Raw genomic sequence first — 288358 nt, forward strand, 5'->3', positions numbered from 1 at the left:
GGTCTCTTTAAATAGGGCGCGTCGCGTCTGTCTGTTAAAACGCGCCAAGGCTAGCGCGCACACACACTTAGCTTCGCTGGTTATAGCGCTCCCTTCTCCTCCCGTCAAGCCGCGCGTCGTCATTGGCTAGGTCCCATAGAAGATTCTGAATTTTTCTGGCATATTCCAGATGAATGAGTCCGCGTCATCGCCGGGTGATGAGAAAGAGGGCGACGGTGACGCGTACAAGGCTACGCGCTCTCTCGCGCGGGGAAGGAGGTTTTTCTCGAGCTTGCCACGCGACGCCGCGCGCGCGGGCCTCGCGCCGTACCGGCTTGATGAAAATGTGCGCGGATTTCGTGACACCTGTTTATAGTTCATTTGCTTTTTAGTAATGTTCCTGTTACATGTTTTGTTTTTACACGGATTCCCCCCCCCCCCTATGTATTACCCTCGAATTAGGGCTTTTGGGGGTATAAATAAATTGTAGTGAACGAAGAGGGGATGTCACAAAACACGAAGAAGAGAACAACGAAGTGCCGCTGCGCTGCTCGAGCTCGCTGGTTTGTGCCTAGACGGACTGTGTTCCTGTGCTGTTCGCCGTGCAGCTTACAGAGGACTATATTCCCTGTTGAACCCTCAGTAAAACCCATTTCACTTGGTGGAGGTAAGGATTTCCGTCCGCCCTGGAACTTCGCAGCCGCACACTACTGACAACAGCCATCACGGATGCTACCACTCCTAGTCCAAGCGCCTCCTCGTCCCCCGTCTTCTGCGCTGGAGCTTTGCGCCAACGGGACCCTCCTATCTTCAGCGGAACCGGCGACCACGGCGTGGAAGATTGGCTGTCCTCATATGAGCCGGTCAGTACGCACAACAAATGGGACGACGGTCTCAAATTAAATAACGTGATATTCTACCTAACGGACGTTGCCAACCTGTGGTTCCGCAACCACGAGGCCGATATCTCCTCGTGGTCTGCTTTCAAGGCCCCTTTTTCCGATATCTTCGGCAGGCCTGCAGTGCGCAAGCTGCGCGCTGAGCAGCGCTTGCGCGGCCGTGTACAGCTACCCGGCGAAAATTTACCAAGTTATATTGAAGATGTTGTAGACCTGTGCAAGCGCGTGGACGCTTCAATGACAGATCATGCCAAGATTGGTCATATTTTACAAGGAATCGACGATGACGCGTTCCAGATGCTTCTGGCCAGAAACCCAGCAACCATGGTCGACGTAATCAATGCATGCCAAAACTTTGAGAAATTACGCAAGCGCCGTCAAATCACTCGTTTTTCGCTCTCACACCAGGAGCCTCTTGCAGCTTTAACAGCTGACGCAGAAGAGTTCCCCTTGCTGCAACAAATCAAGCAGTTCGTTCGAGAAGAAGTTGCCCGTCAACTGTCCCTCGTTCCCCATCGTCCTGACGCTTCCTCTCCTTTGGTGCCAAAGTTGCAGCAAGTCATTCGCGAACAAGTCGCAGAAGCACTTCCCACGCTTTCTGAAGCTCCTGCTGTCGCTCCCTTGACATACGTCGGAGCACCAGTACAATATAGCCAACCTTCTGTCCCAGCCCCTTTGACCTACGCGGCAGTGGCGGCGCGGCCTCCGCCCGAGCCGTTACCACCCATGCAGCCTGTCCTACGCCATGCACCACTTCCTCAAACGGCTCCGCTTCATCCTGCAACTCCGCACTATTACAACCCGTGGCGCACTTCGGACAATCGCCCAATTTGTTACTACTGTGGTTGCCCTGGACATGTGGCCCGTCGGTGCCGTCGCCGGATGGCTGCGCGCCTTAAGGAATTTGACATTCGCGTTGTATATCGTTCTGGCCGTAAACACATGGACGCCGACGCTCTGTCTCGTTCTCCCCTATCCAGCGAACCTGCTTGCTCCACGGCGGCTGATCCCGTCCTCTCGTCTCTAACCATCGCTGATATGCCTGCGGAGCAGCGCAAAGACCCGTGGCTCGCATCTCTTATCGACATCGTGTCCGCTTTTCCCAACGCTGCGCCTTCTCGGACTTTACGCCGTCAAACACCACACTTTGCCCTACGAGGCGGTCTTCTCCACCGCCGCAATTATATGACTGATGGTCGACGGTGGCTTCTCGTCAATCCCCGCCATTTACGACATGACATTTGCGCCTCTTTCCATGCCGACCCTCAGTGTGCCCATCCTGGTGTAGTCAAGACATTTCAAAGAATTTCTCAACGCTACTATGGGCGCGGCATGTACGGTTATATTCACAAATACGTCCGCTCCTGCATCGCCTGTCAGCGCCGCAAGCCATCCACACCTCGTGCTTCTGGCCCCTTACAACCCCTTCCATACCCGGCCCGTCCTTTTGATCCCATTGGCGTTGATCTTTACGGGCCACTTCCCTGCACGGTCTCTGGGAACCGCTGGATTATCGTCGCCATCGAACCCGATATGCGGAGACCGCTGCTCTACCTGCCGCTACTGCCCGTGATGTTGCCCTGTTCTTGCTTCATCATTTTGTTCTTCGCCACGGCGCACCGCGTGAGCTGCTCAGTGACAGAGGCAGAGTCTTCCTTTCCAATGTCGTTGAAGCTCTACTGGCCGAATGTCGCAACATACATCGGACCACCACAGCCTGTCACCCTCAAATTAACGGGCTGACTGAGCGCTTCAATCGTACTCTCGGAGATATGCTCACGATGTACGTTGCCGCCGATCAGACTAACTGGGACGCTGTTCTTCCTTTCGTGACGTACGCTTCCAACACCGCCACGCAGTCAACCACCGGATCTAGCCCTTTTTTCCTCCTTTACGGGCGTGAGGCTTTGTCCACGATGGACACTATATTACCATATCGTCCCGGCTCCTCCGAGTGGACTCCACTTTCTGACGCTGCAAAGCATGCGGATTAATGTCGCCAGCTGGCCCGCAGTTGAACATCGGAATCTCAAGGCCGCCAAAAGCATCATCACGACAAAGATCAGACGCCACATGTTTTCCCTACGGGGTCCCTCGTTTGGCTCTGGGTTCCTGGCACTCCACCGGGATTGTCATCGAAATTCCGAACTGAATACCACGGCCCCAACCGCATCGTTCACCAAACCTCCCCTGTAAATCATATCGTGGAGCCACTCACTCCATCTTCGGATATGCGTCATCGCGGCCGCGACACTGTGCATGTGAGCTGCCTCAAAACATACTACGACCCGCTCGTCTCGCCCTCGCCATAGGTCGCCAGGGTGGCTCCTCTTCGCTCCCGGGGAAATTGTAGTGAACGAAGAGCGGATGTCACGAAACACGAGGAAGATAACAACAAAGTGCCGCTGCGCTGCTCGAGCTCGCTGGTTCGTGCCTAGACGGACTGTGTTCCTGTGCTGTTCGCCGTGCAGCTTATAGAGGGCTATATTTCCTGTTCAACCCTCAGTAAAACCCATTTCAAAATAAATAAATTCCCATTTTCAACAACAAGGTTTGCATGCAAAGTCGTTGCGATGAGCGCCTGAAGGAACTCGTGTACACAACATACAAGAGAAGCGCAAGTACTCTGGAGCTGCTTTGTCGCGAGTGTAAAGACAAAGATGAAGATCCCGGCATCGAAAGACTGTGTCAATTGCGGATGTCCCGTGATCAGCAGACGTTAAGACCAGATAGTTCGGGAGATTGTGGAAATCACCAAGATAGCTAGGCAGCCTAATACTTGTTTCGGTACGCCTTCGTCACCCTGTAAAATGCAAAGTTGTTCTTTTTGATACGCTATAACCATGTAACATCAATTTCTTGGCTGTTCTTTTTTTTTCAAAATCTGTATATAAGTAGAAGTTTCTACTGTCAGTTGGAAGTTAAACGTTCGTGTCTCAACGTTAGTCTTTATGTTTTCTGTATTTGGCTGCAATGCATCAGTTATGATTGTTAAGTCTACCTTCACATCTAGCCCACTCCTCGAATGACTTGGCAGCTGGGCGTGCACGTTTGATTCCTTAAGCACATGGTTTCACTTCCAAAATCTCATTTGCAAGATGGCGCTCGTCGTCCTGTGTATCCTTTCATTCGCCTAGTTTCTGTCGCGACATTCCAGCCTTGTAATCAGATCTCCCTTTTCTTCTCTTTCAGAGCCGAAGATGTTGCCCTGACTTGAGTAGAATGCATAGCTGTGCCCTGGTGTGCAGCGTTATCTACTATTACGTTGACGCGCGTGCCCTAGTCACTTTGAACGAAGGTGCGTTCAACAGAGCTGCGACTCAGAGAAGAACGACACCGGATGAGAGGGATGCAGAAGCAGTGCCTAGTATCATCCGTCACTTCGCTTCAATGCGAGGCCGCGATGAATGCCCTAGCACTCCAAACAGAGCCGCCTGTAAGGGTAAGGGTGTAACGGGTGTAAGCGTGTAACATGTAACTGTAAGGGTGAAACGTTCTTTACTTGCGTTGAAGGCTCCCATACGCCAGTCAGCTATTCCACTGGCGCAGTGGTTCTCAGCCGTGGACGTGTCGGGAACCCACTAGGGACCAGAGGAAATGGTGGCCGACCGAGCCCTTAAGACGGAAGGAGGGAGGAGGGGTCGATCTTTTGCGGACTACTTCCGCAGTTCTGGGAGTCGCGGAATCGGGGTCGGGTCAAAGCTAAACTGGCCTCTAAAATACAAGCACTACAAGCAAGCCAGCACGCCACGGCCTGCAGAGCACGTGGGAAAGAGGCGACGGTTAGGCGTCGCTATGAATGTCGTTAGGACGGATGCAACTCCTCCCAACACCGCCCCGCTCGCTCGTTGGATACTCGATGCCCGAGGCCAGCCAGAAATCGAGGTTCATCGGTGCTGGCATCAACAAACGTCACAAGCGCTCTTTCTCTCCTTTTGTCTCTCGCGCGCTTTCAATTTCTCATCTATTTTTCTCGCGTTTCTTTCCCTTTCAGAATCTAAAGTCGGCTTTGAGCTCCGGTGCTTAAATTTTAACCCGGCAAAATGTGTTACGTCAGGCCAGGCTTTTCGCGAGACCTTTTTTTATGTAGTTTCAATTGGCTTCACGGACAATGAAAATCTTTCCTTGACATCTCGGTGCACGCCAGCCCCGATGTAAGAATTTCTGTACTGGCACGTTCACTGTACGCATGAGCCGCGCTCAATTTGTGCCTAATGATTGCATACGCCACCGTGAAATTCCAGTTAAAGAGACCTTTGTGCAGAAAAATAAAAAAAATTACTCGTTTAGGCAACAGCCGTAAGCACGTCGGGAATGGGTGCCTCTCCACGATACGCAGGCAGTGGTTGCAAGAGCAACAAGAACGAGTGCTAAGTAGACTGGTGGCACAAGAAAAAATACCGAAGTCTACATGAGCCAGCAAGTCCAAACGAAGCACGTTTTCCAAAACTGGCCGAAGGCACACGCCTCGTTCCGGCCGATAAGAAACGGCACGGCTATCCATCAATGCCCCTGGAGCGAGGATTTATAGCCAACCACCCTCTGATCACGTGAAACGAAAAAGAGTAATAAAAGCTGGAGGCCGGCTCAGAAAGGCGTGCTAAAAAGGGACATAAAAAGACGAGCTCGAAGACGGGCGCATAAAAAATGCACGCGGACCTAACAAGATAAGCGCATCCGCCAGCGGGGAGGCGAAAGAGAGGGAGACCTGCAGAAAAAGGAACGCAAAATATTTCAGTTCTAATAGCGAAAGCAACAAATGCAAGAAATGGGAAGGAGTCCACGGCATAAGTTCCCTAAAGCGATGTGATCCTTAAGCAGAACAGCTCGGGCTTCCTGCACGCAGTGTAGAAGCAGAAAAATATATCGGTAAGAAGCTAAAAGAAAAAAATGAATGAAAAAGAGGGCACAACGCGATCGGAGCCCCGCTGTCACGCCTACGGAAGGCGATAAGCCTTCTATCTTCTTCCCGGGGAATTTTTACTTGATTCCTTGTACGGAGCACGTTTTCTACCAAATTTTAGTTGGTGCTGACTTTGCTTTTCATCGTGCACCTGCCGGCGGCGATTCTAACCAAATAAGCCCTACATGGCTTTCACGCCAGCTCAGGAGAGAAAAAGGTGAAGTGAAATTCCGATACGGCCACTTGAAGGCCGCCACGAGATGCACAGAGGCTGACATCGCAGGCTATGCTGAGGAGCACGGAATGCTCTCACCTTGCACCCTGTCCGCTGTGATCCTGCTTTGTCTAATCAACACCGACGAGAAATATTCTGATGTCAGTGGTGATCTTAGATCAGCACGCGAATGTCCTTTCCCCGAGCATGTCGGTATTGTATTAAGTGTTCCTGCCTCGCGACTACAGGTAGGCCACTTGAATGTGGCGGAGAGCTCAAATGGTGGGCATTCACCTTCAGTAGTTTCAGGCACGGTGTATTCTCGGCAGGGTAACAGAGCATCGCCATGAATTCAGAAGAGCAATTCACCTCACGTTGTATTGCGTACATCGAAAATAGTTAATCTTAAATACCAGCGTACGAAGGACGAAGGAAAGATACGAAGGACCAATTGGGAGGGGAAGTGGTCTTTCCTTCCTTGGTACTCTGTCTCTGTTGAGCTAGTGATGAAGATGAACCGCTTCACTTCACCGAAGCGCACAAATATGATCACAATCTGACAAGACGATCCAACAAGACACTGACTTCAAATACTATACAGCCGACGGCTGCGCTGACATTAAGCAAATCAACGCGTGAGCGGACGCTGGTAAAATATTTAAGACGAACTATCCTTGAACCAACTCAAGCGCGTTAGTCATCAAATGGCGCCCCATCTTCTGCTGCCGCTTCGATGATGGCTCACTTCCGCACCAAGCGATCGGCACGATTCGTTGGTCGAAATGAATTCGAATGGAATACAATAGCGTCCCTTTGAAACAAGGTGGTGACAGTTATCACCGTGCTCGAATTTTTTTTCCTCCTTGCATATTGCATGCTTTTATTAATTCATCAAGTACTTCGTCATTTTAGTTACTAATTTTGGTCTTATTTCTTCTCTGTAACCTAACATTATCTTTCTGCTTTTCAGCCCCCAAACTTCCAATCTCTTCTTTCTAACTTGTACCAAATATTCACTAACCCCATCTCAGCTGTCTCTAAACCCTAAGGCATCAGGGAGGGTAACTGCGCCAGCATCGACATCTGGATGGATTCCATCACATTCGAATATAAAATGCTCAATTTTTTCTAAATATTACCGCCCGCTGCACATGTGTCATCTTCCTGGCTAAATTTTTTATAACATTTCATAAAGCACCAAGATCAAGCTTCAAGAAGTAGTGCACTGCTTCTCGGGTTATCATGACAGACTCCTTCTTGATCTTCGTTTGCTAGTTTTGATATATTTCTACACCCTGCTTCTATTCAATAGAATTTATCCAATTTTTACATTCTGTGTTTTCGTTTACTTATTTACCTTTCTCCCTATTCTTTATTCCTCCTTCCTTATGCCCAGCATACTTTAGTTTAGTGGTTCTTTTCCTCCATTTTGAGTCGACCCCTTTTAGGTATGGGAATTTGAATACTTTGGCTGCCCACCTGTTACTGTCCATTTTCCTCAGGCGTTACCCTTAGCTTCCCGTGCTTGAAATGATATTCAGCCCAGAACTCTCTGTACTGCCTCTTTTTTTTCGTTTGGCCGCGGGTACCTAGCGCTAATCGTCCAACAGCTAACTGATTTTGTTTTACAATCGACTTTAGGGTGTTTTTACGCCCGAAAGCATATTTGTGAAAGTAAACCTTGGAACCATGATTCCTTTCCATATAGTTACCCTTCAGCACTCCATACCTTTTGTGTCTCCCCAATGCCCCATGTTTTGTTATCCCAGCATCTTTCCGCGTTTTGTTTTTTTCGGTAACAGCGATAGCATACCGTTAGTGCTTATTCATGCATGTTAGTCCTTCACTTACACATAACCTGAGATAATTATATTCTTCCACTCTGTGTATTTCTTGTCCTTGTAGTTTATGCATCTGATAGGCTGAATCATTGAAAACCAACACGCCCGACTTAATTCCTCTAAAACTGAAGCTTACGATTCCACCTTCATCTTGACAAGAATTAGAGTTTGCAAGTCTTCCTTACGACCTTTGCGCCTAATCGATAAGACAGATTAAAGCTCTGATTACTGTTTTAGCCTTCTTCCATATTTACTATACAAAGCATGAGTAGTAGTGGTGACAGAGGGCAACCATGCCTTAATCCTTTGCATACCTCAACCGCTTCTGTACTTTTATCGCTTCCCCTGTAATTCCTACTATATTATCCCAGCATACTTTCTACACGATATCTGTTACGTAATCATCATGCTATTTCAGTAAGTTCCACAGGCATTCCCTGTTTATGTTTTGGCATGCCCCGTTAATGCCCAGGAAGGCTAAATACAAAGTCCCTTTGCGTTGGGTAAGTACAAAATGGCGATCGTCTAAGCGCCTATCATTTTTAAACCCAATCTCAAGTCTTCCGAGTAGCTTGTTACTTTCAAACCATGACTGCAGTTTGAACTTCACAGTATGCATTTCCAGGCTATGTATAACAGATGTTATCGTAGTCGGTCTGTAGACATGTATGTGCATCCTATCTCCTTTGACTTTATCAACAAAATTTATTTTGCTCGGCTGCAAGCTGTGCGCAATATTTAGAACGGTTTCCAAAACCTTCAACAACGTTACCTTGCGTTTTGGTCTAAGTTCATTCATCAGGATGATTGGCATTTCGTCTATCCCTGCGGATGTGCATCTAGGAAAAATTCCTGCGCCAACGAACGTTTCGTATTAACCGTGATCACCCCTCTAATTTTCTGCCGCCTCCTGATACACTCTTTTTGCCTTTGGATACAATTTATTACCTTTAGCGACCAGCGGTTATCCTTTCTTCGTACTACATGTACTGCCATGCTCATTCCTTCTTCTTGATTTTCACTAGAACGTCATCAGCAAAGTTATTTCGTTTATCCCTTCTGGTCAATCTCTTACCGTTAGGCCTACAAATTTCCTTTCCATAGGCCTCTTCATTTTTCATAGCTTAAGTACAACCCCAATCGTTAGCAACCTCGTTTCGGCCCTATAAGTGACTACAGGTAAGATGCAACTGTTGTATACTTTCCTCTTGAATGATACCGGTAAGCTGCTAGTCGTAATCTGTGAGCAACCGTAAAATGCGCTCGATCTTAATCTTCTTCTACTTATTAATTCATATTCGTGGTCCGACTCTACTTTTACTATCTGCCCTAAGTGACATATTCGCCTACCGACTACAATGCTTCGCTACCTATTGTGAACTACAGTTTCTTCCCGAGGCTGTTGAAAATTACCTTAGTCTACTGCATATTAGTTTTAGGCCTATTTTACTGCTTGTCCTGTCAAGGTCATAAATCATTATTTGATATTCGTCCCCTGAGTTACTTAGGAAGGCAATATCATCAGAGAATCGAAGATTACTGAGATATTCTCCATCAACTGTTATTCATAACTGCGCCCATTCTCTGGAAGCTTCCCCAAACCAAGCTGTGAGTAGTACAAGAGAGATCGTGTCCCTTTGCTTAGCACCTTTCTTTGTTGAAATTTTATTGGCTTCTTAACGGTGAATTATGGTTGCTGCGCAGCTATTATTGATATCTTCCAGTCCTTTCACCTATGGCTCATCTACACCCTAATAATAATAATCAATCAATCAATCAATCTTTATTTAATGTGCGCCGGAACAACCATGTTGTCTTTGTGCTGCAGCACAAAAAAAAATGTCAATGCACACACAGGTTTTACACACACTGATAGAATGCAAAAGAAGAAATAAATAACACATCAAATGAAACTGAGACGAAAAGTGTGACGGAAAGAAAGAAATCAATGAGTAGATTGTCTTATATACCCAGTCAGAGAATTGTAGAGCACATCACGAAAAAAAAACGATAGAGAGAGAAAAAAAACGGTATTGATTATAGTAATAAAAATATACATAAAATAAACAATCATTCCAGGCGCAACAAGTGCGTGGTACTTAAAACATAGGCTAGAAGTACAGGGAAATACAATAAAAATATAGAATTGGACGCGGGAAAGTAAAATTTGAAAATAATGAATAAAGTTAAATATAAATCATAAACGGATTAAAAGCAGTACAAGATACTTTAAACAGCACTGAACAGGAGAAAAAGCAACACGTGAAGTAAGTTAAATACAATACTTAGGCTAGAAAGTAGACGTTATATGTGATAAATACTATTTAGAATACAAAGCTACGAACGTCCAATATAAATGAATAGAGCGAGTTTTGGGAGATGTCAAGGTGAAGGCAAAAAGCGCTAAACAACATTTGCATTCTGTCAAGAGGGGAATGGGAATGAAGAAACGGAGAAACTTGAAACGGTCTGAATTCCCTCATGCTCTTTCGCGGAACGCGCAGAAGAATGTACTCTAAGAGCTGAGGGCACATAATGTGGCCATGAATGAGCTTGCATAGAAAAATTATATCTACTAATACACGACGGCAGTTAAGAGAAGGAAGATTCAGTGGGGTACTCTTAGTGGAGCGAGAGGAGGAAGTTGAGCAAGGAAAGCGATATCGAAATATCCGTAAAATTTTGGCTGTGCTCTGCCAACCTTGCTCAAGTTCAATTTACAAGTGCCACTCCAAACAACCGACGCGTACTCCAAAAGTGGCAAGCATATGGACAGGTACAGCTTTAGGAATGAAAGTGGAATACGGAACTCTCTCGAAAGTCTGCAGACGAATCCGAGTGTTCGCATAGCCCGCTGAGTAATGCATTTAGTATGAGAGGAGAAGCTGAGGGTGCGGTTAAAAAGCGCACCAAGGTCATTAATTTCTTTGAATCATTTTGTAGCGCTAAAAACAAGGACACAAAGAACACAAAACACAAGGAACACCCGCTAGCGGGTGTCCCTTGTGTTGTGTGTTCTTTGTGTCCGTGTTTTTACCGCTACAAAATGATTTTAACAAGAAATTACCAACTAGCCCACCTTGACGTTCTGACGAAATCATTAATTTCATCAACCCTGTCCAACAGCACAGAATTAACAGAATAATGGCAGAGAAAGCTGTGCGTTTTACGAGTAAATGAGACAACCCTAGTTTTGGAAGAATTGAGGGAAATCGATTCTTCGCACACCAATCATAAAAGGCAGATATGTCCGATTGCAACAACAAGCAATCTTGGAAAGAATGTATAACCTTGCATATTTTTATATCATCAGCATAAAGAAGAAATAAGGAGTTCTTGATAACGGAGGAAACGTCATTAATAAAAACGGAGAAGAGAAGTGGGCCTAATAAAGAACCTTGAGGAACTCCACTGGTTGCAGGATAAACGAAAGAAGTCTGTCCATTGACACTGACAAAGCAGGAGCGATCAAGGAGATAGTTACGTAGGAGGGCTACGATTGAGACTTCGACACCGGAAAGTAGAGGCTTTTCAAGTAGTAATGAGTGAGTAACAACGTCGAAAGCTTTGCTCAAAACACAGTACACAGTGTGAACCTGACTCTCTGAAGGACTGCTGCAGAGGCATATGTCATAAACGTGACTAGGTTGGTTTAATTAGAGCGACCCGATATGAAGCCATGTTGATTCGGTACTATGATATGTTTGAGATGGAAGGAAAGTACATTATGCAAAGCTAATTCGAAAAGCTTAGAGGTTGCACATAGAAGAGAAATCGGGGGATAATTAGAAGCATGAAATTTGTTTCCTTACTTGAAGACAGAAAACACGCATGCTATTTTCCACACGCGAGGAAAGGCAGCCTTTTTCAACCAGTTATTACATATAGCAGTCAGTACTGGCACAAAGATACAAATGACGGTTTTTTTATGGCGGCTGGAATGCTATCAGGTCCAGGAGACAAAGATGGTCTTAGACGCTTAAGACTCGCAGTTTTAACTTCTCGTCAAAGAGAAAGAAATTAGATGGTGCACCAGATGGGAAGCATACGGAATCGCGGTGTGGAGGTTTGTATACGGAAGAAAAATGTTGGGCAAAACTGTCGGCAACATCCCGAATTTCCGACCCTTGAGGGTCAGCTAAGTTGATACTAGAATCCGATTTAATGGAACGGTTGCGAACGTACCTCCAGAACTGACTAGGACGATTAGTGGCACTCCTTTCTAAAGACTCAAGATAAGAGTCATGGTCCTGTTTGTACAAGCGTTTGCAAAGAGAACGCAAGCGGCGAAAATCATCTGCCCAATTGTGAAACCCGGGGCTTTTCGCTTTACGATGGCCCGTTCCTGAAGTTTTAACGTCGTTCTCAGTTCTCTGGAAAACCAGAAAGGAAACTTCCTATGAGTAGGAGTATGCAGATGTGTGCAGTGATGCATACCATCAAGAAATATTTCAGTGAAGCGACTTACTTGTCCGTCGGCATCACTAATGTCATTTAAAAGGGACCAGTCAACAGAAGTAAAGAAATTGAAGAGATCGACATAGTCACCACGTGCATACGCGAAACCGGGCGAATCCCCCGCCCGATCTGAATTAGTAGAGGATGAGGCAGAGACAGAAGCAGTCACAAAAAGTGGAGGGTAAAATTTCTCACAGCGATCAAGTAAGCGGTATGTCGGAACTCTGGGCTCGAACACTTTGTAAATTCGATAGACAGATATCGAGAATATTACCACAGCAGTTTTCAATAAAATTGTGTTGCTGCAAAGAGTTAAAGGCTACAAAATCAAGTAGAGTGTTACACGTAATATGTAATGATTGTTGTGAGAAGAAATAAATGAGTTCCTCTTGATACCTGGAGTATTAAAATCGCCTAAAATAAGAAGTTTGTGTTTGCTATGACGGGTTATAACATGTTCGATGGAGAGCAAAACGTCGTCATAGGCAGGAGGAGGAAGATTCGGAGGAATGTAGAAAGCTGCAAGTAAAATTTTTTCATGTCGATTTAAAGTGAGCTCTAACCACGCACATTTTTCAACAGTTTAAGATCGGAACGTCGAACACACTGCATAGAACTGTCAATAGCAATGAGCACTCCCCCTCCTCTTAGTTTCGGTCCTGTTTCAGGGCGGTCGCTTCTAAACACAGAGTAATTATTAGGAAAGAAATCACTGGAAGGGATATCGCTTCACAGCCAGGTTTCGGTAACTACAACAGCGGTGTAAAAACTGACCAAAATGCTAGAAACGAATTCAAATCCCTTTGTCCGAAGACCTCGGGCGTTTTGATAACAGATGTCTAAATTAGAGGCCACTGCAATTTAGCGTCAGTTCGGAGGAATGCACCATGTCATCGTGAAGCTTCCCACGAAAGTCCTTGTAAATGCAGCCCATCGGCCCCCTCGAAGGCTCGACAAGCTTACTGTAGGATTCTTCATCAACTTCAATATGGGAGGACGAGTAGGAGTCGTAACTTGTTTTCAGCTGCCGGCAGGAAATGCAGGTAATATTCACTGATTTTAGATGGTTAGTAAGGTCTACCGATGTTGTTTCAAGACTGAGCCTAAAAACAAAAGAAGTCTTCTGACGCTTCTTTTGGTAATTGGCAACGTTCAGGACAGATGAGCTCGATGCGCCAGTGATGGCTGGACTTCGGTGCTTCTTCATCGCACTAGGTGGGTTAACCCCACGGGGAGGAGCAGAGGCAGAAGATGGACAGGCAATATCGCCGGGAGTCATCTCTCGAAGAAGTGCGGCGGAGTAGTCCGCAGACGGCTGCTCATCACGGGTAGGATTGCCCACGGAAACGACGAGAGGACGCCCGACGAGAGGAAGCTCACACTGCGAAGCAGTGCGCCGCACAAGCTCCTGGCGTAGGCCGCGAACATCGGCACGTAGAGAGGCAATGACCTCGTCTTGTACGAAGGCCCGCGAGTTCTCCCCACGAAGGCCCTCGTTCTCCTCACGTAGCTGGGCAACCTCATCCCTCAGAAAAAAGATTCCCTCAAGCGCGTCGAGGAGAGCCCGTAGCGAGGCAAACTCACCGCCATGTTCGTCGGTCGCTGTTGAAGGGGGAAAACCGGTCGGGTGGCTGGACTGGAGCGGGGCGATGGAAGAAAGGAACGTAGCTGCCGGCGCACCACCGTCGTAAGCCTAGCACCGTCAGACGACGACGACGCTCACAAATTGCAGGGAGACGGACTTAAAGAGTTGCAGCTCATCATCCGCCCAAGTGACGCACTTCGTGTGAACAAGTTTCGCACAGTCGGCACAGCATAAAACTGCTGCTTCCCAAAGAACGGGCGAGAGCACAAAGCACATGCGTCCAAATAATGATTTTTTTTTTCTCCAAGATGGCGCCCAGTGAGGACGCATGTACGCTGTGCTCTCGCCCGCTGGACTGAGCGGATGTGTGTGAAATATAGCTGCTTTTGAGATCACTCAGAAAGTGGCTGAAATTTTAGCGCAAAAGGCCCAGAATGGAAGCATATTTATTTACATTTGTTCACTCGGCGCACATTTTTATCAAGCCGGCGCGGCGCGAGGCCCGTGCAGCGCCGCATCGAAATTTCCACAAAGTTCGAGGAAAGCCTTCTTCTCCGCGCGAGAGAGCGCGTAGCTTTGTACGCGTCGCCGTCACCCTCTTTCTCATCACCCGGCGAACAGTCCGGAAAATGCCAGACGTCTCCAGAGAATTCTACGGGACCTAGCCAATGACGGCGCGCGGCTCGACGGGAGGAAAAGGAAGCGCTCCAACCAGCGAAGCTAAGTATGTGTGCGCGCTAGCTTTGGCGCGTCTTAACAGACAGACGCGGCGCGCCCTATTTATGGAGGCCGCGCCGCTTGTGTAGTCAGTCAGTCATTGATTGCGGCGTGTTCACAAGTGCGACAACTGGACTCCCGGGGATCACCCGCTGCTGGCAAGCCCACGAACCTGCGGTGGAGCGGCGCTCGTTTTGCATGGCGGCCACATCATGACTCTCGAGGCGTCGGACTGAAACAGTGCCCGGTGAACAATTTGGTGTTTGTTTATGTGACTCTCTCCTGTATTGTTTTGTATTCTAAGCCTCTGTGTTATTGAATACCTCTGTAGTTGCATGCTTAGCGTTAGGTTTCTGTGAACCTCTCGTCTGTGCATTTCAAGTGTTCTAGTGTATTCCTCTGTATCGTGTCTTGCTGTGTATAAAGTGTGTTTTGTTTGCTACTTCTGACTCCGAACCTTACTCTGGCTTTAACCAGCAGAAGCTGGGCTCCAAACTGCCACCCCCTTCTGTCACTACAAGGTGTTTGAATTCCGGCTGAGTTTGGCACGCAAGTCGAGGTCATCTCCTTTGCGACCGGAACAGCTACCCCAACTCACTCTAAGGTTGTCGGGGAGTGTGCGCACCGCTAAGGGTGCATCGTTAATAATCCTTATAATTATTAACGGGTGACATGCATCCAATCGCAAATCTCAGTATGATTCGTTTTTCACTTTGTACTCTGTGTTGCTATATGTAATGCATGTCACTCTACATGACATCAAAATCGTTCACATTTCTTGTAATTCTATACCAAATAAAATCATCTGGAGACATGCGAAATGCGGATATAATTATTATATAATAAAACTCACATGGGTTAAACACTGAACCGTGCGGTACCCCAAAGTTACTGGGCGTACCCGGAAGAAACGCCCCGACTCCCCTGATGGGGCTGGGACAGGTGGGTCACCGCCGCATGCGGCGGGGGCTGCCTACCTGCTGTGTATTAATCAATCAGAAGATTATCACGTTAGAAGGCAACAAACTATGCACTTTAATAACCCAGCTACGCTTTACGCCATTTGGCCAGTGTCTTTATTGGCACAGTGCAAATTCGTGGGGAGAAGGCAAGCTTGTACCACATAACATCGACTTATCGTAAAAATAATGATAATAATAATAATAATAATAATAATAATAATAATAATAATAACACTCTATTCACTTTAATGAAACAATACAGGACGCGGATGCGCCAAAGCCGCAATTGGGCTTGCAGGGTGCCGTCCGGCAGCAGCAACAACCTCTTTTACAAGATCACAGAATTATTTTTTTTTGTAGACAAAAACAGCCTGACCTAAAGCTGCTCAAGCTCAGCAATAGCATCCCGTAACGGGCCTGGGGCCAATTGTGGCACCGATCATCAACTTCTTGTTGCCAAATTTAAGCTTCGATTGAGGAAAACGCAGAAAACTAGAAGGCCTTTCAGGTGTGATCTGGATCAAATTCTATCAGAATATGCTGTGGAAGTGAGGAATCGATTTCAAGAATTAGATCTAGAAGACAGAGAGCCTGAAGAGATGTGAAATGATGTTCGTGATATAATACAAGAAGTTGCCACTAAGGTAGTTCCAAATCAAAAGAAATGCAAGAAAGCAAACTGGTTATCTGAAGAGGCTTTGCAAATAGCTGAGGAAAGGAGGATGGCAAAAGTTATGGGGGAAAGAGAAAGATACAAGGTTCTCAATGCGGATTATCAGAAAATAGCAAGGAGAGATAAGAATGCCTTCCTGAACATACAGTGCCAAGCAGTTGAGGACAACAGCCAATTAAGGAATACAAGAGCTCTGTAAAGACAATCAAAGAAATCAAAGGAAGCTTCTGTGCTAAGCTGGGCTTGAAAGACATGTTGAACAAGGGCGTAATTCAGGAGTCCTTCAGTCCTTGGGCTGCTCCCGTGATATTGGTAAAAAAAAGGGTGGAACATGGAGGTTCTGCATCGACTACCCTCGCCTCAACTCCGTCACTAAAAAGGATTTGTATCCTCTCCCGCGCATCGGCGATGCCTTAGATTGCCTTCTCTCTGCACCTTATTTCTCTTCGGTTGATTTGCGATCAGGGTGTTGGCAGATTCCGATGGACGCCGCTGACAAAGCAAAAACTGCATTTGTAATGCTGGACAGGCTATTTGAATTCAATTTTATGCCCTTCGGCCTATGTAGTGCGCCGGCCACTTTTGAGAGATTTATGGACACAGTACTGCGTGGCCTCAAGTGGTGATCTGCATGCGCTATTTAGACGACGTTATTTTTGGCTGGACTTTTACTGAACATAACACGCAACTCGGTATTGTTTTAGATTGCCTGCAGAAGGCTGGCCTTGTCCTGAATTCTAAAAGTGCCGTTTTGGCGAGCATCAAGCGCAGGTACTCGGACATCTCGTCGACCGCGATGGAGTTCGGCCAGATCCACAGAAGACTGCAGCAGTTGAAGCATTTGAAAGACCCCAGAACCAAAAGGAGCTCCGCTGTTTTCTGGAGCTGTGTTCCTACTTTCGACGATTCATCCAAGGTTTGCCGACGTCGCCTACCCTCTGACGTCCCTTCTACAAAAAGACGTCCCTTTCGACTGGACCTCAGATTGTGACGCGTCTTTCCACCAGCTAAAGTATCTGCTTACGTCACATCCCATACTACGGCACTTCACCCCCTCCGGTCCGACGGAAGTGCACACTGATGCAAGTGGGATTGGTGTTGGTGCTGTGCATGTGCAACATTCGGCAACCGGAGAGCATGTAATTGCGTATGCAAGCCATTCCCTTAGCAAAACGCGTAACTACACTGTTACGGAGCAAGAGTGCCTCGCTGTAGTTTTGGCTGTTCAGCGGTTTCGGTGCTACCTATATGACTACATTTCACGCTTGTGACGGACCATCGTTCACTGTGTTGGCTCGTCAACCTTCGTGATCCATCAGGTCGTCTAGCACGCTGAGCCCTTCGTCTGCAGTATTACGACTTCACTGTCTCGTACAAGAGTGGCCGCAAACATGCCGATGCAGACTGCCTATCACGTCTCCCCCTTCCCACGACCGAATGTGACTCTGCTGACTTCGATCACTACATCTCCTGCGTTGTTCCCGAGTTTCCTGACGCCTCGGCTCTGCGGACTGCACAAGAGACCGACATAAGCCTCGAGCCATTGCTTGCGGCGGCGTGGGATTCCACAGCTTCCAGCCCATTCTGTCGTCGTGATGGCCTTCTGTACAAGAAGACTTATTGCAGCACCGGCACGAATTTTCTGCTTGTGGTTCCAGAGGGATCACCTGGGCTCTGCACGAACCCTCCACCGTGCCCGCGACCAGTTTTATTGTCCGAAGATGCGCCAGATGACTGAGTGATATGTGGCGAGCTGCACTGTGTGCCAACAGCACAAACGTCCTACGTCCACACCACAGGGCCTGCTGCATCCTGTGACTCCACCACATGGTGCATTTGTGAAGTTGGAACGACCTTATGGGTCCCTTCCCGAAATCATCCGATAGAAATCGCTGGATCGTGGTTTCTGCCGACTATCTCACACGCTACTGCGAAACGGCGCTCTTCTTTCAGCCACACGTGTCTATGTTCTTGCTCCGTTCCGTCATCCTGCGCCGTGGACCTCCGCGAGTGATCAGTGATCGAGGTCGGTAGTTTATGGCAGATGTGGAAGAGCTTCTCCGTTTGTGCTGGTCACATTTTCTAAACTCCCACCATACCACCCTTAAACCAATGATTTGACGGAGTGCACCAACCCAACACTCGTCAACATCCTCGAGTGATCATCAGTGATCGAGGTTGGCAGTTTACAGAAGATGTTGTGGAACAGTTTCTCTATTTGTGCTCGTCACATTTTCGACACTCCACACCATACCACCCTCAAACCAACGGTTTGACGGAGTGCACCAACCGCACACTCGTCAACATGCTCTCTATGTATCAGACCACAAGAACTGGGATACAATACTGCCGTTTATAATGTTTGCCTTCAACACTGCAACACATGAGACGACCGGCTACAGCCCGTTTTTTTCTTCTCTATGCCCGTGATCCTGGGTATTCCCTCGACATCATTCTTCCCTATTCCGTTCATGACGAACCTTGCATCGCCGAAACTCTTTGTCGGGCCGAAGAAGCTCGCCGTCTCGCCCTTTTACGGATTCTGGCTTCGCAAGAGCGTTCCAAAGCTCGGCACGACAGACAGCATCGCAACCTGGAGACTTAGTGTGGCTTTGGCGACCTCTCCGAAACGTGGTTTAGCCCAGAAAATGACGGCGCATTACGCTGGCCCTTACGTTGTCCTCGACCGCGTTAGTGACCTGAATTACGAAATCGCGCACATGACCGCAACTGGTCGTCGCTCAGCTACAACGGAACTCGCTCATGTCGCCCGGATGAAGCCGTGCCAATACCGTGGACACGACTAACTCCCTCGCCCAGGGGTGCTTCGGCTGCCCCGGGGGGAAATGTAGCAATCCCGAAAAAGAGAAAAACACATAGAAGAAGATAGGGAAAAGGAAGTTGAAAAATACGAGGAGACTTTCGTGCCCGTGCCGGACTCGCAGCCGTTCACCAGCTGAGTTCTACCAGCTGCCTCCTACACCTGTGCAGCACTCCGACGTCAAACCCCCATCGTAACAATATTGAGCACTGACAGGTGAAGCTGGCATTCGTTTATCGATGACCGCCGAGCACGATTGCTGTTATCGCCGCAAGTGGGTCATCGTGGCCACTGACTACCTTACCGGCTACAACGAAGCGAAAGCACTGCCTAACAGCTCAACAACGGAAGTCGCGAAGTTTATTGTCCATAAATTCTCCGACACGGTGTCTTACAAATGCTCATCACGGACAGGGGAACAGCGTTAATGGCGGAGCTCACGCAAGTGATCTTAACCTACAGTCATAGAAGCCACCGACGTACAACCGCGTACTATCCCCAGACCAGTGGAGTTACGGGGTGTCTAAACAAAACGATTGCGGACATGATTGCTATGTAGGTTGGCGCCAAACATAAGACCTGGGACGCCATCCTGCCGTTCGTGATCTTTGCATATAACACGGCCGTCCAGGAGACAACCGAAATGACCGCGTTCAAGCTTGTATATGGCAGGAATCCAACGACGACGCTCGATGCAATGCTGCCGCACGTAATCGACGAGGAGAACCTGGACGTCGCCGCCTACCTTCAGCGTGCAGAGGAAGCCCGACGTCTCGCCCGGCTGCTCATTAAAAACCAGACATCGACGCCGGACTATACAACTTGCGACGACGCACCGCAGAGTACAGGCCTGGAGCCCAAGTGTGGGTTTGGACGCCGATACGCCACCGCGGACTTAGTGAAAAGCTCTTGCGGCGCTACTCCGACCAAAAAAGTCCTTCGACGCATCAGACAGCTTGACTACGAGGTCATCTCAGGCGGTACCGCGACATCGCAACAGCTTGGGCTCGGCCATAAATCGTACACGCTGCGCGCCTGAAGGCGCATTACGCGCGTTAAAGTATACGCCATGCCAAAGTGGTTTGCAAAGTACACAGGACATTCAACTATGGGTCGTCCAGCAGGCCCGGTGTGCGCTCGAAAAGCACAAGCCTCACGACCCACCATAAACGGACCAAAACGAGGTAATGCAGAGTAGGACATACCACCGGGATATGATAAAATTAGAGTGCGAGATTTGCAAAAAAAACTTCGACAAAATAAAAAGTTACTGCTCTTTATTCTGAATGGCTGCAGTGGAACTGGGGAAACACCTGCCGGACTGAAGATCTCAGTGGTTAGGCCAGTGCCGAAGAAGGGCACCAGGACGGATAAAAATAATTACAGACCTATAGCTGTATTGCCTACTTTAGGCATTATTTTGGAGAAGATTCTTTATAATAATATGGAAGCATTCTGTACAAAATATGCCGTAATCCATCCTACTCAGTATAGCTTTCAGCGCGGATTAAGTGCTATAGACCTGCTCGAATACTGTTCGGACCACACAAATGAAACTATAGATCATAATGAAATTTCTCTCGCGCTTTTCTTAGATCTGGCTAAAGCTTTCGATACTGTTGACCACTCTATTTTGATATATAAGTTAGATGAGGTTGGATTCAGAGGACCATACTAAATTTTCTTTAAGAACATTTTTCGAATCGCTTTCAAACCATCATGGTACAAACTCAATACAGTGATTTTCTCCAAGTCCAGTTTGGGGCCCCACAGGGATCCATACTTGGCCCTTTATTATTTAATATTTATGTTAATGACTTAAGCAATTCCAAACTTTTTCATTATGCAGACGAGAAAGCACTACTTATGTCCCATCGATCCTTTGAACAGGCCAGAGACTTGCTGCAAGCAGATGTTTATAGTATAGTGCAGTGGTGTGCTTCGAACCAAATATATTTGAATAACAGCAAAAGTATCCTGTTGTGCTTTAGAAACCCACACAAGAATGTACCCGTGAGTGAAATGATTGTTCTGCATGATGCTGGGTGTAGTGGATGTCAATGTGAGCCTTTGCCATTCTCATCTACAGTAAAATACCTTGGCCTTTACTTCGATCAACATTTATCATGGGCACCGCATATCCAGCATGTTGTCAATCGTCTTCGAACTGTTTCAGCCCAGCTGTACAAGCTAAGGTTCACATGCCCAATAAGGCACCTTAAAATGATTTTAGAGCTTTGGGTGAATCTGTATTACGGTATGGTGTCATAGTGTATGACTCTTGTTCAAATTTCAGAATTTTTTAGGTGAATAAACGGCTGTACCGAATTGCGAAGAATATTATGTATGGGACTGTTCCAGAAAGCTTAGATGAGAATGCTAAACTAATCAATGCAGAGATCTGTCCTCTATCTGATCTTTTTGCTTCAGTACTTATCACAAGAAATTTTTTTTCGAATAAATTCAAACTGCCTCAGGATAGACCCAGAGTGCTTCGCTGGAATGAATGTTTTAAACTACCAACGGTGTACACTAATTACGGAAAAAGATGTCGTGCCTATTCCGTTCCCTATCACTTTATAGATTGCCAGATGAAATTGTACAGTTGACGTCTCTTGCTCAAGTTAAGCGAGAAGCACAAAAGTGGTTGTTTAGTAATTCTACACAGCATGCTACGCGAAAGTGTTTTTGCCATGTACTATATTGTATGATGTACCTTTAGTTCATTATTGTTTATTTAGGCGTGGAGCACGCGCCTGTCGATTGCCGTGGCCCGCCCTCAAGCGCTCCTGCGCTTCTGCGGGCACGAGAATGTAATTTGTATTGATGTATGGTAATAAAATTATGTATGTATGTATGTATGTATGTATGTATGTATGTATGTATGTATGTATGTATGTATGTATGTATGTATGTATGTATGTATGTATGTATGTATGTATGTATGTATGTATGTATGTATGTATGTATGTATGTATGTATGTATGTATGTATGTATGTATGTATGTACCGGGTCGACGCTTGGCCAGCGTCGCGATGCACTATACCGGCGTTTCCCGGCATCTCAATAAGGTTATACATACATACCCCTGCGGACAGAAGTAAACGGAGCGTGCTTTTTGAAGCGAAAAGCTTCACTAGCTTAGTCAACTCCGAGTCTCGCGTGCGCTCCGTCGTTAGAAAAAGCCGCAGCTACGCATGTGCAAACCACGTGACGTCACAGGAGAAGAAGAAGAAGAATGATGCACTGAGATAGGTTTTCAAGCCGTCGCCGTGACACCGTGACACCGTATGCCGGGAAAGAGAAGAAGAAGAATGACAGTAGACGAGACGTCGGGTGCTGCTGCTTATGGCCGAAGCCACTGCTGCACAGCGGAATGAAAACAAGAGGCGGCGGCGGGCCGAGGAAAGTGAAGAACAGCGTGCCGAGCGGTTGGAAAAGAGACCTATGAGTGACGCAGCAAGACGGGCGCGTTTTACTGCTGAGAAGAACACTGGATGTGACGATGAGGTTAACCGTTTACGAAAAGTGGACCTTGACATTCGGGTGAGTGAGCTTGGTTATGCTACTCGTGAGTTTAAGCCTCGCTTCCAAGACAATCCAATTGAAAGTGTGTGTAGTGGGCCAACAACGCCAAGGAACCACAGGCTAAGCCATGGCATAGCCGAACCTTTTCGCTTCTGCTATCCAGGCTTAACCAAGGCAAGCCACCACTAATTTGTTCTATTATTTTTCACGCGTTGCATAGTTGAAATTGGCAGTCGTGGTATGTGCGATCCGGTACTAGACGCCAGTGCGTTTTCACTAGGACAAATGTTTTCTTATCTCCAGTGTAGAAGGCGGGATTTTAATTTCAACGGGAAAGCATGCTCCGCTTATTTATGTCCGCACCTGTACATACATACATACATACATACATACATACATACATACATACATACATACATACATACATACATACATACATACATACATACATACATACATACATACATACATACATACATACATACATACATACATACATACATACATACATACATACATACATACATACATACATACATACATACATACATACATACATACATACATACATACATACATACATACATACATACATACATACATACATAACACATACATACATACATACATACACCATGTTTAAACATTGTAATCTTTACGCTTACCTTTATCTCTTTCTTTTGGAACATCGAGGCGATGTTCTTTAAGGGATGAGTATTGCCGCTAACTATTCAAATCTCAATTGTTTTTTTTAACAGTCGCCGGTGTGCAGTCCTATCATTCTGATTGTAGCGTATGGATGGATTATGTAATCTTTGTTTATGCTCATTGTCGCGAGACGTGGCGTTATCATTTAATTTGTTTCAGAACGTTCACAAGGTACTTGAATTTCGCTCTGAACGTGCCACATCCATGCATAGCGATGGGATTGGCCTGATAGTCCATCATGATGGTTTCGAGTTAGCAAGTGGCGATACATAGCAAGACGGTTGAGCCGGGGTCATCTTTATTCGGCATGGCTTGCCTTCAACGTTTAAACACTGCATGTAGTTCGGACTACCTTTTTAGCACCTTGCGCTGATGTCATTAGGTTTACAATGCCTTGATGCATAGACGCAAAAAAGAATAATTATAGCTGCGTTTGGACCCATAGGCGCAAGCTGAGTTACAAAGCTTCCTGCACAAGGAGGGGGGGGGGGGGGGGGGGGGCGACACACTTGTGCGTGAGAAAAATGAACAAAATGCATAGGACTAGAGCTGGAGTGCAGGGGGCACTGAGAGCTTTTTCCCGACCAGTGACTGGGTGAACTCAAAAAGGGGAAGGCCGTTCAAGAACGTCGGGCGCCTAATTTAAGAGCGTATCTAAATCACGCTCGGCAGGGTTCGCAATTAAGTCGAGATACGGCCGCAAGCGACCCCCTCTTCTTCCTCGTTTGGGATCTTTTTTCGACTGGTCCACCTGACTCGTGCATCTCAAGTGTGCATGAGACGCGCTTTCGGCAGAGAGCCCGAATCCACGCAGATTTGAAGCATTACACGCTACGTGGCTGGCAAGAAGAGAAGGCAGCTCCACGCTGTAGATCTTAAGCAGATAAGTGCGCCTTCATGCCGCCCAGGCGGGCTAATCCCCGTCTGAGAGAAACGCGCCGCGCGGTTCTAATAGGATTTGCGAAGCATGTCTTCATCGCTTCTGTGCTCCGCTGCCGGCTCTTTTGCTGCCCACGCCTTGGGTCTATAGACAGCAGGAGAGAGGCGGCGATTAAAGCGGAAAGAGGGCGGTCTTTCCTAATCCAGGAAATAAAAGTACGAGACAGGGGGAGCCGGGGTCCCCCGAAGGGCTGTTCATCGCGGACAAGTGCGTGCGCCCACAATTCCGGCCGCGCCGCACTGGGAAGGAAAGACGGCGGTAAGAAAACACAAAACTTGGGCTCTCACGCCACGCTGGTTCCTGCAGCTGCGTCAATTGAGACGAAAATTACGTGCGCCGTTCTTGACGAAACCGCAGTTCGGAGAATGCTCGTGGCTGGATTGAGAATGGTCTCCGCAAAATCGTGCCTTTTGGGCCGACTTCCGGATGGGTTTATGGCGTAACCGGAAACGTGCGTCAGGCGCAGTAGGACCAGTGTACGCTTCGATCTCATTAAACTGATATAGCGGTACTCGCCATCAGCGGAAGTAATTTGTGGTCTAGCAGGGGACGTTCGGCACTAATAATCCAGCGGAAAAAACTACGCACAATTTTCTCGTCAAAACAAAACTTCTGTCCGTTATTGACAGTGAGTGGCAACCGAACGTTTTTTGCTGCACTGAGAGTTTTATGCATTTAATTGCAACAGGAAAGTAGGGAAGAACCACCAGACAGAACTGCTATATTGTATAAGTAAAACGGTTTTGGTAGTTGTTCTTTTCTAGTCTGGGAAGGAACAATATTTCGCAGAGCTTTTGCCTTCGTTTTGTGGTCACACGAGGTCCAAAAATAAGCTCCTTGAAGAAGTCAAAAGTTGTTTAGGTAGCTTTTTACACAAGGCTTCAAAATGTCTATAAAAATGACAGCTGCGCCATGGAAAACGCACGTCTTGCCCTGCGTCAACAAATGCTCTCCTGCGGCAACAAGGGGCACAGGGTCATGACTGCGGTCACGGTGAGACTCTGTTGTTCCCGTCAAGGTTGTATTGTAGCGGCAGTCCAAAAATGTGGCGATCGCAATCTGGCCGTCTCCGCGATTCTGTCCATACACTGCTACTCCCCAGATGTTGCAGGCGCGCTTCAAGCGCCTCTTCTCTTTGTTCCAGTAAGAACAATAGTGCACTCCAGTGCGAGAGGGCGCCACATTTCAGGCACTTGTGTATAGACAGCGGCAAGTATATCGTGTTGCTGACGCCAGATATCTGTGATAAAAGCAGTCGACGAGGGGAGTTGTGCGTAATTAAGCTCGGTTGCGACTCCGTCTTACTGCCAGTGTGAATTGTGATGGTGGCGGCCTGACACTGTTACCAAAACTTCCGCGATAGTGCATAGGGCGTTTTCGGTGGAATAGCCGCCACCACAACTCAGAACTGTGATATGGCGTATAAAACGTTCAAAGAAAACGCCGCGCGCCGGAAAAAAACATGAGGAGGGACGAGACAAGGCTAACAAGGCGTGCACAGTGCCGACTAACAACTAATGATTTATTGAAAGCGCAGCATGCGGGTCACCACTAATAAACCAGAGCGAAAAACATAACAAAAACGAAACACATAATCTGATCATCAAAATTATAATAGTAATAATAATAATTAAAATAGTAATAATAATTGGTTCACAAGAACGCAAAGGCGCGGGTCAGGTGTCCACAGTTGTTCTGTAGACACCTGACCCGCGCCGTAAGGAAAGGGAGGAGAATCGGAGTGAAAGCAGAAAGACAGAAATAGGGGCCCTAGTGGAGGGCATGGAGTAATTTCATCCACCTGGGGATCTTTGCCGTGGGCACCCAGTGCAGAACAATTGCAGCGCCACTTGGGGAATCGTGCGCTGACATCGCACAGAACACGGACGCCTCTTCGTTTCGCTTCCATCGAACCGCAGCCGCCATCAGTCGGGATCGAATCCAGGTGGCCGGCAAGATGAGGCTTTCGCGATGAGGCTTAAGCGCCAAAGCACTTTCGGTGTACCAAAGTGGCCCCTTTGAATTGTTTTATTTACTACAGATATAGTACTCTAGATATTCTAGAGCACTATACTACAGATGCTTACTGCCGGCGGCTGCGTTTGGATGGAGGCAAAACGAATAGGCGTCCGTGTGCTGTGTGATGTTCATCATCAACATCATCATCCTCAGCCTGGCTATACCCACTGCAGGGCGAAGGCCTCTGCCATATTCCTCTAATTAACTAGATCCTGTGCGAGCTGCATCCACTTGACCGCTGCGAACTTCTTAACCTCATCCGCCCACCTAATTTTCTGCCGCCCCCTGCTACGCTTTCCTTCCCTTGGAATCCAGTTTGTTGCCCTAAGCGACCATCGGCTATCCTTTCTTCGCACTACATGTCCTGCCCATGTCCATTTCTTCTTCCTGATTTCCACTAGAATGTCAGTGACTTGAGTTATTTCTCTGACCCACTCTGCACGTTTCCTATCTCTTAAGCGTATTGCCATTACCTGAAAACTGCAGCAACGGAAGTGCCGGGTGGCGCCACTAAAAAAATAAACCAACAAAAATTAAGTCAATAAAGCTATATGTTTTTTTTTAGTATACATTACAGTGCATAAACTAAAATGCACGCGCAATAAAATGGTTTGCTGGATTAAAAAGCGTAAAACTGCAGCAACGGAAGTGCCGGGTGGCGTCAATAAAAAATAAAACACAACAGAAATTAAGTCCATAAAAGTATATGTTTTTTGAGTATACATTGCAGTGCATAAACTAAAATGCATGCGCAATAAAATGGTTTGCTGGATTAAAATTGCTTGCAGTAATTCTCTGATCATACCAGTTGCGTCCGTCGTGCCATCTTTGGTACGGTGAATCAAAACGAATAAGAGCGCGTTTAAAGTGCGCACTACCCGTTGCTTCTGTGGCGGAATGGATTAACACCACGTACCTGATCGTAAGACATATGATCGATTCCTCTAGGTACACTTTCTAATATTTTGAAATTCCCAACATTCAAATAAATTATGACCATATTTCCCGGGGTATTTTCCCTTTTAGATTGCATAACACCATCTTTTTTGTTCTTAACAGCAGCAACACTAGTCGCGAACGCAGCCAGTATGTGACGGTAGGACAACGGTTACACAGTAATCAATTCCTGCCTTCAGTGAGTGTGTGTTACCTTTAGGTTGCATTCAGAGACAGCTCTCAGGAACAATCGCCTTTTAACATTTTTTAAACGCTTTTTTACGGATTTACGCCGCGCAGAGTTTTCAAGTTAACTTATTCAAATTCGCAAAGATGGCGCGACGGGTGCCACTGATGTAATACGCTCTTTACAGTAATTTAAATATATGAACTATTTTATTATTATTGCATTTCAGTAGCTTCCGCGTTTCAGCCCCCGAGGTAAGTACAGGTAAGATGCAACTGTTGTATACTTTCCTCTCGAGTGATACCGGTAAGCTTCCAGTCATAATCTGGAAGTGCTTTCAAAAGTGCTCCGTCCCAGTCTTATTCTCCTTGCTGTGTTGTCTGTGCAATATTAGTGCATGCTAAAGGTTCCCAGGTGGTCGAAATTAGTCCTTGGCCCCCACTACGGCACCTTTCTCTGTCTCTCTTCATTTTCAGTCCCACCTTCCCTTACGGCATGGTTGAAGTGTCCACAGGGCGTGTGACAGATACTGCACCTTTTCTTTCCTTTGAACCAATCATTATTACTGTGACCTTAATTCTAAAGCATTACTTCGCTATGTTCATGGATTTCTGTCCGTAGACCGCGTACGCACACCGCGTCTGGAAACCACGTCCGCAGAACGTGTCCGCAAAATCGGGGGAGGGGGGGTGGGACGGTGGGTGAAGGGTGGCAGTATTTAGAAAACGTTTTATTAGACATTAGACATTCACATGAGCGGCGACAAATGACCAAAACAGGAAATGCACATGATTAACAACAAATGAAACTGCACATAAGATACATCCTAAGGGACAAATACACCACAAATCAGTATTTACTATCAGAATAAAACTTGGCAGTTCGTGATCATGACGTATACAACAATGAATGGCAATATACATGAAGATATAAACAGTGTAGAATAATTTGCCAAATAAAATGGATATAAACATATGCAGCAATTGCATGTACAGTATGTATTGCACATGTGGATTGCGATGTGAACATAAATATTGACATAATATTACAGGTACCAAAGTGGGTTAAAAAGCACCCGGACACGTCCATCCAACACGGAAACAAAACGGCAAGACCATTGGCGAAGGAACCCTGGCTCTCCAAGGTAGAAAAGTTCTTCAGCCAGAAAGCTCACCATCTCCTTTTGTTGACGCGCCAGGACGGGGAAAAGCGCACGTCGGAGCCGGCTCGACGCGACAGCCTCACAATGATTGCGCCCTAACGCGAAAGCGCCAGCTACAATCAGCAATCGTGCAAAGCGACCGTGAGGACATGTACCATTTATCTGAAATCGGTTAATACCTAGACTTCTGAAACCGGCATGAACTGCCCTCCAAAAAATATGAGCGGCGACGCATTTCTGGGCCATGTGACAATTGGATTCCTGAAGTGGGCAGTTGGGGCACTGCGCGGTCCGCACAATGGCCTATCGTTGCAGCCGATCTCGTGTAGGCAAAACCCCCCACTCCAAAAGCCACATAAAGTTACGTAAATGCCCTGGCAGAAACGGCGCTGTGAGTGCTAACCAACAAGTGGAGTCCGCCTTTCGCCTACGTTCCGCAGGCACCAGCGGAAGTAGTAACGTTCCCATTGACTCCACTACTCTGTTCGCCGAGATGTCTAAGTCAGGGCTCACGTGGCGGGCGTGGCGACGAAATGCCACTATCACAGGCATCCGGAAAGCCTGAGTGGTATGTCAGGGACAAGCTCCCTCACACTTGTGCCTAAAAAATAGAAAGCAAGCACCCGTGCTGGGCACTCATCATCCTGCAGCAAACGAAGAAGGTAGCGTATAAAGCCGGCAGCCGACAGCAGACTGACAAAGAAGGGAAGGCAAACCGACCCTCCGAACGTGGCTGGCCGAGGCCGCGCGGCATACTAGTTCCGTGCGACCTGCCCAAAACAATGAACCTACGAGAGACTGAAGAGAACGTAAAATTCAGTTCTTGGCCCTACGGGGGCTGGGACGGTAGGTCAACGCCGCTTGCTTCTGGGGCTAGCCAGGCACCGATGTTTATTAGTTGTAGGGCGTCATTGCACCCGCCACTGCTTCGGTGGTGGACGACGGTTGTTGTTGCGGCGCGCGTCATTCTCTCCCTCTTCCTTTTCCTTTCTTTTCTATTTTCTCTTCTGTCCGCACGAGGCAGCGGAAGTGGCTTAGCTACAGAGCCAGTAGCAGGCCCGTGCATTTTCTTTGCGTTCTTCCTATGGCCGCAACAACAACCGCAAAATATGACCGCAGCAGTTGTGAGTAATTGGGAAGAGGTAGAGGTTAACGAGTTTGTGTCAGTCGATAGAGGATGACGTAATGTTGCGTCCCAAAAATAGTTATAAATTAATTAGGTTAATTATTTAGAGGCGAAAAATGTAAAAGTAAAGGCCAAAATGGTCTTATTAGGCAATGACTTGGAGCCACATTTCATTGTATCAAATACTATTTAATAGTTAATTAAGTCAGTCAATTAAGTTGACGTCCAGATGTATCAGATACTAAATGGTTAATTTAACTATTCATTTAAGGTGACGTCAAGGATGTGACGTCACGCAACCTGAAGTCGAGACAGATGAGGGCAGATGGAGGAATTGGCGCTCAATTTGAAGGTACCAAAGACTAAAATGGGTAAACAAGTGAATTTATGTTGTTGTTGAAAACCTTTATTTCCACCGAGAAGAAGCTCCGTTTCAGCCTCCCCGGCACGCAGGCCTGATGGAGCCTTACTCAGGAGCCTCGCGAACTAAGGTCTGGTGAATATACATTGTTGCTTCACGGCCTCAGCCGCCAGGCGGATGGCTTGCTGCTGCTGAGCGGGGTCCTCGTTTCGCAGCAGGGTCTCCCAGGCGTCTCTATCTATATTTTATTTAGCTCCTGGGCTGTTGTTACATTGCCAAATAATATGATCTAGAGTGCCCCATCTCCCACATGTAATGCAATGTAGATCCTTTTCATCTTTTGAAATTGTCGCATATACCCAAAAGGGACTAATATGATTGCCCCCTTGTAGCCTCCTCCATGCAATTGCCTCCCCGTTTCCGAGGGAACGGTCTGGCGGCGGATAGACCCTTCTGCTTAGTTTATAGTGCTCTGTAACCTCTTTATACGAGACGAGGCTATCTTTTAGATCCATGCAAGAGGGCTGCTCGGCAGCCGCGCGGTGATAGAGAGCTCGGGCAAACTCGTGAGCAGCCTCATTCCCTGCGATGGATTCATGTGCTGGTATCCATATAATTTCCACGTTGCGCTCAAGCGGCCTCGATTCGAGGACTCGTTTAGCTTCTTCTGATATTCTTCCCTTCCCAAAATTTCTGACCGCATTTTTGCTATCGCATAGTATGAATTTAGCCTTGGTATCGACACAAGCGAGCGCTACTGCCAATTCCTCCGCCGCGTTGGCGTCTCTCGTGCGGCTTGAAGCCGATACTACAGGTGCTCCTGTTCCGTCGACTACTGCGGATACGGCTGCTCCTTGCCGTCCACATGCAGCATCTACGTAGAACACTTGTTCTGCTGGTTGTTCTCCCATTCTTTTCTCGTAGGCTCTGGCTCTATGCCCATGCCTCTCTTTGTTATATTCGGGGTGCATATTTTTTGGCATAGGCGGGACGCGTATCCTGGCTCCTATCTCTTCCGGGATATCCACTGTCTTATGAGCAGTGTATCCCGGTTGGATGTCTATTCATTCTAGTATTTTTCTTCCTGTTTCAGATTGGCTAAGTCGCTCCAGCTGAGCTATTCTAACTCCCTCAGCTAGCTCGGCCCATCTCTTGTGGATACCCATTTTCTCAAGACTTTCCGTTGATGTGGCTATGGGAAGTCCCAGAGCCCTCTTGGCACATTTTCTCACTATCCTGTCTAGTTTATCTATGTTCTCTTTCTTCATATTTAAGTACGGCATTGCATAGCAGATTCTGCTTGTTATGTACGCCTGTGATATTCCTAGGAGGCTTCTCTCTTTTAGGCCTCTCCCTTTTACTGTTATCCTTCTGAATATGCCTTGCACTTGATCCGCATATGTTGCTAATTTCTTTATGGTATTGGTATTGTTGCCGTTATGATTGATAACCATACCCAGGACCCTCATCTCCTCGACCTGCGGCACCTCTAGGCCCTCTACTACCACTTTGATGTTTATTGGCTTTTTGTCTCTGTTGTTGGTGTTGTACCTAAAGAGCTCCGACTTCTGCAGTGAGCATGCTAGTCCTCTGTCGGCTGCATACTTCACCACGGCGTCTGCAGCTCTCTGCAGGCTCCACTCAATTTCTGCATCACTTCCATTGTTCATCCAGATGTTAATATCGTCAGCATACATGCTGAGCTTTATTCCAGAGATCTCATTCAGCTTAGCTGGGAGGCCTCTCATTGCTATGTTGAATAGAAATGGAGATAACACGGCACCTTGAGGGGTTCCTTTGCTTCCTAGCCTTATGCTGGGAGACTCTGCGTCCTGAAATTTAATCACCGCCCTTCTGCCCTGAAGAAAGTTCTTAATGTAATTGTATGTTCTTTTGCCTACGTTTACTTCCTCAAGGCCTTTTAGTACCGCGTCATGTCTAATATTATCGAAGGCCTTCGTGAGGTCTAGGCCTAGGATCACCTTAGTGTCTAGCCCTTTCTTGTCTATGATATCATGCCTTAGTCTGAGCATTCCCTTAAAAAAATGCATGTTGGGTGTCTATAGAAATTCGGATCAGATGTGTCAACATACGCTGTTGCAACTCTATCGATAATCATCGACATCTTTGAAGGTGCCGTGTTGACCCCATGTTGAGGTCTTTTGTAATAGTGGCTCATGTGTTTCTTAAGAGCGCTTTTGGAATTCGCGCCACTGAAATTCTGTTGATTTCAGGCTCAAATGCTTCAGAAACTCTGCATACGACGCTTTTTGATTTTCTGCTACCTTTCCACTCCTGAACAATAGAAAATAGTGCACGACCATCGGTTTGCCAGTAGCAGACACGAGGTGATTTTCATTAATGCAAAAGTAGTACAGTACATCTCCTAGCTGCGCTAAGTCACCACATTTAATGTTCTGCCCGACCAATCAACAATCCTGTCTGATCAGTGCTGGTTAATGATAAGCATAGTGAGGCTTAAAAGAACAAAACAGACCTTGATCTTTTAAGCCCCATTATACTTACTCACTCATTAACCTACACTAAACTCACTAAATTCTTGATTGGTCGAACAGAACATAGAATATGTTGACTGACCGCAGCAAGGATATGTGCTGTGCTACTTTTGCATTAATGTAAACCACCTCGTGCCTGCTCCTGGCTAACCGTTGATCACGCAGCATTTTCTGTTAATCCGCAGCGGAAAGGGAGCACAGAATAAAAAATGCGCGTTAATGAGAAAGAAAAAATAGGCATCTTTGGTGAACCCATAACACGAGCTGGGTTGTTTATTTGCTTTATTTCAATTCATGTGCAAGGTATGACGCCAGGCTGTTCTTTGCGTAAAACGCTGATACGTCCAGGAACTCCGCGCATGTAATGCTGAAATAAACAATATAAATCATAATTAAGTTGCGGTATATACTAACCTAAAAATAGAGCAAAGGCATTTGTGCACTGCTCCACGTCATAGCTCAAGAAATGTCTTGTCTAAAATGAGTTGTCACTGTCTTTCATTGCTTAGACGGCATCGACCGCTGCCTCCACAGCTCGGCAGCACTACCACATCGTTCATTTCTCCCTGATAAACAATATATTCTGCTATCAAAGATCCCATTGTGAATATAAATATCAAAGCGCAGGTCACAAGCATTACTACCCAGAAAACTTGAAGCAAAATTACCAACTATAGGCACTAAAATGAGTGGAAACAAAAACAAACACTGCAAAAATGGCGGAGCTGCACAGATTCAATAATCCACAATGTGTGACAGAGGCATATTATGATCTCGATAACGTGTCCGTCTCAGCGCGAGTACCGTATCAAAAGAGTACAGCACTGTGCCGAACAATCCGTCAAAAACGGTCACCGGTTAAAAAAAAAAAGAAAGAAAATGTCGCCACCCCAGCTGGCGTTCCATCGGCCCCAGCGTCCGCGTAGAGACAGGCCTCGTTCTCTCTCTCTCTCTCCCCCCCCTTTTTTTTTCCGATGAGACTGGTTTGCCTGCTAGAAATATTTACATGCGTGCTTCACTTTGTAGCACACACTGTACAAGACTGGCACAAACACGAATAGGAAAAAGTAAAACACTCACCAAAGTGCAGACGCTCCCTCTGCCCGCGCCGGCTTTTCGCCTAGAATCCAAAACGCCTGCGACTGTTGAACTTCTTAAACACGTCCTCCTTGCGCAGAGCTGCCGCCCAAGAGCGGATTCCTCCGAAGACTTAAATGCGTACGTTCGCGCTCCAATTTGAACAAAACGATCTTCGTGATAATCACCAGCGAAAAACCTACATACGGTGCTTCGCTCACAGTGCAAGATGCGACCATGGTGGCGGGAAAACGCCAACTGAACTGGCACATCGCCGCACTCAGCGTACCCGCGTCTGCGTGCAAAGAAAACGGGGCGCAGAAGAACAGCTTCGGTGAAAAGGGGGAGCCGCCGCCCCCGCTGCGCGACTCCAGCTATGCTGCAGCCAAGGTCATCTCCGTGAAGACAAACCACAGAGAAGGCAGAGAGCAGAGACCCAGCGGGAGCAACCCCTCCCCCCCCCCCTTTTTTTCCCCCCAACCGACAGGAAGTAACCCTCGACCCAGCCGGACATGCTGGCGCCGTTCGCGGGCACGGGGGGAACATGGGTACGGACAGGAGCAAGGCAGTGGCCGAATGCTTCTTTGAAAAGAAGAGTCGCCGATAGAAGACGCATGCAATCCTGTTTTTTTTTTTTATTTCATACGCGAATGTTTTTGCTATGCGTGTTAACTCTATAGTATGCGTGGGATCAATCCGTGATTGTTAGAACCCCTCAATGTTTAAAGTGACTTCATTTTAGCATGGTGTCCACTTTAAGAAAGGAAGGAAAAGAAAAAAAATAACAGTAAAATTCTCCAAAGACATACAGCGGTGGAGGATTCCAATACAGACTGCACCTCATTTTGCGGCAAAAGCTACGGGCAAAAATACCTAGGCTTGGGCAGAATGTCAGACCCTGAAGCATATATATAGTGAACTTTGCAACTGGTTTAAAAGAGCTCTGTCCTGCCCTACATGGTAGGGTCAATCTAGGATCCTGTTTGTTAGTATGATGACTCACTGAACTTGTTTTATGATAAATATAAAATATGTCCTACCACTAAGGTTACCTTCTGAGACATACAGAAGCTGATCCATTACGGATTCTGATTGACACTCAACGATGTATTGGCATTATTAGTGGAGGCTTTGCCATCATGAAGTTTTTAGGGCATATTTTCACTGTGTTGCGAAGCTTGAGCTAAGTGTGTACCGTTAATATGTACTTTTATATAACATGAAAGAGCACGCAACTGCATGCTGCTCTTATATTTCCCTTTGCAGAATGTGGCCAATAGTTGATTACAAGTGTGACCTAAAATTCATAACGAAATTGTCACATCATGTTCTTATCATTGGTGCCTAAAACTACTTAAAAACATGGGTCAGCATGAACAGTACACGCTAATTGTTCGTGAACATTGAAAACTGACAACAAAAAGCACATAGAAAAAATAGCACAAAAAGTCCATTGGGTAGAACACAATGAAAATTCTGTTGGCCCTGTAAAGATTGCACTCAGCTGGGGTTGAATGTCTATCGAAATTCAGTAAATTCAAAAGGCGGTCAATAGTCCAACAATAGAGTTTCAAAACTCATTTTTGTAAGGGTTATGTCCTGCGTGCTGAGCTTAGGTCTGAAGCCTACCATCTCATGCTGCCATAGGTTTTCATCCTCCATGTATTTTGTTAATCTCGCTTGCACTACGTGTTCCATGAGCTTCCCCACACACGATGTCAGAGAGATTGGTCTTAGGTTTTCTAACTTTGGTTCTTTCCCCGGCTTAGGAATGAGAATCACTTCTGCCTTTTTCCATTCATCCGGTAATTTACTTTCTTTCCATACTTTGTTTATGTATTGTGTGATTGCTTCCACCGAGCCTTCATCTAGATTTCTAAGCATGACATTTGATATCTTATCTGGTCCAGAGGCCTAGCGAGTTCTTAACCCCGCAATAGCTGCTCTGACTTCTGCTACCGTGATATCTGCATCTAGTTTGCCATTCTCTGGACCCCCATATTCCGCTTGTTTAATTTATGTTGTTTCTCCTATGTATATTTCTTTGAGTCTCTCCATTAGTTGCTTATCCGTCCCATGAAAAGTGTTTCTCGCCTTCACTTGGTCGACGCTAGCTGTCTGTTTTGATTTGTTCGGGTCATAGGAGGTACCTCAGTAGGTTCCACGTTTTGGCTAAGCTCATATTCCTATCCATTTCGTCACACGTGCTGCACCAGTTTTGCTCGTTAAGTTTTATCGCGTAGGTTTCCATGTCTTTCATATGTCTGGCTAGCGTTCTTCTTAGGTTTCTGTTCCATTTTTGGGATTTCAGTTTTTGTCCAAGTCTCTCCTTCTCCTTCCACATTCTCATTAGTTTGCTGTCCATTATTTCCGGCGTGTCTTCCCCTTCGGCAGCCATTTCCGCGCTCTTAGCATCCTCTCTAAGCTGTTTAGCCCAGGTATTTATATCCTCAATTTCTTCAATTCCGTGGTCTCCCCGAATTGCTCGGAATTTATCCAACTCCGTTATTTTGGTCTTTTTTATCTTCCTCAGTTTCACCCCTTCTCCCACTTTGGTGGCTAGTATGTAGTGATCACTGCCCAGGTTCTCCATGGTATTGCTCCACTCGACTTTACTAGCATTTTTACTGAAAGTGAGGTCTGGCGCCGTGTCTCTGGTTACACTGCCGCCGACTCTAGTGGGCGCACACGGGTCTGTGTATAAGGTTAAGCCAAGAGTATGGGACTCTTCCAGGATAAGTCTACCTTTTAGGTCCTGCCTTACATACCCCCACTCCTGATACGCCGCATTAAAGTCTCCCACTATCACCAGCGGGTTCAACCCGGCCAATTTGATGGCTTTCTTGAATATCGTTCCGAATTTGGTTTTCTTTTGTCTTGGGCTGCTATAAATGTTAAGCAAAAAGATACTTTTTTGCTTTCTTCCGCCCTGTTATCATTTCTACCAAGACTGCTTCTATGCTTCCAGTGCTAACATCGTGCTCTAAGGTTGCTATGTTTCTCTTGACCAGCGTGGCCACCCTGCATTTTTCTCCCAGATTGCTGCAAAAACTTTGGTATCCGGTCAATTTGACTTGATAACCTCCGGTCTCCTGCAGTGCTATAGCAATCGGTTTGTCGTCTAGATTTTCTAGGTGCTGCTGCAGTAGTGCCCTTTTGCGTCGGTACCCCCGGCAATTCCATTGCCATATGGTAGCGTTCTCTTTCTTATTTCGGTTCTTGTCCATTGCTGGAGTATTCTATTTGTTCTAGTTTCGTCATCCTATCAGCGATGCCGCTTAGCGCCACAAGGATTTGGTCTATCGACCCCTTTATTTCACCCAAGGCGTTAAACCTGTTATTAATTTCTTGCATTTGTGCATCTATTCGTCCCTCTAGCTGTGTAAACCGCGTGCTTAGTTCTTCTACAAGCAGATTCGGCTAGAAAAGTGAATTTATGGACGACAAGGATGTGATGTCACGCAACTGGAATTGTAGCCGAAAAGGGGCATATGAAAGGATTGGCGCGCAATTTGAAAGCACCACAGACTAAAATGGGTTGAATGAATGTAAACTTTATTTCCACCGACAAGGAGCCCTCATCTCCCGCTCCCTGCGCGCAGGCCGGGGGCGGGTTGGGAGGGGCCCGCAGGCTGAGGTTAGGTGAGGATACAAGAACTCTTCACGGCCTCAGCTGCCAGGCGGGTAGCGTGCCTCTGAACGGTGGGATCTCCGCTCCGCAGCCAAACCTCCAAGTTTCCTCTACTGTCAATGTTGATGCCGGCGCCTGGAGAATCGGCACATTTTTGATATGACATGATCTAGTGTGACTTTCTGGCCGCAATTTCCACATTTTGAATTTTCTTCCTCCCCAGTTTGTGTTAATAAAACCCAGACCAGGCATATCTAGTTACCGTCTTATAATCGCCTCCAGCTGCGTGATTCATTGTTAGTGAGAGACCAATCTGGGGGGGGGGGGGGGGTAGACTTTTCGATCTAGTTTGCAAGATTTAGTGATTAATCGTATGTGATAGCGCAATCATTGATTCCCTTGAATTCGGGCTGTTCTATAGACCTTTGCAACGAAGGCCTCCTGGGCGTCACCATATTGCTCGCTGTGCTGTTGTGTGCGCCTGACGTCAACACGGTGGAGGCGGCAGCGGAACCGGTTTGCGACAGTCCAGAGAGGAGGCGTTTCGACAACCTCTTCGCCCGATGCAAAGGTCTATACCGTGGCCCGGTGGTAGAGATCTCGGACCAGCAGGTGCGCAGCTTCGTTGCCATTTACAGACTCGTGTGCTGGTATTCACATGAAGGATATGGTTCTAGTAATGGGATTTGCGAGAATAATCTTTTTGGCCTCCTCTGAGATCCGTCCTTTTGCAAACGCTGTCTGCAAATCCTTTTGCAGACAGCGTTTTTCTATCGCTGATTATAGTTTTGACCGGTGTGCCAGTGTATGCGAGCGCTATTGCAACCTCTCCAGCTGTGCTAATGCCCCGGATGCGTGTTGAGGTCGCAATTTTAGGTGCACCTTCGTATTTACTACTGCCGAGACGGCTGCTCCGTGTCGTCCGCATGATACGTCTACATAAGTAACTTCCTCGACTGCTTTGTGTTCCATTCTTTTAGCGATGGCTTTGGTTCTGTGTTCTCTGAGTCCTTTGTTGTAGTCTGGGTGCATGTTTCGAGGTAAGGATGGTACCAGTTTGTGTTCTCTGTAATAGACGTTTTCGAATGGTTCTGCCTGTCTCCGTCTGACTTAGACTTGAGCGATTCTGACTGCTTCAGTGAGCTGCTGCCATGTATTATGAATTCCCATTTTCTCCACCTTCTCTGTTGACGTGGTGCGCGTTGGGCGCATTTTCTAATTATGACCTCGATTCTTTCACGTTCTTTCTTTATGATATTGAGAAAAGGTGTGATATAACACATGCGACTTATGATATGCGACTAGCCCCCATTGCTGCTTTGCTTGCGACTGTGCCATTCTGAGTAGACTGCTCTCCTTAAGACCGGGTCCACTAAACGCTACTCTTCTTAATATGCCCGTAAATTGAGCTGCATAGTTCTTTAACTTTTTGATGGTGTTTGTGTTCTGCTGTCTTGTTTGGAGGACCATTCCTAAGATTCTCATTTCCTCTACTTGTGGGACCGGGGAGGTTTCGACATTTACCTTTATGTCTGCTTTATTTGCCTTATTTTCGGGGTTGTAGATGAATAGTTCTGACTTTCGCGGTGAGCAGGATAGACCGCGATCAGCGGCGCACTCGACCACCTTATTTCCGGCAGCCTGGAGTTTGTTCTCTATCTCTGCGTTGCTACTTTATTTTTTTTTTCCCAGAGATTTATGTCATCTGCGTGCATGCTAAATTTTAGGTCCGGTATTTGCTTTAGTTGTGCTGGTAGCCCCCTCATAGCAATGTTAAATAGAAAGGGAGACAGGACAGCGCCTTGTGGCGTTCTCTTGCTTCCCAAGGTGACTGCGGATGATTTGTCGCTTTAAAAGTTCATGGTGACGTCTCTGTTTGTGAGGAAGTCTTTAATTTATTTATAGATTCTGATTCAAACCCCAATCTCTTGGAGACCTTCGAGCACTGCCTTATGCTTGACATTGTCGAAGGCTTTAGTTAGTTCTAGTCCGATAATAGTCTTTGTATCCGAAGATTCTAGTGTTATGATATCGTATCTATATCTGAGCATTACGTCCTGTGTGCTTAGCCCCGACCTGAAGCTCACCATTTCATGATGGCAGAGGTTCTCTTGCTCCATGTATTTGGTAAGTCTTGTCTGAATAACGTGCTCCATTAGCTTGCCTACGCACGAGGTCAGCGATATGGGTCGTTGGTTTTCTAGTTTTGGCTGCTTCCCCGGTTTGGGTATGAGGACTACACAGGCATTTTTCCATGCCTGTGGTAGTTATCCAGTCTCCCATACCTTTTCATTTATTCTGCCAGGGCTGTGATTGACTCGTCATCTAGATTCCTGAGAATCGTGTTCGTGATCTCGTCAGGTCCTGGGGCCGATCTTGTTTTTAATCCAATAATCTCAGCTCGGACTCCTGCGCTAGTAATGGGGGCGTCTAAGTCTAGGTTAGGTTTCCCCTCATATGCTGGTAGCGTTTCGATTTCCGTTTGTCCTATGTAGATTTCGATTAATTTACTCATTATTTGTTCGTTCAAGCCCTCGAAGACACGCTAGAACCTGTCTACACTTGAAGGGACCAGAAATTGGTCGTTTCCTCTTTGTCCAGTTGTTGTTGCCATTCGTAAGATTAGACGCGGCGGTCTCCGCAGCTCGTCCGATCACAATACCGAAGAGAAAAATTCATATAGGCGTGTGTGTGTGTGTGTGTGTGTGTGTGTGTGTGTGTGTGTGTGTGTGTGTGTGTGTGTGTGTGTGTGTGTGTGTGTGTGTGTGTGTGTGTGTGTGTGTGTGTGTGTGTGTGTGTGTGAACGACTTTTATTTCCACCAGAATGGAGGCCCCCTACTCCCCGCCCCCGGCACGCAGGCCTAGGGGACGGGGACCGGGACCTCCGCGATTAGAGGCAAGCAAATAGGTCGTGATTCCTTACGGCCTCTTCCGCCAGGCGGATGGCTTGCTTCTGAAGAGTTGGGTTCTTGCTCCGCAGAAGGGTTTCCCAGGCTTCTCTACTAAGTATTTTTGTCTTCGCCCTGGGGAGCTGCACCAGTCATGATGTCATGGCCGAATGTGACGTCATACGTCCAGGTATTTGAAGTGGCCGGATGTGACATCACGATGACGTCACATCTGGTCATGATGTCACCGTCGATGACGTCACCCGGATACGAGGCCGACGGCAACGACGATGCGAAACGCAGGAACGGGCACCAAAGAGCTGCGCTCTAAAAATAAACTGTTCAATTAGCTTTTGCTTCTGCTCACAAAGCGAAGCTTGAGCGAACGCCTGATTTTGGGACAGCACCTAGAGTAGTGTTATCCTTCCTCGTCCTTTACCAGAGGTCTACTGGCTGCCAGCATCATGCATCCCAGGAGCATTATTCAAGTCCTGTCACCATGCAGTAAAGGCATGTCTCGAAGCACAGGTCTCCCGGCTTTCAGCCGCTGGCTATCCGCTTTACTTGGGCCTGCGAGAAGATGGCAAGACTGGTGAAAGATGTTTGTGGAAAAACCAGAGCGTTACCCAGAGGATATACAGCGCAGAAAACTTGCAGTTGTTCCGTATATTCACCGAACTGCTCATGGGACGGTGGCTGCACGCTGCAAGGTTGACGTTTTGCTTTCAGCGCCGGACAAACTCAGCGGAATGTGTCGCGCCGTGGAAAAAAAGGTGCCGAAAAAGAAAGCGCGAGCACGAGCAGGGAATGCGTCATTAAGCATGCCATACCGATGGTAGCCTGAACGAAAAATGCTATTTTCAACATTCCTGTGTCATGCGGTGCTGTATAGATCGGCCAACCTGGCCGTTGTATAAATACACGACTCACAGAACACCGTAGATATCAAGAATGGCAAATGCGCTAATCTCGCATGCTATTTTCGGAAACACCATGGAACTGATAAACCTTGCGAAGCCCACCTGGACCAGACAACAGTAATCTTTACTAATCGTGATCAAAGGACTCGGGAGATTGCTGAAGCATACCACATTGCCAAGACAGATCACTGCATCAGTGGGCCCTACCTTGAGCTGCCGAAGAAAGAAAGATCTTCTAGATTGTGATTGCTGATCTTCTGACTGTGTTCCTTGTTTTTTTTTGTGTGTGTTGCTTTTTTCTTACCCCGTATTTATTTCCAAACGTTTGAATATTAGTAAGTTTGTTGTTAGTAAGCGCTCGTTGTGCGTTCCTTCAAATGTCTCGTCTTTTTCTGCGCTATTGTTCCTTCAAGATGAATCAAGACGGCGCTTGACTGGTACCCAGCGGTAGTGGCTGCGTTCAAATTAGACGAGTCGCTATGCCACACGAGAGCTTGTTTATTGAAAGAATGTTTTTGTAATTGCCACTAACTTATCCACACTGCACACCGAAGGGCGATATTTGTAGGGCATGGACTGCATTGCTGGTGCTTCTGTTTCAGTGGATATGTATATTAAGGCGAGAGCCTGTAATGGCTCACCGTTGTCGTCAGCAAAAGTGTCACTCTTTTGCGGATGCTCTGATACTTAAAAGTTTTCGCAGCGGGGAACCGAACCTCCATCCCTTGGAATACCAGCCCAGCGCTTTACCACTGCGCCACGCCCAAGATCGTGAAACGCTCTTCATAATTTCCCTTGTCTACAGTGAGAATGACGGCGAGATTCCGCGAGTGACAGATTCTGCGCCTTTCCTTTCCTGTAGACAAATTATAGAACGGCGGTGAACTTTAATCATCATCATCAATCAGCCTGACTATACCCACTGCAGGGCGAAGGCCTCTCCCATATTTCCCCAATTAACCCGGTTCTGTGACTCCTGCGAACTTCTTAACCTCATCCGCCCACCTAACTTTCTGCCGCCCCCTGCTACGCTTTCCTTCCCTTGGAATCCAGTTTGTTACCCTAAGCGACCTCTCTTCGCACTACATGTCCTGCCCATGCCCATTTCTTTTTCTTAATTTGTAAAACAATGTCGGTAACTTGAGTTATTTCTCTGACCTACTCTGCACGCTTCCTATCTCTTAATGTTACCCCTATCATTTTTCGTTCCATAGCCCTCTGGGTTGTCCTCAACTTAAGTAGAACTATCTTGGTTAGCCTCCACGTTCCAGCCCCATACGTGAGTACAGGTAAGATGCAACTGTTGTATACTTTCCTCTTAAGCGATACCGGCAAGCTTTAATGCATTCAATGAAATGCTGGTTGCACCCCGCCGGGGTGGCGCAGTGTTTAGAACGCTCGACTACTGTTCCCAAGGTTGCGGGATCGAATCCCAGCCGCGTATTGCCAAATCATATCCCGTAGGCGCACTAGAGCAGACGACGCTCTCTGCGAGTTAAACGGCGATTGTTGCTGAGAGCTGTCTCTGAATGCAACCTAAAGGGAACATACACTCACTGTAATCGGCAATTGTTGCTGAAAGATCTTTCTGAGCGCAACCTAAAGGTAACATACACTAACTGAGGCAGGAAATGATTATGGGGAAGGAAATTGCGTAGCGTAACTGTTGTCACAACGATTGTTAGTAAAAGGTGTCTGTGAACGCAACCTAAGCATACACTCACTGAAGCCAGGATATCATTACGGTGAAGGCAACTTGAAAAAATAGTAAAAAAAAAAATCCAACTCAGAAAACCGGAATGAAACAAATGTTTATGTGGCATCAGTGCAGAGATGGGTTGGCGCCACCAAACTTTTTTTTTCTTTAATCCCGGACTTCTGCAAGACAACACCAACACGCACATAGGATATTGAAGCCTGCCAGGGGCTGGCTTCGTCGTTCTAAAACTCCTTTAGATCCATCAAAGGTTCTACCTTTGGCAACCACTCAAGTATGTGATGCAAGCTTTACGCTGTACAAGATTGAGTTTTTTTTTTTTTTGACGTGGTGTTTATTATACGTGGTTATGCACAGAAAGGGTTAAGTACACAGACTATTTACAATGCACTCAGCCATTGATGTGATGCACAACAGAAAGCACAACTAAAAGGCAGGCAAAGATAAGCATCGTGTCATCAGCGGAAACCAATCAGGTTGAAAGTTATTTTCATCATAAGTGTCCTTCAGTTGCAGCATAATTCTGCTAAAATGGAGTCTAGATGGAACAACAGGTTCAGCGTTGCGATCCAACATGCGTGTCTTCCACAAGCTATGAAGTCCAATAAGGAAAAACATGTCACATGGTTCGTAATCAGATTGTGTAACAGCAAGATGCCGCACACTGTACGAATTTAAAACAAAGTCTTTCTTTAGACTCTTTGCAGCACATCCCAGAAAAGAATTGCGTCCTTGCAATTAATGAAACAGTGCTCAATTGTTTCAGGCACATTACACAGACGGCAGTTTACAGAAGATACAAAAATATTTTTTCTATGGAGCCATGTATTAACAGGTAGAGCTTCGGTGTGTGATTTAAAGAAAAATGTTTTCGTGCAAGGATAAATCTGCATTTTGCGAACCCTCTTTTACACATCATGACCCTTACACAAACATGACCCTTACACAAACATGACCCTTACACAAACCCCGCTGCGAATACCGTTCCACCGAGGGACACCGAAGCACTCTACATTCCCAGGGGACACAACACCTCCCCACACGCGCCATGAAAATTCACATTTCTCTCCCAAACAAACATAACTTTGCGTCCTAAACGCCTCTTAAACGATAAACTCATTATTGAAATGGTTGCCCCGGTATCCACTAAAACCATTGTCGCCACACCATCCAGAAGCACATAGACCGTGTTCTTTAACATAAGAACAGAGGGAGGAATTTCTAGATGCAGCGTACAGTCTCCAGCGGCCTGACCTCTAGCGGCCGCGCTGACTAATTTTCCGGCAAAGGCGATGGCGACCGCCGCTTTGTCCGTTGTGACGGAGAGCGGCGCGCAGAAGAGATAGGTGGTGGCGAGAAACTTCGGTCGGAAGCAGAAGAGCGGCTGCGCGGTCTATCGGTCTGGGGATATTCATAAGAAGATGGGGGAAAAAGAGAGTCGTAGAAACGGTTACGTCGCCAAGCATGTTGGACGGGCCGATTGTAACGTGTGAGTGGGTGGCTTCGGCAGTATCGAGCTATGTGCCCCTCAATGCCGCAGCGGTGGCACACGGGGGTTGTGCGACGAAAACCTTGTTCCCTGGAGGGTTCCGAGGAGGCAGGGCGCATTGGCTAGCGAAACTCATCTTCAGGCCGTCGGGGCTGGACGCCGGAAATAGCGAGCAGGTGGTGGTTGAGGATGGTACTCATAGTACGGATCGTAGTGCGACAAGTAGTTAGCCGGGCGTGAGTCGTAGCTAGGCGGATGACCAGGATCATCGAACCTTGGCGTCGCGCTGCTGGAGCAAGCGTCAGCGTGTGCCGTATTGATAGAATTCAGAACGGGCATGGATGGGAGCAAGGGGGGAGGCCCTCGAGAGCCGACAACGTCAGAGGGCAAGGATGGGGGACACCATGCAGGGGGCTCGAACCGCTGCAGTTCCTCGCGAACTATTTCAATTCTTTGTTGTCTTCAATGCTTGCCACAGATAGAACGTTGGCGAGCCGCTCAAGTTTTGGCGTTATGCGACGAGTCTTCAGTGTCTTGAATGTGGGAACGTGCCAAATTATATCACAGACGGCTTTCAGGTCACCTTTGGCCATTAGAAAATTATAAACATCATCTGCTATGCCCCTCAGAAGATGTCCCACTTTATTTTCCTCGGTCATATTAGCGCTTGGTGTTTTGCATCGCCTCAGGACCTCCTCTATGTAAGTCCTGCATGTTTTATTATTATTATTATTAACCTATTATTGTTCCACAGATAGCTGAGCTCTGTGCGCAAGCATGTGTTCAGCCCGCTTCTTTCGTGCAAGCCAGTCGCCAAAGCACTGGCGCAATTCGCTAACGAAACGGTCCCAAGTGGTAAGAGGGTCTTCGTGGTTTTCGCACCAAACAAGAGCGGTATTATCCCAACGGTTTCTTGAACACCTGCACCGCTGGGGAGCGGGCCGTCCTGGTGTGCATGCTCGCGTTGTCTGTTTTTCAGTTTTTTTTTCTGTTTTTTTTTTTTTTATTACATTTTTTTAATTTTTTTTTATGTTATTCTGAACTTTCCTTCGAGAGAGACTTGTCTTGCTTGTAGTGTCGTCTTCGTGGAAGCACGACGCGTATGTAACATTCGTCGGCTCTCCACTTTCTCTTTTTGCCCCTTTTCTCTCCCCCCCCCCTTTTTTTTGGTTTTTTTTTTGTTCCTCTCTTTCTCCGTCTTTGTTGCATCACCAGCCAATAATCAACTGGAGCCTTTTGCCCTTTCTATCTATTCATTAATGTTTGCTTCTCCAAAGACGGAGAGCGAGAATTCCTTCTCCCTCTCCTAACAGTGGCGTAATGTGCAGACTTATTCTCCATACTCAATTCTACCTTGAAGAAGGACGGTCCACCATCCGAAACTGTTGGAATAAAATAGATAATCGGGAAAGTTGTGTGACACCCTGTTTATATATATATATATATATATATATATATATATATATATATATATATATATATATATATATATATATATATATATATATATATATATTGTATTGTCTGCACGCATGGCTAGTCCTCAACGAGCAAAATTTCATCCTTTAGATATATATAGTCGGACATCACGGTTTATATTTGCCTTTGTTTTGAAATCAAACACGTGAGAATAAGGTTTGCCCATGCTCTTGTGTTTCGTATTCCTGGCTCATTCTTGTTGCTTTCAAATTGCGTACACATAGTACCCGGCTTCGACTTCGACAGACAGCCGGTGGCTGCGTTGCGACGGAGGCGAAACAGAGTGGCGTCCGCGTGCTATGCAATGTCAGTGCATGTTAAAGATCCCCAGGTGGTCGAAAGTTCAGGAGTCCTCCACTATGACATATCCAGCCTGAATGGCCTTCGGACGTTAAACCCTACAAACCAAACCAAATTTACGTTCAAAGGCGCTTTCTTTATTCCAGTGAGCCCTTTGTATTGTTTAATGTTTATCCCCGTTTTCCATAGATCAAGCACGTGCCCAAATGTACAGGGCAAATTTCTCTACCTTCTTAAGTTTTTATCGCTGAGTTTTCTTGGTGTGAATTTCAATGAGTAGTTCAAAGTTTACACGTTTCCCTCCAAGTAAACTATGCGGAATAAGCATCGGGCATATTTTAGAATGTTTAAGAAACACTCTAGTAGTTCGATGTCAACGGCGCCTTTGTTCACTTTGTGAAATCTAGATATGTTAAAGTTTATCACTTTTTACTTAAGCTCGTGGCAAAAAAAAAGCTATCTGTTTTTGTGCATGTTCTCCCTGTTAGTTTTTTTAGTCAATATAGGGTAACTGTCTGTAGTAATATATTTTCAAAAATGTTTCTTACACAGTTTATCTCGTTCTCATTAAATCATTGACATGGCCAAGAGTTTATCCGATCTTTTCCTGTTCGCTTCCTCCTAAATTGTTCCAATCTCTAGAGAAATGTTGGATTTCGGCTCTGTTTTTCTACGGTCCGTTTAGTAGGCATTCAGATTTTCATACTTTGTTTGTTAAAGCGCCTAGGACACCAAATTTTGAAGACAAAAAAGCATGCTATGTTTTTCTTCTGCAGGTGTAAGGTCCCCATGACCAAGTATTGGACAGCGATAAGAGAGGAGGATTTTTTCAAGTGCCAAACAGACAACACTAAGCGCGAGAACATTCTCCGGTTTGTCTAAGAAAATTGCTTACAAGATTTTTATAGAATTCCTTATGACAAGTTTCTAAAATTTAAAAGAAAAGTACTGGACACAGCACGCCCCTGACATGTTGTTAATTCAGCTCCTAAGAGTCGTTAAACCTTCTTCCTCCAAATCACGACCCAACGCTAGAAACATAATTATTGACCTTCGAAGCTGGGAACGATGACAGCCATTGCTATTTGCACCACAGCATAGCAACGATGCATGACATCGGTGAGCCACTGCATCGGCGGTCAGTGCCGCTGGTGCACCGGCGCTGGAATGAAACATCCTCACAAGCGTTGCGGTGCGGGCTATTTGGTTGTTCATAATAGAATTTTGAACCGCTCGAAGTGCGGAGGGTGTGTGCGTGTGTCCTCTACCTTCGTTCTCGTCCTTCGTGCTGTTCAAAATTTGATCAGAAACATTCTCGCCGATGGTAGCACGTCATGACTAGCTTCGTTTTGTAGTTTATTCGAAAGAGAAATAAACGAACAGACTACTTTCATATGTGCATACCTCAACACTGAGTGGAAGGAGGAAAAACAAAAATGCAGCATTCACGCATACTTAAGAGTTTCAGTAGATTGGGCACTTATCACAAAGCTTCTCATATAAGCTTGAAGTATGCACCTAAACTCGTATAATATAACTCATATAACACAATGTTCTACTACCTTCTAAGTGTTTTCTATTTAGAAGCAGCCAATTGTCAATGTAAAGAATTTGCACACATTTTTGTGTTTAAGGAGATTATACTGTGTGATTTTTTTTTCCTGTTTTGCCCTCCTCGGGAAAAAAACGAGAAAACATTTTTTTTTTCAAAACTTCTCGTTTCTTTAAAACCCTCCAATATCCAGGTACAATCTGGTGAACCAACCCATGACGTCCCAGCTGACGTCAGACAAATAACCCTCTGCAAGGCTGTTTCTTGGGCTAGTTGATGGAGTTTTCGTATTGTGGGAAAGCCTGAAGCGAATAAAAGAGAGAGACGTGAGACAGACACAGACACTAGACACAACGTTAGCGCTTATTTCAATTCAATTTCTTTATATCCGTTCAATACATTCCAGCTTATACATACAGAAGGACGTTCCAGGGTCAGCGACTGTATCAGCGACTGTAGAAAGAAGGAAAAAAAATGCACGGGCCTGCTACTAACCATTCCAGTTCTCACCTTCTTCGGGGCAAGAGTCAAGGGATATGCCTTGAAACCTGTGTGCGCTTCTATTCACGATAACATAATTTCAACAGGCAGATTTTTATGCTAGGTATGACTGCATTACTTTATCTTTTCCTTTTTATTTTTTTTCCAAATTCTAGTTAAACGCCCATATTTATCCGATTACTCCAGTACTTGATCATTTTTCCTAATTCTAGTTAAACACCCATATTTATCCGATTACTCCAGTACTTGATCATATATATTTACAACCTACAATGCACCCTGGCCAATCCCCCATCGTGGGTATATACCATTTTGTCGTAGGTAATCATCATCATCATCATCATCACTGGATCTGTAGCTGAGCCACCTCTGCTGCCTCATGGATAATTCATCGGAGGCCTTGATGGAAACGGGGAGCGAGCGGACGTATTCTACATGCGGTCTATGTTCTTCCAGCAATTTTGGCCGTTTGTTCTGCCACCGACTAACCCCGAATTTGCGCCAGACCCTTCGCTACCTATCCAGCATGGACTGTGCAAATTTCAATGATTTAAGGCGAGATTTCTTGTCTCTACGATTAATTTCCTGCGGCCAAACCTGACCGAGGGAGCTTGGTCTAATGGCTGCGCACGCTTAGGGCGTGCCCGCTCCCAGCTGTGGCGGCTGCGGCAGCCTCACATCGACTCGCCTCCCCACCCTCAAGCTCAGATATGTCGTATTCCGTTACCGGCATGGACATTTAGCCTGCGGAACTAGCCAACGGCTCATGGACCGCGCTTAAAATGCAACGCCGATACCGCCGACCGACACCATCGTACACGCCGCCGGCCAACACTACGGCGTCTGATGCCACTTCAACTCACTCTAGCCAGCGGCATCGCAGCCGCCCACTGCCACCTGCCAAGAAATGACTACTCCCTCGCCTGCCGACGTATGACTACAAAATTGTCCTTCGCCCTCTAAGTACAATCGACATGAACACCGTTGGCTCCGCCAAACTGGCCATATCTATTTATGAAGGTGCTCAGATTGACGGCCGCGCGGCCCTCACCGCGGACCAAGTTAGAATCCACCCGAGCAGCAACACTGTCATGGTCAGTACTCCGGACAAGGATCGCGCTCTCCTCTACTCCAAGTCCTAAACAATCACCCTATACAAGGTCGCCACCCAGTCACCACGTACGCCCCAGCCCCCGACAACTCTGTTAAAGGAATAATCTATACAAAGCTCACAGGCACGAGACCGACGAAGAGATTCAAGCTGAGTTCAAAGCCAGGAACTCGGACCTCACTGTGGTAGCCGCGCACGCATGGGCCGCACACACTACTTCGTGGTCACTATCGCCGTCGCCAAGTTACCCCGCTACATGCGGTACCTTGGCTTCACTTTCGACGTTTTTCCGTTAAAAATCCGCCTCGAGGCGTGCATTAACGGCCGACAGCTGAGCCAAAGAGCGGACCTATTTCCCCATCCAAGAAAGTCAACCTGCCGCCGCTACAGGCACTGCGCACGATCTTCCCCCGGCCGGCCAACCTCTGACAGGACAGGTCAGAAAGGGAGGCCACCTTACACGCAGCACAAGCTGTAAATAACGCTTCATACAATCCACTCCACCCAAGTAGTCTTCACCAACCATTGGCACTCAGAACGAAGCGGACGAGACAAGCACCGGACGCCAGGCTCGGCCTCGCGACCGTACCCACAGTCGCCGCCAACCTCATCGGGATCCGTTCTTCCTCCACTCGGCAGTGAAAGCCCCTCCAACCGCAGCCGTTCTGTTTCCGCCTTACACAACCCCAGGGCCAGACGCCAGACTGAAGAGGCCAAGACATCGAAACAGGTCGCTTGGAACCCCCCAATTACCGCCTCGTCGCCCAACTCGCAGGTAAGGGGGCTTACAGACATGGTAAAGAAAATCTGGCTCCAACTGGCGGAAGGTAATGAAAAATTCACTCATTTTAATCTGCGCAAATAAACTCTTAAGTTTCAACCGCAGCAGGTGGCTCGCGCTCCTACCTATGACACAGTTAATGATCCAAACATGGATACCGACCAGCCTACGCGCGCAAAACGTAAAGCATCTTCCCCCTCTTCATTAGCAGACATCGACGCCAAATTTGAGGCCTCCGCTGCGCGTATATCTAAATTTTAGGACAGCCTACTCCAACTCACTCCCATGGACAACGCTGCAATGGCAGCCAATATTTAAGCCTTTACGGCCCGCCTCTATGCCATTACGGGCCCACTACAGCCTACCACCTCTCCGAAATCTGCAAACCCTCCAATTCCCTCTCTAAATCCCGCTACCTATCCATCACCTATTATTGTCGCCAGGTCGGAAAGTGCAGCCTCGCGCATCCGCGCAGGAGGCATTTTAAAATCACCTTTGGTGTTCTCGAAGCGCCCTTAACCGTACGCCAAACGCGATGGCCAATTCCCCCATCAGAGTCTGGCAATGGAACTGCAAGGGATTCAAGGCAAAGCGGCGGGCCGTGGAGTACACCCTGCGGGCCCAGCCGCATACCCCTCATATAATAGCACCCTAAGAAACATACACAGACACTAAAATTATCAGTTACGCCGCATACAACCAGTCAAAAACCCAAAGACAAAGTCCCAACACCATCATACTGGTCCATCAAAATCTAACTGCTAATAAACTAGATTTGAACTACGCTGAGGTCTCGCACACATTCATACCGGCCCTCTCGGAATACCCGATCCCACGCCCCTATTCATGTCCTGAATTTCTACAGCCCCTCCAGCGACAAGACCCCACAAGTAGCCACCCTTGTCTGCAAGGCATGCATGGTCGCAAGCACAGGGATGCTCCTCATATTTGGTGACTTTAACGCGCCGCACGAGGAGTGAGGCTATCCGAACAAAACATGCGGTCGTAAGGGAGCTAAAGTGTGGGAGAACGCCCAGACTCTGGGACTTACACTACTCACTGATCTCGAAAGACCCACCCGCATCGGTAACAGCATCACTCGGGACAGCTGTCCTAACCTCACTTTTGCTAGAATCGTCACAGATGCGCGACCACAAAATTTTAGAATGAACATAAGCAGCGACTACTATGTTCTCAGCGCGACATTCACAGCCACACACAGCAAAGCCCCTCACCGCACAGTGAAGCACACCAGTTGGGACGCGTTCAGATACGTATACTACTAAACGTACTAAACGTATGGGTGTACGTACTAAACGTGCACCCATACCCATCAAGGACCTGGACGTCTGGACAGCCTCATTACTCCAGGATGCCGAAAATGCCACCTCCACGGCCACGCAGGAGAAGGATGGCCCCAACCCTGATGCCAAAACTCATCCACATGTGGGAAGCGCAGCGTAGCCTTCACGTTCGCTGGCTCCATGCAAACACAACCGCACTCTCAAACTTCGCCTCGCACACCTTGAGCGAGAGGTCGAAACTTACGCCGCCAAGCTCGTTCAACCACGTCCTTTGTAAGAACAGAAACAAAGCAGCCTGAAACCAGGTTCAATAATTTTTCTTCCTATTCATCCCATGTTTCGGACATACTGTCGGGTATATCATAGAACAGAAGAGTGTCCCTTAGCTTCCTGTCTTCCAGCTAAGCTTGTACAAGACGTATCTTGTTATTTTCATATCCTTTAGCTCCCTCAAACTACGCAATTCCTCGGGGGCACCATCAGTGGTAGATGATTGAGATTCGACTGCCGATAGTCTTGCGTCAATATCGACAATATGTCTAATCATAAATTCTTAATTTAGTTTTATTTTATTTATAGAGACTATTAAGTGCGATAGCTCTAACTCCATTGTAGCGGTCCTTGAATTAACGCCTTCTAATAAAGTCAACATGTCATTAAGCTGTTTCTGCATAGAATTATCAACAGTGCCGTCTTTGGACCGCGTGTCTAATCCAGCGCCCATTGCAGGTCTAGGGATAAGTTCAATATCCCCCGACACCAAAAACCGGTTGTGTACAAACATCGATGCATTCCACAAGTAAAAGCAACAGCATTACCGGGCGTGGGAACAGGCACCTATTGCTCGATGTCTTAGTGAACATAGAAACCTTATTACCAACCTGCACGAAGAAACGCATGCTGTGAAACAGCCGCATGACGACGCTGTCCCCACGCCCACTGAAAGGCGCGGGCCACTGCAGTCGATTTTAATCCAGGCAGAAAGTGATGTCGTGGACGATGCGCAGGGCTTGTACGATGGAGACATGGTATAGCAGGGTTGCCAGAACTGTTCGTGGTCCACGCTGTCAACTTGGCCGTTGGCAGTCACAGGCGCAGCTGGGATGGTATCAGCTGGTGCCTTAGATCCGTCGCTGAGTTCAAAGGCTGCCATTACCTGCACGAAGAAACATGCTGTGAAACAGCCGCATGACAACGCTCTTCCCACGCCCACTCAATCATGTGCACTCACTCACTCGCCACTCACTCATGTGCACTGAAGCAGGAAACATACCTTTTTTTTTAGGTGTTTTCTGCTCGTGCGTATGTTGCACCACTTTTCCTTGCTTATAAAAAGACTTTTTTATAAGCATGGTCCTTTTTATGGTCCAGAAGTTTCCTGCCACATGTGTTGCATCCTCCATAGCCGCATGTGAGAGGAAGCGGCAAACGTTTGGCTGTGCACACACCGAGTGCAGGGATAGGCTAAAGAAACAAAGTGTACACAAGCTGGTACTCGTTTGGTCTGGCTTACAAAGGCCTTTGATTTGATGACAAGGGCAGTAAATGACAGCAGCAGCGATCCGCAGTAGAGCGAGCGAACAAAGTGCTGACCCAGATCCTATGCCTCCTTTTCCGTTTTTTCGAGTCATATAGGTTTCCGTTGTGGTTTTTTCTATTAACATAGTACGTGGAGTTCAATCTAACCTACTATCCAGCTGGAGAGGCTCAGATAACTATAGATTTGCTAAAGGACGGGGGGGATGTCGTGCTAGAAAAACTGCCCACCCTGTATACGCAGTGCCTGGTGTCATTGATGGTATCGAAAACATGGAAGAATGCAAACACTATCCTCATTCATAAGAAAGGGGACTCTAAGGACCTTAAAAATTACAGACCAATCAGCTTACTGTCTGTTACGTATCAGGTATTTACTAAGGTAATCGCTAATAGAATCAGGACAACCTTAGACTGCAATCAAGAAAAAGGATCAAGCAGGGTTTCGGAAACGGTACTCTACTATCGATCATATCCATACCATCAATCAGGTGATAGAAAAATGCTCGGAATATAACCAGCGCTTATACATAGCATTCATTGATTACGAAAAAGCATTTGACTCAGTTGAAACCTCGGCGGTGATGCAGGCATTGCGAAATCAGGGGGTATACGAGCCGTACGTGAAAGTGCTGGAAGATATATATAGTGGCTGCACAGCAACCATAATTCTGCATAAAGAAAGTAACAAAATTCCCATAAAGAAAGGTCTTAGGCAAGGAGACACAATCTCCCCAGTACTATTGACAGCTTGTTTAGGGGAAGTATTCAGATACTTGGAATGGGAGCAGTTAGGGATAAGGGTAGATGGAGAATACCTCAGTAATCTGCGATTTGCTGATGACATTGCCTTGCTAAGCAACTCGGGGGATGAACTGCAAATAATGGTTGATGACCTAGACAGGAAAGGTAAAAAGGTAGGCTTGAAAATCAATATGCAGAAGACTAAGATAATGTTCAACAGCCTCGGAAAGGAACAGCAGTTTATATTAGGTCGCGAAGTACTGGAAGTAGTAGGCGATTATGTCTACTTAGGACAGGTAGTAACCACAGATCCGGACTATGAAAAGGAAATAACAAGAAGAATAAGATTGGGATGGAGCGCATTTGGAAAGCACTCGCAGATTATGACTAGCAGCTTACCGGTATCGCTAAAGAGGAATGTATAGAACAGTTGCATTTTACCTGTACTCACCTATGGCGCTGAAACGTGGAGGCTAAGCAAGAGAGTTCTACTTAAGTTGAGGACAACCCAGAGGGCTATGGAACGAAAAATGGTAGGGGTAACATTAAGAGATAGGAAGCGTGCAGGGTGGGTCAGAGAAATAACTCAAGTTCCCGACATTCTAGTGAAAATTAAGAAGAAGAAATGGGCATGGGCAGAACATCTAGTGCGAAGAGAGGATAACCAATGGTCGCTTAGGGTAACAATCTGTATTCCAAGAGAAGGAAAGCGTAGCAGGGGGCGGCAGAAAGTTACGTGGGCGGATGAGGTTAAGAAATTCGCGGGGGTCAAGTGGATGCAGCCGGCACAGAACCGCGTTAAGTGGAGAAATATGGGAGATGCCTTCGCCCTGCAGTGGGTATAGTCAGGTTGATGATGAGGATCCTGAGTGTACTCCGCACCTGGTGTGCAGTCCACAGGGTCACATTCTTGCTGAAAAAACATTTTCTGCTGCTTAGATAGTCCGCGCCTGCTGTGTAGTCCGAAGGAATGTATTTTGGTTGGAAAAATATTTTATTATGTAGCTAAGCAGCATAGCATGCAATGCATAAGCAATCATTATGCTATCAAACAGTAAAACCGTGTGTTTTATTATAACGAGCACCCTCATTTCCCCTTAATTGATCTGCTTGTAGCTTACGGGGGTCTCGGTTCTGGCAGTCTTGAAGCCACAGGTAGCGTAAGAGGGTTCTAGCACAGCGTTCGCCCTCGCTCTTGACCACGTTCTACGTGACGCTGGCGGTAACAAAGGACGTTCTACGTCCGCCGCTATGGCTGAGGGTGGCGCTGGTGAACACTCTCAAGGTTCGTATACAGACAACACAAATACCCAAGCAAGTGGCAGGGGGGACAGCGGCCGATGTAGCTCAGTTGGTAGAGCACGGGACGCGATATTCGGAGGTCGTGGGTTCGGTTCCCACCATCGGCACGTTGTTTTTTCTTCTACTTTGCGTTTAATTATCTTTCCCCTAAACAGATTCGTTACTAATTTCTGTGATTATCTAAGCAAAACATAAAAAAAAAGACGTAAGAGGACCATCCCCAACGCTTTCCTTGGCCTCGCCGACTGTTGGCTTCTTTCCTTCATATATTATAACGAGCACCCTCATTTCCCCTTAATTGATCTGCTTGTAGCTTACGGGGGTCTCGGTTCTGGCAGTCTTGAAGCCACAGGTAGCGTAAGAGGGTTCTAGCACAGCGTTCGCCCTCGCTCTTGACCACGTTCTACGTGACGCTGGCGGTAACAAAGGACGTTCTACGTCCGCCGCTATGGCTGAGGGTGGCGCTGGTGAACACTCTCAATGTTCGTATACAGACAACACAAATACCCAAGCAAGTGGCAGGGGGGACAGCGGCCGATGTAGCTCAGTTGGTAGAGCACCGGACGCGATATTCGGAGGTCGTGGGTTCGGTTCCCACCATCGGCACGTTGTTTTTTCTTCTACTTTGCGTTTAATTATCTTTCCCCTAAACAGATTCGTTACTAATTTCTGTGATTATCTAAGCAAAACATAAAAAAAACGTAAGAGGACCATCCCCAACGCTTTCCTTGGCCTCGCCGACTGTTGGCTTCTTTCCTTCATATATATATATATATATATATATATATATATATATATAGCAAAGATCATTAACACTTCATTTATTCTTCGTCGATGTTTCGACCGGGGTCCGGTCTTTTTCAGGACTGAAAAAGACCGGACCCCGGTCGAAACGTCGACGAAGAATAAATGAAGTGTTAATGATCTTCGCTATTTATTTCTTCTGCAGCCAAGAACGTCTTTTTCGCAAGTATATATATATATATATATATATATATATATATATATATATATATATATATATATATATATATATATATATATATATATATATAGTGAAATGTGGATTTAATAGCTGGTTCAAACGTCTAGCGCTGGCAGTAATTCGGGCACAGCAGGATCGAATTACCAGCCGCAGGGCACAGCTTCAGCGCGAGAGAGATGGGCGCCGGAGACAAGCGATGCTGATGGTGATGCCGCAGCGTTGTTTGTTCTTCGTCTTCTTTACATTTTCCCCGCGTGAAGAAGTCGCCATCCTGGCGACTCACTTAGAAGAGACAACCAGAGGGTTGTAATACGGCTTGAGGCGGCTAACATGGACAACCTCACGGCCGTGGCGGCGGTGGTCGGAAGAAGGGGTGACTGGCTCGATGATTTAGTTAACCGGGGGTGTGCGTTCCAAGACGCGATAAGGTCCGTGGTATTTCGTTTCTAGTTTGCTGGCGGCAGGAACGCATAGCCAAACGAAGCTGTCGGCCAGGAACGTTGGAGCAGGGGTATTGCTATCATGCTGGTCTTTGCGATAGCCTTGAGTGTTGGAGGTAAACGTGCGAGCTAGCTGAGGCCATTCCTCGGCCTTCTGTAAAATATCTGACAAAGCACTTTACTCAGAGGCATCTGGATTGTATGGCAAAATTGTGTCCAGAGTGCAAGATGGTTCACGGTCATATAAGAGAAAGAAGGGCGAAAAACCAGTTGTTGCTTGGGTGGCAGTGTTGTACGCGAACGTTACGAATGGCAGTACCTGGTCCCAGTTGGAGCTCCCAGATTCAGATGTAACATACATTGCGAGCATGTCCCCAAGCGTACGGTTGAAACGCTCCGTGATGCCGTTGGTTTGCGGGTGAAACGCGGTTGTAGCCCGATGTATTGATTTGCAAGACGAGAGGAGCTCTTGGACTACTTCGGAAAGAAAGACACGGCCTCTATCACTGAGTAGCTCGCGAGGGGCACCGTGTCGAAGAATGAAGTGGTGCAGAAGAAAATGGGCTACCTCTCAGGCTGTCGCCGCGGGAAGTGCAGCAGTCTCCGCGTGGCGGGTCAGGTGGTCGACGGCGACGATTACCCATCGATTACCGGCGGTACTGCATGGTAGCGGACCATAAAGGTCGATTTCCACGCGATCGAATGGGCGAGCTGGACCCGGTAAAGGCTGGAGAGGGCCAGCGGGGTGGCTAGAAATCTTGCGTTGTTGACAGGCGGTACAAGAGCGAATGTAACGACGTACGAAATTGTACATTCCCCGCCAGTAATACCTCTGACGAATTCGATCATAGGTTTGCAGGACGCCGGCATGAGCGCTTTGCGGGTCAGTGTGATGGTGGGCACAAACCTCGGAGCGGAGGTGGCGTGGAATGACAAGAAGCCATTTTCTGCCGTCTGAGTTGTAGTTCCTTCGGTAGAGGAGGCCGTCCCGAATGGCAAAATGGGAGGCCAGTCGGCGGAGTGCCCGAGGATGCATAGCCGCAGAAGTAGTGCCTAGGATATTTAGCAGGTTAGAAACCCAAGGATCTTGTCTTTGCTCGAAAGGCATATCCTCAATGGTGAGTGCTGACAAGGATTCTTGAGGAGGGGATGATGAGTTAGGCGAACGTACCGGTGACCAAGAAAGAGCGTTGGCGTCAGAGTGCTTGCGTCCAGAGCGGTACACTACAAAGATGTCGTATTCCTGAAGCCTGAGAGCCCAGCGCCCGAGACGGCCAGGCGGATCTTCGAGAGACGCGAGCCAGCAGAGAGCGTGACAATCTGTAACTACCTCGAAGGAGCGGCCATACAAGTAAGGGCGGAACTTTGTTATAGCCCACACGATGGCTAGGCACTCCTTTTCGGTAACGGAGTAGTTGGACTCGGCTTTGGTAAGAGCATGGCTTGCGTAGGCGACAACGTATTCCGAGAAGCCAGACTTGCGCTGGGCGAGGACGGCGCCGAGGCCGACACCACTGGAATCGGTGTGAAGTTCTGTAGGTACAGTAGGGTCGTAATGGCGAAGGATTCGCGGTGACGTCAGAACATTGCGCAGTGTGGCGAATGCATCATCGCAGGCTGGCGACCAAGAGGAGAGGTTAGGGGCGCCTTTCAAGAGCTGTGTAAGGGGGGCTATGATGGTTGCGAAATTCCGAACAAACCGACGAAAGTACGAGCAGAGGCCTACGAAGCTTCGCAGTTGTTTCAAATTGGTCGGTTTCGGAAAGCCAGCAACGGCGCGCAGCTTCTCAGGATCAGGCAGAATTCCATCTTTGCACACAGCATGTCCGAGTATTGTGAGCTGGCGGGCACCGAAGCGGCACTTTTTGATGTTCAGTTGAAGACCAGCGCGGGTTAGGCAGGTGAAGACCTGGCGAAGTCGAGTCAGGTGGGTCGGGAAGTCGGTTGAAAAGACGAAGATATCATCAAGGTAGCATAAACAGATGTTCTATTTCAGGCCACGCAGTACGGTGTCCATCATTCTTTCAAATGTGGCTGGGGCGTTACAGAGTCCGAATGGCATAACATTAAATTCGTAAAGCCCGTCTGGAGTAATAAAGGCGGTCTTAGCGTGATGCTCCTCTGCCATGGGCACCTGCCAATACCCAGAGCGCAAATCAAGTGAGGAAAAGAATTCTGCACCTTGCAAGCAATCTAGGGCATCGTCGATACTTGGGAGGGGGTACACATCACGACGAGTAATTTTGTTGAGGCGGCGATAATCAACACAAAATCGTATGGAGCCATCCTTCTTAACTAGGACGACAGGAGACGACCATGGACTACAGGATTTTCTAATTACTCCGCGTTGCAGCACTTCATCGACTTGTTGGGCAATAACACGGCGCTCATTCGGGGACACCCGATACGGCCGCTGATAGAGAGGTGGGTGAGCGCCAGCGTCGATGAAGTGGGAAACGGTCGTCGTGCGGCCCAAGGAAGATTGCAGAATGTCGAAGGAGGCGCGGAATTGGTGTAGAAGGTCAAGAAGTATCTCGCGGTGGCGCGGTTCTAGAGCGCTGTCCACAGAATGGTCAAAAAGGTCCCGCTGTAGTGGATCTGAAGCCACACGAGTTGGAGTCAAGGCGTCAACTTGGCAAACAGGGAATGACATATCATCAAAGGCGAACAGAAGGTCCACGGGCTCGATGCGGCCGAGGCACTCCCCTTCGATCAACATAGCGGGAGATGCAAGAGGATTGGCTACCAGTAGTGTGCAAGCGCCGTTGTTCATGTCAAGGACGGCAAACGGCAGCGGTAAGTGGCGGCGGCGGCAGACAACGTTGGAGGGCACAAAGAATACTGTAGTGGCGGTGGTAAAAGAGGCAGTGAGGGGAACCAGAACAGCGCTAACGGGTGGGATGGTTGTGTCATGAACTGCGAGGAGTTTGGCCGCAAAACGAGGACACGACTTGTGGAGCAGGGCATCAGATGGTGCATCACTTGGTTCAATGAGCTCTACTTGATGATTGGCGCAGTCAATGATAGCATGATGCTTGGACCGGAAATCCCAGCCGAGAATGACGTCATGAGAACACGTGGGGAGAACGACAAATTCGATGATGTACAAGGCTACAGCAATGACGACGCGAGCAGTGCAGTCAGCTGTCGGCTGTATACTGTGAGCGGATGCGGTACGAAGCGATAGTCCCTCGAGAGGCGTAGTCACCTTTCGGAGAGAGCGGCAGAATTTTCAGCTGATAACGAATAGAGTGGCACCGGTGTTGACGAGCACAAGAGTATGAATACCCTCAACGATGACAGCAATAACATTCGCGGGGTTAAGACGAGGACTTTGAAGTTCTGTAAAATACGCAATTCGTGCCTCGCGAACTGTGGTGGTTAGTTTTCCGGCTGAGTAGCGGGTCGTCGGTGCATTGGCGAAATGGAGCGGCGACGTAGTGATGGCGAACGACGAGGCAGGAAGTCCGGAGGGTCAGGGGGTGCTGTTGGAGGACCCGATGGGACGGGGAACTGGGGGGCCAAATAAGGTGGCGCAGGCCGTGCAGCAAAGGCCATATTTATTCGGCGCCGGCAGTAGCGTGTAGTGTGCCCAGGGATGCCGCAGTGGTAGCAAATAGGCCTGTTGTCTGCAGTGCGCCGTGGAGATGGTGTCTGACGCAAGGGGGGAGCAAAAGCTCTTGGTGCCGAACGCATAGGGGGCGAAGCATAGGCATATGCTGGCTCAGGATGTGGACTTGAAGTAACTTCGGCATATGTGCGACGCAATACATGAGAAGGAGCAGGCGCGAATGCTGGAGCGTAGCTCAGTGGCGCAGCGCCGGACGATGACATTGTGCGCGTGGGGAACGGCATTGAGGGTGCGACCGGAGCTGATTGAGGAGCAGGATTAGGGACGACTTCAGATACATGTTGCTGGATTGCACGGCGAAGCTCCGGAACAAGGTCACTTTGTGACGACTCCTTAAAATATGGCTGCAGGGACAGTTGACGCGCGAACTCCTGACGTACAAAAGCCTTGATGTCTTCAGAGAGGCTAGATGACTCCTTCTCCGCGGCTAGTTCAGCAAGTGATGCTTGAGACTGGCGAAACAAAACACGCTCCTTGCGGAGTTCGTCGTAGCTTTGACAGAGCTCGTAGATCTCCTTGACTGTAGTGGGGCCTTTGGCGACGCATTTGGCAAGCACTCGCAGATTATGACTTGCAGCTTACCGGTATCACCTTGCCTGTACTCACCTATGGGGCTGAAACGTGGAGGCTAACCAAGAGAGTTCTACTTATGTTGAGGACAACCCAGAGGGCTATGGAACGAAAAATGGTAGGGGTAACATTAAGAGATAGAAAGCGTGCAGAGTGGGTCAGAGAAATAACTCAAGTTACCGACATTCTAGTAGAAATTAAGAAGAAGAAATGGACATGGGCAGGACATGTAGTGCGAAGAGAGGATAACCGATGGTCGTTGAGGGTAACAAACTGGATTTCAAGGGAAGCAAAGCGTAACAGGGGGCGGCAGAAAGTTAGGTGGGCGGATGAGATTAAGAAGTTCGCAGGGGTCAAGTGGATGCAGCTAGCACAGAACCGGGTTAAGGGGAGAAATATGGGAGAGGCCTTCGCCCTGCAGTGGGTATAATCAGGCTGATGATGATGATGATGATGTTGAAAGCGCCGTCATCAACTCCTGTGAGGACATGACGTATCTTAACGGCCTCAGTCATGGTCGGGTCAACGCGGCGACACAAATCAACAATGTCCTCAATGTAACTGGTGAACTTTTCACCGGGCAGTTGCAGTCGCGACTGAAGACGCTGTTCCGCGCGGAGTTTTCGGACGGCGGGGCGGCCAAAGACATCAGAAGATTTTGTTTTGAAATTCGCCCAGGTGGTAAAGTCCGATTCGTGGTTTCGAAACCACAGATTAGCGACGTCGCTCAAGTAAAAGATGACGTTATTCGGCTTACGATTGTCGTCCCAGTTTTTGTGACGGCTGACCCGCTCGTAAGTGGACAGCCAATCGTCGACGTCGTCATCGCTGCTTCCACTGAAGGTAGCAGGGTCCCGTTGACGAAGGGCACCTGTGCAGGTGACTGGCGGAGGTAGGTGCAATGAAGTAGGCTCCGTCATTGGGGTAGTCAACGTTCTGCTGCGAAGTTCCAGGGCGAGATGTATATATTGTTACAATGAAGATGATCGCCTGTGGCGCGAGAGGAGCCCTCGCGCTAGGCCAACCAATAAATCATCCTTCACCCTATCGCCATGTTGTGCTTTCCTCTTTGCTTGTCACCACGTAACATTTTGGTTGGAGGTGCGGCGTACGTGATCCCCATCCTCGCCTTGGAGCATCGACGCCATCTGTGAGTCGGGACCATCGACAGATGGCCTAGGAACATCGCCGAGCAGCTTAGCCTTAGCCCTTTCAGCCCAGACCAGACCAACTACCACCGCCCAGCCCCCAGCCCGGATCTTAAGACAAGGAGAACACACAGACCAACCGGAACCGAGACGAAGGACACGAAAGACCCGAATGACCCGAAGGAACCGATGGACACGAACACGCAACCCTCGCCCAAGCCGCCCGACGCGACCTCGAGGTATCGGGCCCATGGATGGTGGCGGATGGTTGAAGAGCTCCAGGGGAGGCGGATCACCTACGCTTCAGACATCGTGGTGGCAAGCAAATCATTCATTCCTGTCTTTCCTTGAACATCCGCACCGTCACGTCGCCATCAACTTCAAGCGAACCGATCGGGACGATCGCTCGGTGGCCCCGGGAAGTGTTACGAAGAAGATCGGCAGTGTCGCGAGAGGAGCCCTCGCGCTAGGGCAACGATTATATTATCCTTCACCCAATCGCCATGTTGTGCTGTCTTCTTTGCTTGGCACCACGTAACAATACATATGCCTTGTCCTGTATACATAGTTCTTTATGTACCGTTGTTCCGCGTTTAAAACACCCTTGAATTAACTGACAAACCACTGTAATACGCTATTTTAATAAAATACCCAGAGCGAACAATAGGTGACGCGGTAGAACTCGCAGGCCTTCTTAACCACGAGGCACGCTTGGAAGCAAAAAAACAACCATCTGGCCAATCACAAATCAACATGGTACTAAACCATACAGGATCGGTCCCAAAAGTCGCGAGAATTTTGAAAGAACTCCATGAAATTTTAATGCAAAGCGACCGACTAAAGCACATTTACCACCAAGCCCAACATGTTGTTTACTGCCGTGGCGAAAACCTCGGCGACATTTTAACTTCATCAAAAACACGTCACACCGAACCAATTGGTCGCCATCCATGCAACAAATCATGTTGCAAAGTTTGCGCACACATGACGAGATCAGTAATTGCTTCCAGCATTGCATCAAACTTTAACCTGAAATTCTTGTAACTACTAATAACGTAAGACTGATAACGTAATCTACATGCTTGAAAGTTCAGTCTGTAAAATTCAGCATATATAAGCCAAACATAAATGACGTTCAGATACCATTTCAATAATCACAAAGCTCATTGCAGTACACTGCGTAACCTCCCTATCTCTAAACATGTAAATATTACTAAGCACAAATATTATGACAGCCAACAATTGCCAATACCAATGAAAATATGGGGGACTTTTTTCCTGGATATGGATCAACACGAAATAACATTCTATTCATGAAGATAAAGTCCACGCTGCAGGATGTCGTGGGTTTTTCTCCGACCTAGGTCACGTAATTGTCTTCTTGTTCGTAACCAATCATCGCCTTGATTAGATTATTCACATTGATCAACACCAAAAATGTACTCTTTGCTTTTCTTTGTTGCAGTGATAGTCGGCTCTGCTTGTATGCATGGCATGTCATTTATATGCATGTCATTTTCTCTACATTTGTTTTCTGATTAGCGGTCTGAAAATGGTTAATTCCACGCCAGGCACAAAATTTCGCAAACCGGTGGATGGAGCATACAACAGCAAAAAAGATGTGACATGACATGATGAAGCACGCGCGATATTGTTTTAGCTTTTCTAATGCGAAAATGGGGTGGTGATCTTGTTAGGGCTCATTTTATGTATATTTATTTCATTCTACACAGTGCAGTTCATACAGTGTTTATCGCAGGGGTTGCGCATACGAGACATCGTAGGTATAAACAAAACTATAGAGAAATAGTGCAAAATTTTTAAACACCAAATTTAACACATCAAAAACTACAAACGTTGGCTGCGTGGGTGCAGTAAGTGAAGTGATTATGAATTAATTAGGGCATCCCTAAATATATCTATCGGCATTGTCCCGTAATAATCAATTAAGAATGACAAAGTTTTTATTCGGTTCCAGATGCACAGACTTTCTAGTTTTCTTAATCAAGCAATGGACCTTTTGGCGTGCTTCAGGTTACATGAAAAAATAAATAAAATAGGGCTAATTTTTTTGTTTGGGACAGGGCAAATGGCTGGATTCAAGTTTTAGATTTACGATTAGTTAGAGATTTAAGATTTTAGATGGGCACATTTACTGGGCGTGTTCTAGTAAGCAAATGAAGCTCCAGCCGACTTCTGCTCACTCAGATATTGTGATCCCGCTGTTTGACGTCTAGCTCCACAAGAAGTGCGCACATCAGATGCAAGTGAGCTGTCATAATCTACTGGGCGGGCTCGTTGAAACTCGCTTCCTCGAGTTTGTCTCAGTCCCCGTGGTAAAAACGCTTCTGGAGGAAATGACTTGCGCACGCACAAATGATCCGAAGAAAAAAGAAAGGCATGCAGCTGTAGCATACATCTAGAAAGTATAGCCTGGCCTGAAGACATACGGCAAAGCGCTTGATTGCTTTATTGCGCAGGTGCACCCTCCTCTCTTTATCCCCCCCCCCCCACCCGAAAGGCTTGCTTAGCTAAGCGAGTGGATAAGCGGCGAAGTACTTAAAGTGGCTGCCCGAAAAGACATGAGGAGCGTTTCATACAGTCCTGCCCTGATGCGCTTTCATAATGTTGTTTCTGAAATTTAATTATCCTGCATTTTACCCGGACGGAGCATTGCTGGATGGACCGAGTCGGGAACGTGCAGATGTATTCTTTATCAGGAAACTTTGGAATGCCTGTCGCCTTTCAAGAAAGGTGTGTCAGCATCGAACCTGTTTTAGGTGCTGACTCATCACCCACCCCGCAGGGTAGGGTTTCCTGCTGTTGCCATTTTTTATTTTTAGGCCACAGGATGACCGAGTCCAGTCTGAGAAATACATACCTGAGAAACAACTTTTCACTCCTTGACCTACTTTATTCTCCCCCCTTCCCCGCCCAGCTTTTCTTCTTTGGAAGCAAAAGCGTATTGAAACCCTTGCCAGTGATGATCGCGTTGCCAGGACGAAAAGTTCACTCGTAGAAACGTTGGCTCGACTTGAGAACTGAGCCTCCCTAAACCTCCCCCCCCCCCTTCCTATCTACCCTTGTTCAGTGCTCTTTCAGATCTTGGTTCGAGACAGATAACAAACCACTAGTGAAAGCCTTTTGCATCAAACATCCGGGTTCGAACTGTCCTAGTGATACATCACATTTAGGACTTAAGCACTCCCTAATACGAAACGACTTAACCACGAATCTTGAGTGCCCCCTCTGGCGATATCGGGCGGAAATAAATCCGATGGTTTGGATTCGAACCTAGGAATCTGTCTTGAGAAACAAGTGCGAAACCTCGTAACTGTAGCAGCCGGTCACACCGCGTGTTAACTCCAAGTCAAGCTCGCTGTGTGCATCGCACATCATCGCCTCCGTCATCAATCAATCTGTGCGCTGTCGACCGCGCTTTTCTCTCATTAAAGAGTTCAGCACCCGTGTGGCCCCTTTCTTCAACGTTGTCTTCGCGGCACAAATAATCACATTATAATGCCTGACAACCAAACAGTTCACCAGTCAACTCTCTTGAAACTCGCCCAGATAATTGTCTTAATTAAAATTAGCTGGTACACACTGTTAATACGTTTGTTGATTCATTTGCTCGCCAATAAATTTTTTTCTGTATCCGAAGAAAACGGATACAAGCCTAAGTGCATATCCTTCAACGAGAAATTATTCTTTCTCCAAAAATGAAAATTCCTGAATTTCGATAACGCAACCAATAAATACAAAGGTTAGCGAGCGAGAAAGTAAAAAACGGAAGAAAATGTATCCAAGGCAAAAAAAATCCATGTGTTTAATTCCGCCTTATGCCCCAAACGACAACACAAGCAAACTGAAAAAAAAATTTAGTTCAACGTGACGTTGCTTATGTCTGAAGAAAGGCAACTTTTAAGTTATTTCAAAAGCGAGCTTTTTTCGAGTGGCCCAGGTAGCACAAAGTGGGCTATGAAGGGTGGGCCCCGGTGGGCCCGATGTAGGCAATGCAGGACAGACCCGGTGGGCTCAATGTGGGTGCTGCAAGAGGGGCCGACGTAGGCCCGAAGCGGGCTGTCGACAAAGCCCCAATGGGCCCCACTAGGGGCCGATGCAGGCAGCCCTTGGGGGGCTGCCCACATTTTTCCGGCATTGTTAAATGGGCACATCCCACCAACTCCCTGCGATGGCCCTACTTTGGACCGATTTGGGCAGCCGCTTTGAAGGAACATTTTTTTTTAAATTTCAGTTAGCCCCTCAGATAATGACATAGGACCAATGCGGATTCTATAGCGCTAGCCGCACTTGCCCACATTATTCTCATAGGGGTCCGACGAAGGAAATTGATGGAAAGCCCTAGTCCCAGTTTTCCCAATCAATATTTAGGCACATAATTAAGTAATTATTTTATACATGTCTCCACTTTCTAAACAGCCACAATATTAAATTTTACAATAATTCATAACATTCATCCAGCCGAAATGACTTCATGTACATCTTGTTCAGGCTATGGAGATGTGTATTCTGAACAGCAATATTGTGCTGCGATTTGCAGGCTGTCCAAAGCAACCACATAAGAGGCAACAGTTAGCAATCAGTTTGTTTTAGTATTTGTAGCGCAATTTGCATGAGCGCGAGAACTAAAGCCATGTAAATTTCTAATCGACTAAACATGGCAACAACTGTTATACAAATCATCTATAATAGTAATTTAGGGCAACATCTAATGCGAATAAAGGTTGGAAACAATGATTACGCAATTGCACGCACGCCTTCTAGCCCCATTACAGCCGATGTGGGACCTACAGCGGTTTTGTGTGGGCAGCCCCAATTGGGCTGGGAGTTGGTTTTGAACCTAAAGCCCACTTGCTGTTGCACGTGCCTTCAAATTCCCCACAAGGGACCAATTTCGGCATCACGCGGGCCCTCCCGCCTTCCAGCCCCATTACGGCCCATGTGGGATATAAACAGTTTTATGTGGGCAGCCCCAATTGGGCTGGACGTTGTTTTTGAACCTAGAGGTTGCACGGGCCTTCAAAGTCCCCACAAAGGACCGATTTTGGTACCATGCGGGCACGCCCGCCTTCCAGCCCCACAACAGCCTATGTGGGACCTAAAGCGGTTTAGCTAAGGCTGCCTCATTTGGGCTTCACGAGGGCTTGCCCAAATTGAGCCCTTATTCATATTTCACCTGCCCTCAAGTAACCTACAAGGGGCCGATTAGGGCAGCATGTGGGTATGTCCGTTTTCTTGCCCCACTACGGCCGATGTTGGTCCAACAAAGATTTATTGGGGGCGGCCTCATTTCGGATCTATGAGGGCTTTCCCATAAAAAGCCCACATTTCGGTTGGATTGCCCTCAAATATCCGACAAGGGACCCTTGTGGTCTGGATGCAGGAATGTGCTCTGCATTAGCCCAAGAAACACCGCTATGGGACCCATGCAGGAGCAGCAGGGGCAAGCCCAAATGGGGCTTGCCCACTTTTGCCTCATCGGGGACTAATGCAGGTTTTATGATGGTTGCCCCCGCCCCACTTGCCTACATCGGACCTACTGGGGCCCCACATTCTGTGCTACCGGGGGGTATCCGAAGCTTTAAACAAAGAGTTGAAAGAGAGTGAGGAATCTTTAATATAGCCGAGAAAATCTTAGTTGGTCAGCGCCTCCAATCCAGTCCCACGCCGAAGGAAGCTTACTTGTGGACTCCCGGAAAATTTCACGCAGGTTCGCTGGGCCAGGTTGTCAGTAGCAGAGACCGCATCCCGCTGTTTCTGAGTCGGTCGTTGCATATTCACTTTCTTTCTCCTTGTCCTGGCATTCCCATGACGCATGATGGAGAGTGGGGCTTGCTCAGCGCCAAGCACACTAGCTTGGGTATTTTGTGAAACAAATCCTGTTAAAATGCGAAGACTAGCAAATGTACTCAGTCTACAGCATCCAGGAGGATAGCTGCTTGGGTACTAGGTAGTGGCGAGAAATGTCATCTATAGCATAAGTTGTGCTTGCATGTCACCATAAGTCCAATGAGAGGAGCGGTGTAGGTATCCTCTCGGTTTGTGAGCAGAGGTGGGCATTTGACCTCAAAAAGTGCAACCTCACCTCAACCTCAATAAAAATTTCCTGACCTCACTCAACCTCAAACTCACGCTTTGAGGTTGAGCTTTGAGCAGGTGACCTCACCTCATTTTTTCTGATGCCGCCACCGACCTCACTCAACCTCACCTCAAACTCAAACTGTGAGTTTGAGGTCGGTCGCTCGACCTCAAAAAAGGAAAAAAAGAAAAGGTTTTTCACTTGAGAACACTAACTATAAAACGTCATGGCACAAGTCCTGTGCGGTGACACGCTAGAATGACGACATAAATTTTAAACAACATTGAATATGATGAGGCTTACTTGTAAAGTAAAAAAATTGAAATGAACATTTGCCAGTGGGGCTACTGATTCATAGCAGGCTGACCTAATAACGGCAGTATAATTGGTCATTTTCAACACTTCAAATTTTATTTTATTTGTTTTGATATGGTGACTTTTGACCTAATTCCCGCTGTAATGCTTGTGTGTCCTTGGCGCTGCTGGATGCGAACCCCCGAAGGTCTGCAGTGAAACGTCGCACATATCTGTGACCGTCAAATAGTGTTTCCTCATGAGAAGCAAGTCATAATTTCTTGGTGAAGACATTGTCCTGCGATTTGAAATCGAATCGGATGACAAAATCACAAGCAATCTAATGTTTCTTCAGGTTACGTCTCTGTTACAAAAAAAAAGTAGATCGACCACTTACGTATATATGGAAGTTGTAGTACGATAACATTATTTTATCAAATGGACTTCTGACGTGGGACTTATCACAAGAGGCGGACAGAACAAAATGTTTCCATATGCAGAGACGCTTAGTTACGAAAAGGTAAAGCGTGCTTGACTTCTGACATTGCGCTACTTTCGATAATCCTGACGAGTGGGTTGTGCTGCATAGAACAAATGCCGTGACAAATTATTGGAAAGATTACCCTCCCTTCTACTTATAATAACTAACGGTGAATTTGCAGCCCCAAAACATTCCTTTTATCATTGATGTAAGTTAAAGAAATAATACGTTGGATTAGGGATAACGCGCACATTACCTTGAGATGCCGAGAGAAGCTTAAAAGCTGGTTTCCTTGTCCACACAGTTTCTTGTCGCAGTAAGTGCATTCCAAGTTTAAAGTGCTTTTCGTTTCTTTTGCGTGGCTATTGTAACGGAAATGGCCTTAGATGTCTTTTTCAATTCGACAACTGCGCGCGCGCACATCGTCGTCGGTATATTTAGATTTTTTCGCTATATATGCCATAACCATACCTGCCATAACCACAACCATGTCATGCACCCTCGACGCCAAACGCAACAATGCCATAGACCTCGAAGAAGAAGGGCAGACCTCAGCTGGAAAGGGCGGTAACTTCTGTCATAAATTACAGCAAGTCGCCGACCACGGCATGGCTGCGTGTCTTCGCTTGAAAAAGACGGCCACGGTAAATGACGAAGAACACAGCATGTTGTTTAGATGCTGCCTTTTTTTTTTGACGATTTCGGGCGGCTCACCGACGCCGTTTGGGGGCGACTTCCAAGCAGACGTTCCGCGAACGATTGGTGTCGATGAGAACGTGGGGCTGAGACACCAGCTTCTAGTCGCGATGAGAGAACCACGCCCACTGGGAGAATGAAGCGCGAACACTTAACTCATGCTACGGGAGTTGTTTCGTTTTTCTTCGACAGCACAATATCCGTCAAGAGAGGAAGACTAGCGGGTGGTGAGCAGGGTGGCAACGCGTCTACACGGAGGAAGAGCAGAGTTTGAACACTGACTAGCGTGTCCCTCTTGCGAAACGATGAGATGGCTGCATGGTCGACAAGCGACAGAAGTCCGCGCAGCCGCCGCGGCGTTCCGAGAAGCGAGAAGGGCCTGTCTTTATATTTCTTTAGACCAACAGGAATACGCCAGTCGGAGGTAAAGCGCAAAACCAAAAGCTAAAGAAGCAAAAAAAAAAAGAAAAGAAAAGAATGTTGAGAGAGGAAAAATCTGAGAATTGTCTCTTCTGATTTTTTGTCTTTTTTTTTTCTTAGGCGGAGGGGGGGGAGAAGGGTGACGATTGACCGTACCGCAGAAAAGCGGCCGGTTGTGAGTAAACGCGCGTGCACAAACGCGAGAGGGGGCACTGGTAAGTGACCACACAAAACGAAAATAAGAAGTGAGGAAAAATAGGGGTGGTGCAAGTGTACTGAAAAACTAAAGAGAAGAGGAGGCGCAGATCTTCACTCGCGCATTCACACGCTCGAGCACCGCACACACATCTCGCTCTCTCGCCCACACTGCCACTGTCCTTGTAACTCTCGGCTCCGTTGACGGAAACGCGCTTAAAAATACCTAAAACTCACAAACTCCCAGAGGCGCGCGTATGTGCAGTGGCTTATTTTCCAAGAAATGCAGAGGGGTTCCCGGGTCCGCGCTTTGTCCGCTAGTTGAGATCGGACACTGGCTGCGGAACCGAAAGAGCAGAAGCCAGCTTACGAACAAAAGGCGCGCCCGCCACTAGCTGCAAGCTGTAAAACGGAAGGGAGGCTCTCGATAAACAAACATGTAACTGAAAAATGCGCAAGCTCATGTAGGGTATGAGAAAGGAATGACTGCAAGCAGTCGTCAGTCACATGTCTGTTCTTCAATTATTCTTCAAAAAGGGCACATTAAATTTATCTTTTTATTTAAGGGTTAATTTAATGTCTAGTGACTAATAATAATAATAATAATAAAAAGTAGATTGCACTGATACAACTACGATCTACCGTCCTATTGCTTTCTTTCGTTTTAACTCTTACCATATACAAAGCAAAAGCAGATTTTATTTACTAAAATACAGTCTTCGTGGGGTGACTTCTCGTCAAGCCATTTATCTCTCGTCTCTTCTGAATCCTTGTTCTTTCCATATGCCTCTCTGAAACCTCCTGTCTCGTGCCATCCTTACCAAGCAATTCCTTGGTTGCTGGATCTTGCGCTTCCCTCTTTTCTACTATTCTAGCTTTTTTTTTTCCGAGAAGCCGACACACCCACGTAGGTCTGGAAACCCTTCGAGTTTGCGCGGACTTTCTTTACTTCCCAAACTCGCTCGGAATGGTGACGGGATCTTGTTTCACCTTCTTTCGAGTCGGCAACCGTCGTCCGACCCCACTCGTTTGCGGCGCTGCACTTTACGCCCCCCCCCCCCTCCCTTTTTTTTGTGTCGAACGCAAACGCACAGACGCAAACTGTTAGTTACGTGCGCGTTGGTAGCCAAAAGAGTGTACACGACAGGCATTAATGAAAGGTGTATTGCCGGCCATTTTATCGCTGTGGGAAACAGTAATTTCGACCTCACAAGCCGACCTCACTAAGTTACGATCTCACTCAACCTCAAACTCACGCACGAGGTTGAGGTCTCATTTGCTGACCTCAATCAAAAATATTTCAGGTATTGCCGACCTCACCTCAACCTCATCTCACTCCGTGAGGCTGAGGTCATTTTGAGGTTGAGGTTGACCTCATGAGGTCGAAACCTCATGAGGTCGCCCACCTCTGTTTGTGAGAGTTTGGGCTAGATTATTTGGCCCCTCGTTTCCCTCAAGGCCTTCATGTCCAGGCGCCCATATGTGAGGGGGGGAGCCGACTTGACAGTGCGCTTGCGCTTCAGTGAAGTTATCCGGACGGGTGGTCCCTGCTTGTTGGGAGTTGTCCTGTCGCAAAAAATGAATGCTGTCCATAAAACCCTGGTAAATGAGAGTATAAAAACAAAACTAATTTTCGTGTGAGTTTTCCGACAGTCATGAATATACTAGTCAACGAAAATCGGTTAATTGAAATAATCATCATTGCGAAAAGCATGATCAACTACATTTAGGATCTGCTGATGCAGTTCACCATTACTACAACCCCAGGTCTCAAGGAACGCAAAATAGATCCACTTTTATGGTTAATTTACTTCCTCTTATGGTCTTAGCTACTTGATGTTGCCGAATTTGGCTGGCAAGTAACACGACGTCAACAATAAACTGGACATTTTGTAATACTCCCGTAAAATAATAAATTACCGCTTATCAGGCTCTGGTAAGACCGCCTTTGGAGTACGCTAGCGTCGTATGAAGTGCCTTCCAACACTAATTGATGACTTTGAACGTAGGCAAATGCGGGCAGCCAGGTTCATATCAAAGCAGTATTCACGAGAGGCTAGTGTCACTGACATGAAATATACAATCAGACCAAAACTATCTGGAAATGTGAAAAAAAAACGTAGGCTGAAGCTGATGTAGTCCACGTGTTATAAAATGAGAAAGATCTAGAGGCTAAAGTATATTCCCCTTGCCTCCCACTACTTGTCACCCAGAAGGCACTATTGTTTTTGTGTTTTGTAACATGACGTACGCTATCTGTGCAGCCCGTTACCCTGCTGTAATGCCTTAGCGCTTCACGGTACATTGTAAATAAATTTAAAAATAAAATAATAACATCTTTACATGAAAGTTACAGGAAAATATTGTTACTGCATACGCAGTCGCGAGACGACGTGCATGTTTTGCTGGCGAGGTGTGAACAACGAAGACGTTGAAGCTAGGCTGGGGTTTCTGGTGGTGTGTTCCTGACTTCCAACTGCGGCGCCTACTTCTGAGTTCCTCCCCGTAACAACATTTTCTAGTTTGTCAGGACGTTAGAATTTAGTGCAGTCCTGTAGTACTTTTCTTCAGTTCTGTAGGCTTTTCTACAGTGATTATCAGTTGCCTGTAGTTCGGTACTACTTCTCGTTTGTAACTATACACACAATGCGTGATATTACCATATGTATTTTTGTTCTCACAGCAGCTAGTTTGTTGTCCAAAACCGCATTGAAACTATTATGCAACACCAAAAAACATCGTGTTGTTTTCTTTTTTTCGTCTGGACACAAGTTGTCCGTATGAAGCCAGTTTCTATCTTCACCTTTGCTGCGCGCTACTAGATTGGCGGCCACAGGATGGGGTGATGCAGGGCCGCAGTGAGAGAACACGGCAAAAGAGCAAAGATCGCCGCCTCCCCGGAAGAAGCCGGTAACATCAATTGTTCCTTTCCATTTCCTGCCGGCTTCCCGGAGAAAGGGCTTAGGAAACAACAACCTCGGGCCGATCACGCCGGCCGCGGTTTCGGGGCCGAAGGTCTCTGGAACCATTAGGAGAGATCATCGGATGGCCAGCCGTCGATTGGTGGTAGTGTCCGTCTTCGAGCGAGAATGGCCTCGCCAAAAAAAAAAATAAATATCAGTAAGTGAGGTGGGCGAAGTGCCGGACCACTAAGCCTAACAGAAATCTGGGCCTGCTGGCCATGCAAGAGTTTATGTGATGTGCAGAATATCCTGGCAATATTTTTTCATAATTTCGACTTTTGCACAACATTATAGTAAGTCAGTTGTACGTAGAAGTACTTTTTGGGACAATATAAATAAAACATAATATAAATAAGTTTTTCTAATTTGAAAAACTAGCAAATGAATATGATTGACATGTTTTTCGAGCTATCGGTATGCGTTTCTGAAAGCGCACCCCTTATCTCACTGGCGTCATCTGGGTATCTCCTCAGGGTACGGCACAGATGCCAGTTTTTATTGCATAATACAGCTTTAGTAGCGAAAATGGTGATAACAAGATTAGATGTACCCGCAGCATTTCGCCGTGCTACATGCGCCACAAGATGGCGGCGACGGTTAAGTTAAGTTAATGATTAGAATTTCGAGAAATTAGCATTTATCGATGCTGGTCGCCGTGAGTCGAAGGTGACTGTGAAAGGTAATTCCTTGGGCTTGTTGGTCCCTGATATCAAAGAAAAAAACGTTGCGCAAAAAAGGCACGGACGTTCAATAAGGCGTCTCAGAACTCAATAAGGCGGTCGGCTGCACACAGAATCAAGGTGAAGAATTTGTTAATTGCTTTGAAAATACCGTCAATTCAAATCCCTCTCCTGTATCAAACAATATGTAGGACAAACGGACAGAAGCCCGAAAGCACGGATGGGATGTCGAGAACATGTGTGAGAAAGGTTTGTCGCCGCACTAACGCGTGTGGAAATGCATTTACCTTCTCAAAATTTGTTTGGTTTAAAACGCGCATAAAGCAAGTTAGAACGTGAAATAACTTAAGCGGAGTGGATCGCCCTTTTGAAAAATGGTAGTGTAAGCAGCCCTCCTGTCTGCTCGTGCATGTCTGATGGTGCACGGTAATAATAGGATATAAAAACTTCGTTTTCTTTCCCAAATAGATAGAAAGAGAGAGCAATTTATTGAGAAGAAAAGTGGAGAGGTCGGCCGGTGGTAAATAGACCCTGGCCCGCCTCTACACACACGCACTAGGTACTGGGGAAAAGGTAGAGGAAGTAAAAGAGCCTTAGGGTGTGAATGAAGGGTGATGATGTCATAGTACTGTGAGGTTTCACTTGCGGTCCGAGTTATTGATGAGACTATGCACACACTTAACGACATTCTTCAAACGCAACATGCCGCACGTGTCTTGGACACACAGCCATTGTCACTGAACGAACACCGCCACAATTACAAAGAACTCTGCCCTCTCGCATGCCAGCACAAACGCGGAAACACGCACAAGATGCACTTCACCAGAAAAACCTCAAAGTACTACATACATGTGTGGCACTCGAGCACTTGAGAAACCATGCACACTCGCAGAACCCAACATGCCGAATATGTCTTGGACACGCACCACTTGTCACTGAACACACATGCCGGCGCAAACGCGAAAGAATGCAAACGAGACATTTCAGCAGGAAAAGCTGAAAGTTCCACTCATGTTTCAGCACGAGCGCGTACGCACGTGTGATACTCGCTCACTTCACAGCACACGCAAATGTCACAGGCGGGAATCTAGGCCCGTTTCACTTAAAAATTCGAACAGGGCCTTTACCACGCACCAGTTATCTGTTTGTTTCGCACTGGCACGTAGAGCTTTTTTTCTCAGATAGAGGGCGGCTGTCCAACTGCTTGAGAGTATTTTCCAAGGCCCTCCTCGCGTCACTGTGGTCAGGGCAATCCCAAATAATATTGTCACGTAGTGGTGACGAGGTCCACGACACAAATGAAGGGGTCGATGATTGCACTAAAGAAACTCTTTATTTGGGCTGACTTGCGCCCGCAAAAGAACTAAGCTACTCGGCGGCGGCGATAGAAACAAACGTGCTCGTCGATCGTCGAACAAAGAAAAACCCGTCACACTCGGCAACGCTCAATTTAAAGGCTGCACAGAACAATCTAGATAACGTCGCAAACAGCTACCAGCACGGGCTGGAACATTGTGGAAAGACACCCAAGTGGCCAGAACCTTCGAGACAGATCTCGGTGCATCTTGCGCTACAACAAAACTGATAAAGGTGTGACTCGCGACATCGAGCATTAACAAACAAAGATTGCGGAACTGATACGCGGTCCAGAATCAGAGTGATAAGCCTGTATGCCGGTGGCTGTTAAAAAACAACAAATACTGTTTTGAAGGTTTCGCGGCATCACTCCCCCCTTAAAAAAAAAACATCGCCTCGATGTTCCAGAACAGAGAAACTTAAACATAAACACTGCAAAGTTTAAACACCACAGATTCTTTAACGCGCGTAATATGGCTTCAGTCGCACAACATGTACAATTTCTGGGCGTGCGCGTCGCCGTTGTGATGCTGACGTTCCGTCGGGAATGACTTCATAGTCCAGTGGTCCGACGCGGCGAATAATTTTGTATGGTCCAAAGTATCGACGCAACAACTTTTCACTTAATCCGCGACGGCGAATTGGTGTCCAAACCCACACTTGGTCTCCTGGATTGTACTCTGCGTGGCGTCGTCGTAAATTGTATCGTCGGCTGTCGGTGCGCTGTTGGTCTTTAATACGCAGCCGTGCTAGTCGTCGGGCTTCCTCTGCACGCTGAAGGTAGGCGGCGACGTCAAGGTTGTTGGTTACGTGCGGCAGCATTGCGTCGAGCGTCGTCGTGGGCTCCCTGCCGTACACAAGCTTAAACGGGGTCGCTCTGGTCGTCTCCTGGACTGCCGTGTTATACGCGAAGATCACGTACGGCAAGATGGCGTCACAGGTCTTGTGTTCAGCGTCGACGTACATAGCGATCATGTCCGCGATCGTTTTGTTCAGGCGCTCCGTAAGGCCATTGGTCTGGGGATGGTACGCAGTTGTTCGTCGATGGCTTGTGTGACTGTATTCCAGGATGGCTTGCGTCAACTCTGCCGTAAACGCCGTTCCCCTGTCCGTGATGAGCACTTCTGGGGCGCAAGAGAATTTGTTCGACAAAAAATTTGGCGACTTCTGCCGCGGTACCATTTGGTAGTGCTCTCGCTTCGGCGTAACGGGTAAGGTAGTCAGTGCCACGATGATCCACTTGTTACCCATAGACGAAGATGGAAAGGGGCCAAGGAGATCCATCCCAATTTGTTGAAAGGGCAGGATTGGGGGCGGAATCGGGTTTAGTAGTCCCGCTGGTCTGATCGGCGGCGTCTTGCGTCGTTGGCACTCACGACACGTCTTTACGTAGTGGGAAACTTCGGCAGGCAGTCGCGGCCAGTAATACTTCTCCTGGATTCGACGCAACGTGCGCGCAAATCCGAGGTGGCCTGCTGTGGGCTCATCGTGCAACGCCTGCAGAATTTCTTGCCGAAGGGTTTTAGGCACTACGAGAAGCTCCGCGGTCTTGTTGGGTGCAAAGTTCTTCTTCACGAGGAGGCCATTGCTTAACGTGAATGATGATAAATGTCGCCTGAACACACCAGGAGGGGAAGCGGTCTTTCCTTCCAAGTAATCGGCTAGCGCTTTCAACTCAGGGTCTGATCGCTGTTGTTCTGCGAAACTGCTGGCGCTTACCAGTCCCAAAAAGGCGTCATCGTCCTTCGGGGGAGAATCGACGGGAGCGCGGGATAAGCAGTCTGCGTCATAATGCTTCCGGCCCGACTTATAGACTACAGTCATGTCAAATTCTTGAAGCCGTAGGCTCCATCTGGCAAGGCGGCCGGAAGGATCTTTCAAATTAGCCAGCCAGCAGAGCGCGTGATGGTCGCTTACCACCTTGAATGGTCGGCCGTATAGGTATGGACGAAACTTAGAAGTAGAACAGATGATCGCAAGGCACTCCTTCTCGGTCGTCGAGTAATTGACTTCGGCTTTTGTGAGAGACCTGCTAGCGTAGGCGATTACTTTTTCCTGTCCGGCAGTCTTCTGGACGAGAATGGCTCCTAGGCCTACACTGCTCGCGTCGGTGTGAATTTCGGTCTCGGCGTTTTCATCAAAGTGGCCAAGTACAGGAGGGCATTGCAGGCAGTGCTTAAGTTCGTGGAAGGCTTCTCCTTGCGGCGCTTCCCATTTAAAAGGTACGTCAGCCTTTGTAAGCTGCGTCAACGGTTCGGCGATCCGCGAAAAGTTTCTGACAAATCGTCGATAATAAGCGCACAGCCCAAGGAATCGGCGCACAGCTTTCTTGTCGGCAGGCGGTGGGAATTGTGCGATTGCAGCTGTTTTCTCCGGGTCTGGGCGAATACCGTCCTTGCTAACGATGTGACCTAGGAATCGGAGTTCTTCGTAGGCGAAGTGACACTTCTCTGCTTTTAGCGTTAGCCCCGATGACTTGATGGCTTCCAGCACTGTCTGTAGTCGTTTTAGGTGGTCTTCAAAGTTTGACGAGAAGACAACAACGTCGTCCAAATATACCAAACAAATTTGCCACTTGAAGCCTGCCAGGAATGTGTCCATTACTCGTTGAAACGTGGCTGGTGCGGAGCAGAGGCCAAATGGCATCACCTTAAATTCATAAAGGCCGTCCGGTGTGATGAATGCGGTCTTCTCGCGATCTCTTTGGTCGACCTCAATTTGCCAATATCCGCTCTTCAGGTCCATCGATGAGAAGTACCTTGCATTGCAGAGCCGGTCAAGAGTGTCGTCGATGCGGGGAAGCGGGTAGACATCCTTCTTCGTTATGCTATTCAAGCGGCGGTAATCAACGCAAAAGCAAAGTGTGCTGTCTTTCTTCTTGACCAAAACGACTGGTGCCGCCCAGGGGCTGTTCGATGGCTGGATTACGTCATCACGCAGCATTTCCTCAACTTGATCGCGAATGGCCTGGCGTTCTCGCGGCGATACACGATAAGGGCTTTGGCGCAGAGGTCGGGCGTGTTCGTCCGTTATTATGCGATGCTTGGCCAGTGGTGTTTGTCGTACCTTCGATGACGATGAGAAGCACTCCCCGTAGCTTCGAAGAAGACTGCGAATCTGGTTTTTCCTGCTGTGGGTCAATACTGGGTTGATGTCAAATGTGGGCTGACGGAATTGGTCCGGTGCATCTTCCAGTGGTTGGTCGTGGAGGGCGAATACGTCTTTGAGGTCCGCTAATTTGTCGAGAAAAGCTATGGTCATGCCCTTGTTGAGATGGCGATATTCTTCGGTGAAGTTTGTTACCAGAACTTGAGCTTGACCTCTCCGGAATTTCGTGATGCCTCTTGCGATGCCGACACCTCGTTCTAAGAGCAATGGGATATTTCCTTCGACGATGCCTTCAGCGGTTTCGATGTTGGCGCTACCTACGCAGACTGCGATACTTGATCGGGGCGGGACATTCAATTCTTCGTCGAGGACGTTTAGAGGGATGTGTTGCATCGACGTCGTCGTAGCAGGAATGGCTTTGTCTGCAGAGGGCTTGATGAGCTTGGATCGCAGGGCGATGATAGCCCTATGTTCATTTAGGAAGTCCATGCCTAAAATCACGTCGCGGGAGCACTGCTGCAAGACCACAAAGCTGGTTGGGTAGGTACACCCATTTACGGTTATTCTTGCAGTGCATCGTCCCGATGGAGTAATCAGGTTGCCACCTGCGGTGCGAATCAGCGGGCCATCCCAAGCGGTGGTAACATTTCTGAGTTGAGAGGCAAACGGTCCACTAATGACTGAATAGTCAGCTCCGGTGTCTACTAGGGCAGTGACTCTGCGACCGTCGATATCAACTTCAAGGTCACTTGTTCGCGTCCTCGCATTGCACGTGGGCCTTAGTGTCCGATCTCGGCTTCGTCGTTTCTTCAGGTCATGGCCGGGGCATATCGTTGTTACTTCGCTGGGCGGCGGTGTCTGCTTGCACTCTGGTCGTGTTGTCGTCGATGTCGTCGTGTGGAGCGGCGATGAAATTGTTGCGTCGTCGTTAGTGATCGTCGGCGGAGGAGGATGTTCGTCTTTTCGCCGTTGAGCAACCTCACCTCCAAAGGTTGCTGCCTTTAGTTTCCCCTACGGGGGCTTGGGGACCTTCCGCGCACACTATCATCATAGTTACGTCCTGGCGACGCAAAGCGGGCCCTTACGGCGATGGAGACCTGAATCGACAGCTTGGTGGCGCAATCTCACCGCTACGCAGATAGTTGTGAATTTCTTGCGGTCGTTCACCTGGGCGTGGTCTTGGAGCGTCGACTGCAAATCCGCGGAGACCGATTCGTCGGTACGGGCAGTGCCGCAGAATGTGGCCGGCCTCACCGCAGTGGAAGCATAATGGCCGGTTGTTCGCTGTCCTCCATGCGTCGCACTTCCTGGGGCTTGTTGGTCGTTGGTAGGCTTGGCGGGCGGGAGCCAAGGGGCGGTTTCAGGAACAGGCTGGTAGCGGCGAGGGCTCGGAAAGTCATCACGTCGGGGCGGAGGGCGACGTAATGCACCAGCGTAGTTCATCGCTGTTGCCTCTTGTGCTGGAAAAGTCGCAGCTGTCGCTTCAGGAACGCCCAGCGCCTGCTGGACTTCTTCACGGACGATGTCCGCGAGAGTCGCCACCTGGGGTTGTTGCGATGATGGCTGCATTCAGCGGAGCTCCTCTCGCACGATCTCCCGGATGAGGTCACGAAGGTTCTCTCCACTTGTAGATGCGATGGGGTAGTGGCTTGAGTAGTCTGGCTGAAGTGGCCGCTCGTAGTGGCGCATCCGGGTGTACAACGTCTTCTCGACGGCAGACACTTCCGTTTCAAATTCCGCCACTGTTTTTGGCGGATTTCGGACAAGATTTCCAAAAAGCGATTCTTTGACGCCTCGCATTAAAAGTTTGACCCTCTCACCTTCAGTCATGTTAGGGTCGGCGCGGCGAAAGAGGCGCTTCATCTCCTCAACGTACGCCAGGACAGACTCGTTAGGAAGTTGCAGTCTTGACTGAAGGAGGGCCTGGGCTCTTTCCTTTCGGACGATGCTTGAGAAAGCAGTCAGAAACGCTTCCTTGAAAGTCTCCCAATCCTTCATAGTTGCCTCATGATTTTCGAACCAAACTCGGGCATGTCCTTGAAGAACAAAGTAGACTTGCCTAAGTTTCGCGGCGTCATTCCAGCCGTTGAAATCTGCAACACGGTCGAAAAGGTCCATCCAATCTCCCGCATCTTCTTCCGGTAGTCCATGGAAGCAGGGGGGCTCCTGGGGTTGGACGAAAATAACCGGTGCTGTAGGCTGGGCCATTGTCAGCGTCGATGCCTTCCGAGATCGAATGGGGTGAAGCAGCAGACCGTGTTCGGGTTGTAGGCCTTGAAGTCGGCGGCTGGCTCGGTGACCTGTAGGCTGGTCTTCCAGGGCGACAGGAACACGGCTTGGGTCTTCGCTTGAAGGATCAAAGGCAGCACCTCCACCCGATGTCACGTAGTGATGACGAGGTCGACGACACAAATGAAGGGGTCGATGATTGCACTAAAGAAACTCTTTATTTGGGCTGACTTGCGCCCGCAAAAGAACTAAGCAACTCGGCGGCGGCGATAGAAACAAACGTGCTCGTCGATCGTCGAACAAAGAAAAACCCGTCACACTCGGCAACGCTCAATTTAAAGGCTGCACAGAACAATCTAGATAACGTCGCAAACAGCTACCAGCACGGGCTGGAACATTGTGGAAAGACACCCAAGTGGCCGGAACCTTCGAGACAGATCTCGGTGCATCTTGCGCTACAACAAAACTGACAAAGGTGTGACTCGCGACATCGAGCATTAACAAACAAAGATTACGGAACTGATACGCGGTCCAGAATCAGAGTGATAAGCCTGTATGCCGGTGGCTGTTAAAAAACAACAAATACTGTTTTGAAGGTTTCGCGGTAATATGAAAACTTGTGTCTGGAATGCAGCAGTTCACGCAATTCGAACTTGCTTCAACTCTCTTCTTGTGGAGGTGGCCTTTGATGTACTGAAATCCAAGCCATAACCGATGGAGAGTTCCTTGACGTCACATAACTTTAGATGGTACGTGAAGTCGCGAGCCTGCTTCTAGCAGAGAGACGCATACCTACTGATGGCTTGCATTGTCCCAGGTATACTAAAGAAGTCGCACATCGAAACGGTTGGACTCAAACAGTATGCACTATCATGTATCTTATCTATGCATAGTGACTCAGTGTATATTTTTGTCGACGGCTCAGTGACGACCATCTCTTGAGCAGCGACGTTTATAGTGCCTGGAAGCGCGTACAGCCACCGCTTCAAACATATGCATAAAACATCATCCAGGACAACTGAATTGGCAAGCATAGAGAAGTCATCCGCTACATTGGTCGGCAGATTGTACATCACTAAACAATATTCTGTGACTCGAGACCTGCACTATAGGCTGTAAAAGCGTACATGAAACCAAATACATATGAGCAGCTAGTCGGGCAAATTGCTGTTCTGCTTTCTGAGGCCTACCAGCGTGGCCACATAGTCAGTGTTTCAATAGATACCCAGCCATTGCGGTATCGCAGAAAATGAAAGCGCTGATGCGGAAGCCAAGCTGGCTCATGAAGGCCAGCCTCCATACACCTCTCTTTCTGAAGCAGTGACGCCGCAGCCTTACTGGCTCATTAAAGGCTTTCTCAAATAAACTTTGTTGGAAGTAATAGCGATGTGCATCTTCCTTCTGTGTCCGTGTATTTCTTGCGCTATATGTTTTTTGTTGTTTGCTAATTCGGCATTTATTTCTTCTTGAACACTGCTCCGTAATTTTTTCACCTTTATTGGCTGGCTGAGACAGATGGCAAAACATATTGTTACGACGTTTATTTAGACAGATCTTAGGCTGCGCTAGAGAATAGCATACAAGAGCGGGGCAGAACCAGCTTCCTCCTCTTCTGCTTATCCCGCCAAACCTCATCTTCCTTCAATAAGGACCGCGGGAACTGCGTGACACTGCCCCCTTCGCAGACGATGCCCGCCGGGCGAGTCAAGGTTCGTCACGTTGATAGAAGGGCTTCATGCGGGCCACGTTGACTACTTGAGTCTTCCGAGAACGACGCCCTTGGGTGGTCACGCGAGAGACTACAAAGTTTACTGCGCTGAGGCGTTCCAATACAACGAAAGGGCCAGTATAGTGGTGCAACAGTTTTTGGCACAAGCCGTGCTTACGCAACGGCGTCCAAAGCCACAACAAGTCACCAGGGACATAATTAACATCTTGATGACGCTTGTCGTAGCGTTGCTTGTAGCGTTCCTGGGAGGCTAGAGTGCGAAGTCTAGCGAGTCGACGAGCTTCTTCAGCCAAAGAGAGAGTATGCGCTAGTGAAGTTTCAGCAGGGAGTGAGAAAGGCAGAAACTCGTCCAAAGTGCTTCGTGGAGGTCGTGCATAGAGAAGAAAAAACGGACTGTAGCCTGTCGTTTCGTGCTTAGCAGTGCTAAATGCGTATGTTATAAACGGAAGGACTTCATCCCAGTTTTTGTGGCGGGAGTCGACATACATTGCGAGCATATTGCTAAGCGTCCGATTGGTGCGTTCTGTAAGACCGTTTCTTTGTGGGTGGTAAGGAGTTGAATGGCGAAAATGGGATGAGCAGAGGCGAAGAAGTTCTTCTACAACTTCTGCCGTAAACTGTCGGCCACGATCGCTTATTAACACACGAGGAGGCCCATGTCGAAGAATGATGGACCGTAGGAGGAACGCCGAGACATCAGAAGCAGTGGCTGACGGTATAGCAGCAGTTTCACAGTACCGCGTAAGATAGTCTACGCACACTATGACCCAGCGGTTTCCGTTGGAGGAACGGGGAAACGGTCATAGAAGATCAATTCCCGCCTGTTCGAATGGGGTTCGTGGTGGCGTTATAGGCTGAAGATGACCCGGCGGTGAGCAGGTTGGGTGCTTGAAACGCTGGCACTAGAGGCAGCTGGCCACATAACGTTGAGCAGTTTGACGCATCTTCGGCCAATAAAAACGTTCCTTAGTCCTGTGCAATGTCCTTGCGAAACCCAAGTGTCCACCTGTGGCATCGTCGTGCATTACCCGAAGAACCTGACACCTAAGACTTGTAGGAACTACCAGAAGAAGCCGCGCACCTACTGACGAGTAGTTCTTCCTGTACCGTCACGAATGCAGAATGAGGTCGTAGGGCTCCGGGATTTTGCTGCCTCAAAAAGCGGCGCCAACTCGTCGTGCCACCGCGCAATCTTGAATTCACCAACATCAACGAAACTTGTAGAGATAGGAGCTATATATTCATCCAAGACTTCATTGTCGCAATCAGTAGTTTCAAGTGGCAACCGTGACAAGCAGTCAGCATCACCGTGCTTACGACCACTCTTAAAAGACACAGTAAAATTGAATTCTTGAAGGCGCAAAGCCCATCGCGCAAGGCGTCCACAGGGGTCACGAAGGTTTACAAGCCAACATAAGGAATGATGGTCCGTCACAATTTTAAATGCACATCCATAAAGATATGACCTAAACCGTTGCACACCGAATACAACAGCTAAGCATTCCTGTTCAGTTACTGTGTAATTACGCTCCGCCTTGCTCAAAGAACGGCTTGCATACGCAACGACATGTTCATCGCCATTGTGGCGCTGTATGAGCACAGCACCAATTCCAACTGCGCTGGCGTCAGTGTGAAGTTCTGTTGGAGCTGATGGACAGAAGTGGCGTAGTACTGGTCCTGATGTCAAAATAAACTTTAACTGACGAAAGGCGGAGTCACAATCGGCAGTCCACTTGAAAGGCACATCTTTTTGCAGAAGACAAGTAAGGGGATGTGCTAGATCAGCAAACTTCGGAACAAAACGCCGGAAATAGAAGCAAAGCCCCCCAAAACTCCTGAGCTGTTTAAACGATTTCGGCGGTTTAAAACAAGTGACAGCTTCGATCTTTTTCGGATCAGGCCTGATTCCATCCTTGTCTATGAGATGTCCAAGTACCACAGTCTGGCGTTCTCCAAAACGACATTTCTTGGAATTGAGTACCAGAACAGCTTTCTCAATACACTCCAAGACAACCTCTAATCGACTGTTGTGTTCATGAAAAGTTTTCCCGAATATCACTACATCGTCCAAATAACACATACAAATGTGCCACTTCAGCCCGCGCAAAACTGTATCCATGAATCTCTCGAACGTGGCTGGAGCGTTACATAATCCAAACGGCATCACATTAAATTCATACAGCCCGTCTGGGGTGATGAATGCCGTCTTTTTTTTATCTTCCGGTGCATGGGGATCTGCCAATAGCCTGATCGCAGGTCAACTGAGGAAAAATAGGAGGCGGAATGTAAGCAATCAATGGCGTCATCAATACGTGGCAGGGGATACACGTCCTTCTTGGTAACAGTATTCAGACGTCGATAACCAACACAAAATCGCCATGTGCCATCTTTCTTTTTGACTAGAATCACAGGGGCAGCCCACGGACTAGACGATTCCTGAATGATGCCCTTATGCAGCATGTCACGAACTTGTTCTTCGATTGTTTGGCGCTCTGATGGGGATACACGATAAGGCTTCTGGCGGATTGGATCAGCAGTTCCTCTATTGATTCGGTGCTGAGTGCGGGAAATGGGAATCCATGGTGGCGAGTCCCGAGAGAAATCGAAAGCCGCAGTATGTTTCGCCAGAACTTCCACTAAACTGTGACGGTCACTTGTTGGCAGGGATTTGTTAATCATGGCAAGAAACTTTGTCTCATCTTCTGAGCATGCGGTAGGCTGGGAATTGTCTGTGCTGAGCACGGCCACTGATTTAAAAGTATCTTCGTCAAAGTTGGTAAGTTTTAGACCACGTGGTAATACAACAGGTTCGTTAGAGCAGTTAGTCGTCCACAAAGAAGAATGGCCATTCATGACTGAGATGATGCAGCGGGGAATCAGAATACTTTTCTTCGCGCAGTTGAGGGTGAGTGGTTCAACCACAGCGTCGAACGCATCACTGGCACAGCTGGAACTAACAACTCGTATAAACTCTGCTGACATTGCAGGAATGACTATGTCTTCCGAAACCGAAAGCGTGCTAGGATGGGTCCGCGAATTTTCACGCAAAGCAGATTCAATTCGAGTGCTCACAGAAATGTCTCCATTGCGAAAGTCGAGAGTGGCCCCACATTGCTGCAGAAAATTGAGTCCAAGAATTACGTCATGCGTTGATCGAGTAAGTACTGCGAATTCAGTTCGGAATGTGTGGCCGGCGATAACAAGATTCACGGAACAGACTCCAAGTGGGTTAAGCGGTTCGCCACCAACACCACATAATGTTGTCGCACTATCCCAAGCAAACATAATTTTACGACCGAGGCAGTTTTTAAAAGCGAGACTTATAATAGAAATAGTTGCACCTGTGTCCAATAACGCCATAGCACGTACACCGTCCACAAACACTTCAATTCGGTTTTTTAACATCGAAATGGGCAGAGGCATGGGTAAGCTAGAATCTTTTGCGACCTCACCTCCATCGGCCGCACTCACTAGTTTTCCGGAGGTGGCGACCGTCGTCGAGGAGAAAGGGATTGTCGTAGGCGCCGAGATGGTGGTGTCAGGCTACGGTCAGATGCCGGTGATTCGTTTCGGTTCAGCACCATTCTGCGCTCTTGTCGGCTAGCTGTTGATCTGTACACATTCCGGCCAGGTGTTCTTCTATATGAATCATCACTGTCAGCAGGAAGCCTTGTACGGGAGTTCACCCACTGTCGGCGATACTGCTGGTACGGACGACGGTTGCGGCAAAAGCGGGAAATGTGGCCGATCATTCCACAGGCATAACACACTGGCGGCTCACGTTCATTCGATGAATAAGGCTCATCGTCGCTTGTATTAAACGTTTCATGCTCTGGATGTGGTCGACGAGGAGGACGAGAGTGCTCGCTGTTGTAGGCGTTGATGTTGAGAGGCTGGATGTTCGGGCGATGAGCAGCAGAGCATCGGGTGTCCGAAGGAGACGTAACAGAGGGAGCATAACAGGTAGAAGATGGGCTGTCTGACGGAGAGGTGCTCCTGTAGACGGGTGTGACGTGGCCCCCAATATCTTGATGCCTCCGAAGCTCTTCGCGGACGATCTGGCGAATTGTATCTGCCAGGCTTGTCGTTTCAGACACATCCACACTAGCGACAGTTGTCACATTAGGCAGCCGACCAAACTTCGGAATGATACGGCGTCGCTTTAAAGATTCAAACGTGCGGCAGTGTCGTGTTACATCAGCGGTGGTATTCAAATCCTCCTTGCAGATGAGAAAGTTGTACACATCTTGCGCTATTCCTTTGAGAAGGTGGCCCACTTTGTCTTCTTCTGTCATTCGATCATAAACTATTCTGCATAGCTTGAGGACTTCTTCTATATAAGTTGTGCATTCTCCCCCGGTACTTGCGCTCGCTGAGCCAGAGACTGTTCTGCGCTCTTTTTTCGAGCATCGGCATCGCCGAATCCCGCTCTCATTTCTTCCATGAAGCGATCCCAGGTGGTAAGGGATGCTTCATGATTGTCAAACCATGTTAGTGCAGTTTCTTCAAGAAAAGAATACCGCATTCGCCAGCTTGGTATTCGCATCCCAGCGGTTGTATTTGCTCACCCGATTGTAGTGGGTGAGCCAGTCATCCAAGTCTTCCCCAGGCTTGCCATAAAAGTGTCGGGGTTCCCGATAAGGCTGTGGGATGGTCGGTTGTGCTGCTGACATGGGCGGCGTTGAAACATCTGCTTGCGCCATCTCCGTCCGTAGGGGGGGTAGCCCAGCAATTCTTCTGCTCCGGCGAAGTAGGAGAGGTTCCGTGGTGATCTTTAGCCCGCAAACTCCACCACACTTGTTACGACGTTTATTTAGACAGATCTTAGGCTGCGCTAGAGAATAGCACACAAGAGCGGGGCAGAACCAGCTTCCTCCTCTTCTGCTTATCCCGCCAAACCTCATCTTCCTTCAATAAGGACCGCGGGAAGTGCGTGACAATATATCGGCCTTGTAAAACAGCTACATGGTCCCAGTAAAACATGCCCAGTGCAGAAACACGTATATGAGACTAGAAGAAGTATTATCCCTTTGTTTGGTTTTAAAAGGACATATTGTGTACCCGTTGGTGTGCCCTGCTTTACAAGCAGTCAATAACGCTGGTTCAGCTAATAGAACGAATAGTGGTGGCCCCATGTTCAAAACTCTGCGCACGGCAAATATTTGTTAAACATCATTGTCAGATCGGGAAGGGGACTTCGCACCCGAAATAGCCGTACCCCTAAGTCTCAAATAACTCATCAGCCCATCATCATCCGTTCAGTACCTCCGGTAGCCCCCACCCCTCCCCTCCCAGGACCAAGTCTGAGGGAGCGTTTTGTGTTCGAGCGGAGGGCCCTATCCGGATAAGGGGGCCACCGCGCGATGGTGCCAAAGGAGTGGGCTGTATCAAACGCGACAACGGCCTGCAGCGCCATCGTAGCATTGAGCCAAGGAGGTGAACCTTCATGATCACACAAGTGACACTCAGGACGACCATTTACTGCAGTGGCATCATATTTACACAGAAAGTGTTCAAGCAGTAACCGAAAGAATCACAGACGGCCGACACCAACTCTCCGAGAACTAGAGGAGAACAACAACGACAACCTCCGCTCTCCGAGAATGCGATGTTACCGCTGCAAGTGGAAACATACCTTCTTCCGTACCTTTGCAGTTACTTTATGGAGACCCGGAACCCTGGAGCTGTATGCGGCCGCGCAGCGTGCCACTCATACGTGCACTCCGCGAGCAGGGGGACGAACTGATTAACGACGGTGCCTGGCAACAGATTCAGGTATCGCGCAGTCTGGTAGCACTGAGTTCAGAAGGAACTGCGTGATAGCGGTCCAAGTTTTGAGTGGACACAAAAGCTTCTCGTATTCTCTTGCCCTAGATTCAATCTTCTCTTGTGCAAAGAACTAATTCCGGTCTGAAAGACCTGCATTGAAGTAGAAACCAAAGAGGCGAACTTCAGCCTTCACGGGAAGACCATGAGCAGGCTGAGGACTGGATGGTGCCCAACCAAAATAGAGGGTGGCACTCTTCAACGTATTGACTTTTAGCCCCACTCACCTTACAGTTCACCTCCATGATATCCAGAACGGAGGAGACAGAAGCCTCATCTGGGACGACAATGGTTATGAGTTATGCAAAAGAAGCTATCCAACAGTCCCGAGAAGACCTTCGTAGAAGAGGCCCAAACGCAAGCACGTAGAGAGCAGGTGATAAGAGGCATCCCTGCCGAACTCCACGGCCTTTGTCAACATTTCTGAAGTACCGCCTGACAGAGTAACGTCTGAAACTGGCCTGGAATATATAGCTCTGTCCATGCGCTAGAAATCAGAGTATATACCAGCTTCCTTCAGGACTTGTAAGAGCATGGTTGGCTAACCACATCGAATGCCTTTTCCTGATCGGAGGAGCAGAGAATATCGAAAATATTTCTGTGTTGAGCACAAAGGAAGAGGTCACTGAGGACAAAACCGTGAAGTTTAGTGGAGCGACCCGGAAACAATATAATATCGGGAAGGAATGAAGTCAACCGAGAGGACAGGCACTTAATTGGCTATGAGCTTGTAGTCGATCTTCAGGAGCGTAATATCACGCCGGGCTTGCAGGTCAATGCTTCTCGACTCATCCTTACATATGAGAATGATCAGTCCTTTCCTTTGAGTATCTGAAAGCATACCCTCCCCCAAAAGCCTGTTCACAAGGGGTATGAAAGGCTTCCCAAGCTGCCCCCCAAAACGTGACATAAGACTGTATTCAGGCCGTCTAAACCTCGGCTACGATTTCTATGAAATGACTTAAGCGCCGCTTTAAGTTCAATCTCATCCAAAGGAGCCCCTGATAAGTGAGCTGGAATGGACGGAGTTTCAAATAGGAATTTCGCTGTGTTTGTAACTGGAGCCTGATGAGAGCGGAATAGAACATCCGTGATGCTTTAAGAAGAGCGTCCGGCGTGTTTGCGATTGGAGCCGGTAACAAGGTCTATCAACTCTGTGAGGAAAGTCTTCGTGCGCACTAAGCGGCGTCGGAGGACGTGTCTGCTACACCAGTGTTCTCTCTCCCACTGCTCAGTGCGCCATAACCCTAAGGCTATCGCAGCGACGTTGGAGCAATTTTCGGAGCGGAATGCGCTGCGCGGCAAGTGCTCCCGTGATCCCCCGCCCAGCAGAAAGAGGCTTACAGAGCAGGAGGAGGACATCAGAGACGATGGTAAGCACCTGTCGTCCCACACGTGCCCGCCCCATTCCCGCCGCCTTGAAACAGTCATGCACTTAGGCATGACAGTTGTGGTGTCCATCCAGCGCCATCTAAAGCCGAATCGGACTTGAGAGAGCTTTTAAGAATACCGGAGACTTCCATAGCGATTTCCTAGTCCTCTAGAAGCCGCAAGTTTAAGCGCCAAGTCCCCTTCCCGCGAGAGCCTAGAGTCCCATCAGTGAAGCGAATAATGACACACCTGTGAGCACTCAACGCGGAGGGGACAGACCACATGGAGTGAATGACAGAAGTGTTGGAGAGACGTAGAAACGGTCTAGCCTGCCCTGAAGGCGCCTCCCAATTCAAGTCATCCTGATTGTCCCGAGCGGAGCACCTTCCAGACGTCAACCGATCTAGCTCCTCCACCAGCCCCCTAAGTACCTACACGTCTACGCTCTCTGCCTGTCTCGTTCCTTAGGTGAAGTGCCACGAAAAGAGAAGCGATCCACCATGTCTAGGACCCATTTGAAGTCAGCAACCAGAACTACCTTGGATGGACTATTAATTGAGAGTCAAGGCGTTGAAGAATGCACTCTAATCACGACCTTTGTTCGGAGCGTAGACGTTAACGATACGAATGCCAGAATCAAGATCCACAGACAGGACGCGGCCCTCAGCATCCCTGGAGTGCCACAAAACCGAGCAGCGAAAGCTTGGCATAAAAATAATGTCATCCTCATGAGAGCCCGACGCGCCATAGCTCAAGTAAGACCTGGTACCAAATGTCCTGTCGAAGCTCTTGATCTTACCAAGACGATGGAAGTAGGTCTCATGGCAAACCAGAATATCTATGTTTTTAGAACAAGCAAGCTGAGTGACCTCAGCTTGCTTGGGGCGATGGCAGTTAAAAGTAGATATCATAAGGGATGCCATTATAAATGAAAAGAGCCTTGTTCCTAGCATAAGCTCGTTCGGCCGAAAAAGCACCTCCGTTGTCAATGCCGTCGCTCTAACCGAAATTGGCAAAAAACTGCATCGGCAAAATACGCACGCATTTTCGTAACGAAGTCGTGACGCAACAGTATTTTGTGCAGCGTTTGCGGTAGTGTCATACCATTTCTCTTCCCATTTAGCCTCCATGTGAGTTGGAGGACAGCTTAGCGCTAGGGAACGAACCGACAAGATAGGTACCTACCTCAGATAAATGTAGGGGTGCACTGAGAACTGAGATCATACGTCTTCATTTCCTTAAAATCACGCTCATATAACCAATAACAGTATTCAGAGACCTAAAATGTGGGGATCAAGGCCCTACCACGTCTACTTTAAAACGAAACTTCAGCGTCATCCTAGTTTTTTCAGGAACTATTCATTTGCTATGTAGCAGTATGGCATTTGTTAAGCATTTTATTTTGTTTTGACTTACAAAACAATAAACACCGGGTGAGAGCAGACAAAAGGTTTACCGGCACCTGACGAAGGCCCACCCACCCCTAAGAAGACTGTTTACAAACATTGCGCGTGGTATTCATGGATGGTTGCTAATGAATAATGGCTTCCTTTCTTTATGTATATTGCCGTGAACCATTGAAGGCTTTATATTTTGTTATTTTAAACGTCCTCCAGCGTTACTGTGATTGTAGCACGAGGAGAAACGGGTTCATGCTCACTGTCACCAAGAAGCGGCTTTGCCGTTCTCCTTGTCGCGCCAATGCTCCGAGGTATATTTGAAATAATTCTTGCTGCTCGCGGCTGTTTTAACAATGTCCCGTGTTGCTCTTGGTCATCTTTTGCGCGTATATTTAGATGCTTAAGTTTGGTTTGGTTTGGTTTGTAGGGTTTAACGTCCCAAAGCGACTCAGGCTATGAGAGACGCCGTAGTGGAGGACTCCGGAAATTTCGCCGACTTGAAATTAAACACTGGCTAACGCATCGACATTCATAGTTCCATGACCGACAGGCACACTATTACTCTTGCCGCCGCCGAGTTGCTCAGTACTTTGTCCTCTAGCAATTTCATGACGAGGCTTTGCTGTGTGTTACCTCGTCATTGAAGCGCTAGAGGACGACGTACTAATTAATGGAAAGGAATACGTTCACTTTGGCGCCAAAGGTCTTTTACCGGTATGTCGACGATTGTTTTTGCATTTCACGAGAACAAGACGCGCCTCGCTTTCTACATGAACTAAACAGTGTCGAACCTAGCTTGAAGTTTACGGCCGAGTTTGAACAAGAAGGCGAAAATCTCCTGCCCACCTGCATGTTTGGATTTCGTCCTGGCCTTTCCACACAGGATGTCTTCTTACAGCTAAAACGTCATATTCTCGACTGTCAAACCTATGACTCCAAAGCTGTCCTAGGGGTGGATCTTAACAAAGCATTTGATAATGTTGCACATTCAGGAATCCCTCAGAATCTTACAACCCTGGGAGTCGGCGCCAAGTTGTATAATTTCGTCCGAGACTTTCTCAGCCAGCGCACAGCCACACTTACCTTTGGCGACCACTGCCTTCCAGGGGTCACGCTAGGTGCACGAGGTACGCCTCAGGGTGTCGTCCTCTCCCTATACTATTCAACATAGCACTTCTCCACCTACCCGAAAAATAGCCCGAATCCCCGACATTCATTTCAACCTCTACGCCGAAGACATCACTGTCTGGGCTAACCGCGGCAGTGATACCGAAATAGAGGGACATCTACAACTGGCAATAAAAACCATCGGCACCTATGTAAGGGAACGTGGCCTAATTTGCTCCCCTTCAAAATCAGAACTCTTTCTCTACCGCTCCAAGCAATACGATTCAGGCAGTCGCCTATTTCCCTCAAGCTAGATACCCATTTGGTACCACTAGTATCCACAATGCGTGTGCTGGGTCTAGTGGTGGTGGTGGTGGTGGTGGTAACTATGGTTTATTTTTGGGGTGGGGGTACTGGTCCCGTCTTATGTTAGCCATCTTTGTGGCATCACTCTTGGTGACCAGGGGGAAGGGGAAGTTGGAATTATGGGAAGGTAGGGGAGGGGGAGGTTGCTGATGCCGCAGATGACGCCGCCATTTCCGCACGAAGCACTATAGGCCCATGCAGGCCTACAGAATAGAGCTGAGGCCAGACTCCTCCAGATAAATTATAGTCTAGTTCTTCACTCACATGGGGCGCACGGAGAAGTCATGAAGACCTTCCATACATAAAGTCAACAGACCACCCGACTGATTCACCGCATAGACAATCGTCGGGCTGACTTACGGGAGCAAAACACAGTTCGCCTCACCCAGGCTTATATTATAAGCTGCGCCACATATGCCCTCCCATACCTCCCCCTCAAACAAAAGGAGAAAGACCGGGTGAACGCGCTCCTACGAGGTTGCACGAAAGCGGTTCTACGGCTTCCCCCCAGCACATCTAATGCCCGACTCCTTAAACTCGGTGTACACAACACTTTCGAGGAACGTAGGCTACATTAACGGCACAAATAACCCGCCTACCCAACTCGACGGCTGGGCACACTTTATTATCCCACTTAAACCTAAGCCCTCCTAACCTCCGCTCTAGTCTCATCATACCTCCAATCCCTTAAAACATGCACCCTGAGCGAGACCAGGGCCGCAGAATAGCCAGGGCTCATGCCCTTCACAGACAATATAGCGAGGACCAAGAGGTGGTCTACGTGGACGCAGCAGAATATACGTCAGGTTCCCGTATGGTCCTGCCTGTAGCCGACAATCAAGCAAAGCTGCTTACTTCCAGCTCTATAATCAGCAAATCTACCACAGAGGCAGAGGAGGCAGCCATCGCGCTTACTCTGATCTCTACATCTGCCACAAAAATTATCTCTGACTCCAATACTGCGATTCTAAATTATGACAATGGCTATATATCCCGCACAGCTGCTCGCATATTACGCTCCTGGCAGATGCCAGATGGCAGATGCCATATTACACCATAAGCCTCATTTGGACGCCAGCACATGCCGGCCTCTCTGGCAACAAAGAGGTTAATTCCTGAGCCCGAGGTCTTACATTCCGGGCCAGTGAAACGGAGCCCTCTCTACAGGCCTGGGAGCGCCTTCTCTCTTTCCGTGATTTATACAAAATCTTTGGATACAGTTCTTTTACCAGACGACCAGACGACTGGAAAATAGCTTATGTGGTCCCAATTCACAAAGGCGGAGCTAGAAATGATGTGTCAAATTACAGGCCTATTTCTCTAACATCAGTTTCATGCAAAATCTTGGAGCACGTCTTATACAAAGCAATAATGAGAACCACCTAGTAAAGAATAATTTGCTAATAAAGGAACAACATGAGTTCCGCAAAGGCTTATCATGTATTACTAAACGTGTCGAATTTTACCATGAACTTGTATCTGAGGTTGACCGCGGGGGCCAAACAGACTGCATATTTCTGGATTCTCGGAAAGCGTTTTACACTGTGTCACACCCACTCCTTCTTTATAAACTAAAAATGGTAAATCTGAATACAGCTGTAATAAAATGGATTCATAATTATTTGCTCGACCGCAGCCAACGTGTAGTCCTGAACGGTAAATGCTCAGATTATGTTGATTTGACATCGGGGGTCCCACAGGGGTCGGTCCTGGGGCCACTCCTGTTCTTAATTTATATAAATGATATTTCACTCGGTATGTCCTCAAGTATACGTCTGTTTGCAGATGACTGTGTTTTGTACAAGAAAATTAACAATGCCAATGATGTTGCTCAACTCCAAACTGACTTAACACTTATCCACGATTGGTGTCTTAAATGGAAAATGTGTTTGAATACGTAGAAATGCGCTAATCTTTGTTTTTCACGGAAAAAAAAAACAAAGTCCAAGATCAGTATCGCATAAGCAATGAATTGATGAGCCAGAAATGTACATACAGATACTTAGGTGTTATACTAACAATTGACTGTTCCTGGAATGCTCATGTAGACCATGTGGTTACCAAAGCCGGTAGGGCACTAAATTTTATACCGCGAAGTTTAAGGCATTCGCAGCCAAACCTCAAGAAAACTGCTTTTCTCTCTTATGTTCGACCCATCATGAAATATGCGTGTATTGTATGGGACCCTGCACAGCAGGTATTAATCGACAAACTCGAGAAAATTCATAATAAAGCAGCAATGTTTGTCTTGGAGAGGTACGGGCGAATGAATGTACAGCAATGAAAGAAGAACTGCAGTGGAAACCACTCGGTTCCCGTAGAAGAAAGTTGAGGCTAAAACTGCTGTACTTAATAATTCACGGAAAAACGGGGATTGAATTTCAAAGTTATTTAAAACAGCCGTTTTACATTCCTAAACGACATGACCACTCTCTCATTATTAGAGAGTACCGTACCAGGACGAACCTCTTTGCAAACTCATTTTTTGTTAAAACAGTGCAACAGTCGAACCGGCTTTCCAAAATGCAAGTGTGTTCCAAAAGTGAAGATTTTTTTTGCCAATCTGTAACCCCCCTGCTATAAGCCTACGGGCAATGCGGGGTAACTCTTGAATAAAGAATAAATAATATTCTCTTGTACTACCGGGACAAACGAAGGGAATACACACCCCCAACCCCCTATCTCACCATAGCGCAGGCCGTACACTGGCGAAGCTTGCAGACTCGGACGGCTCCATACCCTACACTTCTACATTCCCGATACCTAGACCAGTTTTCCTCATCATGCAGACTCTGCGGCAAACCAGGACACTTCATACACATCCTTCTTACATGCCCCACCTTTCCTCATCCCCCTTCACCGAACGTCGCAGACTCCTCCTGGGAGTCTCTCATGAAGAGCACTTCAAGTGAAGAACAACGGAAGATTATCTCCAGTGCTATGAGGAGGAGTGCCCTTCAAGCACTTTCGTTTGCCTTATAAGGGTGTCTCCCATATAGCAAGGGAGCACCCAAGTGCCATGCAGGGAGCTTCACCCCCACTGTTTGTTAATGGCAATAAAATGCTTCTACCACCACTACCTCCGCTGCTCGTGCAGACAGAAGAGAAAATAGAAAAACTGGTTGATTTATAGGATGGGAAAGGGGCGGTAACTCTCACTTTTTATGTGGACACCTCAACCGCGCCGTAAGGAAAGGGGGAAGGTGGGAGTGAAAGGGGAAATAGAGAAGAGGAGCCGTAGTGGAGGGCTTTGGAGTAATTTCGACCACCTGGGGATCTTTAACGTGCGCGACATCGCACAGCGCACGGACACCTCTTCGTTTCGCCTCCATCGAAACGCAGCCGCCGGTGTCGGGTTCGAACCCGGGTACTCCGGCACAGTAGTCGGGCGTCTTACCACTGCACCACCTAGGCGGGGCAGAGAGAAGAGAAAATAGAAAAGAAAGAGGAAGAGAAAGGCGCGTGCCGCAACAACAGCCGTCGTCCACCACCGAAGCGGTGGCGGGTGCAATGACGGCCTACAACAAATAAAAATTCGGTGACAGGCAAGCCCCCACCGCAAGCGGCGGTGACCTACCTGTCCCTCGATGTCAACGCGCGTTAAAAATCCCCAGGTGGTCGAAATTATTACGTAGCCCTCCACTACGGCTCCTCTTTCTCTCTTTTTCACTTGCACTCCCACCTTCCCTTACGGCGCGGTTGAGGTGTTCACAGAAAAGAAGTGAGACAATTACCATGCCTTTCCCTTCCATAAATCAATCAATCAGATTGTGATGGTGGTGGTCGCTATGGCTGTTGCGGCGCGCGTCTTTCTCTCCCTCTTCTTTTAGAGCGCAGCTCTTTGGCGTCCGTTCCTGGGTTTCGCGTCGGCGTCGTCGGCCTCGTAACCAGCTCCGCCCCCCTTTCATCCCCCCAGCGCTAGCAGCGACCGACTGATACCGCTGGATGCCGCTGACGCCGCTAGACAGGTCAAGATAACGTGACTGCATAGAACACCGCCGCCGCCATGCAGAAAGAGGAGGGGAGGGTCCCCCCCCCTGTTCCTGTGTGGCGGATAGGGTGCTCTTCAGTTGGCGACGCGCCGGTTATTTCACGTAGGCCCCGGCACGTCGACGAATAAGTGACCCCCTTCCCACGGCTAGACCTGGTTCTTGGCGCTGCGGAAGCGAGGGTATCATATTGTTTGCGTCGGCATCGGCGGCGTTGTCCCTGAAACCAACTCCGCAGCTGGGGTTGACTCACTATCGGCGTCAGCAGCATCAGTCAGTCGCTGCTATCTCTTCCCTCCTCCCTTTATCGCGTTGTCCGCTTGCTGCGCGCGCTTCTGCCACGATCATTTGCCGCTGGGTGTACACGCCGCCCCCCTCCCCCCTCTTCCTGCGAGTCTCCGGTTGTCAAAGCGCCGGCTCGAACTTAATTCCTTTCTTCGCTCCTCCTCCAATGCAACCCCTGTGCGGTGGCAATCAGAGAGCCAGATCGGTGGCGGCGGATCTGTATATGTGCACCACCCGAGCCGAAATTGCCGCTGCCGTTCGCCACTGCGAAATTATCTGACAGTTCTTTCTGAGCATTGAGCAAGACGACCGGTGGAAGTCCTCCGGCGGCTGCTGCTGCTGCTGCTGCTGCTGCTGCTGCTGCTGCTGCTGCTGCTGCTGCTGCTGCTGCTGCTGCTGCTGCTGCTGCTGCTGCTGCTGCTGCTGCTGCTGCTGCTGCTGCTGCTGCTGCTGCTGCTGCTGCTGCTGCTGCTGCTGCTGCTGCTGCTGCTGCTGCTGCTGCTGCTGCTGCTGCTGCTGCTGCTGCTGCTGCTGCTGCTGCTGCTGCTGCTGCTGCTGCTGCTGCTGCTGCTGCTGCTGCTGCTGCTGCTGCTGCTGCTGCTGCTGCTGCTGCTGCTGCTGCTGCTGCTGCTGCTGCTGCTGCTGCTGCTGCTGCTGCTGCTGCTGCTGCTGCTGCTGCTGCTGCTGCTGCTGCTGCTGCTGCTGCTGCTGCTGCTGCTGCTGCTGCTGCTGCTGCTGCTGCTGCTGCTGCTGCTGCTGCTGCTGCTGCTGCTGCTGCTGCTGCTGCTGCTGCTGCTGCTGCTGCTGCTGCTGCTGCTGCTGCTGCTGCTGCTGCTGCTGCTGCTGCTGCTGCTGCTGCTGCTGCTGCTGCTGCTGCTGCTGCTGCTGCTGCTGCTGCTGCTGCTGCTGCTGCTGCTGCTGCTGCTGCTGCTGCTGCTGCTGCTGCTGCTGCTGCTGCTGCTGCTGCTGCTGCTGCTGCTGCTGCTGCTGCTGCTGCTGCTGCTGCTGCTGCTGCTGCTGCTGCTGCTGCTGCTGCTGCTGCTGCTGCCGCCGCCGCCGCCGCCGCCGCCGCCGCCGCCGCCGCCGCCGCCGCCGCCGCCGCCGCCGCCGCCGCCGCCGCCGCCGCCGCCGCCGCCGCCGCCGCCGCCGCCGCCGCCGCCGCCGCCGCCGCCGCCGCCGCCGCCGCCGCCGCCGCCGCCGCCGCCGCCGCCGCCGCTGCTGCTGCTGCTGCTGCTGCTGCTGCTGCTGCTGCTGCTGCTGCTGCTGCTGCTGCTGCTGCTGCTGCTGCTGCTGCTGCTGCTGCTGCTGCTGCTGCTGCTGCTGCTGCTGCTGCTGCTGCTGCTGCTGCTGCTGCTGCTGCTGCTGCTGCTGCTGCTGCTGCTGCTGCTGCTGCTGCTGCTGCTGCTGCTGCTGCTGCTGCTGCTGCTGCTGCTGCTGCTGCTGCTGCTGCTGCTGCTGCTGCTGCTGCTGCTGCTGCTGCTGCTGCTGCTGCTGCTGCTGCTGCTGCTGCTGCTGCTGCTGCTGCTGCTGCTGCTGCTGCTGCTGCAGCAGCAGCAGCAGCAGCAGCAGCAGCAGCAGCAGCAGCAGCAGCAGCGTTTTTGAAAAGAGTAACTAATAACGCAGTTACAGCCACCGCAATGACCCGATTCTATCGTGCTTCTCTCCTTTCGTTCCCTCGCAAAGGCTTTTCACTCTCCTGGACGAGTTCGTCTACCTCAGCAAGACAAATTCCCCTTCCTCCTCCGCGTTTGGCGGGAGGTGGGAAGTGGCACTGCGCGTGCACCTCGAAAAAAAAACGGGCGAGGAAGCGCGCGCCGCTGGATTCAGTCTGGCCGTGGCGAGGGAAAAGCGCGCAGCGAACGGTAGACACCCATCCTTCATCATCAGACAGCGAGACGGACCAATGGACGTCGTTCTCGACAAATGCGTCATAGCTGCTTCTCGACGGGCCAGCGCAGGGATCGGGAAAGCTTGCTTCTCGAAAGAGAGCACGAGAGAGCTTTCATTTGTATTTTCGTTGCTTTGCGGCGCGTGCGACACTGTATCGTTTTGCACAGACTATTTCCGGTGCCTTATAAAAACACTGAGCTCCTTCGCTTAAAGGTCCTTCCCTGGACAGTGGCCCTTTAAGGGACATCTAAGAGACTTTTTTCTCTTCTGTCCGCACGAGGCAGCGGTGGTGGGGGGAGGTGATGAAGGGTGGCTGTTCCTGGCCCTACAAGGGCTGCCTGCCACAGAATTTTTACCTGTTGCAGGCCGTCATTCCACCCGCCACCGCTACGGTAGTGGATGATGGCTGTTGCGGCGCGCGCATTTCTCCCCCTCTTGTTTTTGTTTCTTCTCTACTTTCTCCTGTCCGCACGAGGTTGCGGACGTGGCTCAGCTACAGAGCCAGTAGCAGGCCCATGCATTTTCTTTTCCTTCTTCCTACAGCCACAACAGGCAGCGGAGGTGGCTCAGCTAAAGACCCTGTAGCAGCTACAGAGCTGTTGTGGCTGTAGGAAGAAGGAAAAGCAAATGCACGGGCCTCCTACTGGCACTGTATCTGAGCCACCTCGAGTAGCAGGCCCGTGCAGCTTCCCCTCACCGGCCCGCGTAATGAGCGGACGCGTTTGCATCGACTCCTCATTTTTCGACTGATTTATGCGGTCTGTTCGACTCCCCATGAACTCAAGTGCTGCAAACGGTTTTTGAAACTGCTCTGCAACTCCCCACTTCTACTTTTTTGGAATTTAGAGCACGAACTTGTTAGAAACTGTGCTATTTCCATCCAAAGCGGCGGCCGCCAGCTAGGCCTAGTTTAGGCCTAGCGATTTCGCCGATCCCAGGCGCGGCTGTGCCTGGCCTCCCTCGTGCAACCGGACCCTCCCCTGGTATGTAGACGTGCCTACAGCAGCATTGCCCATCAAGCCGACGGGGAAGCGGTCACTACTGAACTTGAGGTTCTTGAAGGTTATTGAATAGGGGGGTGTGTGAAGAAATTGGGGGGCACAGCCCTATAACTGTCTCCTAGAACAGATTAGGGACCAATATTTCTTTTATTTTTACCTACCCTTTTCTTTCTCCCTATCGTTCACCTCTTTGATTTCCTCTACTTTTTCCTCTCTATCCCTTTATTTCCGCCGCCCCAGTTCAGGTGCTTAAGATATCAGATAGCAGATACCGGAGATAGCAGATACGCATGAAGGTGTTAAGCACCTGTGCACCCTCTCTTCGGGTCCGTCTTCCCGAATTTGCGGATAAACTTTGAGATTGCTCTGGGAGCCGGCCACCGCCACATTAGGCCTAGGCCTAACCCTTCACTCCCCCGACTTCACGGCCCACCAACAGCGGCATGGTGCGCACTGAAGATGGGACTACTGATACTGCATCAAGATGGGACCGGGCCATGGAGGCTCGACGTATGGCTCACCCCGATGTCCTCTCTGCCCAGCAAGCCCCCACGAGCTCGACTCATCAGCCCCCGGCCGGCACAGCCACACCAACGCAGCCTACGCAAGGCAAGTCTTCCACCGTTCTAAAGCGTTCACCACCGTTGCCCAAGCTCCCGACACGAGACCTTAAAATCGTGTTCCGCCCCGGTGGAGGCCTCGACCTAAGTAAACACAACGGGGGCTATATACTATCTCTAGTCACCAGCGCTCTGCAGCTACCGATAGACGCAGTGCGAACACAAGACGCCATCCGAATCAACCCCAGGCACAATTCATTCACTATCAGCACGCCAGCCGAAGACCGTGCCCGCAGATATGTACAACTAGAATCTATAAAGATAATCGACCAAGTCTACCCAATGAAAACTTATATCGCTCCTCCGGACAACGCCATTCGAGGCATCATTTATAATGCTATCTACGACCAGACATCTGAAGAAATTTTTACAGAGCTAAAAACGTTCAACCAAAGCCCCTCCTATCTCATCACCGATGCACGCCGACTCGGCCACACCAAATCAATTCTGGTCACCTTCATAAATACAAAATCAGTACCTAAACAGCTGCGCTTCTATGGAGCGGTCTACCACTGCCATCCATTCATCGCCAAAGCAGAAGCCTGCTTCAACTGCCGTCGTCCGGGACATCGCAGCGACGTGTGCACGGCACCCAAAAAGAACTTATGCCAACGATGTGGGGAGACCCATGTACCGACCGACCCTCCAACGTGTCCACCCCAGTGCATTCTATGCGGCGGCCCCCATTTTACGGGCTCCCGCGATTGCTCGGAGCGATTCAACAGACCGGGCAACAAGAAACTGACACGCTCGACAGCTGGTGCAGACGCCGAGCAAACAACCCGGCAATCCCGAAGCAAGCACCGGACGAGTTCCACTAACCGCGTCCGCTCCAGGTCCGCCGCGTCCGCCTCTTCGACCAACGCCAGGAACCGCTCTCCATCTTTCCCGCCCCTGACCGACCAGCCTCCGCCGGAAAATAAGGTGAGCTGGGGCCCACGATCTTCCTCCCTTGTTCGAGAAAATAAGCAACTTAAAGAAAAGCTAGAAACTCAGGGCAAGCAAATTCAACAACAGAATGATCAAATAAAAAAACTCAATGATCATATTGCAAAGCTCACTCAGCAAATGCAAACGCTAATTCACAGGCTCTCCTCCGCAGAGGGAATGGAAAGTTCTTCCACTCCCTTCCCAGGTCGTTCCACCCCACTTCCGCCTCCTCCTCCCACATGCAACAACACAGCATCTACTACTCAAACTCATACACCCGCCAAAAGGAAGGCACCTCACCAAGACATTCCTATAGTGGTCGACTCCCAAAAGCCTGATCTGATCGCCTCCATAGCTTTACTCGAAGAGAAGCTTGCGGAAAAATTTGAATCTATGACCACCAGCACGAACGCATGGGCAGCTGGAGTAGACGCGCGGATAGCGATGCTCGAGCAGCAGATGCAGCAGCAACAGATCCAGATTCAAACTGCTCTAGAAAAGCTACTCTCTACCACAGTATCTCAAATGATCCCACCCGAATCTCAGCCCCAAGATGGCAGGACGTCGACAGGACATTAAGGTGTGGCAGTGGAACTGCAGAGGCTTTCGTTCCAAGCGTAGTAATTTGCAGCTCTACATTCAATCCCTTCCGGCCGATGAAACACCAGCGGTAATCGCACTGCAGGAAACAAACTCCCCTGTAAAACTGCTCAATTACACTCCTCATACACCAACAAACTGTCCTCAGTACAGAGTGGCGACGCTGGTTCACCGCAAGTACACAGCAACTGATCACAACATGGACATTGCAGATATCGACTTCCATTTGATAGAGCTGCTTCCCAAAGAGCGGAAAGGAACGAGTCTATTCATTCTGAATATCTACAGCCCCCCGAAAGGGAAAACTGCTCCTCTAATGGCGGTCATGAAAAAAGCCCTTCAAATCAGCGCTAACCAACCATTGATAGTTGCAGGAGACTTTAATGCCCGCCATATCACATGGGGATACAAAACGACTTGCAGTAAAGGCGCCCGACTCTGGACACTTCTCCAAAATGAGGGCATAACCCTTGTCAATGATACACAACAGTACACGCGCATCGGCAACAGTGTACAGAACAACACCACCCCCGATCTTACACTCACGAAAAACATAACACAATGCTATTGGACAAACACGCAAACCTCTCTTGGTAGCGATCACTATATAATTGAGACCTCTTTCTCACTATCCTCCACAACCCCCCGTGTAAAGAGGAAACTCAAAATCACCAACTGGGATCGCTTTCGCAATCTTCGTACCGCGGCCCCGAAGCAGATAGACCACCTTACAAATTGGCTGGCTAACCTCAACAAGGACGTGAACATGGCCACATCGGAAATGCCATGCACACAAGCCTCGGAGGTGATTGACAGCCGATTACTCCACATGTGGGAAGCTCACTCGAGCTTACAGAAGCGATGGCTTAAAAACAAACACAATCGCGCCCTGAAGCTACGCATCTCTGCTCTCATAAGGGAAATGGAGACGCACGCGGCACAGCTCAGTCACCAGCAATGGGGTCAAGTATGCGACCGCCTTGCTGGAAACCTAGGACTTAAGGACACGTGGCGGTTGCTACGATGCCTTCTTGAACCCGATCACGCCAAGAATGTACAGCAGAAAAATGTGACGCGTCTTATCCATGGTATAGACATGGACAACGACAACATTATTCAATCCTTAAAAGATACATACCTCACAACCACACCGAAGACACCCTTACCACAGTACCTTGGAACCCAAAACCATGAGCTAGACGAAGACATCACAAAGTATGAAGTCAGAGCAGCCATGCTCCAACTCCGCACTACGTCTGCTCCAGGAGCCGATCAGGTCACGAACAAAACACTTAGAAACCTTGATGAAAACTCCATCCAGGCAATAACGGAACTCTTTAATAAACACTGGCAAGAGGGAACGCTTCCCTCAGAGTGGACGCACGCTCAGGTTACCTTTATACCTAAACCCGGCAAACCGCTCACTCTTTCAAACCTTAGGCCCATTTCGCTAACTTCATGTCTTGGTAAACTTTTTGAACACGTTGTCTTGAATCGGCTACATACACACATGCAAACCCGCGACCTTTTTCCTCACACAATGCTGGGTTTCCGCAGCCACCTATGCACCCAAGATGTCATGCTACAGATATCAGAAGAAATTCTCCATCCCCGACACTGCAAACGCACAAGAGCATTGCTGGCTCTAGACTTGCAAAAGGCATTTGACAATGTCTATCACTCCTCTATATTGGATGCACTATCCACTCTGAATGTGGGAAACCGAACACATGCTTACATTTCAGCCTTTCTCCGGGATCGCACAGCAGAAATTCGGTTCGGTCCCCTAAAATCCTCCACTTTTACCCTCGGTAATAGAGGCACCCCGCAGGGATCAGTCCTTTCCCCTTTTTTATTTAACATCACACTCATCCCCATGGCTAAAAAGCTGTCACAGATCCCAAACCTCTCCCATTCTCTATATGCAGATGATATCACCCTGTGGACCACCACTGGGAATGTAGGTAGCATGGAAGAAACTCTTCAGGAGGGGGCAGACATGGTGTCAAGATGCGCAGCTTCAATAGGCCTTGCATGTTCCTCCACCAAATCCGAGCTCCTGATACTCCACCCAAGCCCGCGGAAACACCACCAACCCCCTATGATCATCACCGTAGATGGTCAGCCAGTACCACAAGTTCACAAACTTCGAATACTAGGTATGTTCATACAAGACAACGGCCTTAACACGGATACACTCTCCAGACTGACTAACACAACACATCAGATCACCCGCCTAATCAAACGTATAGCCAACAAGCACTGTGGAATGCGCGAGCATGACCTCAGACGCTTAGTACAGGCATTTATTATAAGCCGCATTCTTTACTCGATTCCGTATTTATATCTAACAAAAACAGAGACAGACAAGGTGGATGCTCTCATCAGACACGCTTATAAGGCAGCTCTCGGCTTACCTAAGCGCACCCCAACCTATCGACTCTTAGGCATGGGAGTTCATAACACCCTCAGCGAACTGGTGGAAGCCCACCGCATCGCCCAACTAGGACGGCTCTCCACTACCCCAACTGGTCGCCACATTCTTTCCTTTCTCCAACTTAGACCGTTAGGTCCCCCTCCAGTAGAAACTTATGCAGTTCCAAAGACAGTCCGCGATCACCTCACTGTCCACCCACTTCCGAAAAACATGCATCCCCTTCATAACCAGGCCAGACGAAAAGCGAGAGCACGTGCCCTACACAGAGCACATGCGAACGAACCCGACACGGTCTACGTGGACGCCGCAGAATATCCACACCGCTCAGCTTATGCGATATGCGCGGTATCCAGCCGCTTCGAACACATCACATCAGCCGCTATCATTACCCGAACATCCGTAGAAGCGGAAGAATCCGCTATAGCCATCGCGATAGTCTCTTCCACTGCCACCCTTATCCTTAGCGATTCTAAAACTGCCATACAAAATTTCGCCCGAGGCCAGCTACATGCTGCCTCTCACAAAATCTTAACTACCAACGTTCAAACACCCCGACCCATAGACCTTGTCTGGGTACCAGCCCATTCGGGCAACCCCGGTAACGAAGCGGCCAATTCTGCTGCTCGAGCATACGTCGACCGAGCAACAGATACCGAGGACCTAGGCAGTGCCAGAGATCGGCTGATAACCTACAACGACATTACACTACACTACCGGTATGAAAGACTTCACTACCCTCCCCCACACCCCTCTTTAACTAAACCACAACAAATAACATGGAGACACCTTCAAGCCCGCACATTTCCCTCCCCAGCACTGCTGGCACTCTTCTCCCCCTCTACTCATCAGTCCGAATGTTCCCTCTGCGAGGCCCCGAGAGCTACATTCGAACATATTATGTTCAGATGCCCGGAGTTTCAACCACCGGCCGAATGGCGCCTTACGGACAACGAGGCTTGGGAGATCGCGGTCTCCAGCTCAGAACCGGCTCCACAAAGGAGACTGGTCGACTGGGCTGAAGCGGTCGCCGTCAGGCACTGCCTGCTGGCCACCACCCGTGATCAGGAGCCGGCCCAGCCCTTGTAACGAGTATTTCGCGGCTCCACTAAATAAAGTTTTTCACCACCACCACCACACCACCACCGCAGCGGGGCTGTGCAGGGGAGGGGTAAGTGGAGAGAAGTGATACATTGTGAGAGGGAGGGATGGGAAAGGGAGGTAGGGGGAGGAGGAGGCGCGGCAATGCCAGAGGGGTTCACACCTGCGGTGTTAGAGGCGGGGGCAAAGTTGTGTGTCCTCCAGAAAGACAAGGAGGAGCCTGAGGGCGACAGTTTGCTTGGCTGACGGATACAGCACTTCATTCAGCCTTGACGAGGGAAGTCCTAGATGTCGGTAGCCCAGTTGAAGGGCAGCTCGCTGTTATTGCAGGGAGGGGCAAAGTGCTCGAGGGTTTCTTTGGGGCACCGAACAGAACACACGCTGCACTGGGAGCCTGGCGGAGGCGAGACATTCGTTCGGCAGTCCGCACACAACCGATACGCAGACGAAGGAGGCAAAGTCCCCACACTCGAAGGCTCGCGCGTCGAGTAGGCCCATGTGCTGGTTGGCGGCCACACGCTTGTCAGGGTGTTGGCAGCGAACGTAGCGAGCGATGATGAGTCTCGCTGCATCGTAGTGGGAGGCTGAGGACGAGAGGGGCACGGGGAGGTGGGGCGCCTGCTTGGCCAGCTGATCGGCGGTCTCGTTTCCATGGTCTTGATTCTTATAGCGCTGACGAAACACCACAGGAAGAACGACACAAAAGGACAGAAGCGCTTCTGTCCTTTTGTGTCGTTCTTCCTGTGGTGTTTCGTCAGTGCTATAAGAATCAAGATCATGTACCAACTAACCCGTCAAAAAGTCCTACCGTTTCCATGGATGCCAGCATGTGATGGCGTCCATTGGAAGACGACTTGAGCACCTCGCTGCTCGAGCTCGTCGAGCTTGGTAACGATGACGAGCGGGAGTTTGTGGCCTCTCTCGTGGTTGAGGAGGCACTGCATTGCCGAACGGGAGTCAGTCATGATTGCCGCGTTAATGAGGCGTGGTATATCAAGCATGAGATCGAGAGCAAGGTCGATAGCGGCGATCTCTGCGACGGTTGAGGAGGTGGGCGTGGGAAGTCTGCACTGCTTTTTCAAGCCCAAGGCTGGGGCAACACAAGATGCTGTTGCAGAGTTTTCTCGGTTTGTGACGCAACCGTCAGTATATACGAACTCGAAACTGGGATAGAGTCCGTGCTGCACTGCTGCCACCTCTTGCTGGAGAGCACAGAGCGGGGTCTAGCGTTTAGCTGTTACTCCCGGGAGGTTTGCGGTGACTTGCGGTGGGCGGTAAAGATGGGGAGGCCTCGGCTGGTGCGCTGAGTTGGGAGGAGGACCGAGGAGCTCGTTGAAGAGTAGGAGCGCCCTTCCCACTCGTAAGCGACTGTTGTCGCGCAGGTAGTGGAGCAGATGTGCACACTCACGTGCTCGCTGGATATGCTCGACGTGGTTGAGGAGCGTTTGGAGCGCTCTTAGGGGCACAGGAGAGGAGCGTGTGTCCGCATAGGTGGCAGGAATTTGAGAGAAGCTGGGCAGGCCGTAAAAGAGCCGGAGAGCTGTCCGGTGGTCTGTGTCAAGGGAATGCCACTTGAATAGGGCGAGGTTGACAAGAGGCAGGGCATAGAGCACCTTTGACGTAGCGACAACGTCGTACAGTCGCTGCAGCATAATGCAAGTGTGGCACCTTCGCCGCACGCAAGAAAGCGAGGTGCTTGAGCCGCGACTCGCTTGGTCTCTTTGCGGAGGGTGTTGACAGCGGGAGACCACTTTAGTGTGCAGTCAATGAGCAGACCTAGGTAACGGACCTGCTTGCACCACGGGAGAAGTTGGCCGCCGATACGAAGTTTTCGCGAGCTGCCGACGTGCAGTGTAGCCACGGGGATGTACCAGTACTGCCTTGGTCTTGTCACTGGAGACAGTCAGACCGATGTTTGCCAGGAAGGCCACGACACTGTCCAGGGCACACTGTAGGAGGCGCACTTTGTGGCGACACTTAGTTGTTCGGGAGGTGGGAAAGAGGGCTACGTCGCCAGCGTAAACGGCAACACGCACTACATCTCGAAGTAGGTGGCCGATGCTGTCTGCTAGTCCCGCGAGCACAAAGTTGAAAAGAAAAGGGCTCCAAACACTGCCATCGGGGACACCATACGGCACTGGACGAGGTGAGCTGAGCTCAGAGCGAACGCGCACACGGATAGTTCTGTCGCTGAAGATGGCACGGACATAGTCGAGCAAGTGTCCACTTATCCCCTTGGCCTTAAGTGAGTCCAAAATGGCCCAGTGTCGGAGGCAGTAGAAGGCACTCTTCACGTCGAGCAGGATGAGGAAGCCGGCATGACTGCAGAGGCGAGCTTGTTCCAAAGTCGAGACGACATCGGCGATGGAGTCCGCTGTGGAGCGTAAGATTCGGAACCCGCTCTGTTGTGGGGCAAGCGCGTTGGTAGCCTTAGCTACCCAGTTGAGCCGATGAAAGCCTATGTCCTCAAACACATTTCCAGGAGCGGAAGTTAGGGAGACGGTCGATATGACGTGAGGTTGTTGCGGGCCTTGCCTCTCTTGAGGATGGGAACAACAACCGCCACACAGCAAGCTTGCGGGATGTTTCCACTGCGCCAGACCTCGTTGAATGCTGCGAGCAGTTGGTTTTGCTGCGGTTTCTCGAGATTTCGGAGCATTTGATAGGCGACTCCGTTTAGACCGGGGCCACTATGCTTCTTGCGGTGGTCTACGGCGCGACGGAGCTCAAATGGGGTGAAGTCAGCATCACACAGGGCAGAGGTCTGGGGCGCAACACTAGGAACAAGGCAGAGGGCATCGGCAAGTCGAACCCGAAGTGGCAAAGGAGGAGCGGTTGAGGCTACTGTGGGCGGTGCAAACTAGGTGGCCAGTTGCTTCGCGAGTTCGAGGTTGGTGATGCCTCGTTGAATGGCCACCGCGAAGACAGGACACCGTGGGATGCCAGGTTGCAGGAACGAGCGCATATGCGCCACACTCGGTGCTGATGAGGGCTGGCGCGAGAGAGGGCCGCACAGAAACTGGCCCAGCTTCGCTGACGGAGACGCTTTGAATGGCGACGGCAAGCCGCGTCGAGGCGATTGTATATTTAGTTCCATAGTTCACGCCGATGTCATTGCACACGCCACCGCTGGTGGTGGACGACGGCTGTTGTTGCGGCGCGCATCTTTCTTTCCCTTTTGCTTTTCTTTCGTCTCTATATTCTCTTCTCAGCTACAGAGCCTGCTACTGGCTGAGGTACAGAGCCAGTAGCAGGCCCGTGCATTTTCTTTTCCTTCTTCCTACAGCCACAACAACAACGAGGCCGGACGCTGGGCAACACGGCGCGCGGCACGAAGGTAGAGGAGCTTTATATCGGGCACCGGTGCACCTGCGGCCACAGCGCACTTAGTTGTAGCCGTTTTCGCGCACTCACTTATGTGGGCGACGAAATCTGCCTCCGATCGGTCACTGGCACACAGTTCACGAAAGTGAGACCAGCAACTGACGCTGTAAGTGTGGACATTGCGTCTGGACACACGGGGACAGACGTCAATGGGGTAGTGGTCAGACCCGTTCGTATCGGTGAGGGGTTTGCAACGATAGTCACGAGCACAGGCCTGAGAAGCGAATGAGAGATCTATTACACTGGAGAGCCCACGTGCACTGACAAGTCATTTGTCCTTCATTAAGATGAAGGAGTCTTGCAGAGAGGGTAGTGTCAAGTAGCTCTCTACCCCGGCGGGTAATAGTGGTAAACACCCACGCGGCGTGATGCGCATTAAAATCCCTATAAATGATGGCGTCTGAGCGGTCACTCCGATTCCCACGCAGCCCATCTTGGAAGTTGCTTCTTATTTATGAAGTGCATGCCGGAATTTATCGCTCACGGCCAACGCCGCCGACGCCGACGACACCGGCTTTTCTGCGACACGAGCTCCCTAACGCTACCGCGTTAAAATGCACGGGCCTGCTACTGGCTCTGTAGCTGAGGCACTGATTTAAAAAGACTGATTTATTTATAGGAAGGGAAAGACGCGGTAACTGTCTCACTTGTTTTTCTGTGGACACCGCAACCGCGCCGTACGGGAAGGGAGGAAGATGGGAGTGAAAGTGGAAAGATAGAAAGAGGAGCCGTAGTGGAGGGCTACGGAGTAATTTCGACCACCTGGGGATCTTTAACGTGCGCTGACATCGCACAGCACACGACGCCTCTGCGTTTCGCCTCCATCGAAACGCAGCTGCCGAGGTCGGGTTCGAACCCGGGAACTCCGGCACAGACAGAAGAGAATATAGAGAAGATAGAAAAGGAAGAGGGAAATAAAGACGCGCGCCGCAACAAGAGCCGTCGTCCACCAGCAGCGGTGGCGTGCGCAATGACGGCCTACAACAGATAAAACTTCTGTGCCAGGCTAGCCGCCGCCGCAAGCGGCGGTGACCCACCGGTACCAGCCCCATCAGGGGAGAGGGCGCCGACACTAGCGCCTAACTCCTCATTATAGCAGGAGGGAGCGTACTTGACGGAGGAGGCCGTATAGCGCAGCGGTCCAAAAAACGGTGCGCTGAGGGGGTGTCGGTAGGTTTCTTCAAGCAGCGCGGGTCGCGTGCTCGCGTGCGTCCGCGCCCGGGAGAATGCTCTGCCCGTGGATTTTCTACCGCATCATCGTTCTGCCGCGGCGCGACCGGCTCGCGGCAGGAACAGTGTGATGGAAAGAAAAACCACACGCTAGCGCTCTCGAGGGCGCCGGTGCTCGCGAGTAAGCGTACCCGACCGCAACAATAAATATCACAGAGAACAGCAGATATCGTTCCCCTTTTTTATTAACAGCACGCGAAACAGAAAATGAAAAGATGCGACGAGGTATCCCTCACACACAAACACTTTACATAGCCAAAAGTTTACTGTAGTCTTCTGTGTTCTGCGCTAACATTGTAATCTTGCATGCTTACTTTATTACTACAAAAGAACCAAGTTTGCCGGCACTGCTTCTGTCAGCATGTGTACAGTTTTGATATGAAGTTAAAAAAATTGGAGGCTTATCAAGGTTAAGCCCAGTGGATGCGAAGCACGTTAAGCAGCTGCCTCAGTGTGGATGGGGCTAAGTAACGGAGACGTGGTTTTAGGTTAATCGTCGTAGGCGTCTTGACCGCATACACGCCCGGCGCAAAGACGCTGGCGCGGTTGCGGGCACAGAGACTGACGCGACGGCGGGCGCGCCGTTGTTGTTGTTGAAAACTTTTATTTCCACCGAGAAGCTCCGTTTCGGACTCCCCGGCACGCAGGCCTGATGGAGTCTTACTCAGGAGCCTCGCGAACTAAGGTCTGGTGAATATGCATTGTTGCTTCACGGCCTCAGCCGCCAGGCGGATGGCTTGTTGCTGCTGAGCGGAGTCCTCACTTCACAGCAGGGTCTCCCAGGCGTCTCTATCTATATTTTCTTTAGCTCCTGGGCTGTTGTTACATTGCCAATTAATATGATCTTGAGTGCCCCATCTCCCACATGTTATGCAATGTAGATCCTTTTCATCTTTTGAAATTGTTGCATATACCCAAAAGGGACTAATATGATTGCCCCCTTGTTGTCTCCTCCATGCAATTGCCTCCCCGTTTCCGAGGGAACGGTCTGGCGGCGGATAGACCCTTCTGCTTAGTTTATAGTGCTCTGTAACCTCTTTATACGAGATTAAGCTATCTTTTATATCCATGCAAGAGGGCTGCTCGGCAGCCGCCCGGTGATAGAGAGCTCGGGCAAACTCGTGAGCAGCCTCATTCCCTGCGGTGGATTCATGTGCTGGCATCCATATAATTTCCACGTTGCGCTCAAGCGGCCTCGATTCGAGGACTCGTTTAGCTTCTTCTGATATTCTTCCCTTCCCAAAATTTCTGACCGTATTTTTGCTATCGCATAGTATGAATTTAGCCTTGGTACCGACACAAGCGAGCGCTACTGCCAATTCCTCCGCCGCGTTGGCGTCTCTCGTGCGGCTTGAAGCCGATACTACAGGTGCTCCTGTTCCGTCGACTACTGCGGATACGGCTGCTCGTTGCCGTCCACATGCAGCATCTACGTAGGCAACTTTTTCTGCTGGTTGTTCTCCCATTCTTTTCTCGTAGGCTCTGGCTCTATGCCCGCGCCTCTCTTTGTTATATTCGGGGTGCATATTTTTTGGCATAGGCGGGACGCGTATCCTGGCTCTTATCTCTTCCGGGATATCCACTGTCTTATGAGCAGTGTATCCCGGTTGGATGTCTATCCATTCTAGTATTTTTTTTTCTAGTTTCAGATTGGCTAAGTCGCTCCCTCTGAGCTATTCTAACTCCCTCAGCTAGCTCGGCCCATCTGCTGTGGATACCCATTTTCTCAAGACGTTCCGTTGATGTGGATATGGGAAGTCCCAGAGCCCACTTGTCACATTTCCTCAGTATCCTGTCTAGTTTATCTATGTTCTCTTTGTTCATATTTAAGTACGGCGTTGCATAGCAGATTCTGCTTGTTATGTACGCCTGGGATATTCTTAGGAGGCTTCTCTTTTAGGCCTCTCCCTTTTACTGTTATCCTTCTGAATATGCCTTGCACTTGATCCGCATATGTTGCTAATTTCTTTATGGTATTGATATTGTTGCCTTTATGATTGATAATCATACCCAGGACCCTCATCTCCTCGACCTTCGGCACCTCTAGGCCCTCTACTACCACTTTGATGTTTATTGGCTTTTTGTCTCTGTTGTTGGTGTTGTACCTAAAGAGCTCCGACTTTTGCAGTGAGCATGCTAGTCCTCTGTCGGCTGCATACTTCACCACGGCGTCTGCAGCTCTCTGCAGGCTCCACTCAATTTCTGCATCACTTCCATTGTTCATCCAGATGTTAATATCGTCAGCATACATGCTGAACTTTATTCCAGAGATCTCATTCAGCTTAGCTGGGAGGCCTCTCATTGCTATGTTGAATAGAAATGGAGATAACACGGCACCTTGGGGGGTTCCTTTGCTTCATAGCCTTATGCTGGGAGACTCTGCGTCCTGAAATTTAATCACCGCCCTTCTGCCCTGAAGAAAGTTCTTAATGTAATTGTATGTTCTTTTGCCTACGTTTACTTCCTCAAGACCTTTTAGTACCGCGTCATGTCTGATATTATCGAATTCCTTCGTGAGGTCTAGGCCCAGGATCACCTTAGTGTCTAGCCCTTTCTTGTCTATGATATCATGTATTAGTGTGAGCATTATGCGTGCTGAGCTTAGGTCTGAAGCCTACCATCTCATGCGGCCATAGGTTTTCATCCTCCATGTATTTTGTTAATCTCGCTTGCACTACGTGTTCCATGAGCTTCCCCACACACGATGTCAGAGAGATTGGTCTTAGGTTTTCTAACTTTGGTTCTTTCCCCGGCTTAGGAATGAGAATCACTTCTGCCTTTTTCCATTCGTCCGGTAATTTACTTTCTTTCCATACTTTGTTTATGTATCGTGTGATTGCTTCCACCGAGCCTTCATCTAGATTTCTAAGCATGACATTTGATATCTTATCGGGTCCAGAGGCCGAGCGAGTTCTTAACCCCGCATTAGCTGCTCTGACTTCTGCTACCGTGATATCTGCATCTAGTTTGCGATTCTCTAGAACCCTATATTCCGCTTGTTTAATTTCTGTTGTTTCTCCTATGTATATTTCTTTGAGTCTCCCCATTAGTTGCTTATCCGTCCTATGGAAAGCATGTCTCGCCTTCACTTGGTTGACGCTAGCTGTCTGTTTTGATTTGTTTGGGTCTAGGAGGTGCCTCAGTAGGTTCCACGTTTTGGCTAAGCTCATATTCCTATCCATTTTGTCGCACGTGCTGCACCAGTTTTGCTCGTTTAGTTTTATCGCGTAGGTTTCCATGTCTTTCATATGCCTGGCTAGAATTCTTCTTAGGTTTCTGTTCCATTTTTGGGATTTAAGTTTTTTTCCAAGTCTCTCCTTCTCCTTCCACATACTCATTAGTTTGCTGTCCATTATTTCCGGCGTGTCTTCCCCTTCGGCTGCCATTTCAGCGCTCTTAGCATCCTCTCTAAGCTGTTTAGCCCAGGTATTTATATCCTCGATTTCTTCCATTCCGTGGTCTCTTCGAATTGCTCGGCCCCTTCATCCCTGGCGTGACGTCACATATCACGTGATGCAGCGATGGTGGCGCCGCCAACGCGTCGCGTGCGACGGCGCGAACCGAAGCGTGGAGGCCTCCGCCGGGCGACGTCCGACGGCGCGATATGCGGCCCCATCTGCAATCGGTGTGACGTCATCACGTGACGTCACATCATGTGATCTTACTTCAAGGTCAATGGTGGCCACCGCCGGGAGGCGACTGACGGCGCGATATGAGGCCCCATCTGCAGCCGGTGTGACGTCATCACGTGACGTCATGTCGCGTGACCCCACTTCAGGGTCAATGGTGGCCACCGCCGGGCGTCGCGCGAAGGCCCAAAACCTACGTTAATATGCTTCGAATAATAAATGATGCACATATTCATTCTACGCATTCCATACCATCAAAGCAATGTAGAAACATGGAGCAAATACCTGCGTTCTAGTTACCTAGTGGTTGGTATTTGATGCAAGTAATCACAGTCACTGTGCTATACATAACCAAAATGCATGATTAAAAATTTACACTACCCTTCCTGGAAGAATCGCTTTCTTCGAAACGCACTTACGTCTATCCAGAGCACAAGAAGGTAACAAGTTCAACAACACGAAACACAGCGGATATCGCCGACTGTAATGGCCTGCACAATCAGCAGACGAGATGGGTCCATGGAACTGGAGGTGCACGCAGACAAGTCTCTCGTACGTCTCACGAAGGGGCGAAGAGCCAGCGGGAATGAAATGCACAGAGTAAAAAACCGCCACGAAATATTGCGACTTTGGCCGATAAGCCAACACGCAGAGAATTCACAGCGCTGGGCTATGCAGACGACCGACGCAGACGATGGTTCTAATTCAAAACGAGCGGAGTCGTAACGGTTGCAGCGGTTCACGCGAGGACGAAGCAAGACGCGCAGCGGAGTCGGCGGCGCCGTCAGTGCGAGGGGAAAATTTAGGCGCGAGGGAGAAGTGCTGCTGACTTTCCGCGGCCTGCTGAAACCGCCACGGTGCGGCCACCAGTGCTGACGGCCACCAGGTTGTCAGTGCTGCTGGGTCCTCACTCGTGTAATTTAGCGCTCCATATCGTACCAAATCGTCTGCCACCACTCTGCGCCGAACGGGAGGGGCCCAATTTTGGCATAATGGTAGCTAAATAGCGTAATCTCGGCACCCGTCCAGCACGACAGCATAGGGGCAACTGCTCGCCCGGCGACCGCGCAGGGAGTCAGAACAAATAAAAACCAAATTGTTCACCGGGCACTGCCGCAGGCTGTTGCCTGGAGAGTCATGTTGGGGACAACTCGTAGACGAGCGCCGCGCTCCCTCGCAGATCAGTGAGATTACCGAACCGCGAGTTCTCATTCATTACAACACTCGCTACCTTGCCGAAACGACGCGACGTCATTTTATAAGGCGCTCCACGTCTGTTACGCCGCGCCGATGAAGGTGCGCATGTATACGTAAATTTTAATGTTACAAGCGTGCTCTTCTCCCGCCGAGATGCGCGCTGTCATTGGTCGGCTCGGTGGAACTTTCCGGAGTCCATCAGTGTCTTCTCCGTTGGGGGAGTCATCACCTCCACCGAAAGATGATGAGGGGTGACGCCGATGCGCGCAAGGATACGCGCTCTCCATTAACGGAAACGGAGAGATTTCTCTAATGCTAAGGAACCCTCTACGCGACGCCATGCGCGCGTTTCCTTCGCGCGGTGCAGGCCTAACAATAATGCCGATTTCGTGACACTAACCCTGCCTTGTCGTACAATACAACACACGAACATCACGCGCACATGAATGCGCTCACAAACTACATGGGGCAGAGTCAAAATACATACATCAATAATCCAAGATGCCCCGCCACGATGGTGCAGTGGCTAAGATGCCAGACTACTGTGCCGGAGTTTCCAGGTTCGATCCCAACCGCCGGCGGCTGCGTTTCGACGGAGGCGAAACGAAGAGACGTCCATGTGGTGTACGATGTCAGTGCATGTTAAAGATCCCCACGTGTTCGATATTACTCCGGAGCCCTCCACCTAGACACCCCTTCTCTTTTTCCCTTACCCTACCGGGGTGGCGCAGTGGTTACGGCGCTAGACTACTGTTCCCAAGGGCGAGGAATTGTATCCCGGTCTCGACGGCCGCTTTTCGCATGTAGGCAAAAAGCAAGGCGCCCGTATGCTGTGCGATGTCAGTGCACGTTAAAGAGCCCTAGGTGGTCGAAACTTCCGGAACCCTTCACTACGGCGTCTCTCCTAGCCTGAGTCGCTTTAGGAAGTTAAAGCCCACAAAGCAAACCAAACCAAGCTTTCACCCCTTTCTCTGTGGCGCGGGTCAGGTGTCCGTAGAGCAAGTGTGACAGATACCCCGCCTTACTTTTCTGTGAACCAAATATTGTGTATTAATAATAATCCGAGTTTCACAAACTGCAATGAAAGGTCTCAACACACACACAACAGTACAATAATGTTTAAACAGCATTTGACCATTGTCAATACACACTTCAAGACATGTCAGAAATCGGTAACACAGCCTTTCAAACGAGAACCGTACAATAGCTTGAAGCATACTTTCACCTATATTTCCAAACGTGACATGCGCCTCCTGTTTAGAAAAGACGAGTTCCTGTTGGACCCTCTAGTAAGCTATTTCTCTTCCTCGCAAGTCACTGGCCTTCCCTCTGACTCGTGTCTTCTGCCTCACTCACGTTTCTTTCTGCTTATACTAGATTTCCGATCGGAAGTTTGGCCCTTGTCTCTGATACTGTCAGCACGACGCTTGTAGGCCGAACTAGAGCTAGCATGCTCAAACCGCTTCTAGTAGGCTGTCTCATTTCTTCTTTGTGTTTGCTCTTCTAGTCCTTCAGCCACTTCTTCCTTGTCTTTCTCCGGGAGCTTTCCTGCTTGACTTCAGCTGCCTTGGCAGATTCGGATTGTGTTCATTTTCGCTTTCTTTCTCCCTGTTGTCGGGGTACGTTTGCTCACATTTCGCATGCATCAACAGAGGCGTTCTCTTTGATTCTCCTCAGGTGTTTTTTTTTTAAATTAGTTTTTTTTGCTTTACTACCGTCAGTCGTACCTCCTCACAGCTGGGCTCGTTATTCATTGGAGACCCAGTCTCTTCACTTTTAGTTAGCTCTTATACTTTAAAATTTTCCCTGAACTCTTGAACTGCAGTGAAGTTATGACTTTTCTTAGTTTTTGAATCATTAAGTTTCTGATCGGCCCTGCCACTTCGTTAGAGAAAAAAGCTTCCTCAACTTCCTGAGCGGGAAGAACCTTCTGGGTAGTCGAACCTTCGCTCGGAACAATTTCTTCAATTTCAAGGACAGAGCTCTTCTCAGCTTCACCTCCATCCGAGCTTTCGTGCTCACTGTTATTAGGAGCACATAAGTGCGCCTTATGGCTCGACAACTATCTTCGCAGCTTTGCGCAACGCCAGGCCACGCACGCGCTTCCTTTGCGTGGCGCCGGCTTACCAAGAATAAGCGCCGATTTCATGGTTTCCCACCATCCTGCATATCCGTTCGTGGAATGTACATCCATCGCATCACCCGCAATGTTTTTTGACGAACTCTACATGTACGCGAATTCTCCTCGAAGGAGTGCAATGTGCACTTTTGCTTAGTGCTCCATTATCCATCGACCTGTATTCCCCATAGTCACTTGGGGCGCCCGTCGGGAAATATGCCCCCGTCGCTTATTTTAATTCGTATTTAACTTGCACTGACATCGCCAAGTGCACCGGGCGACTTGCTTTCCTGTTCCAATCGAAACCGGCTCATGAGGCCGTGATCAGGCCTGTGCTGCTGGCATCAGCAGTGGAGCTCTCTGGATACTGTTCTCACTGTCTGAACACAACATGTTGCACTCTGCCTGAGGGCAAATATGACGGCGTTGTCCCTTCTACAAAACAAGTTTTTTTAACCCCAGATCTATATTTGTGGGTGTTTTAGCATCGCTGCAAGTGTGGAGTGAGTCATTAAGAGAGCAGTGATGCTAAAGCCTCAAGAAAAAAGTGCTTGGAAACAAGAGTACCTTTTTTGTCGGGGGCAAAGCACCATGATCTGTTCTTTCGGGAAAACTCAAGGACCAAACTCGGCACCATCACAATTTCATTGTGAGATTTAAAACATTATGAGCAATTTGCAGAGAAAATTTTCACTTGATACAGTATTATCTCTGTTTCAAACTTTGTGAATCCATCGAAATATCCACGTGTTCAGAACAGTAGTCGATTTTCTTCTATACATGTGCGCTTAGAGGCTGGTGGCGAAAAAATCCAGTTATTACCCGATGCATGCGAGACAAAAGGGGATGCTCTTTTCTGCGTTTTGATCGCGAACGTCACATGAATTTTTTTGCTACCAAAAAGCAAACTCCTAGATATGAACTCCTATAATTTGAATTTTTAATCTTGTCCAGGAAGAACTGGCAATATATTTGTGAAAATTTTTGGACTAAATTTTAACCAACGTCTAATTTCCGCCCATCATTAGTCTTTCACAGAAAACCTACCCTGGTTTTCGAAATAAACGGCATTGGTTCTGTTACATTTTAAGCCATACAGTGATTTGTGCCGTGGCTGCACAAGTCTGTAAGGGAATTAAGCTCAGAGACATCGCGTTTCGCTTGATAACATCTCGATCGTTTTTCTCCTAATTTCAAGCAGAAAAAAATGCTAAGGTCATAGTTTGCCGCTATTTTGCTTCTTCAAAGACAGCATTCACCTCCTGGAGCATTTTCTACCTCCACTCCTATTCTTTGTGCCCTGTTCACGTCCGCGCCCGGTAGTTACCCCCTGTTCTCGTTTTTTGTTTTGCCCTCGAATCTGCACCTGAGGCCGCTTCTCAATTTCCCACGTATCCATCACCATTTTCGGACTTTTCTCCGGACTCCGCGAGTTCAGCCGGAATTTTTTTTTTCCTGGTCCTCTGTCAGGTTTGCGATATTCTGCTCATCCAGAAAAGGAACTTTACACAGGACATCCATGCTGATGCAAATAAAGAGCATAAAAAAAGCAGCAATGCCGTTTTTTCTGTTCGTTCTTGCCCGCCTTTTACTACCTGTGTTGATGAACTAAAGAAGGTATTATTGTTCTTTTTTATAGGCGGGGGGGGGGGGGGAAGGGGGCATAGAACCACGTTATACTAGGCCGTCATTTTTCATTGTACAAGGACTGTGCAGTGGAATCAAATTCTCAGGTTGTTTAAGTAGAGATTACCGTGCTCTACTTGACATCCTTAAGCCCGTCTGATGATCGCAATTTCAACAGAACATAAGTGCGCAGCAACTGCGTGGCCATGCATTTACTATCGATAACAAACGTACGTTCATGCTAACTTATCTGTTGTAATTATTTACACAAAATATCTCAAGAGGCCCACACTTCTGGGATTATCACATAGACCAGTTTGCACGTAATTATTCGAAACATTTAACCGGAAATTCACTTTGAAAAGAAACAAAACAAAACATGAAGAATGAGACCTTGCAAGTAAAAGAATACTAAATCATAATTCTCCCTGCAGAATAAATGAAAAATAAACGATACTAATAATGCCACAAACAGAGATGCAGGCAGTAGGAAAATTAAATTAATACTATAGACACCTTCGTAGAAACAACAACATTGAAATAAACAACCTGAATCCATAGCAACCAAAACACAATGCTAGAGACAATGAATTAATAACATAACAATGAACGCAATGTTATCGGGAATTGTTACGACAGACGTCAGATTCTAAAATGTGTCAGGATCAGTAACAGTGCATAGTACGATGAATGCGCGTATTAAATGAACGGCATGGCAAGTGCCTAACATCACCGCCCGTACATTAAGTCGGGATTTCTTACCCCCTGACGTGTCGCTTTTGTTTGAAATCAAAAGGAGTATATTCGCATTAATACTGAACATTCATCATCATCATCATCAGCCTGATTATACCCACTGCAGGGCGAAGGCCTCTCCCATATCTCTCCACTTAACCCGGTTCTGTGCTAGCTGCATCCACTTGACCCCTGCGAACTTCTTAATCTCATCCGCCCACCTAACTTTCTGCCGCCCCCTGCTACGCTTTCCTTCCCTTGGAATCCAGTTTGTTGCCCTCAGCGACCATCGGTTATCCTCTCTTCGCACTACATGTCCTGCCCATGTCCATTTCTTCTTCTTAATTTCCACTAGAATGTCGTTAACTTGAGTTATTTCTCTGACCCACTCTGCACGCTTTCTATCTCTTAATGTTACCCCTACCATTTTTCGTTCCATAGCCCTCTGGGTTGCCCTCAACTTAAGTAGAACTCTCTTGGTTAGCCTCCACGTTTCAGCCCCATAAGTGAGTACAGGCAAGATGCAACTGTTTTATACTTTCCTCTTGAGCGATACCGGTAAGCTGCTAGTCATAATCTGCGAGTGCTTGCCAAATGCGCTCCATCCCAATCTTATTCTCCTTGTTATTTCCTTTTCATGGCCCGGATCTGCGGTTACTACCTGTCCTAAGTAGATATATTCGCCTACTACTTCCAGTATTTCGCTACCTAATGTAAACTCCTGTTCCTTCCCGAGGCTGTTGAACATTACCTTAGTCTTCTGCATATTGATTTTCAAGCCTACCTTTCTACTTTTCCTGTCTAGGTCATCATTATGTGCAGTTCATCTCCCGAGTTGCTTAGCAAGGCAATGTCATCAGCAAATCGCAGATTACTGAGGTATTCTCCATCTAGCCTTATCCCTAACTGCTCCCATTCCAAGTCTCTGAATACTTCCTCTAAACAAGCTGTGAATAGTACTGGGGAGATTGTGTCTCCTTGCCTAACACCTTTCTTTATGGGAATTTTGTTACTTTCTTTATGCAGAACTATGGTTGCTGTGCAGCCACTATAAATATCTTCCAGCACTTTCACGTTCGGCTCGTCTACCCCCTGATTTCGCAATGCGTGCATCACCGCCGAGGTTTCAACTGAGTCAAATGCTTTTTCGTAATCAATGAATGCTATGTATAAGGGCTGGTTATATTCCGCGCATTTTTCTATCACCTGATTGATGGTATGGATATGATCGATAGTAGAGTACCGTTTCCGAAACCCTGCTTGATCCTTTGCTTGATTGCAGTCTAAGGCTGTCCTGATTCTATTAGCGATTACCTTTGTAAATACCTTATACGTAACAGACAGTAAGCTGATTTGTCTGTAATTTTTAAGGTCCTTAGAGTCCCCTTTCTTGTGAATGAGGATAATGTTTGCATTCTTCCATGCTTCCGGTACCGTCGATGACACCAGGCACTGCGTATACAGGGTGGCCAGTTTTTCTAGCACGATATCCCCCCCGTACTTCAGCAAATCTGTAGTTATCTGATCCTCTCCAGCTGATTTCCCCCTTTTCATAGTTTCTAGTGCTTTCTTGACCTCGTCCTTTGTCACTGGTGGAACGTCTGACTGTTTTTCCCTACTGCCAATCTCATTACGGTCCTGACTACTTTGGCTACTGTAGAGATCTGTATAGAACTCCTCGGCTACTTTGACTATCTTGTCCATATTAGTGATGACGTTGCCCGCCTTGTCCCTTATCGCATACATCTGGTTTTTTTTGCCTATGCCCAATTTCTTCTTTACCGCTTTAAGGCTTCCCCCGTTCTTTACAGCATGCTCAATTTTGTCCATGTTATACTTCCTTATATCGGCCACCTTGCGCTTATTGATTAGCTTTGATATCTCGGCCAATTCGATCTGGTCTGTTGGATTGGAAGCTTTCATACTCTGCCGTTTCTTAATCAAATCTTTCGTCTCCTTAGACAGCTTACCGGTATCCTCTCTAACTATCCTACCGCCTACTTCTACCGCGCACTCAGTAATGATATCTCTGAAATTATTGTTCCTTGCCTCTAGGGTAATGTCGCCATCCTCAGTTAGAGCTGAATACCTATTCTGTAGCGAGATCCTGAACTCTTCTGCCCTCCCCCTCACCGCTAATTCGTTGATGGGTTTCTTTCTTACTAATCTATTGCGTTCCTTCTTCAGATATAGGCTAATTCGGGACCTCACCATCCTGTGGTCACTACATCGAACTTTCCCGATTACCTCTACATCCTGCACAATGGCGGGGGTTGAACACATTATGAAGTCGATTTCATTTTTAGTCTCTCCGTTAGGACTTTTCCATGTCCATTTTCGGTTCTTCCGTTTGCTGAAGAAGGTATTCATGATTCGTAAGTTATTGCGCTCTGCAAACTCGACTAGTAACTCACCCCTGCTATTCCTAGAACCAATGCCATAGTCACCTACTGCCTTGCCTCCTGCCTGTTTTTTCCCTACCTTGGCATACTGAACATTGTTTGTCTACAAATGACATATTTAAAGAGCGTAATACATAAGCAACCATCTAGCTTATTCCGCTTTTACACTAGAAGACCAAATGAACGCCTATTGTTCATCCATATGCTACGTCAAGGCTCAGGGGTCATTCGACGCGAAATGTCCCAGGCCCAAACGTGACCCTTTCCGATTCTTTCAAAAAAAAATAGGGGCAATTGTTTATTGTGTGAATACTGTTTTGCTAAAATATTTTCGTGAAAAAACATTTCCTCACGTTAGCGCCTTTCAAAGTTTTTGCGAACGACGTAAAATATGCTTGCATTTAAATATATTTAAATCAAGTGGAATACAGCAAAATAGCAGAAGGAGATGATACAGCGACGAAGCTAACGACGATGAAGACGCCGATCAGCTGGCGCGCGCACTGAGAGCTCGGACTGTCTTCTTCGGACGAGATTGTGCTTCGCTCTGCGATCGCCTTGTGTCATCGGTCGCCGTCTGCAGTCCTAACGAATAACCCCCAATAAACCCCTCTTCATTTGATGGAACGTGCCGAGGTACGACCTTGAAGCGATCACCGTGGAGCTCCGCAGCCGTACGATACCTATGGCGACAAACGAGGTAGGCCAACAGCCAGTGGCAGCACCTTCGCACTCCATTTCATGCTCCGGTGCCATTCTACAGCGAGATCCCGCACTCTTCAGCGGGCAGGGTGACCAGGACGTTGAAGATTAGTTGGCCGCTTACGAGCGGGTGAGTCGTCGTAACAACTGGGATGACCGCATGAAAATCAACAACGTCATCTTCTACCTGAGTGACGTTGCTAACCTCTGGTATCGAAATCATGAGGCCGACTTGCCAACTTGGGCCAACTTCAAGGCAAAGTTCACGGACGTTTTCGGTCGTCCCACCGTTCGGAAACTATGCGCTGAAGCCCTGTGCGTAAGAGTTCAGCATGAAGGGGAAAGCTTCACAAGCTGCATTGAAGACGTCGCTAATTTATGCAAACGTGTCGACCCGTCTATGGATGAGGCTGCCAAGATAAAATACATAATGAAGGGCATTGATGTCGATGCATTTCACATGCTGTGGGCAAAGAGCCCAACCACGGTGGCATCAGTGTACAACCTTTGCCAAAGTTTCAACGAAATGCTCAAGCAACGCCTCTGCACTCGTCGCTCTCCCGCACCTGCTGCGTCCATTTCTGGCCTGGCTGTGAGCAGCGATCTTTTGGCTGACATCAAAGACTTCGTTCGAGATGAAGTCTCCCGACAGCTTGGGCTTTTGTCCGGTCCACGCCCGTCGTCTACAGCCCAGCTACTTACTCCTGCGATCTGACACACCATCACGCAGGAGGTTGCCGATGCACTTCCCAGTTTTGGCCAGCCAGAGCCTGTCACACCATATGTCGGCTCTGTTCCACTGCAGCCCACACCTCTCGCTACACCATTAAGTTACAACCCCCATGTGGTCGTGCCGCCTCTACCTGTACCAGTACAAATGCCTCCCACATATGCAGAAGCGACCGCCCGCCCTCCGCCTCCACAGTCTTTTGCGTACGTGCCGACTATGGCACCACCGACTGTCGCTCCACGGTACCTATTGTCGTGACGCTGGGGCTAAGTCGACCCGGCCTTCACTTGGTAGCGTGCAGAGACTCGGGGTTGATGAAGGATTGAATCTTCGAAGTTGGTAAAATATATACAAGCAGGTTCAATGGCACTTTGAGAAAACTTATTTACATGAAAAAAAGCGTATATCAGCAAAATGGCAAGCGTTAAGAGTTCATAGAGAGAAGCGTCTGGATGAGCCGTTTAGCCAGGGCTCAGAGCCTCTTTTCGTGCTCTGAAATGTCCTTAAAACCATCTATTCCAGCCCCTCTCTGAAGATGCTGACCAACCAGTTCCAGGGCACGCCCCTCAGATATCGGCATCCAATCGAACACATCACTGCACTGTTGGTCTGATGCACTGACTGGTCCGGCATTGTTTCGTTGGGCGTGGTCACTTGTTGGCGGGAAGAGCTTGAGAACGGCGAGGAGGTACATTTCTATTCTTCAGCAAAGATTCGATATGCTGGTTCCGGTAAGTGGATTTCCTTCTCAGAAACCCAAGTGCACGTGCGCGCCGCATACTGCTCCCAGCAGTGTCCCTTTCCGGCAATTGCAAATCTTTCCTGCATTCTCGGGAAATCCTCTAATGGCCGTAATCACCTTGCTTCTTTCTTGTCCTGTACGTCAGCGGACGTGTCTCCTTTGGACAATAGGCATTCCTTACCGACCATAGCGCTTCTCGACGGGAAGGGTGAACAATTGAACGAAAGCACTTCCGGCTATTTCCCACAGGGCGACATTTCTTTGTATTTTTCTAGACATTCTCTTGACAGGGCCAATTTGGCATTTGCACGGTCTCCACAAAGCAAAACAGGCTTACACAAAAGGATTCATGGAAACAGGCTCACTTAGAGCCCTTGTACCAACAGCACATATCCACAGCACTTACCCATGCCCACAGGCGAACAATAGAGCGCGCAAGTGCGGATGATGCACGGTCATAACAGCCTCCTCCCCCGCCAGAAGAGTCACGGAGGGCAGCAGTCGCAGCTGCTGCATGGAGAGACGACTTAATGGCCTGCACATGAACGCTTGAAGCTCGCTGTTGCTTGTCACGTTGTCTTGATTGTCGTAGGCCAAATTGCTTGAGCTGTCTCTGAAACTCAACCACATGTCTAAGCAAGCACTCGGCTCCCGTCTGAAGAGACCAGGTCAAAAGAAAACTGCCTTCGTTGTTCGAGAAAAGCCCACACTCAAGACGCTCAGGACCCACGTATGCCTAGAAAACCAAACGTGCTGCTTTACATAGTCACACATATACAAGCGCACGAAAAAAAAAAAGAACCTGAGTATCAGTTTGGATACATGGTGAGGAACACCTCGGACCGCTTAGAAACAGCGGCTAAGCGCGTCCGCATTCCCATTTAACTTCCCCTTTTTGTATCTTATTTCAAAATTGTACTGCGTAAAATCAAGCTCCACCTCAGAAGGCGACTGTTCTTCAATGTCGCAGTTTGCAGCCAAGCCAGGGGACAATGGTCCGTCTCTACGGTGAATTTGGCCCCTCCAAGATAGCACTGCAATTTTTAAATGGCCCATACAATGCAATCGCACTCTTTCTCTGACGCGCAATAAGCCCTTTCTCTAGAACTCAGTTTTCTGCTCAGGTAGAGCACGGGGTGCTCATTACCATCGTCATCTCTCTGGCAGAGAACAGCACCTAGCCCTCGATCACTTGCATCACACTGGACCGTGGATTCTCGGTCATAGTCTGGAGCTCGCAATACCGGACGGCTAATCAGCACAGCCTTCAGGTTTACGAAGGAGGCTTCTTTTTGTTCGTCCCAGACTACATTTGTCGGTTCTGTCTTGCGGAGAGCGTCGGTCAGAGGGCTGGCCAACGCTGAATAGTTAGGGATGTAGTGATTGTAGTATCCAGTCAGACCCAGGAATGCTCGAATTTCCGTCTTCGTGCTCAGCCGTGGGTAGTCTGCTGCCGCAGAAATCTTAATCTCTCTGGGTTTCCTGAAACCTTGACCTACATTGTGATCCAAGTAGTCCACGGTCGCCCTTGCCAGGCAACATTTCTCGGCCTTTACGGTTAGTCCAGCTTGACGCAAAAGGCCCAGTACAGCTCTTAGATGTACCATATGGTCCGCCCATGTGTCGGAAAAAACCGTAATGTCATCTAAATAAGGCACCGCGAATATTTCACACCCCTTTAAAACCCTATCCATGAGTCGGGAAAAACAAAATGGAGCATTTTTGAGTCCGAAACTCATCATTGTTGGCTGGTAGCTGCCCGTCGGAGTGACGAAAGCCGCGTATCTGCTGGCGCGTTCAGTGAGCGGTACTTGCCAGTATCCTCGAGTAAGGTCCAGCGTAGTCACATATGCCGCTCTACTGACTTGTTCTACTCTCTCCTCAATATTCGGAATAGGATACACTTGATCCCTGGTGAGAGAATTTAGCTTTCGGTAGTCTACCACAGGCCTAGGGTCTTTACCTGGAGCTTCTCTAAGATCATAGGCGAAGCATAATCGCTTTCCGAGGGTTTTATTACTCCCAATTCCAGCATGCGAGTTACTTCCCTATCCAGAATTTCTCTTTGCCTTGGAGAGAATCGGTAGCACCTTGATCGCACTGGCACGTCTGAAGTCAGCTCAATATCCTGCTGAGTCAAATCAGTCCTGCCTGGCCTGTCCACGAAGCAGGCCTCAAACTCTGTTATCTCGCCCAGATCGGACAGCTGGGATTTCTTTAGTTCTCCTCTCTGCTCCGTCTTTTTGAGAAGCTCCTGAGCGTTGCTTCCTTTTCCGCTGAGGCAAATCAAGTTGTCCCCCATCTCCACGGGAAGGTTTAACGTTAGATTTACCACGGCTTCCCTCTGCACATAAGGCTTCATAAGATTGCAATGATAAATGCGCACTTCTTTACGCCTACCGGGGATTTTCACTGCGTAGTTAGTGTTAGAAAGCTTTGCAACGACTTCAGCAGGTCCTTCCCACTGTACTTCGAGCTTATTCTGCCTTTGAACCTCTCAGCAACATCACCTTGTCCCCAATACGAAACGTCCTTTGACGAGCTGACTTATCATAGTACACTTTGGAACGAGCCTGGGCTGACTTCATGCTGGCCTCAACGAGGTCTTAGTGTTATGTAAGCGATTCAAGAGGTTCAAATTGAATTCTACTACTGTTGGGTCTTCTCCGCGCCCCTCCCAGGCTTCGCGCACCATTCGCAAAGGTGAGCGCAGTGACCTTCCGTACACCAACTCGGCTCTGCTAAATCCAGTGGATTCGTGCGGCACTGACCGCAAAGCGAAAAGTTCTGCAGGCAGGCAGGTATCCCATTCGCGCTTGTTTTCATAGCCCAGTCCCCTCAGGACTCGTTTGAGAACAGAATGCCATCTTTCTACGCTGTTGCTCTGCGGATGGTGAATCGAGCTATTCACTACCTTAATGCTGCATCGCTCGAGAAATGAGGGGGTGAGGACACTTGTGAAGACACTACCCTGATCACTTTGGACCTCGGAAGGGAATCCAACTCGTGCAAACACTGACAGCAGCGATCCACTACACTCTCGGACGTCACCTCGCGCAGCGGAACAGCTTCGGAAAACTTTGTGGCTGGGCATAACATAGTAGGGGTAGGTAGGGGTAACATTAAGAGATAGAAAAGCGTGCAGAGTGGCTCAGAGAAATAACTCAAGTTACCGACATTCTAGTAGAAACTAAGAAGAAGAAATGGACATGGGCAGGACATGTAGTGCGAAGAGAGGATAACCGATGGTCGCTGAGGGTAAACTTTGTGGCTGGGCATAACATAGTAGGGGTAGGTAGGGGTAACATTAAGAGATAGAAAAGCGTGCAGAGTGGCTCAGAGAAATAACTCAAGTTACCGACATTCTAGTAGAAACTAAGAAGAAGAAATGGACATGGGCAGGACATGTAGTGCGAAGAGAGGATAACCGATGGTCGCTGAGGGTAACAAACTGGATTCCAAGGGAAGGAAAGCGTAGCAGGGGGCGGCAGAAAGTTAGGTGGGCGGATGAGATTAAGAAGTTCGCAGGGGTCAAGTGGATGCAGCTAGCACAGAACCGGGTTAAGTGGAGAAATATGGGAGAGGCTTTCGCCCTGCAGTGGGTATAATCAGGCTGATGATGATGATGATGATGATGATAACTTAGTGAGGATATAACGGTACCCTGACTCTGTCACAGGAAGTGGCCCAACTACATCTATTACTAACCGGTGAAACGGCTCGGTAATAATTGGTACTAACACCATCGGAGCTTTCCACTTATCTTGCGCCTTTCCATCCCGCTGGCACGTGTCGCATGACCGTACAAAATTTTCCGTGTCCTTAAAACATCCAGGCCAATAGTATTCTTGCAACAGTCTCTGCTTTGTTTTCCTTATTCCAAGGTTACATGACCACGAGCTGCCATGGGAAAGTCGCAATAAGTCTTCGCGGTACTTTTGGGGAACGACTAATTGGTCCCGCTCTACTCCGCGCTTATCCTTGAATAAGAGATACAGCACTCCCTTTCTCATCTCGAAAGAAATATTCTTTGCTGTCTTAGTGGCGCGGTGACGCTCCCTTATCTCCTGTATCTTGGGATCATTGGCTTGCTCCATAGCTAAGTGCTTTCGGGTTCCACTCAAAAGTCTCGTGAGATTACTAGACACTGGCGGCAAGAGGTTACTCTCAAGAACGTCCTCATGCCGCGTCTCATCAAGCTCACTTTCAAGTTGATTTATCTGCGATGCCTCGCTTTCAAAGTTTTCTGACCCGCTATCTTCCGCATCGACCACTGTTTTAACTGCCGTTTCCTCCACTGTGGATTTTTCTGGAATGAGCAGTGTAGCTAGTTCTCGCGCCTTTGAACGTGTTAAGGCTTGCACAACTCTGTCTCCGAAAAGGATGCCCCTCTTTCGCAGTAGCATGTCCGATTTGTTGGAAAACAAATACGGATATCACTTAGGAAGCGTTCCTGAAACGGCAGCCTCGGTTGTTAACTCGCCGAAAGGGCCCTCGATGACCACGTTCGCGATTGGCAAGCACACACTATGTTCCTCCACTACCTGGCGGATCCATGCACACTGTCCTGTATAGTCGGAAGGCGACACATACGCCGGATGGACAACATCCATCGTTGCGGCCGAATCGCGCAGTACCTTGCAGGGCTTCCCGTTGACTACTAGGTCATGCAGGTAGGGTTCCAAAAGCTGCATATTTTCATCGCAGTCACTGACATACGAGAAAGCAATCTTTTCTTTCCGGCAGTTGACGGCAATGTGACCCTGCCCATTACACCTAAAGCATGTGAGCGGCTTCCTAGCCCCAAGCTTGTTCTTTGTGTTCTGCGCGTTGGTCACTTCCCCATTTTTCTCACTGCTGTCCTTTCTAGGGCGTTTGCCTGAAGAAGCCTTCCTTTCTTCGTTTGCAAATCTAGCAAAGTGCTTTTTCTGACGGTTATTCACACTAAACTTGGGATTGTGGGGCCTATCCACTGCTGGGTTGTTGAATTGTCGGCGCGAAGCATACTCCTCAATGAGTTCGGCAGCTTCAGTTGCCGACTTAATGTCGCCTCGGTCCTGTAACCAATTTCTTTCTTTTCCTGGGAGGCAGTTATAAAACTGCTCCAAAAGAATTCGCTCGACTACAGCGTCTCCATCATTGCAGGAATCTGTGCTCTTTAGCCACTCGCCCAAATTGACTCTAAAATTGTACAGGACTTCATGGTAACTCTCGTCCCTGGACTTAGTAGCGTTCCGAAAACGTTGTCTGAACGCCTCGGCGCTAAGCCTATACTTTCTTAGAAGGCAAGCTTTGACCTTCTCGTAGTTGTGCGCGTCCTCCTTGCTTAGCCGCGCGACAACCTCCGCTGCCTCGCAGGGCAGAACCGTCAATAATCTCTGAGACCAAGTGTCTCGCTGGAAGGACAGTTTTTCGCAGGTTCGCTCGAAGTTAGCCAGATACAGACCGATATCCCCTGATATCACATATGGCTGCATGTACTTTGACATCTTGAAATCTGCCTCCTTGTTGAGAAGAGGTACCGCTAGCTGGGGACAATTGCCCGACCTCTTGCTCAACTCTAGTTCTAATTTCCGGAGCTCAATTTCTAGCTCCAGCCTTTTTGCTTCTCTTTCAATTTCACGCTTCTTTTCCTCTTTTTCCCTCTAAAGTTCACGCTCCTTTTCCTCTTTTTCCTTCTAAAGTTCACGCTCACGCCTCTTTTCCTCTTTTTCCCGCTCTTTCTGCTGTCTGAGCTGCTCCTCTTTTTTTTTGTCCGATGAGGTTCCATGCTTCACTGAGCTCCTCGTCATCGGTACCCAAATCAGTGATTGCCTTTATAATCAAGGGTTTTCGTGCCAAACCACTTGTATCAATTCCCAATTCCTCACACAATTGCAACAGTTCCGGTTTCTGCAGCTTTTGTAGGTCCATGATCGCTCCGAGTGTCGGCTACTTCCAAAACAACTGTGCAAACTACCAAACCTAAAGGCGTTTCCACACTCTTTACCAGTTCCAAAATATAACCCTGTTCTAGAACCTGGTCCACATCAGAAGAAAAGCCAAGCACTCACCCACACATGCGATCGATGTTCCGAGCTGCTTTCTTGTTGACCGATTATTGCTCCTGCTTGTTGCTTGGGATGCCACCTCCGATCACAAGATGTTGTGGCTTGTAGCATCAGATCCACCTCCAATCACCAGATGTTGTGGCTTGTAGATTCAGATCCCACCGCTGGTCACCAGTTGTCGTGACGCTGGGGATAAGTCGACCCGGCCTTCACTTGGTAGCGTGCAGAGACTCGGGGTTGATGAAGGATTGAATCTTCGAAGTTGGTAAAATATATACAAGCAGGTTCAATGGCACTTTGAGAAAACGTATTTACATGAAAAAAATGGTATATCAGCAAAATGGCAAGCGTTAAAAGGTCATAGCGAGAAGCGTCTGGATGAGCCGTTTACCCAAGGCTCAGAGCCTCTTTTCGTGCTCTGCAATGTCCTTAAAACCCCCTATGTCCAGCCCCTCTCTGAAGATGCTGACCAACCAGTTCCAGGGCACGCCCCTCAGATATCGGCATCCAATCGAACACATCACTGCACTGATGGTCAGATGCACTGACTGGTCCGGCATTGTCTCGTTGGGCGTGGTCACTTGTTGGCGGGAAGAGCTTGGGAACGGCGAGGAGGTACATTTCTATTCTTCAGCAAAGATTCGATATGCTGGTTCCGGTAAGTGGATTTCCTTCTCAGAAACCCAAGTGCACGTGCGCGCCGCATACTGCTCCCAACAGTGTCCCTTTCCGGCATTTGCAAATCTTTCCTGCATTCCCGGGAAATCCTCTAATGGCCGTAATCACCTTGCTCCTTTCTTGTCCTGTATGTCAGCGGACGTGTCACTCTGTCGTCTCCTTTGGACAATAGGCATTCCTTACTGACCATAGCGCTTCTCGACGGGAAGGGTGAACAATTGAACGAAAGCACTTCCGGCTATTTCCCACAGGGCGACATTTTTTTGTATTTTTCTAGACGTTCTCTTGACAGGGCCAATTTGGCATTTGCAGGGTCTCCACAAAGCAAAACAGGCTTACACAAAAGGATTCATGGAAACAGGCGCACTTAGAGCCCTTGTACCAACAGCACATATCCACAGCACTTATCCATGCCCACAGGCGAACAATAGAACGCGCAAGTGCGGATGATGCACGGTCATAACACTATCAACGACGCCTCCCTACAATCCTTGGCGCACGAATGACAACCGGCCTATCTGCTATGCCTGGGGTATTCCAGGCCACGTCGCCCGCCTGTGCCGTCGTACTCTGCGTTCTACCCAGCACGCACTATGGCTGACAGCAATTATCAGTGCGACACTTTGCACCCACCTTCGGGCACATCTCCAGGGCAGCTGCACAGCTCGTCGGGCCGCCAGAACATTCCATTGCGCCGCTCGCCACAATGCTGTTATTGACTGCGCCCGCACCCACGTCGCCTTCTCTGCGCTCTGTGATGCGGTTCTTGACCATTCGCCATCTTTTACTTGCGCCAAACTTGTTTTCGCCGACGACACCGACATTCCGCCCAACTGTGCTGTGATTGTCCTGTGTGTGTACCGTTTTCTTTCGATACGACTGTTCTTTTTTCGCCTTCTCCCATGTTCGCCTCTCGCCGTCACCTCCTTCTTCCCTTTGCTATCATCGATATTAACTGCGGTACCGCTGACATATATTGGTTACGAATGCCTCCACCGCGGTGGTCCCGGTACTTCGTGGAAAATGCCTTGGTCATATTGAAGTTGCTGACCTCATCTCGCCGTTTGAGGTTGATGGGTATCTACCGCCGAGTGCCCACGTAGCCTCCGTAACGCCGATTACTGAGTCTTCCGATATACCCAGTTGGGATCTTTTTCAATCGTCTGTGGCCAGTGACCTTGACCCGACTCACCGTGAACAACTGTTTGCTCTACTCAACCAGTTCCGTTCTTCGTTTGATGCTCAGACGACTTCCTTGGGCCGTGCGACTGAGGTTGTTCACCACATCGACACCAGCAGTCAAGCCCCTCTTCGCCAGCGCCCTTACCGTGTTTCGCCTACGGAGCGCCGTGTTATTGCTGACCAAATCGACAACATGCTACAAAGCGGTATAATTCAGCCTTCATCTAGTCCGTGGTCGTCTTCTGTGGTACTTGTGAAAAAGAAGGTTGGCTCCATAAGATTTTGCGTTGACTACCGCCGTCTTAACAAAATTACTCGTAAAGACGCATACCCACTACCCCGCATTGACGACGCCATCGATTGTTTACAAGGAGCCGAATTGTTTTCGGCCTTGGACCTGCGTTCTGGCTATTGGCAAGTCCCTATGGCTAACTCTGACCGACTCAAGACAGCCTTTGTTACCCCTGATGGACTATATGAGTTCACTGTGATGCCGTGTAGTCCTTGCAACGCTCCTGCTACGATTGAGCGAATGATGGACAACCTATTACGCGGTCTCAAGTGGAACATTTATCTTTGTTATTTGGATGACACGTCGTTTTCTCTCCCGATTTTCCGACGCACCTCGTGCGCTTGCACCAAATTCTGAGGTGTCTCACTAGCACCGGTCTGCAACTTAACCTGAAGAAATGTCGTTTTGGCGCTCGCAGGCTGGTAATACTGGGTCATGTCGTGTCCAAAGATGGCGTCCTGCCCGATCCGGACAAACTCCGTGCGGTCACTGAATTCCCGAAACCGACGTCTGTTAAAGAGCTGCGCATCTTCGTCGGCCTATGCTCATATTTTCGCCGCTTTGTCCGCAATTTCGCTACCATCATTGCGCCACTTACAAAATTGCTGAATGGTCCCGCCGACTTGTCTACATGGACCCAACTCTGCGACGATGCTTTCACTACACTCCGACGTCTACTAACTTCACCGCCCATTCTCCGCCATTACGACCCCCCCGCTCCTACAGAGGTGCACACTGACGCCAGCGGCATCGGCCTCGGTGCTGTCCTGGCTAAACGCAAGCAAGGCTTTTCCGAATATGTGGTTGCTTACGCTAGCCGAGCGCTAACGAAAGCTGAATCTAACTACACCGTCACAGAAAAGGAGTGTCTTGAAATCGTGTGGGCCTTAACAAAGTTTCGCCCTTACTTACATGGCCGCCGCTTCAACGTCATCACCGACCACCTACTGGTTGGCTTCCCTGAAAGACCCTTCTGGGCGCCTCGGCCGCTGGGCTCTTCGCCTTCAAGACTTTGACTTTGAAGTGATATATCGATCGGGACGCAAACACTCCGACGCTGACGCCTTGTCGCGCTCGCCGCTACCTTCTCCTGCACCCTCGCACTCGATATCCGAACCCTCAGTTGCAGGCCTCACCTCCGACGACCTGCCTTTTGGACAACTCCGGGATCCCTGGATATCTTCGCTCCTAGACGTCCTCACCGCGTCCTCAACGTCTTCATTCCCGCGAGCCGTTCGTCGCCAAGCTTCCCATTTTACGATCCGGGGTGGTCTGCTGTATGGCAAAAGCTATCGCCCGGAGGGTCGCAAATGGCTCTTGGTCATTCCCCGCCATCTTCGCAAAGAAATTTGTGCCCATCACCATGCCGACCCACAAAGCGCACATGCTGGCCTGTTGAAGACATACGAGCGTCTTCGCCAGCGGTACTACTGGCGGGGGATGTACAACTTTGTCCGCCGCTATATTCGATCCTGTACTGCTTGTCAGCAGCGGAAGTCGTCTCCGCGCCCCTCCGCCGGCCCATTACAGCCATTGCCTTGTCCAGCGCGACCCTTTGACCGTGTCGGTATCGATCTCTATGGTCCCCTTCTATCTTCGACATCAGGCAACCGCAACCCGACATCAGGCACTCCCTACGCGGAGACTGCAGCCCTGCCTACGGCTAGTGCTCGTGACGTCGCCTCCTTCATTCTGCGTCACTTCGTTCTACGTCACGGGGCTCCTCGTGAACTCAGTGACCGTGGCCGCGTCTTCCTATCTCAAGTGGTCAGCGAGCTGCTGGAAGCTTGCCAAACAATACATCGAACCACCACAGCTTACCATCCTCAAACCAACGGCCTCACAGAAAGGTTTAACCGAACGCTTGGTGACATGCTCGCCATGTACGCTTCTTTTGACGCGTCTAATTGGGATCAGGTGCTTCCATACATCACCTATGCCTATAACACAGCGTCTCAGGTAACGACTGGAATTTCCCCATTTTTTCTCCTATACGGTCGTGAGCCTTCCTGTCTACTGGACAAAATAATTCCTTACCACCCCGACAGTTCAGAGTACACTTCTATTTCTGCTGTTTCCCGTAATGCTGAGCAGTGCCGTCAGCTGGGTCGCTCATTCAAGTCGGACATTCAAGATCTTCGCCGACATGAGAGCGATCACGGAAAGCCCGCTGCTGACGTTCCTACCAACACCCTCGTTTGGCTGTGTGTTCCGTCTGATTCCAAATTCTCTGCAAAGTATAATGGCCCTTATCGTGTATTAGAGCGTACATCACCAGTTAACTACGTCGTGGAGCCGGCAACGCTTTCTTCGGACCACCGTCGCCGCGGCCGAGAACTTGTTCACGTCAGTCGACTTAAGCCATACTACGACCCCCTTGTCATACCCTCGCTCTAAGTCGCCAGGATGGCTCCCTCTTTCCGCCGGGGCAATTGTAAGGAAGAAGATGATACAGCGCCGACACTAACGACGATGAAGACGCCAATCAGCTGGCGCGCGCACTGGGAGCTCGAACTGTCTTCTTCGGACGAGATTGTGCTTCGCTCTACGATCGTCTAGTGTCATCGGTCGCCGTCTCCAGTACTTCGAATAACCCCCAATAAACCCCCCTTCAATTTATTTATTCAATATACCCCTAAAGGCCCTCATTCGAGGGTATTACATAGTGGGGGGTCCGTGTAAGAAAAAAAAACATGTATTAGGAACATTATTAAAAAGCAAATGAACAATAAACAGGCTAAATATGACATGGGAAAATAATTAAGCACCAGAGGATAAAGAAACAGGCTATAGAAAGCAATAGAATACAAAGTATAGGTTTAAGAAAACAATAAGGCATAACACAAATGAAAGTACTACAGCGTGTACGTATTGCCAGAAAAAGTACATTTCAAATGTCAACGTCGCTGCGGATGAGATCGTCAAATGTGGAGACGTTGGATTCAATGGCTATGTGTGCTGGTAGATCGTTCCACTCTTTGATAGTGCGTACGTATGAATTACTTCGCAAATGCAGATGAACGACAGGCGATGCGCTTAGCTTTGTGCGGATGGTCGAGCCGTGGAAAGAAGGCTGATGTATGGTGATACAGTTTATGGAAAAGTGCTAGCCGTGATAGTTTGAGGCGGAAAGAGAAGTCTTCAAATTCGGCGCCATTTTTTAGGGCAGTGACACTGGTAGTATGTGAGTAGTCAGAATGAATAAAACGCGCAGCGCGGTTCTGCAAGGACTCAATGTTAGCTATGAGATAGGCTTGTTCAGGATCCCAGACGGCTGATGCATATTCAATCTTCGGACAAATGAGCGTGAGGAACGCTAGTTTCTTCAGATGGGGGGGGAGGGGAGGGGGGGAGCCTGTCTTAGGTTGTGCTTTAGAAGGCCGAGTGAGCGGTTTCAGGATGCTAAAGTTATATTAATGTGGTTGTGTCATGTTAAGTCAGATTGCAGATGAACCGCAAGATACTTGTAGGTAGTATCAAGTTCGACAGAGTTGTTATTTAGAAAATAAGTTGTGGGAATACGAGCGCTGCGAGTGAAAGACAAAAGCTTAGTTTTGGAAGTATTAAGTGGCATTAAGCCAAGCTGTGCACCATGCGGTTACTGCATCAAGGTCAGTTTTCAAACATTGTTGGTCAGTGATAGAAGAAATATTTCGGTATATTACGCAGGTCATGGGCAAAGAGAGAAGACACAGAGTTGGGTAGATCATTAATATATATTAAAAAAAGCAGTCGGCCAAGGACGCTCCCCTGTGGTACCCCAGAAGTGACTTTAGAGTTAGTGGAGTTGTAGTCATTAATGGAGGCGAACTGAAGTCTAGCGCTGAGGACGTCCGCAATCTAAGTAACAACAGTAGGATGATTATTCAACTGAGTTAGTTTGAGTATAAGCTTATGACGAGGAACACGGTCGAAAGCTTTTGAAAAATCGAGAAAATCGGCATCAATTCGACCACCAGCATCAATGGATGAATGCAAATCATGAACGAATCCGGCGAGTTGCGTGTCACAAGAGAAGCCCTTGCGAAAACCGTGCTGGTATTTGAAAATTATGTTATTGTTTTCCAGGTACTTAAAAATTTGACTGTGAATGACGTGTTCAAGAAGTTTGCAGAAAGTATTCGTTAGTGAGATAGGGCAATAATTAAGCGAAGAAGAACGATCACCAGTTTTGAAGATCGGTATTACTTTGGCCAGTCATGAGGTATCAGACCAGATGATAATGATTGAGAGAACAGGGCAGTTATTATTGAACAAATGGAGTGCTATGTGCTTTTGAGTATTTTATGATCGAAGCCATCAGAGATGGGTTGTTCTTTCACTTAACTTCATTAGTTCCCCCATATAATCATTTTCTGCATTTTCTTGGTTCAATAAGGACGCCAAAAATTGAGCGTTTTCATTATTTTTTCATCATAAACCTCATTCACGTTTTAATCAAAATAAATTTTCTCCACTTTTTACTCTCAGTAAAATTTATCTCAAAATAATTTAGGATTTCTATAAAAAGTACTTTTCTGAAAAATCAATCCCATTATTTGCAGAAAGTGATACTTTTCTTAGATTCCTCAAGATAAAAATATGTCAGATAGCTCATTAAACATATACACTTATTTGCCTGCAATCCACAATGTTTTTCTGAGTAAATTTTGTTTTCCTCGAGAAATATATTTTTGAATTTCACAACCAGCGCTCCTGGTCAGCGCTTGCGAACTGTGATTTCATTGCATGACACATATGCGGCGCCGACGTTTTCATGGGGCGCATGTTTACTTTAGTTCTTTTCCAAGAAAACACTTTCTCAATCAGTTGATTCCAACAAAAATCCATCTTAAACGTTGCACCTTCTACAGTTTGACCCTAATGTTAGGCCTTTGCGCGGTCAGAAATGCGAAGAAAAGCACCGAAGTGACGCCTATTGTGCGAAGATGAGTCAACTTTACAGAGGCAGAAGAATCATGTGGTACTTTCGTAGCTTCTAGCTTACAGCAGAGTGAAATGATGGCTTGAACGTGCCCACGGACACGTATAGAAGGAGGCTAAAATTGTAAACAGGAAATTTCTCTACATTCGTCTTCTCTGCTTTTAGAGCGCAGCTCTTTGGCGTCCGTTCCTAGGTTTCGCGTCGGCGTCGTCGTCGGCCTCGTAACCAGCTCCGCCCCCCTTTCATCCCCCCAGCGCTAGCAGCGACCGACTGATACCGCTGGATGCCGCTGACGCCGCTAGAGAGTCAAGATAACGTGACTGCATAGAACACCGTCGCCGCCACGCAGAAAGAGGAGGGGAGGGTCCCCCCCCCCCTGTTCCTGTGTGGCGGATAGGGTGCTCTTCAGTTGCCGACGCGCCGGTTATTTCACGTAGGCCTCGGCACGTCGACGAATAAGTGACCCCCTTCCCACGGCTAGACCTGGTTCTTGGCGCTGCGGAAGCGAGGGTATCATATTGTTTGCGTCGGCATCGGCGGCGTTGTCCCTGAAACCAACTCCGCAGCTGGGGTTGACTCACTATCGGCGTCAGCAGCATCAGTCAGTCGCTGCTATCTCTTCCCTCCTCCCTTTATCGCGTTGTCCGCTTGCTGCGCGCGCTTCTGCCACGATCATTTGCCGCTGGGTGTACACGCCGCCCCCCTCCCCCCTCTTCCTGCGAGTCTCCGGTTGTCAAAGCGCCGGCTCGAACTTAATTCCTTTCTTCGCTCCTCCTCCAATGCAACCCCTGTGCGGTGGCAATCAGAGAGCCAGATCGGTGGCGGCGGATCTGTATATGTGCACCACCCGAGCCGAAATTGCCGCTGCCGTTCGCCACTGCGAAATTATCTGCCAGTTCTTTCTGAGCCATGAGCGAGACGAAAAAATTCTGTGATAGCGCATACATGTGTCAATCTATCGAAAAGGTGAAACAGCTTATTTGCTGCGCTCAAATTTCGCATTAGGAAGTAACTTGATCATCGGTAATTTTTGTTTTCTCGTCCCCTAATTTGTTCTATTTGATTTTTCTTTCCGTGATAACTTGCGACAGCTGCTTCAAGATGGCAAGCGCGCTGATAGTGTGGATGTGCGTGACAGAGTAATGCTCACTGATGAAACATCACGCACTTCGAAAAGAATGAGCTACGGTTGGCACTCATTGGCGAGAATCAGGATCTTGCATGACCCGTAACGAGATCAGCTGTTTTATGCATGAAACAATTAATCCGCGTCATGCAGAATATACTTCGTGTCTGATAATTCTTCCATCTGGACGAAGACTTGAAATTGTTCACAATTTGCTTTCTTCACTCAAATGTATATTATTGAAAGGCTATTCCAGTGTAAAAACACGGGAATAGCGCAGGTGAGGATTTTATCGCCATTTTTTTTTTGTTCACAAGATGTCATCCACCACGATGTATTGGATCCTGAGTTCATAGGCAGTCCAAAATTGAGGCGTGGCACGTAGGTCTTATGCAGTGAAACACAGTTCGGCAATGCCGAGAGAAGTGATACTGGTTGTGAACTTGACAAAACAAAGTCAAGTCTGATAAAATTTCCTCGAGGAAAAAGTTCTTTGTAAGCTGAGGTGCTTGTGTGTTTTCTGGATCTTTTCGCGTATTTTTATCGATTTAACTCTAAATATAACAAAAGTATCGCTTTCTACAAACTTTGAGACTGATCTTCCCAAAAAGTACTTTCTAAAGACAGTTTAATTTATTTTTAGCATCGGCTACACGAACCGTTGAACGAAGAAAAAATTTATTGTGACTGAAATGTGCCCGAATTTCAATATGAAGAAATACTGCCTTATATGGGGACAGTTATGAAGTTACATCGAAGAAACACACATATGCAATAATGTGAAATACAATTTTTTATTGCATCTGCTTTTGCACCTAATTTAAGAACATTTAGCTGCGAGCAGCTTTGTGTGTTCACGAGAACTTCGAAGGTCGCTTACGTGAAAACAAAATTCGTTTCACCAAATTACTTTACGAAAACAGTATTCATGCGATCGATAATTACCTAAATGTTTCCAGAGAATCGGCGATGGCCGCTTTTGGGACCTGGAACGTTTCGCATGGAGTGACCCTCATCAGACATTCACGGAGTGTATCTGCGCCCCACAGACGACATATCGTCTCGTTTAGACCACCCATTTAACATGAGCCGCAGATTTCCACGTGCAAATTTCTTCAAATATTCACCTCTCTTGGCGTCTTAAGATGGAACAGACGTCGCCTCTATATTTCACCACGCAGGTTTCCTCGAGGCTTTGGCGCGATTAGAATGTCGAGCTGTTACTTTATTGTTAATACTATATGATATTTTTGAATTTCCCTTTCTCTTTTTATGTATAAGATCATATTCCTTGCTTTTCTTTCCTTCGTTTCCTGCTCTTGTATTGCGCATGCATATAGTTAATTTATTATGGCTGTGTAAAATCCTGGCCACGGTGGCTGCTTCTCGATAGAGGCAAAAAAACCAAGGCTCCTAGGCAATCGCGATGGCAGTGGAAGAACCCCAGGTGGAATTATTATTCTAAGAATTTTCTCACCGGCCCGCGTCATAGGCGGTTACGTTCCCATCGACTCCTCACTTTTTAGACTGATTTATGCGGTCTGATCGACTCCCAATATGACGTCAAGTGCTGCAAACGGTTTGTGAAACTGCTCTGCAACTCCCCACTACTAATTTGTTGAAATTTCGAGCGCGAACTTGCCAGAAATCATCCAATTTCTATCCGAAGCGGCGGCCGCCTGCTGGGCCTACTGTAGGCCTAGCGCAGTCAAAGAACCCAGCAGCGCCTGTGCCTCGCCTTCCTCGTGCAACCGGACCCTCTCCTGGTACGTGGACCTGCCCACAGCAGCATGGCTCATCAAGTTGACGGGGAAGCGGTCACTCCTGAGGTACTCGACACCGATTCAAAATGGATTAGGGCTATTGAAGCCCAAACACTGAATCACCCTTAGCCACTCGCGTCCGGGCAGCCGAGCACTGGTTCGCCACCTCCGCCACCTTCCGGCCAAGCCACACCAGCACAACCAGCTGATGCCTCCTATTCCAATGGTGGCTGTTCTGTTACTCAGGAAGGCTTTCACGTAGCTGTGCATTCTCTGCCCGCAATCAAAGTGGCAGAGCTCGTCTAGCACTGCCCTGTGACTGACATTGTCGAATGCCGCTTTAAAGGAGAAGCGAGTAGACGGGCTGGAGAGTGTACCCCTGTTTTGTAGCGGCGTCGAGCAAACTGCAAGCAAACGTCGGAACCGCGATATGCGGTGAAGTTTTGCAACTCGAGAAGTCGCCTACTTGAGCACCTCTCCTAAAGAAGGCAGTGATGCGATGTGCTGAGTGCGACTGTTCAAAGGGCATAAAATATTTATTGACGGTCGTGAAAACATCCCGCCCAACAATGGTCCGGGTGCTCGTCGACGGCTATGGACGCCGATAATAATAGTGTGGGTGCTTTACAGAAACCTGATCTTCATATAAGTGTCGTGATCACTTTAGAATATCTAATTATTCTACAATCATACGGTTACGGATACTTAAAGCATATCAGGTTTCAGTAAAACACCCACACTATTGTTTTCGGCGTCCATAGCCGCCGATAAGCACTCGGACCATAGCTGAGCTGGACGTCTTCACGGCCATCTGTAAATGTTTGTGCCCTTTGAACAGTCGCACTCAGCACATAGCATTATTGCCTTGATCAGGACGAATGCCCAGGTAGGTTACATCCTTAGTTTATTTCAAAACTTCACCGCTCATTGTTGTTCCGAAGTTTGCTTCAGTTTCATCGACGCAGTTACGAAACGTGTTTACACGCTCAAGCACGTCCACTTGCTTCACGTGTTCGAAGCCAATTGAACTCGTCACACTGTGAGTTGAAGGCCCCCTTATTTCCCGAAACCGGATTCCCAATTGCGCTGATACGCGCGCCACGCCATAACTAGTCATTACTTTCAGGACAGACCCTGTATTCTGGACTGTGTTGTTTCAACATTTCTGATGGCTGCTCTCCTGGACATCGCTACCACACAGGGGTGCCCACTAGCTTGGTGGTTAAGGTATTCGATGGCTTCACTGTTCGAAGTCTTTGCCCTGCAGGAGTGCCAACTTCATCATCATCATCAGCCTGACTATACCCACTGCAGAGCGAAGGCCTCTCCCATATTTCTCCACTTAACCCGGTTTTGTGCTAGCTGCGTCCACTTGACCCAACTTCTTTTGTACTTAATTTTCTCAATGGCTGCTCGACATGACTGCCTAACAGGAGATGGAAACGTGCTGGGAAGTTGGGTGCAATCACACTGCAGTTTTTTCGTGTTCCGGGGACAGTGATACTGGTTCAGTCTTAGGCAGCAATTAACTGCATTACAAGAGCTCTTGTACAAATGTGAGAGAAACGTTTCGCCATCGACATTGTTTGGATACTGAGAGGTAAAGTGCTTAGTGTACATGACATCACATCAACTAAGAATTGTCTTATGTTAGCTGCTGTTAAGGCATTTACAATCACGGGAAATAAACGTGCAGCGGTTTCGTGAATAGCAGAATGAATTAGGAATTACATTGATCATGTATAACTATCAGCAGGAGATAGTACACAGTATCAAAGAAAAGTGAAAACTGGTCTCAAAGTTAGCTTCAGTTCGCAAGACAACGTTTGACATGACTTCTCTTAAGATGGGCAAGACACCCATCACTGGCACCGTATGCAGTTCTTGCCTCGAAAACAAGACATTTGGTCGAGGCAGACGAGCAGGGTAAAAAATGAAAGGATGCCTTCTTGAGGATAGATTTCTCAGTACTGAAAACCCGTTGTTCTATGACGACTTAAAAAATAGAAGAGGCAACAGCAGGAGAAAAAAAATTCAGGACTAAGTACATTGTCATGTACAGGCGCATGAAAGCTTACAGAATGACAAATTAAGAATAATAATTAAATTGTCTAAAATCTACGCATACAAGGACCTGTGTGGGGTTACGATATCACTCCCTTGTGCGAGCCTTTATAATCCATCCCTTAACGCCTGACAAGCCATTTAAATACGGGAAATGAATTTGGCTTTTCATTGTTTTACACATTTCGAAAATATTGCACATTTATCTCTTGCTGTTGCCTTCTTATTTTCCTTTTCAGGTCATCAGATCAGGTCAAGAAATAGTTTTTGGAATCTAGTTTTTGATAGCGTCTGAGTTATACCTATTATGCTTTCTATAGCTTTGAATTCTATCTTGAAAGACCAAAGCACACAACTATTAGGAACCGCAACCATTATGTGTAGTAAGGCATTCGTGATTTCAATAATCAAAGCTGCACAAATGGTGACCTTCATTAAAAGCTATGCGGGCACAAACGTTTTAGTCGTATGACTACAAATGCTTGCATGGGAACGGCAACCAATATCAGTAAACAGGTGAACGAATACAATCATAAATGTTCGTGAACTCAGCGAACTGCAAGAAAGAAGAGGTGGCACTAGGAATAAACCTTGAAATAAGGTTGGCACTTTGTGTGATATCGTTATTCAATAAATAATATTTTTATCTTTAGATTACATTGCTTAATTTTTTAAAGGACAAAGCGATATTTACGATGTGTTTTGTGATTTCAAGAAATGAGATGGGATATCGTTGTAAAGGCACAAGGCAAGTTGGGATAGTGGTTTGGTTTAACCGTGAATGGATGTAACGCTGAGTCAATACCACGAGGAAATATTAAAATTGAGGAAACAATAGGAATTATATGTAGTGGCTGCCTTACTAGTACGTGATGTAGAAGTATACAGTGCAAAAGTGGCAGGGACAAAACAGGGGATGCGAACACAGTGCGTGTGTATGCGTACCCATTTCTTGTTCCTGTCACTACTGCGCTGTATATTTCGGAACCAGAAGGCAGCATGAATTTTTTTAAGTAGCTATTAAAGCAATCTGCAATCCGAATAAGAATACAAAAGTGTGTGTGACACAGAAGTTGGTCATAAGTTATGTATCAAGTATCAGTTGATTACTTGAGCATTTTCAAAAATTTATCAAATGCGATTTATTCACGCATATCACATGGACATTAACGGTTCCTACAATGCAGAGCGAAACCCGGTCTCGCAAACTAATTTGCAAATCATCTTGTTTATGTTGTCAGAACAAGTGGACTCCAGAAACTGCTCCCACAGGTTTACTGTTGGTGCCATTTCGTAGCTCAAAAAGCAATTTCGACCTTATAAACAGCATATCAAAGTTTGTAGACCTTGAATAAATAAAGCCTCTAACTTAGCAAACAAAACTTTGTCACTAGTTTTCACAATACTACCTCAGTGACACATGAAGGTTTCATAATCGGCGCACACCTTGCACTTAGAGAAGTCCTGGGTTCTCCAAAACAGATTTCAGCTTTAAAATCTTTAGACATAACCTCAATCTACTGACTTCCACAAGTACAGTTTGAAGCAATCCGAAAGTTTGGCCAAAAGAATTGGGGTGTGTCAGGCCGAGGATGAAGTGCGTGACCAAACAGAATAATAAAGATTGTCCAATGCTGGTTCCCGCTCCGCGAACACTTTGTTTCTCACACATAACTCTGGGTTCTTCCTCTGCCGCAGATATACATCGTACAGGTGAAGCTCTATCTGTGTTTGGCCTCTTCAAAGTAAACAAAAATATTTCCTTTTCTTTGCAGTTATAACGATAAAAATCAGCACATGAATTACCAGCATTATTTTTCGCAACTAAGTGCTGCTTTATATATTACACAAGTCAATATATTTGTACATACTGTCTCTCATACATGAAGCAGATATTAAGTCCATTTTTATGCATTGCACTTCTATACAGTAACTTTTGCTTACTTCTACTGAGTTTAAACAACAATAATCAATTAAATATTAGCGGCAAAAGAGTGGTATCTATGCATTTCCTGCTTTAATAAGGCTCTGTGCCAGCTACTTGGAAGGGTACACAATACAAAGTAACATTCGTGACGTTTTCCTTTGCTTTTGAAACTTTCAACAGCCGTATTGCATTTATTACCTTCGAGATGAGACGGAACGCAACTCTTCTGGGGCAAAGGTAGCTAACAGAAGGAAGTCTTCGAGCTGTAGCTTTTGCTTCCTTTCGATTAGCTTTGCTTCCATTACGTAAACTGTAGCCTCAAAACTTCGTTTTAAGGCTACAAAAGGCTACTCAAAAGGAAGCTGTAATCAAAACATAAATATGGACAGCAATAAACCAATTTTTGAAACCTTGGTTCTTTGCAAGAAAGTTTTGTTCATTACTTTCAGCAAGAACACACGTCTCCTTGCTATCATCTATATGCCATGTTTTAGGCAAGTCACATTTAGCAAACAAAATCTGATAATATTCTGCCTTTCTTACCGCATGCAAACACGAGTAATATTATATCAAATATATTATTGGCAAAAATGGCGAGAATTGGGCCTAGTTTGTTATTCATAGTGGTTCATATTATTGGCAAAGCACACTTCACTGTTCTCCGTAATTCCCCACTGACGAATTTTCTGTCTATTTCCTGGAGGATACGAGTGCCTTTATTTCATGATTTGGCACGGTTCACGCCTTCAAAATCGCCTACATCATTTTCCTACCAATTACCCTCTGCAGTGCACCTAGTTATTTTAAATCTTTTTGCTATGTCTCGCAAATCACCCTCGAAGAAGAGAATGAAGGCTGCTTCATTTATGAATGAAAATGGGCTGTTTGTCTTCAACCATTTTTTATATCAGAAAGTTTAACATCAGTTCAGTTCAGTTCAGTCGTTCAGTCGTGTCCGACTATTCGCGACCCTATGGACCACATCACGCCACGCTTTCCTGTCTCTCACTATCTTGCTAACATGACATAACTTCCTCTGCAGGACCTCGAGGATGCCATCTAACCATCGCGTTCGCTGCCTACCCCTTCTCCGGCGACCCTCAACCTTTCCCAACATCAAATCTTTTATTTTATTTATTTATTTATACACATTACCTACAGCGCCCTCACAGGGGCATTATTGTAGGGGGGAAACATCATAAATAAGAACTAACATCTAGCACACAATAAATTAGGCAAATGATGCGGTCTACACAGAATACAGAAAACCCATGCACTGTGGAAGCAGAAACAAACAAAGAAAAAATAAAAACCATTGTAGAAAGGCAAACATACCCTAAACACACACACACGCACACACAAAAAAAAAAGATACATTTTAAAATACAGCACTGCTTAAAGAATAAATCTTTAGGCATAATCAACCTTGAAAAAAAATTAAAAAAAAAGCAACATAATACACTCGGACAACAATTATTGCACTTATATTGACAGGTGGCTTTGCAAATCGGTCAGAAATGATGTAGGACGAGCGGTAGCGACCCGCGAAGGGATACAGTTCCAGTCATGCACTGTTCGTGGGAAAAAACTATATTTAAATACGTTTATACGGCAATTGTACTCGCGTACCTTAAGTGGGTGGTCAGTGCCGGCGGAAATGTAGCTGGGTTCATGAATGTATTTCTCTTTTGGAATTCCAGTTTTATTATTAAGCACACTATAAAAGAAAGAGAGTCTCAAATATTTGCGCCTGTTTTCAAGTAACGGCCATCCCAACTTCTCGCGCAAACCAGAAGAACTTTTTTGGAAATTATAATACAGCGACTCCTCTCTTCTCACCAGATGACCAAATTAGCTAAGCTTTAACTTTACAATTTGACGCTCCAATGAGCAGTCAGGATTTATGGTCGACAATATCGACTGATTTGATCTGTCAATGCTCTTATCTGGGTTAGTTGGTGAAGGAGGACACACACGGCGGGTAGGCGGACAGGACAAACGCTAGACTTACAAGTGAAGTTTATTCCGGGAAAAACACATTTATACTTTTTTTCCTCCTCCTTAGCATGCTCCGCTGATGCCGCCTTCAATTGCAAACGCGGTCAGAAGTGGTAAAACCGACTTAAAAACGCCACGTTTACAGAATGCACTGAGAAGATTAAATTCGATAAATCTGAAATGCAAATGGGACGAAGAGCATGAGGAATACGGTACGAAAAGACCTTACAGAACCAAAATATAAACACATAATAAAACCGTTGTGGCGAAAGAAACCTTCAAAAGGTGACGTGAAAGCTAAAACGGACATGTGTACAGGCAAGCCGAGGTGACGTTAGATGAAAGAGACAAAACAACCATAAAAAGATCAAAAGTACACCGCGATAACCCAGCAACAATAGAAACCGCAACAATTAGATGAGATAGACAAAACAATCATGAATTGATAAAAACTACACCGCGACATTCCGAGCAAGTAAACGAGCAGGAGCTCCAATACAAGTAAAGAAGAACCAAAAAACCTTTGGCGCAACCCCAGGCAGAAGTCTTAGGGCAGAGGAAGGATTGATGGGAGAAAAACGTTTTGCCCGCTAAATAGTATCAAGGGCCACGACGTATCATCAGCTGCTGGGGATGGAAAACCTTTGTAATTGTTTATAGCCGGCATACCTTTCTAGATAAATCCATTCTTTATTACTGAGAGCAACAGATGGCTTACTCACGCATTCATCGCCTGCCTGTTTTATATAGAGGGCCTCAAGGATTTCCCTGCTCTCCCTGGTATGCATCCTCCCTATGGCTGCGGTCTGCTCTCATTTTGGAGCACAGTCCGGTTGGTGAAGGCACTTTTGCAATGCTCGGCCAAGCGGCTATCCATCGCAACACCTGAAACCTTTAGCTGGTGCTCCTGCAATCTTTCGTTAAGGCAACGGCCTGTTTTCCCGAGGTAGCGTTTGCCGCAGGGTAGAGGAATGTTGTAAACCACACCCTTCTCACATTTCACGGCTCTTCTCTAGTGTTTCTTAGTGCAGGCATTGCTCTTCATGCCGTCGTTCACGATCCTGCAAAGCCTGCTCAACTTCATCGGTGCTGTTAAAACAACCGAGTTGAAATGGAAACAGTGGAGTGTGTTATTAATCGATTTCGAAAAGGCGCTGAGGGGCTGAGATTCACGCATGAGCTTCCTACCAATAACTGCCTGCAGTTCCTGGATATGTGTCTAATCCTTAGTGAGTCTCACCTGTGCTGGAAGTATCGGCCCCGATCAAAGAAAGAAATTTTAGCCCATAATTCGGCCCATTCTAAGTTGGTGAAAGGAAGCATCGTGCTGAACTGCATGCGAGGTGCTATCTGCAATTCTTGTCCTCACGTGATTCTTTACAATCTCAGTGAGCAGGTGGCACGGATGAGGAAATCAGGCTATCCGATGGAAGTCGTAGCGCCCGTAGCCGAGGGCCTCGTAAAAAAGGTCTATAAGGGTCTTCGCCCCAATGAACCTGACAAGAGCAAGCCTAACAGCCGGCGGGTTGCCATTCCGTACCTGTACGGCGTGTCACACCACCTCAAAAAAGTGCGGAAAAAAAAACGGCATCTCGATTGTTTTACCAGCACCGATGAAGTTGAGCAGGCTTTGCAGGATCGTGAACGACGGCATGAAGAGCAATGCCTGCACTAAGAAACACTAGAGAAGAGCCGTGAAATGTCAGAAGGGTGTGGCTTACAACATTCCTATGCCCTGCGGCAGACGCTACCTCGGACAAACAGGCAGTTGCCTTAACGAAAGATTGCAGGAGCACCAGCTAAAGGTTTCAGGCGTTGCGATGGATGGCCACTTGGCCGAACATCGCAAAAAGTCCCTTCACCAACCGGACTTTACTCCAAAATTTTAAGAGACCGCAGCCATAGGGAAGATGAATACCAGGGAGAGCAGGGAAATCCTTGAGGCCATCTATATAAAACAGGCAGGAGATAAATGCGTGAGTAAGCCCTCTGTCGCGCTCAGTAATAAGGAATGAATTTATCTAGAAAGGTATGCCGGCTATAAACAATTATGAAAGTTTTCCATCCCCAGTAGATGATGATACGTCGTGGCCCTTGGTACTATTTGGCGGGCAAATTGTTTTTCTCCCATCACTCCTTCCTCTGCCCTAAGACTTCTGCCTGGGGTTGCGCCAAAGGGTTTTTGGTTCTTCTTTACTTGTGTTGGAGCTCTTGCTCGTTTTGTTGCTCGGAATGTCGCGGTTGCTCGGGAATGTCGCGGTTTTGTCTATCTCATCTAATTGTTGCTGTTTCTATTGTTGCTGGGTTATCGCGGTGTAGTTTTTATCTTTTTATGGTTGTTTTATCTCTTTCATCTAACGTCACCTCGGCTTGCCTTTACACATTTCCGTTTTAGCTTTCACGTTACCTTTTGAAGGTTTCTTTCGCCGCAACGGTTTTAATTTTTGTTTATGTTTTGGTTCTGTAAGGTCTTTTCGTACCATATTTCTCATGCTCTTCGTCCCATTTGCATTTCAGATTTATCGAATTTAAACTTCTCAGGGCATTCTGTAAACGTGGCGTTTTTAAGTCGGTTTTATCACTTCTGACGCTATTGCAATTATATGCGGCACCATCGTAGCACGTTAAAGAGGAGGAAGAAAACTACAAAAAGTATAAATGCGTTTTGCATGGAATAAACTTCAGTTGTAAGTCTAGCGCTTGTCCTGTCCGCCTACCCGCCGTGTGTGTCCTCCTTGTGCGCTAGCACCATGCCTGAATTTGATCTTCTGGCAGTCCAAGGAACTCTCAAGAGTCTCAGCCCGCACCACAATTAAAACGCGTCAATTCTTCGGCGGTCAGCCTTCTTCTCAGTCCAACTCTCGCATCCCTACATCACAACTGGAAAGACCATAGCACGAGTTATATGGATCTTGGTTGGCAGACTAATGTCTCTGCTCTTTACTAGGCGGTCAAGGCTAGCCATGGCTCTCTTTCCCAGAAGCAAGCGTCTCCTAATTTCATGGCTGCAGTCTCCTTCCGGGGTAATCTTGGAGCCCAAGAAGAGAACATCTGTCACAGCTTCCACTTCTTGTCCCTTCATGCTCCAAGACTTGATAGGGCAAGATGTTATTATCTTTGTCTTTTTAATGTTCAGTTAAACCCAAGCTTCTCACTCTCTTCTTGCACGCGCATCAGAAGTCTCTTGAGTTCCACTTCACTTTCTGCCATTAAAGTGGTATCATCCGCATATCTAAGGTTGTTGATACGCTTTCCAGCAATCTTCACTCCAGCTGAACACTCACTAAGACTTGCCTTCCTCATGATGCACTCAGCATATAGGGTAAATAGGCAGGGCGAAAGTATGCAGCCTTGTCTCACTGCTTTCTTTTAATATAAGTTTAATATATCCTTTCCTAATTTGGTAGTTTCTACCCGAAGCTCTCAATAAATTTTAACCTGCTTCCACAAATGGAAAATGTCTTTCTTCAGGTAGCCGTTTTCTCCATGGTTACAGTGTGTGAACGCTCGCAGCAGAGATAAATGTATTGCTGTTTGATATATAGCAGTTGACTATATTAAATCCTGAACTGCAGTTTTGGTTCTTTCTGTGCTAGATTTGTACTTCTACAAAAATATGAAAAATAGTACAGGGCTTATACGCACACCACAATAAACAAAAGATTAAGAAATTCACCGCATAAAGAACTTAACTGTATGGGCAATAGCACTAACTAGTTAGCACTGTTAAGGTATTAACTATTGGTGTTATACCTACATACTCCGTTCATCCAATCCTCTCTCTAGCTTCTTCCAGCATGCTGTGAATTACAGCAAGCAAGTGACAGAAATGACAGAGAACGGCAATAAGCTCAAGAAAAATATCCCAAATGAATAAACCTAAGCCTGGATATGAAGCTGCTTCCTTGTAGAGAAACATTGTATTGACTAACTTGATAAACTTTGTTTCCATCGCGAGGCTGTCGAATTCATAACAGGTTAGATGCTGATAAAGCAAAGTTTCTCTGAAAATAAGGCGTCATAATTACCCTTTGCTCACTTTAAAAATTTATTTTTGCAATACAATCCTCGCCACAGATTTTTCCCCTAATGTATTATATATTTCGTGTACGAATAAATTTGTTTCGTAACTTGTCCTGCACTATAATTATGATAAGCATGACAGTTTCTAGCTGCAAAGTGATACATACAAAACACCGACACATGCGACCGCGTTTCGCGCAAAGGGACGATGTTTATCTTTCCACCTTGTAACTTTTGTTTTTGTTTTTTATTTATTAATTTTTGTACACCGATATCTAGCATTAGCAAACATTGGCTTTCCAATCTGAGCAATTTCACATTATGAGAAATGATTATGTGGAAATAATTGTCATTAGTTATTAAATGAATTACGCACTAAACTTTCTTAATTAGCACTATCAAGCTTTGCCTTTTCGCTGGGAGCATTCTGACGCCCTTGATCACCCGTGTTTGCAATTTTTGAACTATTTCAATAATTCAATTGAGAAGTCAGACAGACTAAATATTCTCAAGTAGCATTATCAAGCATTGACTTTTAATTTTGGGCATTCTGACACATTTGAACACCCCTTTTCAATCTGCAAGTTTTTCATTACCTTAATCATTCAATCAATATCATTTCATTAAATCGTCATCGCCTAGTACACAACAATCAACCATTATTCACTACAACCCCAAAATACTGCGATAACTCCCGCCCTCCGATTATTTAAGATAAGCGTTGCCAACAATTACATCGCAGACGGCTTTTCAGCCGAACAAGTTTTTAAACTGTCGCTTAAAATTAACTTCCTTCGCCTGTTGAAGTTCCATGCGCCACAAGCGAGGGCCCTCGTAAGATACACCATACCAAGGGCAATGTTGCATTGGTCACAAGTCTCACGGCGCCTTTAAAGCCACTGCAATGATATTCATGGAAGCGGCCTCTTCGTTGCCCACAAATATTTTGCCACAGTTAATCAGGAATGATGTTAGGATGACAGACTGTAACGAGATATAAAAGACAGCTGTTAGACATGTACAAAACCCCAACCACACGCACAAAAATAATATCAGACTAATATCAGTAGTTACAAGGAGATATAAGGTGACGAGTTGTACTTGACTGCTGCATAACCAATTAACAATTGTATTGAGATTTCAACAAGGTACAACTTCAATCCAACAGACCCAGTTGTAAATTAATCAGTAAAATTGGCGCAATTGTACAGGTAATATATCTGCACAATTCGGTGTTCTTTTTGTCCTATAGGGATCAACACAGCAACGCGACACAGGCAATGAGGGATGCCGTTGAGGACATCTCAGGAAATTTGGACCATGAGAGGTTCTTTTAACTGACTTTGCGCAGTACATTGAAGCCACGATATTTGCCTCCATCAAAAAGCGGCCACCGCTGCCAGAATAGAACCTGCATAGCTTGGTCCAGCAGCCTTTAATTCTTTGCTTGCAGCAGAGACTGCGCTTTCTACGTGTTGCGGAAAAGTTTGTAAAACGAGAAAACACAAAAAAAAAAGGCCAGCATGCAATGCACAGCATATCATGAATGTATGCGAGGTGGCTTGGTTTGAGCGAGTTGGTTGGTTGGTTGGTTGGTTTGTGGGGTTTAACGTCCCAAAGCGACTGAGGCTAAGAGACGCCGTAGTGGAGGACTCCGGAAATTTCGACCACCTGGGGATCTTTAACGTGCGCTGAAGGGAAACGACTATGTATGTTTGTGACGGGACGTCACGATTTCAAAAAAAGCACAACGTTTTCAAGCAGTCAGCACTTACCTATACGCTCCAGGCCGTTTGCAGAGTGTCGTGACGGCACAAATGTTGCGTACGCTTGACTCGCTTCTGAGTGACATCCTTCTGGACGGTAGAAACTAGTCGCCGTCGTCGTAGCCTATTTTAACGAAGCTTCGAAATCGGTGAGCTTTCGCCTGGTGTAGGCGCGGGGAAAAAAGCAAGCGCGCAGGGAAGGCAACAAAACAAAGTCTCATGACTGATAAGGTGTTCCGATTCGTGGCTATCGGGAAATGAGCCCTTGGCTTGTCGCGATGAAGGGCTTCGCGCTGTTTTCGTTGTGCCAAGCGTAGACGGGTCACCGTGTGCTCCTGGTGACGCATTCTGCGTGAAAAATTTCGAGTTTAGAGTTTCGTTCGCTATCTTGCAATGAAGGGCTCGGGCTTGACGTCACGGAACAAAGCGCACGGTCATGTCTGCCTGATATTGGTAGGTATACAGCATGTTTAGTCTACATACAGAGAATGAACTTTCCGTGGCAAGGGTCTTGCCGAGCTGTTTCAAAGCGAACGCTTAAACACGTGTGTACTACGATTGGTAAGGTGGCTGGCGTGCGCTTATATAGCATGAACCACATAGTTGCAGAAACTGGAACTTGTGGAATGGAGAACTTACGTTTTTTCGCATGCGTTTTTGCGCAAATTAAGTTTATTTGGTTGTGTTTATAAGGTTTAGCAATAAATCAACTTGGCCTGTAAAATGAAGGGATCCTTTCCCACCCACGCACGCGGCGGGTTGATTCAGCCTTCATCTATGTGGACAAACAACGCCACTGCGAATGTGATATATAGAGCGTACTCCATAGCTCTGGGGGTGCCTCAACAGCTGTACAAATTAATGCTCGAACCCTACTAAGCCATCCGAGTTTGCATATAGAGGCTAAGCGCGAAGAGTAGCGGTGTGATGTGCCGTTGCCTCCGCGGTTAGCTCCGGCCGCGCGCTCAGAGCTGACCGCCGATGCCACGGCTGTACACTATCCGTACGTATATATACCGACCCCAGGCGGTGAAATGACCGGCGCCCATGCAATGCTACGGGCCTTCATGATTTTAATTGGTAAGTATAACAGACACGGGGCAGACACCGGTCAACACACTATGCTCACCGCACTCCTGATGTTTCAGGTACTGACGTACTGGTCACCTGCTTGTACGTGCTCTTTCCTGGACTATCCGCCATCCAAAATTTCTACTGCACCCGCCTGAAACTTTGGACCCGAAGATGCAACTCACGCCACGCTCGGGATGCCGGTCTCAGCGATAATCACCAACCCCATCTGGCAACCACCGCTGTCCGTAACGTCACCAATCACGGGACGCAACGCTACCCTATTTAACCAGCCAAGCCGCTCGGTCCACACGGGGCACGACACCGGTCAACGCACTATGCTCACCGCTCTCCTGACGTTTCAGGTCAGTTACCTAAACCATTGTAAAACATTCTGAAGTAGCCATCCTTTTTTGTTAGAGGTGTCGTGCCCCTAAGACTTCGGGTGGCGTAGTGCTTTTCGCGTAATAATTGATGTGCTAGCATTCAACTACTTGTCGCAACTGCTGCTGTTGATATCAGGCGATGTTGAACTCAACCCTGGCCCCGTTGAAACGCGCGTGCAGCGGTTAGAAGAAAGCCTTGAAGCACTGCGTGCTGAAATAGATCACCTCACCGCCACTCAAGCTTCACAGGAAAGACAAATACAGTCCTTAAGTAATCGTATAGCCAAATTAGAGTCATCAGAGCCAAAACCTAACACCGATACACCCCCCAACAAAACAGACAACATCCAACGCGGAATAGCAGTCTTAAAAGCTGCCAGCATTGATACAAAAAAACCGAATGCGCCGTAACTACTTGCTTTTTTTAGGCCTCGATGACACAAGCATGGAATCATGGTCTGAATCAGAAAACAAAATTGTGGCACTTTGTGCCGATCACCTTGACTGTCATCTTGACCAAAACAGCATTGAACGTGTCCACCGCATTGGAAATCACTGCAACGAGAAAAAGCGCCCCATAATTGTCAAATTCACGCAGTGTAAGACCAAAGAGAGCATTCTGTTCTGTGGGTGGAAAATTAAAGGGACCAACTACGCAATAAGAGAAGATTTTGAATTTCCAACCCGGCAGGCACGTTCCAAACTGCTTCAGTTCATTCGCCCACGGAAATGTGCCTTTAAACTGGCTTTTGACAAGCTTTACGTAGACAATAAATACTATATTTACGACCCGACCACTGAAAGCGTAATAGAAAACACCAACTCGGCAATCAGCACGCGAAGATGCGCAGGACTTTCATCCGCAAGTATTTCTGAAAGCAAAACATGACGCTCCAAAAAGCAGGTACTATCTTTTGTCACCATCCGGCGCACTTCGCCATGCCTTGATCTAAATATCGCGTTAACGAACATCCGAAGCGTAATCTCAAAACGTGATCATCTTGAAAGTTTCATTACGGATGTTGATGCTGATGCTGAGAAACTTAGCTGAATGCAGATATCAGATTCTGAAATTTTTCCCCTAATCTTAACTACACTATATACCGGCATGACAGGAAAACCAAAAAAAGGTGGGGGCGTCCTCATAACTATCAAGAACACCCTATCATCATCTCACATTAATAGTGACGACACTCTTGAACTCACGTGGGCATGCTTGAACGACAGGGCTAGAAAAATTGTTCTTGGCATTTACTACAGGCCACTGGATAGCGATTCAACATTCTGTGAGAGAGAGAGAGAGAGAACAACTTTTATTTAAAATGCCTGCAGAATCGGTTAGGCTCCCTCCACGCAGGGAGGACAAGCTTTTACCGCGACGCGGCCACTACGTCAGTCTCGTGCGTTGTGCTCCTTGAGGTCTTGTTACGTCCCTCGCTACTTCCGCGGGTTCGAGAGGGCCGCCGCCCCCTTCTTGGGGGTGCTGCCCCCCCTCTCCTCGGTTTCGCTCGGTCGCTGCCTCTCTAGAGCTGCCGAGACCTGCTGGACGGCCTTGAGTTGTGTCTCTTGATCACAGCTCCTCGTTGCAGCCTCTAGCTGCGGCGGGATCGTCGTCTTCTCGCTGGCTTCGCGCGGATTTACTCTACAGTCCCAAAGGATGTGAGCCGCGGTGGCTCTCTCCTTCGCGCATAGTCTACACATGTCGCTCGCGTGCACACTCGGACACATGTGCTTAGCTAGCACCGGGGTAAGCAGGGACCCTGTCTGTAACTGTCTGTATAACACTGCCTCCTTCCGGGTAAGCCCCGGGTGAGGTGGCGGCATAGTCTGTCTGTTCAGTCTGTACCATTTCACTATTTCGTTGAAGGTGGTCATCTTGTCCTTGGCACTGCGCCGCGACCAAGACTCCGAGTCGGCCGTGCTTGCAGCCGCGCGGTTGGTTAGTCCTCGCGCGGCCGAGTTGGCCGTCTCGTTGTGGTTCACGTTTCCGCGTTCCGACACGTCACTGCCCATGTGGGCCGGAAACCACTTGATCACCACAGGACTTTTGCGTTCGATGTCTTCGGCCTTGCGCAGTATGCGCGCGGCCTCACTACATACCCTACCCTTGGCGTAGTTCTTCACTGCCGTTCTAGAGTCACACAACACTGTAGTGCATCCGGGGTCGGAAACGGCCAAGGCGATGGCCACCTCCTCCGCCCGGTGCGCTTCTCGAGTCCGGACGCTCACCGCGGTCTTCGTTGCACCCGTCGATGCCCCAACAACCACCGCCGCGTATGCGTCGGTGTTCCCTCGATACTCCGCCGCGTCCACGTAGGCGGCGCCTTCTTCTCTGGCGTGGAGGTCTACGAGAGCCCTGGCCCTCGCCAACCTCCGCTCCCTGTTGTGCTCGGGGTTCACGTTCTTCGGGATCGGGAAGACCCTGAGCTTTCTGTTGATGCTATCTGGTATAGGTACGTCTTTCTGCTGCTTGCCTTCCCTCGGTTCGAGGCCAAGGTCCCGCAGTATCTGTCTTCCTAGTGGTTAGAGCGCCCGTCTCGGCTGCGGGAGGTGGTCAGTTCGAAACCCACCGCCGGACACCCACCGGTAAAAATGGGTACAAGCGTCCCCCGGCCTGGTGCTCGGCTTTTACAGGGGTGTGCGTTTGGGAGAAGCTCCGTAAACCCCGCTGCGCGCCCCTCCTCCGCAGTGGGCCCAAACCCAGTTTCGAACCTCGCAGCCTGCAAAGGTGGTTCTGTTTGTCTTGCAAAGGTACTTCCTTTGACCCTCACCTGAAGTGCTCCCTTAGAGCCTCAGCTGCAGCAGTCCTAAAAAAACAAAATGAAAAAAGGGCCACATAATGGGCTGTTGCCGCGCAAGGCGGACTTATTGTTGTCCGATGGCGGAACGAATCACTGCCACATCGGCGCAACTATTTGGGCCGTGACCCCTTTTCCCAAGCATTTCACCCCAGAAGAGCCGAGCACCAGGCCTCTTTCCTGGTGCTCGGCTCCACCCAGGCCACCGCTTCGGTGGCCTGGGTGGCTCTTTAACCAATATCAGAAATAACTTTTCAAACTCCCCCATATATTTATTAGTGATTTTAACTTCCCGAACATTACCTGGCCCCTACTCTTAGTGCTTAACAGAATACCTTCCACCGACGCAAAACATTTCCTCCACCTAACACTTGACTTTAACCTACCACAAGTCATCACAAGCCAAACAAGAGGAAACAACATCCTCGACCTTATTCTTACTACTTCCCCCGACGACGTTAAAGGTATAACCACGTTACCAGGCATTAGCCACCATAACTTACTTCACATCCGCCTCTCATTATCTATTAAAAAACGATCCCCAACGCAAAAGTTAATAACCGACTACAAAAGGGCTAATTTTGATGCCATCAACATGCACTATTAAATTTCTACAGCTCTTTCCAGAATTTTTTTCATTCTCGTACGGTCAATGCCAACTGGGAACATTTTAAGACCACTATGCTAACCCTGAAAAACATGCACATTCCGTCCTTCATTGTAAAATCCGATTCTAACAACGAATGGTTCAGTAGAGAACTTAAAAGGCTTCTTAATAGGAAAAAACGACTATCAAACAGCTAAGTTGCATAACCATTCCGAAGCACGGGAACGGTACCTTCAGTACGCAAAGTATATAACGAAAAATTGACATCCGCCAAAGAAAAGTTTTTTTCCTCCGATTTACATTCAATCCTCTTCAGTTCAGTTCAGTCATTCAGTCGTTTTCGACTCTTCGTGACCTTATGGACCATATCACGCCACGCTTTCCGGTCTTTCACTGTCTTTCTAACATCACATACCTTAATCTGCAGCGCCTCGAGGACGCCATCTAACCATCGCGTTCGCTGCGTACCCCTTCTACGGTAACCTTCAAACTTTCCCAACATCAAATCTTTCTCCAGCGACTCCTCTCTTCTCATCAGATGACCAAAGTAGCTGAGCTTTAACTTTAGAATTTGACCCTCCAATGAGCAGTCAGGGTTTATGGTCAACAATATCGACTGATTTGAACTTCTGGCCGTCCAAGGAACTCTCAAGATTCTCCGCAAGCACCACAATTAAAACGCGTCAATTCTTCGGCGGTCAGCTTTCTTCACAGTCCAACTCTCGCATCCATATATCACAACTGGAAAGACCATAGCACAATTTATACGGATATTGGTTGACAGTGTAATGTCTCTGCTCTTTACTAGGCGGTCAAGACTGCCCATGGCTCTCTTTCCCAGAAGCAGGCGTCTACTAATTTCATGGCTGCAATCCCCTTCCAGGGTAATCTTGGAGTCCAAGAAGAGAAAATCAGTCACAGCTTCCAGTTCTTGTCCCTTGATGATCCAGGACTTGACAGGGCAAGACGCCACGATCTTTGTCTTTTTAATGTTCAGTTTAAGCCCAAACTTCTCACTCTCTTCTTGTACGTGCATCAGAAGTCTCTTGAGTTCCACTTCACTTTCTGCCATTAAAGTGGTATCATCCGCATATCTAAGGTTGTGGATATGCCTTCCAGCAATCTTCACTCCAGTTGAAGACTCGTCCAGACCGGCCTTCCTCATGATGCACTCAGCATGTAGTTTAAAAGGGTGGTCGACAGTATGCAGCCTTGTCTCACACCTTTCTCAATCGGAAACCAATCAGTAAGACCATGCCCAGTTCTGACTGTGGCCTCTTGCCCTTCATACAAGTTCCTGAGGAGACAGATGAGGTCAATTGGAACTCCCATTTCTTGGAGAGCTTGCCACAATCTGCTGTGATATACGCAGTCAAACACTTTCGAATAATCAATAAAGCAGAAGTAGATGGGTTTCTGAAACGTTCTTGCTTATTCCATGATCCAGCGAAGGTTGGCAATCTGGTCTCTAGTTTATCTGCCCTTGCGAAACCCAGCTAGCAAGTCCGGAAGCTCCCGATCCACATACTGCGGCAGCCTACCTTGGAGGATTTTCAACATTACCTTGCTAGCATGCGACATAAGCGCGATCATGCGGTAGTTGGAACAATCTTTAGCACTACCTTTCTTTGGAATGGGGATGTGAATTGACATCCTCCAATCCTGTGGCCACTGCAGGGTTGTCCAAATTTGCTGACATAATGTATACAGAACGTTAACAGCGTCATGGTTGAGGTTTTGTAGCAACGCAGCTGGAATGCCATCAATTCCGCTAGCTTTGTCCTTAGCAAGGCTGGCTAAGGCCTATTCAACTTCACTCTTCAGGATACCCGACTTGAGACAATGAATCACAACAGTTTTATGTTGGGTTTGCACATCCGCGTGCTTCTTTTACAGTTCTTCTGTTTATTCCTGCCACCTCTTCTTTAGCTCTGAGGCTTCAGTGAGGTCCCTGCCTCGATTGTCCTTTATCACGCCCAGCTTAGCACAGTAGCTTCCTTTAATATTTTTGATTGTCTTATACAGAGCTCTTGTGCTCCTCAACTGCTTGGCACTGTATGTTCAGGAAGGCATTTTTATCCCTCCTTGCTATTTTATAAAAATCCGCGCTGAGAACCTTGTATCTTTCTCTTTCCCCCATAGCTTTTGCCATCCTCCTTTCCTAAGCTATTTGCAAAGCCTCCTCAGATAACCAGTTTGCTTTCTTGCATTTATTTTACTTTCGAACTACCTTAGTAGCAACTTCTTGTATTATATCTCGAACATCAGTACACATCTCTTCAGGCTCTCTGTCTTCTAGATCTAATTCTTGAAATCGATTCCTCATTTCCACAGCATAGTCTGATAGAATTTGATCCAGATCGTACCTGAGAGGCCTTCTAGTTTTCTGCGTTTCCCTCAATCGAAGCTTAAATTTGGCAACAAGAAGCTGATGATCAGCGCCACAATTGGCCCCAGGCCTTGTTTTTACTGCTTGTATAGCGCTTCTTCGTCTATGCTCGGCAAAGAATATAATCAATCTGATTCCTGTACAGACCGTCCGGTGAAGTCCATGTGTACAGGCGCCTCTTGTGCTGTTGAAAATGAGTATTCGCTATGGTCAGGTTGTTTTCTTGAAAAAACTCTACTAGCATGTGCCCAGCTTCATTTGGCTCACCAACACCGAACTTGCATGTAATTCCGGATATTTGTTCGCTCCCCACCTTAGCAGTCTAGTCTTCTATGAGAAAAAGGACGTCTGATGATGGAGTGCGGTCTAAAAGGCATTGAAGGTCGGCATAAAATCTCAACGTAAGCTTCTTCAGCAGTAGTGGTTGGTGCATAGACTGGATAACTGTTATGTTGAAAGGGTGACCTTGGATCCGAAGTGAAATCACTCAGTCGTTTTTGGGGTTGTACCCTAGGACAGCTTTGCGCATTCTTCTGTTTACTATGAGAGCGACCCCATTCCTTTTCCTGGACAATAAAAGACATAATGGTCGCCGGAATTGAATTCTCCCATTCCGGTCAACTTTAGCTCGCTGATACCCAAGATATCAATGTTCAATCTGTCCATTTCTCGCTTGACGACATCCAGTTTACCTTGCATCATAGATCTTACATTCCATGTTGCTATGCGATATATCTCCTGGCAACATCGGACTTTCCGGTCGCTTCCCGACACATCCACAACTGAGCGTCCATTTGGCTTTAGCCCAGCCGCTTCATTCATCCTGGAGCTACTAGGAATCTCCTTTTGTTCAGCCCCAATAACATGTGAGACGCCTTCCAACCTGGGGGCGCTCATCTACCGGCGCCTATTATTAATGCTATTGTGACTGGCCATAGGGTTTTCTTAGCAGAAAATACTGGAGTGGGTTGCCATTACCTTCTCCAGTGAATCACATTTTGTCAGAACTCTCTGCCGTGACTTATCTGTCTTGTGTGGCCCTAAACAGCAGAGCTCACGACTTCATCGAGTTTCGCAAGCCCCTCCGCCACGAGAAGGTAGTGATCCTCTTAACAAACCCCAATAAATTTTGGCGCATTCTATCCCCTAAGACACGATCCAATAGAATTGAGCTTCTAGACGTTAACCATGAACCAATAGGCAGTGATAAGAGCGTGACAATCCTAAATAATTATTTCTTCAGGGTTCTCCCCAGCAGCTGGCAGTCCAAATCCTTTTCCAGCCATCTCAACAGTAGCCATGCCCCAAATTACAGTCACTCCGGCCGGCATAGCTAATCTAATCAGTTCACTCAACACTTCTTCATCGGCTGGTTGCGACCAGATCAACAGCAAACTACTAAAAATATCTGTGTAGTATCAGGCCAGACACTGCATATAATATTTGCCCAATAAGAATCCGGAGACGTCCCTGACGACTGGAAATTAGCAGAAATTGTCCCGATCTTCAAAAAAAGTGACCGCACAAATCCTTCCAACTACCGCCCTATTTCTTTAAACAGCATCCCTTCCAAATTACTTAAACTTGTTATATCATCCATCCTAATGAGCCACCTCGATTCCATAAACTTCTTTTATCCCCATCAACACGGTTTTCGAAAACACTACTCCTGCGAAACTCAACTGTCTGAATTCACTCATGACATCCTTTACTTTACGCATGAAAACTTTCAAATTGACGCAATATTTTTAGATTTCTTCAAGGGCTTCGACCGTGTTTCGCACTCACACTTGCTCGCAAAACTTTCCTCTCTGGGTATCCCTGATAATATAATAACCTGGATCAATCAGTTTTTTCTTGGACGCAGATACTTCACATCAAGCAATGGCTACTGCTCATCCCTTTCTGATGTTACATCAGGTGTCCCCCAGGGCGCTGGCTTTATCCCCGCTACTCTTCCTGTTCTATATCAATGATATCCCAGCTAATATAGATACTAAACTATGACTCTTTGTGGACGACTGTGTTATCTACAGTCCCATCCGTTATCTCACCAATAGCCACCTACTGCAAAAAGACATTGATGCAATAGCCACATGGTGTGACACTTGGCTCATGCCTTTGAACCTGGACAAATGCTAACTCTTGTTGTTCTCCCGCAAACGAACAGTTATCCAGCATCCATACACCATCAACGCTATCCCGGTTGCCGAAAAACATCATCCTACAAGAACCTTGGATTGCATCTTTCATCTTCGTTATCTTTTGTCAATCACGTTCAAACAATAGGCTCTGATGCCTCACGTGTTGTAGGTTATTTACGACGAAACCTCAGATCAGCATCCCCGGAAGTGAAAAAACTGACTTATCAAACTTTCGTCCATCCCAAAATAGAATTTGCATCATCAATCTGGCATCCATCACAAGCCTACCTCACCGCCGAACTCGAAGCCATCCAAAATCGTGCAACCCGCTTCATCACTTCTGAATACTCCAAAGAAATCAGCATCACTGCACCTTAACGCTCTATCTCCCTGCCCACTCTAAAGTCACGCCGCATCATTTCCCGTCTTTACCTACTGCACAGCTTCTTTTACCACTCTGCTTCCAGACACCCTTTGCTGCAACCACCGCTCAGAACGTCCAATCGCCCAAGACACAGCCTCCCCATAGCAGGTAGCAAGAGCCGCACTTCAGCAGGACGCGTTTACTCTCTGGAATGCCCTACCGAACGACATAGTTGCATGCGGCGATCGCAAATCATTCCGCAAAAAACTCGCTAGTCATTTCCAAGATGTGTAAGCATTTCATCTGTGTTATCATCAAACATTCATTGGCTTTCAACTTTGCTTGCCGCCATGCCTTTTCTGCATGGCCCCACGGATCCCTTGATGCTCTTTATTTATTTTATTTTTCTTGCCTTTTATAATTTGTAGTGTTTGTGTTAATTGTGCCTGCCTTCATCAAGATTGCATTTACTCCAATTGTAGTCCCTCCTTATGCAATGCCATCGGGCCCTTAAGGATGAAATAAATGAAATGAAATGAAATGTATGCAGAATCTGTCAGCGGAACGTGTCGCCAGAAAGTGTTTGCCTGCATTCTGAAAATTCGGCAGCCTTGACACTCTTAATATGACTTCATCCGAATTTAAACAAAAGTAGTGTCCTACCTAACTTTATTATCTGCAATTCAATGGTGACCTGCAAATTTTGGTCGCTACCCCCAAATCTTGGCCACTGGGAATTGGACCTCGCGCAAATTTGATGAATGCAAGCTCAGGAAAAGTTTACTTTCACTTAATGTGGAACAAGATAAAGGATAAGAAACCACAGTGCAGTGAAGGTAAACAAGCAAAAAGGAGTGTGGAAATTGCAGTTAGCTCAGCGGAGAAAACGAATGGTAAACAACAATTTCGTATTTTTCGAGAAGACAAATACTGTGCGCGGTAAAGTCAAACGTTAATGCCTCTTTTGCAGCTGGTCATCTGAGCTACACACTCTGACGCCGCTAGTGCATGCAGTTATGTACATAAATATTTCGTCCCTCAGTTTGTACATTTACTTGGCCTTCTTCAGCATCGATTCATTACAGCATTTCTTGTTGTCTAGCAATAATATCGAAAAACGACAAACGTATTTAAATTCAGCTGTCCAAGCGGCTTCTCAAAAAGAAAATTACTTTTGCGAGTACGAACAGCCAGAAAAATTAAAATAAGTTTTATGCAATAAACGTCTACAACTCCGTGACTACGAGACACACAGACATCAGTGAACTACAAGCTTGTGAAAATAATCAAGAGAAAAAGAAGAAAACATAATCAAGCATTATATTTTCATCTCCTTTGCTATAACCGTCATGAGTGCGGAATATTACGAAAGTTCAAAAAATGCAGCACTAATATTTGCTCTATATATCAAGCTAGTAATGAAAGAACTTTCAAACTAGCCATCGAATGTATGCAGTCCGTTCTGCAACGGTAGCCATATTTTGGGCTGTACAGTAACCACCCAGTTGAAAAACGATAGCTGACTAAAAATCCCAGAAGCTTTCTGAAAAATGAAATAAATTGAAAGTAGAAAATTTTCACTTGTGTTTGCTCTTTTAGTTGGACCAGTCCGCAATAATTGGCGTTTGTTTCAAATTCCAAATGGTGCCAGCTGCTCCGAGGAAAAAGCACAACCAGAAATTTTCCAATGGAATCAATTGTTTCTTTTTCGACAGTGCCGGGTTCTATCTGGAACGCCACAAAGTTTCTTTCGAATGCTTTATATGCATGTGGAACACGCCGAAGTTTGAAATGCGGCTGTTCTATTAAATCGAGTATATTCCAGTTATTACGAGCACGTTCTAGTTAAATAGACAGACACGACGTAATTGTACCGTTCCACATAGAGGAACCTGATAGCGGCTACTTCCAGATAAAATAGCTTGAACCAGAGATTTATCTTGAACTTATGTGGAACCCACAGCGTTTATGTGGAACCAAAATTAAGAGTGTATGAACCAATTAAAGAAACGGAGAGGCAGCACTGGGTTGTGTGATGTCGCAAAGGTCAAAGACAAATACTGCGCCTTTCGTTTCTTATGAATCAATGTGCAATGTACAAGAAACAAGTATGAAAACATAATTAGATGTAGGTGCCCACAATTCCTTGGCGTCCACTCAAAATTACGAGGGTAGTCCCAAAAGTAAGGTCTCCAAAGGGCTGCTACCGCAGGGAAACTATTTGCGTGGCCGCTTGCCATACTGCTGTGTTCATTGGTAGCCGTCTTCGAAGCAAGCCATTCCTCAGCGTGGAAGGGACTGTCAGTCTTGGCATGCCAGCCATTTGAAATGGAGCTCCGTCTATCGCTACCACCAGGTGCGAAATTCGCGCAGTTATTCTATTTTTGAATGCAAAAGGTATGCAGCCAATCGAATTCATCACCAATTGACAAAAAATGTATGAAGAGTCGTGCATGGATGTTAAAAACGTCCGCGAGTGGTGTAGGGAGTTCGTAGCCGGTCGCACTGAAATTCACGACGAACAGAGAAGCGGAAGAGAAGCAGGATACCGTCAATTTTTGATGCAACAGTCGCGAAAGTCGAAGAAATGGTGTGGCAAGATCGGAGGATCACACTTGACGAAAGCTGCATATTGGTTGGCTTGGTGTGGTTTGGTTTGGTTTATGGGGTTTAACGTTCCAAAGCGGCTCAAGCTATTAGAGACGCCGTAGTGGTGATACTCCGGAAATTTCGACCACCTAGGGTTCTTTAACATGCACTGACATGCACACGGGCGCCTTGCCTTTCGCCTCCATCGAAAAGCGGCCGCCGAGGCCAGGATTCGATCCCGCATCCTTCGGAACAGTAGTTGAATGCCATAACCAGTGCTCTACCCGACGGGGCGTCTGGCGTTTGTAGAAGCACTATACTCGCAGGAATTTGACAGCAAAGCTGAAATATAGCAAGGTATGTGCTAGATCGGTTCCGCGAATGCTTACATATGACCATCTAAGGCAACGCGTTGCCTCCACCCGCTAATTTCTTCGACGTTATTGAGATGAAATTCACACCATTTTGGATTCGATTATTACGGGTGACGAAACCTGGGAGCTCCACTTCACACATGAAATCAAGAATAACTTGAGTGGCGGCATTCCTCTTCACCAAAGCCGCAAAAATTCAAGCAAACCGGCAAAATCATGGCAACTCTGTTTTGGGAAGCATTGCGGCGAGCTGGTATGACATGGGCATACAAAAACTACCCCAGCGTCTGCAAAAATGCATAGAATGCAACGGCGATTATGTGGAAAAGTAGAAGAATGATCTGCATTTTAAATGATTTGCAAATTCCTTAAAATAAACTCGCTTTCGATTTATAGAAGAACTGGAAGATTTAATTTTGGGATGACCCTCGTAATACCAAACCTATTTTACAGGCCGTCAACGTCACGGAGGTTTCCACCGTGAACGACCTTCAAGGTCGTTCACGGTGCTACAGCTATGGGGGAAACCCGACCTGTGAGAACCCGACCTTTGCAGGTCATTAGTTGTTCGAAACTTTAAGCCTTCCAAGGAGAACAGCAGGGTTAGCAGAGCCTCTTCCAAACGCACACCCCTGAGAGAGCAGGGCGCCGGGCGGCCGGGGGACGCTTGTACCCATTTTACCGGTGGGTGTCCGGCGGTAGGTTTTGAACTGGCCACCTCCCGCAGTCTGGCCACACAAGTCTGGCAGAAAATCAGAAACTGCTTTGACAGCTTCCTCAAATGGAAAAGAAAATGGCCGACTTTATCCTTGGAACCAACGAGGATGAACATTCCAGTGCTGGCAATGTGGCTGGGACCAGCACTGGCATGGAAGGCATAAGCAAAGTAGGCAAGCCGGTACGAACCGACAGAGTTATTTAGAAGCAGTTACTAAGAAGCCGGAAAAAAAAGGAAAAAGTAAGGAAGAATGAAAATCCCAGAGAGAATGACACAGATAACCGAAAGCAGGAGCAAACAGTTGGGAGAGGGAGAGAGAAGGTCCAGGTGCTTATCGCCGGCGATTCTAATATGAGCAGGAGCAAGCGAGATATCTTGGAACGTGTAAAGGGTGATAAGCGAGTGTTAGTTGGAGCCTTCCCAGGGAGCACAATGAGGGCAGTGCTGAAAGAGAGTAAAAATGGGCTGTTGAAAAATTCCGCAGAGCGCAGTATGGTGATAGTAGCCGCAGGGCTAAACGATGTTCTAAACGGTGACGCTGCAGGAGTAGTGGAAAGTTTAGCTAAGTGAGTTGACGATATCAGGTAGATAGCACAGCAAGCGCAGATGCACAGTACCGGAGGTGCTAGGATTGAACGGAAAGCTGGAAAAGGACGTGGTGACAGTTAATCAGGACATACGAAGGTTAAGCCTGGAGAAGCTTTTCGGAGTGGTTGAGGTAAACAGGGAGGTGCATAAAGCAGGTTTGGTAGGGCTTTTCGGCGAGATGGCATTCAATTTAACAGAAGGTTTGGAGCAGAGATCAGCAGGCGCCTGGCAGGCAGGGCTGTAGCTTTTTTGGGGCGTCCGCGAGGACTCCGTGCACAGAGGTAGTTAGAAGTGAAGCAGAGAAAGTAATAATGAAGGCGGAGCCCCAAAAAAATGGTAAGGTGGAGGTCGAGAAAGAAAAGTACAAAAAAGAAATTTAACACTAGGATCAGCTACATAAACATGCAAGGAGGTAGACAAAGATCGAAATGGCTAGAGATAGCACAGCAGTTGAAGGATGACAAAATAGGTGTGTACGCTCTTTGCGAGACTCACCTCAGGGATCTAAAAGATCCGTCGTTTATAGAAGGCTACGTCTGGGGAGGGTGCAACAGAACAAGAACGGATAAAAAGGGTGGAGGGTAAGGTATGTTGATACACCAGGGAACAAATTGGCAAAGATATAAATCATCTTGCAAAGAACATATCTGGGTATCAGGAACAATTGCCGGCATAAGGACATGGCTAGGGGTAGTTTATTTAGGAACAGGACACCAATGCAGGCAGGAAAACAAGGATCTTGTTGAATGTCTCAGTGACGATATAAGCCAGTTTGGAGACGGGATCGATATTATTCAGCTGGGGGACATGAACGGCCACATCGACGATCTAGATGGATACACGGATTGTAACGGGAAGCTAATGCTAGATTTGTGTGAGCGACACGATCTAGTTATAGTAAATAGAGAAATAAAATGTGAAGGCCAAATCACGTGGGAATTCCACAACAGGCAGACGACTATTGACTACTGTTTAATGTCGCAGGAAATTTATAGCAAGGTCACATAAATGGAAATAGACGAAGAAGGGGAGTGTAGACTGGGAAGTGATCATAAACGTATTATTCTGCAGATGGGGCCCTTGATGAAAAGAGACATGGAACTTGGACAAAAGGTAAACGCAGAATTAAACGACGACCAATTAACGCAGATAGCAGCAGACATACGGAAGCAATAGAGGAAAGCCCCATGGAAGACTGGGATTATGAACAGGTAGAACTACTCATAAGGAGTAAAATTATGGAGGTTAAAGTAGCAAACCGCTGGAATGGAAAGAGGAAGCCACAGAGCTGGTGGAATGAGGAAATCAGGGAAGCTATTGAACAACCAAGGGCTGCTTTAAGGGAACAGCGAGTAGCAAAGAAAGCACAGGTATCTCAGGAGGAAATCGACCAAAAATGGGAATCATCTCGACAAAAGAAACGTGAGCTGCAGGCCCTCGTCTAAAGTAAAATAAGGCAGTACACCGATAGCTGGATGGCTGACATACACGATGCCTCTAGAGGCGGAACAAGAAAATTCTGGAACCATACAAGCTGGCTAGGGAAGAAGAATCAAAACAGGATCGGATTCAAGATAACGAGGGAAATTGTTTAAAGGGAGACAACGCAGTCAGCTACATTACATTAGTTATAGCCGAGTCATTTAAGAGCGACGATAGGGTAATCTCCTCAAATCAGGAAGCAACACAAGGTAGCAGAATACAAAGCAACTTAGAACCAATCTAAACAAGAAAAAGGCAGAAAAAAATATTCCTCAAAACACATCTACAGGAATAGATGGAATGAACTTGGTCCAAAAAGTAAGAAAACGTTGTTAAAAGCTCTGGAAACAGTCATAACGAATAGGCAAATTCCGGACAGCTGGCGGCAGAGTAAAATGAATTTGATTTATAAAGGGAAATGAGAAAGGATGCACATAAAATTCTAGAGGCCGATCACCATAACATCTGTTATGTACAGGTTGGCCATGCAGGCGGTGAAATTAAGGTGCAAGCATGGGCAGAAAGTAACAAGATACTCGCAGAACTTCAGAACGGGTTTAGAAATGGTAGGCGTTTAGATGATAGCCTGTTCGTGCTTACCCAATGCATCGAAATATCTAGAGTGGAAAATAGACCTTTGCATTTGGCCTTCCTGGACATAAACGGGGCGTACGACAATGTAAACAGGGAACTCCTGTGGAACATATTAAAAGATGAAGGTATCGGTTATGAGATAATAGAGTTCCTACAAGAAATATACCGGGATAACAAAGTAGAAATTACATGCGAAGGGATAAGAAGTACGAAAGATGTCAAAGTTTTCAAAGGATTAATACAAGGCTGTCCTCTATCACCGCTGCTGTTCATGCTTTATATGATAAACCTGGAACGGAGGATACAAGACAGCAACCTAGGTTTTAACCTGTCATATAGATTAGGTGGAAAAGCGGTAGAGCAGCACCTCCCCGGTTTGATGTATGCAGACGCTATTGTGCTGCTAGCTGAGAGCCTGGAAGAATTGCAAACTCTAGTTAAGTATTGCGGAGACGAAGGGGATGCTCTAGGCTTCAGTTTTAGCGCAGTTAAGTTGGGTCTGATGCTTTTCAACGGCTCAACTGATCAGGGTGGTAAAATACAAGGCCATGAAATACCTAAAGTAGCAGAATATAAATATCTGGGGGTATGAGTAAACAAAGGATTGGCATACATTGGAAGGCATGAGCAATCACTTAAGGCCAAAGGGCGAAGAAATGCCGGGATAATGAAGCATAGGGCATTGTGGGGATACAATTGGTATGAGGTTTTCAGGGGTATTTGGAAAAAGAATTATGGTGCCAGGACTTACTTTCGGAAATGCGGTTTTGTGCTTAAAATCAGAGGTACAGTCGACATTAGAAATAAACCAGAGAGCCGTTGGACGATTAGCACTAGGTGCCCACGGCAAAACCCCAAACGAGGCGGTAGAGGAAGATATGGGCTGGGCATGTTTCGAAGTAAGGGAAGCACAGAGTAAAATATTATATGAGGAATGCCTGAGGAAATTGGACAGTAACAGATGGGCAGATAAAGTATTTAAATACCTGTACTTAAAAAGCGTTGATTCACAATAAAGGAAAAGAACTAGGAAACTATCTAGTAAGTATGCTAGTCACAAGGACGGAGAAATAAAGAGCATTAAGCAACAGGTGAAAAACACAGAAGGTAAAAATTAGATCAATTCGATGGAAAAGAAACAGAGTGTGGAATTATACCGAAAGTGGAAAAGGCAGATCAGGAAGGAAGCTTTCTTTGATAACTCAAGAGGCAGAGCCCTACTTTTTGGAGCTAGATCAGAGTGCCTTAGAACACACAGCTACAAAATGAAATTTAACAATGAAGATGAGGCATGTGCTGTATGTGGTAACTCCAGTGAAACAATTGACCATGTCATACTCGAATATAGTGGTATCCATCCGGAAGTCGATGCAGGCGCAGTCACTGTTCCTGAAGCTCTGGGGTTTAGAGATACCAGTGGCGGGTGAATAAACCGGCGGTGGAAACTAGCAAAAAACGACTGGAAGATAGGTGGCTTAAAAGCAGAGAAGTGACATAATGTTAGTAATGTAGAAAAAAAATTTCATAAATAGAATGATGGTTTATTTAACCAATCTAAATCAAAATTTAAGATATAGGTAGAAAAATGAGCATCATAGCTACTGCTATCACTCCGTTTCAAAGGGGACGCTTCTATATTCTATCCATCCACACTGAGCAAGATGGTGGCAATATTGAGGTTCCCGCTTAACTTGTTCCTTCAAAATGTATTGCTGTTACTTGTTTGCGATGAAATTTGTAGCGTTTGTGGAAAGTGGTAGCATTTATGACGGTTCACGCTTCATTCTGACATGCTGCAAGGGCACTAGGGACAGACAGAAGTACGGACGCCGACGTGACTGAAGATCCTCAAGATATCGCGATCAGCTGACGAACGTGTTTACGAAATCTACCGTGGAAAAAAGCGACGTGTTTGTCGCTTATGCTTCTGACAGACGGAAGCACGTTGACACATTTCTATGAATCATAGTGCTCTTTCATTTACTGCTCGTATAGTTCAATGTTCTGATTGTGTTTTTAACAATGCAGCTGAAAAGGCCTGCCGTCCACATCAGCCTACTTCGGAGAAGCTTCCAAGGCTAAACAGCTGCTGCAGAAAGCTGCGGGAAGACCGGCGGATGTCTGTGCGTGGAACATGCGGCGCAGAGGACGACAGGAAAACAGTCGAGGCTATGATATTGAACATTCTCTTGAGTGGCTTAGATATCAAAAGGGTTGCTTCACTGCAATTATTGCACATACGATCTTTACCAGGCACCAAGGCTTGCTTCTCAGCCAGCTAGTGTATCCAAATGGCACCCCTAAAAACCAGAACATCTTATAATTCGAAGAAAAGGATGCTCTTTACCTTGTATAAGTTTAGAGCTTGGAGGTAGCGTGTTACTGTATTGCAGGACTGAGAAATAAACTTTGATGCTTTATCCAATTTTATAAACTATTCATCTGCAGTCTATGCAAAAGCATTTCATGCAAAATTATGATCAGACATTTATGCATCGCTTGCTGGAATCTTTAAAGTAAACCTATCGGTAATCTAGCCACAATTGCTTGAAAGCAAAAGAATATGTATTATCTTCATGCAAAAAATGGCTACAGCTAAAAACACCGGGTTGAGATACACAAGATAGGCATTAGGTTACTCTAGTTTCCTATCTGTGGGTGCTGTGCCTATAAAATGGTAAATTAGATTGCATTATGGAGCACTTGAATGGTAGGTAGGTGACACAACACTCCTGGACGCCGTCTAAGTGAGTCGGCTTTGTCTTTTGCAGTGATAATTATTGTATATTGTGTGAATATATGCTATGACGGTGCTGCATTCTAGGCACCTAAAGACATGTTTGTAAAAGTTTACTGAGCACTAATCACCACTTTTCTTTCAGAAAAGCTGTCGGGCATTCTTAGTCGAAACTGGGAGGAAGTAAAAATATTCATTCGGGCACTGGATTTTCAGTAAAGTAGCTCAAAAACTGTTAGACTGCCAAACTAGCCTCTCTGGAGCTCCGTATTGTGCTTATTTATTATTGTAAATACTTCATAATTTTGTACAATAAGGCCCTACTCTGCATAAGGTTTAAATCTGTAGGACATACAGTGAACTTCTTCAGTTAAACGTTTTCTAGTACCCATACTACACACATTGTAGCTGATGGTCGTCAGCTTGGTTTCTTAATTTAAAAATTGTTTATGATGACGAGCAGGCTTCATGAGTCTTTATGCAAGCCCTTCAGTTTATTGCTAACCTCTTCCACATTTCATATATTGTTCAGATAATTAGCTCAATAACTTCAATTTTTTTGCTGTTGGTTTTGTTAAGCCCAGCAAAGATTCGCTTGATCGTAGTTCCTACAGTCTATTTCATTCTCTTCATATTTCTTCGAGTATTGCATGGCTACTGTTGATGGAGATTTGTGTTGATTAGTTACACAATACTTTGGTGAGTGCAGTTATATTTTTTCAGTTAATATGTATGTTATTTTTCTGCAGTAAGGATTCTGCAGGTGTGCCACTCACATATAGATGCATGACTCTGGATCGTGCCTAAGCAACTTCTTCTATTGACTTCTTCCTCTATTCCTTCCTCTTCCTGTATTCCACTACAAATGAGGACAGGGCCACTTTATGTGTTTGTTGTAGCTGTTCAAAGATTTGGAAACAGAAGAACAGTGCAAAGCTGTTAGGGAGAAAAATAGTTTATAATTCTCTGGTTTGTAATAAAAATAATTCATGTATAATGTCTGAGTGTGCGTTCTCATGAGAAAACAACACAGTTCCTGCTCATTGCAAGCTGATCCCAGCAATGCCGGAGTTGAAGAAGTAAAACACTGCTCTAAAAATTAAACATTGATAGATAATACTCATGTGTCAACCCCAAGTGAAAGCATAAGATGTGGCTTCAGTGACTGCGGAAACACTATGCTCCAGCCAAAGGCTGTGCTGATTGCCTTGTTTGTATGTGGTAAGCAGTTTTGCCTTTCACATAAGCTGCACTGCAGAGCAGCTAATAATGCGCACTTATGCTTTATGGTACGTGGCAGCCATATCTTATGTTATTTCGTTACCTGATACCCATTTAGAGTTCGACACAATTTGAACAATGCCACACTTGTTGCTGTTGCTTACTTGGCTTCACAAGATGTAAACTGGAAGAGTGAGAAAAGTGCACAAAGCAATACTTTTGAAGAGAACTCTATGCCGGGCGCAGGCACGTATTCAGTGTACAGTATGTCGCTACTATGTAGACATTGATGCAATAGTGCTTTGTTAACACAAGCGTGCAGTTTACTAAAGAAAGTTTGTGACACCTTCCTGAATTAACTTGTTGCCGAGACTGAGTGGCTTATTTAGCGCTTAGGAGGATCCAAGAGCATGTGCGGCCGGGTGTAAATGTCAGAAATGTTCTCCTACAAAGCGAACAAGAAATCTGATATTAGGTGCAGGAGGCACACGGAAATTAATGCTTGTGCCAGATGATGTGCCTTTAACCTTGTATTTAGCAGTGTGAAAATAGAGCGTTGAAAAAGTGACAAATAGAAGTCTTGGTCATTTAGTATCAAAGAAAAACAAACAAGGGTTGAGGGGGAGCATCAGTTCGGAAGCAAACATTTCAACAAGACTTCTCTTCGGCCCAGGTGAAGACATCCTCTTGCTGAAATCTCTGTTTGCGAACTGAGGCCGAGTCAAGTGCAAACACAATAAAACTTGCCGTAGAGCATCTCTTTGTCCCTGCTCCCTGCATTTTTCTGTAAACAATCTGAATAAAGATTGAATTGAATGCTCATTGCAACACTTACTGTGTTTTCTTTGATTCTGGGCGTACATGTTCTCCTTATTCTAACCCGGTTATGTATTGAGCGCTTATGCAGATTTGCAATACGTTCGTGCACTGCACATGTAAAAAACGTTCTCAAGAAGGTGTGGAAAAATATTAGCTGCTGTGCAGAAACCCATTACCTTTAATAGTGTCTCATCAAACACGAAAAAACATTAGTGCATTGGCTTTCTCGTACAGGTGATGGGCCTTATCCTATCAAGCTCCACTTGAAAGCTGTGTTATGAGTCTCAGCCTTTAGAGCAGACGCAAATAATTTCTTGCAATTAGTCGACAGGTGTCCAAGAAAGCACACTTTACGTATATGCAAAGAAGGTTGTATGCATCAGTTCTGTACGGCAAAGCTGCGTTCACTATTTCACTTATTAACGGCGGTCATTTATGTTGCACTTGAAAAGGTGATGTTTGGATATATCTCTAATATCATTCATTTGTTTTACTGATATCCTTTTCTTACTGTGCAATGTATACTCCACTTTTCAACATCATCATCATCATCAGCAGCAGCAGCAGCCTGACTATACCCACTGCAGGGCGAAGGCCTCTCCCATATTTCTCCAATTAACCCGGTTCTGTACTAGCTGCTTCCACTTTACCCCTGCGAACTTAACCTCAACCACCCACCTAACTTTCTGCCGCCCCCTGCTACGCTTTCCTTCCCTTGGAATCCAGTTTGTTACCCTAATCGACCATCGGTTATCCTCTCTTCGCACTACATGCCCTGCCCATGCCCATTTCTTCTTAATTTTCACTAGAATGTCCGTAACTTGAGTTATTTCTCGGACCCACTCTGCATGCTTCCTATCTCTTAATGTTACCTGTACCATTTTTCGTTCCATAGCCATCTGCGTTGTCCTCAACTTAAGTAGAACCCTCTTGGCTAGGCTCCATGTTTCAGCCCATAGGTCTGTACAGGTAAGATGCACTTCGCTCTTGGGCGACACCGGTAAGCTGCTAGTCATAACCTGCGAGTTCTTGACAAATGTGCTCCATCCCAATCTTATTCTTCTTGTTATTTCCTTTCCATGGTCAGGATCTGCGGTTACTACCTGTCCTAAGTAGACATATTCGCCTACTACTTCCAGTACTTCGCTACCTTATGTAAACTGCCGTTCCTTCCCGATGCTGTTGAACATTACCTTAGTCTTCTGATATTGATTTTCAAGCCTACCTTTCTACGTTTCCTCTCTAGGTCATCAATCATTATTTTCAGTTCATCTCCCGAGTTGCTTAGCAAGGCAATGTCATCAGAAAATCGCAGATTACTGAGGTATTCTCCATCTACCCTGAAGGCCTCGCCTTCAAAAAACGGGTCCGCGAGCCATGGTCTCGCCCGACGAGTGACAAATCCAGTCTCTTAAAAAACACCGGTTTATTCCGGATAAACAAAAAAAAAGCAAAACAGAGAAACATAAGGCGCTACAGCGCTGAGAACAGGCTGTTCATGCGCGCGACAATAGAACAACGGAAAGCGGCAAGAATGGCAGGGCCTTACCGCGGCGAAACAACACACACTGCGGAGCGAATAAAACGAGCAATGGGGCCAAAGCGCTAACGGCGACACAAGAAAGATTGCCCCTCGCGGCACAGCAACTCACGGAAATACGCCTAGGCTGTTCTTGCAGGCACTGCTTCCATCTTCGCGTCGGCAATCTTCTTTCGGTCGTCCGTGCACACCCTGCTGGCCCATGACGCTCGCCGGTTGCCCCGCGCCGGCGTTTCCGCCGGCGCAATTAAGCCTCGCGCCTCGCTTCTGACGCGCTTATCTACCCTCGTCTGTCGCCGTTAACATCACGCCCCCCAAGATTATCTGCTTGCTCATGCGCACTCGCGCTGCCCGTGCAAACACAATACAAATAGAAAGACGCGCGCGCGGTTCGAAACACCTGAAGGGGCTGCGGAGCCCCACAACCCTTATCCCTGACTGCTCCCATTCCAGGTCTCTGAATACTTCCTCTAAGCAAGCTGTGAATAGTACTGGGGAGATTGTGTCTCTTTGCCTAACACCTTTCTTTATGGGATTTTTGTTAATTTCTTTATGCAGAACTGTGGTTGCTGTGTCGCCAATATATATATATCTTCTAGCACTTTCACGTACGGCTCGTCTACCCCCTGATTTCGCAATGCCTGCATCACCGCCGTGGTTTCTACTAAGTCAAATGCTTTTTCACAATAAATGAATGCTATGTATAAGGACTGGTTATATTCCAATTTTACTTCAGCATGTATCTCGTGCATGTATGAAATATCCTAGAACTAAATTTGATTGGGACAAGACGGATGAAAGGCACGCAGTGTACGGCCATCAAGAACGTGAGTTGAAAAGACGACCTCATCTAAGTTTTATTTCGAGCACTGGCAATAGATAAGCTGTTGATTTCAGTATATTTTTTGAATTAATTTAACGCCCCCTAAATGTTTGATTCCCCTTCATGGATCACTGCCTTGTCGTGGAGGAGGGGCTTGCAAAACTCGATGAAGTCGTGAGCTCTGCTGTGTAGGGCCACCCAAGATGGACAGGTCACGGCGGAGAGTTCTGACAAAATATGATTCACTGGAGAAGGTAATGGCAACCCACTTCAGTATTTCCTGCCAAGAAAACCCTATGGCCAGTCACAATACCATTAACGATATGGCGCCGGAAGATGAGCCCCCCAGGTTGGAAGGCGTCCCACATGTTACTGGGAATGAAAAAAGGGCGATTTCCAGTAGCTCCAGGACGAATGAAGCGGCTGGGCTAAAGCCAAAAGGACGCTCAGTTGTGGATGTGTCGGGAAGCGACCGGAAAGTCCGATGTTGCAACGAGATATATCACATAGCAACATGGAATGTAAGATCTATGACGCAAGGTAAACTGGATGTCGTCAAGCGAGAAATGTACCGATTGAACATTGATATCTTGGGTATCAGCGAGCTCAAGTGGACCGGAATGGGAGAATTTAACTCCGGCGACCATTATGTCTTTTATTGTGGGCACGAATCCAAGAGAAGGAATGGGGTCGCTCTTATAGTAAACAGAAGAATGGGCAAAGCAGTGTTAGGGTACAACCCCAAAAACGACCGAATGATTTCACTTCGGATCCAAGGTTACCCTTTCAACATAACAGTTATCCAAGTCTAGGCACCGACCACTACTGGTGAAGAAGCGGACGTTGAGAGATTTTATGCGGACCTACTTTTAGACCCCACCCCCTCATCAGACGTCGTTTATCTCATAGGAGACAGGAATGCTAAGGTTGGGAGGGAAGAAATATCCGGAATTATAGGCAAGTTCGGTCTTGGCGAGCCAAATGAAGCTGGGCAGAGGCTAGCAGAGTTTTGTCAAGAAAACAACCTGACCATAGCGAATACTCATTTTCAACAGCACTAGAGGCGCCTGTATACATGGACTTCACCGGACGGTCTGTACAGAAATCAGATCGATTATATTCTTTGCCGGCAGAGATGGAGAAGCGCTATACAAGCAGTAAAAACAAGGCCTGGGGCCGTTTGTGGCACCGATCATCAGCTTCTTGTTGCCAAAATTAAGCTTCGATTGAGGAGAACGCAGAAAACTAGAAGGCCTCTCAGGTATGATCTGGATCAAATTCCATTAGAATATGCTGTGGAAGTTAGGGATCGATTTCAAGAATTAGATCTAGAAGACAGAGAGCCCGAAGAGATGTGGACTGATGTTCGTGATATAATACAAGAAGTTGCTACCAAGGTAGTTCCAAAGCAAAAGGAATGCAAGAAAGCAAACTGGTTATCTGAAGAGGCTTTGCAAATAGCTGAGGAAAGGAGGATGGCAAAAGTTATGGGGGAAAGAGGAAGATACAAGGTTCTCAATGCGGATTTTCAGAAAATAGCAAGGAGAGATAAGAATGCCTTCCTGAACATGCATTGCCAAGCAGTTGAGGACAACAGCCAATTAAGGAACACAAGAGCTCTGTATAAGACAATCAAAGATATCAAAGGAAGCTTCTGTGCTAAGCTGGGCGTGATAAAGGACAAACGAGGCAAGGACCTCACTGAAGCCTCAGAGATAAAGAAGAGGTGGCAGGAATACACAGAAGAACTGTACAAAAGGAGCCGAATATGCAAACCCAACATAAGACGGTTGTGATTACTGATCTCGAGACGGGCATCCTGAAGAGTGAAGTTGAATGGGCCTTAGCCAGCCTTGCTAAGAACAAAGCTAGCGGAATTGATGGCATTCCAGCTGAGTTGCTTCAAAACCTCAACCATGAGGCTGTTAACATATTTGCATACATTATGTCAGAAGATTTGGACAACCCTGCAGTCGCCACAGGACTGGAGGAGGTCAGTTTACATCCCCATTCCAAAGAAAGGTAGTGCCAAAGATTGTTCCAACTACCGCACGATAGCGCTTATTTCGCATGCTACAAGGTGATGCTGAAAATCCTCCATCGTAGGCTGCAGCAGTATGTGGATCGGGAGCTTCCGGACGTGCAAGCTGGGTTTCGCAAGGGCAGAGGAACTACAGACCAAATTGCCAACCTTCGCTGGATCATGGAAAAAGCAAGAGAGTTCCAGAAACCCATCTACTTCTGCTTTATTGATTATGCGAAAGCGTTTGACTGCGTAGATCACAGCAGATTGTGGCAAGCTCTCCAAGAGATGGGAGTTCCAAATCCGCTATTCTGTCTCCTCAGGAACCTGTATGAAGGACAAGAGGCCACAGTCAGAACTGGGCATGGTCTTACTGATTGGTTTCCGATTGAGAAAGGAGTAAGGCAAGGCTGCATACTGTCGCCCTGCCTATTTAACCTATATGCAGAGTGCATCATGAGGAAGTCCGGCCCGGACGAGTCTTCAGCTGGAGTTAAGATTGCTGGAAAATGTATCAAAAACCTTAGATATGCGGATGATACCACTTTAATGGCAGAAAGTGAAGTGGAACTCAAGAGACTTCTGATGCGCGTACAAGAAGAGAATGAGAAGTTTGGGCTTAAACTGAAGATTAAAAAGACAAAGATCGTGGCGTCTTGCCCTATCAAGTCCTGTAGCATCAATGGAAAAGAAGTGGAAGCTGTGACAGATTCTCTTTTTTTGGGTTCCAAGATTACCCCGGAAAGAAACTGCAGGCATGAAATTAGGAGACGCCTGCTTCTGGGAAAGAGAGCAATGGTTAGCCTTGTTCGCCTAGTAAAGAGCAGAGACATTAGTCTGCCAACCAAGATCCGTATGACTCGTGCTATGGTCTTTCCAGTTGTGATGTATGGATGCGAGAGTTGGACTGTGAAAAAGGCTGACCGCCGAAGAATTGACGCGTTTGAATTGTGGTGCTGGCGAAGACTCTTGAGAGTTCCTTGGACTGCCAGAAGATCAAATCAGTCGATATTGTCGACCATAAACCCTGACGGCTCATTGGAGGGTCAAATTTTAAAGTTAAAGCTCAGCTACTTTGGTCATCTGATGAGAAGAGAGGAGTCGCTGGAGAAAGATTTGATGTTGAGAAAGGTTGAGGGTCGCCGGAGAAGGGGTAGGCAGCGAACGCGATGGTTAGATGGCATCCTCGAGGCACTGCAGATGAAGTTATGTGATGTTAGGAAGATAGTGAGAGACCGGAAAGCGTGGCGTGACATGGTCCATAGGGTCACGAAGAGTCGGACACGACTGAACGACTGAATTGAAGACGAAAGAAAGCTGTGATACCTAAAACAAAAATTAAAATATGCTCCTCAATATGTGAAATTGACAGCCTGCCTTACCTTAGTACGGTCAATAGTAGAATATGATAGTGCTATATCAGACCCGGCAAAAAACACTAATTAATCAGATTGAAAGAACTAGGAGAAGAGGAACAAGGTCTATATTTTCCAAATACAGAACACAGAATTCAGTCACCCCCATGCTTACTCTGAACTTCCCAGAACTCCTTGAACGGTGAAGGATAGCAATGTTACGTTTCTTCATTGCAGTTTTACCGTTTAGTTCAATGTTAGTACCGAACGTTATATTCAGAAAACGTCCTCAAGTTACGTCGCACACGGGCACCTTATCCAAATCATGCCCTTATCTGCGAGAACAGGCATATTTAGGTCTTTCTTCCCGCACAGGATAGAAAAATGAAACTCGTTACCACAGGTGATCATTAAGTTACGTTCTGCTGCCTGGTTTCAAAAGGCAATATTGAATTACCTTGGGGCACATCTTGACTTTTATCTCCCCATTGTTAATATTATATTCACGCTTCGTTGTTTGTATTGGAATGATTGTTCATAGCTGTATCTTTGCTGGACATGCTTGTTTTTTCTTCGCAATGCTAAACTCTATTCAGAAATGTCAAAGATGCTTTATGTAGTGACTTTTTATATTTTGTATATAGCGGGAGTATTTTCTTCTTGCGCTTCTTGCATCGTGTTTGAAGCGTCAGTGCACGCTGTAGTCATGACAAATAGTATCCACCCTGTAACGGACCCATGGCCAACAGTATCAGTAAATAATTAAATATAAGGTGAAAATGTAACCATGACCTGATTAAGTGTCGACCTTCAAAAAGATGTGTCACCTTGACCTGCTTAAGTGTTGGTGCCCACCCTTCCGTGGGATCCAGTCAAAAGTGTACACCACGTTCTTTTCCCCGAAACCTAACCTAAGGCAAAAGTAGAAAATAACTCGGATTGAAAAAGGGGTCGCTTGCTCATATCACTAAGCTCAAGCCATTCTTAAACCCCCACTTTTTGCGGCTTTGCTACCAGGCGTGGACCAATATTTTTTTGCAGCGTTGGGAACGCTTGGCCGCTTGGCCGGGCCATTGTGTTTTTTCTTAATGCGTTCAAGCCCTGAACATCATCCTGTTTTCGCGATTGAGTGAGTTAACATTTTATTTTGGCAAAAGGAATTCTTCCAGATAAGTGTCGCGGGTCTCAACCGCATGCTTTGCAGCGCAGTGGCACCCAGCGTGGTGTTCTTGCAGAGGGCTTTTTGTTTATCCAGAATAAACCAGTGTTTTTAGACAGACTAGATTTGTCACTCGTAGGCCGAGACCATGGCTTGCGGACCCGTTCTGTACAACGCGGAGCCTTCAGTACGTCAGTATATTTCTAGCGTACACATACCCATATATGCGCTTGTATCGTCTTCACAAATAACGGGTACTTTCGTGGAAGACAATTCAAAAAGTAACGTGGGTTCAGGGGAACGTCGATTCGCCAGTCAGCGTTTGGTCAAGGGGACTTGTCTTGGTCTGGGCAAAGTGCTGATTGTTGGTAGGGAAATGTAGGGCTTGCGCTCCGAGCAGGAAGCACCTATGAGGGTGAACTTAGTGTGGTATGCGAAGAGAGCTGGAAAAGCAAAGCGTCAACAGCCAGGAGCCCTGAATAAGATGGAATGTGCTGAGGAAAATGTGTAAAGGTATCTTTGAAGCACTGTGTGTCCAGCAAGAGGGGCTGTGGCACTACATAGCATAGCATGAAAGAGAAGTAGGCAAAGGTTCATGGGGAGCCTCAATATGCAAGCCGAGTCAACGTTTCGACAAGGGGACTTGTCTTCAAGACTTCTGCCTTGGCTAGTTGGTTCAAGGCTTAATGGTAAGCGTGGAACAAACGAGGACGAAGGAACACGCAAACACAGGAGTTTGCGAGTTCCGTCATCCTGCTTTGTTTCACTCTGTTCTTTCGCCATTTATACATGTCCGTATTTTGTTGGATCTGTCTGGCCGAAGACAAGTCCCCTTGTCGAAACCTCGGCTCGGCTTGCGAACTGAGGTGCCCCCTGAACTCTTGTTCAGTTTTTTCATGTTGTGTCGCCATCTTCTTCCTCTCGTTATAACCGTGCGGCATGGTAGTTGCGCATTGTGTTGGCCAGGAAAGACTAATAATGAAGAAAGCATTTTAATTGGTGGCAGAGCAAAAACATAAATTAGCAAAAACCGGGGAGAGAGGGCGGCACCGTAATAATATGGAAGGGGTTACGCAAGAAAGGCCATGTTAGCGAGTCTCAGAAAACAATTACCGTTAATTTACCTCGTCTGGCAAAATGGTGAGGATGCTTCCATGCCCGTCTTGCTTCACTTCATCCAATTCTTCATGTCCTATGCCAGCTAGATGCACCTGACCCCCGCAAACGTCCTGATCTCATCCGCCCACCTATATTTCTACCACCCCCTGCTTCGGTTGCCTCATCTTAGCATCTAGTCCGTTACCACCAACGAGTCTGGATTAAATTGCCCTCGCATTAAATGCCCGCTCAGACCATTATTACTGGATTAAAGTGCCATTGTTCACGTTTGTTCTCTCACCTTGCACATTTACTGACTCGTAACGTCACCATTTTTTTTTCCATAGCTCGTTACGTTGTCATCAAAATGAGTTGAACCCTCTTCGTCCTCCTCCACATTTTTGCTCTTTAGGTGGGTACATGTAGGATTATGGCACTATATACATTGCCTCGAGGAATAATGCAGGAAAATGTCATTCTTGATGGGACCGTACTTGCCAAATAAGTCCCGCCAGACTGTGCTTCCCCCTTGCCACTACACTCACTTTGAAATGAATTGTCTGAGAAGCGAGGCTAAAACTCACGAGTAGCAAATAGCTCACTCACCCGAATGTCAAGGTCACTTTTCGTAAACAGTTAATCTCATCGTCACATTCAAAGTTTTTCTCAACAGTAAAACGCGCCCGTCTTGCTGCGTCACTCATACGTCTCTTTTCTAACCGTTCGCCACGCTGTTCTTCACTTTCCTCGGCTTGCCGCCTCCGCTTGTTTTCATTCCGCCTTGCAGCAGTGACTTCGGCCTGAGCAGCAGCACCCGACGCCTCGTCTCCTGTCATTCTTGTTCTCTTTCCCGGCATACGTTGTCACGGTACCACGCCGACGGCTTGAAAACCTAGCGCAATGCATCATTCTTCTTCTTCTTCTCCTGTGACGTCACGGGGTTTGCGCATGCGCAGCTGTGGCTTTTTCTAACGACGGAGCACACGCGCCTAGTGAAGCTTTTCACTTCAAAAAGAAAGAGGCTCTGGTACCAGGCATGGGCGACAATTCATGAACTGTGCCGAAGGGGTTGTTTATAAAGGTCCCCTCTCTTGCGGTTGTTCCTGCATAGGGCAAACCGGGCGATGTGTTAATGAGCGAATCATGAAATATGAACGAAAGTTACAGCAAAATAAAGGGGACCCAAATTTAGCGAAGCATATCAGATCCTTCCCTTCAGGCACTTGTGAACAGTGTTGTTTTGATGCTCGGATTCCTTGCAAGAAGGGGTAATACGATAGCTTGAGAACTAATTGAAACGTGCATTTTATATCGGAAAACAGGCAATTTATGCGTCAGCGACACGTCGATAAATCTGAATAAGGTGGAGAACACGTTTCTTAAGAATTGCTCATCATATACTACACAGGGAAGAATGCGTTTCTTGCCCATGCGCCGGTGTTGGTACATATGTGTTTTCTGCACAATAAGTCAGTTGTAAGTGGCAATCTGTCCCGTTTTTTTCTTTTCTTGTGTGTGTGCGTGTGATTTTGGCGCCTTTAAATTTAAAATAATGAGCTATTGAAGTCGTAACATTATCCGGCTTAATTTCACGCGAAGCCTATGCAGTTATTTCGATTGAGAGGCCGTCGCCGTACCCTCGCTTCGACTCGCGTATTCTCGGAAAGCTGTCTGAAGTGATCAGAACGTGGCAGGAAAAATGGAGGCTTGCTGAAGTGCTACATAATGGATGGGATGTGTAATGGATAATTGGTGGGCATAACTGATTACCCTAACTGAATGAGTAATTATGAAAAAAAAAATAAGAAAAGTAGTGAAGATAAAACATGTACAGAGTAAATAAAAATGACATGTGAATACAAGTGCACACAGCTGAGTCATTGCGTTGTAGTACATGGTAGGTAAACATTGTCAGGGGTGAGTTTTCGTAGCAGTCGATAACTGTAGTCCTCGTAGAGTAAAAGTTCTGCGTCACTACGTCGTGGGGTGTCGTAGCTGAAAAACTAAATGAAGCTGATGAACGAAAGCTATTGCTCAGTATAGTGGAGAGTTGGGGCGCTTGGTACATATTGGTAAGGATTAAAGCCTGCGGAAAGACGCAGACAAAAAGAGAAGCACACAACACAACTCTGGTGTTGTGTGCTTCAAGCTATTGCGCCTCCCCTTAGGGCGAAGCTTAAGCGTCCTGCCTGTATCTAAATGAGCCGGTTTAGCTTTTGCCGTCGCGGTGTCCTCGATGCGAGGGCGAGTTCCGCTCAGAGGCAGCGGGTGTGGCAAGCCGTGAAGCGTCAACGTTTACTGTGGTGACAAGCATTCGCACTCCAAGAAGGGGATCCCTGCACCGCCACGTTTTCACTACAGAGACAAACTGACGCAACGGACAAAGCGCACGGCTCCATTGTTTTCAGCACCTTCCGGAACTTAAGGTGGGGCACACCTTTGGCGCGCGTGAAATCGCTGCTGCGGATGACAGCTGTTCCGGGCCTAACGAACTTTGTGGAATAAGGCGCGTTTAGAGAACCGTGGCGTCATCCCCCGCTAGGCCTTGCTCCCAAAGCACGAGCCGACGCTCTTCGGGTCCGATTCCCTAATTGCCACGTGGCGCCACCTAGGGAGATGGCGACGGTTGTCAACCCCTCCTGGCGCACGGGTGTTGGCGAGGAGCCGCGCTTGTAATTAAGGCGCCGAGACACGTGCTGCAAAGTGGGCGTTGCTGACACGGACGGGGAAGTGCGAATAGCAGCTCGAACTTTCGCGAAGGCGAAATACGGGGATTTTGTTTTTTCACCATGTCAGGGGCATCGCCTTCATAATGTCTTCTTCGCATGGCTGTATCGCTCGCATTCATTCGTGCGCATGATGTACAATTTTGATGTCGATGTGCTTCAGCGCGTTCTGCCTCCCAGTATGTCATCACAGCGATAAGCGCACGACATGGAATCCACCATGCGGAGAACTCGTACACTTCAGCATCAATACTGCCATGTAGCGAAGCGGGCTTAGCAAAGTGTTAGGCGGGACAGTTCAGAGGGTCCGTGCCGAAAGAAAAAAATAAAACAAATAGGATGTAATTTAAATTGGTGATACAAAAAGCAGTATAAATCAATTGCGCTCAGCAATGAAGCAAAAGTACCGCTGGTCGTACCTGCCCTATGCGCTGTAAGGGCGGGGCAATCAGTGATCGTTTTAAAAGAAAAAGTCCTTTTCACGTGATTAGTTCCGCCCTTCGGGATATTATTCTAGTGCTCCCTTCTTACCAACAGGCAGTGGGAGCGAAAGGCATATTTTCACGCTTATATGTCTCATCATTTCGGTCAGGATATAATACCTGAAGTACGTCGATTTGTCTCCGATTTAATCGCCGTTCTCCAAATAACTGTAACGCGAGGACATTTCTCATATCAGCTATGGTAGTGTCTTCAGAACCATAGCCTCCTTTATACACTCTAAGGAGGCTATGTCAGAACAATCTTTTTATGTTATTCCTTTTTTTTTTTTTTTTGCTTTGAATATGAACCAGGGCACCCGGGTTGGATTTGTGTATGTTCTGGCTTGTTTTAGGGGGTTTAGCGTCCCAAAGCGATTCGGGCTATAAAGGACACCCTAGTAGAAAGAAGACTCCGGAAATTTCGACCACCCAGTGGTACGTTCTAATATTGGGCGCGAGCGCCACCACTGTAGCGAAAGGCGCTAGCGTCGACCTAGGGGAGCAAGTGAGATCACGTGACTCCTCTTACTGCTGCTGAACCAGATGCTCGATTGAATTTGTGCGCTTTAAAATCTAATAGTCGCGTTTATTTCTGCAGTTTGGGTTGACATAGAGTGCCAGGCTTGCAATTCTTGATCTTGCATTGTTGCTGAGGCTGGTGAAGTTTATTTAAGCTTTTTGTGCGGTCTGTTAGTGCTCTTCACCCGCACGTAAGCGAGAAAACCCGGCGTAAGCTCCGATTGCTATCCGAAACATAAGCTCACAGAACTTTCTTTAATCAAAACTTTTATCGGCAAATCAGCGAGTGATCATTCTCATCATATGCGCAGCAGACATTTCGGCGAGCGAGATTTCGTCCATACAGTGAAAGCTAAAAGTTCGGTAACCGGCAGAAGAAATAGCGCGTGCGTTTTAATTTGCGCTTATCACTTGTGAAGCTAACGATACTATTCCTAGAAGGATGGCGGAGATGCATTCTTCTTTATGAAGAAGTAGCCTTCCAAAGAAAGGAGAGATCGTGCGAAGGCCAGAAGGTCTCAAATTATTCTAAATGAACGCGTCGACACGGAAGTTTAACTGAAGTGAACTAAAAGATTATGCCGCCATCGGGCAGCGGTATGAATGCTGAGTTGTCTCAGGCAGCGTCTCCAGTACTGTAGTAATTTCAAATAACACAGTCCGCAAATAAAGGAAAGATAGAGCATTGCATTCATGTTGTGATGTGCTGAACAAGATATGCGTTAAAAAAATATACTGTGAGCGTGGAAAAGAAATATCAGCTCTAACCTAGAGTGCCAATGTTGATAGTGAGTGTGCAAGAATTTGCACGTTTATACAATTGGTAAAAAAATAATCCATGTCATCCCCGCAGTCAAACTTGTTTGCTCTACTATATTTAAGGGTGCAGGCGAATAGTGCCGCTTCCCCCGGCGCTATGCCAAGGCGATCAGCACCTGCAGGCTCCTAACAGTCCTCTGCTCTAGCAGAGGAATCCCTTCAATTGTGCACTGACTGCTTACACCTGACTGGTTGTGTGGTAGCTTCAGTTGTTGTTTCTTTTTTTTTCATAACAGCAGAAATGCTGCAGCCGGTTCGCGTCGTTGTAGCAGTAAAGTTCGCCAGCTTCGATAACTATAGCTGATTTGGTAAAGTGCGTTTTTTGCCCAATGAGTGGGTATGATACGTAAAAATAAGCTTATATAGGCCCAGACAGAGGTGTATATTAAATAAATAAGTGAACGTAATGCTAACGCGCAACTGAACTGTCTAAGAAAGCATCCTACAGCAGCATTTCATCATCAGCAGCATCATCATCATCATCAGCCTGACTATACCCACTGCAGGGCAAAGGCCTCTCCCATATTTCTCCAATTAACCCGGTTCTGGGCTAACTGCATCCACTCGACCCCTGCGAACTTATTAACCTTATCCGCCCACCTAACTTTCTGCCGCCCCCTGCTACGCTTTCCTTCCCTTGGAATCCAGTTTGCTACCCTCAGCGACCATCGGTTATCCTCTCTTCGCACTACATATCCTGCCCATGCACATTTCTTCTCCTTGATTTCCACTAGAATGCCAGCAACTTGATTTATTTCTCTGACCCACTCTGCATGCTTCCTATCTCCTTTTTTTTTACGTTTTACGTTTTTTTACGTTTACGTTAGGTAGCGAAGCACTGGAAGTCGTGCGAATATGTCTACATAGGACAGGTAGTAACCGCAGATCCGGACCATGAAGAGGAAATAACAAGAAGAATAAGATTGGGATGGAGCGCATTTGGTAAGCACTCGCAGATTATGACTAGCATCTTACCTGTATCGCTCAAGAGGAAAGTATACAATAGTTGCATCTTACCTATACTCACCTATGGGGCTGAAACGTGGAGGCTAACCAAGAGGGCTCTGCTTAAGTTGTGTTGAGGACACCTCAGATGGCTATGGAACGAAAAATGGTGGGGGTAACATTAAGAGATAGGAAGCGTGCAGAGTGGGTCCGAGAAATAACTCAGGTTACTGACATTCTAGTGGAAATTAAGAAGAAATGGGCATGGGCAGGACATGTAGTGCGAAGAAAGGATAACCGATGGTCGCTTAGGGTAACAAACTGGATTCCAAGGGAAGGAAAACGTAGCAGGGGGCGGCAGAAAGTTAGATGGGAAAGTTAAGAAGATTGTAGGGGTCAAATGGATGAAGCTAGCACAGAACCGGGTTAATTGGAGAAATATAGGAGAGGCTTTAAAGGAACCAAGATGCGCTATAAAAAGACAGCCACAGGAAAAGGCCAAGGAGACAGACAGAGCGCAAACTATCAACTGAGTTTATTTGTGTGAAAGTGCCTTATATAGTCAGAATCACAGCAAAAGAACAAGGGGAATGAGAGAGGGGGGTACAGCCAATCAACTCCTGTCAATAACAGGTGCGCAGAAAATGGTTTTCCTTGTTATACAGTTTGACAGAAGTGTCGCTTACACATTTATCACCGTTTTCTTTTATGTGATAGGCCTCCAAAAGCTCCCGCGCTGTTTTATTTTTACTTCTTCCTAGAATCTTAATCTTTTTAAGCAAAGGCTCGCATCCACTGCAAGCAAGGCAATGAGCAGGCAAGTTTGCTCCTTCTTCATTCCGAATGGATCGGGCATGTTCCCCTGCGCGTTCATTCACGCATCGGCCTGTCTGGCCCACGTAGGCGCCTCCACACTTGAGTGGGATTTCATATACCATTCCAGTGGCACATTTTACATACTTTTCGGCATGTTTTATGTCGCATCCACTGCCTCTAGCTCCTTGGTTCCCGGTTCTCGGGCACAAGGCTGCGAGTTTCCGTGGGGCAGAAAAAACAACACGGACGCCATGCCTCTTGGCCACTTTTTTTACATTGTGCGCCACTTTGTGAATATATGGCACCACCACGATCTTCTTTTTTGGAAGCGGCTCATCCACACTTCTTCGACTCCTTTTTATCTTCCTGAGAACATTCTCGGCCACGGCTGATATGACGTCCTGAGAATCTTCCTGAGAATCTTCTCAGGAAGATAAAAAGAAGTCTGAAAAGAAGTGTCTGCTTTTAAAAGCACCAATTATAATTTTGTTCACGATAATCTTCCTAATATCCTTTCCATTTTGGTGCATGTATATTCCTACCAATAGCGACACTATTTCCTTTTTAGATGCTCACGACTTTACCATGCCTGATGAAGAATGCACAACAGTATTACACTTCACATCCTCCAGCAATTTCGTTCATTGTACCTTTACTACAGTTCCACAAGCGCAGGTATATAACTACAGTATCATTGATATAATAGCCATCGAGCTCAGGGACATTGAAAAGATTATTGACTCCCTTAAAACAAGTTCTAGCCAAGAAAGTGACTTAGCTCGAAAAGTGCTATAATCTCACTTTTCATTACTTCTGTTTGAGAACAATTTAACAGTCCCTCGACACAGAAGCCATGCCTGCTGATTCAACTGCCAGGAAGGTGAGACCTATAAAAAAAACCAAGAAACAAGGCGTCACCCCTTATTTACCCCAGCATTAATTTAGTCATCATTGTAAATACATAAGGCACTATAACACATATTGTAATCAGGTATTAGATATTTCCGGCGTTCTAAATCATTTTTCACTAACTCACAACACATTTTCCTTAAATCATTGTCTGGAAAAAGTCAGTATAATTTACAAATAAGCTTTGTGCCATCCTCATCGCCGCGCATTAAGAAACTGCATCTTTGTCAACTTCATGTAGGCCTTCGAAAAGGTATGCCATAAACCACTTCTCCTTAAGCTAAGTAAACTACACCTCGGCCAAAGTCTTTTTTTTTTTCTTGGCTCGAGTATTTCCTATGTAGCTACTCTCAGTTCGTGAGTGCATCTTCCCCATAAGGCCCCGTTGTATTTGATGTGCTCTGGGGATCGGTTATTCGCGCTGTCTTGTTTCTTATCTATATAAACCACTTAATTATTGCACATCTTGATGACTACGTTATTTTTCTTCAAACTGGTGGCACACTACCAATGTCTGTCCTTACAAAATGATATTAATTTTATACCTCCATGATGTAAATTATGGCTAATGCAACATAACGCTTCAAAGTGCAAATTTTTATGTTTCCGTAACTAATGGCACTTTATTGATGTCTGTGCATTCTGCATGTTGTAACTATGGCTAATGCAGCATAATGTTTCTTAAATGCGAAGTTTTACGTGTTTCCCTCAAGCCTTCTTTCAATTCTGCACATCACCTAAACAACACTCATGGCACGCATATCGTATCGATACCACGGCGTCCGCGTGACTTTCTCTCTAACTTGGTCGCACTATATTGAATCTGTGAGTAAAAACACTAACAGCATGTTAGGCTATACCTGCGACGCCATTTCTGCACCGTCCCTACCTCTCTGAAACTAGTACTATACAAAAACTTTGCAACAAACTCAACTACGCTTCAGCGATTTGGGACACCAGCACCACTAACTAAACTATGCTCTCGAGCTCGTGCAAAACCACTTCTTAACTACAGTCGTACACTAGTGAATGGATGAATGTATAAAGCCTTGTTTACCTGAAAGGAATGGTTCTCGACCGCAGTTTGGGTAATTAGGGAATTAGGAGGGAAAGTTCCTCTCGATTCTTCTTTCTTCTCGTTGCTTTCGCGTTGCAAGTGGGACCTTTCTTTCACTACTCGAAGCAGGCCGCTCTCACTGCCAGGAGTCGCAATCACACGTTGTATTGAGGTTCTTGATTGTATTTGACGTGCTAGGGTTGGCATGTCGTCGTGTGGAATATGCGTGATTTGTTCCTTCCTCGTGAAAAAAAAAAGCACGCTGTTTCTTCCCCCTTGCCGTAGTGCCGAGGGGTGGAGGAGCCGCGCACCGTTCTATCGGAAACTAAATGTTTATTCCTCCTGCTCCTCCACCTTTGGCCTGCAGTTGAGGATTCTCGCGGTTATACTTTTTTTTTCAACTGACCCCTTCTGCGAGATAAAATGGTATCAGATCCGTCTTTCATTTCACCCCTACTTGATCATGCTCGCAGCGTTGGCTCGGCGTCATACTACCCGACAGCTTGTGCGCAGCCATCCATTTTCTTCTAATGGGCAGATTGGAATCACTTTCCCGCGTTTACAGCAGCATGCAAGCCTGCCTAAAATTTCGTGTCATACCAAATACATGTATTGTTATCAATTATCAATGTTTTTTTTTTCTTGCACTCACAACTGCATATGCTTGCTGCGTTAGAACCGTATAACGAGGAAAACGACGCTTTGCATTTTTCATTAATTTTTTAAACCTCTACTAGTTATTTAAACCACTCCCTTCATGAATACCTATACCTGTGAGGGTATCAATATATAAAGAAATAAATAAACTTACGCTTGCAGTACTGCAGGTGTCACATTGTGTTTCCCCAGAGCCAAACACTTTTTTTCTTTCAGCGCTTCGGGAACTTTGCTATAAATAAAGAGGTCCTTAAAGCACATTCTTGCGTTTTGGTAAAGCAGTGCTTCCAACTCAGTAAGGTATTATTTCATTTAATTAGGTATCTTATGGCTGTGTGCTGAAGAGCTTGTGAGTGATGGCACATGCTAAAATATTACAGACTAAGCCAGTAGCATGCATACGCAAACAGCAATCTGCATGGACAACCAATACGGCTATCGAGCCATACCCTTAATGTCAGAGCTGAAGCGTTCCTCACGTGACCTCGAAGAAAAATGCTGGGAAATTCTGTCGAAGTTAGTATGGCCCATACTTGTTTCAAACCTAGAATTAACAATGCATTGGCATACATGGCTAAACATGATGCACACAAATTTCAAGAAGGTAGAGAGCAGCTGAATTTTTCCCTGTGCGAGGCTGAAGGTAAACACGTAACGTGCTTGAAGGAACTAACGGTGGAAGCAATCAAGAGATAATCAAGCTGCGCCAGCTTTGTTCAAAGTTCGTCATCCAATGTGTTTGGGGAACCGTGTCAGCGAATTGCAGTGAAGATCCTTCCTCAGAGGCCGGCATTGCTCTCTGCTCGAATGCGGTTTCCGGAATTGTGAACATTCTCCACAGTACAACGTATTAACGCGACCCATTCGAGCGATGTCACAGAGATTGGTATTCACCGCAAAGGCTCACGATGGCACTTCGGTATCACGCAGGAGATGTTATTAGACCGCCCGTCAACCGCACGGGAATTGTAATTGAGCCAGGTTCTGCCTCCCACGACTTCCTTGAGCGCCGGGTGGAATTTCGAAGAGACAGGGCCTTAATTAGAGATCACCTGGCTCATATAGAGCGGCCAGTGGTTACTGTACAATACCAAATACAAGATGTTCTTCCTTATAGCGAAAACAATATTCACAGAGGTAACTTTTAGAAATCTGCATAAGCTTACCTTCTTTCTCTACCTCCGCTTGTAAACGGTTTTCACTCGTTAGTTTTTTCTTGACATTCTTTTACTTTTTCCTTTGATTTTTGTGCATTATGGACTGTTCTGCGGCCGTTTCATTTCCTTCTAACGACGTATACGGTATACCATTGTCTGCTTTATGGACCATTGCCAAATTGCGATTAACTGTATGCATGTCACAGTGAGATCCTTCTGAGCGACGTAATCGGTGACAGGGCCTCACTCATTCAGGAAATACCTGTCGAAATGCTTATTTTTATTTATTTACAGATACTGAAATTCCTTATTTTTAGATTTTAGCAGGATGGGAACAACAAAACGATACATAAGACGATACATTGACAAAACAGTAGCAAGTTGCTGTGGAGGAAAAAACAACAACCGTTTCATAAATACTGTTGAATGACGGAAGCAAATGAAGTCAGTAAAGGTTGGAAAACTTCAAGGGTCACTCATGTTATTCTAGTTAGTCACCGTCTTTAGGAAAAATGAGTACTTATCACAGTTATTGCGCGGCTGAAAAGGCTGAAAAGCGTGCCTTCGTCCAGTATATCTATAGAATAGCCAGTTTAGAAGGAGATAGTTACAAAGGGGTCAGTTTTATAGTGCCATTCAATCAATGATATTAAGAACTTCAGTCTCCTGAGACGACGTTTTTTACTTTATGAAGGCATGTTATCTCTTGTTAATAATTCAGTGACTGGATATTATAAGTGGACCTTACTCCCTTTCTCTGTACTGTTCCTACTTTATTAATACTATTTTTATATGGCGATCCCCAATAGTGGAAGAATAATCTAAGGTAAGATTAACTTAATTTGTAGGCAAGAAGACGAACCGAAAGAGCAGAAATTTTTAGAGCGCGCCTAAGAAAGAATAGCTTGAAGGTTGCAATCGTAGTTATATACCCTATGGGTTTAGTCCACTCTGATCTCTCGTAATCCGTTGACCAAGATATTGTCACCAACACACGTAGCAAGCGGCACAACAACCGAGCTGGCCCTTTTTAATCAAGCGAAACTCGAGCGAGACGAGCATGACGCTCAGCCACGCGCCAAGACATTCGGCCACTTGGTGGCACTAGAAGATGGGCAGCGGTGTGTCATTGCCCCCCTTCCAAGAGGCATCGACCCGATGCCGCAAACGTAAGGGAACAATAGAGAAGCGGGTCAAGTTATACGGGAGTCTCTGGCTCTGGTTTGGACCCTAAAATTGTTTAACGATTGTAATAAGGCTTCATTCTGGCGACGTGAACTACTTCAGACTTCGGATGCCGAGAGGAGCGGACAGTGCCTTGTGGTAACACCTCGTAGTTCACCGCGCTGAGGCGACGGAGCACCTCGTAGGGTCCAAAGTAACGGCGCAGAAGCTTTTCAGAGCGCCCTCGCAACCGTATTGGGCTCCATACCCAGACTTGGTCGCCGGGCGTGTAATTCACCTCTCGGTGTCGCAGGTTGTAGCGCTGGGCGTCGTGTACTTGTTGGTGCCGAATTCGTTGTCGGGCAAGTTCGCGTGCGGCTTCTGCGTCGCGAATAAATTGGTCAGCCCCCACGACAGTGGAGGGAGCAGAATCCGGAAGAAGCATGGACCAAATGAAATGAAGCGTGTGGTTTCCTGAAGCGCAGTGTTGTATGCGAACGTGATGTACGGCAGAATTCGGTCCCAGTTCCCATGATTGTCGTCTACATACATAGAAATCATGTCGGCAATTGTCTTGTTAAGCCGCTCAGTTAGTCCATTAGTTTGAGGATGATAGGCAGTTTTGCGGTGGGTGGTGCCACTGAGTCGAAGGACCTCGCTCGTGAGTGCCGACGTAAACGAGGTTCCCCTGTCAGTTAAGATGACTGTTGGGGCGCCGTGACGGAGTACAATGTTATGAATGAAGAAATGCGCAACTTCCTCTGCGGTACCACGGGGAATGGCCTTGGTCTCACAGTAGCGGCTGAGGTAGTCAGTGGCAACCGCTATATACATGTTACCCATTGAGGACTTCGGGAATGGGCCCAGTAAGTCCATGCCTACCTGTTGAAATGGGAATTTCGGGGGATCGATAGGCTGCAGGAGGCCAGCTGGTTTAATGGGTGGTGTCTTCCGCCGCTGGCACTCACGGCAGGTACGGACGTAGCGGTGCACAACGGCAGCTAGCTTGGGCCAGTAGTAATTTCGGCGTATCCGTGCCAATGTGCAAGAAAAACCGAGATGCCCGGAAGCAAGGTCGTCGTGGCACGCACGAAGAACTTCGTCATGAAGCGTGGTGGTTACTACTAGCAGATAAACAGTTTCTGTTGCACCGTAGTTCTTCTTGTAGAGCACACCATCGCGCAAGCAAAATGACGACAGTCCGCGCCTGAAGAGCTGAGGAGGAGATGACCCGCTTCCTTCGAGGTATTCGATGAGGGGAAAAAGTTCAGAATCGACCCGCTGCTTTCGGGCTAACGTGGACGACGTGATAACACCGAGGAAGGCGGTATCGTCGTCGCAGCCGTCCGTGTAGGGGCGCGGGACAGACAGTCAGCATCACTGTGTTTCTTGCCGGACTTGTGCACGATAGTAACGTCAAATTCTTGCAACCGAAGGCTCCATCGAGCAAGCCGACCCGATGGATCTTTCAGGTTTGAAAGCCAACACAGTGAGTGATGGTCGCTCACAACACGAAACGGACGACCGTACAAGTACGGACGAAATTTTTTGACTGCCCACACAACAGCGAGGCACTCCTTTTCCGTAGTTGAATAGTTAACTTCAGAACGGGACAAAGTGTGACTGGCGTAAGCAATGACGCGTTCTGCACCATCCAGCCACTGAACAAGGACCGCACCGAGGCCAATGTTACTGGCATCCGTGTGCAGTTCCGTGTCAGCCTCTTCGTCGAAGTGGCCAAGTATAGGTGTACATTGGAGACGGGACTTGAGTTCCGCGAAGGCTTGTTCCTGGTCGGGGCCCCAAACGAACGGTTCGGCGTCTTTTGTCAGGCGGGTCAGAGGCTCAGCGATCTTGGAGAAATTGTGAACAAAGCGACGATAGTACGCGCAGAGGCCGAGAAATCGACGCAAGCTTCGTTTATCTTCTGGTTTGGGTAATGAAGCGACAGCGGCCGTCTTTTCTAGGTCTGGGCTAACACCTCGAGCGCTGACAATGTGGCCGAGAAATTTCAGCTCATTAAAAGCGAAGTAGCATTTTTCGGGTTTTAGAGAGAGACCAGCAGATCGGATGGCCTCGAAAACAGCGCGCAAACGTTTCAGGTGCTCGCCGAACGTGTCCGAGAAAATTACAACGTCGTCGAGATATACGAGGCATGACTGCCACTTCAGGCCAGAGAGTACGGTGTCCATCATTCGTTGAAATCTGGCAGGGGCCCAGCACAGTTCAAACGGAAGCACTTTAAACTCATACAAACCGTCCGGCGTAATAAAAGCGGTCTTCTCGCGGTCTCGCTCGTCAACCTCTATTTGCCAATATCCACTGCGGAGGTCAAGTGACGAAAAGTAAGTGGCATGGCGAAGGCGATCGAGGGAGTCGTCTATGCGCGGCAGGGGGTACACATCCTTTTTCGTGACGTTTTTGAGGCGTATATAATCAACGCAGAACCTTAAGGTTCCATCCTTCTTCGCGACAAGGACAACAGGCGAAGCCCACGGGCTCGTCGACGGCTGGATAACGTCGTCCTGTAGCATTTCTGTTACTTGGCGGCGGATGGCGTCACGTTCTTTTGAAGACAACCGGTAAGGACGCTGGCATAGTGGACGTTGGTCGTCGGCAACTATAATTCGGTGTTTCGTTAGTGGCGTCTGTCGGACCTTGGAGGTTGATGCAAAACAATCGCGGAACGAATTGATAAGATTCTCTATGTAGCGTTTCTGACTGGGCAAGAGGTGTGGGTTCAAATCGGTCTGAATGGCTGTAGACGTCGCATTGTCGAGGTCTGACGTGTTGGATAAAGCGTACTGGCCTGTCCATTCGCCAAGTTCTTCAAAATAAGCGACTGTCGTGTTCGCCGTCAAATGTTGGGGTTCACACGTGAAGTTTGTCACTAACACTTCGGCTTGCCCACGGACAAGTTCGACAAGGCCCCGAGCTACGCAAACTTGTCGAGTGAGAAGCGTGGACATGTTAGCTTGGGCAATGCCACGCGTGTCGGTGCTGTGATCACATTTGACTGTGACGAACTTGCTCGCTCTCGGAGAGATTGTTATGTGGTCATCAGAGACGCGCAACATCGTTTTCCGGAAGTCCGTGTTGCTATCAACGGCTCGCTTGGTTGAAAACGATACTGTGAGCTGCTCCCGAAGGTCTATAACAGCACCATACTCTTGCAGAAAATCCATGCCTAGAATCAGATCTTTGCAGCAGTCTTTTAATACGGCAAAGGTACCAGTGAAAGTAAGACCGCAGATCTCTATGCGGCAAGTGCACATGCCAATCGGCGTCATGACATGGCCACCGGCAGTGCACATCATTGGCCCAGACCAAGGCGTCAGAACCTTACGGAGTGTCGTTGCTAGCTGGCTGCTCATGACGGAAAAATCGGCACCGGTATCCACAAGTGCGGTCACATCCCAACTGTCGGCAGTTACAAAAATTTCCCCGGAAACAATGCGTTCGCAGCACGTCGGTAAGTCCGTCGGATCGGGTCGTCGCCGCTCGGGCCGTCGCGTCAAATCGTCGGGTGGAGGCTGTTTATTCTGAGCCGTAGCGGCGGCCTCACCCCCGGAGGTCGCCGTGTTTAGTTTTCCCGGTGAGGGGACGTGCCTCTGAATTGCCCAGAGGAGGAGTATCGACTGGGGGACCCAGAACGCCTCGGGGATGACGATCGCGGCTGCCGTTGCTGTGACGTCGGGTGCATCTCGTTAGCAGCCAGGTATTCCTCAATCTCTTGTGGTCTTTCTCCATAGCGAGGCCGAGGCGCGTTTGGTGGGAATCCTCTTAAGCCCATTCTCCGGTATGGGCAATTGCGTAGAATGTGGCCAGGCTCGCCGCAGTGATAACAGAGCGGCCGTCTGTTGGGTGTGCGCCATAAGTGCGCCTTGCTGATGGCGGGACGCTGGTCTTGCTGTGGCTCGACGGGGCGCAGATCTTGTTTCTGCTCGACGGAACGCAGGTAGCGAGGCGGTGGTCCGGCAGCGGGGCGGAATGAATGTGGCTCGGGGGCAGGTCGACGTAGGACATCACTATACGTCATAATGCATGGCTCTGATTGTGGTGCTGGTGGTGGCTGCACCGCTCGCCGGATTTCATCACGAATGACGTCTCCGGTAGAATAATTCACTGCAGGTGGTGCATTCAAGTGGAGCTTCTGCAGTTCTTCGCGAACGATGCTCCTCACAAGCTCCCGCAATGCCTCGTCCTTAGCTGCTGGCACGGACGCGCAGTAGGATGTGGCCGCTACGCTTGCCTGACGGCCGTATTGGGTACAGCGTTCCTGCAGTGAACGTTCCATGCTCGTAGCTTCTCTCGCGAAATCTTCGACAGTTCTTGGATGGTCACGAATGAGGCCAGCAAACAACTGTTCCTTCACCCCGCGCATGAGGTGCCGTACTTTCGTTGCCTCGGGCATGGTAGTGTCGGCCCGATTGAAAAGTCGCGTCATGTCCTCGACAAACATGGCCACGCTCTCCTTTGACTGCTGAGACCTCGAACGGATTGCTATCTCTGCGTTTTCTTTGCGCGTACTCGAGCTGAACGTTGTGAGCAACTCACGGCGAAAGACGGCCCAGTTGACGAAGGACGTCTCGTGGTTCTCAAACCACGTCTTGGCCCAGTCTTGCAGCGCGAAGTACACATTCATTAGCTTCCGCTCGTCGTCCCATTGGTTGAATGCGGCCACACGGTCAAAAGTGGCCAACCAGTCTTCGACATCCTCGAACCGGTCACCGTTGAATGATGGCGGTGATCGAGGTGCGAGAAGGACGTACGGTGGGGCGTTGCTGGAATGCTGACTTGCCTGGCTGCCCGTCGTGGATGTCATGGTTCGTAGCGGTGTGGACAGTGGTTCAAACTCAGGTTGTAGGCCTCGGAGGCGACGGCTGGCTTTATGGACAGGAGTCGCGTCCACGCGTTGATGAGCAGCGTCACTGACGTCTTCGGGGACAGCGTACATGGGATCTTATCCTGCACAATCCACCAAATGTCACCAACACACGTAGCAAGCGGCACAACAACCGAGCTGGCCCTTTTTAATCTAGCGAAACTCGAGCGAGACGAGGATGGCGCTCAACTACGCGCCAAGACATTCGGCCACTTGGTGGCACTAGAAGATGGGCAGCGGTGTGTCAGTATTTATATGCATTCACGTCAGTTTGAGTAATATTGTTAACACGGTAGACAAATTTTAAAGTATGATACATGTATGTTTGATGGTCATAGAAACAGTTTTTTTTCAAAATTATTGACATATACCAGGATGAGTGCAATCGGTAATATAGCGAAGAGCCTCATTTAACAGCAATCGATCAGTCCAGTTGTGTATCTCGGGATATATTGTTACGTGGCGGCCAGCGATGAAAGCAGGAGAACAGAGGACAGAGAGAAGATGTTCGATGACAGTGAGATGACGTTTAATGAAAATTTTAGAGGGCCTAGCGTGAGCGCTCCTGCCCGCACCACTGCCCGCTTCTTCTTCCTTTCTCGTCCGTAACATGACCCGGGGCCACCGAACGATCATCCCGATCGTGGACGAGGAAGTTTACCGATATTGATGATTCCATGGCATGATGATGGGCGTGTCTGGATGCTTGAAGAAGAAGAGGAAGAAGGAAGAATAGAACAGCTTACTGGCACGATGATTTCCGATAAAAGTTGGCCCAGGACACTCTCGGGCCACATGTTGCCACGACTCGATGGCGGCGACCAAGGTACGCACCGCATGGCATAGGCAGGGGAGGATGTCTTCAAGTGTAGAGGTATCTTAGGGGTCTTTTGTCGGCACATCTGGTCAGTGAGGTCACATATGGTTGTTCGGGTCTCTTCTTGTGTTTTGTGGTCATGTGTGGCGTGTCGGGTCAGTCTCTCCTTCGTCGTGTCTTGTGGTCGGGGCAGGGGGATGGGGCGGAGGAATGGCAAGGTCTTGCTGGTCATGGAAGACAGTTGGGATAGTTGGTGTGTATTCGTTAATGACTGCGACATTAACAGGCTGGGAAACAGCCATGCGATGCCTCCTAACCTCCAGCGGACGGCGCAAGAAGTCGCAGGGCGCGCGAAGCTCCGGACCAGGATAAGGAGGTGATGATGAATTACCCCGCACCTCCACCAAATATTACGTGGCGGCAAGCGATAAAAACAGGAGGACAGAGGACAGAGAGAGGATGTTCGATGATAGTGAGATGGCGTTTAATGAAAATGTCAGTGGGCCCAGTGCGAGCGCTCCTGCCCGCGGCACTGCCCGCTTCTTCTTTCTTCTCGTCCGTAACAATATCATGATATCATGAAGAGTTCTTTGTCGAGCTGGTTGGTTCATGTTGAATGGAAGGAAGAAACAGCTCATATGGACGAGACGTGTAGAAAGGCGAGACAGACACATGAGCTGACTAACAACCAAATGGTTTATTGCGACACAAGGAGCAATATATAGCAGAGGGCCAAAGCGCATAAGAAAGATCAATTGCGACACAATCGTGGTCCTGATATCACACAGCAATTATCAAAACCGTCCGCGATTGAGATACGTGAGCTCTTGTGGGAATAGAGCAACGGACGGTTGGCTGACACACGTGTCACCAAGTTCGTGAATGTGAAAAGCCTCAGATAAGAGGCGTGAGGTCAGATCTTTATATTTGGCGATAATTGTGGTCTGGTTTAAAAACAGCTCACAGTCCTTATGTTATTTCGGCATGACTGGTTTTCTATGTCTTTGGCGTGTTCGCGCAGTCTATCATTAACGCACTGTTCAGTTTCCCCGATGTAAAATCGGCCGCATGAGAGTGGAATCTTGTAAACAACCCCACAACAACAGTTCACAAATTTCTTTCGGTGTTTCTTTTCACAAGCCTGCTTTCTACTTTCTTGGTTGACTGGTTCAACACGTATTCTTACTGATTCCTATGAAGCTTACAAGGAAATCGCTACTCCGAGTTCACAAGATGCAAGGAGGCCATACAGCGCCTCCTTAAACGCCACCAACTCGCGATCAGAATTGTCGTTATTCAGTGGACCCCAGGTCACTCGGACGAATCAGAGGGCAATTCTGCGGCACACGGCGCGTCTTGCTTGGCAGGTGGGATGTCCACATTTACTTCCCCACCCCCCTTGCTTCATCCTTACTCGATCGTGGGCGGGCAACTCACCCCTTCTCTTGCCCTTAGGCACTATACTCAGACCAGTCTTCGTAGCCTCAGTCAGCATCGCATGCAGGTGGCCACACCAGACCCACCTTTTGCGATAAAAACCCACCTCACCCGAAGTCAAGAAGTCTTTTGAATAAGCTTATCGCCCTTTCGGCTTACACGCCACGTATTATGGCCCTCTGGCGTCAGTATACAGAAGAAATGATTACGTGCCCCCATTGTACGACTCTAAAGCGCGGCGGCATATCTCATCTACTCTGGGATTGCCCTGCTTTTTCTACTGGACGCTCCGAGATCAACTACCGTTCCCTTCTAGAAAGTGATGCTAACGCACAGATTATATTTGCCAGGTATGGCTCCCTTAGGGGCTGGTTAGAGCAATATGATTTGAGTGACGACCTAAATAATGAATATTCTGTCTACTCCCCTTTACCCCCCGCAATGGCCATGAGGCTTCCCATTTAATAAAGGACATTCCATTCAATTCAATTCAATTTACAGGAAAGAAAAGGCGCAGTATCGGTCAATTATCCGCGGACATCTGAACCAAGCCGCAAGGAAAAGGAGGGAGGTGGGAGTGAAAGAAAAAAAAGAGTAAGAGGTGCTGTAGGGGAGAGCTCCGGACCACCACGCTGTCAAGGCTTTCGCCTCGTCGCACTTTAGTGCTCCGAAGTGCACCATAACAATTTTGTTGTTGCGACTGTAAGAAGATGAAGATTGATTTATTGAAAGGAATAGGCAGAAAGGTTGGCCGAAATAATTCAAATCTGGCCTGCTACTCTGCGCTGGGGAAGGGGAAGGAGAGAAGAAAGAAGATAATGATGGGTAACGATGTGGGAGAAGGCATATGAAATACATATAGAGGCACAGTAGCTTGCTTTACAAACGCGAATCAAGAAGAAGAATGTGCTGTATCGTACCGAATCGTATACCCCCACTATGAACCTATGCGCCAAACGGGTAGATCACAATTTTTACAGCAACTGGGCCTGTAGTGGCCTAATTTCGGCACCGTCCGGCTGTCATATGTGCCGGGTGTACCAGATAACGTAACCAAGGTTTTAAGAATACTCTGAGAGCGAGCCCAGTGAAACAGAGCTATTCAAAGCCGTCTATGATAATCGACATTATTATTTCATTTGCCAGAACTATATTTGCCATATATTTGCCAGAACTATATTATTAAACTATAATTTTAGTACAATGTGCTCTTTTTCCTGTGTGAATGTGGATCCGTGCTTTCTGATTTCCCTCACCGCAAACGCCATCTGCCAATCTCGTGTTCTCTACTTTTGCATTCGATGCAACGTGCTGCCCCCGGCTGTCTAATCCCTTTTTGGATCACTTCGAACTTCGGCCGTTCGTAGAAAAAGGAATTTGAAAATACTTCCAGCGGAATGGAGAAGGCAAGCAAGACTGTACAAGGACTGTCTACAAGCAAGGCTTTTCTCAAGTAAGAGCCTGACGAGTGCCAAGAAAAAATGGCAGCAATTCGCACGTGTTCTTCATCAGTCTGCCGAGTTTTAATGGAGTACAGTCCAGCCAAGGCTTCGACAAATGGCCCCTACACGGAATTATACGTCGAACAACCACGTCTATACGTTTGGGGAGATAACACTTCCCGAAGATGTGCGCCGTACGCTTCAGTTGGGACCCAAATTCGCCGTGGAGTAAAGGATATCTAGAGCAGAACTTTTGTCCATGGTCCGTACGGTCTCAAAGCTTGTCCCTACGAATGAGCAAGGGAGCTGTGTGTCACAGAGCATCGACGTTTTAAAGAAGTGCTCGAAGACAAGGCCAATGGTATTCCTTTCAAATGTATTGAAAGTCCGGAAGACAACTTATATGTTCTTCCTGGTAATAAGGAAGGTGGTTTTGCTATGATGTCAAGAAGCCTTTTTGATGAAAAAGTTTATAGGGCGGTCGAGAATAGGTTTGACAGGCAGCAAGGTGTTGAGCTTTCAAGAGTCAGGTTGAAGGCAAAAAGTTTCCTTTAATCTCACCCTTTTAGCTCAGACTGTCGAAAACTCCAGCTGTCTAAGTCTTGACATGTTCTTTTCTGCTAAGACCAATAAATTGCATTGTCTTTTAAGAATATTCGTTTCAGAAGTGGGCACTTGGCAAAAGTCAGTCACAGACTTCCTGCAGAAGAGCCTAAAACAGCTAGCTGTTGATGACCCATTCTTGATAAAAAAATTCGATTGTGTGATTGCTTTTTTTAGGCAAAGTGAAAGAAGGAATCTTGGTGCTTTCTCGGTTGATATAAAAGACCTTTACTACTCTATGCCCCAAAATGGTTCGCTGCAGTGCGATGAAAGATGCATTGAGAACTCCGGTGCAATTAATTGCCTTCAAGAATTCAGTGGTTGTGAGTGTTGGCGATTTTCTAGAGCTTTTAGGAGCATATCTTAATTCTACATTTGTTAGGTGGGGCGATGACTTGTTTTTTTTTTTAGAAACAAAGAATATGTATAGGGTCCAGTATATGGCTTCCACTTTAAGTGATCTGTTTTTATCTGAATGCGACAGAAGGCCCTTTGCCTGCCAGAAAGACGTAGGGGTGTTAAAAGTTTTGCGTTATGTTGAAGATTTTTTATTCTTTTTAGACACATCTGTAATCACCCTCGATGAGGCCGTTGGAAGTGTTTTAGATTGTTTTTTGGACTGTTTATCTCCACTTGTCGTCACACATGAGCTCCCTGATAAGAACAGCATACGTTTCTTTGATATCATCATAACTATTTTAGAAGATCATACTTGCTGGATTTATCCTCCCAGGGATGTAAATGTGCTTTTACCTTTCAGCTCTGCGCCCTCTAAAATCATACGTAACATAGCTCGTTTAGGGGTCGTAAATTGTTTGTAAAAGTCATGCCCACATGCTGTTGATGAACGCATTTTCTTACAGTCAAAAACATTGCAAGATACTGGTTGCCCGTTGCACATGCTGGTGTCAGCGGCAGAAGAACTCGTCAAAATGAACAAAATGAAACCTAAATCACAGCAAGAGCCGGGAAAGACAAAAGATAAAAGAAATTAAATATGCAGTCATTCCCTATAAGCACAGGTTGTCGCACAACCTTAGAAAAATTGGTTACCGAGTGAATGCCAATGTTTTATTCTCTGCCCCAGGTAAGCTGAGCGCGTTAGGTAAGCAGAGCACTTCAGAAAACAAGATGAAGTCTGATTGCACGATCAAGCATCAAAAGTCGTTTGTTAAAATGCACAGAAGGGGCTGTGTAGAAGTTGCCATTGACTTGTGGTAAATATTGCATAGGCCAAACTGGTAGATGCCTAAATGAGAGATTAGGTGAGCGTAATTACGTTGTGGACAACAGAAAAGGCGGGCACGTGAGCATTCATTGTTTCAAGTGTAAAATAAAGAAGGATTGTCGTCCTCTCTTTCCTCAAAGTGAAGTTTTTTATAAAAGCAAGCGTAAAATAACGCGCAAAATTTTTGAGGCGTTAGATATAGCACGAAGTGGCGATGATTGTGTAAGTGGTGCATCAATTATGTTGTCTGAGAAGGAGATGGCATATCTTTCATATTTTACTTGGGCAGTCCGATAATGTTTTTTTCTGTTCAGTCTGAGTTTTTATCGTTGCATGCGCATGTGACCTGAAGAGTACAAATATTCTCGCGTGAAATAAAGTCAGTTGGAAGTAGGCGCTCGTGTGTCCGTCTTTTGCTGTAGTCCGTGTGTTTTTATGCGCTTGTCAGCATCAATTAGTCTAACCAACTCGCCGAATCGCAGCCATTGTTGTGTACTTTGTTGACCGGCAATAAATAAAACAATTCCTGGGCATGGCGTAGTTCGCTAATGTGCTCGGCTGAAGATCCTAGGAATGAAAGTTCAATTACCGGTGGAGACCGTATTTTTATTTTTCTGATTGTGTTAGTTTCGGTTTCTGTTGATGACGTCATTTTAGTGACAGTGTGACCGAACGATCGCAGGCAGTATGAGCCAATAAAGGCATTCGCCTTAGCTCCATTTGCGCCTCCTTGTACCCACAGCGATATATGGGCTGTGGATAAGGGGTTTTTTTTTTTTTTCGAAGAAACGGGCGATGTACCCGTTACTGTGTAACCTCACAGTGATTTGGTTTGTATTTGTGGGATTCAACGACCCAAAGTGACTAAGGCTATCAGTGAAGCCGTAGTGGAGGATTGTTGCTGCAGGATGAATTTTCTTTTGCAGGGGAGACATTGTGTTTCCGAGGATGAACGACGCGGTTCATTGTAGTAAACATGGGAAGGGTGCCTTTCCTATACTACAGCAGTTGTTACGACTGCACGTGAAATCTTATGATGCGTTTTGTATGTTTTGAGAGATTTTATATTTCGCTGTATTCTAAAGTTCACGACTCATTCGGGTTGGTTTGGGTCATATTCGGTCTAGGGGTTTTGCTCATTTTGCTAGCGTCATCGAAATGTCATTAACAATTTCTGTTATTTTACACTATGACTGTGTACGTTTTTCGCATAAACCGTCTGCAGTCTCAGAACTGTTTTTGTGTTTCATGTATGCTTCCTGATGAAATTGTTGTCTCATCATCATCATCCTCATCAACCACACTATACTCACTGCAGGGCGAAGGCCTCTCCCATATCCTTCCTGTTTATTCGGTCCTGTGAAAGCTGCATACACTTGACCCTGCGAACTTTTTAACCTCATCCACCCACCTAACTTCCTGCCCCCCACCCCTCCCCACTGCTACGCTTTCCTTCCCTTGGAATCCAGTTTGTTACCTTAAGTGACCACTGTTTATCCTCTCCTCGCGCCATATATCCTGCCCATGCCCATTTCTTCTTCTTAATTTCCACTAGACTGTCATTAACCCGAGCTATCGTTTTGACCCACTGTACACGCCTCTTATCTATTAACATTAACCCTACCATATTCCGCTCCATAGCCCTGTGCCTTGTTCTCAACTTCAGTAGAACTCTTTTCGTTAGCCTCCAAGTTTGAGTCCATAGGTGAGTACAGGTAAGATGCAACTGCTGTATACTTTAATTTCCTTTTCAGTCATACCGGTTATCTCCTAGTCATTATCTGCGAGTACTCGCCAAATGGTTGAGGGTCACCGGAGAAGGGGTAGGCAGCGAACGCGATGGTTAGATGGCATCCTCGAGGCGCTGCAGATGAAGTTATGTGATGTTAGGAAGATAGTGAGAGACCGGAAAGCGTGGCTGACATGGTCTATAGGGTCACGAAGAGTCTGACACGACTGAACGACTGAACTGAACTGAACTTGACAAAATGCGCTCAATCCCAATCCTAATCTACTAGTTATTTCCCTTTGATGGTCTGGATCAACAGTTACTACCTGTCATAAGTAGACATAATCGCCAACCACTTCCAGTGCTTCGCTGCCTAACCTAAACTGCTGTTCCTTCCCAATACCGTTGAACATTACCTTAGTCTTCAGCATATTGATTTTTAAGCCTACCTTCCTGCCTATCCTGTCTAGGTTATCATCATTTGTAGTTCAACCCCTGAGTTACTTAACAAGGCAATGTATCAGCGAATCGCAGATTAATGACGTATTCTCTATCTAACCTTATCCCTAACTGCTCTCATTCCAAGTCTCTGAGCACTTCCTCTAGGCAAGCTGCGAATAGTGCTGGGGAGATAGCGGGGGAAGAAAGGCCCAGTGCATGTCTCACTGCTCTGTGGACACCTACACTTTCAATTATCAACATACAATCGAAGGCATATATGCGGCGGATCGAATTCTTGTCACAAAATATAGCCCCCAACTTGATGGTAAATAAAAAGTGAAACGTCACAACACCACTAAACACCAACTCTATCACAATTTTGATAAAAAAGCACCAGCTTGAAATTCTCTGCTTCCAGCTCAATTTCTGGTTACAACCAGAATGTCGACGTTGGATTTTTGTGTGACACGGGACGTTTATCATCATCATTGTCAGCCATACTATGCCCACTGCGGCGCGTTAGGCCTCTATAATATTCCTCCAATAAACCCGGTGCTGTGCTAGCTGCATCCACTTAACCCCTGCGAACTTCATGACCTCATCCACCCACCTGACTTTCTGCCGTCCCTGCTACACTTTCCTTCCCTTGGAATCCAGTTTGTTATCCTAAGCGACCATCGGTTATCTTTTCTTCGCGCTTCATGTCCTGCCTATGCCCATTTCTTCTCAGTGATTTTCACTAGAATGTGAATAACTTACGTCGAGGCCAATATGTACTCGCGCAAAATGAGCGGACATTTATCGCGTCCTGCGGTCTACGAACTAGGCGCTCACATCATAGACCGGACGTGGGAAGTTGCCTGATTCTTGTTCCGAGGCTAAAACAGGCCCATGAGCCGTCGTCCGTCTGGGTCTATATCAAACGCCCACGTGCTCGATGTGCCTCAACGGTAACTTATAGTCCAGACAAACCTTTTGACGGCCACACTACCGACGACAATGCAGCCACATACCGACAAGCCGGGGAAAGGATCACTGATACCTGGTGCTCCCCTAAGTTTGTTGATAGCTGTAACCAGGGTCCACGATTGCCAAAAGGAAATCCTAATAAAAATACCTTGATTTTGATGTATTCAATTTATTTACACAAACTCGGAGGTAAATGGTCGTCGTGCGTGAAATCGAATTTCAAGTTTATAGTTAGTAAAGCAATAAAATCCGTAAGAATATATTTTACAGAAGAATGTCTCGAAGCGGTTAGCTCTAGTAGGGCATCTTGTGAAAAATTACATGAAGTTAGCAAACATTAGTTTTGAATGGAATGAACAACAAAAACGTCGAATTAAACCAAGAACAATAACCGGACCAACCAATACAGACATGAATGCAACAGAGAAGGACATAAAAGTGTATATATCAACACAGCAAGGAAATGCACAACTATAGGTGTTCTATAAAAACATGGAGAGGGTGGATCAAGGGCTTAGATTTGGGTAAAAATGAAAAAACGTAACGGGCGTCCTAATAAAGTAAAAGACGGTTAGCTTTTTACGCGAAATGATGGGCTATTCCAGTTGTTAACTGCTCTAAATGTAACTGTCTGTTTACCTTGGTTAGTGCCTGCTTGACAGTAGAAAAGCATTGTGTCGGGAAAAACGAGTGATAATGGAACTATGAAGGCTAATTTTGGCGATAATGTAGAGGAAATTATCGTTAAAACCAAACTGAAACTAGACAGTGCCCAAGAAAAAATTGGTTTACCAATTAATCCGCAGAATATGCGGTTCATGGAAGAGTAGAGACACGGTGGTGTGATAAGGACTGTATGTAAGGAATGGGAGAAACTTGGTTCTGTGTGTGTTCAGGGGGAGATCGATGAGTGTGATACGTAAGTCACCAGGAGTTAATGCAGTAATTGAAACGACTGCGCATGAAGGTGTAAAAAGCGCGACTAGCGTTGCGATGGTGAAGTATACTTAGGAGCTTTAAGAAGAATCCTTATTCCATGTGTAGTCTTTTCTTTATTTTTGTCTATCGTAAGCAGTGAACGTAAAAATGAACCAATAGGTCAACGACGAATGTGCAATTCCTTTTCCCGTTCGTATCCTTTTTTGCGCATTTCCTTTGCTTAAGGTGTACAACTGACTGGCCCAACAAAGGGAACTACTAGAATGTGCAATTATCACTGGGATGAATTTCTTGAGAGGTAATGAAAACTAGAGCGTATGTTGCCTCAGATGATAGAAAAATGCTCGGAATATAACCAGCCCTTATACATAGCATTCATTGATTACGAAAAAGCATTTGACTTAGTTGAAACCTCGGCGGTGATGCAGGCATTGCGAAATCAGGAGGTAGACGAGCCGTATGTGAAAGTGCTGGAATATATATATAGTGGCTGCACAGCAACCATAGTTCTGCATAAAAAAAGTAACAAAATTCCTATAAAGAAAGGTGTTAGGCAAGGAGACACAATCTCCCCAGTACTATTCACAGCTTGTTTAGAGGAAGTATTCAGAGACTTGGAATGGGAGCAGTTAGGGAAAAGGGTAGATGGAGAATACCCCAGTAATCTGCGATTTGCTGATGACATTGCCTTGCTAAGCAACTGGGGGATGAACTGCAAATAATTATTGGTGACCTAGACAGGAGAAGTAGAACGGTAGACTTAAAAATCAATATGCAGAAGACTAAGGTAATGTTCAACAGCCTCGGGAAGTAACAGCAGTTTACATTAGGGAGCAAAATATTGGAAGTAGTAGGAGAATATGTCTACTTAGGACAGGTAGTAACCGCAGATCCGGACCATGAAAAGGAAATAACAAGAAGAATAAGATTGGGATGGAGCGCATTTGGCGATCACTCGCAGATTATGACTAGCAGCTTACCGGTATCCTCAAGAGGAAAGTATACAACAGTTGCATCTTGCCTGTACTCACCTACGGGGCTGAAACGTGGAGGCTAACCAAGAGAGTTCTACTTAAGCTGAGGACAACCCAGAGGGCTATGGAACGAAAAATGGTAGGGGTAACATTAGGAGATAGGAAGCGTGCAGAGTGGGTCAGAGAAATAACTCAAGTTACCGACATTCTAGTGGAAATTAAGAAAAAGAAATGGACATGGGCAGGACATGTAGTGCGAAGAGAGGATAACCGATGGTCCCTTAGGGTAACAAACTGGATTCCAAGAGAAGAAAAGCGTAGCAGGGGGTGGCAGAAAGTTAGGTGGGCGGATGAGATTAAGAAGTTCGCAGGAGTCAAGTGGATGCAGCTAGCACAGAACCGGATTAAGTGGAGAAATATGGGAGAGGCCTTCGCCCTGCAGTGGGTATAATCAGGCTGATGATGATGATGATGCCTCAATTCTTTTTTCGCGAGCTGAAAACCATACACTGGTATTGGAAGGATTTATTGTTACTTTGTTATTTTGGCACCATATGTTTAAATTCGCTAAGAATGGGTGCACTTCTGCTATTTATGTTAATTACGAGGTTTAAACACAGTCGGTGTCATTTGCGTACAAAATACACTGTGGTGACAATGAAATACATGACGATAAATCACTAATATCAAATGAAAAGTAAATCAGGACTGAAAGTGGAGTCTTGAAAAACATGTTTATTGATTATTTTTCATTCGGAATCGGTTGATCATATGATCGCTTCTGTCTCTCGGTTCAGTAAAAACTTCTTATACTGGGACCATTGATGTCATATGGAGAAAGTGTGCTGGAAAGAATGCCATGGTCAATGGTGCCGAATGATTTATAGAAGTAAATAAAGACTGATACAACTAGTTTTCCACGATCAATTTATTTCTTGAATTTTTCAAGAAAGTAGGCGTTTTAGGGGCAAGTTAGTAGGACATCCTGGGAGTAAACGAATTACTTATAGTTTATATCAGGTTAAACTTTTAAGTAGTTAGAAATACGCTGTACAATTAGTTTTTCTGTCACTTTTCTGAAATAATGCAATCATGGATATGGGCCGGTAGTTTGTTATTAAAGGGACAAAAGTAGCAATAAAAGCAGCTTGACTGGCCCAATGTTCTGTTTATAATGGTAGCACTAGGCTCTGAACGCGTTGTGCATTCTAAATAGGATGCTTAATGGCATCAAGCAGCGTTCACCAAACTTGACGCAAACATGTCTGGCCGATGGCCGCCGATTGTCCATTGCTGTCTTTTAAAGGATCAACCAAACAGGGATAAAAAAATCAAAATACAATGGTTTACTTATAAGAAGACAGGCTGAGCGGGATGAAGTCATACGAACCAGGCAATAGCGTCGATCTCACAATAACCGCGGAACTTCACAAAATCTTCGGTTGAAAATGAAAATGAAACGCCATCAGCCATTGTCAACGCTATCTGAAATGATATTACAATGCAGATTTGTGTACCTCAGTACGGAGTGAGACGCTATGCAGGCAATAAGAGTACAAGAAAATTAAAAGTAGTTTTGTTTTCATATGCTCAGGAATTCCAGGCACAGGACCACGTCATACGCTGTCATACTAATTAACGCAGCAGATATTTACTCGCTCTTAGGCGGTGATTTGACAGCAAAGCAGGAATATTATTTCCGAGAAGTTACGGACGCGAAGTGCAACATGCCAATTTTCTTTACCTTTCTCTCTCTCTCTCTATTTGTGTGATTGGGGGCGGGGGGTAGGAGGCAGCGGTACCCAAAGACAGACAGCGGTAAACATCACACTGGAGGGATTTCAGCTGCATCAAATTCTAATCCCGCCTAAACAAATGTAGAAACACTTATTTCAACGCGTAATATAAATTGAAATTTGTTTTTCAGCATATGCCTGTCCGTTGTGTAATGCAAGGGTAGGTTAAAAAAGGTAAGGTAGCAGAGATCATGTATTTAGGTTATTGAATTGCGGCAAGACTGAATTGAAAACCACAATTTGAAAAACGTAGCATGAAAGCAAGTATTTTTCTTGCAGGCCAGATGCCTCTCTGTTTCATGCGATGCGTGTCATTCGCTATCCCGCGTAACTTAGCACGCGAATGCAAAGGCAAGTGTGTTCAACAAGCTTGGCAAAAAGTGCACTGAATGAGAGCGGTGCCGAGGGAACCCCGAGTGGGGTCGCCGCGGGAAGGGCGCTGAAGGCAAAAAAAAAAAAGGGCGGAGTGGGGGAGCAGCGTTGATGAAGCGTGTAGTCTTGCCCCTTACTTGTTCTCGGCTCCCCCAAGCCCATTGACGCACCCCGCAGAGCATCCATTCAAATCGGTGCGGGAAGAGCTCTCCCCCTTGCACATCCTGGCTGCCGACGGCTGCACAGGGCCTCGTGGCGAAACGCAAAGCAGGAAAACAAACAGATGAAAGCCCCGCCGAATCGGGGGAGGAGTGAAGGGAAAAATAAAAATTCAGGTGACTGCACCGCGCACGTGCTGCTCCTAGGTTCGATGCAAGCAGCCTTCGCCTTCCCATTCTCTCGAGATCATTGCTACTGCACGGCTAGCCGTTGCCTCGCCTGCCTTTTCTTCCGCCCTTGGCACCACGGTTTTATCATTTAGCTTTTTTTTTTTTGTGCTTAGTTCACTCCCATTCTCCTTCTAAACGTGAAGAGTCGGCAGCAGACCGCCGATTAGGGGGTTTGGTGTGCACCGTTATTCTTTTCGTTGTCCTGGCAGGTATTCTATTTCGTCTCGGTTCTTCTTGGCGGTGACGCTTCCCCCTTCGACTGATGGCCATTGCGGGTCATCGCTTTCTCCTTTGAATCGGGCCTCCCTCGGCCCCTTCCCCCATCAGCCAGAGTTCACATCTCCCTCCCGGCCACGTTTTCTGCCGTGCATGGCCTCAACTTCCACGCCCCCTTTCGAACACCACGTTGCCGTTTCTTATTCTTCTGTCCAGGCTCTTTGTAGGCGCTGTTTATGTAACATGTTGATCTATTAACAAAGCCGGATCTTTAACTAGTTATTAAACGCTGCTTTCCTGAAATAAAAGTTGCAACTACACGATGAACTATGCGTATCATTATATCCTTGTTACCATATTCAACTTGATTTCTACATATGCTTACACTTAGATCTGCTAAATAAAAAAGCCGCACGTGTGAGTTGTAGTCTCTCCTGCTGATTTTCTTATCTATGTGTTATGGCATCAGCTCTTTAATTTAAAAAATTATCTCTAATATAGTGCACTGCGATGCACGTGAAGATAAATTAAAAAGCGACTGCGTTATTCTCACGATGCAAACCTGAAGTAACAGGGCACAGGGTCATAATAATGCGTTCATACGAAAAACTGCTTATAAGTCCTTCTTAATTAAATAGTTCTTAAAGTGTACAGCAAAAAGCAAGTCAGGAAGGAGTGGAGTAAAATATGCTTACAAAACACGTACCCTTTATTTTCTTGTTCGCAGCTAGTCTCCTTTACTCCTGCGAGTTCTTAAAATTACATTTCAACTGACTTCTGGCAGCTTCCAGAACGCGATCTTAATTCAAGATATTTTTTGGTTTGGTTTATGGGGCTTAACTGCCCAATACGACTCAGGCTATGAGAGAGGCCAGAGTGGACGGCTCAGGAAATTTTGACCCCCTAGTGCTCTTTAACCTGCACTGACACCGCACAGCACACGGGCGCTTTACTTTTCGCCTCCATCGAAAAGCGGCCGCCACGGCCGAGATCAGATCCAGCATCCTTGAGCACAGGGATCAAGCGCCCTAGCCACTGCACCACCGCCGCTGGTTCGTTTCAAGTTATATCCGTTCTCAAATTCAGTTTCACCTGCATCTCTGCCTATACAAGATCAACGAGCATACTCTTCCTCTTATCCTTCCACAAACTCTACATTACGGGAAGCAAAAAGGGGCGTTGCTTACGGGGATAGAAAAAAATAAACAAATTCAACAAGTTTCAAGAGACTTGCGCTGTTTAAGGTGCACTTGAAGAACTCCACCCACTCCACTTCATGATGTTACGGACGAGGAAGAATTGGGCAGTGGCGTGGGCAGGAGTGCTCGCGCTAGGCCCGCCGCGATTCATTAAACGTCATCTCATGGTCATCGAACATCCCTCTGTTCTCCTGTTTTCATCGGCTTGCCACTCCGCAATAATATATGTGCCATGGTAGCCCGAAGAATGTCTTACTCGCTGTAAAGTTCATCGCAGTCGAGGTTGAGGGCGATGACCCTGAAAGCAGAGGAGAGGTCACCGAAAGAAAAGCTAAAAAGGCCATTAGCGGGGACTTGCTTCATGCACCATGGCCTGCCCATTGCTTCTGCAATGCGTTTGCTACTACAGCTGTAAGTGTGCGGAAAGCGCAAGTCACCTTCGTCGTCACACATCATGAGCTACGAAACTATCCAGATTTCAATACGGGACATATTGTTGTCCCGGAAACGGCAAAAAGGAATTCGCGACTTAATTAGGGGTCATAGGTCCCAAATAGTTGCTCCGATGCGACAGTGATTCTTTCCACCATCGGACAACAATAATGCAGCCTCTCCCTGCCTTCCGCCCTCCTTTTCTCCTCGCCCTCTCGCGGCAAAAGCCCATTACGTGGCCCTTTTTCCAAACATTTCACCCCAGAGACCCGAGAACCAGTCCCGGGGAAAGCTTGTACCAATTGAAAACCGGTGGGTACCCGGCACCAGGCATTGAACTCAATTGGTACCTCCCGAATGCGAGACGGACGAGGGTTTGTCCCGCGAAATCTTGGAGGGTTAGAAACCCTCATAACCTATCCTGTGTACCGCGTCAGCCATGTTTACTGACAATACGTGCCTTATACCCCAGTCGCACGGGATATTTCCTCCCATTGAGCCCATGACCATCATTGTTGCTTTCGCCACAAAACGCGGCCATTTTGAAGGTGATAGCAAAGGCCCCGTTCTTCCGCAAAATCCGATAACTGCGTTACCGACTCAATGAACGCAAAATCAAGCGTGTGGCTCTAACCGGTGGTAGTTGGCAGGTGGGTGTCGGTCTGTGTGACATCACGGGGCCACACAACGTGGCCAAGGTGACATGTGAGGCAGACTCAGGTTTTTCAATCAAGATGCGAATGTGAGATTCAACCTTTCCCTTTCCTTCCGCCTCCTTCCTTCATTCCAACCCTTTGATCCCGATTTAGGAACACGCTGCCTAATTCAGGCGAGTTGATGAAACTTGCATCACTCACACAGAGAGAAATAAGCACTCACTTCAACTTCCTCTGACACAAGGAACAGAACAACACACATAGAAAACCAGAAAAAAAAAGACATTACAACATGTCACACATGTCTCATAAAAAATTACAAAATTAAAAGGCCGAAGACGTAAAAAAAAAAGCTAAATAAACCGATACGCATAAACGCTCCAAACTAGCACCCACGTGTCACAAGGCAACAACTCTCATGGTTCAACACCCAACACTCGCACAAAGAACACGCACTAGGCACACATCAAAAACTTATCAGCCGACATAGGCACAACATAAACTGGAGGGCTAGTTGGTCAGACATAGCTTCAGGTGGGGCAGCGCAACGGCACGAGGCCTAGACGAGAGAAGGGGACAAATAAAGCGCTGAAATGACAACATAAGTTTATTCAGGATGCCATCGCTATGTATACTCTGGCACCACAGAAAAACAGAAAATGCAGATACGTAGAAGGAAGGTCAACCAGTATCACTCTGACATGCAGTTTTTTGTTAAGTTCGACAATTACAAGAGAGGATATAATTTGGCTCTTCCATTTGGCAACAGGCGGTGTGCTGACACATTTCGCACCGAGGTTCATAATTTCTGATGTCTCGGTTACCTCTCTTGTTTTTCTTTGGGGGTGGTGACAAAAATAAAGCCAGATTCAAGGAAGCTTTTACTCTTAAAGAAGCTGAAACGCTTTATGAAAAAAGCGAATAGATGTAAGCAGTAGAACGTATTTAACTTGTAGATTGAGGTTACCAAGCGATTTTGTGCTGTCTTTAAAAATAAAACGTAATCGACACTTAAATTGGGGATGGTTGTGGAACTTCTTCTCAAAGCAATAATGCAATGCGGGGAAACTAGATGATGACAACATTGCTGGTTAAGTTTCAAATCCAAATTACTTTTACTCGTTTATTTCTGTGACTCAGCGATGCCGACAAAACCCGCTTGGCGGCATTACGTTGCGTGACATCGGTTTTATTCTTCGGAGAAAATATTTACGCACCGGATATGTGCATCAGTCATAGATGAGCCCCGCAAGAGTGGCGCAGTAGTTAGGGAGCTCAACTACTGTGCCGAAGGATGCGGGATCGAACCCACGCATCGGCGGCCGCATTTTTTGTGCGCCTATGTTCTGTGCGATGTCAGTGCCCTAAGTGTTCGGAATTTCCGGAGCCCTCCCGTAATGCGTCTCTCATAGCCTCAGTCGCTTTGGAACGGTCAACCCCATAAACGTAAACCAACCTTTATAGAAGACGTCAGCATTGGGCTGTCTACTCGTCATCGTTCGCCGTAGAGAATACAAAACGCCGAAATAGTTTTATTCAGCGATAACGCCTCAGTTTTAGATGCCACCGCCGAACGACTTGAGATAATTTCCAACAGACTTTACACATCCGAGTTCCTTAATTTTTATGCATTTTGAATTTCTGGATTCATTTCCGTCTGAACAACTCGCACTCTTGCGCCCTCAAAATGGGTCCAAAGCCCCTCCGACGACCTCTGGCGCTTTATGGTTATACACAAACACAACACACACATAAGAGAATTAAACCAAGACATTCACAAAGATGCATCACCAACTGCCTGGTTTTATGGTATGAAGAAGAAGAATGCATCACAAAAAACGTCAGTTCAGTTCAGGCGTTCAGTCGTGTCCGACTCTTCGTGACCCTATGGACCATGTCACGCCACGCTTTCCGGTCTCTCACTATCTTCTTAACATCGACAAAAAACGTAGGTTTACAATAATAAGACGGAGTAAACAAAAGTTTCAGAAAAATGCGAAGGAATTCAGCATGAAAAGATTAAATGAAAATAATGACACGTTACGTCTAACTTCTTGTCACCTTGTCCAAAAGGAGAAGCATCACCTCTTTGCTGTTGAGCGCCACCGACGGAACACTCACGCATTCCCCTTCTTCCCCGCAATCATCTTGAATGCTTCAATAATCTCTCTTTTAAAGCTGTCTTTTGCGCCTGCCAGCACCTTGGTTTCGGTGAACCTTGGAACGCAATGGGTGCCCCTCAAGGCCTCTTGATCGTCATCCGTTTTACAACGGGAGCAATGGGTCGCCAGGTTTCCTGGAGCAGACAATGCGGAACACTAGTTTCTGTGTTCCCATGCATCGGCCTTTTTGCCCCACATAGGCCTTCCCACATGTCAGGGGGATCTTGTACACGACGCCCGTGCGACATTTGACAAAGCGTTCCCGGTGCAGTACCTCCGCATCCTTCCTTAGTCTATCTCGTTTCATTCACCTTCCTGCACATACTTTTTAACTTGTTCGGTGCAGACAGCACCGTATAGCCAACTAGCCCGCTCGCATGTACGACTAAAGTTACCCCACCTATTCATTAGTTTGGGATAGTTAAGTACCAACCATTTTCCTGCTTCTTGAGGCTTCAAATGTCTTGAACGCTTCACTGTTGAACAAGTATCGATGGCTTTAAAAGGAGGTATTCAATTACAGGATGCGTGTACCCTTAGATGTAAGAAGCACAGCCCCACTAAGATGCTTCCTACGACATGTCTTTCTAAGCACCAGAGTTACAGCATCCCCTATTAATTTTATGCGCAATTCAGTTTGTTTACCTCAGTTTAATTCGATGTGAATGACTGGAAACTCCCTATTGCATTCATAGATAACAGTAGGTATGGCTCAGGATGTTGATAAAATTGAATGCTAGAGAATATTCTGTGCTTTGAGAGCCTCTCTACGTTCGCCTTGTGCTGTAATCGTATTAGCAGGGTTGGGTATACGATGCAAGCTGAATATGTGAACCATGGTGCTAATTTTCTCATTCGGTCGACTTGTTTCAGTTGAACTTTTTTTTTTACTTCCCTTCCAGGAAGACGAACGCATTAATGCGTCGCAAAGTGTTTTACAGACCCCGAGTTCAACTTCTATGGGGTATTGCCGATGCCAAAAATCAGGTATTACCACTTTATTTGCAGCGCCAGCGCTCAGGTATATAACGTAAGTGGGAAATTGCCAGCTTATGTTACCGGCTAGATCCAGACATTAAAGCTTAATTTTAATATATTCAGTAATTGTGTCATTACCAAATTCATAAATAAGCGCCGCAGTGTTTTCTATTAGCAAATGTTATGAACTCCTTTTTTGTGCATTCCAACTTCCTTGAAAGGTAATGGTGAAAGATGCAACCGGCGAATGTATCGATGAGAACGCTGCTATGCAGGCAATGTCGACCTCGCAACACCTCAAGCACGTAAACCGGTGCTATCTGATAAGGCCGTCGACGACGCCACGCTGTCAAAGCAGCCCGCCTTAAAAAACAATCTTCTCGTGCGTAATGTGGACGATGTAACATTTTCTTGCTCCGCGCTTCTGCAATAAGAGGCGCCTGTCCGGTTCGGTCCTGCGAAGTACCTGTGCATACATATTTCTTCGAACGAGCAACGGCTTCGGAAAGCAAGCCCGCTTAGCGCGCACTGCTATGTTGAAGAGTGCGAATTCGTTTTCTTTGCAACTTCCCCACTCGCCCAACTTGCTCGTCCCTGATTCCCATCCTGAGAGAAAGGTTATTTTTCACCGCTCGTGGAAGACAGCAGCAGGGGTGGTAGCATCTCGGCCTCTACGGTGACGTCACCGGTGCCGGTCGCCAACTCTCCCTGGCCCCCAGGGGAATCGCCCATCGACGACCCAGCGGGACAGGATCGCAAAGTGAATTGTTCGGTGGACCAACGCTGCAGACTGCGGCGTCCCCTGCTCGTCGCCTGGTGAAACCGCCTCGACCGTTTCACGCCGTCCCCCGCCTCCCTTCCTCTCCGTGCTGGCCTGATCTGCACTCTCGCCTATCCATGAACAACCACGATGACGCCGCACTCCCCTCCCCACCTCAGCTGAGACCATTTGTGGGGCTGGCACGCTACGCAGCTATGTTCTGCCCCTGTGGAATCAGGTGCATCTGCAGCAGCAGGAAAAAAAAAAACAGCAAAAGAAACAAGGTCGGGACATAAATCAAGACGTGAGAGTGTTCAAAGAGGGTTTCTGTAGAAGACAAAAATAAAAAAGACTAATTGTTTTCTCGTATGCTGCGCGAAATAAAGTATATTGACCGCCCCAGGCACGCCGCGCAAGCATTCTTCTGTTTTTGATGTGTGAGCAAGGTACAACTTTTCAGCCAGCACTTCCTTGTGGCGGGCGGCGTCACTCTACTGCTCGATTAGACTCTGCTGCATGAGTCATAGCGCCTTAGCAGCCGGGTTCGCGCAATTGTTTAATTCCAGGGGTCAAGGGCAGGTACAGGAGATAACTGCAGGGCGCTAACTTCCCTTCTTTCTTTACTTCCGTTCTTTCATGCATTCTTTCTTCTTTCTTTATTTCTTTCGGCCTGTTTTCTTTCAGTCTTTTTCCTTTCTTTCTTCCGCATGTCCATTCTTCCTTTTTTTCCGTTCGTTCTTTCTTTCTGCCCCATTTTTTTCATTCTCTTTTACTTTTTTATTTCATTTTCATTTCATTCTCCTGAGAAATGAAAGTTTCAAAATAAATTGCAGGTATCCACGCAGTTTTGAGGAACGACCGACAGCGGCACTTCGACTGCCGCCAGCCCCACGAAGCGGTCGTCATTGGGTGCGATGTAATTTGCCAAGCATGTTTACGATAGCAGACGATAGCTGGCGCACATCTCGTTTTGAGCGCTGTTTCTACTGTGTCCGATTGCCGCGCAAATGACGTTGGTGTCTACGCGTTTTGCCAACTAAAACACTTAAGGTTGGCGCGCCGTCTGTTCGACATACATCAACATTCCCGGGCAGGCGGCCACAGCCTCACCGAGCGGCGCACAGGCTGAACAAGTTGAGACAAGAACACTTTTGGATTACTCGTGATGCCATCGACAGTTGCTTTAGCTGAAACCGACGGAGATGTTGCATTTTAATTTTTGTCATATTCGAGCAAACACATTGCCAAATGAAGCAGTTTCTAGCGGTAAATAAAAACAAACGGACAAAGGCGACACACGCGAACTTCCGCTAGTATTGAGCTATTAAGCATCAATTACGAAACTACAATGACACATCACGTCGTTTTAACAATTTTAAACTGTTCCATTTCCATGCGTCTTAGCGGAAATTCTCATAGTGACGGCAATGCACCCACATGCGGTGCGATAAGGTCCCTGGATTGCATTTGCGACTGGAATTTTAGACGATCGCGTATGCTTTATTGTTCTTTGTTCCAATGAGCGAATTGCAAAAATACATTTGTACTGCTGCGGTCCCCAATGCAAATGTAATGATGCATGGGAAGCCGAACGTGCATCGCAAGTTTTCGCGAACGAGGGAAAACTTATCTACCACCAATTTATTCCTTATGATTTATTACCATGCAATGGTGATTACATGCGGCTACTATTGCTTTTATTTTTCCGAAGGAAAGTAGTAGCAGTGGTACACATCCCATTCCACCCCTGCCCAAACAACCCACTTGTTGAAATATCACCTGTTTTTAGTTTTATAAAGAATTAGCGATCCTGAATAAGCTTTAATTTCCTAAATACTTTTCACTTTCACCCATAAAAGAATCTCAGCAACCTTGTGTATGACGCATTATGGCCTTAGTTGCCAAAAGTTAGTGGCCTTAGTTGCCTTAGTCTCAAAAAGCCCAACTCAACTCAAGTCGGCCTCCCTCCTCTTTGGGAAGATGCAAAACGAGCTTGTACCTCATTTTATAGCGTTGTTTATTGCCTCAGGGCATCAAATGTTTATAAAAAAAAAAAAAGAAACGGTGTTAAATAAAAGTAAAAAGGTTGGCTAATCTAACAGTCTAGAGGGCACGATGATGTACGTGGTCCTTGCGTCCAAGCAAGCAAAGTACTACTTTTGTTCTAGCAAAGCCAACCCTAGCCATTTAAGTTTTCGGCGGTAAGCAAATGTGTGCTTACAGCCCTTTTGCCGTTTCAACTCTGCAAGAAGCGTTTACCGGCCAGCGAGTGCATTGAAGCGCCTGATTACACGGACATGTATACTAGGAAGATCATCGAATCGCCGCAGGATGTCGTTTGGCTCAAAACAGTCGTAGCATCGCTATATTCCCAAATCAGTCTCAGTACCTCTTCCGCTAAACCATATGTTCTTGGTAGGCCTCGAAGCATCCGTGCGCAATCTAATCGGTACGCAAGACCCAACAAAAACTTTTAACAACGACGGCGATAAGACAAGCAAAAAAACTGTCAATGTTTATCTATTTACTTTTTGCCCTGACATGTTTTCATATGCCTCGTTTTGGAGTGCGATGAAAATGAACTCGAAGGTTCCCTTAGATAAAACGGCCTCTGCGCTTTAATCGGTAATCACTTCAAACAGAATGGGCGTGGAAGTGTACTTTTTGTAAAATGCTCATCGTGGGATTAGATGGTGGAAGTTTGTATCATCAGTGGCGCGACTTGTTCTAACTCAGCAACGCCTTTCGTCATATTCAGTGTCTACGCACTCATCATTCTTTTAAACAGGTTAAGCGCCCTCGTTATCTGCTTACAACCGTGGCGGTACTATTCGATGAATTGCTATGCAGTGATCAGCGGTGCCAGCTACATTAATGACACTTGATATTCCTGAATTTCACAAAACCCCAAGTGGTGCTCACAAGTAACAACGCCGCCCCCTGCTCTTCAGACCTCATGGTACCGGAAACTCTCCTCTACACAATATAACCCGAATTCCGAAGGTTCACTGAACATTTGTTTCACCCTTAAAAAGATGCATAACTGCACTTACCTTCGGCTAAAGGGGCACTGCAGCGGTTTTCAAATTTGCTCACTTTCCACTGTGCTGAAGTAGACTCATTGTTTTTTAAGGTCTGTAAAGTTCTTTTTACGCTTATTTCGCAGCAATCGCAGCAGCGCAATCGCCGATTGAAAGCGCGTCGTTCAAATCTCTCGCGTCCCGCGACGCCGCAGGACAGGAATAGTAGAGAGAGAAAACACCCGCGCCGGTGCGCGTGACGTCACTTTGGGGGTCGACAAGGCGCTGCCAGAAGCCCGAGCGGGCATTCAGCTTGTGTTGTTCCTCGTGTTTATTGGTTACGGAAGTACAGTTAATAACGTGTCACTTGAGTTGAACACTAGTCCCAACATAAGGTACTGCTACGCCTTTGGGTGCACGAGCACCTTCTGCCGCGACGATGGCATTTTTCACAGCTTCCCACAAGACAAAAACCTTCGAGCGCACTGTGTCACTGATGTGAAAAAGGACAAGTTCACGCCAACCAAAGCAAGCGCACTCTGTTCGACGAACCTTCATGACAGCGACTGCGTGGACAACTTGTCCCTCATCGGATCCCTAGGGCTTTCCTTTAAAAATGCGTGGCTGAACCCTGCTGTGGTACCTCCAATGTTTTCGCACAAAAGAAGCACATAACCACTGCCAAGAAGCGCCTTTTCTAAAAGGAGGAAACGTGAGGTAACGACTTCATATTTATTGAATTATTGTGCGAGAGCTAAGGCCTGCGTGTGGAGATTTAATGTGGAGTATTGAACGCCTGAAATGTGGGGCTGAAACTGGGATGCTAACAGGGAGGGTTCTACTTAAGTTGAGGACAACGCAGAGGGCTGTGGAGCAAAAAATGACCGAGGTAACGTGAAAAGATATGAAGTGTACAGAGTGGGTCAAAGAAATAACACAAGTTGCTGAAATCAGGAAGAAGACATGGGCATGGGCAGGACATGCCGCAATGGGCATGGGCATCTAGGCGACCGAGAAGAAATACGACTACGCTGTAAAGACGCTCGAAGAGCGCTTAGAGCGTCAGGACGTGCTCGTGGACGAACACCCTACGCAGCTTTTAAACCTCCCCCGGGTTACAGCTCTCATTGACGTGGACGCGCTGCGACACCTCCACGATCATGTTCAGCGAAACATCACAGGACATAAAACTTTAGGTGTCAAATCGAACAGCTACGGTGCGATGCGGTGCGCAGCTTTGCTTCAATGATTGCCGGTCGAATGGGCTGTTGAGTACCATAAGGCCCACAGTGCAGACAGGGATGTGCTCGACAGCTCGAGTCTCCAAGCCATTCTGCAAGAGCAGGGAAAAGGCACACGGAGGAAGCATGCAGGCTCCCCAGCAAGCGCGACCTGTTCGCGCCAGAGAACGGCGTCCCAATAGCGTCAACGGCAAGGGCTCAGCGGCCAGCATCCAGAAGGGTGCCAAATTGACCAAGGAGAGATGCCCTTTCTGCGTTTCAGAGAGGCATCAGGCGGCAGATTGCAATATTCCGATATCAATCGATGAGAATAAAAGAAAACTGCGAAACGAAGGAAGGTGCTACCGATGTTCGAAAAGATGGCAAAGAGGAAAGGGTGTAAGAACTGAACACTACGTCGCGCGAAGTGTGGCCGACGACACATCACTTTGCTTTGTGATCCACCTGCACCGAATGCTGACGGCGAGACCACCACTGGATTACACTCAACAGCAACAAAAACGCCGTGCTGCTGCAGACGGCGCAGGACTGGGTCGACGGACCGAAAAGAAAGCGCCTCGCTCGCTGTCTGTTTGATGGAGGCAGTCAACGATTGTTCACAACAGAAAAGCTCTTGCGAATACAGGATCTTGAGGTGACCGGTGAAGAAGAAGTGACCATTTACCCTTTCGGCTGCTCGGCCAGCGTTATGAAGAAAAAACGACGCCGAGTCAAACTCTGGCTACGAAGCCAGTACGACCGCAAAGAGCACAGCATCGAAGCGCTCGAAATTGATGAGATCTGCTCCACCCAAGTGCTGCTTCCAGAAAGCGCTTAGTCAGGTGGCTGATTTGAAATTACCAATTCCCCAATTCACACAAGGCATCAAAATTCTAAAAAGCGTTGATTATTATTGCACTATTGTGCACGCAGAAGTAAAGAAAGAGCAAGGGGTTTGGTTGCGCTCGAGACTGACTTCAGCTGGACCTTGCAATGGCCGATACCACTCTCTGCTTCAAGTGTGTCGTGTTTCACTGTTGCTGTTTTGCGCACCAATGTCTCTGACATGGACGCCAACCTGTCGAACTTTGAGTGTTCTGGGAGCTGGAAAGCCTCGGTATCTCTTCAAGCAGCTGACTGCTTGGAAGCGAGGACCAGCTGGTGAGAGAAGACTTCACTCGTTCTCTGACTTTGACCGATGGGCACTACGAGGCAAGCCTCCCGTGGAAGGCACTTGACCAAGGGCTAGCCAGCAACGAAGTTGTAGCAAGAAAACGCCTGGCCAGGTTGATGCGGGGTCGGAGGCGCAACAAGAGCAGGCTAATGTTCTATGATGCAGCCATCCGCGACTCCATGTATAAAGACTTTGCTGAAAGGGTTCCAGCCGATGAAATCGACAGCACCTTGTCTCGAGTGTATTATATGACTCCTCGTGCTGTTTTCCCGTTCAGAGAGCTCTACCACCAAAGTTCGCATCGTGTTCGATGCATCTTCGAAAGCACAAGGCAGCATGTCACTTAACAATGCCCTCGCCACTGGCTCAAACCTAAACCCCGACCTGCTGCTGCTTATTTTGAATTTTCGATGCCACGAAGTTTCATTCACCGCCGACATAGAAATGGCCTTCTTTCTGATTGGCATCAAAAGGGAGGACCGCGACGCACAGCGATATCTCTGGTATTCACCTGCGTCATGTGAGGGCTCATTAGAGGTTGATATAGAGGTCTGGCGCATGAGAAGAGTGCCTTTTGGTGCCACAAGTAGCCCTTTCATGTTGGCTGCCACAATAAAACATCACCTGGCTAACTTTTCTGAGGACCTCTCTCCCTCCGCACAAATCTTAGGCAGCTGCCTGTACGTCGACGATTTGGTAACCAAAGTCAGCAACACGGAGGAGACGACAAAATTTTGTGAGGAGGCACAGCAAATAATGAGCTCAGTAGGGATGAAACTGTGAAAGCGTAGTTCCAACAACGAAATCCTACAACTGTTCGATGCTTACGGCGTTGGAAATAACTACGTTTACACTGCGACGTATAGCAAGAGTATGGGGGCTCGAGTGCGACAGAAAAAAACGATGAGCTGAAGTATTCTCTGAAAATGGCACTGGAGCTTCTCACTGTCAACAGGAACACTAAACGCTTCGTGCTCTAATACTCAGCGAGAATCTTCGATCCACACGATCTGATAAGCCCAGTGACGATCACAGCGAGAATGCTGTTTCAAGAGCTTTGGGTACTTGGTTTAGACGGGGATGAGACACTGCCGCAAGGTGTGAGTGAGAAATTGGAAAACTGGATCTACTCAGTGCATCACCTCAAGGATATTTCCATCCCTCGTCGGCATCAACAAACCAAAGCGCAAAACACGACAAAGGAGGATGGAACGATGAACCAACACGTCCAAACATTTTTCCTTCAGAAGTGCATTTCTAGTACCTTGGACCTGTCTACTCTTTGTTCTCTAGTTCCCTTGTTTCACTCGCCGTCAATGCTGAGGTCCAAGCTCGTGTTTTCTTTCTGTATCCAACCCAGGATCCTCCCTCCAGCCCTTAGAGCCCTGCTGGATGGCTTCCCTCCATCGGTTAACCATGGTGGTTGGTTGTGCAAGATTTTCCGGGCTGAATGGCGGAGGCAGGCTTTGTTCTACCGCGACTGCTTGTTTACAAGTACCTTCAGTGACGGTAATCTCGGGCGAGCCCGGTGGAAATGGCGCGAGGTGTCACGGTTGCTCGACCTGGCCACGGAAGCCTTCTGGCTCCATGTTTTGGAGCGCCTACGTCTTCTGGTGCCTAGCAAGGTATCGGCAAGTGGTCAAGGCATTCACACGATCGGGGACGTCGACGTCCCTGATGATGTCTCCAGAACTCTAACGTGCGGCCCCAAGTTCGCCGTTGAACCGAGGCAAGACGTCGCGGGACTTCTCACCAGTGTCCGGGAAGTGGCAAGGAGGGCGACGTTGGACGAGAGTGCATCCTGTGCGTCCCAAGGTTTGAAGGTAGCACTTGTCCCGTCCTCATCTCGTCCTTTGTCTTTTTTTACGCTTTGCTTTGTTGGCGATGAACCGACACGCCCAAACAATTTCCCTTCTCGTCGGCATAACAACCAACCAAACGGCAAAACCGAACTTCACATATTCATGGTCGCAAGTCCCCAAGCCTATGGAGCAGTTGCATACCTGAGAGGGGAGAGGAACAGGACTGCATGGTTCCAATGGCATGGCCAAAACGCGTGTGGCACCCCTCAAGACACTATCCCTATCACGGCTAGAGCTTTTACGTACCTTGCTAGGCGCTCGGAGGGTCGCATAGAATAATTGCCACTCAAAGAATAATTGCCACTGAACATCGACAAGGTCACACCTGACAGATTCCGTGATTCCTCCATATTGGGTGAAGAGATTAGCCGTTCAGTGAAAACCTTTTGTAGCCAACAGAGTTGGGGAGATCAAAAAAGGAAACGAACCCAAGCGACTGGAGGCACTGCACAGGGATCAGCAGCTCAGCAGACATCCTAACTCGGGGAATTTCTCCGGATACACTCAAGACCTGTGGAAAATGGTTGAAAAGACCCAAATGGCTTCAGAGGTCCCCAGTAACCTAGCCTAACACGCCGGCTGATATTTCGACCGAGAGAGACGACGAAGAAAGGAAGAGTAAGAAGGTAGGGGCCGTCCATGTTGCAGCACAAGCACCTTTGCCGGTGAAAGAAATTAAGCGCCTCAGCAATCTGAATCGCCTACAGCGAGCCACACCTTGGGTGCGACGCTTTGTTCACAACTGTGATCAGAAAAAGGATCGACTTGAGGGCCCGCTGAGCGCACCCTAAATCCAACAGGCGCAGAATTGCTTCCTCAGAAGGTTCAGCGAGAAGCTTTTGGCGACGAGAACGACATTCTAAATGAAGACGGTCACTTTCTAGGACCCTCAGAACTTTGAGGTGTAAACGTATTTCTGGATGACATGGGACTATTAGGACTGAGAGCGCGTCTACAGCACTCAAACCTGAGCTATGAGACTGCTCATCCAGTCGTTCTGTCTGTGCCTCACCCTTTAGTCGATCGCCTGATCCAGAGCACTCACCAACGACTGCTACATGCGGGACGCCTGGACACACTAACCCAACTGCGCGAAAGGTTTTGGATCACATGAGGTCGTCAGAGCATGAAGAAAGTCCTGGGACGTTCTATGGTATGGAGAAAAATGAGCCGCAAGAGTGCCACAGAGCCTGTAACGACATTTCCACGCGACAAGGTGTCGGAATAAGTTCCCTTTGCAGTTACAGGCCTCGACTTTGTGAGGCCCGTTTTGGCAAAGACAGAAGGAAAGATAAAAAAAGTCTTATATCTTGCTCCTGACCTACGCAGTGACTAGAGCGGCGGTACACCTAGAGATTGTGAGTGACCTCTCAACGAGTAACTTCCTCTTGGCGTTTCACCGCTTCATAGCGCGACGCGGTATCGGCAGCATGGTGTACTCTGACAATGCAAAGACATTTTACCAGGCTGCAGCGGAACTGAAGAAACTATGAAATTCTTCACGCCATCAGGAAGCTCAAGACTATTTGTCTCATCAATGGAATGGAAATTCATCGTGTAAAGGGCAGCTTGGTGGGGAAGCTTTTCGGAGCGGATGGTGCGATCCGTTAAGACCGCATTAAAGAAAGTGCTGCGATGCAGCTACGTGAACTTGGAAGAACTCTAAACCATTCTGGCGGCTATAGAAGCCGTAATTAACTCGCGGTCCCTAACGACGGTTTCCTCTAACGCAGGAGAACCGGAACCATTGGCGCCAGCACACTTTAAAGTTCGTAGGCGCCTGACCTCCTTACCAACCTGAAGTGGAGGACATCCCACAGCTGCCAACACCAGCGAGCTCACTCGTCATTAGAAATACCGACACCGCCTGACTAAAAATCTGTGGAAACAATGACGAACCGAATACTTGTGTTTACTGAGGTTCTACCCTCATTCCATCCCTACAGCCTCAAGTAACCTACAAGTAATGACCTGGTGCTGCTTCATGACAATTTTCACCCTCGACAGACGTGGTGGAAAACTGGTCGCATCACGAAGGTGTTTCCTGGTCGAGATGGAAGAGCGCAATCCTGCAGGATCTATTTGCCAGGCGGCATTCCAGAAAGGCGACCAATTAAACTTTTGCACTCATAGGAAACCCAAAATTTACGAGCTAGCACTCATTCAGCGGGAAGGATGTTGAATATTCCCCGTGCCGCTTCCAGTATCGCAGTCTTCACGGCACAACATCCCACTGACTCCGGGGGAGGGACGTATCAGCAGTATCGGCCCGTGTAGGACACGGATTGGAATCTCCCATCTTCCCTCCAGCGAACGGCTGTGTGCGCCTGTGTTGAGGGTTTTATAGTCGGGGGGGGGGGGGGGGGGGGTAGATGCCTGGAGGGGACGCCCCCTTCAAGGTCAGAAAACACTCAGCGACTTTAGAGCAGTGCGGTGCTACTTTTCGACGCTCTCCGGCCACTGCCTCTTTGTGTGCAGCTAGACAATAAACGTCATGTTGTTGTTATAAAAAGTTCTCCCTAACGTCATTGAAAAACGAACATACTTTTTCAATGTCGCTGCATGACAACTCTGTACACTGCACACAGTTCAAGTGAAGAGGAAAAAAAACTATAATATACCGCCAAATCTCCGTATATTTCTAGCCGAAATTAGTAAGTAGTTGCCAAAAGGCGCAAAATGAAGCGAATTCAACCATTTACAACTAGCGATGGCGTCGAAAACGGCAGAGGCTGCTATACATTTTTTTGAAAAGCGGTAAGAAAGGCGCCGCCGTCTTGTCAACCCACGCAATCCCTGCCAGTGTCACGACGTTACTGCGCCGATATCCATACGTGCGCTAGACACACGGTTCGTGCTAGCGCTCTGCGCATGCGCGTTGCCATCAGCACAGGGTCCTCACCTAAGTCGCTACGTGTCTGCAAAAGCTCTGCGTGGGCATTGTGCACATATTACAGCGTAATCCTGTACGTTTTGTCAAAGATGAAGCAAGAGCCTAACGGAAAAAAAGACACAAGAAAGAGAACAGGACATCTCGTGTCCGCCTCGAGTCCGGTTTTATTCTTTGTGCGCGTGTTTTTCCCTTTAACTCTTGTTTCACCTTTCACATGAACCAGCTACCCCAGCTAAGATCGCATCGTCTTGACATACACATATTTGTGGGCACATTGGCCGAAAAGCGTAATACACCATGACGCCGTATGCAAGCACTTGGTTATTTGGAAAGCGGAGATTTAAAAAGTTCCTGTGCTCAAATTATCAGTTCAGTGAACTGACTTCTAGTTCACTATACTACTAGCTGGGTGGTGTGTGCACATTGCACGCATGACAGTTTATTATTTATTTATTTATTTATTTATTTATTTATTTATTTATTTATTTATTTATTTATTTATTTATTTATTTATTTATTTATTTATTTATTTATTTATTTATTTATTTATTTATTTATTTATTTATTTATTACCCTCAGGGCCTGTGGGCATTAAAAAGGGGGTGGGATTTATAATCAAAAACAGAATGAAACAAAGTGCAAGAATGACAAATGTAAGAAAAAAAAGATTAGTCAAACAGTGAAATGCATACCACGCTCAGGAACAAAAACAAAAAAAAAATTGCTACATAGTCACGTAATAATGCTTAGAAAATGTGTATTCAATTGATGTGATGGAGGAGGGAAGGCGGTTCCACTCTGCACTTGTCTTGGGCAGAAAAGAATCAAAAAGGACATTCGTTCGACAACAAGGAGCGAAAACTTTATGGCGGTGACCTATGCGAGATGATACGTACGTAGGTTGCGATATAAGTTCGCGTTTCAGGGAAGAATTATGAAAGAACACCTTATGGAAAAAAACATAGACGGGAAATTTTTCTGCTAACTTTCGAATCAGGCAAATTAAGGTTAGACTTCAGAAGAGAAACGGTGGTTGTACGAGAGTAATTGAAAGCTATAAAACGAGCAGACCTATTTTGAACAGCTTCAATGACATTGATAAGATACTGTTGTGATGGGTCCCAAATTTCTGATGCGTATTCCAACTTAGGATGTACAAGGGACTGATACAATTTTAGTCTGTGATGTAACGGAGATTGAGAAAAATTCCGGCTTAGGCAGCCAAGAGTTCGGTTTGCATTGCTTATGATGTAGTTCATGTGAGTATTGCAGGAGAAATTACAGGTTATGTAGACACCCAGATACTTATATGAAGTAACATTGTCTAAAACACTATCAATTGTTTTGTATTCTGATAACTGGGCAGGATTTGAACAGCGTGAGATTGTCATGTGCTTACATTTGTTAATATTAAGAGTCATTAACCATGTGCTACACCAGTTAAAAATATTATTGAGGTCGGCCTGTAGAAGAAGACTGTCAGAGGGTGTAGTTATTGTACGGTAAAGAATGCAGTCGTCAGAAAAGAGTTTAATGAGAAAATTAGCGCATGCAGGGAGGTCATTTATATATATTGGAAAAAATAAGGGACCTAATACAGAGCCTTGAGGGACACAAGATTTCACTAAACAAGATGGTGAAGCACAGTCGTTAGCTATTACATACTGAGAATGGTTTGTTAGAAAGCATTAAATCCATTTTAGTATATTAGGGTCGATATTTAACATACTGATCTTAAGTAATAATAAGTTATGAACCTTATCAAACGCTTTCGCGAAATCAAGAAAACTGTAATCAGTAAGCATATTACAATCAAGGGCTGAAGCTATGTCATGGGTAAAATTAAGAAGTTGAGTTTCACAAGAGTAGTATTTACGAAAGCCATATTGAGCCGAGCTAAAGAAAGAGTTGGATTCGAGGAAAGAAACAAGGTTAGAGTAGATGATATTGTAACAGTTGTTACACAGAAACAACTACTGTGGCCGCTGAGCGAGAGCACTGAGACAGCTGAACCAGCGAACGAGGGCACCAGGAACGGGGCCCACACTTCAAAGTCGTCTACTTCGTCCCATTTCGCTCCTTCTTCTAGCACGTGTCGCTGCCCCCTCCATCTGGAGCATCGCCCCGATGCGGTGTTACCGTCAGACAGAAGAGCGGGGAGAAATACACAACAAGTCTGGCATCACGGAATAGACTACATGCAGCCTGAAAGTTAGTCGCGGGTTCGCTCGTAGTATGGCTTCATTCGCACCACATGCACAATGTCACTGCGCTTGCCGTTGTGCGATGAATGAGCCGGCGAGGCTGGTACAACTTCATACGTTACGCCGCCGAGGCGGCGGACAACAAGGTAAGGGCCGAAGTAGCGGCGCAGTAACTTTTCGGACAGCCCGTGGCGACGAACGGGCGTCCAGATCCACACATAGTCGCCCGGGTTGCAGATAACGCAGCGGCGTCCAAGGTTGTAGCGGTCAGCAGCGATCTGCTGCTGGCGGTGAATACGCTGTCGGGCCAGTTGCCGCGCTTCTTCCGCGCGCTGAACATAAGTGGCGACATCGACGTCAAGTTCAGTCTCAATTTCAGGGAGGTCGACGGGTAGCATAGCATCCAGGGGCGTGGTTACGTGGCGACCGAAGACTAATTCAAGCGGAGTGAACCGCGTCGTTTCTTGTTGCGCGGTATTATACGCGAATGCTGCCTATGAAAGAATTTGGACCCATGTTTTGTGCTCGACATCAACATACATGGAAAGCATGTCGGTCAAGGTCCTGTTGAGGCGTTCCACAAAGCCATTTGTCTGTGGGTGGTAGGCTGTTGTACGTCTATGGCTGGTGTGCGTGAGCTTCAATACAGCCTGAGTGAAGAGAGCCGTAAATGCAGCTCCACGGTCGGTAACGATAGCTGCAGGAGCCCCATGACGCAGGACTATGTCGTGGATAAAGAATTCGGCGACTTCAGCAGCAGTACCGCTTGCAAGTGACGCCGTTTCAGCGTACCGTGTCAAGTAATCCGTCGCGACCACAATCCACCGTTTTCCAGTGGACGACTTCGGAAAAGGGTCGAGGAGGTCTATGCCAATTTGCTGAAAAGAGGCTTTTGGGGGGGCTATAGGCTGCAGAAAGCCAGCTGGTCTCAGAGAAGGATATTTGCGCCGTTGGCAACCACAGCATGTTGTTACGTATTTACGCACTGATGGTAGTAAATTGGGCCAGTAGTACTTCAGCCGAATCTTCGCCAGTATGCGACTGATCCTCAAGTGGCCGGCAGATGGTTCATCATGACAAGCGCTCAAGATTTCGGGCCGTAACTGGGATGGCGCAACAAGCAGAAACGTCTCCCTGGTGATGTCAAAGTGGCGCTTGTAGAGCACTCCACGCCGCAGAGTGAAGCACCGCAGCCCACGACGAAACAAACGGGGTACACTACCATTAACACCCTCCAGGTACTCAATAAGTGGCGACAATTCAGAGCCGGTTCGCTGAAGTTGCGCCATACGGGAGATGCTAACGGCACAAAGGATAGGGCAATCTTCGGTGATGTCTTGCGTAGCCGGTTCCACGGGCGCTCGTGACAAACAGTCTGCGCCTTGGTGTTGCCGGCCCGACTTATAGACGACTGTCATGTCGTACTCCTGTAACCGGAGGCTCCACCTGGCCACCCGCCCAGAAGGAACTTTAATGTTGGCTAGCTAGCATAGCGAGTGATGATCACTGACAACACGAAACGGTCCCCCGTAGATGTACGGTCGGAACTTACTGAGAGCCCAGATGACCGCAAGACACTCTTTTTCTGTCGTCAAATAGTTCCTTACCGGACGAGAAAGTGTACGGCTCGCGTAGGCGACGACTCGTTCTGCACCATCCTGTCACTGTATGAGGATCGCTCCGAGGCCAACATTGCTGGCGTCAGTGTGAATATCTCTGTCTGCATTCTCGTCAAAATGAGCTAGTATGTGGACTTTGCAGGTGGCGACGGAGTTCCTTGAAGGCTTTATCTTGGGCACCCCCCATAAAAAGGGTGTGTCACCTCGAGTCAAGGCTGTCAATGGCTCAGTTAGGCGAGAAAATTTTTTAATAAAGCGGCGGTAATAAGAGCAGAGGCCAAGAAAACGTCGCAGGGCCTTCTTGTCGGTTGGGCGTGGGAAACTGGAGACGGCGGAAGTCTTGCCGGGATCTCGGAGAACACCTTGTGCGCTGACCACTTGTCTTAAGAAACGGAGCTCCTCGAAGGCGAAATGACATTTCTCTGGTTTGATAGTTAATTGCGCAGACTGGAGAGCTTGAAGCACAATGCGCAATCGCTGCAAGTGTTGCTCGGAACTAGACGAAAAGGTGACCAAGTACACAAAGCATGACTGCCACTTCAGACCAGCTAAAACAGTGTCCATCATGTGTTGATACGTGGCCGGCGCAGAGCAGAGCCCAAACGGGAGCACCTTAAATTCGTACAGACCGTCGGGCGTCACGAAAGCTGTTTTCTCGCGGTCTCGCTCGTCCACCTCGATCTGCCAATATCCGCTTTTCAGATCTAACGAAGAGAAGAACCTGGCGTCTCGGAGTCGGTCAAGCGCATGATCGATCCTGGATAGTCGGTACACGTCCTTTTTCGTAACCTGATTCAGTTTCCTGTAATCAACGCAGAATCATAATGTGTTGTCTTTCTTTTTCACCAGGACACCCGGCGACACCCATGGACTTGTTGACGGCTGTATAACATCGTCTGCAAGCATTTCATCGAATTGCCCTCTAATAGCCTCCCGCTCTTTAGGCGAAACACGGTATGAACGCTGACAAACTGGTGGCATGCCTGCATCGATGATGATGCGATGCTTAGCTACCAGCGTATGTCCGACCTTGGAGCTCGTCGCGAAGCAATCTTTAACATCAAGTAGCAGGGACGACAGAAGGTTCTGATGAGGTGACAAACCTGGGTTGATTTTAACCTTCTGAAGGGCGTTGCGTGCTGCGGCATCATTGTGAAGATTCATCTCCACGGGGCACAGATTCGGCAACCCATCTACAGCCGTTCTCTTCGCGAGGTGTTGAATTTCATTGGTGAAATTCGTCAGGAAAACTGTCGCACAGCCGTCATTCAGGTCGACAAGACCGCGCTCAATAGCCACTCCCTTCTCGAGCAACTGAGAAAGGTTACTATCCGCAATACCTTCGTAGTCGTGAAACCAGTCGTTCCTCATTAACACCAGCACACTGGGCCATGGTGGCAGCATTACGTCGTCTTCGACAATACGTAGAGCGTTGACTCCTGGGTCTTCTGTGCCACTGTGCGCCACGGCTTGCTTTGTCGAAAATGTGACTCGCGCCTCGTGTACGTCGATCACAGCACCGTTTGCCTGTAGAAAGTCGAGGCCCAGGATCAAATCCCTCGAACACTCGCCCAAGACGACGAATTCACCGACGTAGACGAAACCACGGATGCTGATTCGGACTGTGCACCTTCCTGCCGGGCTAATGAGGTGACTTCCAGCCATGCGAATTCTAGGACCAAACCATGGCGTCAAACCTTTGCTCAAGTCCTGGGCGAGGGCATGACTCATCACCGAATAATCTGCACCAGTATCAAGTAAAGCGACAGCCTCAGTAGCGTCACTTGTCATAATATAGCGTCATAATGGCCGTATGTTCCAGGCCTCTGACGAGACGACAGGTGAGCTTCAATTTCGAATGGTCGTTAGCAGTTCCGTGGGCAAGGATCGTCGGGCGCGAAACCACGCAGGCCCACTCGGCGATATGGGCAGGCGACAGCTTTAAAGATGACCCTGCAAAGATGACCCGCCTCACCACAGTGGTAGCAGAGGGGCCGCCAGTCTGGTGCACGCCACACCTCCCATTTCCGTGGCCGCTGATAGGCTGGTCGAGCAGGCATCCGGGCAAACCAGACTGCTGTACTGCCTGAGTCGTGGTATTGACGGTATTGACGTCGTAGCCAGGTGCTGGCGCCCGGCAGAGGACAAATGCATAGGTAGGTCTGATCTTATTCTGGCTAGGACCCTCAGGGTCCTAGCCACCCTGCTAGGACCTCGTTGCTGCACTGCTAGGCGCACCTCGTCCCGGACGACTTCCGACAGCGATGTAATAGAAGGCGCGCTGGAAGGCAGCTGGAGGGCTTGTAGTTCCTCCCTGACGATCGACCTGAGTAGGTCACGTAAAGCGGCCACATCGCTCCCAAGCGGCACCGAAGAAACAGCGGGGCCAAGCGTGCTCTCATGCCGATTGTATTGCCTGGCTCGTTGGAAGAACGTTGTTTCCATGGTGGTCGCCTCAATGAGGAATTCGGCGACAGTACGCGGTGGACTGCGCACAAGACCGGCAAAAAGCTCCTGCTTGACCCCACGCATGAGGGGGCGAAGCTTCGTCCCCTCTGCCAAGGAGGGGTCGGCACGCTTGAAGAGGCGCGTCATGTCCTCCACATACATGCGGACGCTTTCGTTGGTGCGCTGGTTGCGGGAGTGAAGCGCAGCTTCCGCTTTCTCCCGGCGGTCTGCGTTGGGGAATGTAGCTGGGAGATTTAGGCGAAATGTCTCCCAGGTGGACAGGTTGTTCTCGTGGTTCTCGAACCATGTCTTAGCGGAGTCCTCAAGCGCGAAAAACACGTTATGGAGCTTACGGTCGTCGCTCCAGCCGTTGTAGCGGGCGACCCGCTCAAAGGTGTCCAGCCAGACCTCCGCATCTTCGTATACATCGCCGTGAAAAGATGGCGGTGTTCACTGCGTGTGGTAGAGGATGGGCGCCGGGGAACTACTATCAGTGGCTATTTCCGGTGGGACCTTCGGTCGAGGCTGCGTCGTCCTTGTCGGGTTGGTAGGAGGTCCGAATTCAGGTGACTGGCCGCGAAGGCGGCGGCTAAGGCGCTGATGAACCGGTGTGAGCTCCGTCTTCTTATCTCGTAGGTGTACTCAGGTCGGGAAGCGTATGCCCAGCACGACTCCACCAGATGCGTAACAGATGTTACGCAGAAACAACTACTGTGGCCGCTGAGCGAGAGCACTGAGATAGCTGAACCAACGAACGAGGGCACCAGCAATGGGGCCCACACTTCAACGTCGTCTACTTCGTCCCATTTCGCTCCTTCTTCTTCTAGCACGTGTCAATATGTTCTAAACTTTTACACGGAATGCTAGTTAACGAGATTGGTCGGTAATTAAGCTAATCAAGCGGTAGTTGCGGTTTGCCTGATTTAAATAGCGGAACCACCTTCCCCACTTTCCATTCGTGCGGCAAAGTGGAACACTGAATGGATTGTGTCAAAATATGCGATAATAAAATGCCATAATTCCAAAATTTTGAAGTAATTTCGTCGAAGCCAGAACAGGATGAGAGCTTTAACTTACGAATTAAGTTCATTATCTCAACAGAGTCAACACCTATCGGGTCCATAGGAAAAAAATCGCTATTGCACAAACTAGGCACAGCAGTAGTTGAAAAATCAGAATAAAATTTGCAGAAACAACATTCAGAACAGAACAGCAGTCTTCATTGCGCACGGGATGGTCGTCGGAATCTACCAGCGATATGACAGTTTTCGCTGAGGGTTTGATAATGCGCCAAAACTTCGCTGGGTTACTTGAAAGAAGTGAGGGAAGTGTCTCGTGACAGAAAGCATGCTTGGCCTCCCTGACTGCTACCCGATAAGAATTAAGAGCTTTGCGATAAGCCTGCCAGCGACCAGGTTTATTCACTGTTTTTGCTGACCGAAAAAGGCGCTTTTTTGTTGTTGAGCAGTCTTTTCAGTGTAACGGTAAACCACAAACTGCCGTTTTTCGGAGGTTACTTGCAATGGAACGTATCTGGCAATAACAGATGTAACTTCATTCTTAAATAATACTCAATTGTCTTCAAGTGAGCGATCAAAAAAACCGAGCAAGTATGTTTCGAGAAACTATTCCAGCTCTCTATTGATTGAAGTGAAGTCTGCGTTACGGTAATTTCTGATTGTGTTAAAATAAGAAATTCGAGGACAAATGGGACTTTTTATATTGAAAAGCATGAAACAATGAAACCCGTAAAAAATTTTACCGAATCGAAAAAAACTGGCGTGTTGGTAAAAAGTAAATCTAGCACATTAGCTGAAGTAGGCCCTATTTTGGTAGGCCTATCAACCAGCTGCACAAGGTTGAAGTCGCTGCATAAATTAATCAATAATTCACATTCAGATGACGGTTCAGGGACAGCTGGAAGCAAGATGCCCATATTATTTTTGGAAAAAAAGTCACCTAATAATATTAATGGAGTTCGTGAAAACCTCAGAGTTAAACTGTTCAAAACGTCATGTAAACAATCATTAAATGTAGATGCAGAATTCAGTCTACGTTATTTCTGATGTAAGTTAACATCAGTACCTGACCGCATTGTCTGGAAGTGAAGAGAAACTGCTATCAACTGCGAGTACAGTTGCCGCAGACGCGAGACAAAAAGACAATCCCACAGGCTACACTATCTACTGGAGGAAGAAGCAACAAAATGAGTAGGCCGGTGGACGATTGGAGTATGTTTTAAAGGCTAATCATATATTTAGGTGTTTTGTTAGATGAGCAGTGCCTCCTTCTTTACTTAAATGTTAACATGAAGGCGAAATGGCATCACCACCGAAATGCCCATCTGCACAGCCAAGCTATCGGTCACTTCTTCGAAGGGCAAGGGGCGCTGTCCGCATTCGGAAAACTGCACTCGCAAGCGAGAACAGCTTTTCGCTAAGGAACTCCATGCAAGTGCAAAAGATAACTTCTCAAAGAACGCAGGCCGTAATGTATTACATTGGGTGTGATTTTTGTTCTTCAATAGTTTGCATACATCTTTTCTTCTTGAAATCCCGTCCCCCAAATACACTAAACTCGAAACCACCAAAGGAGGATTAAATGTTCCGCGGCCAAGAGCACTCTCGAAAAGGCGTTTTAAGGCGGAAGCCTTTAATGGCTCATACTGTTGTTCGCAGGAGGTGTCACACCTTCGCACGCATTCCAAATCTGGGCGTACCGTCGACACCTGACCCGCGCCGTTGAGTGAGGAGGTTTTAGTGAAAGTGGAAAGAGAAAGGAGAGCCGTATGAAGAAATGTGACATATACTATGCCTTTCCTTTTGTATAAACGAACACAACACACAATGTCACTGTAAGATTGTTTCTCTGTAGTTAAGGTGTCGGCAGAAAGCAGTGGTTGCTAAGCGACGGTGCAAGAAGCGGTGTGACCATGGCGTGGCCATCTGCACAGAGAAAATGCGACTTTTTGGCCAATGTAGCTCTCGCTACAAAAATTAGCAATGGCTTAGCTCCGGTTAAACCTAGTTGAGTTGCTAAAGCAAGAGCTGCACGGCTATGCTTCGGATACCTTAGGTTACGAGCTGAGCAGCGGCTGGGCTCTCCTACTTCATAGTCGGTCGATTCTGGCCGCGCGCTCCTAGCTATATATACACCTGAGCTTTTGGATCATACCAGCTTCGAAACTCCGCTTCAAAAAGTGACGGGATTTTGTATACATTTTCTGGGTACCCATGAATTGTCGCGCCATCTGGAAGTGCTCAATACAAGCTCTTTGCTATTGCCGCCATTGCAAATTTGAAATCAAATTTTTCTCTGCTTCTTTCCATCTTAACTATATGGCTGTTATTCTAATAATTTTTGCCGCTGCAAGTCTTCAACTAATTTTTTTTTACATAATGATTCTGCATTTATCATTAATCAAAAAGTTTGGAATTTTATTATTATTATTATTATTATTACGATTATTATTATTATTATTATTATTATTATTATTATTATTATTATTATTATTATTATTATTATTATTATTATTATTATTATTATTATTATTATTATTATTATTATTAGGCGCAGTTTTTTTTTTAATGGCCGTGGGTGCCGCTGCCATACGTAAACACCCGAATTGTGGCCAATACAAACCGCCGTTTTTTTATACATGGGCCCTATGGGAAGTTTCGCAACTGGTAGTATTGAGGAGCTCTTATATACAACACACAACTTCTTCTCCGCACAACCAACTGGAAGTGTGATGCGCAGCTGGCGCCGGCTGTGCTTATGACGTCACTTCCCCGGCCCTGGCGGAGTGCGCGGCGAAGCGCGGCCGCGACGGCAGCTCTGACACACCGAGGTCCGCATCCCGAGTTTGAGTTGTTATCGAAAGGGTCACTATATCCCCGACCTCGAGTCATCCGGTTATCTGATAGGGGGAAACGCCAGAACATGATGTTGGCACCTCTTCTGGTACCGTAGTGGCAATACCCGGTCCCGGCGTTTCCACCAACCAGATGACTAGAGGTCACATGAGATTGCGACACTTCGATAACGACGCAAACTCGGAATGCGGGCCTAGTTGTTGTTGTTGTTGTTATGAACTTTATTTTTCCACCGATGTAGGAGGCCCCCTACTCCCCGCCCCCGACACGCAGGCCTATGGGACGGAGGCCGGGGCCTCCGCGACTAAAGACAGGCGAAGCGACAGTGTTTCCTCGTGGCTTCAGCCGCCAGGTGGACAGCTTGCTGCTGGTTGGCGGGGGACTCGCTCCGCAGTAGCAGTACCCAGGCTTATCTACTATTTATGTTTTCCTTGGTCAACGCTGCTTGCGGTGGGGGCTAGCCTGCCACCAAATTTTTATCTGTTCAAGGCTGTCATTTTACCCGCCATTCTTTTAGGTGGTGAACGACGGCTGTTGCGGCGCGAGTCTTTCTCTCCCTCTTCTTTTTCTTTCTTCTCTACTTTCTCTTTTCTGCCCCAGCAATTTTTTTTTCACGATTGATAGGGGGGTTGCCCCTCATGTAGAAGTGCTTGATGAAGATGTTACTGCACGAACGTGATGTAGAGTAAGGCATGTTTTCTTCAACATAAGGTACGGTCACTGTAAGTGGGCTGCACGGTTATAGGTTCCTTAGCTTATCGACGCACTGATATGTCGCATGTTACAAAGGCGACAACGCCAGCAGGGTCAACGGTCGCCTTTCGTCGTAATGTGAAGTTCTGCGGCCGCGCGACGCCGATGAAACTGATCAGCGGATGGCCTTCCGATCTGTTTTGGTCGGATCGGAGGCCGAGCGAGAACTTGACACCCGATTAGTGAACGGCCTGAACAGCTGCGCTTGTCTGACCTAACCGTGTTAGAAAAAGGAAAAGAAGAAGCTACGCTTCTTCTTGACTTCATAAATCAGCCAATCTTTTTTCATTCATTTAATCATTCATTCATCATTCATCTCATATCCTACTGATGCCCTGAGGTTAATAAATATCGACTAAAAAAAAAAAGGAGCTACGCTTTATTTTTCCCTCTTGTTATCAGCAAGCCTCTTGGCCAGAAATATTAGTCGGCGCCGAACATCCGGCCCGTTCAGCGACGAGTAGGCCTAGCGCGAATACGCGGGGCTCGTGTCTAGAGTTTCGGCGATTACGGAGCGCACATTCAGAAGCTTTAGCGGTTGCGTGTGGCCATCGAGTGTAGTCCTGTCAGTAGCGACCCCAAATCGGCGATTGCTTACATCTAAAAAGGGTGCACGTTGAGCGGGAAGCGTCGATATGTGACCTTGTCTATAGCGAGCGTAGCCGGCAGCTGTCGGCGCAACTAGTGTGTATATCCGGCGCCGGCAGGGGATGTAGCATCCACGGCGCTTCTTGCAGCGCAGTTGTAGTTTGTGAAGAAATAAAGGTGCAACTGGTGCGATAAGAAGCAAATACTAGTTTTGGTATTATTAGTTCAGCTTACATTTGATGCCGTGTGAAGGAGCCGCATACACCCAGTCATTACAAAAGCTGTATATTAAACGAACACGCTGGGGGCGCAGTCGTAATCCGCGAGTCGGCTTATTCCAGCGGGAGTTTAGGGTTCCCACACGTAATACTAAATGGTGTATGCCTACGTTGAAGCACTCACAAGTCATTTGCTGGTGAAGCCCTAAAACATTATGAGGGACTTTAGCGACTAAAGTAGTGAAAGGCGAAAGGCTGAGTACTGCATTCTGCTATGCAACTGGCACTAATTAGTAATTGATTGATTATTAAGTACTGGTTGATTAACAATTGTATTGAATATTCATTATTTAGTAAATAATGAATGAAATGAACTATGAATTAGTCATGAATTATTAATTGGTAATATTGGCTTAAGGCCATATAAGGCACGCATTCGCGCATACTGTGGTGGTGCTCTGTGTTTGGTCGGGACCTCTATGACGTCATCCGGCCTCGGCCAAGCAGAGCTGCCGTAAAAGCGGTACACATTTTGTCGGCAACAGCATGAGCCATTAAAGGCTTCCGCCTTAAAAGGTGAGGCTCGAGAGTCGGTCGCAGTCATGCGTGCGGCTGCGGGGGAGGCGAGACGGAGACGGCGGAGACTGGGAGGCCGGTGCGGGCATGGACTGAAGCACTTTTGAATCGCGTTGGGTTTTGCGATGACGGGACTGACACGACGGCGGTGGCACATGCTTTCGTGCGCTGGCCGTGGCCAGACTGAACATAGTTTTGCAAAAATGCTTTACCAGCCGAAAATAATTAAGTGTGACTAACACGCGCATATAACTGCAAGTCAAAAGGTAACGCTTTGTTCAAAAGCTTTGCCTACTCCTCTAATGTCGCAAGGTATGTTTGTCTGCGTTTTACTCAGTTTTTGAACCAAAAGAGCGACGGCAATAACTCAACGATCAGGAAGATATAATGCTAACCCCTCCCCATTTTTGCGGCGCATGTACACGGCGGAAGGAAACATTGTACAAGTGGCTTTTTATATGCGGTAGCGCTTGTTGCTAAAACAAGCTAACTGTCACAACGTAAGAACAAAACGCTTCTGATTGTATGCCTAAATTATACAGCATGATCGCGTTGATTTCGGCCTCTCCGGCAATCTCCGGACGTAGCTCAAAACAATTCTGAGGATCACTAAGGTCTCATACTATAGGCTTCTTAAAGAAAAGAGAATATGTGAATAAAATACTTTTGCGGAAGAAAAAAAACTCAGTGACCACCTTCCACGGCATGCATGCAAGAGTGCAGCCGACACCGCGAATAGCAGACTACATGGAGATATCTCGTTGTTACGTCAGCGGCTGATGGTGACCAGACCAGAAAGCTGATTCCAATATTATTAACAAAATTATTTTTAAAACTATCAACTGCACCGAATGAACTCAAATTTTGAGGATTTATAATTTAAGTGTGATGAGTGAAATACTAATAATAATAATTGGTTCGCAGGAAAGGAAAGGCGCAGTATCTGTCACGCTTGCTCTGTGGACACCTGAACCGCACCGTAATAGAAGGAAGATTTTTTTTTTCTGATTTATTTATAGGAAGGGAAAGGCGCGGTAAATGTCTCACTTGTTTTCTGTGGACACCACAACCGCTCCGTAAGAGAAGGGAGGAAGGTGGGAGTGAAAGTGGGAAGAGAGAAAGGGTAGCCGTAGTGGTGGATTACGGAGTAATTTCGACCACCTGGGGATCTTTAACGTGCGCTGACATCGCTCGCTCTGCCCTGATGGGGCTGGTGCAGGCGGGTCACCGCTGCTTGCGGCGGGGGCTGGCCTGGCACCGAATTTTTATCTGTTGTAGGCCGTCATTGCACACGCCACCGCTGGTGGTGGACGACGGCTGTTGTTGCGGCGCGCGTCTTTCTTACCCTCTTCCTTTTCTTTCTTCTCTATTTTCTCTTCTGTCTGCACGAGGCAGCGAAGGTGGTTCAGCTACAGAGCCAGTAGCAGGCCCACAACAACAACAACAACAACGCTGACATCGCACAGCACACGGACGCCACCTCGTTTCTCCCCTATCGAACCGCAGCCGCCGTGGTTGGGTTCGAACCCGGGAACTCCGGCACAGTAGTCGGGCGTCTTCCCACTGCACCACCCCGGCTTTTTTTTTTCTTTATTGCATGAATTGGTACAAATACATCAGTAAAAGATCGTGGTTGTCATGCCCCTTGGCTGACAACCGTGTCTAATGGACTTTCATTAACACAAGTTTGCCCATCAGACTCAAGACCTCCTCCGCAGCGTCTTGCTGCTTCAAAATTTCTTTTAGTTTATACACTTGTTCAACAAAATAATCACATACAGATCGTGCATCGACATCACAGTGTCTATAAGCCATCCCACTCCTCCAAATACTGTGAAGGCCCAATAGCATGATGAGGTCATACTGAAAATCATCATTACCAGTTGTCAAGTACCGAATTCCACGTGGCGTCAATGGCAGGTCTTTTTTAAGTGTCCTTTGTAACACATCCCAGTAAAACACCGCATCCCAACAATCCAGGAACACGTGCTCAACTGTTTCAGGTTTCCTACATAGTAGACAGTTTGAGCCCCAAGGTACAAAAAGGCCCTTTTCTTCCATCTATGTTTTGACTGGGAGGGTTTGACTGGGAGGGTAACTCTTTCGAGCACATCTTTCCCTGGGCCTTCACAGTATAAGGTTCTAATTCCACTGCACCACCCCGGCGGAGCAGGAGTGAAATGCAATAATCATTTTATGCTGAAATGTTTGCTGTCATGATCCCTTTTAAGGTCTGGAGAAGTATTCATGCCGACAAATTTCTGTTTGTAGAAGCATAATCATGATAGGTACCACTGACTTTTACTTCTTTAAATTTTGACAGTAGTAAAAAAAAATGGCGGATGTCCTCATATTTACTTCTTGTAAGGAATTTTATGACTTCGCAGTAAATAGTGTAAAAGGCCATGTCAACCTTTTAAGCTCCTATTTGATATTTTTTATGTTCACAGTTTATGGAAATCCTCGAAATGAGAGAAAATGAAAGAACTTCAGTTTTGTGCCGAGATAAGTTTTTCTGTACCAATAATGACGGTGATAGGCTCATTCAATTGCATTGCTTTTGAAGAGTGAATCAGATTATTTAAATTAAACCTAAACAACGCATTATTTTCGGAGCCATTGCGTTCAGCATCGTTGCTGTGACAAAAGTGCGCAATGTACAGAGTTAGGCTTAAAGGAATATGGACACATAAATTGTGCGCTCGTGTTTTATTGCTTGTAATGATGCGTTACACTTTACTGCACTCAGATCACTACTCGGTGATATTTGCCTCCGGCCAGATTTCTAATTGAATTTTGAACCGCCGGGAAGTGGCTGTGGCGTAAAAATCAATTGTATGTCACATGAGGTACAAACCAAGGCCTATATTTATTTCTGTAATTTTTTTATCGACCACGACGTCTGCCTGCCTCAAAACCAGCGCCTATAAAGATGCAAAAACAGATTTCTATAAACAGGACTAGTTTGCGCACGATTAACCATTAAAAGAAAAGTTGCTAATTATCAGCAAAACGCAGTATAATAAGAACAGGGCTTTGTCGGGCTCGATTCATGTTGAGCGAAATGAAGAAACAGCGCTAACAGACAGGACGAGCGGAAATGAGAGACAAACACATGCTCTAACAACAAAAATTTGGTTGTTAGCGCATGTTAGCGAAAATGATATAAGCGCGTCGGAGATTGCAATAGCGGCGTTGGATTTCATGTGAAGCTGGCGGCAGAAGGCAGCCAGTTCGTCTCCGTTAAATACTCACGCCTCAGAAGAGTCGCGCACACACCTAAAACTGTCCATCAGACAAATGGGCAAGTTGTAGCCCATCGAGCTTTGAGTGACTGCGTGCTCAGGCGCAGTGACGGGTCTAAAGTGGGCATACGTAGAACGCAAAAATACCGCTTGATTTGAACAAGGTTCTCATGCTGGAATCTGCAAATAAGCACAAATCTGTTTTTCACTGGTCGGCGTCTCTCGTTTCCTCCAAGAATGCAGTTTCCAGATGTAAGCGTGGCGGCATTAGCGTACTTCCCTTTAAAACATGGTGACGTCCTTCCAAGGGCGAGCCGTTCGTTTCAGCTGAATAAGAACGCCTTGCGGCCCTGTCTGACACTTTACCGATAAGTACCGATTTTGCTGATGTTGCTTTCGCGGATAATTTGAGGCTGCAGATGGGCAATGTGCTATAGCTAAGCTCTTCATTCTTGCACTCGGAAAGCTGATGGAGCCTCCTCTGCTATGCTAAGCGCATGTGACTACTGCGAATAATGAACGAGTTGTAGGGGGAAGAGAAATGTTTTGGATGTTTTTAAAATGTTTACGATACACTAGACTAAATTAAAGAACTATTTCCAGCAGTGTACATTGCATGCCATCCGAAGGAAAACATAGGTATAGTACTTCTACTTAGAGTGCCTTTAACGGTTTACGTACGTGGTTTGGGCATACGGTTACAGAACATATGGTTTACACGCAGTGTTCGGACTTTCGACTTCTTCTATGTCCTTGAAATCTAAGACATACTCAGCTGTCATTTATATAAGCCCCGGGTGGTTGCCCACTACAGCGCCCTTGATAGCCCGAGTCGCTTTTCACGTTAAAACCCATGTGTGGGAAAGTCGTATCCATTACGGTGGCGCATAAAGGGAAGAGAACCTTCTGTTGGCGTACCTTGCTTTCGCAGGTACCTCAGCAGCCGAGAGCGCCACTGCCGTGACCACGCGGAAGTTTTGTTGGGCGGCTACTAAGAGCGCATCCGGCGCTAAAAAACGTCGCGCTGGAGGACTGCATAAAACGCGTCGCACGCAACCACGCAGGCGGCGTCCGTTTATTGCCGGGAGATTTACGCTGGGGAAAGGAGGGGCCGCCAAGGCGCCCCCTGCTGCGAGCTCGGTGGCAGAATCATTACGGCGCGTTTACTCGGCGTAATTTGCGGTCTCCGCTCGGCCGCCGCTCGTGGGTCGGGGCAACTTTGTTTCCACGCTGGACTCAGGTGCGACCTGCACTTATTCTTTTTATCTTCCCAGCTCCTCGCTCTTGTTTCATTTCACTTTCTCGCGCGGTGCCCGGCGAAGTATTCGAGGAGCGCATCGTTAGCGTTTTCACGAAGAAAGGGTCGCTAGATCTCAGGACGTTAGTGCCAAAAGAATGAAAAGAGGGCCAATTAACTGAACGGCAAGGGGAAACGCGCCGATATTTTTTTGCATGCTCCCCTTTGATTGCTTTTTGTTTGCGTGCTGAGGTGGAGAGCATGGAGGGGCAGATGACGTGGCATTAACCGCCTGCCTTTCGCACTTTGATTTAATGAAAAGTAGTGTCTGAACTTCAGTTGCGTGCCGAGAAACCTCTCCATGAAGGATAACTTCAAGCACTGATGACGCCTGGTAACCTTCGGTGCATTGTGTTCAGCAAGTGCGCATGACACTTCTTGACCATTAGATATCATGCAGCTCATGATTTTGTAAATGAGCATTAACGGCTGGGGAAAACCATTTCCCGGTCGATTTCGGCTTTCCCAAAAGAAGAAAACAAAGTTGTGCCCTTGATATGAAGGTTCATGGTCACTGACAGCTACTGCAAGGCCACACACACTAGACATTCCGCTTAACACTTCGGTCGTGAGGGCATCTGATAACCAGTCGTGCAATTATATTAAATTGATTGGCGTTTTTGCTACATGCTTTCGCGGTAATTAGGTACGTTGATGCTCTCTGCGACTTGTATGACTAAGCCCGCCACCTTACCAGGTAAGGTAAATACGAGGAAGCAAATCTGTACCCCAGTTGCATAAGGCCTTTAAAACACCCGCGTAAGCAGCATGTAGCAGCGTGGAGCCGGCGAGATAGCAGTGAACCTTACAAGTCTTCTACTGCTCACGCAGGTTTTTCCGACGAACATTTCCAAGACAGTTCACCCTGATGGACTTCCGTTCAAAGATGTGTGCCTGGCCCTGGTCCACCGAAATTCGGCATCTTCGGCTGAGTTGTTCGACCCTTGCGAATCGCAACTGTGGCCAGCCAGCGACAAATTTTGACATTTTGCGTTTCCAAGCTGACAGCGTTGTCGACGCTGCAAGGTGTCTGCTACAAAATAACCGGAGCAGCACTACCTTTCTAGCCACCATAGCAGCACTGTGACGACGGGACGTGTAGCCGGCCAGATGGCAATGAACCTTACAAGTCTTCTACTGCTCACGCAGGTTGGTTTTATTCTGCCTTTGAAAACGCCCCATCAAGTTTTGCCGGTTCCACCCCAAGTGCTATACTATCTGAGTTTTGACTGTCGGCGACGTGGTTTCACATGGGAGACTGATTGATGGAATGTCCTTTATTGAATGGAAAGGCTCATGGCCATGGATGGGGGTAAAGGGGAGTAGACAGAATCTTTTTTGTTTAGGTCGTCACTCAATTCATATTGCTCTAACCAGGCCACTAAGCGAGCCATACTTGGCAAAAATCATCTGTGTGTTAGCATCAGTTTCTAGAAGGGAACGGTAGTTAAGGGAGAATCCTGTGCGGGTCAAGAGACACTTTTCGCTTTTTGGTAGCCTGGCATATTATTTGTTAATTTTGCTGCTCTGCGGTGGAGATGCTGAGTCTAATCCAGGTCCATCAAATGAACAAATCCAAGAGCTGTTAAAAGGTCAAAGTGCAGTACTTTCCAAGTTATCGCAGCTAACCGTAGACGTGACTGACATGAAAGCTTGGCTTCTTTCTTTAGAAACTAGTCTGCAGAAGATCGAAGTAGCCTTAACTAGCGTTGAAGATCAGCAACTACACGTTCATGTAATGCTGATAGGAATCGCTTATAAAATAGATAAATTTGAAAACCGAGAAAGGCGTAATAATGTGATCTTTTACGGCCTAATTGATTCTGATCCCAATGCGACGGCAGCCACGTCTGAGGAGCTGATGATAGATCAGTGTATTACGAAGCTTGAATTATCGTCAGTATCCATCGAACGTGCTCACAGGCTTGGTACACACTCTGAAGAAAATAATGCGGCCTATTATTGTACGTTTAGTTCTTTTAAAGCACGACAGGCTGTGCTTTCAAGAGCGTACAAATTGAAGGCTTTTCACGTACTGTCCGAAACAAGCGAAAAAAAAGCCAAGCAAAATAAGGAAGAAGGAGTGAAACCAGTCCTGAAGTACGATACGCTTCACATGGGCAGCAGGCGTTTTCAATGGGAATCCGAAGCTTTACGGGAGATAGGACGAAGTTGAGCGCATGCCGTGACTTGCCCTATCAGTGTTTTGTTGATCGACTGCCACAGTATGAAAAATAAAGTCAATGACTTTCATTTTCTCCTCGATACCGTTAAACCGACCATTATTCTGGGCACAGAATCTGGGCTCGACTCGACCATCCTCAGAACTGAAGTATTTCCTAGCACATACCAGTGTTTCCGTAGAGGCCGCCCTACACATGGCGGAGGTGTGTTTATACTTGTTCACAAAAGTATCCCATGCGTACAGCTGGAATTGTTTGATAATGAAACGGAATTGACATTTTCTAAATAAGATTGCCGAATGGAAAAACACTGGTTCTTGGGTCATTTGATGGGTCTCCTGGTCGATCGTTACAGCCACTGGTTTGTTTATCAAAATTTCTTGAAACTGTTAACAACGATTGTCTTGTACTAAGGGGGGATTTTAACCTCCCGGATATTAGATGGTCGGCTAGCGAACCAAGAGAAACAGCTCGAGGGAGTTTATATCCAACTTTTTTTGATATAGTGTACCAAGATAGCTTTTCACAGTATGTTCGTGACTCATCGCGAACTGACGGAACTGGCCTCTTGCTTTGTAACTTACCCGATGTCGTATGCAATGTACGGGTGTTACCAGGGCTAAGCGACCACAATGTTGTTCTCGCAGATTTCACGGCTGTATATGCGATTGTTGCGAAAACACATGAGAGAAAGCTTTATGCCTTTAGCAGGGCGGACTACGAGGCGATCAACGCCGCTTTCGAGACGTACTTCCCAACTTTTGATGCCTTTGTGGATAACCTAAATATAGAACACCTATGGAATACTTTAAAACAGAAACTGTTTGATCTACGCGAAGCTTTTGTACCGTCCAGAATCATATCATCTAGTGGAGCTCGAGACAAAGCATGGTTTAACGCTGAGTTACGTGAATTAATTCGAAAGCAGCGCCTATTAAATCAAAGGTACAAGGAATCTAACTCGTCAGAGTGCTTAGCGTTGATGAAAGGTATAAAAATTGAATTCAGACGAAAATCCTGCATTGAAAAATATTGGTATTTTTCGAATCTAGGCGAAAGCTTATCAAGGACGGCAAATAATTTTGGAGGTATGTGAAACGTAATGTCAAAGAAAACTACTGTGTACCAGCTTTAAAAAATGCTGCGGAAATCATTCATCACAATGAGGAGAAAGTTGAACGTTTTAGCCGTTATTTCTCATCTCTATTTATGCCCTCTAGTTCACGTCAAGTCTCTCTTCCTTTGTCTGTGGAAATTGACCGTATGCCGAAAGTCACTTTCTGTGCTAATGGAGTCTGTAAATTGTTGAAAGATGTGAACCAGGCCAAGGCGTGTGGTCCTGATGACATTCCCGCAGCAATTGCGAGAGATTACGCGGATACGTAATGCCTCTACTTCACACGGTTGTTTCAAAAGTCCCTCAGTGAAATTGTCTTGCCATGTGATTGGAAGTTGGCGCGAGTTGTTCCCATTTATAAGAGTGGTTTGATAAACTGCGTTCACAACTACAGACCCGTCTCCTTGACAAGTATCCCCTCTAAAATTACGGAGCATGTACTATATAGCTGCGTTATGACATGGATTCAAAAAAGGTTTATCGTGCGATACACAGTTGGTGGAGTTTACCCACGATTTGGCCTTGGCAATTGATAAGCAACAGGTGGTTGACTGTGTTTTCCTAGATTTCCGCGAAGCATTCGATGTGGTGTCGGACACCCTCCTCATTACCAAATTAGAAGCTTATAAGCTTGACTATCATACTAGGTAGATTGCCGAATATTTGTCATTGCGGAGACAGGCTGTTGTTCTGAACGGTGTTTTTTCCCAATAGGCACCAGTGACCTAGGGGGTTCCCCAAAGCTCAGTGTTGGGTCCACTATTGTTTTTGTTATATATCATCATCATCATCAGCCTGATTAAACCCAGTGCAGAACGAAGGCTCTCCCATATTTCTCCAATTAACCCGGTTCTGTGCTAGCTGCATCCACTTGACCCCTGCGATCTTCTTAACCTCTTCCGCCCACCTAACTTTCTGCCGCCTCCTGCAACGCTTTCCTTCCCTTGAAATTCAGTTTGTTCCCCTAAGCGACCATTGGTTATTCTCTCTTCGCACTACATGTCCTGCCCACGTCCATTTATTCTTCTTAATTTCCGCTAGAATGTCGGTAACGAGTTATTTCTCTGACCCACTCTGCACGCTTCCTATCTCTTAATGTTATCCCTACCATTTTTCGTTCCATAGCCCTTTGGTCGTCCTCAAATTAAGTAGAACTGTCTTGATTAGCCTCCACGTTTCAGCCCCATAGGTGAGTACAGGTAAGATGCAACTGTTCTATACTTTCCTCTAGAGCGGTACAGGTTAGCTGCTAGCCATAATCTACGAGTGCTTTCCAAATGCGCTCCATTTCAATCTTATTCTCCTTGTTATTTCCCTTTCATAGTTTGGATCTGCGGTTACTACCTGTTCTAAGTACACATATTAGCCTACTACATCCAGTGCTTCGCTACCTAAAGTAAAATGCTGTTCCTTCCCGAGGCTGTTGAACATTACCTTAGTCTTCTGCATATTGATTTTTAAGCCTACCTTTTTACTTTTCCTGTATAGGTCATCAATCATTATTTGCGGTTCATCCCCCGAGTTGCTTAGCAAGGCAATATCATCAGCAAATCGCAGATTACTGAGGTATTCTCCATCGACCCGTATCCCTAACTGCTCCCATTTCAAGTCTCTGAATACTTCCTCTAAGGAAGCTCTGAATAGTATTGGGGAGATTGTCTTCTTGCCTCACTCCTTTCTTTATAGAAATTTTGTTTCTTTATGCAGAAATATGGTTGCTGTGCAGCCACTATATATATCTTCCAGCACTTTCACGTACGGCTCGTCTCCCCCTGATTTCGCAATGCCTGCATCACCGCTGAGGTTTCAACTGAGTCAAATGCTTTTTCGTAATCAATGAAGGCTATTTATATGGGCTGGTTATATTCTGAGCATTTTTCTATCCCCTAGTTGATGGTATGGATATGATCGATAGTAGAGCACCCTTTCCGAAAACCTGCTTGATCCTTTGCTTGATTGCTGTCTAAGGTTGCCCAGACTCTATTAGCGATTACCTTAGTGAATACCTCATACACGAAAGTTATTTTTTCTTAGACGTCGTCTCCGAGATGCACCACCCGAAACTAAAATGTTAGCTTACAATGCCTTTATAAGATCAACAGTGGAATATGCAAACGTCGTATGGTTCTCGGCAACTAAACAAAACATAAAAAAACTAGAAGGAATACAGCGGAAGGCGATAAGGTGCATCTTTAACCCATCATCATCGACGGCATCGAACACATTCCATATAAAATAGCGGCGTTCATCGGCGACGCTCTGTGGGCTTGGTGGCTGTACCAAGATGCAGGCCACTAATCCGCTTCTGTTCCTAATGCAGGTCAGTAAACCGTACGCCTTATATGCAACGAAAACTAGCAACTACTTTCCTGTACAGCTTCAGAGCCCACAGTGTTGTGTCGACGTCGCTGTTTTGAAACTGTACGAAACTTGCTACTGTTATCTGGGGATTTAGAAATGAATCCGGGGCCTGCTATTACTAAGCAGGTGCTTGCTATACTTTTTCCTCTTGCCAGGCTACTCTAATCAGTGACGTTCAGGACATTAAAAATAAGTTAACGACAACAGAGAAGACTATTACTGATTTACTTCAGCGGATTGCTGCTTTAGAGATTCACTATCAAAACCTTGAAACTTTGTCAGCAGACGTAGAAAAAGTACAGAGTACCGCGGAGGAGACGTCTAGGCTGGGGCGATATCTGTAGGATCGAACTGATGAGGCCGATAACCGCTCACGGAGATGCAATTTGATGTTTTATTGCCTTCCGGATCCTACACCATCCGAGACTTTTGCCGAATCTGAAGAACACATTATTCACATTTGTTCCGATACCCTGGACTTAACATTAGACACTAAAGACATAGAACGTCACAGTACGGAACGCCCGCGCCCCATAATAGTAAAGCTTGCTCATTTTAAGACTAAACAATTGATTGATCTTCTCAAACGGCCGCAAACTAAAAGGAAACTGACTTAAGCATTGGCGAGGATTTCTCCCACCGAGTTCAAAATACTAGAAAACAAGTTGTCGCCTTCGCCAAATCCAAGAAGGTTAAATTTTCCTTGCGTACAAAACCCTCCATGTAGGCACCAAACGCTATTCTTTCGACGAGTCTGAGTAGACAGGAAAAGAAATCCAGCAATCATGACGAACACAGTCTAAACAGCAACGTCCCCGAACATGTCATTGTAATAATCTTTCTTTTTCAGCTATCTTTTCTAACGTACGCAGTTTCATTCCAAAGTGCGAACTCGTATTAAACTTGGTGCTATCGTCGAATAGTAACTTGCTGGTTTTAACGGAAACGTGGCTGACAGATGGTATTGGCGATGATGAAGTGCTTGCTGATCTGCCGCATTTCACTCTCTTCCGTTCAGACCGCAACCATGCACGAGGGGGAGGCGTTTTGATAGCGGCGAGCAATCATTTATCATGCACTAATATAAACATTTCATCCGATCTCGAAATAATCTGGCGCAGTTGCCGAGCAGCACCACAATCAGTGTTGCTGGGTGTCTGCGACAGACCACGGCACAAGTCACCCAATTTTGGCCATCAGCTAAATATCATATTAGCTAAATTAACTAAGCAGTATCCCAATGCTCACATTATCCTTTTCGGGGATTTCAATTACCCGACGATAAACTGGAATAACCTGGCTCATTCTATAGATACCTATGGAATTCATCGATATTTGTTCTAATTTTGATCTTACCCAACTAGTATTAGAACCTACGTGTGTAGTAAATGAATCGGCAAACGCTCTAGATTTAACACTAACAGGTCGTCCCGAAAGTTTTTCGTCCATTACTTACTTACGGGCAATTAAGGATCATAAATTCATCCACACAGAATTTAATTTTATTCCAACTCCACGCCACAATCCAGGAAAGACTATCCGATTATATGATACAGGCAATTACGAAGCACTGCGCAACGAGCTGAGCACCTATTTCCCATCTTATAAAGCAGCCTTTGATAGCCGATCTCTCCAGGAAAACTGGTGATTATTCCGACAAAAGCTTAAATTCCTCGCGGTCAAATATATCCAGAAAATTACATTCCATGATAATTGTAATCAGCCGTGGTTTCCAAAATGCCTAAAAAAACTTGAGAATAAGAAGAAGCGCCTTTGCCGGGCAGCTAGAAAGAATTCTAGTACTTGTGCATATTATGCCGCCAAAAACTCGTACTTATCAGGAATTAAAAACGCTAAGCGATGCTTCTATCATCACGACTTGACCAAAATCCTAAAAAACTACCCCAAAAAAGTTCTGGCAAATCCTAAACCCTAATAACGCGTTCAATTGCGCTCAATAATGACTCAGGAGAACTATTTAGTGATACTTAATGTGCTAACCTCTTTTCAACTGCGTTTTCTTCCGTTTTCACCAGTGAGCCTGATTTTCCCTCACCCACTCTACCTACTGTCATTGCTCGCACCATGCCTATCACGAATATTTCTGTTAGCGGAATACTGTGTGTAATAGATAAAATTAAACTTTCGTCATCAGCAGGCACTGATGAAATACACTCTAAACTTCTAAAGAACGCCAAGCATGTTTCTGCCGAATATTTATCACTACTGTTGGCTCAGTCTCTTTCCACTGGCACCATACCAGATGATTGGAGGAAGGGAAAGGTCGTTCGAGTATACAAATCCGGTAACAAAGATTCACCATTAAATTATCGTCCTATCTCGTTCACTAGTGCACCATGCAAAATCATGGAGCATATTATCCACTCTGAAATCATGCACTTTCTCGATACTAACAATTTCCTTCACCCTGCGCAACATGGATTTCGTAAAACCTATTCCTGCATTACACAACTCGCAATATTCCTTAATGACCTACATGCAAACCTTGACTTGAATATTCACACTGACGCCATATTCCTAGATTTTGCTAAAACATTCGATAAAGTTTCCCATCGACGAGAACTGCTCAAACTTTCACAATTGAACCTGCACCCTAACATCTTAAAATGGATCCAAGATTTCCTTTCGTATCGCTCCCAGACAGTTTCTATTAATAACCAGTCTTCTAATTCCGTCCCCGTAACCTCAGGCGTACCCCGGGGCTCTGTCCTAGGCCCTCTCCTCTTCTTAACAATGTGTTAGCTAAGTAACAATATATATAAATGACTTACCAGAGCTCCTATCATGTAATATCTGTCTATTTGCTGACGACTGCGTGATCTACCGCTCAATAAAAGACATCTCTGACCAAAATGCCCTTCAGGATGATCTTAACCGCGTTGAAAAATGGTGCGATGATTGGCTAATGACCCAAACAAATGCAAACTCATTTCGTTTCACCGTAAACATCAACCGTTTTCTTTCTCTTACAGGCTTGCTAATACTTCAATAGACCTCAACACTCATATAAATACCTGGGTATCATTTTAAGCCATGACGTACCTTGGCGCGAACACGCTACTTACATTATTTCTTCTGCTAATAAAACCCTAGGATTTCTCAAGAGCCATTTACGTCATGCATCTACAGATGTGAGATTACTCGTCTACAACACACTGGTCAGACCTAAACTTGAATATGCATCTCCTATTTGGAATCCCCATCAATATACCTCATCGATCCACTTGAAGCTATCCAAAATTGTGAAGCTTGTTTCATTCACTCCCAGTATTCGTACAAAGTCAGTGTATCGTCCTTGAAATCGCAGTCTGATTTACGAAGTCTTTCTTGCCGTCGCCGCACCGCCACACTATCTCTTTCCCACAAACTCTATTACAGCTCCCTACGCCAAGAACCATACATCTGCGCACCTCCGCCACGCATATCCCATCGCACCGGCCACTCACTTCAAATCTCTCCTCCACGTGCCCGTACCGTAACCTTTTCCTCTTCCTTTTTTCCCAAGAGCCGCGTCAGACATGCCCAAGCTGCTGTTTTAACGTCATACTGCCATCACCTGCCCATCATCCTTTAACGCCAACATTGAAATGTGTACATCATGTGAAAATATCTGAAAAGTGTAACATTCGATGTTTATCTACCCCACCCCCTATGTAATTCCCCGAAAGGGGCCCTTAAGGTTATTAAATGAAATGAAATAAATGAAATTTTGATTCACAAGTCTTGCAAGATGATTTAGATACCATAGCAGGTTGGTGTGCGCGTTGGGACATGTCTTTGAATGTAAATAAAACTGTTCACGTCCTCTTTACAAGAAAACGCGCTTACAATCCGTATAGGTACAGAAATGGTGATATTACCTTAGGCACAAGTAAGGAATTTAAATATCGAGGAGTCTTTTTGACATCTGATTTACGGTGGAACAGGCACGGTGACTATATTGCAAATAGGGCAGCATCAGTGTTGGGTTTCTTGAGGAGGAATTTTAGTCATCTTCCAAGTAACTTAAGAACCCAGCTCTACATCAGTCATGTTCGACCAATACTTAAGTATGTGTGTGTTTGTTGGGACCCTCACACAGCTGAGCTTATAGAAAAATTAGAATAAAATCCAAAACAGGGCAGTTAGATTTGTTCTTGGAAATTACAGCCGAACACAAGCACAGGACGTACAGATAAAAATAATAATAATAATAATAAGTATAAGTTTTTACCTGGATCCCGCTACTCAACCAGGAGCCCTTTTATGTTTCCTTTCCCTGCGTATCACGAACAGTGTTGATATTGATGGCCTCCAGCTGAGACCAGTTCATTTTTTTCTGCCTGTATTGGTGCGAATTCTAACGTACAGTTCTAACTTCTACCTCTCTACCTAAAATTCTAAGAAAACCTGCAAGTAGCTTCCAGTGCTCCAGTATTCTTCAAAGGAACAGAAAAACTTCTTTATTGAAGGATCATGACATTCTGTGATAAATGCCACATCTTATTCGAAGCGCACTACAGATTTCGCCAATGAAGGTCAACCAGCCATTCACTTCTTCAGTAGAAACAACTCATACTCGACAGCTTTGAATCAGAATTAATTCCGCTTGGGATATTTATTGATATTGTAAAGAAGACAGGGTCAATGTAGGCGCTTGCAGGTAGGCGCTGGCTCGAACCGCTAGTGCTAGCGTCTCGTGCCGGTGAGCTGGTGCCAGATCATCTTCTCCTTTACAATTTATTTATTTATTTATTTATTTATTTATTTATTTATTTATTTATTTATTTATTTATTTATTTATTTATTTATTTATTTATTTATTTGTTTATTTATTTATTTATTTATTTATTTATTTATTTATTTATTTATTTATTTATTTATTTATTTATAGATACTGCAATACGATATTTTGGATTTTAGCAGAATGGAAAACAAAATATCAGACACAGAACAATGGCAATGTACAAACGAACAGTGGCAAATTGAAGCAAACCAAGATACTTTTATGGGCGAGTTGGTACACATTAATTATTAATTTAAACAGCGCAAACGAGAAGACGAAAGACAAGATAAAAGGAAGCCACAGTACAAGCGCTGACTCACAACTATGCCTAAGCTTTTACTCCAACGCCCAGATAAAAACAAACATGACGAATACGAAACAATCACGTGAAACAGTTCCTGGGTTCACCTGCTGCACAAAAAGTAACTTAAAAAAGACATCTTTTTGCTTGAAAGAGCAAGAGAAGTCTTGCTGACACACTTATTGTCCGTTAAAATAAAATATGATTCAACTATCTCTCTCGTCATCGTTTCTTTGTGGGGATACAAAATCCTAACCTGGTCAAACATAGGAGCGCACTTCTCCTTTCTCATTGTTTCACATCAATGGCAATGTGAGACCAGAAATGTTTTATCCTTGCCACTTTCCAAGCTGTTCCGGTGTTCCAGTAGTCTCTTGTTAATACATCGTCCTGTTTCTCCTATATAACAGGTTCCACAAGAGAGTGGAAGCCTGTACACAACACCAGTATTGCATCCAACAAATGGATCTCTATGTTTCACCCCACATTCTTGCTTCTTCGATTCTCTTTCCCTTTGAATAGCCGGGCAAATCCTGATCTTGAGTGGGGCGGTCAATGCGACGTCGACACCATACCTCTTACCTACATTTCTGAGGCCATGGGAAATTCTGTGCACATAAGGTACCACCGCAACCTTCCTCTTTTTCTCACCCATGCTAGGCCGGGATTTCTGTCTGTGCGTTCCTTTGTGTGTCAGCAAGACTTTTCTTGCTCTTTCAAGCAAAGAGATGTCTTTTTTGAGTGAATGTTTGTGCAGCAGGTGAACCCAGGGGTTGTTTCACGTGATTGTTTCGTTTTCGTCATGTTTGTTTTCATCTGGGCCTTGGAGTAAAGGCTTAGGCATAGTTGTGAGTCAGCGCTTGTACTGTGCCTTCTTTTTATCTTGTCCTTTGTCTTCTTGTTCGAGCTGTTGAAATTAATAATGAAAAATTGAAGCAAAACATGTAGCTAAACCGCGTGCTAATCAAGCACGCGGTTACCTAGAGAGGGAACCAAGAGATGTCAGATATGGTTGCGAAACCTCATTGTTGCTAAGGTTATTCCAGTCAGTTAGCGCTCTTGGAAAAAAAGAATACATAAACATTTATTACTCGGCTGAAATGGAATTATTCTTGAAGCATGCCTTTCCTAGTTACATATCCGATTGAGAAAGATATTATTTCGGAAAGGTCGGTTTTGTTGTGCCTTTTATTTATTTGAAATAATAACTTTAGGCGATTAGGACGATTTCTCTGAATGACTGATGGCAAGTTAACTGTACTTAATAAACAACTGATTGAAGTCCGCCTAAAGCAGTTGTAAATAAACCTTACCCCTTTTCTCTCTAGCTTTTCTTACTCATTAATATTAGATCCAGCTTAAGGGTCTTAGATTATGGAAGCATAATCTAAAGTAGGAAGAATAATTGATTTATAGGCAGGAAGACGAACTGAAGGAGTAGAAAGCTTTAGAGCCCGTCTCAAAAAGAACTGTATAAAGTTTGCAGTTGCAGTTACACAGTCAATGTGTTTAGTCCAATTCACGTCGCTGGTAATCCACAGCCCGAGATATTTATAAGCATTCACTTCAGAGGGATGAATATCGTTAACAGTGTATACAAAATTATAAAGATTTCGATTATGTGTGAATATCATAGAAACGGGTTTTGGAAATTAATGGCCATTTTCCAATTAACCTTGCTCCTGGCGCATGATAGCCTTAGTTGCTTATGCGCCATAAAAACCGACACAATCTACCAACCAACCAGCGATTTTCCAGTATTCACACCATGCAGTTATATATTGAAGAGCGTTGTTTAACAAACAATTGATCTGTTATACCATGAATCTCAGAGCAAATCACACAATCGCCAGCATAAAGTTTTATTTTAACAGGGATATCGCGGACAATGTCATTATTAAACATCAAAAAAAGGAGAAGACCAAGCACCGAGCCCTGGGGAACGCCAGAGGCTATGTTAAAGTGTGAGAGGTGCGTTCGTTAAAGATAAGGTATTGTTTCCTATCGATAAGATACACGGAAACCCATTTGACCAACTGCGCATTTCTGAGTATTTTGTGTAATTCGTAAATTATCTTTTTGATGAGGCGAAAGCGTCTGTGGCGAAATGGTCCTAAGCCTTCCGCTACGGCATTTCTTTCTCTCTGTTTTTACTGCCACCTTCCTCACTTTCTTTACAGCTTGGTCAAGGTGTCTGCGGAGAATTGTGACATATACTGCACCTTTTATTTGCTATCATCATTAGTAGTCCAAAGTGCGCCTGGAAATTATTGGGCGAGTCGGTCGTACGTTGTAAGGAAGGGAAATGCGCAATAAATGATATGGACGAGAGGAGCACGAGGACCTTCTAGTGCTCTTGTCCTCTTTGTTTCTTATTTTGGCATGTCCCTTAGCCGTTAATTGCGGGTGCCGGAGCCCATCAAGAAGCTACGCATACCCGCCTTTATTTGGCCGAAACGAACCTAAACAAAAATGAAATACGTTGAGGACGCTGTCGCGTTAGACGAAGCTTGAGCGTCCCCTATTCCCGTTCCTAGGCACTTTTGTTTGTTTAGTTTCGATGCTTGCTTCATTCTATATATATAATTTATTTTGCCCACCCCACCCCCTTCTTGGCCTCCAGTGGTCCAGCATATGTCATGAAATAAAAAATAATACATTGAATGAATGAATGAATGAAGCCTTTATTGAAAGGAAGGGATGGCTCTCGGCCGCTGTTTGGGTTCTTGGGGAGTTAGGAGGGATGGGAGTGTAACTTCTTCGTCTTAACGGTTCTTCAAGCTGTTGCTTGTTGCTTGCCATGCAGCCGATCTTCGCGCTCTAAGTCGACCTCTCTCACACTACTCGAAGCAGGCCGCTCTCACTGCCGTATGTAGCAATGGAGTGTTGTATTTCGGCGCTTGATATAACCTGACCTGCTAATGTGGGCATGTCGTCGTGTGGAATATGCGTAATTTTGTTTCTTCCTTGTGAAAACGATGGACATTGCCATATAAGATGTTCTAGGTTTGCTGTACACTGTTCCTGACAGTGCGTGCAGATGTTGTGTTTGAGTGTTTCGTGTCTTCGGAGAAACCACTTGTCAAGTATGTGCGGTGTGTAAGCAGCGTTTGTTATTACTTTGTTGAGAAATATTTCTTGTGGTCGAGTGAGCCATAAACTGCATTTGACAGCAGTAAAGATGTTGCAATAAGACAATTCTTCGAACGTTGTTTCTATTCTTGGCTTATTTTTAGCGTTTGAAAATAAAAGAAAACCCGCCATAATAATAAAAAGAAAAGAAAATAAAAAACCCCACTTGTTATTTAGGTAACTGCATCAATAATTGGGCCAGTGATTGCGAAATACTCTCTCATGTCACTAAAGTTATTTGCATTTGCTGACGATGGTTGTCCTAAGTTCTGCTAAAGCAAAGTTAGCAATACAATTACCCTTTCAAAGTGAACGGCTCTGCGCAGCTCTTAACCTAAGTCTAACGTCCGCTCGAAAACAATGGAGACAAAATTAACTTCCTTTCTGATGTATTTCTGGCTCGCCTCAAAGTTTTCTCGATATCTGCTCGCTGCTATCAGTTCTGATTAACCTAGACGTCAGGGGCCTTGATGGACAGAACAGATTCCCTGCTGGTTCGGCTTCCACTCAGCGTGATCGATGTCCTTTTCAACTGGCCATGAATCAGCGTCGAGCCGCGCTGCCGATTTTCGGCTGCCGAATATGTTATTTGTTGCTGCCGCCACCACGCATCCAAACTACGTGGCCGCTTCTGACTCAGACAAGCTCGCTCCAACCTGTCGATTCCGATGACTTATTTCCTGTCGACCGGTTGGTGCTGCAGAGCGAGGGGCCCTGCGTGGCGTGAGTGAACAGAGTCGCTGAGAAGCAGCGGAGGAGCCGCATGACTCAAACCACCACGTGTACCACACACAGGAACAGGAACGTGTAGCGCCGAGCAATTCGACGTTTTGAAACTTATTCTCCGAAGGCCAAAAAATATGTTCATTAAAGGATCACGTATATGGACATCTAATATTGCTGCAGGGTTTCTTCTTTGAAGTAATGCGTCAGGCAATGACATAGGCAGATCAGCTTGTGGTATTTCTTAAGGAACACTCAATAATTCATAACTGAGTTTCTTCTCTTTTGTGTCTTAGTTGCGCTAGCAATGGCCAAGCGAAAACTTTGACATCGAAGATCCGTATAAACCAACAACTTGCTTACCTACTTCGCTATTGCGCGAGACTGACGGTAAAAGCGTGGCTACGGTGATGTAAGCAAGAATTTTCGAAGCAAGCTTTCTATTACTTTCTGAAAAAATCCCGACTATATATTTGAAACCTAAGCCAGTTACGGCAGTCAATACCAATACATTAGTTTAGAATACAAAATTACGGCTTCCATTTGTGTGAAAGAGACTACGAATATCTCGTCATGCTTTTTACCGCGTATTTAGGGACCGATATGTAAAACACACACTTAAAATTTCGGAATGTACATTTTATATCTTCTCAATAACCAATTGCACTTGAAGCAGTTCTTATTTCGATAAGAATTACGACTGTGAGACATGGACAACATTTATTCCTCCTTTTTATGGCTCCAACCAGCAAATTTTGCCGTAAAGCAAAATACTTGCTTCCCGTGTCGATACCAGGCCGTGTAAACAAAGCTTCTAGCTTCCTTTCATTTGGCTGCTGCGCTCATAACGAAATCATCGGTCGACCGCAAGAAACCAGGCAAAAACGCCCCCCCCCCCCCCCCCCCTCATCAGCAGATGCTGGCGGAGAGCTACCGCCGCGGTCGCTGAGTTTAAAATGGCAATGGAGGGAGCGACTACGATTTAAAAATTCCATTGCTTCCGCTGCGATTGCCAAGGCCGTAAAAAAAATTAAAGATGGCTTAGCTCTGCTACGCCTGGATATGCGTAGCGAAAAGCAGTGACCACCTCGGGATCAGAAGTTAATTTCTCTAGTCTTACGTGCCGTTCGCCAGCAGCTAAACTCTCCTTGACTTTCATGTCAAGCGCGTCTAATTCGTTTACATTAAAGGCCCACTGTCCACCCTCAGGTCGAAAATATTTTCTTCTCCGGTGACTGCGAGACTTCGCCCCTAAAACGCAAGGCTGCAAAATGTTTTTGAAAAGAGTAACTAATAACGCAGTTACAGCCACCGCAATCACCGGATTCTGTCATGCTTCTCTCCTTCCATTCTCTCCCAAAGGTTTTTCACTCTCTTGCCCTAGGTCGTCTAGCCTCCTCAAGACAAATTCCCCTTCCTCCTCCGCGTTTGGCGGGAGGTGGGGCGTGGCACTCCGCGAGCGCAAAAGACAAAACAAAAACAAACAAACGGCCGAGGGAGCGCGCGCCGCTGGATTCAGTCTGGCCGTGGCGAGGGAAAAGCGCGCAGCGAGCGGTAGACACCCATCCTTCTCCCGTCAGTCAGCGAGACGGACCAATGGACGTCGTTCGCGGTACGTACGTCATTATCGTGGCCCGTCGGGCCAGCGCAGAAAACGGGGAAGCTGGCTTCCCAAAGGAGAGCATGAGAGAGCTTTGAAATGTATTTTCGATGCTTTGCGGCGCGCGTGCCACTGTAGCATTTTGCACAGACTATCTCCGGTACCTGATCGAAACACTGGGCTCCTTTGCTTAAAAGGGCCTTCCCTGGACAGTGGCCCTTTAAAGGAAAGGCGCAGCATCTGTCACTCCCGGAAGGCGAGAAGCACCGCCCAGCGGCGTTGGAGCGCACTCGTTCCCAACGCCTTCCCAACAGGCAGACGACCATTGACTATTGTCTAATGTCGCAGAAAATTTATAGCAAGGTCTCAAAAATGGAAATAGACGAAGAAGGGGAGTGTAGTCTGGGAAGTGATCATAAACGTATTAGTCTGCAGATGGGGCCCTTGATGAAAAGAGAAATGGAACTTAGACAAAACGTAAACGCAAAATTTAACGACGATCAAATAACGCAGATAGCAGCAGGCATAGAGGAAGCAATAGAGAAAAGCCCTATGGAAGACTGGGATTATGAACAGGTAGAACTACTCATAAGGAGTAAAATTCAGGAGGTTAAAGTAGCAAACCGCTGGAATGGAAAGAGGAAGCCACGGAGCTGGTGGAATAAGGAAATCAGGGAAGCTATTGAACAACGACGGCCTGCTTCAAGGGAACACCGAGTGGCAAAGAAAGCACAGGTATTTCAGGAGGAAATCGACCAAAAATGGGAATCATATCGACAAAAGAAACTTGAGGTGCAGGCCCTCTTCCAAAGTAAAATTAGGCAGTCCACCGATCGCTGGATGGCTGACATACACGATGCCTCTAGAGGCGGAGCAAGAAAATTCTGGAACCATATAAGCTGGCTAGAGAAGCAGAATCAAAGAAAGCAGGATCGGATTCAAGATAACGAGGGAAATTGTTTAAAGGGAGATAACGAAGTGAACTACGTTATATCAGTTATAGCCGAGTCATTTAAGAGCGACGATAGGGTAATCTCGGCAAATCAGGAAGCAACACAAGGTAGCAGAATACAAAGCAGCTTAGAACTGACCAATCTAAACTGGAAAAAGGCAGAAAAAATATTCCTAAAAACACATCTACAGGAATAGATGGAATTCCGATCAAGCTGATTAATGAACTCGGTCCAAAAAGTAAGGAAACGTTGTTAAAAGCTCTGGAAACAGTCATAACGAATAAGCAAATTCCGGACAGCTGGCGGCAGAGTAAAATGAATTTGATTTATAAAGGGAAAGGACACAGGATGCACATAAAATCCTACAGGCCGATTACCATAACATCTGTTATGTACAGGTTAGCCATGCAGGCGGGGAAATTAAAGGTGCAAGCATGGGTTGAAAGTAACAAGATACTCGGAGAACTTCAGAACGGCTTTAGAAATGGTAGGCGCTTATATGATAGCCTGTTCGTGCTTACCCAATGCATCGAAATATCTAGAGTGGAAAATAGACCTTTGTTTTTGGCCTTCCTGGACATAAACGGGGCATACGACAACGTAAGCAGGGAACTCCTGTGGAACATATTAAAAGAAGAAGGTATCGGTTATGAGATAATAGAGTTCCTACAGGAAATATACCGGGATAACAAAGTAGAAATTACATGGGAAGGTATAAGAAGTACGGAGGATGTCAAAGTATGCAAAGTATTAAGACAAGGCTGTCCTCTATCACCGGTGCTGTTCATGCTTTTATGTGATAAACCTAGAACGGAGGATACAAGACAGTAACCTAGGTTTTAACCTGTCATATAGATTAGGTGGAAAGGCGGTAGAGCAGCGCCTCCCCGGTTTGATGTATGCACACGATATTGTGCTGCTAGCTGAGAGTCTGGAAGAATTGCAAACTCTAGTTCAGTATTGCCGAGACGAAGGGGACGCTCTAGGCTTCAGTTTCAGCGCAGTAAAGTTGGGTCTGATGATTTTCGACGGCTCAACTGATCGGGGTATTAAAATACAAGGCCATGAAATACCTAGAGTAGCTGAATATAAATACCTGGGGGTATGGGTAAACGAAGGAGTGGCATACATTGGAAAGCATGAGCAATCACATAAGGCCAAAAGGCGAAGGAATGCCGGGATAATGAAGCATAAGGCATTGCGGGGATACAATAGGTATGAGGTTTTGAGTGGTATTTGGAAAGGAATTATGGTGCCCGGACTTACTTTCGGAAACGCGGTTTTGTGCCTAAAATCAGAGGTACAGTCGACATTAGAAATAAATCAGAGATCCGTTGGACGATTAGCACTAGGTGCCCACGGCAAAACTACAAATGAGGCGGTACAGGGAGATATGGGCTGGGCATCTTTCGAAGTACGGGAAGCTCAGAGTAAAATATTATATGAGGAACGCCTGAGGAAATTGGACAGTAACAGATGGGCTGTACTTAAAAAGCGTGGACTCACAATGGAGGAAAAGAACTAGGAAACTAACTAGTAAGTATGCTAGTCACAAGGACGGAGAAATAAAGAGCATTAAGCAACAGGTGAAAAACACGGAAGGTAAAGGTACAGTAGCTCCTGAAAAATATCATGAGAGGTGGGGAAGAAGAGTTTCTTTTTAAGTTTGATTCTTCATTGTGATTTCACTTAAAGGGTACCCGCTTACTACGCCCCTCTCGCATTTCTGAGCAGGATGAAACTAGTGGGAAAGTTGAGCCCGTCGTAGTACAGGGAACCTGCGCTGGAGTTTATCTCGGCCACTAGCGCAGCCTTGCAGCATCACACTCCTCGCTCGGTAGGACGACGGCGGTTAGGCTTCCGGAGGCGCGGAAGATAGGCGAATAATCCCCGGCACCGAAGGAACGCTGGTGCGTTCTCAAGCTCTAGACAACGATCAGACTTTATTACGTACTGTAGAAAGCAGCAGAGCCAGTGCTGGATTCCTACGGCCGGACGAGTATGGTAGGTCATTTTGCTGTATGTTTCTATGCCGTTTTAATAATGCGAAAGCATTACTTCGCCATGTTCCCAGATTTGTTAGCAGGCGCGTCAGCAAAATCGTGTCCGTAGCAGTTGTAATTGAGAAGCGGTAGAGGTTAAGGAGTGGTGCCAATCGATAGAGGGTGACGTAATGTTGTGTCCGAAAAAATAATTAGGCCCATAAGTTATTTAGGGAGTCAATTACAGGCAAACTGTAAAAGTAAAGGCGACAATGGTCCTTTAGCCAATGGCTTGGCGCCACATTTGAATGTATCAAATACTAAAAGAGTTAATTAAATCACTCAAATAAGGTGACGTCAAGACTGTCACGTCAAGTAGAGAAGCCTGGCTGGGATACCCTGCTGCGAAGCGCAGACCCTGCGATCCAGCACCGCACCGTCGATCTGGCGGAAGAGGCCGCAACAAGCCAAGGGCTACCTGCCAGCCTCTAATCCGCGGGCGCACGACTCCCCGTTTCCGATAGAATTAAAAGTTGTACAACCAACCAATCCCGCAACCTGAAGTCGAGCCAAAAAAGGGCATAGGAAGAGATTGGCGCGCAATTTGAGAGTACCAAAGACTAAAATGGGTAATCACGAAAGGAATTGATGTGACGTCAAGGATGTGACATCAGGCAACCGGAAGTAGTGCCGAAAAAGGACATAAGAAGGGATTGGCGCGCAATTTGAAAGTACCAAAGAATAATATGGGCAAACAAGAAGGGAATAAAGCAACTAGAAGCAGTCAGAAGCAATCAACAGCAGCATCCGTGCTTTCGCATTATTCCAATGCAGAATCTGCACTGCTCTTTAATTTTTTTTAAGTGAAAGCTTCAATAGTCACCCGTGGCGAAGGTCAGCGATGGCTCACGTTGGATATACAGGAAGCCAGAGGGAAATTGGGGCTATAGGGAAAAAAATCTGCCTTCACCGGGAATCGAAGCACTATCCCTTCGATCCACAGCCGAGCGAGTAAAGCGCTCTTCCACGCCGTGCTTGTGAGAAACCGATAGTAGTTCTCCTTGTCTAGCGTAAGAATGATAGTGACAATGACAATGACGATGCAATTAGTAACAATATTCACAGCAATGAAGATAATGACGGCGCATATATTTCATAATGATGATGATGATAGTAGCAATGAAAATGACGGTGCAATTATTGAAAACATTCCTGTAAAGTAGTTTTCGCCCTTTCCGCTCTTAAGCATACTTAAGAGCAGTGCAGTTTATGCCGCCTGGGTATATTGCATAGTAAGCAACAAGAACTGCTACGGAGAAAAGCAGAAGGTGGCAATAGCTGCTGGAACACCACAACACAACGGGCTGCAAGGTTGTCGCTCTGTAACTGGTTTCACCGTGATTAAGCCTGAATATTTTTTTTTTTTTCACAGTGCGCTGCCCCGAATCACGAATTGAGTCATATTTGAGCACGAAAAGTGTTTTACTTTCATACCTACTTGGATAATGATGCATGGTTTATTATGTATCTCAAGCCAGTTTTAAAAATAGTTACCGCTTATAGGATAAAATTTGTGCAGATTATGTTGGTTGTTTCTTTATAGAAGAAGCCAGCACAAGTTTACGATTGCAGTGTGGTCACGTATCCTCTGCTTCTTGATCGATAACTGTTTTTAAGCATGTAGTATTTAGTGAATGCATCGCAACATTTTTTTCTTTTTTTTTGTTCACGAATTCTTGACATTTGGCCTCGGCGGACACACACAGGCGGGGAGGGGTGGAATCATGATAGCAGCCTGTCACTTTGCGGCATTTAAAGGATGCCTGCTGCACATTTCGCCCTGTGCAGGAGGCAATAGTGGAGTGTTAAGAAAGTGTGACTGCCAAGTCTCAATAAAAATATAACGTCACTTCGTATCAAGATTGTGACCTGTACGGCGTTTGGAGAGATATACCATTTGCTTCACATTTAGCATCCATCTGCTCGTCGAGGCGGAAACTAGTTCACGACAGGGATTTCAACCGATGAGATATATATGTACCTGCAATTGCATGTCATTAATATTTGTGTATAGGCGCCACCAAGAAGACAGGCAAGCAATGCGCCTTTAAATTTTCAGAAAACGAAAACAACTACAAAATTTTATCGGTTCATGAGTACTAAACTGCCAAGCCAATAGCAAGTATTATTCGGATTAAGCGGAGCTAAACACCTACTCGATTATCTTTAAGTTCGCCCTGATTCACTCTTGCATTAACGGCATTTGCTAGAACGGTACACATCGATGTTATTAATTATTGACTCTTAGAAATTGAAGACGCGCTCTCAAACCAAGGAGAACACAACGGATGGCTATTGTGTCGCCCGGCGTTCTCGCATTCCTGGTGCTTACACCGAAGAGTCGTCCCCTTAATTTATATGTAGGGCGTTTGGAGTGGCGGGCTTGCATTCCTTCCAGCGCTGGAGTCGGATGAATTACGTTCGATCTCGAAGTTATGCACTAAGAAGGATAAGCCCGAGTCTAAGCTGAACCCAAAGAATAAAGCCGAGGGTAAACATTTTCTTTCCTACAAATGTGTTGCGTTGCTTTGCACTGGTAAATAGGAGCGCCCGATCAGGTACAATTTCAGTGGACAGGTTAAGGCCACTTAGGCTACTTCAGTCATTGGAGTCCTTACCTCTGGCAGTACGCAAAAATATGAGTGCTGACGTCGTTGAAAGCTACTTTCTGGCTGGAATATTCTGGATAGAATATTCCGCCTGCACTAAAAACGTGATGGCTAACCAAATCGATGACAACGCAGAGAGCGGAAAATGATAGGTGCAACAATTACAAAATATGAAGCGCGCATAATGCTTGGCGTGGTTTGCGGGGTTTAACGTCCCAAAGCGACTCAGGCTAGGATAGACGCCATATTGGAGGACTCTGGGAATTTCAACCACCCGGGGTTTTTTAACGTGCACTGAAATCGCACAGCACACGGAAGCCTAGCTTTTCGCCTCCATCGAAAAGCGGCCGCCGGGCTCGGGATTCGAAAACTACGTGCATCGGCGCGTAGCTTTCCTTACGATTTGCATTTAATATTCTGTATCCCTAAAATCATCATAAGACTAATTATTGTCAATATCAACAACAAAACAAAAAAAATCCTCAACGTTTGTCTTAGTTCGTAGACTGTTGGATCCTTTAAATTGTTTAGTAACGAGTCACTTATTTTCCGCTTCAATTGTCTTTTAATAGCTTGGGTCTCGGTTCTGGAAGTCTTGAGTTCGAACAGGTAGCGTAAGAGGATTCTCGCCCAGCTGCCCCAATGATCACATGTAAAGTGACGCTCGCATTATAACAGGATGTTCACATCCCCCGCTATGGATGAGGGTGGCGCAGGGGAACGCTCACAGGTTCCAGATACAGTCAACATGAATACTCAAGAAAGCGGAAGGTCGGACAACCGTCGTTGTAGCTAAGTTGGGAGAGGACAAGACGCGATATTTTAAGATCGTGGGTTCTCCTCTCACCTTTGGCGCGTAGTTTTTTCTTCCGCTTTGCATTTAATATTTTTTATCAAGGAACTGCACTTTGTCTGACGCCGAGGAGGCCGCTACTGCTCTAGCGGTCGCTGAGGGCAACAGGTCCGAGCGTTTGCTGGTAGTTATGGCCGCTTCGCAAGCCGCTTGCCGAGGATTCACCGACGGCAGGATTGGGGAAAAAAAGCGGCCGCCATCTTGAAAGCTGGCGGGATAAGCGACGAAAGAGAACTCGTACTTTGTGCTCCGGGGCACGACGGCATTGCCGGGAACATCCATGCTGATCTCATAGCTCGAGGTTATGCAAATCGAGGGAGGTGAGAGGCCGAGGAGACCGAGGCAGTGACTCGTACCTACGCAGATATTTGGTGCACCACCGGGTGACCAGAGGACGGTATCCTCCGCCCCAGAAGTTGTTAAACAGAGAGCAGTCGGTGTCTTGGCGGCAACTACAAACAAATTCTTATCCATGCCTGTCCTTATAAAGCAAGGTACATCTGACCGTATACAGGGACACACGTCCCTGGTATGTACAGAAACCGAAAATTTATCATATTACATGGACCTGCCAGAAAATTGATGCAGTACCTATAATTCACAACGCGACGCCGGAGCAGTGGGAGGCTGCGCTGTCCAGTTCGGAATCGATGGACCAGCTTTGGCTGATTGAACGGGCCAGCCGGGCAGCAAAGGCCGTTGGTGTCCTGGAATGAAGACCCAAACACGGGAGCTCTACATTATTATTATTATTATTATTGTTTTACACTATATAAAGTTTCTCTCTCTCTCTCTCTCTTTATCCCTAAAATAATTTTAAGAGTAATTGTTGCCAATATCAACAAAAACAAAAACTCCGACGTTTGCCTTGGACTCGTAAACTGTTGCCTCCTATAAATTGTGTAATAACAAGCCACTCGTTTTTTTCTTCAACTGTTTCTTAATAACAACATTAAGGAATATATATAAAAAAGCCTACGCAAGATAGCAACTGTCGCCACCCCGTTTGAAAGAGGAAGCTCGTAGATTTCATCCTTTCCAGGCACGCCTCCATGGAAGCGCAGATCCCCTTTGTCGCATTCTCTAGTGCACTCGAACTACTATTGAAACACAGCCATTTATCCACTCTCATGTTTGAAGATGGCGTTTAATATCACCCTTGTCAATTTTGCAGGTGTCATTACATATGACTAGAACCCACCACGACCCGCTAAACATGATTTTGATTCTTTATTGACACAAAATACTCCTAGTCGCAATCACAGCTCCCCAGATATTCAAAGCGAAAAGAACAAATCAAAATGCAAACCATATAATAATAGAAGTAAGATTGAATTACAATGTGCATTAGCGTATAAAGGAAAGGCAAAAAGAAATACGCACAGAAAATCATGCGGTGAAACAATAAGTCCGACTATACAACTCCATAGAAACAAGCAATACAATAAAGCAACGTAAATCCATGCTAATAAACATATAACGCAAGGATGACCAATGCACGTATAAGATAGCAGTGAACGCAAAGAAGTTAAATAGTAGTTATGTCAGACATCAGTTCGAACATTATGTCACGATCAGTGGCAACTGCGACATGTCAAAGCACAGTGTTCCTATCAGTTATAGTTCGTGGCACGAGTGATTGTGTGTAGTTAAAAGAATGACGTTACAAGCAAAGGTTTGAAAGTTCGCGTCGGTCAAAAGTGGAATGCATCATGAAATCGCGCAAAAAGACAGAGCACAAGGAATAAACCAACAGGACAAAGCGGACAACTTCAAATAGTTTATTAGAATGGTGCGTTACATTTTATAAATTCATCGCAATCACACTATAAGCTAACAAGCTATCCTCAGTAACACTGGTGCGCAGGCGTGTACAGGACATCGTGCTATCCAGATATGCAAACTCTTTATCTGACAAGTTCACCGAGGTTTTGCTGACACAAGAGCCGGATTCCTTTCTAATACAGTAGGCCTCATACATTTCTCTACATAGTTTAGACACGAACATTTTAATATTGTCCTCTCGCGGAATCGAGGCGTCTAACCACGGCAGTGGCGACAACGGTCGGCCATATGCCCTCCCCCCGCCAATTCGCGTAATCCTGCGTGGTGCTCCTAAAGTCTGACGTTTATACAGCGTCCAGTTTGCCCAATGTAGTTTTTGCCTCAGGAGAGGGGTATTTTGTAAACAACCCCACTTCTGCAAGGCAAAAATCTGTTTGCGTGAGTAATACTCCATTCGTCTTCGTGCCTTCCCTGCACCTTATTGCATAGGCCAGCCAGTTTTGGGGTGCGGTGGAGACCACCGGCAGGTCGCCTTTCAGAGCCTTTTTTTTGTCAGTCGATGCGAGATCTGGTGGAAATATGGGATGGCAACAGTTCTCTTGTGTTGCGCTTCTTCGCGGTGACGGTGCGCAGTTACACCCCTAGCTTCACTGGCAAGGACCTCTAGCACAGAGGTAAATACCTTCGAGGGAAAACCTCGATGAATTTGTCAGATAAAGAGTTTGCATATCTAGGTAGGATGATGTCCTGTACACGCCAGCACACCAGTGTTACGTGATGATCGTTTGTTAGGCTAAAGTGGGATTGCGATAAATGCATAAAATGTGACGCACCATTGTAGTAAACTAGTTAAGTTCTGTACTTTGTCCTGTTGGTTTCTTCCTTGTCATTTGCTTTTTGCGCAGTTTCATGATGCATTCCAATGCTAGTCACCAACTAGCCCGCCTCTCAATATTATACAAAAATGGAAGAAGGCTACCAAAAGCAAATACACTGTACTTTTTTTCTTCTTTTTCTTTTTCTTTTATTCAAGAAATTTCCTTACATAAAAAAGCCATGAATGTCTAAGGCCATGGAGGCACTTTCGTACTGTCTATGTATAAGCGGGGCTTTATGCATATGTTTAGGGGTCTTTCACATGCCACGGTAAATCACGACTATATGCTAATGCGTGCTCGCAACATGAAAATCGAGCGGAAACACAATTGCTCGCAAGCCTAATTCTCTCGTCTATTTTTTTACGCAAGGCGTGACCTTTTATCTTGTGGCCATCGTTTGGGTGTTGGAAGCGCGATCAAGCAGGTGTTCGGGAAAATTCGGTATCACTTATTTAGCGGGCATAGTCGCATGACATCAGGTGATAGGTGGTCACTTATGTTTGATGCATCTTTAAAATGAATGAAAGAAGCAAATGCAAATTTATTAACCATACTGTTTTCACTGTCGTGTACCTCTGCGACTGATAAGGCGTTTCGTTACATGAAAAAGCGGCGCCGAGAACTAATACGTTGCGAAAGACATTCCTGCAGGAATGTCGCTTGTGTAAACAATTTCAGGAGAGCACTTAGGTCACCATGGCATTGAAGTCGCCCATCAGTACTGTATAATGTGTTTTTACTTTCCCCACTGCCGATTCTGCATCTCCGTAGAAGCTTTCAACTGCCTGGTCATCATTCCTACATGTAGGTGCCTATGCTTGTATAACCTTCAGATTATACCGCTTATTTAGCTTAATTATTATGTCGGCTACTGTCTCATTGATGCTACAGAATTGATAAGGAAACCTACTCCTAGTTCTCGTCTCTCCTGTAAACCTCTATACCACAGTACATGCACTCCCTTCAGAAAAGTATATGCCCCGTTTCGCCTCATCTCACTAAGCCCTATGACATCCCATTGCATACCCTCACATTCTTCTAACAGCACTGCTAGAGTGGCCTCAGTGGCTAGGAATCTAGCGTTAAAGGTTGCCAGGGTCAGCTTTCTAATGGCAGACTGTCCTCGGAGCTACCCCCCGCCGCGTCACAGGTCTGACCGCCGCCGTGGTAAGTTGCTCCGCAACCGCTGATAACTGAGGGCCAGGGTTTTTTAAGATTTATTTATTTATTTATTTATTTATTTATTTATTTATTTATTTTTTTATTTATTTATTTATTTATTTATTTATTTATTTATTTATTTATTTATTTATTTATTTATTTATTTATTTATTATCAATACCTCAAATGGGGGTCCAAGGAATGGGGTATTACATGAGGGATGGGTTGCTATTTAATTTGAAAACAGATTCGATGGCTGCTTTGAATTGCGATGGATTGGAGTGGTGCACGAAGTAGACTAGCAGATTGCTCCAGTCCCCAGCAGTTTTTACGAAGAACGAGCGAAGATGAGCGCTGGGGGAGGGTAGACAACTTTGGGATAGCTAGTGCGGTTTGAGAAGCGATGAGCTGGTAATATCACTGAAACATGAAGTGGTCTATGATAAAATTTATGAAAAAAGCAAAGCCTAATGATGCAACGTCTCAAATTTAAGTTAGTAAGGTGAACCTTAGAATTAAGAGCAGTTACGCCACCGGAACCATGGAAGAATGCAAACATTATCCTCATTCGTAAGAAAGGGGACTCTAAGGACCCTAAAAATTAAACACCAATCAGCTTACTGTCTGTTACGTATAAGGTATTTACTAAGGTAATCGCTAATAAAATCAGGGCAACCCTAGACAGCAATCAAGCAAAGGATCAAGCACTCACTCACTCACTCACTCACTTTAGCCGTTCAGTCGTGTTCGACTCTTCGTGACCCTATGGACCATGTCACGCCACGCTTTCCGGTCTCTCACTATCTTCCTAACATCACATAACTTCATCTGCAGTGCCTCGAGGATGACATCTAACCAACGCATTCGCTGCCTACCCCTTCTCCGGCGACCCTCAACCTTTCCCAACATCAAATCTTTCTCCAGCGACTCCTCTCTTCTCATCAGATGACCAAAGTAGCTGAGCTTTAACTTTAAAACTTGACCCTCCAATGAGCAGTCATGGTTTATGGTCGACAATATCGACTGATTTGATCTTCTGGCAGTCCAAGGAACTCTCAAGAGTCTTCGCCAGCACCACAAATCAAACGCGTCAATTCTTCGGCGGTCAGCCTTTTTCACAGTCCAACTCTCGCATCCATACATCACAACTGGAAAGACCATAGCACGAGTTATACGGATCTTGGTTGGCAGACTAATGTCTCTGCTCTTTACTAGGCGGTCAAGGCTCACCATTGCTCTCTTTCCCAGAAGCAGGCGTCTCCTAATTTCATGGCTGCAGAACAGAAAATCTGTCACAGCTTCCACTTCTTGTCCATTGATGCTCCAGGACTTGATAGGGCAAGACGCCATGATCTTTGTCTTTTTAATGTTCAGTTTAAGCCCAAACTTCTCACTCTCTTCTTGTACGCGGATCAGAAGCCTCTTGAGTTCCACTTCACTTTCTGCCATTAAAGTGGTATCATCCGCATATCTAAGGTTGTTGATACGTTTTCCAGCAATCTTCACTCCAGCTGAAGACTCGTCCAGACCGGCCTTCCTCATGATGCACTCTGCATATAGGTTAAATAGGCAGGACGACAGTATGCAGCCTTGCCTCACTCCTTTCTCGATCGGAAACCAATCAGTAACACCATGCCCAGTTCTGACTGTGGCCTCTTGCCCTTCATACAGGTTCCTGAGGAGACAGATGAGGTGAATTGGAATTCCCATCTCTTGGAGAGCTTGCCACAATCTGCTGTGATCTACGCAGTCAAACGCTTTCGCATAATCAATAAAGCAGAAGCAGATGGGTGAAGGATCAAGCAGCCTTTCGGAAACGGTACTTTACTATCGATCATATCCATACCATCAATCTGGTGATAGAAAAATGCTCGGAATATAACCAGCCCTAAACATAGCATTCATTGATTACGAAAAAGCACTTGACTCAGTTGAAACCTCGGCGGTGATGCAGGCATTGCGAAATCAGGGGGTGGACGAGCCGTACATGAAAGTGCTGGAAGATATATATAGTGGCTGCACAGCAACCAGAGTTCTGCATAAAGAAAGTAACAAAATTCCCATAAAGAAAGGTGTTAGGCAAGGAGACGCAACCTCCCCAGTACTATTCACAGCTTGCTTAAAAGAAGTATTCAGAGACTTAAATGGGAGCAGTTAGGGATAAGGGTAGATGGAGAATACCTCAGTAATCTGCGATTTGCTGATAACATTGCCTTGCTAAGCAACTCGGGGGATGAACTGCAAATAATTGTTGATGACCTAGACAGGAAACGTAGAGAGGTAGGCTTGAAAATCAATATGTAGAAGACTAAGGTATTGTTCAGCAGCCTCGGGAAGGAACAGCAGTTTACTTTAGGTAGCGAAGTACTGGAAGTAGTAGGCGAATATGTCTACTTAGGACAGGTAGTAACCGCAGATCCAGACCATGAAAAGGAAATAACAAGAAGAAAAAGATTGGGTGGAGCGCATTTGGCAAACATTCGCAGATTATGACTAGCAGCTTACCGGTATCGCTCAAGAGGAAAGTACACAACAGTTGCATCTTACCTGTACTCACCTATGGGGCTGAAACGTGGAGGCTAACAAAGAGAGTTCTACTTAAGTTGAGTACAACCCAGATGGCTGTGGAATGAAAAATGGTAGGGGTAACATTAAGAGATAGGAAGCGTGCAGAGTGGGTCAGAGAAATAACTCAAGTTACCGACATTCTAGTGGAAATTAAGAAGAAGAAATTGGCATGGGCAGGACATGTAGTGCGAAGAGAGGATAACCGATGGTCTCTTAGGGTAACAAACTGCATTCCAAGGGAAGGAAAGCGTAGCAGGGGGTGGCAGAAAGTTAGGTGGGCGGATGAGGTTAAGAAGTTTGCAGGGGTCAAGTGGATGTAGCTAGCACAGAATCCGGTTAAGTGGAGAAATATTAGAGAGGCCTTCGCCCAGCAGTGGGTATAGTCAGGCTGATGATGATGATGATGACGATGATGACACTGGAGTGATAAGAATAGTCTGACAAAATAAATCTTGCTGCGCGATTTTGAAATGATTCGAGGATGGTACAAATGTTAGCTTGATGAGGGTCCCAGATTGAGCATGCATATTCTAGCTTAGATCGAACGAACTTGAGGTAAGTTAGTAACCATTGGCTGATTGGCGTAAGTTAGTAACGGAGGTAACCAATAGTGCGATTGGCTTTGTCAGCAATGTTCGTTACATGTGCAGACGAATCATGGAAGGTTCAGGCCGATTACTGCAGCAGGGTGCCAACTCACGTTCTGGTGAGGGAATGCGTTGCCGTATGTATTCTCCGGCATCAGGTCGCACCCCAAATCTATCTTATGCAATTAGATCGACACGTGTTGTTTTTTTTTTAAATCCAGTGGAGAATTTCGCGGCACCGGGATTCAACCACGGTCCTCTTGCATGCGAGGCGGAGGCTTTACCTCTACACAACCACTGCACTCAGAGTGGGAAACTATGCAATTGGATTAAGAAATAGCAGGGATAGCTACTCGTTGCGTTTGCTGAATGCAATAACTTACGAATAGTGAATTCTTTCTTCAGCAAACGGAAGAACCGAAAGTAGACAAGGAAAAGCTCTAACGGGGAGAATAAAAATGAAATTGATATCATACTGTGTTCTAACCCCAGCGTTATGCATTATGTAGAAGTAATCGGAAAGGTGCGATGCCGAGGCCACAGGACGATAAGGTCTCGAGTTAATCTTGATTTGAAGAGGGAGTGGAACAAATTAGTGAGGAAGAAGCCCATCAACGAATTAGCGATAAGGGGAAAAGTAGAATAATTTAGGTTCTCGCTGCAGAATAGATACTCAGTGCTAACCGAGGAAGCCGAACTTTGCCTAGAAGCAATGAACAATAATTTCAGGGATATCATTACTGAGAGCGCGGGAGAAGTAGGCGCTGGAATTGTTAGAGAGGATACCGGTTAACTGTCTGAGAAGACGACAGATTTAATTAAGAAACCCCAAAGTACGAAAGCCTCCAACCCAGCAGACCGGATAGAACTAGCAGATCAAAGCAAATCAGTAGGCGCAACATTGAAGAAGCGTAGCTCGTTGGGCCAGCTTCGTCCTGTGTACTTCTTCTAGTTGTGAATGCGTCTTTTCCGCGTGTGTATCATTCGTATCAATAGGTGCAAGGTGGCCAACATAAGAAAGTATAGCATGGGGAAAATTGAGCATGCTCAAAGAACGGTCGTAACCTTAAACCGGGAAAAAGGTGATTAGGGATATAGCAAAATTCAGATGTATACCCTGAGGGCGGGCCATGGTATTACTAACGTGGACGAGATAATCAAGGTAGCCGAGGATTTCTATACGGCCCTCTCCAGTAGCCATAGTATTCAGGACAATAATGAAATTGGCTGTAATGAAGAGCAAGCAGACGTTCCGTCAGTAAAGAAGGACGAGGTTAAGAAAATCTTAGAACCTCAGACATAGGGGCTTACGGCGAGCCTAGCAAGTTCACAATAGCTGCAGTTGACCACCAGAAGAGGCCAATTATTCAGGCTTCGATCTATGCCAAGGATCCTGCGGAAGCGGAATCACTGGCAATAGCCGTCACCATAAAAACACAAGACCACCAAAAGAAGTCATCACACATAGTGACGGACTCCCAACCAGCCTGCAGGGACTACCTGGCCGGAAAACCTCACAGAAGAGCATGTGCAATATTACGTTCCATCTTCCTAGACGCACACAATTACATGGACACCTGGACACGACGGCCTAGAAGGAAATGAGGTAGCGAATGATCTAGCCCGAGCTCTCACAAACCGGGCGGATCCCCATCCCTACCCCACCCCTCTCTTAGGACCCTACGGCGACAGGCTGGAACACCTACGGTTAGAAAGAAGAATTTTCTCACCACCACACAAACAACTTCCTTCTCGGACGCTATAGACTGGAGAAAAATACAAACAAACACATTCCCTAATCTTCACATTTTAAATAAGATCAACCCAACAAAATACACGAGTTACTGTCCTTGGTGCGGTGCTAGCCCCACACTCTCACATCTCTTGGGAATGCCAGGACAAACCTGACCCAACGTTACTAGTGCCATGCCCGACACACGAGCAGTGGGAGGCGGCCCTGACCAGCGACAACCGGGACCAGCAAGCCTGGATTATCCAGCTAGTCCACAAGTCAGCTGCTGCCAGCGGAGCCCTGGACTAGGGGCACCGACCACCCAGCTCCTGCGAATTCTTAATGATTATTATGCTCATTAAAAGTTTTCTCTCTCTCTCTCTCTTAGAACCTATGAAGACGAAGAAAGCAGCTAGAGAGGATCAGGTAATTACAGATTTGTTGAAGGACGGGGGGATATCGTGCTAGAAAATCTAGCCACCCTGTATACGCACTGCCTGATGACATCGAAAGTATTGGAATCATGGAAGAACGCTAACATTATCTCATTCACAAGAAAGGGGACGCTACGGACTTGAAATGTTACAGACCAATCAGCTTAAAAATAGTTACGTACAAGGTAATAATCAAAGTAACGCTAATAGGATCAGGACGACCTTAGACTTTAATCAACCAAAGGATCAAAGCAGGATTTCGGAAAGGGTACTTTACCATCGATCATATCCACACTATGAACCGGGTAATAGAAAAGTGCTCTGAATATAACCAGCCCCTATACATAGCATTCATTGACTATGAGAAAGCATTTGATTCGGTGGAAGCCTCACCTGTCATGCAGGCATTGCGGGAGCAAGGTGTAGGTCAGCCGTATGTGAAAGTGCTGGAAGATATCTATAGTGGATGCACAGCCATCATAGGTCTACAGAAAGACAGTGATAAAATTCTTTTTTAAAAAGGTGTCATGCAATGAGACACTATCTCCCCCAAACTATTCACAGCTTACTTAAAGGGTGTATTCAGAGACATGGAATTGGAGCAGTTAGGCATCCAGATCGATGGAGAATATCTCAGCAATCTGCAATTTGCTGAAGACATTACCTTATTAAGTAACTCAGAGGCCGACTGCAACTAATTATTAATGATTTAGACAGCAGCAGCAGAAAAGCAGGCCTAAAGATTAATATGCAGAAGGCTAAAGTCATGTTTGACAGCCTGAGAAAAGAACAGCAGTTTAATATACGTAGCGAAGCGCTGGAAGCAGCAAGCAAATAACTCAAGTTACTGATATTGTAGTCGAATTTAAGAAGACGAAATGGGCAAGGGCAGGACACGTAGTCCGAAGACAGGATAACGGATGGTCTCTAAAAGTAACAAATTGGATTTCAAGGGAAGGAAAGCGTAGCAGGGGGGCAGCAGAAAATTAGGTGAGTGGATGAGGTTAAGAATTTCGCAAGGGTCAAGTGGATGCAGCTGGCACAGGACGGGGTTAATTGGAAGAAAATAAGATAGGCCTTCGCCCTGCAGTGGTATAGTCCACTTGATGATGATGATTACTTAAGGCACCTTCGAATACGCCTGATTCCTTGACAGAGAAAGAGAGAGTCACTTTCTCTGTCCAGAGATAGTGCCGCACACAAACCTATTGTTGTCATTGAAATCATCAATGTCATCATCAATTGCCAATATTATCATCACTACCACTACCCTCATCATCACTAAATTGCTTTAACCATCACTGGCTATCGCTATTTTTCTTAAAGGTTCGACAGATATAACCCCACCTATATCCCGCACAATCCCACGGAATTTTGCGGAACCTATCAGCGCACATCTTCCCCACGTGAGTTTCACCATGAGACGATAAGCTATTCGTCTTAAAAGGTTTGCGAGTCTAGACTACATGGCGGAACAACTTAATAAGGACAGTAAGAAATCTCCGCCATAACTGTTTATGTTTATTGCTTCGCCAGCAAACCAAACACGCTGCTGTTGGTGATTTTCAAAGGGGACACTAAGGGGTTAATACGCGCTTCTCGTTCATCGCTGAGGTTGTTAGCATCAACAAAATTCTCTGAATATGAATGCAGGCGCACATAACTGATGGTAACAAGACCTCACTGAGGCTACCCAAGCAGCACGCCGTCAATGGACCGCCAATGGTCCAATATTGGGATATATTGGTCCCAATATTGGTCAATATTGGCGTCTGATTGGGGCGCACAAAGAGCCAAGATATATGCCAACCAATTTGATCGGCTCTCCTATCAAAACCAGTATTGGCATACTACCTTGTTTACTGGCATTCAACGGCACTCAATGGCTACTCAATATCTTCCACCCAAGCTCACTCACTGGTTTTTATATCACGGCCATCCCGCCAAGCTCACTGGCCATCCAATATCTTGTATCCATGCTTATTCACTGGATATTCACAACAGGCATCCAGCCAGATTTTTCGGCTACCCAATATTTCCAATCCAATCTTGCCCAGTGGTTTTGCATTATTGGCATCCAGCCAGAGCAATTGGCAATCCGGCTAGTTGCTTTTTCGTGCTATGACTAATAGGCACCTGCAAAGCCATCCCCTACTTATGCAGTGAAGATATTTTTCATGCAGCTTTTTATTTAAATAAAGCATGCTGAGGATATCCATGCACAGAAAATAATACAGCTGAAAGGTTCACTGCATGGTGATTTATTAGGTGTGCACGTGTTACAGGGCATGGAAACATTTAGGCAGAACTCTTAGACTTCAGTGCTCCTCCTGTCTTTGCATCAATTGGCAAGGTGTTCTCAGGTCCCAGGTTGGAGGAAGGCGCTGCGTTCATCGCAGCTTCTTTCGTGGTCGGTTGTAGGGGCAGCAGCTCCATGCAGCCTTTAAAGATATGGACTTGAGCAGCGTGCATAACAATGTATTTCCTTTCGCAGATGGCACCTGGAAATAAAAGCAACATTCATAAATCCCATTAAGACAGAAAACTTTTGGAAAGTGGAAGTGCAGCTAGACCGTGGAGTGAAAATGCAAAATAAAGCACTACCTGTTGGCCCTCAGGCAACTTTCTTGTCTGATTTACTCAGGTTAAAATAAGCTGCATGCTCAGTGAGGCCGGCCATATTAACTTGGTTACATTGGTTGCGACATCTGGCAGTGCACGGCTTCCCATGTGGATGTGTTGTTGACGCTGGAAACATAAAACAAAATGATATTTGCCGTTATCTATTCGTTAAACGGTAGTCAGTGCTTGCCCCCTTATACTTGTAGTGCCTTTGTGATCGAGCACCTGTAGAAGAAAGACGTCGTCATAACTGGAAGCTTCAAATCAATAGCTTTCCTTTGAATAGATTGCCGCAAGAACTAAAAAGAAACTACAAAGGAAAAAACAGACACAAAAAATGGCAGTCGCACTCCGACCGCGGCTACTAAATTTAGTGTGCACCGCATCATTACTGCAAACAGAACGTTTTAAAAGTTGTCAAAGCTGCAGCCAAAACAACGTACGACACAGATGCTTTGGGGTTTGTATGATACACTCGAACTAAAAAAATAAAGAAATCCGTAACTTAGCATCACGTTTGTTGTGGGAACAAGTTTGTACGTATGGTAAAGTATAAGAACTATGGTAGCAACTGTAAATAACCTATTTTAAGCGGCTATTTTATGACACTTCTACTACTCGGAATTAGCGCAAGAGAAAGATCAAACACGTGAATAAGCTACGCGTCGTTTAGACCAATCCAATAGCGCATTCATAACGGCAAATTACAATATTAAATATTCGCTCGCAACTAAAAATCATGTCCCAGAAAGCTAGACTTAACTCTGAGTTTTGAATATAGTTTGTAAAAGAAACTGACCACTTCAGACACACAACACACGCGCGACGAAGTTGTAACCTGAAAATCACACAAAACACGCGTCATTGTTTACAGGACCACGTTTTTCTTTCGCAATACAAATTGGCCACCTCTGCGCCGTAAATTTTGTCATTATGACCAGAGTTTATGCATACAAAATAGTGCGCTGAAAATACAGTTCAGAACTGACTGGCGTGGTGCGGTCGAAATAAATGACTTTCCGTTCTCGCAAGCATATCGGTTATTGACATGATGATCAAGGCTGACAACATACTGCACCAAATAATGCAAAAAAAAAAGTATCTTACCATACGGCTAGCGCAGATTTGCAGACCTCAGTTGCAACAATCCAAAATGAATGCTGCCACGCAAAGTACATCCCAGGGATCTGATGCTTTATACACCTGGTGTATAAGCAGCGATCTTAGCAGCGAAAAGCAGCGATCTTACAAGGAGACAAAGCAAGAAATAATCTCAGAGAGCTCAGTTATGAACAAACAACTTTAAATGCTGGTGGTACTCACAAATATCCTCTTTCAGGCATGGCCATTAAAACGAATCAGAACTGTCACAAGGCTTGGTTTTTCGGTTCTGCTGTCCAAAGCTGCGGGAGCTCGAGCAGCTCGAACGGGTGGGGATTGTGTGGCCGACCAGATGCCTCTGAATCAGCGGCTTCTGTCGAGTTTTGAGGCACGGTTGGAAGGGGGCAGAAGGATGGTTGTATTTTCTCTCCCTCTTTTTTTTTTTTTGTTTTGCTTGAGATCTGTCGAAAGAGTAGGCATAAAGCTCGAAAGGGGGTGAGAGAAATGAAAGAGGTACCGCAGGACCACGTGAGCCCAGAAGGCTGCCGGCCAGGAAAGTTGGCGGGAAGGAAGGGAAGAGTGAGGGGGAGTAGAGTCAACACCGTAGAGTGGGGGGGCATTGTGAGCAACGCCTGCCTAGCCGGGAGGAAAGAGAGGGCAGTGAAGGTCGCTGGCCTTCCGCGATGACTGCTTTACTGGGAGAAAAGGCTACAAGACGGGAAGTTGAAAGCGGTTTGGAGAATTGCTTTAGTCAAGGCCCTCGGGCGGAGAGGCGACAAAAGGACGAGAGAATGGAAACCATATGTTCTTTGCGCCAAGCATGTGAGGAGGAATGCGCAGAGTTTTGCCCTTGGCTTCGCTAAAACAACGAGGAGTGCGTTCGGAGCTCTTTGGTCGCCTCGACTGTTGGCTCGGTAACATTTTCAGTGGAATGATAATTTCGCTATACTTTTTTTTTGTTAATGCAAAATACGTTTTACCTCATAGTTTCAAATAATAATCACATACGTAAAACAATCTTCAGTTTTCACGGAACCGTCCTAGGTTCGAACAAATGGACATATTTTTTTTTATTAAAGATGGACACAGGTCGCTGTTCATGACGGAGTGCTCTTGAAACGTCATCACGCGCAACTGAGCGATGCAACAGCCCGTACACTTGCTGTATTCCTATTAAGGAAAAGAAAAGCGAAAACGACCATAACTACGAGTACTTCAAGGTTAAAAATTCCCATGTTATTCGTTTTTTATTTATTTATTTATTTTTTTTTTTTCAAATCAAGTAGAGATTTAGAGCAAGAAAAAATCCGCGTAGAACTAAGCGTGGGCATATCAAGAAATACAAAATACTCGACGAGCTAAGATCTGAAGAACTAAATTTGCTGTAAAGAAAAAAGTAGAAAGAAAGCAAGGGTCAACATTGAAACTATATCTACGAACTTGGAACAAGGTTGTCCTCAGAAAGAAGCGCGGTATAATCATCTTTCAGCCTGCGGAAGCAGCGCTTGTGAAAGCGGCAGAATATTTCACAAATGAACCCTAATTCTCAATCATGTGTTAAATTCTTCGAGAGTGGTGTTCTCTAAAAATTCCTCAAAACTGCTAAAGTAACGCACTCGCATTACTTTTAATATATATGAATTGCAATTAGCTGCCTGGTTGACATGATGGGATAGAATTATTTAGTTCTCTGAAGGGAACGCCTTCGGTGCGGTGATTATATGGTTGGATAATAAGGCAATGAATGTTTGAAGAATAGTTTCTGAACAATGCTTAGGAGAGCGCTGTCAAACACTGGTCAAATGCATCATTATGAGCCATATATTACAGCTTTCGAACAAAAATAACTTCCGTAAAGAACATCGTTATTATGCAATTTCAATTTTGTTACCATATATGCTGGCGACACATGTGCGCGCATTCATTACACTGTAGGTAATTGTTTTAAATTTTTATTTTTTTTCGTTTGCCTTGCCCCATGCAGTGCTGTTGATTTTTTTATTATCTTTTACATGTACACTACTTTTTGGCAGTGTGCGATTTACGTCGCATTAGAATACGAACCATTCCAGGACAGTTCAGATTTGTTTTCTTGTCAAGTGAATTAGCTAGACATAACGTAGAATATATGTTGCTTGTATTTTTTCTTTGAGCTGAAATATTTTATGCGCTGCTGCACCGATGGCCAAAGTCGTTCAGTCTTTGTCTGTTGCTGAAGCCCACAGCAGAACGCAAAAGAGTACAGTACAAATTTGTGTTTAGTAGATATTAGAACTCGAAGGCCCTGAAAGCAGCCCAACATATCTGCCTATAAGAACAGCTATAGTACTGAGGCGTGGTATAGTTGGTGCTTATTCTGAATGCCGGAAACAGCTAGGGTAATGGCGAATCATGCAGTGCGTGTTTGATTGGCTAGCGCGATCAATCTCTCCCACCTCTGCTTAGCTTGAACATGTTGGGTTTCTTTCCATCACGTAAAAAAAAGGCGGAAATAATGATGCTACGCGTGCGTGTTTCCAATCATGGACAAACGTTTACAGGATGTGGATTCACCGGATATATTCGATTGTTTCTGCGTTTACTATCTAAACGTAACCCCTGGTGTTTGTTCAAGCGACACACACGTTCTGTTGCGTTCTTTGCATTTGAGTACCTTGCGTTTCTTGACTGCGCAGGAATTTTTTCGCGGACACGCATCTATTAAACATTTGCTTGTCAGATCAGATGTGTGCTCGAGCGTGCGCGTATGCTTGTACTCGTATGCGTATAAATAGGCCCAAGGAACGAAATCCCGTGCGCGACAGTTGTGCGCGAGATGTGTTCGAGATTTGTGCATGGATCTGTGCATCGGATCTGTGCATTGATGTGTCAATCACTTTCAATCATCCTGATTTGACGAGATCAGAAAAACAAATCGTCTCCACCGGGAATCGAACTCCTAGCCTAGTTAACGCTTTAACCAACTGCGCTAAACCCTGGATCGCGAAACTAGCACCATACGTAATTCTCATTGTCTACCGTGAGGACAGCGACGAGAATGACGCTGCAATTAGTGATAATGACAATGATGACAGAATCAATGGTAATGACGCTGCGTTTAGTTGATAACGATAATGATACGTAATGCACCGTATGCAGTAGCATTAATCTCGCCTTCGCTAATTTCTGCAGTGTAGATTCCATGTGCTGTCACAATTTTTTCAACACTTGGCTAAAGTTTGGAACACTATCTTTGTTAGCTACGTCCACGCGTGATCGATATCCGGGCCTCTAGTCTGCATGAATTGTCTCGAAGATATTATATGCAGAATTTTACATAACAATTATTCGTGCCTAAAGTCGTAAATTTCTCTACCAAAATTGTCAAGTATAATTGCAGGTCATCCACAACAATTAGCGAATGACGAAAAATGTATTCAGAAAAATATATTCTACATTTTCCGTGATGGGCACTTCTGATCATTTTGTCTGGTCAGCTCAGTCAAACAATTTTAGGACAATCTATACATTAATCCCAATAAACATTATATTACATTATGGCCCAAATTACGTATGGCGTATGAATATCTTCTACAGTTGAACGTAAACGGACGTCCGGGCCAGCGAAAAATTTAGTTGCGACGAAATTAGCCCCAACACACTGTCATATTGAGATGCAAGCATTAGAAATGTCTCTGTCGGTCAGAGCTGCTTCTACTGTTTCTTTAGCGCCGCCGCAGCCTGAAATGTGCAAAGGTGGCCAGCCATCAAAGCTCGTTAGACAATATCGACCACTAGAAACCATGATATATACAATGTTGGAATGCCATCAAAGCTGATGGGACAATATTGACCAATCTATGTCAAGATATATGCACTGTTGACAAGCCATCCATATTGGCAGAACATTATTGCCCAACCTATGCCATTAGGGTGCAATGCTGGCTAGCCATCACAGTCCATCGAACAATATTGAACAATATAATGCATATGTATACATTGTTGGCAGGCCGCCATTACAGGTGGGTCACTATTGACCAATATATGCCATGATTTATTTATTGCTGACAAGACAACCATAATGGCCGGACAATATTAACCTATTTATGCCATTATATGTGCAATGCTGGCCAGCCATCAGACCTCGTTAGGCAATATTGACCGCTATAATCCAAGATATATACAATGTTAGGATGCCACCAAAGCTGGTGGGGCAATATTGACCAATGTATGCCAAGATGTATTCAATGTTGACGAGGCAACCATAATGGCCGGACAATATTAGCCAAGCTATGCCATGATATGTGCAATGCTGGTCAGCCATCAAGGCTCATTAGACAATATCGACCACTAGAAACCAAGATATTACAATGTTAGGAAGCCGCCAAAGTTGGTTGGACATTATTGACCACTGTATGCCTAGATATATTCAATATTGAGAAGCCGTTGTTATTGACCGGACAATATTTACCAGGTTATACCATGGTGTGGAAGATATTGGTAAACAATTGCAGCTGGTTGGCCAATAATGACCAGGCTGCCTCATTGTGAATACAATAATGGCAAACTGTTCAATATGAATGGGCATTATTGACCGCTCTTAGCCGGTTGAATGCCAATAACGGATATGGGTGAAGTTCACTGGGCCAATAATGATTATGGTATAGCGTGGCTGCACATTATTGGTAGCTCAATGGCACCATTGGGCCACTTGTGGGCCAGTAATTCCCAATCAATCCCCATTATTGGGCCGATGAAATGTGCTGCCTGGGTATATGAGACTCATGAAGCCAGCCAGAGGGTTACTTTTCAACAACATTCTAGGTAATTATGCTATCGCCTCAGGAAGGAAATGGCAGATACAATTATCTCGTTTCTGAATCAGTTGTTGTGCGGCGGCGATTATTGTTTAGGTGACTTAGGTTTATGTACAGCATCAGGTGCGGCTGGAGTACTGGACTAACGACTCTACCCGCACATCCCCCTCTTTTGTCTCCGAATGAAATCTTCGTTCACTCAGGCCTCATGGGATGGTCTCTACCAGTACACAGTTCTTTCATGTGGAGGCTTAGAACTCAAAGGCATCACCATTGCCAGGAGAAAGGGACACTCCTGGGCCATCTGCAAGATGCATGCCCATGATTTTTCTAGATGAAAGGGTGTTCGATTCTCATCTCATCCTTGCAAATGAAAGGAGCTGCTCAAGTTGGCGGCTCTTCTGAACTCATGCCACCTGGTTTCGTGACGTCAAAAAGACTATCCGACCTGTCGGTGCCCACCTACCACTTGAGGAGGCATGCCAGAGATTTTCAAAGCTACGAGAGTTCAAACGGTCGAAGCCGTCAACGCCAACGGAATAATTTGTCGGCATGAGGTATTGATGCTTTTACGTTAAAGGATAGTTGGCGGGGAGTAAAGAATCTTCAAATAAAAGCAATCTAATAAATCCTTCTACGCTGATCAGTCCCTGATTCAACTAACGGGAGGAAATTGCCATCAAAATGAGAAATCTTAAGATAAAAAAAAACATATGGAAATGTCAATATAAAACCTATGAATGAAAAAAAAAAGTTGGAATATCTCGCTTGGACGTGTTTAGTGCCACTTGATGCTTATTTTTGCATGCACCCAAATTTCGGAACATAATTTGAGAAATAAGAATTATAAAAATCTCCCTTCTCTTCATACTATGGCTATAGCCCGGCTGAGACAATGCACGAACCCTGTACTCTGTTCGGAGATCGTTATTTTACTTTTGATTCTGATGGAACCCACGATTCACAGCTCTGCTTCTGAGCTGCCAGCGTCGCCTCGGTTAGCGGTGCCGCATTCGATTAAACAAGAGAGGCGTCACCATGACAACGCAATACTCGCAATCGCAAGCTCGCTTTTGAGCCCCCCCCCCCCCCCCCCCTCTCCTCCCCACCGCGCCAGCGGGGAAAAAAGAACAGGGAGTGGCACTGGTTTGATTCCCCGGGAATGACAGGCACGTTTGTCTCTGCAACCACCTTGTTGCTTTGCTGATCTTTTTGATCTCGAGACCCATTCATAATGGACATCGTGCACCTTACATGGAAGGCGGGGGCTCGCCGAGGGATGGTTAATACGGGGTTCGAGATGGCTCACAGCACAAAGGCCAAGAAATGGCGGTCATTTCGGCGAGGAACATGTTCTTTTCCAATATATTATGCACGTCCCCCAGTCGTCAGACTTTTCTGTAGCTCTTCGGTATTTTTGCAGTTTTGTGATTTTCTTCCGCAGTACTTTTCTGTAGCCAGTAGCACTGTGCTAATGCGATTACACAATATTTCGTATGACTACAAGAACTTCTTTTGTTGCAAAATGTTCAAAGTCAAAAACCGCTCAGAAATTCTTTATCACAAGAGGAAGTTTTCAGTAGCTCTCTTCTATTGGCGCACTTTGTGAGGTGCGGTACCGGCAGGTGAAATCAATCGCGGAGGGAGAGTTACGTACGAGGTAGAAAGAGAGGCAGAACTTGCGAGGGCGTTACGCGTGTGGCTCTAAATAATTATCCGTGTATAATTCACCGCAGTTGCCCGCGAGTGGTGGGCGAGAGCTGATACGAGTGCAACATACATGGTCGTAGGTCAAGTGGGAAAACCACCACATGGCCGAGTGGTGGTTTGCAGCGAACAAACACGTGGCAAAAGTAACTTATCGATACAAAATAATCAATCAAAAAATTGTGTTTAAATTATTTAAATATAAATTAAATGACTGCTTGTGTTTTAAAATATATTTTCTTTCTTTTAGAAACAATAAGCAGTTTAAAACGCATTGGTACAAAAATATACTCTTCTTGGAGTGCGGAACATTTTTACAAGAACAACATTTTGATTTAAACGAAAGACAGACAAAAATACTCCGGATTATTTTCGGTTGTCACATCCCAATTTCCCAGCAGTTTTTAGAGATGAAACTATTGCAAAATTGAAATTTTGTGTAACTATAACCGAAAACTACTAAGTGTAGAGTAGAGAAAAGTGGTTCATAAAACGTGACAAGATAAAGAAGTAACGTCAACAGTTTGTGGTATTTTTTACTCTATTCTGTATTTTTTTTTTTACTGGGGACAGTTTAAAAGCAACGGTTTGTTCTGCCCTCTTCTTGGGGGGACGCTACCTCTTGGAGCATGTTCCAATAAGAGCCTTTTGTATCTTAAGACCCCACAGCAAAGCACAAATTCATCTCCGTGGATTACTTCGAACGCCATCTTTCTTTGCAATTCTGTGCCCGCAAATATTAACAAGACAGACACACGCTCCGCTGTGATGATTACAGGATGCCACGTTTGTACAGAAACAAAGTTCTCATGCATTGGTTGAACTTTTTGTGATGCATAGTGGTCGAAAAATCGATTGTGCGCTGTCAGAGGGGTTCAACGCTGCTGAGCCGGATGCGGAGCGGACGCTTTCGGTTCGGGCAGCTCGCTGTTGTCGTTCGTCTCTACCAGGGGGTCAACTATCGAGTTGTTATCTCCAGCGGTTTCTTCTTCTTCTTCTTGGCTCAAGGTCATTCGTAGAGTAGGTGCCACGGCGGAGGTGCGGCCACGCTGCAGAGGCAAAGCGGCAGGCATAGTGTTGATTTCGCAACAAAATACCTAGAATGTTTTGTCGTGGCGCCAATATTCTGCAGTATTTTAGTGCTCCATTTTTGCAGCTCATTCGATCAAAAAACCGTCGTCGTAGGGCTTTGTTGAGAAAAATGCGTCGGGAAAAACTTCATCATCAGCCTGACTATACCCCCTGCAGGGCGAAGGCCTGTCCCATATTTCTCCAATTAACCCGGTTCTGTTCTAGCTGCATCCACGTGACCCTTGCGAGATTCTTAACCTCATCCGCCCACCTAACTTTCTGCCGCCCCATGCTACGCTTTCCTTCCCTTGAAATCCAGTTTGTTACCCTAAGCGATCATTGGTTATCTTCTCTTCGCACTACAAGTCCTGCTCATGCCCATTTCTTCTTAATTTCCACTAGAATGTCGGTAACTTGAGTTATTTCTCTGACCCACTCTGCCCGCTTCCTATCTCTTAATGTTACCCCTACCATTTTTCGTTCCATAGCCCTCTGCGTTGTCCTCCACTTAAGTAGAACCCTATCAATGTTTCAGCCCCAGAGGTGAGTACCGGTAAGATGCAACTGTTGTATACTTTCTTTTTGAGCGATACCGGTAAGCTGCTAGTCATAATCTGCGAGTGCTTGCCAAATGCGCTCCATCCCAATGTTATTCTTCGTGTTATTTCCTTTTCATGATCCGGATCTGCGGTTACTACCTGTCCTAAGTAGACATATTCGCCTACTACTTCCAGTGCTTCGCTAGATAACGTAAACTGCTGTTCCTTCCCGATATTGTTGAATATTACCTTAGTCTTCTGCATATTGGTTTTTAAGCCTACCTTTCTACTTTTCCTGTCTAGGTCATTAATCATTACTTGCAGTTCATCCCACGAGTTACTTAGCAAGGCAATGTCATAAGCAAATCGCAGAATACTGAGGTATTCTCCATCTACCCTTATCCCTAACTGCCCCCATTCCAAGCGTCTGAATACTTCCTCTAGGCAAGCTGTGAATAGTACTGGGGAAATCGTGTCTCCTTGCCTAACACCTTTCTTTATGGAAATTTTTTTACTTTCTCTATGCAGAACTATCGTTGCTGTGCAGCCACTATATTGTCACGTAGTGGTGACGAGGTCGACGACAAAAATGAAGGGGTCGATGATTGCACTAAAGAAACTGTTTATTTGGGCTGACTTGCGCCCGCAAAAGAACTAAGCAACTCGGCGGCGGCGATAGAAACAAACGTGCTCGTCGATCGTCGAACAAAGAATGCTCGTCACACTCGGCAACGCTCAATTTAAAGGCTGCACAGAAGAATCTAGATAACGTCGCAAACAGCTACCAGCACGGGCTGGAACATTGTGGAAAGACAAGCGAGTGGCCGGAACCTTCGAGACAGATCTCGGTGCGTCTTGCGCTACAACAAAACTGATAAAGGTGTGACTCGCGACATCGAGCAGTAACAAACAAAAATTACGGAACTGATACGCGGTCCGGAATCAGAGTGATAAGCCTGTATGCCGGCGGCTGTTAAAAAACAACAAATACTGTTTTGAAGGTTTCGCGGCAATATATATCTTCCAGCACTTTCACGTACGGCTCGCCTACCCCCTGATATCGCAATGCTTGCATCACCGCCGAGGTTTCAACTGAGTCAAATGCTTTTTCTTAATCAATGAATACTATGTATAAGGGCTGGTTATATTCCGAGCATTTTTCTATCACCTGGTTGATGGTATGGATATGATCGATAGTAGAGTACCGTTTCCGAAAACCTGCTTGATCCTTTGCTTGAATGCAGTCTAAGGTTGTCCTGATTCTATTAGCGATTACCTTAGTAAATACCTTATACGTAACAGACAGTAAGCTGATTGGTGTGCAATTTTTAAGGTCCTTAGCGTCCCCTTTCTTAAAATGAGGATAATGTTCGCATTCTTCCATGGTTCCGGTACTGGTTATAGCGCGAAAGCAGGAAAATATCTTATTTCAGCTGCGCACGTGTTGCCGTCTGGGATTCATGGTGTCAAATGGGGGAGGTTTAACCATGGCCTCCATGCAATGGCGCACTTGATCTCGGTGGTCACGATTTTAACCGCACTTTTGGAGCCATTTTGAAGGCGCGCTCCGTCAAATGGGGGATACTTAAACCTGCTTACAACGAGCGAGAGAACTTGCCCCTGTAGCTTAGGGGTTCGGATTCTCGGCTAAACAATCCGAGTACCCAAGTTCAAACCCGACCGGCTCCGAAGCACAACAAGAGGTCATGGTAAGTTGTAGTTCAGTCATCGACTTTATCACTATCCGTGGGCTGGCAAACCCTAAAGACCCGTGGGGTGGCTCGTGCGTTGGAGCCGCTATACGGGACATAGTGTGAATTACCCAGTGGAATAGGACCCCTGGAAAAAGGTTCGTCAATTATAGCGATGGAACAAACAAAGTGAGAAAAGTGGTGGGGAGATGTGAGTGCTATCGCACTAGTACACGCGTGATTTATAATCCCAATTGTGACGTAACTGTTTCTCGCGCAGCGCCGAGGGTGCTGCCATATCATTTCGCTCCCTATTTAACGTCCACCGATAGTCACGTTGGCGGCTACCTTGCGAGAGGGATTCAACCCGATGATTTG

General features: G+C 46.7%; 1 long non-coding RNA gene across 2 annotated transcripts; it reads right to left on the bottom strand.

Annotated features, from left to right (window-relative positions):
* Nucleotides 1-47760: 47760 nt before the first annotated feature.
* Nucleotides 47761-173756, bottom strand: LOC146187817 (uncharacterized). Of its 2 annotated transcripts, none has more exons than XR_014707153.1 (4): nucleotides 173636-173756; nucleotides 153059-153114; nucleotides 52168-52442; nucleotides 47761-47891 (listed from the first exon to the last, which is right to left on the bottom strand). It is a non-coding gene; the product is annotated as an uncharacterized LOC146187817 (long non-coding RNA). The 2 variants fall into 2 exon arrangements; XR_014707152.1 differs by lacking the exons at nucleotides 47761-47891; nucleotides 52168-52442 and adding exons at nucleotides 149800-150320; nucleotides 151112-151450.
* Nucleotides 173757-288358: the final 114602 nt, after the last annotated feature.

Source organism: Amblyomma maculatum, chromosome 5, assembly GCF_055883805.1.
Source record: "Amblyomma maculatum isolate TAMU_Amacu chromosome 5, ASM5588380v1, whole genome shotgun sequence".
Taxonomy (NCBI): Eukaryota; Metazoa; Arthropoda; class Arachnida; order Ixodida; family Ixodidae; genus Amblyomma; species Amblyomma maculatum.